This window comes from Narcine bancroftii, chromosome 2 (assembly GCF_036971445.1).
Source record: "Narcine bancroftii isolate sNarBan1 chromosome 2, sNarBan1.hap1, whole genome shotgun sequence".
Taxonomy (NCBI): domain Eukaryota; kingdom Metazoa; phylum Chordata; class Chondrichthyes; order Torpediniformes; family Narcinidae; genus Narcine; species Narcine bancroftii.
The window spans coordinates 196,529,084-196,817,441 of NC_091470.1; the positions used below are offsets into that span (position 1 = coordinate 196,529,084).

General features: G+C 46.7%; 3 protein-coding genes and 1 long non-coding RNA gene across 11 annotated transcripts in view; 2 read left to right on the plus strand and 2 right to left on the minus strand.

Moving 5' to 3' along the window:
- Nucleotides 1-5,659: 5,659 nt before the first annotated feature.
- On the minus strand, nucleotides 5,660-13,062 carry LOC138752577 (uncharacterized). Its single transcript, XR_011350744.1, has 3 exons — nucleotides 12,983-13,062; nucleotides 8,568-8,707; nucleotides 5,660-6,448 (listed from the first exon to the last, which is right to left on the minus strand). It is a non-coding gene; the product is annotated as an uncharacterized lncRNA (long non-coding RNA).
- A 1,572-nt stretch (nucleotides 13,063-14,634) lies between these two features.
- med11 (mediator complex subunit 11) lies at nucleotides 14,635-19,107 on the plus strand. The gene is made up of 3 exons (XM_069915368.1): nucleotides 14,635-14,894; nucleotides 17,901-18,031; nucleotides 18,653-19,107. The coding sequence occupies exons 1-3, from the start codon at nucleotides 14,810-14,812 to the stop codon at nucleotides 18,791-18,793; spliced, it is 357 nt and encodes a 118-aa protein (XP_069771469.1). The 5' UTR covers nucleotides 14,635-14,809; the 3' UTR covers nucleotides 18,794-19,107.
- Nucleotides 19,108-23,462: 4,355 nt separating this feature from the next.
- On the plus strand, nucleotides 23,463-191,105 carry LOC138754920 (galactose-3-O-sulfotransferase 2-like). Of its 7 annotated transcripts, XM_069919936.1 has the most exons (11): nucleotides 23,463-23,783; nucleotides 28,794-28,943; nucleotides 32,000-32,239; nucleotides 43,058-43,219; nucleotides 154,447-154,541; nucleotides 159,509-159,599; nucleotides 171,693-171,759; nucleotides 175,159-175,275; nucleotides 182,969-183,227; nucleotides 184,714-185,541; nucleotides 190,690-191,105. In XM_069919936.1, the coding sequence occupies exons 8-10, from the start codon at nucleotides 175,250-175,252 to the stop codon at nucleotides 185,539-185,541; spliced, it is 1,113 nt and encodes a 370-aa protein (XP_069776037.1). In that variant the 5' UTR covers nucleotides 23,463-23,783; nucleotides 28,794-28,943; nucleotides 32,000-32,239; nucleotides 43,058-43,219; nucleotides 154,447-154,541; nucleotides 159,509-159,599; nucleotides 171,693-171,759; nucleotides 175,159-175,249; the 3' UTR covers nucleotides 190,690-191,105. The 7 variants fall into 7 exon arrangements, with proteins under 7 accessions (XP_069776037.1, XP_069776043.1, XP_069776038.1 ...); XM_069919942.1 differs by lacking the exon at nucleotides 154,447-154,541; XM_069919937.1 differs by lacking the exon at nucleotides 28,794-28,943.
- Nucleotides 191,106-200,292: 9,187 nt separating this feature from the next.
- Nucleotides 200,293-288,358, minus strand: part of LOC138754919 (active breakpoint cluster region-related protein-like) — a 212,474-nt gene continuing 124,408 nt past the window's right edge. For both annotated transcript variants that reach the window (XM_069919933.1, XM_069919934.1), the window contains exons 8-23: nucleotides 269,187-269,327; nucleotides 267,594-267,712; nucleotides 249,570-249,744; nucleotides 248,898-249,008; nucleotides 247,024-247,099; nucleotides 231,140-231,244; nucleotides 230,210-230,284; nucleotides 229,325-229,422; nucleotides 218,797-218,925; nucleotides 217,436-217,495; nucleotides 213,349-213,458; nucleotides 212,230-212,369; nucleotides 211,043-211,177; nucleotides 207,618-207,723; nucleotides 200,881-201,007; nucleotides 200,293-200,382 (exon numbers count right to left, since the gene is read on the minus strand). In XM_069919933.1, the coding sequence (XP_069776034.1) occupies nucleotides 200,293-200,382; nucleotides 200,881-201,007; nucleotides 207,618-207,723; nucleotides 211,043-211,177; nucleotides 212,230-212,369; nucleotides 213,349-213,458; nucleotides 217,436-217,495; nucleotides 218,797-218,925; nucleotides 229,325-229,422; nucleotides 230,210-230,284; nucleotides 231,140-231,244; nucleotides 247,024-247,099; nucleotides 248,898-249,008; nucleotides 249,570-249,744; nucleotides 267,594-267,712; nucleotides 269,187-269,327 (1,797 nt within the window). The remainder of the gene's footprint in view (nucleotides 200,383-200,880; nucleotides 201,008-207,617; nucleotides 207,724-211,042; nucleotides 211,178-212,229; nucleotides 212,370-213,348; nucleotides 213,459-217,435; nucleotides 217,496-218,796; nucleotides 218,926-229,324; nucleotides 229,423-230,209; nucleotides 230,285-231,139; nucleotides 231,245-247,023; nucleotides 247,100-248,897; nucleotides 249,009-249,569; nucleotides 249,745-267,593; nucleotides 267,713-269,186; nucleotides 269,328-288,358) is intronic.

Here is a 288,358-nt window from a genome sequence, read left to right on the forward strand (position 1 = left end):
AATACTGAGCAGGTCAAGCAGTGGATGTGGAGAAGGAGCCAGAGTTAACTTTGCACGTTAGAGGCCCGTTAGTTTGTGACTTTTACCTCAGGTTTCCACCATCTGCACGAATTTTCATTCCATCCTGTGCAAAGGCCAGAATCTATTGTGCCTCCATGGACGCTTCCCGGCGCACTGGTATCTCCAATCAATTTGAGGATGTTATTGTACTCCAGCGTCTATTTTATTGTCCGCCCCTCTGGTCGACGTCCTAAACGAACCAATTACAGGCATGGAGTTGGGCGGCATGGTTAGCGCCACGCCATTACAGCGGCAGCGATCGGTACTGGGGTTAAAACCCCACGCTGTCTGTCAGGAGGTTGAAAGTGCTCCCCCATGTCTGTGTGGGCTTTCCCCGGGGGGTCCGGTTTCCTCCCATCCTTCGAAACGTACCAGGTTAAATTGGGCAGCGCGGGCTCATGGGCTGGAATGGCCCGTAACTGCACTGTGCGTTTAAATAGTTTAAACTGTCATTTAAATTTTAAATTTAAATTTAAATCTTGCGCAAAGGAGATGTGCAGGCTCAATTTTAACATTTAAGAAGAATTTGGACAGGTACATGGAAGGGAGGGATACGGACTGAGTGCAGGTCAATGGGACTAGGCAAATAAAATGGTTTGGCACAGACTAGAAGGCCAAAGGGGCCTGTTTCTGTGCTGTAATGTTCCATGGTTCTATCTCCTATCTCAATGTACCTACAGAGTGGATGGTTTCTCCTCTGGTGAGTCACAGACCTGAGACAAGGAGATGGTTCCTCAAAAGTTCAAAGGCTCCTTTTATTGTCACTTAGTAATTCATAAAAAAGTAAGATATATGATGAACTTCAGCCTTTGACGGCTACAAGGCAAACTAAGAGTGGCCGAGAGCATTGACCAGCGCATCTAACAAGGGAAGCTAAAGGGAGACCCTACTCAGTGTCTGTGGATCCACCTCCAGCGCTCCCGTAGCCTCTCCGGCTGCATTCGTCGGCCACATGAGGCTCCGACTCCATCAGGAAGTCTCCAGTGCCCCAAGTCCCTTCTTGCCCTCTCAACCCCCCACCGGCTCCGATACCTGGTTCCCATGAGCTGGCAGACAATGTGGGTCCTTCGGACGCCGAACCTCCCTCACTGGTCCGCCACTGTTGGTGGGGGGGGGGTTCCTGTACATCCGTGGCTGCAGGAACACCGTTGGCCTCCTCAAGCCTGTACTACATTGGGAGCCGGCAGTGTGTCTCCGCTCTCCAGGGTCAACACTACAACAGCAGCTCCGCTGCTCGGACATTCGCTTGCGGGGTGGTGAATCATTGGGATTCTCAGTCTCATCCATCCCTCCATCTCCTCGAATCTATCTCTGTGAGGCTCTGTCTGAAGATGGCAGCCAATAAACATAAAGAAACCCCCATCACCCTGGTCACAACCGCTGCCTTCGGGCTCGGTTCAAGGACAGTTTCTTTCCAACAGCTCTTGAACTTCCTTGCAGCGCAGAACAGCGCCTTCTGCCCTCATTGTTGTGCTGGTCCATGTAAACCTGCTCCACAACAATCCAACCATTCTCGTACACACACCCATAGCCATCTAATTTTGTTTTACATCTATGTGCCTATATTTAAAAAAAGATTTTGAGATGCAGCACAGTAACAGGCCCACATGATTGATTAACCAACTAACTACGTATGTCTAGAATGTGGGAGGTAACCAGAGCCTATTCAGGTGTCTTTCAAATGTCCTACCACCCTCCACCACCACCCCTGGCAATGAAGTTCAGGCACCCACCACACTCTGTGTAAAGAGATTTACCTCTGATGTCTCACCTAAACATTCCTCTACTTACCTCCAACTGTATTTGCTACAGTGGCGCTGGCTCTCCACCCTAGTTAAACCTCTCCTCATCCTGTATACCTCGTTGCGGCGGACCAGCAAGGAGGAGCTCGGCGGCTGAGGAACCCCTCGCCCTATACACGGGGAACTGGGTGACAGAGCCGGGATTCGAGAGAGGGTGAGAGAAGGGCCTCCTGACCAGGTCGGAGGTCCGGGGCAGCCGATGGATCAGATGGGGGCCTGGGCAGCCGCAGGAGGCGAGTCCGTAGACACTCGATGTCTGAAGGGACTCTCTTTTGCTTCTCTTTCGTGTTGTAAGGGGCAACAGTAATGGTGACTCTTTGTCACCAAGCGGAAGGCAGTTTGTGTAATATTACATCCCAAAACCTTCAACACCGTGAGTAGGAAAGGGCTTTGGCAAATACTAGAGCGCCTCGGATGCCCCCCAAAGTTCCTCAGATACAGCAATGAGCTCTCTGAACCCTTCTCCATTAACAATGGCGTGAAGCAAGGCTGCGTTCTCGCACCAACCCTCTTTTCAATCTTCTTCAGCATGATGCTGAAAAAACCATGAAAGACCTCAACAATGAAGACGCTGTTTACATCCGGTACCGCATGGATGGCAGTCTCTTCAATCTGAAGCGCCTGCAAGCTCACACCAAGACACAAGAGCAACTTGTCCGTGAACTACTCTTTGCAGACGATGCTGCTTTAGTTGCCCATTCAGAGCCAGCCCTTCAGCGCTTGATGTCCTGTTTTGCGGAAACTGCCAAAATGTTTGACCTGAAAGTCAGCCTGAAGAAAATTGAGGTCCTCCATCAGCCAGCTCCCCAACATGACTACCAGCCCCCCCACATCTCCATCGGGCACACAAAACTCAAAACGATCAACCAGTTTACCTATCTCGGCTGCACCATTTCAACGGATGCAAGGATCGACAACGAGATAGACAACAGACTCGCCAAGGCAAATAGCGCCTTTGGAAGACTACACAAAAGAGTCTGGAAAAACAACCAACTGAAAAACCTCACAAAGATTAGTGTATACAGAGCCGTTGTCATACCCACACTCCTGTTCAGCTCCGAATCATGGGTCCTCTACCGGCATCACCTCCGGCTCCTAGAACGCTTCCACCAGCGCTGTCTCCGCTACATCCTCAACATTCATTGGAGCGACTTCATCACCAACATCGAAGTACTCGAGATGGCAGAGGCATCGAATCCACGCTGCTGATCCAGTTGGATCTGCTGAAGATCCAACTGCGCTCAGTAGGTCACGTTCCAGAATGGAAGACCATCGCCTTCCCAAGATCGTGTTATATGGCGAGCTCTCCACTGGCCACTGAGACAGAGGTGCACCAAAGAAGAGGTACAAGGACTCCCTAAAGAAATTTCTTGGTGCCTGCCACATTGACCACTGCCAGTGGGCTGATATCGCCTCAAACCGTGCATCTTGGTGTCTCACAGTTTGGCGGGAAGCAACCTCCTTGGAAGAAGACCGCAGAGTCCACCTCACTGACAAAAGACAAAGGAGGAAAAACCCAACACCCAACCCCAGCCAACCAATGTTCCCTTGCAACCACTGCAACCGTGTCTGCCTGTCCCGCATCGGACTTGTCAGCCACAAACGAGCCTGCAGCTGACGTGGACTTACCCCTCCATAAATCTTCATCCAAAAAGCCAAGCCAGAGAGAAAAAAGAGAAGACATGTTCTGTGTTGTTCCATGATGATAAAGAAATCTTCAATTATCATCTGACTGCACATCTACAACCTGATGAAACAGTCTTTCTCCAGACCCCAGTGCCCAGACATGTAATAATCTCATCATCTACTACACCTCATTCAGCTTCATGTCAAACACCACATCAGGATCACAATGTTTGCAATACCTTACAAGCTCAAGTCGAAGTTTATTATCATCTGACCATACATACACTGTGAAACCTGATGAACTGGCAATTCACTGCAAATAATAATTGCTTAAATATATAAAAATATAGCTTAAATATATCCTGTAGAAATATTTAGGGCTAGTTTACTCAGTCATCGGTCTCACAGCCTGTGGCGGGTAATAAGCTCTTCCCCAGTCTGGCCATCCTGATTTAGAAGTCCCTGTACCTCCTTCCTGATGGTAGTGGGTCAAAGATCCTGTGTGCTGGATGGAAAGGGTCCTCAATCATTTTGTTAGCCCAATTTAAGCAACGTTCCCGGTGAATGCCGTCAGTCGAGGAAAAGGAAACCCTTCCGGAGATATTTTTGGCCATTTCGGTGACCCTCTGCATTGACTTCAGTAGCACAGGAATCCCTGCAGTCAACTGCAGTCTCAGCTCCAAGACGGAGCCTTCACCGAAGGAGAACAGGGGTGGCAACAACTGCAGCAAGGAGGGTCAGAGACCCCAACGGATGGAGGGTCATGACCACCCAAGCGAATGACAAGGACTGTAGAAAGGTCCCCAGAGTAGGGCTGGGGTCGTATCGGTGGTTCAAGAGCCTGATAGCAGTTGGATAAAAGCTGTTCTTGAACCTAGAGGTGCTGGTCTTCTATACCTTCGGCCTGAGGGGAGCTGTGAGAAGAGGTTTTGACCGGTGGTGTTGGGGGGGTGGTTCTGGGGGGAGCAGAAACTGAGGATTGTCAGGAAGGTACAATTAATGTCAACAAATGGTTAATGGTAGGTGCAAACTCAAAGGGCCTCTCTGGTACTTGTGTGGGAACACATAGGATCGAGCCACACACCGTTGGAACACTGGGAGTGTGTGTTAAAGTCCCTGTCTTGTATGAGTGCACAAGTAATGGATATTAGTGCCCGTGTGTAATAGAGACAACGAGAGAAGGCAGCCACTGCTACTGGAAATCGCTGTATCTGATTAGATAGTTTTTAGTATCAAGAGTTGTTTTGTGTCTCTCCCGTTACGTTAAACCCGTCTCTACAATAAAGATTATCCCTTGTATGTTAGCCTGTGTCTGGACTTGCTTCTATGAACCCATCGAACCTGACTTTGGGGACCGGCATGGTTGGCGTGGCAATCACAGCGCCAGCGACCGGGGTTCGAATCCTGGCAAGGAGTCCGTGAGTCTATATGGGGTTTCCCCCAGAGGAGGGTGGGGTGGAGGGGGGAGCTCCGGTTCCCTCCCACTGTTCAAGACGTACCGGGGGTTGTAGGACAGTGGGGTGTAATTTGGACGACACGGACACGGGGGTTGAAATGGTCTTATACTGTGCTGTACGTCTAAATTTTAAAAAAATTAAATATCACAATACAGGTACCGTTCTAGTACTTGATGAAATACTGAAGGGAGACAAGCAATCGAATTCAGATTTATCATACATGGCATCACATACAACCCTTCGTTTTCCTGCAGGCCAGCCAGAATTACCACTGATTGGTAGTGCAAAATAAACTGTACACAGCGTACGAGTATAAACAGGTAAAGAAATGTAAACAGAATGACTGTGCAAAATAGAGAGAGTTTTAAAAAGGGTTGCTTTTTGGAGAAAGTGAGAACCTAGGGGAATTCAGCAGACCAGGCAGCATTTGTGGAGAGAGATGGTCAATCAACATTTCGATTCGGGGCCCTTTGTCCAGACTGAATAGGGAAGGAGCTTGGGGGGAGGAGTCAGAGTTAAGGGGATAGGGAGGGGCCAAGGGGTGATGAGACGCTGGGCAAAGGAAGGCGGAGGAGCTGGAAAGATGGGTAAACAGGGGAAGGACTGGAGGGGGGGGAGCATGGGTGAACAAGTTGAGAGAAAAATCAGAGGGATGCAGGTAAAAAATAGGTGGTTATGGTGGAACTGGATCAGGATGGGGGTGGTGGGTTGAATCAAAGTCCATAGCATCATGTCTTAGACCACACCTTGGAGGAAGAGCTTCAGTCGGCTGAATCAAGTCAAGTTTATTGTCATCCGATTGTACAAGTACAACCTGGCGAATCAGCGTTCTCCGGTCCTTGGTGCAAAACACCCAGACACACAACCAGACATAACACAAACACAGACAAATACTACACATACAGGTCAGGTATTGTTTAGTGAATATGAGAGTCTCGAAGGGTCAGTGCGAGCAGTTCCTCAGCATTCTCACTGCCCATGGGAAGAAGCTGTTCCTCAGCCTGGTGGTGCTGGCTCTGATCCCGCTGGATCTCTTCCCCCGACTGGAGCAGCTGAAAGATGCTGCGTGTGGGGGTGGAAGGGGGTCCTCGATAATTTTTCACATCCTCTTCAGACAACGATCCCGGTAGATCACGTCAATGGGGATGGGGAGGAGGAAGGCCCCAGTGATCCTCTCTGCACTCTTCTGGTCCTGTGGACTGACCTCCAATCCATTTCTCTTCAGTAATTGTACCCCCACGGTGATGCAGTCGGCCAGGATGACTTGAATAGAGCTCCTGTGGAAGGTTTATGCAGCGGTTACTGGTAGCCTTGCCCGCTTCAGTCTTCTCAGGAAATGTAGTCACTGTTGCACCTTCCTAACAAGTGAGGAGATGTTGAGTGTCTGCAATGGGACACCAGTTAAGTGACCAGTTAAGGAACCTGGTGCTCTCCACTATCGAGTTATTGATATGTAGTGGCGGGTGGTCGTTCCCTGGTCCTCCACATCACGATTCGTCGATCCTGAGGTTAAGAGAAAGTTAGCATCGAATACAGCTGTGAAATTGGGCTCTGTGTCTGGCCACTTTGTTAAGCTTTTCAAGTACAACATTTCAGCAATGAAGAGGTTAATTCGGTCACAAGTTGGTGGTAGCTGTGACGTGTGTGAGGGAAAGTTTGGCTGTCTTAAATGTCAGCCAGCCACCTTGCCTTGGCACGTCAAAGATAACTGGAATGATGATCTGTGCGAACAAGTTTCTCTGAAAAACTATTTAGCAGCAACCTCCAAAACATTTAATGTGACACCAAAATTCCCCTGATCAAGATCTATCTTGAAATATAGAAGGAGCAGCATAGATAATGGGGCAGGGTGAGGTAGAAGGCTGGAGGGGAGGAGAGAAAGGGAGAGATGGAGAGGAAAAGAGAGAAAGGATAAGAAAGGGAGAGAGGGGAGAAAATGGCCAGAAACTGATAAAATAATTGGGAGAGGAGGAAAGAGGGTGTGAGTGAGGAAGAGAGAGAGAAAGGGTGAGAGGGGAAGAGGAAAAGAGAGGGGGCATGTGTGAGAGAGAAGAGAGAGACAGAGGGTGAAAAAGGGAAGGAGAGAAAGAGGAAAGGAGAGCAGGTGAAAGAGAAAGGGAGAGAGGAAAAGAGGAAGGGATAAAGGCTACGAGGTAGGGAGGGTTTAGTTCTTTTTTTAAGGAACATATGGGTCAGCACCACAAAGGGCCTGTGCTGTACTGTAGTGTTCTATGTTTTAAGAAAAAAAGGGTGAGAGAGAGGCGAGAAAGAGTGGAACCCACGGCGGCTGTGGACTGCTGGAGACTGCGGTCAAGTGACTCTCACGGTGGCTGCAGACTGCTGGAGGCTGACTTGACACTAGCTGAAGGGGCACCAGGTACCGGAACCAGGATGTGAGAGGGCGCCAAGGGCACTGATCGGTGTTGGAGGTTCGGGTCCAGAGGTCAGGCGGCCGACGGATCGAACAGGAGTCTGTGCGACTGCAAACTCTCTTTTGCTTCTCTTTCTCTGATTTAGGCGCCAGGGAATTGCAGAAGGTGAATCTTTGCCTGCCTTATGTTAGAGTAAAAGAAATTTTGTGTAATATTACATGGCAATGAAGGAATCTTGGATCTTGCATTAAGCAAAATGCATAATCACATTATGACACCTCTCACACAGATTGAGATAGTCTCAACCCTCTCTTTCTCTCACACACACATACCCCTAAACTTTCCGCTACCTTCACAGACATCTCATCCCGACCACACTCTCTTCACCCCCTTCCTGTCAGGAAGACAATTCAGAGATCACACACCCCTCAGATTCAAGGTCAGTTTCTTTCTTGCTGTTATCAGACTCTTGAATGAACCCCACACCTGTAAAATGATGTTGGCTTTGTTCTGTACTAACTGATCTCTCTCTGTTGTCTGCACCTCTGTTCTGTGTCTTAATTTCTGTGCTACCTATGGGATGTCAAACTGGACAGCTCACAGAACAAACATTCTCAGTGCACTTGGTAGATGTGACAATAAACTTGAATTTAACACACACTCTCATGCACTGTGTCACTCACTCACAAGCACGTGTGCACGCATGCGCACACACACACACACACACACAGGCTTTCTCGCTCACACACGTGCACATGCATACACATACTTATATACACACTCACACACACATTCTTGACACACTAAAATTCCAACAGACCGTTCATACACAGATTCTGATCTTCCAAAGTGATGTGTGTGTGTGTGGGTGTGTGTGTGTCTGTGTCTGTGTCTGTATGCATATGTTGGTGCATTTGAGAGTGTGTTTAAGAGTGTATATGTGTGAAAGAGTGAATGTGTCTATATGTGAGTTGAGTTTGTGGGTGTGTGAAAAAGAGTGAACGTGTCTGTATATGTAAATTGTGTTTGTGAGTGTAAAAAGGAGAGCACATGTCTGTATATGTGAGTTGTGTCTGTGTGCGAGTGTGAGAGTGTGTGTATGTGTGTGCATGCACTGGTGTGTGGAGATCGGTGTCCACCTTCCACACTCTGCGGTGCAGCGTGAATCCAGCCCGCAGACCGCACATCCTGCCCGAGGTGCCACGCATTTCTCTGCATGTCAAACCTTGTCAAAGAGAAGCTAAAAATACCTTGCCAGTGTTTGTTGGTTTTCTATATTGCTGTTGCCATGACGTCAGTGGGTCCTGGTGCTGAGCACAGAGGCAGCTTGTTGTCAACGAGAGGAGGATCCAACACCGTAAAGGGGAGCAGATACTGGGGCAGGCCAGCGCTTTGCATTCAGATTCAGGGTGAAAGATAGAACTTCATCTTATTAATCTAGAGCTGCACTTTTGGTGAAACGGGCAGTCTGTTCAGATACTGGGGGTAGGATATTGAAAGGTGGGGGTGGGCCTTTGTCAAACCCTGAGGCTCCTCCGTCCCTTGGCTCGGAAATTCTGATGGTCCAATACCTGATAGGTCGGGGCACCGGATTCCTGCTTGGCCTGCAATGACGGGGACCTCCCGGTGGCTGACCGCTCCCGCACCGACACACCCATGGTCTCATGCAGGGCCAGACCGAGCTCAGCTGCAATTTGGAGGAACAACACCTTGTATTTCCCTCTGGGCCAGGGGTGCTCCCCCTTCTAATTTAGGAAATAGGCCATTTCGGCCCATGAATCCATGCTGCCCAATTAGCCTACACCCCCGATACAGACTCGTGAGCCGAAATGGCTTGTTACCGTTGTGACAGAGTATTTATTTGACAGAATATGTATTTGGGAGATAAATTGGGAAAGGTTTGTTAGAGTAGGTTACATACAAACACTTTAAAACAGATCTTATTTGAAATACTGGATTTCTGATAATGCAAGACATATCAGGGCCTCAAAGCCTCAAGACCTTTGGAGGGTGCCCAAGAGACTTCACTATTGGATTGATGTTTACAAAAAGGCAACAAATAAAAGAGCTTGACGGAGCCGCTTCTGTCTGGAAGAGAAGGAGCTGTTCTAAGAGGGTCATGTGGTTTGGCAAGCAGAGAGAGTCAAAGCAGGCTTTTTCTGTGTGTGTGTGTGTGTGTGTGTGTGTGAGAGAGAGAGAGAGAAAGAGAGAGAGATCAGCTCTACACTTTTACAGTCAGCAGCAACAGTTGGGACTGGAACAGGACAAGCTGGCAAGCTTATGGAGAGCCCCATTTGGAAGATGGCCTGGTCAAAGCCCTTGTGGTTCATGCAAGAGGAGAGGACTGGCTGTCTAATGTTTCACTTGGAATAAGTGAAATAAAAAGAAACTTTGTGGTGACCTGAAAGAAAGAGGTTATCATCTGGAGAACCCTGAAGGGGGCAAGTTTCATCAGCAAGACACCAGAGTGGCTGATTAAAAAGGATTCAGTTGTGGATGTCCTGGAACAACAAATCTCTCTCTGAAAACCAACAAGAACCTTCCTGAGTGGAAACCTTTGACCTTTCAAGCACCAAAACTTGGTGAACTTTATACATGTTAAATTTTGTGCACAGTATAAGAATTGCCTGCAACCAGTGAACTTGGAGGAATGAGAAGTGAGATTGGACTGTGAACCAAAGAACTTCTCTGAACTTACATACACATTACACACACCTACGCTTAAAATTAGAAGGGGGTTAAGTTAAGTAAGTTAATAGTGATAAGTTAAAGTGTGATTCTGTTTTAATGTTTAAGATAATTAAAAGCAATATTTAAGTTACTATTTGTCATGGTGAATATTTATTGCTGCTGGGTTTTGGGGTCCTCTGGGCTCTTAACACTGTGCTGTAGGTCTAAATTAAAAGGTGGACCATCTCCTGCTCTGGGCACTCTCCAACCGGATGGCCTTAACATCAACTACTCTGGTTTCCATGAGCAACCACCCCTCCCCACTGAGTCTCTCTCTTTCCTCATCCCTCTGTCTCCTTTCCACCAGCTCCCCACCCCACTCCCCTCTCCTTTCAGAGAGCTGCCTCCTCCTCACCTTTCTTCCTCTTCTAGCCACCTGCCCCTATCTTACCTATTGGCCTGTACCTCTCTGCCTGCCCCTTTCACGGGCTCTCATCTGGTTTAGCAGTCTTAAGTTTGGCACCTTGTTGAAAGCTCTTTGAAGGTCCAAATTCACATTTCCCCTCTCTTGTGATCGCCTCAAAAACTTTGCCGTAGGTTTGTTAGGCATGGTTTTCCTTTCAGGAAACAGTGCTGACTTGGGCCTATCTTTGCATGCACTGAAAACCGTGTGGGTCGGTTAGACAATAACACCGTCTACAAATTCACCAACACTGCCACAGTAGTGGGTTGTATAAAGGAAGGGGATGAGCCAGTGTACAGGAGGGAGGTTGAAAACCTGGCTAAATGGCGTGCCAATTCAATGTCACCAAAGTCAAGGAGCTGATCATTGACTTCAGAAAAGAGAGAGCCAGTGATCACTAGGGGGATCAGAGGGGGAGAGGGCGTGCACATTTAGGTTTCTTGGGAGTCACTATCTTGGAGGATCTTTCCTGGACCCAACACACCATTGGCATCGTGAAGAAAGCATGTCAGCGTCTTGACTTCCTCAGGAGTTTGCGGGGGTTCGGTGTGAAGCCCTGGAAAATTTCTACAGAGATGAGGTGGAAAGTGCGCTGCATCATAGGTCTGGTATGGGGGACCGATATCCCCGAGTGTAAAGCCCTGCAAAAGATAGTGGACACAGCCCAGGACCTCCCGGACAAAACCATTCCACACCATCGAGAACATCTACAGGGAACGCCGCCGTCGGAGAGCAGCAGCAATCACCACCCAGCGCACACTCTGCTGCCATCAGGAAAAAGGACTCTGTGCCACAAGACTTGCACCTCCAGGTTCAGGAACAGCTGCTCCCCCTTCACCATCAGACTCCTCAACAACAAATTCAATCAGGGACTCATTTAAGGACTCCTACTTGTGCACTTTATTGATTTTCATTCTCTCTCTGTGTATTGCACAGTCAATTTGTTAACATTCGTTATCTATTTACAGTTCTTTTGTTTAATTTACATGTGTACGTTGTGTACAGTTTATTTTTGCACTACCAATAAGTGGTAATTCTGCCGCACCTACAAGAAAAAAAATCTCAGGATTGTATGTGTACTCTAATAATAAACTTGGAATCTGAATCTATGTATATGTGTGATTATCATGTGTGATTATCATATGTGATTATCATGTATTGTGTGTGCACTAAGGTCTGGAGAGACGCTGTTTTGTCTGGTTGTCGATGTGGAGTCAGATCGAATAAACTTGAATTTGAATATTTGGGGAACTAAGGGTTAAGGGGAATAGGCGGGTTGGTCAAGGGGAGTCCAAGGCCTGATTTTATTGAATGGTGGAGCAGGTTTGAAAGGCCAGATAACTGACTCCTGCTCCCCTGTTTCCGCTGTACTTACTTTCTTAAATCCTTGCAGTCGAGCACTGGCTTCACTAGGGGGGTGTGGACTGGGTGACACCATCAGAGGGGGTGACCTCAAAATGACTGTTTACAACATTTTTTATGAAAATATCCCCATCATTCGTTATAACAACAAAAACATTTTTCGTCAGCCCATCTGACGTGTCAATGTACCTCCAAGGCTAAAACCCGATGTTCATTTACTTATTGAACCTTCTACTGCACTCCGGTCAGAGCTGTCATTATGATGACAACGGTGCTTCGAATCATGTGGTTCCATCCGCACGCACCCATCAGCAAGTGCTGTTGTTTTTGTTGCTGCCGGGCTTTTGACAGTCACTGCTTTTGTGAATTGAGATCACTAACATTTTTTGGAGAATGAAATTATACTATATTGTAGTTTAAAGGTGTAATTTCTATATTTTAATGTTGAAGTTTTAAACAAAAAAATTATTTAAAAAGGTGTAATTTTAATTTTACTGGTTGTTTATCTCCCCCCTATCACCGTTACATTCAGTGATCTACGGGAATAACGGGTAACATTAGTACAAAAAAATTACTAAGGATTCTGGATGATCTGGTACGAGAGGAGGGGTGGGTGAGACCGCATTGGGTGACACCAACCCTTGTGACCCCACTGCGTTCGAGAACTTGGCATTTTTACCCTAGTAAAAAGTTCCTGGCTGCCCTTGCCCAAATTTGGACAGTATCCTTGCGTGTTGTGCTAATTTTGTTTCTTTATATTTAGAAAGGCAATTAAATGGACAAACTCCCTGAGCTGAGAAGCATGCTTGGCTCCGAGGATGTTTAGATGGGAAAGAGTCCCAAACCTCGAATCTGAACTGGCTTTCAATATTCAAGATTCTTTTATTGTTGCTTAATAATACAAAAAAAATGTAATATCTATGAAATGTGTGAATTTCTGTCCACTGTCAGAGCATTGCCTGGTGCCCCCTGACAATAGAAGCAAAAGAGAGCCCCTTCAGAGAGACTGAGTGCCCAGGGATTCGCCTCCAGCGATTTTGGCCCGTGAGCCCGTTCTGCCCTTTTAATTTGCACCCCCAGAACATTTTGAATGGTGGGAGGAAACCGGAGCACCCCCCACCCCCCGCCCCGGGGAAAACCTATGCAGAGATGGGGAAATTGTGCAAATACCTTACAGACAGCGCGGGATTTGAACCCCGGTCCCGGTTGCTGGCACTGTAACGGTGTTGCGCTGACCGGTTTTGTTTCTGTGGGATGTTAATCTGTAAATAGGCAGCTGCAGAGCAAGTTCTAATCTTAAACACATCTTCTGAGAAGTCCTGATAGGGGATCCATTCAAATACAGCTCCCTCCAGTGACGGACGAAGGCAAGGCCCAGCTGCCCCAAACAGGTCATGATTGAGCAATGTTTTCAAGTCAAAGGCAGCTCTGCAAGAAACACATCTTCATCTAATTTAAAATATTTTATTTAACATTTTTTTAAAAACTGCATGCGTACCCTGAAAATAAAAACCACCAATCAAAATGAAAGCTCAAGCCACGTAAATCAGAATGTATTGTCATGAACAAGTCACGAACTTCAGCATCACAGGGCAAACATTCATATAAACCTCCTTACAACAATAAATAAAAATAGTGCAAGAAAAAGACAAAATCTATGGTTCACTGATCATTCAGGAATCTGAGGGCAGAGGGGAAGAAGCCGTCCTTGTGCCGCTGGGTGCTTGTCTTTAACCTCCTGGACCTCCTTCCCGATGGTAGCAGAGTGAAGAGGGCATGGCCAGGGTGGTGGGAGTCTCATGTCGATGTACTTGATGAAGTGGAGATTGGTGGCTGTGATGTTGCAGGCCGCGTTAACAACCCTCTGGAGTTTATTCCTGTCCTGAGAGTTGGCGCCTCCGTACCAGGAAGTGATGTGGCCAGAATGCTCTCCACGGTCCACCTGTAGAGGTTTACGAGAGTTTTCGGCGACATACCGAATCTCCTCAGACACCTCACAAAGTCTAGCCTTCTTTGTGATCGCATCAACGTGGAGGCTCCAGGACACATCCTCAGAGATAGATGTCGACCCCCCGGGAATTTGAAGTTCTCAACCCTCTCCACTACTGAGCCCTCGATGAGGACTGGGTCTTGTTCCCCGGACTCCCTCCTGAAGTCCATAATCATCTCCTTGGTTTTGCTGACGTTGAGTGCAAGGTTGTTGCACTCAGAATTTATTGTTATGAACATGTCACGAAATTTGTTGTTTTGCCACCTTACAAAATAAGAGTGCACGAAAAGTAAGGCCGTGTCTTTCGTTCATTGATCATTCAGGAATCTGATGGCAGAGGGGAAGAAGCTGTCCTTGTGCTGCTGAATGCTTTGTCTTCAGGCTCCTGGACCTCCTTCCACTGGTTACACCCTCCCCGTCAGTGGCAGTGTTTCTAATGGTTACAGCCGTCTTGTGTTTCCATTGGTTATACTCTTGTCAATTTGTGTTTCAATTAGTTACACTCTCCCTGCCAGTAGTGTTCCTATTGGTCCAACCGTCCCTGTCAGTGCCAGTGTTTGCATTAGTCCCACCCACCAGGTCAGTTCCCATTAGTCCAACCGTCCTGTCAATTACAGTGTTCCATTGGTCCAACCCTCCCTGTCACTTGCTGTGTTGTCAATGGTTCCATGCCCTGTCAGTTACAGTGTTTTTTTCCCCCCCCCATTAATCCCACCCTTCTTATCAGTTGCAGTGATCCTATTGGCTCCATGGACTGTCAGTCGCAGTGTCTCAATTGATCCCATCCTCTTTGTCAGTTACAGTGTTGCCATTGGCTCCATGATCTGTCAGTTACATGACCCCACCCACCCCACCCCGCTTCGATCCGCCGGTGGCCGTGGGGGAGGCGCTGTTCCCGGAGCCGCTGCCGCCTCCTCTTCCCCGCTGACGGATCCAGGCCACCGCAGGTCGGGAAGCGCCGCCGCCGGAGGGGAGGCCGGAGCCTGGGGCCTGGTTCACGGTTCACAATGGGCTCGTACGGACCGGCCAACGAGAAACTCCGCAACCTGGAGGAGGTGGAGAAAGAGATCGCGCTCATCCTGCAGAGTGCAGGTGGGGGGAGGGGGATGGGTGGAGAGGGGGTGGGGAAGGGGTGGGGAAGGGGAAGAGAGGGGATGGGGAAGGGGTGGGGAAGGGTGGAGAGGGGGTGGGGAAGGGGTGGGGAAGGGAAGGAGAGGGGGTGGGGAAGGGGTGGAGAGAGGGAGAGGGAGGGAAGGGGTGGAGAGGAGGGAGGGAGGGGGAGGGGATAGGGGTGGGTGGGGGATGGCGAGAGGAGGAGGGGGAGATGGGGAAGGGGAGGAAGGGAGAGGTGAAAGGGGAAGTTGGGGTGGTGGGCAATGGGAGATATGGATGTACTGTTGGATTGGGAGGATGAAGGGGTGCGGGACGAATGAGGGGGAATAGGAAGTAAGTACAGGAGTGCCCCACCTTATCACTCACGCATTGGGTGCAAGCCTTACAGCCCATCTCTTCTGTACTGACCAGGATGGCAGACCAATGCCATTGTCCCACTGACCTGCATCTAGTCCATAGCCCTCCATACCCGCAGCCTGGTCTCTCGGCCCAAGGCTGAGCTAAATGGGCTGTTATGTCTAAATCTGAAATACCCCTTCCCCTTCCACATCTTCCTCTGATGGCTGTCCAAATACAGACCTCCCTCTGAGTGGAAAAAAATCCCATAAAATACTTCATACTAAACGTCCGCAGGCTCTGGGGGATGCCTCGCGTCTTTTCAATTCCTCTCATCATTCTGACACCAGGCCTCGTCCATTTCCAGGGTGAGGCTAACAGTGAACTTGAGTAGCAATACGTGCAATTTTCCCCCTGCCTTATCCAAAACCTAAGTGCCCAAACATGATAGTGCAGGTACGTGCAGCTTAAAGTCCGTTCGGGCAACGTCTGACCCCGTATACATCCATGGTCCATTAATTATTCAGTTACTGCGAGCAAATCTACAGCAATTTAGAAAAAGTGATCGCTAGCTACAAGGAACTTGTATACTGTGTACTCAAACTGATCCCACTCCCCCGCTCTCTTCCCACATCCCTACGTCACTCCCCACACTGATCCCACTGCCCCACTCTCTCCCCACATCCCTCCGGCAGTCCCCACACTGATCCCACTCCCCCGATCTCTCCCCACATCCCTGTATCAGTCCCCACACTGATCCCACTGCCAGTCCCCACACTGATCCCACTGCCCCGATCTCTCCCCACATCCCTGTATCAGTCCCCACACTGATCCCACTGCCCCACTCTCTCCCCACATCCCTCGGCAGTCCCCACACTGATCCCACTCCCCCGATCTCTCCCCACATCCCTGTATCAGTCCCCACACTGATCCCACTCCCCCGCTCTCCCCCCACATCCCTGTGTCGCTCCCCACACTGATCCCACTGCCCCGATCTCTCCCCACATCCCTGTATCAGTCCCCACACTGATCCCACTGCCCCGCTCTCCCCCCACATCCCTACGTCAGTCCCCACACTGATCCCACTGCCCCGCTCTCTCCCCACATCCCTACGTCAGTCCCCACACTGATCCCACTGCCCCGATCTCTCCCCACATCCCTGTATCAGTCCCCACACTGATCTCACTGCCCCACTCTCTCCCCACATCCCTCCGGCAGTCCCCACACTGATCCCACTCCCCCGATCTCTCCCCACATCCCTGTATCAGTCCCCACACTGATCCCACTGCCCCGCTCTCCCCCCACATCCCTGTGTCGCTCCCCACACTGATCCCACTGCCCCGATCTCTCCCCACATCCCTGTATCAGTCCCCACACTGATCCCACTGCCCCGCTCTCCCCCCACATCCCTGTGTCGCTCCCCACACTGATTCCACTGCCCCGATCTCTCCCCACAGCCAAGTGTTGGTCCCCACACTGATCCCTACTTACAAATTAAAAGTTTACAGGTACACTACAGTGTCCCATATAGCTTTGTTAAGTTGATAATATGGTGTTGGCACAATGTTCACATCGCATAGCTTCCAGTTTCACAGAACATATTGCGGACGATAAGCAGCGCATGACCTATATTGAGAGTTTGAGCAGGCTGGAAGGGTCTACCTCCATTTCCCTGTGCGTGGGATGGGCTGATGGAGAGGGAGGGTTTCTCCTGGTTGCTGTTGTCTCCCTTCTCTCCAGTTGTCAAGTTTATCATCATCCGACTGTACAAGTGCAACCCAACAAAACAGCGTTCTCCGGTCCCAGGCTGACATAACACACATACAGGCAAACAATACATGAAAGTAGAAACATAATGCTGGTCAAACATTTTCATTGAGAAAAGATACCTGATGCAGCACGCCTTGATGAAGGGCTCAAGCCTGAAACGTCGGTTCTGTATCTTTATCTTTGCTCTATAAAGGACATTGTTTGATCTGCTGAGTTTCTCCAGCGTTGTGTTTTTACTTCAACCGCAGTGTCTGCAGACTTTCATGCTTTACTTCAAACAAAGCACGTGCAGGACACGCTTTTTCGTACACAAATACGAGAGTATTTCATGAATACGAGAGTCTCGGAGCGTCAGTGTGAGCAGCCCCTTTGGCCGTTCAGCTTTCTCGCTGCCCGCGGAAGAAACTGTTTTTCAGCTTGGTGATGCTGGCTCTGAAAATTCCTGGATCTCTCCTCCGATAGGAGCAGCTGAAAGACGCTTTGTGCGGGGGTGGAAGGAGCAGCTGAAAGACGCTTTGTGCGGGGGTGGAAGGTGGTCCTCGATGATTTTGTGCGCCCTCTTCAGGCGACCATCCCAGTAGATCATGTTGACGGCTTGTGGGGGGGGGCAGGGGAGGAGGATGATCCCCAGTGATCCTCTTTGCCGCTCCTTGGGACCTGTGGATTGACCTCCGATCCATTTCTCTGCAGTAACCATACCCACACTGATGCAGCCAGCCAGGATGCTCTCTATAGGCCTCCTGTAGAAGGTTGAGGGACGGTGGCCAGTAACCTTGCCCACCTTAGTCTTCTCAGGAAGTGTGGTCGCTGTTGTGCTTTCTATAAAGACCCACTCCTTTCTTGACTCTCTTCCCCCACCCTCCCTCATACCACTCTCAGCCAGCGCCATCCTGGAGATGTCCAAGGAGAAGGCAACAGAACGCACTCTGGACCGACATACCTCCCAGTTCACCGCCTCTGTCCAGCGCGTGGAGATGGAGCTGTCCAGCCAGATCCGCTATCTCACGCAGGTGGGTCCTTGCTTGTCTCCTCGACTCCCCACCCCCCCTTCCCAATGGATCATGGAATTTGATGTCCACCTGCCCCCAGGATAGGGCAGGTTTTGGCCACCCCTCTGTGGGGGAGGAAGGAGGAACTAGGACCCCCACCCCTCACCCCCCCCAACTACCTCCCTCCCCCTCGCCGTGATGTTGTGGTGGATGACAAGCAGACTACACCAATAACAGCGGTGGGTTGGTGACTGGTGAACGTCCCTCACAGGCTCCCTCCGAGAGTCATGGTCAGAATGTGGAAGGGCATATAATTACATTTTTCCCCCTCTGCCCACCCATCCCTGCCCTCTCTCCCCCTCTCCTACTACTCCCACCCCCCACCCCTGCTTCCCTCCTCCTTCTCCCCTGGCCACCCTCCCCTCTGCCCCCTCTCCCCTTCTCCCACATGCCTGTCCTTCTCTCAACCTTCTCCGCCTGCCCGTCTCTCTCCTTCTCCACCTCCCCCTGACCCCTCCTCCTCCCTCCTACCCCTATCCCCTTTCCTCCCCCTCCTGTCCCCCAACCCTGCTCCTCTCCCCCTTCTCCCCTCCTGACCCCATCCCTGCCCCTATCCCCCTTTCCACCCTACCACCCCTCCAGGTAGCCACGGGACAGCCTCACGAAGGTTCCAGTTACTCGGCCAAGAAGGAGGCACAGATGGCGATGAATCGGGTGGAGTACACACACGTCAAGGTGCACGACCTGGCCAGGACCTGTGACCAGATGCTGGACCAGCCGTGAAGCGTGTTGGCGTGCCCTGCGTCTGCCGCGTGTTCCCCCATGTCTGTCATGTGCTCTCCCAGTCGCCGAGAGTTTGCAGTTTGGGTGGGGTGGGTGGGTGGGTTGCTGCCTCTGTGTTCCGCTGCACGGAGTAAATGTCTAGTCGTTCATCCCAGCTTCGTAGTCTGTCAATCACCCGCCCCCCCCCCCCCCCCTCCGATACTGCTGCCCCCATCAAGATGTCACGGCAAGTGGGATTGATGGTGGGGGGGTAGAGTGAAGGGAGAAGGGTTTAGGGGATGGGTCAGAGAAGGGTTGAGGGGGTGGGTCGGACTCGGGAGAAGGGTTCAGGGGTTAGGTCAGAGTAAGAAGAGGGGTTCAGGGTGTGGGTCGGAGTAGAGAGAAGGGTTCGGGGATGGGTCAGAGTGGGGAGAAGGGTTCAGGGGGTGGGTTGGAGTAGGGAGAAGGGTTCAGGGGGTGGGTTGGAGTAGGGAGAAGGGTTCAGGGGGTGTTTGTGTTTCAGGTGGATTCAGGGGTGGGGCTGTTTGGGAGAATGGTTCAGAATGTGGGTGGGATTAGGGAGAAGGGTGCAGGGGGTGTTTGGAGAAGGGTTTGGGGGTGGGAGGAGTAGGGAGAAGGGTTTGGGGTAGGAAGCTGTTTGGGAGAGGGATTTAGGAGATAGTGGGATTAAGCAGAAGGATTCAGGATGCAGGGCGTGTTTTCATTTTGGGAGAATGGTTTAAGGGTGGGGGTGTTTGGGAGAAGGGTGGATAGGATTGGAGAGAAGGGTTCAGAGTGGGGGATGTTTTGGAGAAGGGTTCAGGGGCTGGGTAGGATTGGAGAGAAGGGGACAGGGGGTGTTTGGAGTTGGGAGAAGGGTTCAAGAAGTCGGTGGGATTAAGGAAAAGGTTTGGAGATGCGGGCGTGTTTGGGAGTTGGGAGGGTTGTTTGAATTTTGAGTGAAGAATTTAGGGGGTGAGGGGTGTTTATGTCTTGGGAGAAGGGTTTGGGCTGGGTGGTTTTGGGAGAAGAGTTCAGAGGGTGGCGTGAGTTTGGGAGAGGGGTTCAGGTGTGGAGGGGGAGTTTCCATCTTGGGAGAAGGGTTTTGAGTCGGTGGGTTTGTGGAGAAGATTACAGCGGTGGGGGGGGGGTGTTTGCATTTAGGGAGAAGGGGGAGTAATGTTTGTGTCTCGGGAGAAGGGTTCGGGCTTGGTTTTTGGGAGAAAGTTCATGGGGTGGGGGGGAGGATGTTTGGAATTAGGGTAGGGAAGAGCAGTGAAACCCAGATGACCTGCAAATTCCTCAGATGTTCCAGACCTGGGTGGGGGAATTGGTGAAGGTGCCTCTTGCACATATAAGCCCGTGACGAAAGATCCTCCACCTCCATCACTCTCTCCCCAAAGCTCTCTCATGCCCGAAGCAGGAGCGGGCATCTGACTGACATGGAAAATGCTGATGTTAAAAATCTTCCCCCATTGCCGTCACCTATGTTTTGTAGTTTCGGGTGTTACTGTGCTGTCCTATTGTGTCTGTAGGGAACAGTGCTCCAGAATAAATGTAATGCAATGGATCGCTCATTGCCCCCAGTCTCAATTGGCCCAACCTTCCACACCAGATTGTGCCATGAGTTTTCTTCTCCTCACCTTCAATCTCTGTTCAGACTAAGCACCCAAATTAACCTGCAAACCTCCCCCACCCCGCACTGTGTTTCATGGAGGCTAGGAGGAAAATGCAACACCCGGGGAAAACCCACATAGGTCACGAGGGAGGGCGTGTAAACTCCTCGCAGGCAGCGCGGGTTTCGAACCAGGATTGCTGGTGCTGCAGTAGCACTGTGCTGACCGCGGCACTAACCGTGCTGCTGGCTCGCTGCACCCTGACCCTCTCAGCTGGACAGATCTGGGCACGAGCTGCCGGCCGTTTTGATTCCTCCCATCGTCTCTGTGGCTTTGTCCATCGCCGGCATGAGGCAAAACACAATCATGAGGAGTGACACATAGTGTTCCTCCTGACAGCCTTAAACCAAATTCCATGAGTATCGATTTCTCTGATTTTTGGGTTTCTATATATACCTTCTTTCTTTCTTTGGCTTGGCTTTGCGGACTAAGATTTATGGAGGGGTAATGTCCACGTCAGCTGCAGGCTCGTTTGTGGCTGACAAGTCCGATGCAGGACAAGCAGACACGGTAGCAGCGTTTGCAAGAGAAAATTGTGGTGGTTGGGGTTGGGTGTTCGGCTTTCCTCCTTTGTCTTTTGTCCGTGAGGTGGGCTCTGCGGTCTTCTTCAAAGGAGGTTGCTGCGCGCCGAACTGTGAGGCGCCAAGATGCACGGTTTGTGGCGATATCAGCCCACTGGCAGTGGTCAATGTGGCAGGCACCAAGAGATTTCTTTAGGCAGTCCTTGTACCTCTTCTTTGGTGCACCTCTGTCACGGTGGCCAGTGGAGAGCTCACCATATAACACGATCTTGGGAAGGTGATGGTCCTCCATTCTGGAGATGTGACCTACCCAGCGCAGTTGGATCTTCAGCAGTGTGGATTTAATGCTGTCGGACTCTGCCATCTCGAGTTCTTCGATGTTGGAGATGAAGTTGCTCCAATGAATGTTGAGGATGGAGCGGAGACAACGCAGGTGGAAGCGTTCTAGGATCCGTAGGTGATGCCGGTAGAGGACCCATGATTCGGACCTGAACAGGAGTGTGGGTATGACAACGGCTCTGTATTTGCTAATCTTTGTGAGGTTTTTCAGTTGGTTGTTTTTCCAGACTTTTGTGTAGTCTTCCAAAGACGCTATTTGCCTTGGCGAGTCTGTTGTCTATCTCGTTGTCGATCCTTGCATCCGTTGAAATGGTGCAGCCGAGATAGGTAAACTGGTTGACCGTTTTGAGTTTTGTGTGCCCGATGGAGATGTTGGGGGGGGTGGCTGGTAGTCATGGTGGGGAGCTGGCTGATGGAGGACCTCAGTTTTCTTCAGGCTGACTTCCAGGCCAAACAGTTTGGCAGTTTCCGCAAAACAGGATGTCAAGCTCTGAAGAGCTGGTTCTGAATGGGCAACTAAAGCAGCATCGTCTGCAAAGAGTAACCATGTAACCACTTACAGCACAGAACAGGCCAGTTCGGCCCTACTAGATGTAAAAGTTTCTCTCCCTTTCCCTAATCCTGCACGGTCATTTTTTTTACCCGTGCTCTCTAACCTTTCCTCCCACTCTCTCCTCCTTCGCCCAATACCCCATCACCTCATGGACCCTTCCCCAGCTCCTCTCTCCTTCTGCATCTCCCTTTTAAAGGGGTCCTGACCTGATGCATTGACTATTCCAACCCAGGGATGCTGTCAGACTTCTAGCAATTCTTGTCTGACTAATAGGGGGCACTGTTTTCACCAATCTAATTCATCAATGGAGCTGTCCCACCACGGTGGGGAGGGGGCGCTGTTGTCACTATTATGATCAATGAATGGAGCTGTCCCACCATTGAGTGAGCAATGGTGGTGGTGGGGGTATTGTCACTATTATCCTTGAATGGAGTTGTCCCGCCGCTGGGAGGTGCTGTTGTCAGTATTCGGATCCATGAACCACTGCTGAGTGACCATTAGGGGCACTGTTGTCTGCATTCGAATCCATGAACCACTGCTGAGTGACCATTAAAGGGCACTGTTGTCTGCATTCGGATCCATGAACCACTGCTGAGTGGCCATTAGGGGGCACTGTTGTCACCTTTCTGATTCTTGAATGGAGCTGTCCCACCACGAAGTGACTAATTGGGGGGAGGGGGAGCTGTTGTCACTATTCTTATCCATGAATGGAGCTGTCCTGCTGCTGGGTGACCAATAGGGGGTGCTGTTGTCACCATTCTGATTCATGAATGGAGCTGTCCCTCCGCCGTTGTCGCCATGAGGGCCTGAGCCGAGGCCCGGAACGTTGGTTACCCTTCACTCCCTACAGATGTTGCAGGACCTGCAGAGTTACTCCACCCTTGACCCCAGCATCTGCAGACCTCGACTTGAACTCTCAGTCGCAGTCCTTTAATGTTGCAGGCACTGAATTTACTGGCTGAGCGTGCGCTAAGCATCCTGAAAATATCACGAATACACTGGGAGCACTGAAAATAACTCTGAAAAGCCACAATTGCGTCAGGCGTGATAGAAATATTTTTTACTGCTTCAAAAGTGTAACTACATTGCAATGGAAGCAACATTAGATGAATCCCTGGTGTCTTATCCCCCAGAAATGCAACATTCAGTTGCAATCTTGCAGCTAATCTCAAACCTTGGAAGATGGTATTCAGCTCTGGTCATGTCAGCACAAGAAGGGTGTGGATGCCTCCTTGCCCGAGGCCATTTGCTTGGATTGGGAGAGCAGGCCACGCAGGGATAGGTTGAATGAACCTGATCTTTTCACTGTGAAGCCACGGAGGATGATGAGAGGCATTGATCGCGTAGACGGTGTCCCCCCACCCCGGGGATTTCAGTGTTTTTTTAAACAACGCTCACAGTGTCTGCAGACTTTTGTGCAGACTTTAAATTGCTCAGGAATACTTGGGGGGGAGGGGGAATGTAAGAGGTGAGTTCTTCACACAGAGAGAGCATAGAATGCCTGGTGGTGGAGGCGGGGATAATTGGATAATTTCAGAGGCTATGAGATAGGTCCATGTCGTGTTTAACGAATTTTGTAGTTTTTCCCCAGGTTAGCTCAGAAAGTTCAGACACTAGGTGTCCGTGGAGAGGTTGCCAAACTGGATTTGAAATAGGCTGTGTGGGAGAAAGCAGGGTAGTTAGTGGATGGCCACTTCGCAGAACTGGAGCCCTGTGGCCAGTGGTGGGCCTCAGGGATCAGTGTTTGTCATCAACATCAGTGATCTGGGTGATGACGTGGTGAACTGGATCAGCAGGTTTGCTGGTGGCACGAAGATAGGGGTGTCATGGACAGCGAGGAAGATTTTCAAAGCATGCAGAGGGTGCAGATGGAGTTTAATGGAGACAAATGTGAGGAGGTGGATTTTGGAAGGGCAAACCAGGTAGGGCATGCACAATAAATGATGGGACACTGAGGAGTGCGGAGGAACAGAGATATCTGGGAATAGATACTTTGTTCTCTGAAGGTGGGGTCACACGTCGGCACCCAGCTACAGGAAGGATATCAATAAGATTGAAAGAGGGCAGAGAAGATTTACTAGGATGTTGTCTTCAAGAGGATGAGTTACGGGGAAAGATTAAAGAGGTTGGAACTTAATTCCTTAGAGAGAAGAACGAGGGGAGATTGATTGAGGTTTGCAAGATTATGAGAGGCATTTTCAGAGTGGATGCGAGTCGACTTTTCCCCTTTAGATTGGGGGAGATAAATACAGGAGGTCATAGTTTTAAGGGGAAAGGTTTAGGGGGGAAGTTTTTTTACTCAGAGTGGTGGGAGTGTGGAATGAGCTTCCATCTGACATGGTGAATATGGGCTGGATCATGTTTTAAGAATAAATTGGATAGGTACATGGATGGGAGAGGCCTGGAGGGTTATGGAATGGGAGCAGGTCAGTGGGATGTAGGAGATGATGGTAGGCACCAACTGGGGAGCCGAATGGCCGGTTTTATGTGCTCTAGTGTTTGATAGTTCTTCTTGGAGCCAAGGAAAATGAAAGGCTCTTTAACCCGACATAATTTCATATAAACCCAAAATCTAATGTTTGATCGTAATGCGTGAAGCTGTCATGGAGTCTTCGTTGAACTGCCCCTGATGCTTAAAGATCTCCCAAAAACAATTTAAAAGCGAATTGTCTGAGGTTTCTTTCCCCCGCCCATCCCCACCACTTCATCCTCTCCTCCAAAGTTCTGTGTTTTGCATTTCAAGCATCACTAAAAGGCAGGTCGTAATCATGAAGGTTTCCACCACCGCTTTTGGATTGTAAGGCGGGTCAAATTGAATAGAGCCACGGTGCATTCGATCTTCATCTAAGGTTCTTGACTCCAGGTCAGTTCAGGCCGTGTTGGTCTTGATGGAACTTGTGTGGCCTTGCAAGCAATTCCAGAGCTAATCTTTGGGAGCCAGCGTGAAGTGGCATGAAGCACGTTAATCTGAAAACAAAAACAGGAGATTCCTGAAAGGCTGGGAACAGAAACGCCCATAGTGGTTTTTTTTCAAATTTACCACACGGTAGAAGTTGGTTCTGGTCATTTAAACCCATGCCGCCCAACTGCACCCAATGAACCTACAAGCTTCGAACGATTTTGGAGGGTGGGAGGAAACTGGGGTGCCTGGAGAAACACCACGCAGACACGGGGAGAACATCCTTGGATCTGGGATCTGGGGATGAGCAGTCGTGCCCTTTTTATTCAGACCTGGCAAGGGATGGGGGGGGGGGGGGGGGGGGTGTTTGTTTGATGTGAGAGGGAAGGCGACGGGGGGTGGGGGGAGAGAGAGTGATTAAAGAAAGCCTGAGGAGTCGATATTATTGGCATCCGGTTGGAGGATGCCCAGTCGGAAGATGAGCCGTTGTTCCCGAGCAGCGTGCAAGCCCACGGCAAGGGAGCGAACGTGGCTTACCGACACTTCCGTCATTATTATTGTGATGCAGATCCAGGGCACCTCAGTAAATGAATCCGTCACCTCAGCGGGTTAAATTCCGAAAGGCACAGGAGCAGAAATAGGCTGTTCAGCCCATCAAGTCTCCCCCCCTCCATGAGCTGACCCATTCTCCCCTAAACCTTTGTTGCCCAGGTTCATTAAGAACCCGTCATTCTCTGCCTCCACAACCAACAAATTCCACAGATTCACCCCCCCCCCCCCCCCACCGCCAGCTGAAGAAATTTCTCCACATCTCTGTTCTGAGCGAACGCCCTTTCATCCTGAATTTGTGCCCTCTTCCACCGTGGGAAAACAACCTTTCTATGTCTACTCTGTCCACGCCTTTCAACGGTCGAAATGTTTCAATGAGACCACCCCCCCACCATTCTCCCAAATTTCAATGAGTACAGGCCAAGAGCTGTCAAACACTCCTCATACAATAACCCTTCAATTCTGAACCTCCTATGCATCGTCAGCACATCCTTTGTTAAATGAGGATCCCATATCTGCTCACAATCCTCCACATGAGGTCTCACCAGGGTCTCATAAAAGGAGCTAGCTTCCTGCAGTCAACAAGTGTACGTTTCCTTGGACACTTTCCTTGGCAGCAGATGCAACCTCAGCTCTTCAGGCAAGACTGGCCTGTGAGTCAACCCAGGCCAGTCTTAAAACCTCTTGGATTCACAGTAGTTTTATAAGTTGGCGGCCCTGCGCCCGCTGCTGCTGGTGTCTGACCCAGGAAGAACGAGGAACGGAGACACGGGGGTCCAACCGCCATCCTCTTCCCAACAGGCTTTAAACAACCCACAGGGCCTGGGTCTAAGAAGGTGGCGCCTGCATTTGGAGGCAGCCTCGAGGGGTTGTAGGAAACGGGGAGACCATTCCCCCCCCACCCCGTTTGAGAAGTATGGGTTGGTGATCACGGTGGCAGACCAGCAAGGGACTCGAGGTGAGGAACCAGCTCAGGCTGCTGGCGACTGCGGTCGAGGAACTTCCGTCAGACTGCTTGAGAACTGGCGGGGGGGTGGGGGGGCGGTGGTGAGGAACCAGGTGTCGGAACCGGGATGTGAGAGGGCACTGAGGGCTTCCTGGCCGAAGGTTCAGATCTGAAGCTCAGGCTGGATGGGTGGGGGGGGGGGGGGGGGGGTGCTCTGGAGGCGAATCCAGACTCTGACTCTGGAGGTACTCTTGCTTCTCTCTGACAGTAAAGCTGGATGGGAAATTCCTCCTGTGACAGATTTTGTTGTGTTTGTATTGTATGTAGATATGTTTGTTAGAGTAGGTCACATGCAAATACTTTAAAACAGATCTTGTCAGAAATAAAACTTCTCACACATGAGTCTCTTTAAAACTGATGACACGACAAGCTTTATTTACAAGTCTGCAGAGTTGGACTCAACTGGTTTCTCACCAGTTAAGCCCCGATACATACAGTGCATTGATTTTTATACCCTTATTGTTTGCCCTTCCCCTTCTTATTAATACTGTTTTAATTGGTTAGTATTACAAAAGCATTCTAAGTATAACTGCATTTTTAATTATCACGTTCGTTACGTACGCTGTGAACTCTACATACACTAAATTCTGTTTCTCACCCTTCTTATCAATCCTTTGTCTCCTGCATGTCTCTCACTATGACCATGAAAAGATAGGTTTAAAAAAACATATTCAGCAGATCCTTTTGTCCTTGACTGCTAGTAAACTCCCTGTCCGTTCTGGCTTCCCTGTTTATGATTAATCATCACATTTTAACTTAAGTCTTTTTAACCTAAATTCTCTATATAACAGATCTTATTTAAAATACTGTCTAGCCCATGCTAGACAGGTTGGTGCTAGAGCCTTGGAGAGTGCCCAAGAGAATTCACTAATGGATTGTTGTTTAGTAAAAGGCAACAGGTGAAAGAACTTGTTGGAGCTACATTCTGTCTGAGGAGAACTTGCTCTTGCTAAGAGGGTCATGTGGTTTTGTAAGCAGAGAGAGTCAAACAGGTTTTCTCTCAGAGAGATCAGTTCTACAATGTTACAGACAGTAGCAGCAGCTGGGACTGGAACAGGACAAACTGGTAAGCTTGTGGAAAACCCCATTTGGAAGACTGGTTGTGAGTGCTTAGTTCAGCCTGGTCAAAGCCCTTGTGGTCCATTCAAGAGGAGAAGAATGGCTGCCTAATGTTTCACTTGGACTAAGTAAAACAGAAAAGGAACTCTGGTGGCTTGAAAGAAAGAGGTTATCATCTGGGAAAACCCTGATGGGGCATGTTTCTTTGGCAAGACACTGAAGTGGCTGGTTGCAAGGGATCAGTTGTGGGTGTCCAGTGAACAACAAATCTCTCTCTGAAAAGTGACAAGAACCTTCCTGAGTGGTAACTATTTACCTTTCAAGCACCAAAGCCTGGTGAACTTCATAAATGTTAAATTTGGTGCACAGTATAAGAATTGCCTGCAGCCAGTGAATATGGAGGAGTGAAAAATGAGATTGGACTGTGAATCAAAGAACTTTTCTGAACTTATACACATTATACACATGTGTGCTTAGAATTATAAGGGGGTTAAGTTAGGTTAAGTAAGTCAATAATGATAAGTTAAAGTTTGATTCTATTTTCATGTTTAAAGATAGTTAAAAGTAACTTTTGTTTAAGTAACCACTTGAATATCTATTGCTGCTGGGGTTTGGGGTCCTCTGGGCTTGTAACGCTCCTGATGGTCAATCTTTATCTGGATTATGGCAGACTTAAGTCTATTTCATGTAATATTACACCTGTTCTATTACATGACAATAAAAGGAATCCTGAATCTATTCTCAGACATAAAGTTGTATAAGACATTGATGAGTCCAAATTTGGAGCACTGTGCAGATTTACTCTGCTAACTACAGGAAGATTGAAAGAGAAGATTTACTCAGATGTTGCCGGGATTTCAGGAACTGAATTACAGAGAAAGGTTAAGACTTTACTCCCTGGAGCGTAGAAGAATGAGGGGAGATTTGATAGAGGGATTTAAAATTATGAGGAAAATTATAGAGCAAATTGGCTTTTTCCATTGAGGGTACAAACCAGAGGACATGGGTGAATGGGGAAAGGTTTAGGAGGATCCTCTTTACGCAGAAGGTGGTGGGGGTAGGGAACGAGCTGAGGTTGTGACTGTGTGCTCAGTTTTAACGTTTAAGAAGAATTTGGATGAGTGCACAGACGGGAGGAGTATAGAGGGCTACGGACCGGGTGCAGGTCAGTGGGACGACGCAGAGTCATAGTTCAGCACAGATTAGAAGGGCCAAAGGGCCTGTTCCTCTGCCACAATGTTCTACTTTGCTATTTACCATCCCTGGCACCATTTCTATTTCGCCCTGTGTAGCAGAACCCACCCCCCACTTTGGAACGAGGTCAGAATAGCTCAGGAAACACTTGTCCGACTCGGTAAATTCTCACCACCCGTTTAACTACCATTCTTCATGCCAAATCCATTTCCCCCTTTGGAACAGACAGAGCCATGTTCATGATGGAAAAGAACCAAATGGGAATCGACAGAATCAGACTGCGAGTGTTTCAGTTTCTCCAGAGCAATTCCGACCCATCAAAGCAGACAGATCCTTCTAGGGAATCTCCGTGATCTCCTCTGGATGGTCCAACAGGTGGGTTCAAGTGGAGATTTTTTTGACCTAACTAATTATGATCTGAAGACAATCTCCTGTGGTTCCTGGTGGTTCATTCCAATTTCTAGACGATTAGAATAATGTCTGGATCACTAGCTCGGTAACTGGTCCACGGCACCATCAGAGTAACTGGTCGGGAAATTCACTCCCCTATCACGGCTGGACCTGTGTTCAGGAATCGGTGGTCTGGGGAGTGGACGGGGTTTGGGTTAGAGAGAAGGGGGGGTTCTCACTACAGACTTTGTTCATCTCCACAAATCCTTCCCCAATAGATCAAATGTCGAATTGAAATGCGATCAGTTCTATAAACTAAATCATTTACTGTTTGTCAGGCCGTGAGCGTATGTCCATGTTAACCATGTTGAGAACACACTGGGAATCCACAGTATCAGACGCAGAGCGTTTCTGGTTCTCCAGACAGATCACTCCAATCTCTAGATGATTAGAACAATCTCTGGATCACTAGCCCAGAAAATGATCCATGTAAATGATCAATCTTCTCCCATGCTGAAACATAGTTAAGAGTTGGTGGTCTGGGGAGTGGAGGGGGTTTGGGTTAAAGAGGAGGGGTTGTCATTGCAGACTGTGGTCATCTCCGTAAATCCTTCCCCAATAAATCAAATTTTGAATTAAGATGTGATAAATTCTATGGAACAAAATCATTTACTGTTTGTCATCCCCCACCTCTGCTTCCCTCCTCCTTCTCCCCTGGCCACCCTCCCATATCTTTGGGATATGTTTGCCATATCTCCCTGTGGAACAGACAGAACAGTGTTAATGATGGCAAGAATCCACTGGGAATCCAGAGAATCAGAGAGCGAGTGTTTCAGTTTCTCCAGAGCAATTCCGACCCATCAAAGTAGACAGATCATATAACCATATAACATTTACAGCACAGAAACAGGCCATTATGGCCCTTCTAGTCTGCACCCAACTGTCCTCTAGTCCCACCTACCTGCATCCTGCCCATAACCCTCCATTCCCCTCCCATCCATATACCTATCCAATTTTTCCTTAAATGACAAAATGGACCCTGCCACCACTACTTCTCCCGGAAGCTCATTCCATGTAGCCACCACTCTCTGAGTGAAGAGGTTCCCCCTTGTGTTACTTTTAAACTTTTGCCCCTTAATTCTTAACTGATGACCTTTTGTTTCAATCTCTCCTACTCTCAATGGAAAAAAAACCTCTCCAGATCAACTCTATTTAATTATCTAATTATGAATCTTAAATACCTCTATCAAAGTCCCTCTGTTCTTCCAAACTGTTAAGTACCGTTAACCCTGTGCCATCCAGTATCCTTCCATGTTATGAATTCCAGTTCCATTGGTTCCCTGGTGGGGCCATCACTTGAAGCTCTTGTCTGTTAGTACTGTCTCTGGATTAATTGTCTGCTCACTGGGGATAAGCAATAGGAGCAGGAGTTGGCCATCTGACTTGTTGAGTCGACTCTGCCATTCAATGTGATCCCCCTTCCATTTATCCAACCTTGTCTTAAATCTATTTACTGAGGTTGCCTCCACTGCTTCAATGGGCAGCAAATTCCACAGATTCAACCCCCGCTGGGAAAAGCAGTTACTCCTCATCTCCCTCCTAAATCTACTCCCCTGAATCCTAAGGCCTTGTCCCCTAGTCCTGGTCACCACCACCCATAGGACACCTCTATGCTTTTCAGAATTTTATACGTTTCTATAAGATCCCCTCTCATGCTTCTAAATTCCAGTCCCAGATGACTCCATCTTTCTGCACACCCTAATCACCCTCCCCCCCCCCCCCCCCCCCCGTATCCCTGGAATCTACCTCCTCTGCACTACCTCCAAAGCCCAAGTTCATCCTTCTGGCCACCGTAACCGGGCAGGAAATTCACTCCACTAGCACAGTGAGATTCGTCAAAAGGAGTCGATGATCCGGGGAATGAAGGGGGTTTTGGATCTGATTAGAGGAGGTATTTGCAGTGCAGACTGTCTTCCTCTCCATAACTCCTTCCCAATGAATCAAATTATGAATTGAAATATGATCCATTCGATGAACAACAGTATTTACCGTTATTCTTGTCATTCCAGTATCCCCCTGTGGAACAGACAAAACAGCGTTAATGAGGGCAACTGATATGAGCCCAGAGGACCCCAAAACCCTGCAGCAATAGATATTCACTAAGACAAAAGTTGCTTTTAATTATCTTTAAACGTGCAAACAGAATCACACTTTAACTTAACGAACCTAACTTACCCCCCTTCTAATTTGAAGCGCACGTGTGTATAATGTGTGTGTAAGTTCAGAAAAGTTCTTTGGTTCACAGTCCAATTTCACTTTTCATTCCTCCAAGTTCACTGGTTGCAGGCAATTCTTATATTGTGCACAGAAATTAACATTTATAAAGTTCACCAGGCTTTGGGGCTTGAAAAGTAAACGGTTACCGCTCAGGAAGATTTTTGTCGGTTTTCAGAGAGAGATTTGTTGTTCTGGGACATCCACAACTGATGTACTTCCATCAACCACTCCAGTGTCTTGCTGTCGAAACGTGCCCCCTTCAGGGTTCTCCAGATGATAACCTCTTTCTTTCAGGCCACCACAGGGTTCCTTTCTGTTTCTCTTATTCCAAGTGAAACATTAGTCCTCTCCTCTTGTATGAACCAGACCATCTTCCCAAATGGGGTTTCCACAAGTTTGCCAGCTTGTCCTGTTCTAGTTCCAGCTGCTTCTGCTGGTTGTAACACTGAAGAAGTGATATCTCTCTCTCTCTTAGAGAGAAAACTTGTATGACTCTTTCTGCTTGAAAAACCACATGACCCTCTTAGAACAGCAAGCTCTACTCCAGACAGAAGGCAACTCCCACAAGATCTTTCATCTGTTGCCTTTTGTAAACAATAATCCATTAGTGAAGTCTCTTGGGCACTCTCCAAAGCTCTTGCAAAAGCTCTGAGGCCCCGACATGTCTAGCATTAGCAGAACTCCAGTATTTGAAATAAGATATATTTTTAAGTGTTTGGATATAACCTACTCTCACAAACCTTTTCCAATTTATCTCCCAAAAGCATATTGATATACTCTGTTGCACAGCAACCCATTGAAAATCCACAGTATCAGACAGCAAGGATTTCTGATTCTCCAGAGCAATCCCAACTTATTAGAGTGGACCGATCATTCCGGCGAAGCTCCGAGATCTGCCCCAACAGGTGGATTTAAGCTCTGGTGTCTGTGAGCTTTGTGGAGATCTATTAAAACCACCCAGAAGTACTGGAGGGACCCAGCCGATCACCCAGGGTCCACGGGAGGTAAGGATATATTAATGGCTTCGGGCCTCAGCCCTTCCTCAAATGATAAGCAAAGAACAGGAAGGCGTCTGAATAAAGACTGTAGACTGGCCAGGGGAGGGGAGGGGTCCAGACCAACAGCTGAAAGTTGTTAATTGCATGTGATAAGGGGAGAGGTGAGAATTGATTTTGGCTCTGCGAAAGGAGATGGAGAGAAGAGAATGAAAGAGGGAGCTGGGGGGAAAGCGATGATGGAGGATTTAGTGGACACCAGAGAAGACAATGCCATCCAGTTGGAGGGAGCCCGAATGGAAGACGAGGTGGAAGATTTGCGCGTGGTCGCAGTCTGTCAGTGCATGAGACAACAGACAGACACATTAGCAAGGGCGCGGGGTGGGGAAATTGAAATGGGCGGCTGCTGGGAGATCCAGGCTACTGCAACGGACAGAGGCTGAGATGCTTGCCACATTTGTGGCCCAAAATGTGAAATTAATAATACCATCACCACATGCTTTACCAGTTGAATATCTCCATGTCTTTATTTTCCTGCTTCCATTATTCCACCATTTCGCGCCCTTCTACCTCCAGTGCCTACCATCTGACTTCCAGTCAGATTAATACATATCATGCATATTCATTATCATGACATCCCTCCTTTCACCAGAAATAAACTTTATATCTTTATGTTTAAATGTAAACACTTTAACACTATCAATAGCATTTTTCTGCCTTCTGAACCAACAAAACAACTTCAAATTCAAAACAAAAACGACTTCAAATTCCTTCTTCACAAAATGTAACATAAACATGTTATAACCAAATGTAATATAATAGCCAAACTATTCTTTTTCTTTAAACTTTATTTAAGATTTTATAACATGAATAACATATAGGATTACATTAAAAAAATTAAGAATGGTAGGAGGAGTCACATGATGGAGTAGTGGCCGGACGGTGAACTCCAGCCCTCTCCAGAAAAGTCGGGAAAAACAAAGGAAAACACAAAGGCACAGAAATAAAAGTTAAAGAAAAGTGAGTATAAAGGTGGAAAGAAGATGGCGACAAAAAAAGAAAAATCGAAAGCAACGGTAAGAAGAGAGGAAGAGAAGACAACGGAGGAAGAAGGAGAAGGCCTTACCTGTTCGAAGAGGCCTGCGGTGGAGAGAGAAACCCGCTCCCTCAGGTCGGTAGATAGTGGACTACAAAAATGGCTCGCTGAGCCGAGTAAAAGTGCGCAACCACGCATGCGCGACTCCTCGCGCATGTGCGATGCGCATGAAAAAAAACACACCGACGGGAGGGGGGACCAGCTGGGGAGTCGATCTCCACAGCCGGCAACGACAGCTGCAGAACACCTGCAGCAAGAAGAGAACACAGAAGACAATGGAAACAAGAAAGAAGAGAAGAAAAGGGCAACAAAGAAACAACAGATGGCCAACCCAGAGGAAGAAGAAGAGGAAGAGGAAGAGTACAGTGAAATAGAAGAAGAAGGGAAAGGCAAGATAAAGGAATTACTTTCTCTTATTAAAGAATACATAGAGTCATTTAAAGAATGGCAAGCACAAGAATTTAATGATTTAAGAAGAAGAATAAACAACACAGAAGAGAAAATGAATAAAATAGATATGACCTTAACAGAAATGGGAAAGAAAATGGACAAGATGGAAGAGCGGGCAGTAGCAGCAGAAATGGAGGTAGAAGACTTAAAAAAGAAATTGGAGGAATCTAATAAAAAAGCGATAGAGACACAAGAACTGTTAGCTCAAAAAATAGATATAATGGAAAATTATAACAGAAGAAATAACATAAAGATAGTGGGCCTTAAGGAAGATGAAGAAGGCAAGAATATGAGGGAGTTTATAAAAGATTGGATCCCTAAGACCCTAGGATGTCCAGAACTACAGCAAGAAATGGAAATAGAAAGGGCACATAGAGCATTGGCCTCTAAACCACAACCACAACAAAAACCAAGATCTATTTTAGTAAAATTCCTAAGATATACTACAAGAGAAAAGGTACTGGAGAAAACAATGGAAAAAGTAAGAGAGGGCAACAAACCACTGGAGTATAAAGGGCAAAAAATCTTCATTTATCCAGATATAAGTTTTGAACTCCTAAAGAAGAGAAAGGAGTTCAATACAGCAAAGGCGATTTTATGGAAGAAAGGGTATAAATTTATACTAAAGCATCCAGCGGTATTGAAAATATTTATTCCAGGACAACAAAACAGACTATTCTCGGATCCAGAAGAAGCACGAAAATTTGCAGAACAATTACAAAAATAGACTGAGGGATGAAGACGGGTAATGAGAGTAAAAATGATCACGATTGATATGTATGTGGGTAAAGAGGTATAAGAGTGAATAGATACAATGTGCATACGTGAATGTATCTGTACTTAGAGGAAAATATAGATAGTATAGACAAGAATTAATAAGGGGGAACAGTGGTGAACCATGGGTAACAAGTGTTAAACTTCTTGGAAACAGTAGGGATTGGTGGGGAACAGTTGGGGAACTGCATAGGAACAATGGAAAATAGTGTGAACAGTGGGGAACATTGAGTCACTGTGGGGAACAGTGGGGAACACTGGGGAAGAGTTGAGGATAGTGGGGATTAGTGGGTAATTCAGGGGAGCAGTGGGGAACAGATGATGAACAGTGGAGCATCTGATGGGCAACAATGGGAAACATGGGGTAGAGTGGATAATAGTTGGGATCTGTGGGGAACAGTGGGGAAAAGTTCAGAAACAGCTGGAGAAAAGTGGGGAATAGTGAAGTGTGAGGGACCTTGGGGAACAGAGGGGAAGAATGAGTATCAGTGGGGAACAGGGGAGAGCAGTGGGGAACAGAAGGTGAACATTGGAGAATGTGGGGAACAGTGGTGTATAGTGGGCAACAGAGGGGAATATTGAGGAACTAAAGGAAGAGATGGGGAACAGTGAGGATTACTGAGGAACAGTGGGGTACAGAGACAAATATTGGGAAGCAGTGAGGAACAGATAGCAAACTGTGGAGTATGGGGGAACAGATTGGGAAATGAGGGGAACAGTGGGGAACCATGGGGAACAATACTGAACACTGGGGAAGAGTGGGGTACAGTAGGGAATAATGAGCAACAAAGGGGAACAGAAGGTAACAGTGGACAAATGTGGGTAATAGGTGGTGAACAGTTGGGGAAAAGTTGGGGATCAGTGGGGAACTGTGGGGAAAAGTCAGGAACAGGTGTGAAACAGTGGGGAACAGAAGGATAAATGGCAAACAGTGGGGAACATTAGGAAAAATGGGTAACAGTGCGGAACCGAGGAAAACACTGCAGAAAAATGGGGAATGGAGGGGAATATTGGGGAGCAGGGGGGAACAGATGGTGAACAGTGAAGAAAAGGGGTGAACAGAAGGTAATAGTGGAATAATGTGGGTAGCAGGTGGGTAACAGGTGGGGAACAGTTGGGGAATAGTTGCGGAACAACTGGGGAACAGTGGGGAGCAGTGTGAAACAGATGGCGAACAGTGCAGAACAGGGGTGAACAGTAGGTAATAGTGAACATATGTGGGTAACAGATGGAGAACAGTTGGGGAACAGCTGTGAAACAGTGGGGAACAGAAGGATAAATGGCGAACAGTGGGGAACATTGGGAAAAATGGGTAACAGTGCGGAGCAGGTGGGGAACAGTATGGAACTGTGGGAAACCCTGCAGAAAAATAGGGAATGGAGGGGAATATTGTGGAGTAGGGGGGGAACAATGAGGAAAGGAGAACAGATGAGTAACAATTGGAAACACTGCAGAACAGTGGAGAAAAGAGGGGAACAGTAGGGGGCACAGGATGGGGAACTGATGGGGAACAGTTGTGGACAGTGGAGAGCAGTGAGTAGTTCTGGGGAGCAGTGGGGAACAGATGGTGAACAGTGGAGAACTGTGAGAAACAGTGTGGAAAAGTGGGGCACAGATTGAAAACAGAGGAGCATCTGATGGGGAACAATAGGGAACCATGGAGTACCGTGGGTAACAGTTGGGATCTGTGGGGAACAGTGGTCAAAAGTGTGTGACAGGTGGGGAACAGTGAGGAACAGTTGTGGAACAGTGGTGTATAGTGGGCAACAGCGGGGAAAATTGAGGAATGTAAGGAATAGATGGGGAACAGTGGGGATCACTGACGAACAGTGGGGAACAGAGATGAATAGTGGGGAGCAGTGGGGAACAGAACAGATGGCAAACTGTGGAGAAAAGTGGGGAACAGATTGGGAAATGAGGGGAAGAGTGGGGAACCATGGGGAACAGTGGTGACAAGTGGGTAACTGGTGGGGAACAGTGTGGAATAGGTGGAGGAACAGATGGGGAACAGTGGAGAAAAGGTGAGGGACAGTGGGAAACAATTTAGAACAGACGGGGAACTGTGGGGATCAGTGGGGAACAGTGGAGAAATGTTGGGAAACTGCTCAGGAACATGTGTCGAACAGGTGGGGAACAATGGGGAACACTTCAGAACAGTGGAGAACAGAGGGGAACAGTGGATAAAATTGGGAACAATGGCAAACTGATAGGGAAGAGTGGGGAACATTGGTAAAATTGGTCACCAGTGTGGAACATTAGGAAAAATGGGCAACAGTGCGGAACAGATGGGGAACAGTGGGGAAAATTAAGGAACAGTGGGGAACAGTGTGAAACAAGGGGGAACAGCTAGAGAACAGTGGGAAACAGTGAAGAAATGTGGGGAATGGTGAAGAACCGTGGGGAACAGTGGGAAGCAGTGTGGAACAGATGGGGAACAGTGGAGAACAGGGGGAACAGTGGGTAACAGAGGAGCAATGTGGGGTTCAGTGTGGAGCATTGGGGAACAGAAAGAAAACATGAGGCACAGGTGGAACAGTGGTGAACACTGCGGAACATTGGAGAACATTGGGGATCAGTGGAGAACAGTGGCAAACAGAGGGGAACAGTTCAGGAACAGCTGGAGAACAGTGGAGAACAGTGAAGAACTGTGGGGAACAGTAGGCAACAGAGCGGAATTCAGAGCCAGCTCTTCAGCGCTTGATGTCCTGTTTTGCAGAAACTGCCAAAATGTCTGGCCTGGAAGTCAGCCTGAAGAAAACAGAGGTCCTCCATCAGCCAACTCCCCACCATGACTACCAGTCCCCCCACATCTCCATCAGGCACACAAAACTCAAAACGGTCAACCAGTTTACCTATCTCAGCTTCACCATTTCATCGGATGCAAGGATCGACAACGAGATAGACAACAGACTCGCCAAGGCAAATAGCGTCTTTGGAAGACTATACAAAAGAGTCTGGAAAAACAACCAACTGAAAAACTTCACAAAGATTAGCGTATACAGAGCCGTTGTCATAGCCACACTCCTGTTCGGCTCCGAATCATGGGTCCTTTACCGGCATCACATACGGCTCCTAGAACGCTTCCACCTGCGTTGTCTACGCTCCATCCTCAACATTCATTGGAGTGACTTCATCTCCAACATCGAAGTACTCGAGATGGCAGAGGCCGACAGCATTGAATCCACCCTGCTGAAGATCAAACTGCGCTGGGTAGGTCACTTCTCCAGAATGGAGGACCATCGCCTTCTCAAGATCGTGTTATATGGCAAGCTCTCCACTGGCCACCGAGACAGAGGTGCACCAAAGAAGAGGTACAAGGACTGCCTAAAGAAATCTCTTGGTGCCTGCCACATTTACCATCGCCAGAGGGCTGATATCGCCTCAAAGCGTGCATCTTGGCGCCTCACAGTTCGGCGGGCAGCAACCTCCTTTGAAGAAGACCACAGAGCCCACCTCACTGTCAAAAGACAAAGGAGGAAAAACCCAACACCCAACCCCAACCAACCAATTTTCCCTTGCAACCGCTGCAACCGTGTCTGTCTGTCCTGCATCGGACTTGTCAGCCACAAACCAGCCTGCAGCTGACAAGGACATTACCCCTCCATAAATCTTCAGAATAGTTGGGAACCATGGTGATCAGATGACGAACAGTGGGAAAAATGGGGAACAGAGGGGAACAGTGGAAAACGAAGGGGAACAGTGGAGAGTAGTGGCGAACAGTAGGAAACAGTTCGGGAACAGCTGGAGAACAGTGTAGCACTGTGGGGAACAGTAGGCAACAGAGCGGAACAGTGGAGAACTGTGGGGAATAGTCGGGAACAGTGGTGATCAGATGGCGAACAGTGGGGAAAATGGGGAACAGTGTGGAACAGTGAAGAACTGTGGGGGACAGTGGGGAACAGAGGGGAAGAATGAGTAACAGCGGGTAACGGGAGATCAGTGGGGAACAGAAGGCGAACATTGGAGAACGTGGGGAACAGTGGTCAAAAGTGTGTGACAGGTGAGGAACACTTGGGGAACACTGGTGTATAGTGGGCAACAGAGGGGAATATTGAGGAATGGAAGGAAGAGATGGGGAACAGTGGAGATGTCTGTGGAACAATGGGGAACAGAATTGAATAGTGGGGAGCAGTGGGGAACAGATAGTGAACTGTGGAGAATAGGGGAACTGTGGGGAACAGATTGGGAAATGAGGGGAACAGTGGGGAACCATGGGGAACAGTGGTGAAAAGTGGGGAACTGGTGGGAAACAGCTGAGGGACAGCGGGAAACAGTTTAGAACAGATGGGGAAATTAAGGAACATGTGTCGAACAGGTGGGGAACAGTGGGGAATCGTTGGGACCACTGCTCAACAGTGGGGAACAGTGGGGAGCGGTGGAGAACAATGAGGAAAGGTGAACAGATGGGAAACAGTGGTGAACACTGCAGAACGGTGGGGAACAGGGGGATAAAGTCGGGAACAGTGTGGAACTGATGGGGAAGATCGTGGAACTGTGGGAAAAAGGTGGAGAACACTGGGGACAGTTGAGAATAGTGGGGAATAGTTGGGGAACAGCTGGGGATAAGTGGGGAACTGTGGGGAAAATTTGGGAACAGGTGTGAAACAGTGGGGAACAGAAGGATAAATGGCGAACAGTGGGGAACATTGGGAAAGATGGGTAACAGTTCGGAACAGATGGGGAATTGTGTGGAACCTTGGGAAACCCTGGAGAAAAATGGGGAATTGAGGGGGATATTGGGGAGCAGGGGAGAACAGATGGCAAACAGTGGAAAACAGGGATGAACAGTAGGTAACAGTGGACAAATGTGGGGAACAGTTGTGGAACAGCTGTGGAACTGTGGGGGAACAGAGAAGAAAAGTGGGGAACTGTGGGGAACAGTTGGGAACAATGCTGAACAATTTGGAAGAGTGGAGCACAGTGGGGAACAGTGAAGAACTGTGGGGAACAATGGGGAATAGAGAAGAATAATGAGGAACAGTGGGGAACTGAGGGGAACAGTGGGGAGCAGTGTGAAACAGATGACGAACAGTGCAGAACACAGGTGAACAGTAGGTAACAGTGGACAAATGTGGGGAACAGGTGTGAAACAGTGGGGAACAAAAGGATAAATGGTGAACAGTGGGGAACATTGGAAAAAATGGGTAACAGTGTGGAACAGATGGGGAACAGTGTGGAACTGTGGGAAACCCTGCAGAAAAATGGGGAATGGAGGGGAATATTGGGGAGCAGGGAGGAACAATGAGGAAAGGAGAACAGATGAGTAACAATTGGAAACACTGCAGAACAGTGGAGAAAAGAGGGGAACAGATGGGGAACTGATGAGGAACAGTTGAGGACAGTGGGGAGCAGTGGGTAATTCTGGGGAGCAGTGGGGAACAGATGGTGAAACAGTATGGAAAGGTGGGGCACAGATTGGAAACAAGTGAGCATCTGATGGGCAACAATGGGGACCCATGGGGTACAGTGGGTAACAGTTGGGATCTGTGGGGAACAGTGGGGAAGAGATGTGGAACAGGAGGGAAAAGTGGGAGAAATGGGGAACAGTTCGGGGACAGCTGGAGAAAAGTGGGGAACAGTGATGAACTGTGGGGAACAGAAGGGAAGAATGAGTAACAGTGGGGAACAGAGGGTAACAGGGGAGATCAGTGGGGAACAAGGTGAACATTGGAGAACGTGGGGAACAGTGGTCAAAAGTGTGTGACAGGTGAGGAACAGTAGGGAACACTGGTGTATAGTGGGCAACAGAGGGGAATATTGAGGAACGGAAGGAAGAAATGGGGAACAGTGGGGATTACTGAGGAACAGTAGAGAACAATGGAGAAAGATGAATAGTGGGGAGCAGTGGGGAACAGTGGTGAAAACTGTGGAGACAGGGCAACAGTGGGGAACAGACTGGGGAAATGAGGGGAACAGTGGGGAACCATGGGGAACAGTGGTGAAAAGTGGGGAACTGGTGGGAAACAGCTGGGGAACATGTGGAGGAACAGGTGAGGGACAGTGAGAAACAGTTTTGAACAGATGGGGAACTGCTGGGGAACATATGTCAAACAGGTGGGGAACAGAGAGGAACAGATGGGGAACAGTGAGGAAAGGTGGTGAAAATGAGGAATGGTGGGAAACAGTGGGGAACAGTGGGGAGCAGTTGCAAATAGATAGGGAACTGAAGGGCAACAGTGGGGAAGAATGCGGAACAGTGGGGGAAATGGGGAACAGTGTGGAACTGATGGGTATGTGCGGAACAGTGGGGAACAGTGAGGAACTGTGCGGGAAAAGTGGAGAACACTGGGGACAGTTGAGAACAGTGGGGAACAGTGTGGAACGGGGGGGACAGCTGGAGAACAGTGGGGAGCAGGGGGAAACAGATAGTGAACAGTGGAGAATGGGGGAACAGAGGGGAAAAGTGGGGAACAGATTGGGAAATGAGGTGAACAGTGGTGACAAGTGGGTAACTGGTGGGAAACAGCTGGTGAACATGTGGAGGAACAGGTGGGGAACAGTGGGGAAAAGGTGAGGGACAGGACAGTGTGAAACAGTTTAGAACAGATGGAGAACTGTGGGGATCAGTGGGGAACAGTGGAGAAATGTTGGGGAACTGCTCGGGAACTTGTGTTGAACAGTTGGGGAACATTGGGGACCACTGCTGAACAGTGGGGAACAGAGGGGAAAAGTGGGGAGCAGGGGAGAACAATGAGGAAAGGTGAACAGATGGGGAATCGTGGGTAACACTGCAGAACAGTGGAGAACAGAGGGGAACAGTGGGTAAAATGGTGAACAGTGGGGAACAGAGGGGAAAAGTGGGGAACATTGGGAAAATTGGGCAACAATATGGAACAGATGGGGAGCAGCGGTGAAAATTAGGGAAAATGGGCAACAGTGCGGAACAATGGGGAAAATTAAGGAACAGTGGGGAACAGCTTAAAGGGTTCCAAAATCAAACCACTCATCAATACTCTTGCTCCCGGTTTACTATATAGAGCCCTAATCCAACCAATAAAAAAAGGACCAAACTTGAATTTCTCCAAAACTTTAAACAAAAAGTTCCATTCAACTCTATCAAATGCCTTTTCTGCATCTAAGGATATCGCCATCAGATGATCTGAAGATTGTCGAAATCTATTAATCAAACATCTGTTTGATCCATATGAATCAACTTAGGTAAAAATTTAGCCAATCTATTCGCTAATATTTTAGCTATTATTTTATAATCTGCATTTAACAACGAAATTGGTCTATATGAAGATATCTTCAAAGGATCTCTATCTTTTTTTGGAATTACGTGTAATTAAAGCACCAGAACAAGACTCAGGTAATTCATAATGTTCTCCAACTTGACTTAATACATCCCCAAACACTGTTTATCATCATAAAAATTTTTATAAAATTCAACCAAAAATCCATCATCACCAGGCGATTTACCTTTCGGCATTTCCAGCATAGCCATTTTAATTTCTGAATCAGTAAATGGTTCTTCTAACTCCTGCATATCTGCATCCTCTAATATCGATAAATTCAACTGTGATTAAAAAAAAGATAAATTGATCCAGTTTCTTGTTTTCCTTCAGATGTATATAACTTTTTATAAAATGAACAAAATTCATCATTAATCTCGCAAGGTTTATAAGTAATAAAGGAATTCCGTCTAACAGCATTCATAGTCCTCAAAATCTGTTCTTTCTTTAATTGCCACGCCAGAACCTTATTTGCTTTCTCTCCCCATTCATAATACCGTTGTTTAGTCCTATTAATCACACATTCAAATTGATAAGATTGCAAAGTATTATATTCCAATTTCAACCTAGATAATTCTATTTTCTGATCTTCTGTAGCATCTTTCTGAAATTCGTTTTCTAACTCATCAATCTGTTTCTCTAATTCAAAACTCTGATTTAATCGATTCTTCTTTATTTTAGAAGTATAACTAATTATTTGTCCTCTCAAATAGGCTTTCATAGCATCCCATAATACAAACTTACTTTGAACAGAATTAGAATTTTCTTTCAAAAAAATTAATTTGTTTTTTAAATATTTCCATATTTTTTAACAACATTGTATTAAACCTCCAACAATAGGCCACTTGTATTTTCTCAGAAGTTGCATATGTAAAATATAATAAAGAATGATCTGAAATCACCCTACTTTTATATTCCTCTAGTTGTATTTTCCCTTGTAAATGTGCCGATACTAAAAGAAGTCAATTCTTGAAAACGATTCATGTCTAGATGAATAAAAAGAGAATTTTTTCTCTGTCGGATTAAGACGTCTCCAAATATCTACTAAATTAAGATCTTTCATCAACGCTTGAACCTGAACTGCCATCTTGGATTTCTTAACTTTCTTCGGAGATTTATCTAATAAACCATATAACCATATAACCATTTACGGAGTGGAAACAGGCCATGTTGGCCTTTCGAGTCTGCCACGGTTCACTGATTTTGTGCACCCTCTTCAGGCATTGGTGATTTTAAGTGTAGTGTATCTTTGAGAATTTTAATATCTATCCATAGGTACTCTGCACTTTGGATGTGAAATCTCATATGAAAATATTCAAAAACATTGGCTGTGTGGGAGAAGCCAGTGAGTGGCCGTGGACAATAGCTTCTCAGACTGGAGGCCTGTGACTAGTGGTGTGCTGCAGGGATCGGTGCTGGGACCAGCATAGTTATGTGGTAAGAAATTCTGTCAGCTAAATCCAAGGCTCCATATACACTTTAAAAAGGCACCATGCTCACAGAACGTAGAATTTGGAATTAAATTGTGGTCTAAATCAAGAAATTTTTGGTGAAAATATGAATCTGCCAGCAATATTTTCATTTAACCTTGAAGGTTCCAAAACACAATTAAAATCACCACCAACTAAAATATTATCATTAGCCTGACCCAAACATAAAAGTGCATCTGAAATAAATATTTCATCATCTGTATTTGGGGCATAAATATTAAGTAAAGTCCAAAATTCACTAAAAATCTTACAATTCAATTTAAGAATACATCCTGCCTTTTCCGTTTGATGGTTTACAGTGGTAATTCTGCCGTGCCTGCAGGATGAAGGAATCTCAGGATTGTATGTGATGTCATGTGTGTACTCGGACAAGAAATCTGAATCTGAGCTCATTCTGGGCCAGCTCCTGTGGGTCCCCACAGAGAGGCTGGAGTTCATCTGTGGGTGAAGCCCGTGGCTGCACTGGAGTTGGTGCCAATGGCACTTCCACTAGCTCTTGTGTGGAGCATCACAGTGAGTCACAGAACAATGAAATCTCCAGCATGGACCAGGCGAGCAGGCCCTTTGGCCCAGAGTGTTTAGCTGACCTAATAACCCACTAAGAATTTCCCAACTGCATAATCCTCCATTTTTCTCAATTCCATGTATCTGGCATGACTGGGGTGGGGGGGTGGGTGGGTGCGGATTGCATTGGGTGACACCATCAGACCACCAAAATGACTGTCTATAAATTGTCTGAGCAGTGTTTCAGCAGAAATTTATTAATTTTTTATAAAAATATCCCTGTCGTTCATTATAGCAACAGAAGCATTTTTTTGCCAGCCCTGCTGATATGTATCAATGTCCCTACAAGGCTAAAACTAGATGCTCATTTACTTTTTGAACCTTCTACTGCACTCCGGTCAGAACTGTCATTATGACCCAATGACAACGAGGCTTCAAATCACACAGTTGCATCCACACACGCCAATCAGCAAGCACTGTTGTTTTTGTTGCTGCCGGGATTTTTACAGTCGCTGCTTTTGTCAAATTTTCTGGGTGTTTTAGCTACAATATTGTGGTCATTAGTGTTTATGAACTGAGATCGATAACATTTTGGGGAATAAAGTAGTATGATATTGTAGTTTAAAAGTGTAATTTTAATTTTGCTGGTCATTTATCTCACTACTGTCGCCATTACATTCAGTAATCTCTGGGAATTATGGGTAACATTACTACAAAAACCATTACTAAGGATTTTGTATGGGAGAAGGTCCATGGGGGGGGGGGAGGGAGTGGGAGTGAGCACCAACCCTCGTGATCCCACTCTATCCAATTAAAAAAAAATCCTTTTGCTCCCATCTCCACCACTGATGCCAACAGTACATTCATTCTCTGTGCGAAGAATTTGATTCTTACTTGCCCTCACCCCGTCCGCACCTCCTCCCAAGCACATAAAAACTATGTCCCCTTGCTCCTTCAGCCCTTTTAGTCCATGCCAAACCATTTTATTGTTGTGGCCTCATCCCACTGACCTGCACCCAGCCCGTGGCCCTCCAAACCTCCTTCCATCCATGTACCTGTCCAAATGCTTCCCCAATGTTAAAATTGAGCTCGCATTCACTACCACAGCTGGCAGCCACCAGCCCTAGGATGAAGCCTCTGGCCACCCACATGATCGATGCCTCTCATCACCTCCACCAGGACACCCCTCGTCCTCTGTCCCTCCAAGGAGAAAAGACCAAGTTCACGCGACCTATCCTCGCAAGATGCGCCCTTGTGAGTCTCCTTTGCGCTCTCTCTACAGCGTCCAGATCCACATTCTGGTGAGGTGACCAAAATGGAACACGATATTCCAAGTGGGTTGCAACATTATCTCACAGCTTTTGGACTTGAGCCCAATGGTTCATTTAAATTTTGACATACACATTTAGTTATACAGCAGAGTAACAGGCCCTTTTGGCCCACGAGCCCGTACCACCAAATTACTCACATACACTTTGAACAGTGGGAGGAAACCAGAGCCCCTTAGAGGAAACCCAACCTTGGGGTGAATGTGCAAACTCCTTATTGGCATCACCAGATTTCAAATTGTACGCTGTAACAGACAACATATACCTTTGTAACAATACTATCAACCTGTACAGCAGCATTAAGAGTCCTGTGTCCAAAATCTCGCAGTTCATCCACACTAAAGAGAGTCCTCCAACTTGCTTTTGACATATTGGCCTTCATAAATCAAAGTATCGACACAGGAGTTGAGATGTTACGGTATAAAACATTGGCGAGGCCAAATCTGGAGCATTGTGTACAGTGTTTAGTCACCCAACTACAGGAAAGATATCAATAAGATGAAAAGAGTGCAGAGAAGATTTACTAGGATGTTGCCTGGACGTCAGGGACTGAGATACAGGGAATGGTTCAACAGGTTCGGGACTTTAACCTCTGAAGATGTACTAGGATGTTGCCCAGGCATAAGGGACTGAATTGCAGGGAAAGGTTCAACAGGTTTGGGACTTTATCCCCTGAAGATATACTAGGACGTTGCCCGGATGTCAGGGACTGAGTTACAGGAAAAGGTTCTACAGGTTCAGGAATTTATCCCCTGAAGATTTACTTACATGTTGCCCAGATGTCGGGGATTGAGTTACAGAGAAAGGTACAACAGGTTTGGGAATTTATCCGCTGAAGATTAACTAGGATGTCACATGGACGTCAGTGACTGAGTTACAGGGAAAGTTCAACAGGTTTGGGAATTTATCCCCTGAAGATAAACTACGATTTCCCCTGGACATCAGGGACTGAGTTACAGGGAAAGGTTCAATAGTTTCGGGACATTATCACCTGAAGATTTAACAGAATGTTGCCCAGACATCAGGGACTGAGCTACAGGGAAAGGTTCAAGAGGTTCTGGACTTTAATCTCTGAAGATGTACTAGGATGTTGCCCAGGCATTAGGGACTCAGTTGCAGGGAAACGTTCAACAGTTTTCGGAATTTATCCCCTGAAAATAAATTCGGATTTTGCCTGGACGTCAGGGACTGAGTTACAGGGAAAGGATCATCAGGTTTGGGACTTTATCCCCTGAAAATTTACCAGGATGTTGCCCAGATGTCAGGGACTTAGTTACGGAGAAAGGTTCAATAGGTTCGGGACTTTGTTCCCTGAAGATTCATTAGAACGTTGCCTGGGCATCAGGGATTGAGTTACAGGGAAAGTTACAACAGGTTTGGGAATTTATCCGCTGAAAATTAACTAGGATGTCACACGGACGTCAGCGACTGAGTTACAGGGAAAGTTCAACAGGTTTGGGAATTTATCCCCTGAAGATAAACTACGATTTCCCCTGGACATCAGGGACTGAGTTACAGGGAAATGTTGAACAGGTTCGGGAATTTATCCCCTGAAGATTTACTAGGATGTTGCCCGGATGTCAGGGAGTGAGGTACTGGGAAAGATTCAACACTTTCAGGAATTTATCAACTGAACATTTACTAGGATGTTGCCAGGACGTCAGGGACTGAGTTACAAGGAAAGGTTCATCAGGTTGGGGACTTTATCACCTGAAGATTTACTAGGATGTTGCCCAGATGTCAGGGACTGAGTTACAGGCAAAGTTTCAAAAGATTTGGGAATTTATCCCCTGAAGATAAACTAGGATTTCGCCTGGACGTCAGGCATTGAGTTACGGGGAAAGGTTCTAAAGGTTCCGGAAATTATCCCCTTAACATTAACTAGGATGTTGCCGAGATGTCAAGGACTGAGTTACGGAGAAAGTTTCACAGGTTCTGGATATTATAACCTGAAGATTTAATAGCATCTTGCCCAGACGTCAGGAACCGAGTTACAGGAAATGTTCAAGGAAAGGTTCATAGCTACAGAGAAGGGTTCATCAGGTTCGGGACTTTAACCTCTGAAGATGTACTCGGATGTGGCCCAGGAATCAGGGACTGAGTTGCAGCGAAAGGTGCAACAGGTTTTGGAATTTATCTCCTGAAGATAAATTTGAATTTCGTCTGGGCATCAGGGACTGCGTTACAGGGAAAGGATCATCGGGGTTGGGACTTTATCCCCATAAGATTTACTAGGATGTTGCCCAGATGTCAGGGACTTAGTTACGGAGAAAGGTTCAACAGGTTCGGGACTTTATACACTGAAGATTTATTAGAACGTTGCCTGGGCATCAGGGATTGAGTTACACGGAAAGGTTCAAGAGGTTGAGGAATTTATCTCCTGAGGATTAATTAGGATTTGAACAGCCGTCAGGGACTGAGTTACAGGGAAAGGTTTAACAGGTCTGGGAATTAATGCCCTGAAGATAAATTAGGATTTCGCCTGGCATACAGGGACTGAGTTACGGGGTAAGTTTCAACTGGATTGAGACTTTATCCCTTGAAGATTTACTAGAACTTTGCCCGGATGTCATGTACTGAGTTACAAGGAAAGGTTCAACACATTCAGGAATTTATCACCTAAAGATTTACTAGGATGTTGCCAGGACGTCAGGGACTGAGTTACAGGGAAAGGTTCAACAAGTTCGGGAATTTATCCCCTAAAGGTTTACTAGAACATTGCCCGGATGTCAGGGACTGAGCTACAGGGAAAGGTTCAACAGATTCAGGAATATATCACGTGAAGATTTACTAGGATGTTGCCAGGACATCAGGGACAGAGTTACAGGGAAATGTTCAACAGGTTCTGGACTTTATAACCACTGATGATTTACTTGGATGTTGCCCAGGCGTCAGAGACTGAGTTACAGGGAAAGGTTCATCAGGTTTGGGACTTTATCACCTGAAGCTTCACTAGGATATTGCCCAGATGTCAGGTACTGAGTAATGGAGAAAGGTTGAATAGGTTTGAGATTTTATCCCCTGAAGATTTACTAGAACGTTGCTTGGGCATCAGGGATTGAGTTGCAGGGAAAGGTTCAACAGGTTCGGGAATTTATTCCCTGAAGATGAACTAGGATGTTGCCCAGACGTCAGGGACTGAGCTACAGGGAAAGGTTCAACAGGTTTGGGAATTTATGCCCTGAAGATAAATTTGGATTTCCCCTGGAATACAGGGACTGAGCTAAAGGGAAAGGTTAAACTGGTTTGTGGCTTTATCCCCTGAACATTTACTAGAATGTTGCGCAGATGTCATGGACTGAGGTACAAGGAAAGGTTCAACAGATTCAGGAAATTATAACCTGAAGATTTACTAGGATGTTGCCAGGACGTCAGGGACTGAGTAACAGGGAAAGGTTCAACAGGTTCGGGATTTTAACCTCTGAAGACATACTAGGATGTTGCCCAGGCATCAAAGATTGAGTTGCAGGGAAAGGTGCAACAGGTTTGGGACTTTATCCCTTGAAGATTTACAAGGACGTTGCCCGGATGTCAGGGACTGAGTTACAGGAAAAGGTTCAACAAGTTCGGAATTTATCCCCAAAAAATTTACTAGAATATTGCCCGGATGTCAGGGACTGAGTTACAGGGAAAGTTTAAACAGATTCTGGAATATATCACCTGAAGATTTACTAGGATGTTGTCAGGACATCAGGGACTGAGTTGCAGGGAAAGGTTCAACAGGTTCGGGAATTTAACCTTTGAAGATGTACTAGGATGTCATCCAGACTTCAGGGACTGAGTTACAGGGAAAAGTTCAAAAGGTTCTGGACTTTTTAACCCCTGATATTTAGGATGATCTTGACCAGACTTCATGGACTGAGTAAGAGGGAAAGATTCAACAGGTTCGAGGATTTATCCCCTGAACATTTCCTCGAATGTTGCCCAGATTTTGGGGACTGAGTTATTGGGAAATTTTGAACAGTTTCTGGATTTATAACCTTTGATGATTTACTAGGATATTGTCAAGACTTCAGGGACAGAGTTACAGGGAAAGGTTCAACAGGTTCTGGACTTTATAACCACTGATGATTTACTAGGATGTTGCCCAGCCGTCAGGGACTGAGCTACAGGGAAAGGTTCAACAGGTTTGGGAATTTATGCCCTGAAGATAAATTTGGATTTCCCCTGGAATACAGGGACTGAGTTACAGGGAAAGGTTAAACTGGTTTGTGGCTTTATCCCCTGAACATTTACTAGAATGTGGCGCGGATGTCATGGACTGAGGTACAAGGAAAGGTTCAACAGATTCAGGAATTTATAACCTGAAGATTTACTATGATGTTGTCAGGACATCAGGGACTGAGTTGCAGGGAAAGGTTCAACAGGTTCGGGAATTTAACCTTTGAAGATGTACCAGGATGTCATCCAGACTTCAGGGACAGAGTTACAGGGAAAGGTTCAACAGGTTCTTGACTTTATAACCACTGATGATTTACTAGGATGTTGCCCAGCCATCAGGGACTGAGTTACGGAGAAAGGTACAACAGGTTTGGGACTTTATCACCTGAAAATTTACTAGAACATTGCCCAGATGTCAGGGACTGAGTGACAAGGAAAGTTTCAAAAGATTCAGGAATATAATCTCTGAAGATGTACTAGGATGTTGCCTAGGTATCAAGGATGAGTTGCAGGGAAAGGTTCAACAGGTTCGGGACTTTATCCCCTGAACATTTACTAGGATGTTGTCCAGACTTCAGGGACAGAGTTGCAGGGCAAGGTTCAAGAGGTTTGGGACTTTATCCCTTGAAGGTTTACTAGGACGTTGCCCGAATGTCAGGGACTGAGTTACAGGAAAAGGTTCAACAAGTTCGGGAATTTATCCCCAAAAGATTTACTAGAACATTGCCCGGATGGCAGGAATTGATTTACAGGGAAAGGTTCAACAGATTCTGGAATAAATCACCTGAAGATTTACTAGGATGTTGCCAGGACATCAGGGACTGAGTTACAGGGAAAGGTTCAATAGATTCGTGATATTATCCCCTGAAGATTTAATAGGATGTTGCCCAGACATCAGGGACCGAGTTACAGGTAACGGTTCAACAGGTTCGGGAATTTAATCTCTGAAGATGTGCTCGGATGTTGCCCAGGAATCAGGGACTGAGTTGCATGGAAAACTTCAACAGGTTTGGGAACTTATCCCCTGAAGATGAACTCGAATTTCGCCTGGACGTCAGGAACTGCGTTACAGGGAAAGGATCATCAGATTTGGGACTTTATCCGCTGAAGATTTACTTGGATGTTGCCCAGATGTCAGGTACATACCTACGGAGAAGCGTTCATCAGGATCGGGACTTTAACCTCTGAAGATGTATTAGGATGTTGCCCGGTCATTAGGGACTGAGTTTCAGGGAAAGGTTCAACAGGTTTGGGGATTTATCCCCTGACGAATTACTACAACGTTGCCCGGATGCCATGGACTGAGTTACAAGGAAAGGTTCAACAGTTTCTGGATTTATAACCACTGATGATTTACTAGGATGTTGTCCAGACTTCAGGGACTGAGTTACAGGGAAAAGTTCAAAAGGTTCAGGACTTTTTAACCCCTGATATTTATGACGCTCTTGCCCAGACTTCATGGACTGAGTAAGAGGGAAAGATTCAACAGGTTCAAGAATTTATCCCCTGAACATTTCCTCGAATGTTGCCCAGATTTTGGGGCCTGAGTTATTGGGAAAATTTCAACAGTTTCTGGATTTATAACCACTGATGATTTACTAGGATGTTGTCCAGACTTCAGAGACAGAGTTACAGGGAAAGGTTCAACAGGTTCAGGACTTTTTAACCCCTGATATTTATGACGCTCTTGCCCAGACTTCATGGACTGAGTAAGAGGGAAAGATTCAACAGGTTCAAGAATTTATCCCCTGAACATTTCCTCGAATGTTGCCCAGATTTTGGGGCCTGAGTTATTGGGAAAATTTCAACAGTTTCTGGATTTATAACCACTGATGATTTACTAGGATGTTGTCCAGACTTCAGAGACAGAGTTACAGGGAAAGGTTCAACAGGTTCTGGACTTTATAACCACTGATGATTTACTAAGATGTTGCCCAGGCGTCAGGGACTGAGTTACAGGGAAAGGTTCATCAGGTTTGGGACTTTATCCCCTGAAGCTTTACTAGCATGTTGCCCAGATGTCAGGTACTGAGTTACGGAGAAAGGTACTGCAGGTTTGGGACTTTATCACCTGAAGAATTACTAGAACATTGCCCAGATGTCAGGGACTGAGTTACAAGGAAAGGTTTCAACAAGTTCGGGAATTTATCCCCTAAAGATTTACTAGAACATTGCCCGGATGTCAGGGACAGAGTTACAGGGAAAGGTTCAACAGGTTCGGGACTTTTTAACTCCTGATATTTATAAGGATCTTGCCCAGGCTACAGGGACTGAGTAAGAGGGAAATATTCAACAGGTTAGAGAATTTATCCCCTGAACATTTACTAGGATGTTGTCCAGACTTCAGGGACAGAGTTGCAGGGAAAGGTTCAAGAGGTTTTGGACTTTATCCCTTAAAGGTTTACTAGGACGTTGCCCGAATGTCAGGGACTGAGTTACAGGGAAAGGTTCAACAGATTCTGGAATGTATCACCTGAAGATTTACTAGGATGTTGCCAGGACATCAGGGACTGAGTTACAGGGAAAGGTTCAATAGATTCGTGATATTATCCCCTGAAGATTTAACAGGATGTTGAACAGACGTCAGGGACCGAGTTACAGGTAACGGTTCAACAGGTTCGGGAATTTAATCTGTGAAGATGTGCTCGGATATTGCCTTGGAATCAGGGATTGAGTTGCAGGGAAAACTTCAACAGGTTTGGGAATTTATCCCCTGAAGATGAACTCGAATATCGCCTGGACGCCAGGAACTGTGTTACAGGGAATGGATCATCAGGTTTGGGACTTTATCCGCTGAAGATTGACTTGGATGTTGCCCAGATGTCAGGGACATAGCTACAGAGAAGGGTTCATCAGATTCGGGACTTTAACCTCTGAAGATGTACTAGGATGTTGCCCGGTCATCAGGGACTGAGTTGCAGGGAAAGTTTCAACAGGTTTGGGAATTTATCACCTGAAGATGAACTCGAATTTCGCCTGGACGTCAGGGACTGTGTTACAGGGAAAGGATCATCAGGTTTGGGACTTTATCCACTGAAGATTTACTTGGATGTTGCCCAGATGTCAGGGATATAGCTACAGAGAAGGGTTCATCTGGTTCGGGACTTTAACCTCTGAAGATGTACTAGGATGTTGCCCGGTCATCAGGGACTGAGTTGCAGGGAAAGCTTCAACAGGTTTGGGAATTTATCACCTGAAGATGAACTCGAATTTCGCCTGGACGTCAGGGACTGCGTTACAGGGAAAGTATGATCAGGTTTGGGACTTTATCTCCTGAAGATTTACTTGGATTTTGCCCAGATGTCAGGGACATAGCTACGGAGAAGCGTTCATCAGGATCGGGACTTTAACCTCTGAAGATGTATTAGGATGTTGCCCGGTCATCAGGGACTGAGTTGCAGGGAAAGGTTCAACAGGTTCGGGACTTTTTAACCCCTGATATTTATGAGGATCTTGCCCAGACTTCAGGGACTGAGTAACAGGGAAAGATTCAACAGGTTCGAGAATTTATCCCCTGAAGATTTACTAGGATGTTGCCCAGATGTCAGGGACTGCATTATGGAGAGGGATTTAACAGGTTTTTTTAAAAATTTTTTATTTTTCACACCATAAATCACATTAGCCATGATATACACTTTTTCTTTTTCACACATATACAGTGACTTTTTCTCCCCCCCTCCCTCCTCCCAAGCCACCCCCCCACCCCCCCTCTCATCCATTTTAGGTATACAATCTAGGTTGCATTAAACCAGTCAGACAATGTTGTCATTCAACAAAAATACACCAGAAATTCTACTGAGTCCATTCTTTTCTTTCCTTCTCCTTCCATCAACTTAGGTAATGTTTGTCCCCGGTAGGTTTTCGCTATTGTATTTAATGTAAGGCTCCCATACTTGTTCGAATATTTCAATATTATTTCTTAAACTATATGTTATTTTTTCTAATGGAATACATTTATTCATTTCTATATACCATTGTTGTATTTTCAAATTATCTTCCAATTTCCAGGTTGACATAATACATTTTTTTGCTACGGCTAGGGCTATCTTAACAAATCTTTTTTGTGCATCCTCCAAATCAATTCCAAATTCTTTGTTTTTTATGTTACTTTGGAGAAAGATCTCTGGATTCTTTGGTATATTGTTTTCTGTTATTTTATTTAATATCTGATTGAGATCATCCCAAAATTTTTCTACTCTCTCACATGTCCAGATTGCATGAATTGTTGTTCCCATTTCTTTTTTACATCGAAAACATCTATCAGATACTGTTGGGTCCTATTTATTTAACTTTTGCGGTGTAATGTATAGTCTGTGTAACCAATTATATTGTATCATACATAGCCTCGTATTTATTGTATTTCTCATCGTTCCAGAACATAATTTCTCCCATGTTTCCTTTTTTATCTTTATATTTAAATCTTGTTCCCATTTTTGTTTAGTTTTACCATTTGTTTCCTCATTCTCCTTTTCTTGCAGTTTAATATACATATTTGTTATAAATCTTTTGATTAACATTGTATCTGTAATCACATATTCAAGGTTACTTCCCTCTGGTAAACTCAAATTGCTTCCTAATTTATCTTTCAAGTAGGATCTCAGTTGGTAATATGCCAGCGCTGTATCTCCAGTTATATTGTACTTATCTCTCATTTGTTCAAAGGATAAGAATCTACTTCCTGAAAAACAATTTTCTATTCTCTTAATCCCTTTTTTTTTCCCATTCTCTAAAGGAAAGGTTATCTATTGTAAAAGGGAGTAGCTTATTTTGCGTCAATATTAGTTTTGGTAATTGATAATTTGTTTTATTTCTTTCTACATGAATCTTCTTCCAAATATTGAGGAGATGATGTAATACTGGAGAAGTTCTATGTTGTACCAATTTTTCGTCCCATTTATATAATATGTGTTCAGGTATCTTTTCCCCTATTTTATCTAATTCTAATCTCGTCCAGTCTGGTTTTTCCCTTGTTTGATAAAAATCTGATAGGTATCTTAATTGTGCGGCTCTATAATAATTTTTGAAGTTTGGCAATTGTAAGCCTCCTTGTTTATACCATTCTGTTAATTTATCTAGTGCTATCCTCAGTTTCCCCCCTCTCCATAAAAATTTCCTTATTATTTTCTTTAACTCTTTGAAGAATTTTTCTGTCAGTTGTATTGGCAATGCCTGAAATAAGTATAATATCCTTGGAAAAATGTTCATTTTAATACAGTTTATCCTTCCTATCAGTGTTAGTGTTAGATCTTTCCAATGCTCTAAATCGTCCTGTAATTTTTTCATTAGTGGATTGTAATTGAGTTTATATAATTGGCTTAGATTTTTGTTTATTTGTACACCTAGGTATCTTATTGCCTGCATTTGCCATCTGAATGGAGATTCCTTCTTAAATTTTGAGAAATCCGCATTATTCATAGGCATTGCTTCACTTTTATTTATGTTTATCTTGTAACCCGACACTTCTCCATATTCCTTCAATTTCTTATATAATTCTTTTATTGATTGTTCTGGTTCTGTTAAGTACACTATAACATCATCCGCAAATAGACTGATTTTATATTCCCTGTCTTTTATTTTTATTCCTTTTATATTATTATCTATTCTTATCAATTCTGCTAGTGGTTCTATAGCTAGCGCAAACAATAAAGGTGATAGTGGGCATCCCTGCCGCGTTGACCTGCTTAAGTTAAATTGCTATGATACATGTCCATTTACTGTCACTTTCGCTAACGGTCCCTTATATAATGCTTTAATCCAATTAATATACTTCTCCGGTAAACTGAATTTTTGCAATACTTTGAACAAATAATTCCATTCTACTCTGTCGAAGGCCTTCTCTGCGTCTAAAGCAACTGCTACTGTAGGTGCTTTATTTCCTTCTACTGCATGAATTAAATTAATAAATTTACAAATATTGTCTGTTGTGCGTCTTTTTTTGATAAATCCAGTTTGGTCTAAGTTTACCATTTTCGGTACCTGTTCTGCTAATCTGTTTGCTAATAGTTTAGCTATTATTTATGCTATTATTTATGCGGCCTAATTTGGAGTTCTGTGTGCAGTTCTGGTCGCCTAATTATAGGAAGGATATAAACAGAGTGGAGAGAGTGCAGAGAAGGTTTACCAGAATGTTGCCTGGGTTTAAGCATCTGGAGTATGGGGAGAGATTGGACAGATTGGGTCTTTATTCTTTGGAGCGTAGAAGGTTGAGAGGGGATTTGATAGAAGTATTTAAGATTATGAAAGGGATAGACAGAATGGATGTGGATAGACTATTTCTGTTAAGAGGAGGAAGGTTTAAAACAAGAGTACATGAGTTAAGAATTAAGGGGCAGAGGTTTAGAGGTAACATGAGGGGGAACTTCTTTACTCAGAGAGTGGTAGCTGTGTGGAATGATCTTCCGGGAGAAATAGTGGCGGCGGAGTCAATTGTATTATTTAAGAAAAGGTTGGACAGGTATATGGATGAGAGGAAGATGGAGGGTTATGGGCATTGTGCAGGGAGGTGGGATTAGAAAGGGGTGTTTGGTTCGGTGCGGACTAGAAGGGCCTAATGGCCTGTTTCCGTGCTGTAATTGTTATGTTATGTTATGTTATCTTATAATCTGTGTTTAGCAAAGATATTGGTCTATATGACGCTGGTGAGAGTGGATCTTTCCCTTGTTTTAGTATTACTGTAATTATTGCTGTTTTACATGAATCTGGTAAGTTTTGTGTCTCATCAATCTGGTTGATTACATCCAGGAGGGGCGGTATTAATAAGTCTTTAAATGTTTTGTAGAATTCTATTGGAAATCCATCCTCTCCTGGTGTCTTATTATTTGGTAATTTTTTTATTATCTCTTGTATTTCTACTGTTCCAAATGGTTCTGTTAATTTATTTTGTTCCTCTATTTGTAGTTTTGGTAGTTCAATTTTAATCAGAAATTCATCTATTTTCCCTTCTTTCCCTTTGTTTTCAGTTCGGTATAATTGTTCATAGAATTCTCTAAAGTTTTCCTTAATTTCTTTTGGATTATATGTAATTTGTTTGTCTTTTTTCCTTGATGCCAATACCATTTTCTTTGCTTGCTCTGTCTTAAGCTGCCATGCTAGGATTTTGTGCGTTTTTTCACCTAGTTCATAATATTTCTGTTTTGTCATCATTATATTCTTCTCTACCTTATATGTTTGTAATGTTTCATATTTTATTTTTTATCCGCCAATTCTCTTCCTTTAGTTGTATCTTCCTTCATTACTAATTTTTTTTCTATGTTTACTATTTCCCTTTCCAACTGCTCTGTTTCCTGATTATAGTCCTTCTTCATCTTGGTTACATAACTTATTATTTGCCCTCTAATGAATGCTTTCATTGCGTCCCATAGTATAAACTTATCTTCCCCTGATTCCGTATTTACTTCAAAATACATTTTTAATTGTTTTTCAATAAATTCTCTAAAATCCTGTCTTTTAAGTAGCATGGGGTTTAATCTCCATCTATACATTCTTGGAGGGATGTCCTCTAGCTTTACTGTCAATATTAAGGGTGAATGGTCCGATAGCATTCTCGCTTTATATTCTGTTTTTCTTACTCTATCCTGCATACTAGCTGATAACAAAAATAGGTCTATTCTTGAGTATGTTTTATGTCTAGCCGAGTAGTATGAGTATTCCTTTTCTTTTGGGTTTTGTTTCCTCCATATATCCAAAAGTTTCATTTCTTGTATTGATTTAATTATAAATTTGGTTACTTTGTTCTTCCTGTTAATTTTTTTCCCCGTTTTATCCATATTTGGATCCAAATTCAGGTTGAAATCCCCTCCTATTAGTATGTTCCCTTGCGTATTAGCTACCTTCAAAAAGATATCTTGCATAAACTTTTGATCTTCTTCGTTAGGTGAATATACATTAAGTAGATTCCAAAACTCCGAATATATCTGACATTTTATCATAACATATCTCCCTGCTGGATCTATTATTTCCTCTTCTATTTTAAATGGCACATTTTTACTAATTAATATAGCCACTCCTCTTGCTTTTGAATTATACGATGCTGCTGTTACATGTCCTACCCAATCTCTCTTTAATTTCTTGTGCTCCAATTCAGTTAAGTGTGTTTCTTGGACAAATGCTATATCAATTTTTTCCTTTTTCAGTAAATTTAGTAGTTTCTTCCTTTTAATTTGGTTATGTATTCCATTAATATTTAAAGTCATATAGTTCAGCGTAGCCATTTTATATTTTGTTTATCTTCTCTTTCAGTTTTTCCATCATTACCTTTCCTCCTTTTCCATTTCTGTTTTCTTATTTTCAACTCTTTATAAGACAACATTCCTACAACATCCAACATTTTCCTTATTCTCCTATTTATATCTTCTTTATCCCCAATCTCCCCTTCCCCTCCTGAGTTGTCCTTTATCGAGAGGGATTTAACAGGTTCAGGAATTTACCACCTGAAGATTTACTAGGCTGTTGCCAGGACGTCAGGGACTGAGTGATAGGGAAAGGTTCAACACGTTCAGGACTTTAACCTCTGAAAATGTACTAGAATGTTGCCCAGGCATCGGGGACTGAGTTACAGGGAAAGGTTCAATAGGTTCGGGACATTATCCCCTGAAAATTTAATAGTATGTTGCCCGGACGTCAGGGATTGCGTTAAAGGGAAAGGTTCAACAGGTTCTGGACTTTAATCTCTGAAGATGTACTAGGATGTTGCCCAGGCATCGGGGACTGAGTTACATGGAAAGGTTCAATAGGTTCGGGACATTATCCCCTGAAAATTTAATAGTATGTTGCCCGGACGTCAGGGATTGCGTTAAAGGGAAAGGTTCAACAGGTTCTGGACTTTAATCTCTGAAGATGTACTAGGATGTTGCCCAGGCATCAGGGACTGAGTTGCAGGGAAAGGTTCAACAGGTTTTGGAGTTTATCCCCTGCAAATATACTAGGACGTTTTTTCGGATGTCATGGACTGAGTAACAGGAAATATTCTAAAGGTTCAGCAATTTATCCCCTGAACATTTACTAGGATGTTGCCCTGATTTCAGGGTCTGAGGTACAAGGAAAGGATCAATAGGTTCGGGACATTATCCCCTGGAGATTTAATAGGATGTTGCCCAGATGTCAGGGACTGAGTTACAGAGAAAGGTTCAAGACCTTATCCACTGAAGAATTACTTCAACGTTGCCAAGAGTTCAGCGACTGAGTTGCAATGAAAACTTCAACAGGTTCAGGATTTGTACCCTGAACAATTGCTAGAATGTTGTTTAGGGACTGAGTTACTTGGAAAAGTTCAACAGATTAAGGAATTTACCACCTGAAGATTTACTAGGATGATGCCAGAATGTCAGGGACTGAGTTACAGGGAAAGGTTCAACAGGTTCGGGACTTTAACCTCTGAAGATTAACTAAGATTTCACCCGAACGTCAGTGACTGAGTTACAGGGAAAGGTTCAGCAGGTTCAGGAATTTATCACCTGAAGATTTACTAGGATGTTGCCAGGACGTCAGGGATTGAGTTACAGGGAAATGTTCAACAGATTCGAGACTTTAATCTCTGAAGTTGTACTAGGATTTTGTCCAGGCATCAGGGAGTGAGTTACAGGGAAAGGTTCAACAAGTTCGGGAAGTTATCCCCTAAAGAATTACTAGAACATTGCCCAGATGTCTGGGACTGAGTTACAGGGAAAGGTTCAACATTTTCAGGAATTTATCACCTGCAGATTTACTAGGACATTGCAAGAATATCAGGGACTGAGTTGAGGGAAAGGATCATCAGGTTCGGGACATTTTAACCCCTGATATTTATGAGGATCTTGCCCAGACGTCAGGGATTGAGTAACAGGGAAAGGTTCAACAGGATTTGGAGTTTATCCCCTGAAGATTTACTTGGATGTTGCCAGGATTTTCGGGACTGAATTACAAGGAAAGGTTAATCAGGTTTGGGACTTAATCCCCTGCTGATATACTAGGACGTTGCTCGGATGTCATAGACTGAGTTACAGGGAATGGTTCAACAGGTTCAGCAATTTATCCCCTGAAGATTTACTAGGACGTTGTCCAGATTTCAGGGACTGAGTTACAGGGAAAGGTTCAATAGGTTCGGGACATTATCCCCTGAAGATTTAATATGATATTGCCCGGATGGCAGGGATTGAGTTACAGGGACAGGTTCAACAAAGGCGGGAAGATTTCCCCTAAAGATTTCCCTGAACGTTGTCCAGATGTCAGGGACTGAGTTACTGGGAAACGTTCAACAGGATCGGGACTTTAACCTCTGAAGATGTACGAGGATCTTATCCAGATTTCAGGGATAAAGTAACAAGGAAATATTCAACAGGTTCGTGAATTTATCCTGTGAAGATTTACTAGGATGTTGCCCAGATTTGGGGACTGAGTCAAAGGGAAAAGTTCCACAGGTTCAAGACTTTCATCCCCTGACGAATTACTAGAACTTTGCCTTGGCATCAGGGATTGAGTTACAGGGAAAGGTTCAATGGAATCTGGACATTGACCCCTGAAGATTTAATAGGATGTTGTCTGGACATCAGGGACTGAGTTACACGGAAATGTTCAACAGGCTCGGGACTTTAATCTCTGAAGATGTACTTGGATGTTGCCCAGGCATCAGGGACTGGGTTCCAGGGAAAGGTTCAACAGGTTTTGGAATTTAGCCCCTGAAGATTTACTTGAATGTTGCTGGGATGTCAGGGACTGGGTTACAAGGAAATGTTCATCAGGTTTGGGACTTTATCCCCTGAAGATTTACTAGGATATTGCCCAGGGTTCAGGGACTGAGTTGCAGGGTAAGGTTCAATATGTTTGGGAGATTTTCCTCTGCAGATCTACTAGGACGTTGCCCGGACGTCAGGGACTGAGTTACAGGGAAAGGTTCAACAGGTTCTGGACTTTAATCTCTGAAGATGCACTAGGATGTTGCCCAGGCATCAGGGACTGAGTTGCAGGGAAAGGTTCAACAGGTTTTGGAGATTATCCCCTGCAAATATACTAGGACGTCTCTCGGATGTCATGGACTGAGTTATAGGAAATATTCCAAAGGTTCAGCAATTTATCCCCTGAAGATTTAATAGGATGTTGCCCAGATTTCAGGGACTGAGTTCCGCAGAAAGGTTCAACAGGTTTGGGACTTTATCCCCTGACGATTTACTAGGATGTTGCCAGGACGTCAGGGACTGGGTGACAGGGAAATGTTCAACAGGTTCTGGACTTTAACCTCTGAAGATGTACGAGGATGTTGCCCAGGCATCAGGGATTGAGTTGCAGGGAAAGGTTCAACAGGTTTTGGAGTTTATCCCCTGCAAATATACTAGGACGTTTTTTCGGATGTCATGGACTGAGTAACAGGAAATATTCTAAAGTTTCAGCAATTTATCCCCTGAAGATTTACTAGGATGTTGCCCTGATTTCAGGGACTGAGGTACAAGGAAACATTCAACATGTCTGAGAATTTATCCCCTGAAGATAAACTAGGATTTTACCTGCAGCTCAGGCATTGAGTTACGGGGAAAGGTTCGAAAGGTTCGGGAAATTATCCCCTGAACATTTACTAGGATGTCGCCCGAAAGTCAGGGACTGAATTACTGGGAAAGATTTAACAGGTTCAGGAATTTATCACCTGAAGATTTACTAGGATGTTGCCAGGACGTCAGGTACTGAGTTACAGGGAAAGGTTCAGCAGGTTCGGGACTTTATCCCCTGAAGAGTGACTAGGATGTTGCACGGACGTCAGGGACTGAGTTACTGGGAATGATTCAACAGGTTCAGGAATTTATCACCTGAAGATTTACTAGGAGGTTGCCAGGACGTCAGGGACTGGGTGACAGGGAAATGTTCAACAGGTTCTGAACTTTAACCTCTGAAGATGTACGAGGATGTTGCCCAGGCATCAGGGATTGAGTTACAGGGAAAGGTTCAACAGATTCGAGACTTTAATCTCTGAAGTTGTACTAGGATGTTGCCCAGGCATCAGAGACTGAGTTACAGGGAAAGGTTCATTAGGTTTGGGACTTTATCCCCTGAAGATTTACTAGGATGTTGCCAGGACGTCAGGGACTGGGTGACAGGGAAATGTTCAACAGGTTCTGGACTTTAACCTCTGAAGATGTACGAGGATGTTGCCCAGGCATCAGGGATTGAGTTACAGGGAAAGGTTCAACACATTCAAGACTTTAATCTCTGAAGTTGTAGTAGGATGTTGCCCAGGCATCAGGGAGTGAGTTACAGGGAAAGGTTCAACAAGTTCGGGAAGTTATCCCCTAAAGAATTACTAGAACGTTGCCCAGATGTCTGGGACTGAGTTACAGGGAAAGGTTCAACAGTTTCAAGAATTTATCACCTGCAGATTTACTAGGACATTGCCAGAATATCAGGGACTGAGTTAAGGGAAATGTTCATCAGGTTCGGGACATTTTAGCCCCTGATATTTATGAGGATCTTGCCCAGATGTCATGGATTGAGTAACAGGGAAAGGTTCAACAGGATTTGGACTTTATCCCCTGAAGATTTACTTGGATGTTGCCAGGATGTCCGGGACTGAATTACAAGGAAAAGTTAATCAGGTTTGGGACTTAATCCCCTGCTGATATACTTGGGCGTTGCTCGGATGTCATGGACTGAGTTACAGGGAATGGTTCAACTGGTTCAGCAATTAATCCCCTGAAGATTTACTGGGACGTTGTCCAGATTTCAGGGACTGAGTAACAGGGAAAGGTTCAATAGGTTCGGGACATTATTCCCTGAAGATTTAATATGATATTGCCCGGATGGCAGGGATTGAGTTACAGGGACAGGTTCAACAAGTGCGGGAAGATTTCCCCTAAAGATTTCCCTGAACGTTGTCCAGATGTCAGGGACTGAGTTACAGGGAAAGGTTCAACAGGATTGGGACTTTAACCTCTGAAGATGTACGAGGATCTTATCCAGATTTCAGGGACTGAGTAACAAGGAAATATTCAACAGGTTCGTGAATTTATCCTGTGAAGATTTACTAGGATGTTGCCCAGATTTTGGGGACTGAGTCAAAGGGAAAAGTTCCACAGGTTCGAGACTTTCATCCCCTGACGAATTACTAGAACTTTGCCTTGGCATCAGGGATTGAGTTACAGGGAAAGGTTCAATAGAATCTGGACATTGACCCCTGAAGATTTAATAGGATGTTGTCCGGACATCAGGGACTGAGTTACACGGAAATGTTCAACAGGCTCGGGACTTTAATCTCTGAAGATGTACTTGGATGTTGCCCAGGCATCAGGGACAGGGTTGCAGGGAAAGGTTCAACAGGTTTTGGAATTTAGCCCCTGAAGATTTACTTGGATGTTGCCGGGATGTCAGGGACTGGGTTACAAGGAAATGTTCATCATGTTTGGGACTTTATCCCCTGAAGATTTACTAGGATATTGCCCAGGGTTCAGGGACTGAGTTGCAGGGTAAGGTTCAACATGTTTGGGAGATTTTCCCCTGCAGATATACTAGGATGTTGCCCGGACGTCAGGGACTGAGTTACAGGGAAAGGTTCAACAGGTTCTGGACTTTAATCTCTGAAGATGTACTAGGATGTTGCCCAGGCATCAGGGACTGAGTTGCAGGGAAAGGTTCAACAGGTTTTGGAGATTATCCCCTGCAAATATACTAGGACGTCTCTCGGATGTCATGGACTGAGTTATAGGAAATATTCCAAAGGTTCAGCAATTTATCCCCTGAAGATTTAATAGGATGTTGCCCAGATTTCAGGGACTGAGTTCCGCAGAAAGGTTCAACAGGTTTGGGACTTTATCCCCTGACGATTTACTAGGATGTTGCCAGGACGTCAGGGACTGGGTGACAGGGAAATGTTCAACAGGTTCTGGACTTTAACCTCTGAAGATGTACGAGGATGTTGCCCAGGCATCAGGGATTGAGTTGCAGGGAAAGGTTCAACAGGTTTTGGAGTTTATCCCCTGCAAATATACTAGGACGTTTTTTCGGATGTCATGGACTGAGTAACAGGAAATATTCTAAAGTTTCAGCAATTTATCCCCTGAAGATTTACTAGGATGTTGCCCTGATTTCAGGGACTGAGGTACAAGGAAACATTCAACATGTCTGAGAATTTATCCCCTGAAGATAAACTAGGATTTTACCTGCAGCTCAGGCATTGAGTTACGGGGAAAGGTTCGAAAGGTTCGGGAAATTATCCCCTGAACATTTACTAGGATGTCGCCCGAAAGTCAGGGACTGAATTACTGGGAAAGATTTAACAGGTTCAGGAATTTATCACCTGAAGATTTACTAGGATGTTGCCAGGACGTCAGGTACTGAGTTACAGGGAAAGGTTCAACAAGTTCTGGACTTTAATCTCTGAAAATGTACTAGAATGTTGCCCAGAGATCAGGGACTGAGTTACAGGGAAAGGATCAATAGGTTCGGGACATTATCCCCTGAAGATTTAATAGGATGTTGCCCAGATGTCAGGGACTGTGTTAAAGAGAAAGGTTCAAGACCTTATTCACTGAAGAATTACTTCAACGTTGCCAAGAGTTCAGCGACTGAGTTGCAGTGAAAAGTTCAACAGGTTCAGGATTTGTACCCTGAACAATTGCTAGAATGTTGTTTAGGGACTGAGTTACTCGGAAAAGTTCAACAGATTAAGGAATTTACCACCTGAAGATTTACTAGGATGATGCCAGAATGTCAGGGACTGAGTTACAGGGAAAGGTTCAACAGGTTCGGGACTTTAACCTCTGAAGATTAACTAAGATTTCACCCGAACGTCAGTGACTGAGTTACAGGGAAAGGTTCAGCAGGTTCGGGACTTTATCCCCTGAAGAGTGACTAGGATGTTGCACGGACGTCAGGGACTGAGTTACTGGGAATGATTCAACAGGTTCAGGAATTTATCACCTGAAGATTTACTAGGATGTTGCCAGGACGTCAGGGACTGGGTGACAGGGAAATGTTCAACAGGTTCTTAACTTTAACCTCTGAAGATGTACGAGGATGTTGCCCAGGCATCAGGGATTGAGTTACAGGGAAAGGTTCAACAGATTCGAGACTTTAATCTCTGAAGTTGTACTAGGATGTTGCCCAGGCATCAGGGAGTGAGTTACAGGGAAAGGTTCAACAAGTTCGGGAAGTTATCCCCTAAAGAATTACTAGAACGTTGCCCAGATGTCTGGGACTGAGTTACAGGGAAAGGTTCAACAGTTTCAGGAATTTATCACCTGCAGATTTACTAGGACGTTGCCAGAATATCAGGGACGGAGTTAAGGAAAAGGTTCATCAGGTTCGGGACATTTTTACCCCTGATATTTATGAGGATCTTGCCCAGACGTCAGGGATTGAGTAACAGGGAAAGGTTCAACAGGATTTGGACTTTATCCCCTGAAGATTTACTTGGATGTTGCCAGGATGTCCGGGACTGAATTACAAGGATAGGTTAATCAGGTTTGGGACTTAATCCCCTGCTGATATACTAGGACGTTGCTCGGATGTCATGGACTGAGTTACAGGGAATGGTTCAAATGGTTCAGCAATTTATCCCCTGAAGATTTACTAGGACGTTGTCCAGATATCAGGGACTGAGTTGCAGGGAAAGGTTCAACAGGTTTTGGAGATTATACCCTGCAAATATACTAGGACGTTTATTGGATGTCATGGACTGAGTTATAGGAAATATTCTAAAGGTTCAGCAATTTATCCCCTGAAGATTTACTAGGATGTTGCCCAGATTTCAGGGACTGAGTTCCGCAGAAAGGTTCAACAGGTTTGGGACTTTATCCCCTGAAGATTTACTAGCATGTTGCCAGGACGTCAGGGACTGGGTGACAGGGAAATGTTCAACAGGTTCTGGACTTTAACCTCTGAAGATGTACGAGGATGTTGCCCAGGCATCAGGGATTGAGTTACAGGGAAAGGTTCAACACATTCAAGACTTTAATCTCTGAAGTTGTAGTAGGATGTTGCCCAGGCATCAGGGAGTGAGTTACAGGGAAAGGTTCAACAAGTTCGGGAAGTTATCCCCTAAAGAATTACTAGAACGTTGCCCAGATGTCTGGGACTGAGTTACAGGGAGAGGTTCAACAGTTTCAAGAATTTATCACCTGCAGATTTACTAGGACGTTGCCAGAATATCAGGGACTGAGTTAAGGGAAATGTTCATCAGGTTCGGGACATTTTAACCCCTGATATTTATGAGGATCTTGCCCAGATGTCAGGGATTGAGTAACAGGGAAAGGTTCAACAGGATTTGGACTTTATCCCCTGAAGATTTACTTGGATGTTGCCAGGATGTCCGGGACTGAATTACAAGGAAAAGTTAATCAGGTTTGGGACTTAATCCCCTGCTGATATACTAGGACGTTGCTCGGATGTCATGGACTGAGTTACAGGGAATGTTTCAACTGGTTCAGCAATTTATCCCCTGAAGATTTACTAGGATGTTGCCCAGACGTCAGGGACTGAGTTATGGAGAAAGGTTCAACAGGTTCGAGACTTTCATCCCCTGACGATTTACTAGAATGTTGCCTTGGCATCAGGGATTAAGTTACAGGGAAAGGTTCAATGGATTCGGGTCATTATCCCCTAAAGATTTAATAGGATGTTGCACAGACGTCAGGGACTGAGTTACAGGGTAAGGCTTAACAGGTTCTAGACTTTAATCTTTGAAGATGTACTAGGATGTTGCCCAGGCATCACAGACTGAGTTGCAGGGTAAAGTTCAACAGGTTTGGGAGATTTTCCCCTGCAGATATGCTAGGACGTTGCTCGGATGTCAGGGATTGAGTTACAGCGAAAGGTTCAACAGATTCAGGAATTTATCACCTGATGATTTACTAGGATGTTGCCCAGGCATCAGGGACTGAGTTGCAGGGAAAGGTTCAACAGGTTTGGGGCTTTATCACCTGAAGATATACTAGGACGTTGCCCGGATGTCAGGGACTGAGTTACACGAAAAGATTCAACAGATTCAGGAATTTATTACCTGAAGATTTACTCGGATTTTGTCCTGATTTCAGGGACTGAGGTACAAGGAAACATTCAACATGTTTGAGAATATATCTCCTGAAGATAAACTAGGATTTTACCTGCACCTCAGGCATTGAGTTACGGGGAACGGTTCAATAGGTTCGGGAAATTATCCCCTGAGCTTTTACTAGGATGTCGCCTGAAAGTCAGGGACTGAATTACTGGGAAAGATTTAACAGGTTCAGGAATTTATCACCTGAAGATTTACTAGGATGTTGCCAGGACGTCAGGGACTGATTGACAGGGAAAGGTTGAACAGTTTCAGGAATTTATCACCTGCAGATTTACTAGGACTTTTCTCGGGAATCAGGGACTGAGTTAAGGGAAAGGTTCATCAGGGTTTGGACTTTTTAACGCCTGATATTTATGAAAATCTTGCCCAGAATTCAGGGATTGAGTAACACGGAAAAGTCCAACAGGTTTTGGACTTTATCCCCTGAAGATTTACTTGGATGTTGCCAGGAAGTCAGGGACTGAGTTACAAGGAAAGGTTCATCAGGTTTGGGACTTTATCCCATGAAGATTTACTAGGATGTTGCCCAGATGTCAGGGACTTAGTTATGGAGAAAGGTTCAACATTTTCGGGACTTTATCCCCTGAAGATTTGCTAGAACGTTGCCTGTGCATCAGGGATTAAGTTACAGGGAAAGGTTCAATGGATTCGGGTCATTATCCCCTAAAGATTTAATAGAAAGTTGCCCAGACGTCAGGGACTGAGTTACAGGGTAAGGTTCAACAGGGTTCTGGACTTTAATCTCTGAAGATGTACTAGGATGTTGCCCAGGCATCAGGGACTGAGTTGCAGGGTAAGGTTCAACAGGTTTGGGAGATTTTCCCCTGCAGATATACTAGGACGTTGCTCGAATGTCATGGACTGAGTTACAGGAAAATTTTCTAAAGGTTCAGCAATTTATCCCCTGAAGAATTACTAGGATGTTGCCCAGATTTGAGGGACTGAGTTCCGGAGAAAGGTTCAACTGGTTTGGGACTTTATCCCCTGAAGATTTAATAGGACATTGCCCGGATGTCAGGGATTGATTTACAGGGAAAGGTTCAACAGATTCAGGAATTTATCACCTGATGATTTACTAGGATGTTGCCCAGGCATCAGGGACTGAGTTGCAGGGAAAGGTTCAACAGGTTTGGGACTTTATCACCTGAAGATATTCTAGGACGTTGCCCGGATGTCAGGGACTGAGTTACACGAAAAGATTCAACAGATTCAGGAATTTATCACCTGAAGATTTACTCGAATTTTGCTCAGATTTCAGGGACTGAGGTACAAGGAAACATTAAACATGTTTGAGAATTTATCTCCTGAAGATAAACTAGGATTTTACCTGCACCTCAGGCATTGAGTTAAGGGGAAAGGTTCAATAGGTTCGGGAAATTTTCCCCTGAGGTTTTACTAGGATGTCGCCCGAAAGTCATGGACTGAATTACTGGGAAAGATTTAGCAGGTTCAGGAATTTATCACCTGAAGATTTAATAGGATGTTGCCAGGACGTCAGGGACTGATTGACAGGGAAAGGTTCAACATGTTCGGGAAGTTATCCCCTAAAGATTTACGAAAACCTTGCCCAGATGTCTGGGACTCAGTTACAGGGAAAGGTTCCACAGTTTCAGGAATTTATCACCTGCAGATTTACTAGGACGTTGCCAGAATATCAGCGACTGAGTTGCAGGGAAAGGTTCAACAGGTTTTGGAGATTATCCCCTACAAATATACTAGGCCATTTCTCGGATGTCATGGACTGAGTTATAGGAAATATTCTAAAGGTTCAGCAATTCATCCCCTGAAGATTTACTAGGATGTTGCCCAGATGTCAGTGACTGAGTTCCGCAGAAAGGTTAACAGGTTTGGGAACTTATTCCCTGAAGGTTTAATAGGACATTGCCCGGATTTCAGGGATTGCGTTACAGGGAAAGGTTCAACAGATTCAGGAATTTATCACCTGATGATTTACAAGGACATTGCCCGGAGGTCAGGGAGTGAGGTACAGGGAAAGGTTGAACAAGTTCGGGAAGTTGTCCCCTAAAGATTTCCGTGAAGGTTGTCCAGATGTCAGGGACTGAGTTACAGGGAAACGTTCATCAGGTTCTGGACTTTAACCTCTGAAGATGTACGAGGATGTTGCCCAGGCAACAGGGATTGAGTTACAGGGAAAGGTTCAACAGGTTCTGGACTTTAATCTCTGAAGATGTGCTAGGACGTTGCCCGGATCTCAGGGACTGAGTTGCAAGGAAAAGTTCAACAGATTCAGGAATTTATCCCCTGAAGATTAACTTGGAAGTTGCTAGGACACCAGGGACTGATTTAAGGGAAAGGTTCAACAGGTTCCGGACTTTAACCTCTGAAGATGTACTAAGATGTTGTCCAGATTTCAGGGACTGAGTAACAGGGAAAGATTCAACAGGTTCGAGAATTTATCCCGTGAAGATTTACTAGGATGTTGCCCAGATTTTGGGGACTGAGTCAAAGGGAAAAGTTCCGCAGTTTCTGTATTTATAACGACTGATGATTTACTAGGATGTTGTCCATGCTTCACGGACTGAGTTATAGGGAAAGGTTCATCAGGTTTGGGACTTTATCCTCTGAAAACTTACTAGGATGTTGCCCAGATCTCAGGGACTGAGTTATGGAGAAAGGTTCAACAGGTTCGAGACTTTCATCCCCTGACGATTTAGTAGAATGTTGCCTTGGCATATGGGATTGAGTTACAGGAAAAGGTTCAATAGAATCTGGACATTGTCCCCTGAAGATTTAATAGGATGTTGTCCGGACATCAGGGACTGAGTTACACGGAAATGTTCAACAGGCTCGGGACTTTAATCTCTGAAGATGTACGAGGATGTTGCCCAGGCATCAGGGACTGAGTTGCTGGGAAAGATTCAACAGGTTTTGGACTTTAGGCCCTGAAGATTTACTTGGATTTTGCCGGGAAGCCAGGGACTGAGTTATAAGGAAAGGTTCATCAGGTTTTTGGCTTTATCCCCTGAAGATTTATTAGGATATTGCCAGTACATCAGGGACTAAGTTACAGGAAATGTTTCAACAGGTTCGAGAATTTATCTCGTGAAGAGTTACTAGGATGTTGTCCAGACTTCAGGGACTGAGTTTCAGGGAAAGATTCACCAGGTTTGGGACTTTAATCTCTGAAGATGTGCTAGGATGTTGCCAGGATCTCAGGGACTGTGTTGCAAGGAAAAGTTCAACAGATTCAGGAATTTATCCCCTGAAGATTTACTAGGATGTTGCTAGGACATCAGGGACTGATTTAAGGGAAAGGTTCAACAGGTTCGGTACTTTAACCTCTGAAGATGTACTAGGATGTTGTCCAGACTTCAGGGACTGAGTTACAGGGAAAGATTCAACAGGTTCGGGACTTTTTAACCCCTGATATTTATGAGGATCTTGCCCAGACTTCAGAGACTGAGTAACAGGGAAAGATTCAACAGGTTCGAGAATTTATTCCGTGAAGATTTACTAGGATGTTGCCCATATGTCAGGGACTGAGTTATGGAGAGGGATTTAACAGGTTCAGGAATTTATCACCTGAAGATTTACTAGGATGTCAAGGACTGAGTGACAGGGAAAGGTTCAACATGTTCGGGACTTTAACCTCTGAAAATGTACTAGAATGTTGCCCAGGCATCAGGGACTGAGTTACAGGGAAAGGTTCAATAGGTTCGGGACATTATCCCCTGAAGATTTAATAGGATGTTGCCCAGACATCAGGGATTGCGTTAAAGGGAAAGGTTCAACAGGTTCGGGACTTTAATCCTTGCAGTTGTACTAGTATGTTGCCCAGGCATCAGGGTGTGAGTTATAGGGAAAGGTTCAACAAGTTCGGGAAGTTATCCCCTCAAGATTTACTGGAACGTTGCCCAGATGTCAGGGACTGAGTTACAGGGAAAGGTTCAACAGTTTCAGGAATTTATCACCTGCAGATTTACTTGGACTTTTCTAAGGTATCAGGGACTGAGTTAAGGGAAAGGTTCATCAGGGTTTGGACTTTTTAACCCCTGATATTTATGAAAATCTTGCCCAGAATTCAGGGATTAAGTAACACGGAAAGGTTCAACAGGTTTTGGACTTTATCCCCTGAAGATTTACTTGGATGTTGCCAGGATGTCAGGGACTGAGTTACAAGGAAAGGTTCATCAGGTTTGGGACTTTATCCCATGAAGATTTACTAGGATGTTGTCCAGATGTCAGGGACTGAGTTATGGAGAAAGGTTCAACAGGTTCGAGACTTTCATCCCCTGAAGATTTGCTAGAACGTTGCCTGGGCATCAGGGATTAAGTTACAGGGAAAGGTTCAATAGATTCGGGTCATTATCCCCTAAAGATTTAAGGATTTTGCCTAGACATCAGGTACTGAGTTACAGGGAACGGTTCAACAGGTTCTGGACTTTAATCTCTGAATATGTACTAGGATGTTGCCCAGGCATCAGGGACTGAGTTGCTGGGAAAGGTTCAACAGGTTTTGGAGATTATCCCCTGCAAATATACTAGGACGTTTCTCGGATGTCATGGATTGAGTTATAGGAAATATTCTAAAGGTTCAGCAATTTATCCCCTGAAGATTTACTAGGATGTTGCCAGATTTCAGGGACTGATTCCGCAGAAAGGTTAACAGGTTTGGAACTTTATCCCCTGAAGATTTAATAGGACATTGCCCGGATGTCAGGGATTGCATTACAGGGAAAGGTTCAACAGATTCAGGAATTTATCACCTGATGATTTACAAGGACATTGCCCGGAGGTCAGGGAGTGAGGTACAGGGAAAGGTTGAACAAGTTCGGGAAGTTATCCCCTAAAGATTTCCCTGAAGGTTGTCAAGATGTCAGCGACTGAGTTAGAGGGAAATGTTCAACAGGTTCTGGACTTTAACCTCTGAAGATGTACGAGGATGTTGCCCAGGCAACAGGGATTGAGTTACAGGGAAAGGTTCAACAGGTTCAGGACTTTAATCTCTGAAGATGTGCTAGGACGTTGCCCGGATCTCAGGGACTTAGTTGCAAGCAAAAGTTCAACAGATTCAGGAATTTATCCCCTGAAGATTAACTTGGAAGTTGCTAGGACACCAGGGACTGATTTAAGGGAAAGGTTCAACAGGTTCCGGACTTTAACCTCTGAAGATGTACTAGAATGTTGTCCCGATTTCAGGGTCTGAGTAACAGGGAAAGATTCAACAGGTTCGAGAATTTATCCCGTGAAGATTTACGAGGATGTTGCCCAGATTTTGGGGACTGAGTCAAAGGGAAAAGTTCCGCAGTTTCTGTATTTATAACGACTGATGATTTACTAGGATGTTGTCCATGCTTCACGGACTGAGTTATAGGGAAAGGTTCATCAGGTTTGCGAATGTATCCTCTGAATATGTGCGAGGAATTTATCCAGATTTCTGGGACTGAGTTGCAGGGAAAAGTTCAACAAGATCGGGACTTTCTAACCCCTGATATTTATGGGGATGTTGCCCAGACTTCAGGGACTGAGTAACAGGGAAAGATTCAACAGGTTCGAGAATTTATCCCGTGAAGATTTACTAGGATGTTGCCCAGATGTCAGGGACTGAGTTAAAGGGAAAGGTTCAACAGTTTCTGGATGTATAACGTCTGATGATTTACTAGAATGTTGTCCAGGCATCACGGACTGTGTTACAGGGAAAGGTTCATCAGGTTTGGGACTTTATCCCCTTAAAACTTACTAGGATGTTGCCCAGATGCCATGGACTGAGTTATGTTGAAAGGTTCAACTGGTTCAAGACTTTCAGCCCCCTGACGATTTACTAGAACGTTGCCTGGGCATCAGGGATTGAGTTACAGGGAAAGGTTCAATAGATTCTGGACATTGTCCCCTGAAGATTTAATAGGATGTTGTCCAGACATCAGTGACTGAGTTACAGTGAACGATTCAACAGATTCAGGATTTTATCAACTAAGGATTTACTAGGATGTTGCCAGGACGTCAGGGACTGAGTTGCACGGAAAGGTTCATCAGGTTTGCTACTTTAGCCCCTGAAAATTTAATAGGATGTTGCCCAGGCATCAGAGACTGAGTTACAGGGAAAGGTTCATCAGGTTTGGTAGTTTAGCCCCTGTAAATTTAATAGGATGTTGCCCAGGCATCAGAGACTGAGTTGCACAGAAACGTTCAACAGGTTTTGAACTTATCCACTGAAGATATACTAGGACATTGCCCGGATGTCAGGTACTGAGTTACAGGACAAGGTTCTACAGCTTCAGGAATTTATCCACTGATGATTTACTAGGATGTTGCCCAGATGTCAGGGACTGTGTGCCAGGGACAGTTTCAAAAGGTATGGGACTTTATCACCTGAAGATATACTAGGACGTTGCCCGAATGTCAAGACTGAGTTACAGGGAAAGGTTCAACAGATTCAGGAATTTATCACCTGAAGATTTACTAGGATGTTGCCCTGATTTCAGGGACTGAGGTACAAGGAAATGTTCAACATCTTTGCGAATTTATTCCTTGAGTATAATCTAGGAATTTGACTGGACCTCAGGCATTGAGTTACGGGGAAATGTTCAATAGGTTCGGGAAATTATTCCCTGAAGATTTACTAGGATGTTGCCCAGATGTCAGGGACTGAGTTACAGAGAAAGGTTCAAGACCTTATCCACTGAAGAATTACTTCAACGATGCCCAGAGTTCAGGGACTGAGTTGCAGGGAAAGGTTCATCAGTTCCCGGACTTTATAATCACTGATGATTTACTACGATGTTTCCCAGGCATCAGGGACTGAGATACATGGAAAGGTTCATCAGGTTTGGGATTTTATCCCCTGATAATTTAATAGGATGTTGCCCAGGCATCAGAGACTGAGTTGCACGGAAAGATCCAACAGGTTTGGGACTTTATCCACTAAAGATATACTAGGACGTTGCCCGGATGTCAGGGACTGAGTTACAGGACAAGATTCTATAGGTTCAGGAATTTATCCACTGATGATTTACTAGGATGTTGCCCAGATGTCAGGGACTGTGTGGTAGGAACACTTTCAAAAGGCATGGGACTTTATCACCTGAAGATATGCTAGGACGTTGCCTGGATGTCAAGGACGAAGTTACAGGGAAAGGTTCAATAGGTTCGGGACTTTAACCTCTGAAGCTTAACTAAGATTTCACCCGAACGTCAGTGACTGAGTTACAGGGAAAGCTTCAGCAGGATCGGGACTTTATCCCCTGAAGAGTTACTAGGATGTTACCCGGATGTCAGGGACTGAGTTACTGGGAAAGATTTAACAGGTTCAGGAATTTATCACCTGAAGATTTACTAGGATGTTGCGTGGACGTCTGGGACTGGGTGACAGGGAAATGTTCAACAGGTTCGGGACTTTAATCTCTGAAGATATGCTAGGACGTTGCCCGCATTTCATGGACTGAGTTGCAAGGAAATGTTCAACAGATTCAGGAATTTATTCCCTGAATATTTACTAGGATGTTGCTAGGACATCAGGGACTGATTTAAGGGAAAGGTTCAACAAGTTCGGGACTTTAACCTCTGAAGATGTACTAGGATGTTGTCCAGACTTCAGGGACTGAGTTTCAGGGAAAGATTCAACAGGTTCGGGACTTTTTAACCCCTGATATTTTATGAGAATCTTACCCAGACTTCAGGGACTGAGTAACAGGGAAAGATTCAACAGGTTCGAGAATTTATCCCCTGAAGATTTACTAGGATGTTGCCCAGATGTCAGGGACTGAGTTATGGAGAGGGATTTAACAGGTTCAGGAATTTATCACCTGAAGATTTACTAGGATGTTGCCAGGACGTCAGGGACTGACTGACAGAGAAAGGTTCAACATGTTCGGGAATTTAACCTCTGAAAATGTACTTGAATGTTGCCCAGGCATCAGGGAGAGAATTACTGGGAAAGGTTCAACAAGTTCGGGAAGTTATCCCCTAAAGATTTACTAGAACGTTGTCCATATGTCTGGGACTGAGTTACAGGGAATGGTTCCACAGTTTCAGGAATCTATCACCTGCAGATTTACTAGGACGTTGCCAGAATATCAGGGACTGAGATAAGGGAAAGGTTCATCAGGTTCGGGACATTTTAACCCCTGACATTTATGAGGATCTTGCCCAGACTTCAGTGATTGAGTAACAGGGAAAGGTTCAACGGGATTTGGACTTTATCCCCTGAAGATTTATTTGGATGTTCCCAGGATGTCAGGGACTGTGTTAAAAGGAAAGATTCATCAGGTTTGGGACTGTATCCCCTGAAGATTTACTAGGATGTTGCCCAGATGTCAGGGACTGAGTTATGGAGAAAGGTTCAACAGGTTCGGGACTTTAACCCCTGAATATTTGCTGGAACGTTGCCTGGGCATCAGGGATTAAGTTACAGGGAAAGTTTCAATAGATTCAGGTCAATGTCCCCTAAAGATTTAATAGGATGTTGCCCGGACGTCAGGTACTGAGTTACAGGTCAAGGTTCAACAGGTTCTGGACTTTAATCTCTGAAGATGTATTAGGATGTTGCCCAGGCATCAGGAACTGATTTGCAGGGAAAGGTTCAACAGGTTTGGAGTTTATCCCCTGCAAATATACTAGGACGTTTCTCGGATGTCATGGACTGAGTTACAGGAAATATTCTAAAGGTTCAGCAATTTATCCCCTGAAGATTTACTAGGATGTTGCCCAGATGTCAGGGACTGAGTTAAAGGGAAAGGTTCAACAGTTTCTGGATGTATAACGACTGATGATTTACTAGGATGTTGTCCAGGCATCACGGACTGTGTTACAGGGAAAGGTTCATCATGTTTGGGACTTTATCCCCTTAAAACTTACTAGGATGTTTCCCAGATGCCATGGACTGAGTTATGTTGAAAGGTTCAACTGGTTCAAGACTTTCACCCCCTGACGATTTACTAGAACGTTGCCTGGGCATCAGGGATTGAGTTACAGGGAAAGGTTCAATAGATTCTGGACATTGTCCCCTGAAGGTTTAAGAGGATGATGTCCGGACATCAGGGACTGAGTTACAGTGAACGTTTCAACAGGTTTGGGAATTTATCCGCTGAAGATAAACTCAGATTTCGCCTGGACGTCAGGGACTGAGTTTCAGGGTAAGGTTCAAGAAATTCAGAAATTTATCAACTAAGGATTTACTAGGATGTTGCCAGGACGTGAGTGATTGAGTTACAGGTAAAGTTTCAACAGGTTCGGGACTTTAACCTGTGAAGTTGTACTAGGATGTTGCCCAGGCATCAGAGACTGAGTTGCAGGGAAGGGTTCAATAGGTTTTGGACTTTAGCCCCTGAAGATTTACTTGGATGTTGCCGGGATGTCAGGGACTGAGTTAAAAGGAAAGGTTCATCAGGTTTAGGACTTTATCCCCTGAATATTTACTAGGATATTCCCAGGACATCAGGGACTGAGTTACAGGAAAAGTTTCAACATGTTCGAGAATTTATCCCATGTAGAGTTACTAGGATGTTTTCCAGACTTCAGGGACTGAGGTACAGGGAAAGGTTCACCAGGTCCTGGACTTTATCACCACTGATGATTTACTATGATGTTGCCAAGGCATCAGGGCCTGAGTTGCACGGAAACGTTCAACAGGTTTTGAAATTTATCTACTGAAGATATACTAGGACGTTGCCCGGATGTCAGGGACTGAGTTACAGGACAAGGTTCTACAGGTTCAGGAATTTATCCACTGATGATTTACTAGGATGTTGCCCAGATGTCAGGGACTGTGTGGCAGGGACAGTTTCACAAGGTATGGGACTTTATCCCCTGAAGATATGCTAGGACTTTGCCCGAATGTCAAGGACTAAGTTACAGGGAAAGGTTCAACAGATTCAGGAATTTATCACCTGAATATTTACTAGGATGTTGCCCTGATTTCAGGGACTGAGGTACAAGGAAATGTTCAACATATTTGCGAATTTATCCGCTGAAGATAAACTAGGATTTTGCCTGGATCTCAGGCATTGAGTTCCGGGGAAACGATCGATAGGTTCGGGAAATTATTCCCTGAAGATTTGCTAGGATGTTGCCCAGATGTCAGGGACTGAGTTACAGAGAAAGGTTCAAGACCTTATCCACTGAAGAATTACTTCAACGTTGCCCAGAGTTAAGGGACTGATTTGCAGTGAAAAGTTGAACAGATTCAGGATTTGCACCCTGAACAATTGCTAGAATGTTGTTTAGGGACTGAGTTACCTGGAAAAGTTCAACAGATTCAGGAATTTATCACCTGAAGATTTACTAGGGTGATGCCAGAATGTCAGGGACTGAGTGACAGGAAAAGGTTCAACAGGTTCGGGACTTTAACCTCTGAAGATTAACTAAGATTTCGCCCGAACGTCAGTGACTGAGTTACAGGGAAAGGTTCGGCAGGTTCGGGACTTTAACCTCTGAAGATGTACGACGATGTTGCCGAGTCATCAGGGATTGAGTTACAGGGAAATGTTCAACAGGTTTGGGACTTTAATCTTTGAAGATGTGCGAGGACGTTTCCCGGATCTCAGGGACTGAGTTGCAAGGAAAAGTTCCACAGATTCAGGAATTTATCCTCTGAAGATTTACTAGGAAGTTGCTTGGACACCAGGGATTGATTTAAGGGAAAGGTTCAACAGGTTCCGGACTTTAACCTCTGAAGATGTACTTGGATGTTGTCCAGATTTCCGGGACTGAGTAACAGGGAAAGATTCAACAGGTTCGAGAATTTATCCCCTGAAGATTTACTAGGATGTTGCCCAGATTTTGGGGACTGAGTCAAAGGGAAAAGTACCGCAGTTTCTGTATTTATAACAACTGATGATTTACTAGGATGTTGTCCAGGCTTCACGGACTGAGTTACAGGGAAAGGTTCATCAGGTTTGGGACTTTATCCCCTGAAAACGTACGAGGATGTTGCCCAGATGTCAGGGACTGAGTTATGGAGAAAGGTTCAACAGTTTCGAGACTTTCATCCCCTGACGATTTGCTAGAACTTTGCCTTGGCATCAGGGAATCAGTTACATGGAAAGGTTCAATAGAATCTGGACATTGACCCCTGAAGATGTACTAGGATGTTGCCCAGGCATCAGGGACTAAGTTGCAGAGAAATGTTCAACAGGTTTTGGACTTTAGCCCCTGAAGATTTACTTGGATGTTGCGGGGATGTCAGGGACTGAGTTACAAGGAAAGGTTCATCAGGTTTGGGACTTTATCCCCTCAAGATTTACTGGGATATTGCCAGTATATCAGGGACTGAGTTACAGGAAATGTTTCAACAGGTTCGAGAATTTATCCCGTGAAGAGTTACTAGGATGTTGTCCAGACTTCAGGGACTGTGTTACAGGGAAAGGTTCACCAGTTCCTGGACTTTATAACCACTGATGATTTACTACGATGGTACCCAGATGTCAGGGACTGAGTTACAGAGAAAGGTTCAAGACCTTATCCACTGAAGAATTACTTCAAAGTTGCCCAGAATTCAGGGACTGATTTGCAGTGAAAAGTTCAACAGGTTCAGGATTTGCACCCTGAACAATTGCTAGAATGTTGTTTAGGGACTGAGTTACTTGAAAAAGTTCAACAGATTCAGGAATTTATCACCTGAAGATTTACTAGGATGTTGCCAGGACGTCAGGGACTGAATCACAGGGAAATGTTCAGCAGGTTCCGGACTTTAATCTCTGAAGATGTGCTAGGACGTTGCCCGGATCTCAGGGACTGAGTTGCAAGGAAAAGTTCAACAGATTCAGGAATTTATCCCCTGAAGATTTACTAGGATGTTGCTAGGACATCAGAGACTGATTTAAGGGAAAGGTTCAACAGGTTCGGGTCTTTAACCTCTGAAGATGTACTAGGATGTTGTCCAGACTTCAGGGACTGAGTTACAGGGAAAGATTCAACAGGTTCGGGACTTTTTAACCCCTGATATTTTTGAGGATCTTGCCCAGACTTCAGGGACTGAGTAACAGGGAACTATTCAACAGGTTCGAGAATTTATCGCCTGAAGATTTACTAGGATGCTGCCCAGATGTCAGGGACTGAGTTATGGAGAGGGATATAACAGGTTCAAGAATTTATCATCTGAAGATTTATGAGGATGTTGCCAGGACGTCAGGGACTGAGTGACAGGGAAAGGTTCATCAGGTTTGGGACATTAGCCCCTGAAAATTTAATAGGATGTTGCCCAGGCATCAGAGACTGAGGTGCATGGAAACGTTCAACAGGTTTTGAACTTTATCCACTGACGATATACTAGGACGTTGCCCAGATGTCAGGGACTGAGTTACAGGACAAGGTTGTACAGGTTCAGGAATTTATCCGCTGAAGATTTACTAGGATATTCCTAGGACATAAGGGACTGATTTAAGGGTAGGTTCAACAAGTTCGGGACTTTAACCTCTGAAGATGTACGAGGATGTTGTCCAGACTTCAGGGACTGAGTTACAGGGAAAGATTCAACAGGTTCGGGACTTTTTAACCCCTGATATTTATGAGTATCTTGCCCAGACTTCAGGGACTGAGTAACAGGGAAAGATTCAACAGGTTCGAGAATTTATCCCCTGAAGATTTACTCGGATGTTGCCCAGATGTCAGGGACTGAGTTATGGAGAGGGATTTAACAGGTTCAGGAATTTATCACCTGAAGATTTATTAGGATGTTGCCAGGACGTCAGGGACTGAGCGACAGGGAAAGGTTCAACATGTTCGGGACTTTAACCTCTGAAAATGTACTAGAATGTTGCCCAGGCATCAGGGAGAGAATTACTGGGAAAGGTTCAACAAGTTCGGGAAGTTATCCCCTAAAGATTTACGAAAACCTTGCCCAGATGTCTGGGACTCAGTTACAGGGAAAGGTTCCACAGTTTCAGGAATTTATCACCTGCAGATTTACTAGGACGTTGCCAGAATATCAGCGACTGAGTTGCAGGGAAAGGTTCAACAGGTTTTGGAGTTTAACCACTGCAAATATACTAGGACGTTTCTCGGATGTCATGGACTGAGTTACAGGAAATATTCTAAAGGTTCAGGAATTTATCCCCTGAAGATTTACTAGGATGTTGCCCAGATTTCAGGGACTGAGTTCCGGAGAAAGGTTCAACAGGTTTGGGACTTTATCCCCTGAATATTTAATACGACATTGCCCGGATGTCAGGGATTGAGTTACAGGAAAAGGTTCAACAGATTCAGGAATTTATCACCTGATGATTTACAAGGACATTGCCCGGAGGTCAGGGAGTGAGTTACAGGGAAAGGTTCAACAAGTTCGGGAAGTTATCCCCTAAAGATTTCCTAGAACGTTGCCCAGATGTCAGGGACTGATTTACAGGGAGCTTCAGCAGCATCGGGAATTTAACCTCTGAATATGTGCGAGGATGTTATCCAGATTTCAGGGACTGAGTTACAGGGAAAAGTTCAACAAGTTCGGGACTTTCTAACCCCTGATATTCATGAGGATCTTGCCCAGACTTCAGGGACTGAGTAACAGGGAAAGATTCAACAGGTTCGAGAATTTATCCACTGAAGATTTACGAGGATGTTGCCAGGACATCAGGGAATGAGTGACAGGGAAAGGTTCAACATGCTCAGGACTTTAACTTCTGAAAATGTACTAGAATGTTGCCCAGGCACCAGGGACTGAGTTACAGGGAAAGGTTCATCAGGTTTGCTACTTTAGCCCCTGAAAATTTAATAGGATGTTGCCCAGGCATCAGAGACTGAGTTACAGGGAAAGGTTCATCAGGTTTGGTAGTTTAGCCCCTGAAAATTTAATAGGATGTTGCCCAGGCATCAGAGACTGAGTTGCACAGAAACGTTCAACAGGTTTTGAACTTTATCCACTGACGATCTACTAGGACGTTGCCCGGATGTCAGGGACTGAGTTACAGGACAAGGTTGTACAGGTTCAGGAATTTATCCACTGATGATTTACGAGGATGTTGCCCAGGTGTCAGGGACTGTGTGGCAGGGACAGTTTCAAAAGGTATGGGACTTTATCCCCTGAAGATATACTAGGACGTTGCCCGAATGTCAAGGACTGTGTTACAGGGAAAGGTTCAACAGATTCAGGAATTTATCACCTGAATATTTACTAGGATGTTGCCCTGATTTCAGGGACTGAGGTACAAGAAAATGTTCAACATGTTTGCGAATTTATTCCCTGAATATAAACTAGGATTTTTCCTGGACCTCAGGCATTGAGTTACGGGGAAACGTTCGATACGTTCGGGAAGTTATTCCTTGAAGATTTACTAGGATGTTGCCCAGATGTCAGGGACTGAGTTACAGAGAAAGGTTCAAGATGTTATCCACTGAAGAATTACTTCAACTTTGCCAAGAGTTCAGGGACTGAGTTGCAGTGAAAAGTTCCACGGGTTCAGGATTTGTACCCTGAACAATTGCTAGAATGTCGTTTAGGGACTGAGTTATTCGGAAAAGTTCAACAGATTAAGGAATTTATCACCTGAAGATTTACTAGGATGATGCCAGAATGTCAGGGACTGAGTTACAGGGAAAGGTTCAACAGGTTCGGTACTTTAACCTCTGATGATTAACTAAGATTTCGCCCGGACATCAGGGACTGAGTTACTGGGAATGATTCAACAGGTTCAGGAATTTATCACCTGAAGATTTACTAGGATGTTGCGAGGACGTCAGGGACTGGGTGACAGGGAAATGTTCAACAGGTTCGGGACTTTAACCTCTGAAGATGTACGACGATGTTGCCCAGGCATCAGGGATTGAGTTACGGGGAAAGGTTCAACAGGTTTGGGACTTTAATCTCTGAAGATGTGCGAGGACGTTTCCCGGATCTCAGGGACTGAGTTGCAAGGAAAAGTTCCACAGATTCAGGAATTTATCCCCTGAAGATTTACTAGGAAGTTGCTAGGACACCAGGGATTGATTTAAGGGAAAGGTTCAACAGGTTCCTGACTTTAACCTCTGAAGATGTACTTGGATGTTGTCCAGATTTCCGGGACTGAGTAACAGGGAAAGATTCAACAGGTACGAGAATTTATCCCCTGAAGATTTACTAGGATGTTGCCCAGATTTTGGGGACTGAGTCAAAGGGAAAAGTTACGCAGTTTCTCTATTTATAACAACTGATGATTTACTAGGATGTTGTCCAGGCTTCACGGACTGAGTTACAGGGAAAGGTTCATCAGGTTTGGGACTTTATCCCCTGAAAACTTACTAGGATGTTGCCCAGATGTCAGGGACTGAGTTATGGAGAAAGGTTCAACAGTTTCGAGACTTTCATCCCCTGACGATTTGCTAGAACTTTGCCTTGGCATCAGGGAATCAGTTACATGGAAAGGTTCAATAGAATCTGGACATTGACCCCTGAAGATGTACTAGGATGTTGCCCAGATCTCAGGGACTGAGTTGCAAGGAAAAGTTCAACAGATTCAGGAATTTATCCCCTGAAGATTTACTAGGATGTTGCTAGGACATCAGAGACAGATTTAATGGAAAGGTTCAACAGGTTCGGGTCTTTAACCTCTGAAGATGTACTACGATGTTGTCCAGACTTCAGGGACTGAGTTACAGGGAAAGATTCAACAGGTTCGGGACTTTTTATCCCCTGATATTTATGAGGATCTTGCCCAGTCTTCAGGGACTGAGTAACAGGGAAATATTCAACAGGTTCGAGAATTTATCGCCTGAAGATTTACTAGGATGCTGCCCAGATGTCAGGGACTGAGTTATGGAGAGGGATATAACAGGTTCAAGAATTTATCATCTGAAGATTTACGAGGATGTTGCCAGGACGTCAGGGACTGAGTGACAGGGAAAGGTTCATCAGGTTTGGGACTTTAGCCCCTGAAAATTTAATAGGATGTTGCCCAGGCATCAGAGACTGAGTTGCATGGAAACATTCAACAGGTTTTGAACTTTATCCACTGACGATATACTAGGACGTTGCCCAGATGTCAGGGACTGAGTTACAGGACAAGGTTGTACAGGTTCAGGAATTTATCCCCTGAAGATTTACTAGGATGTTGCTAGGACCTAAGGGACTGATTTAAGGGTAGGTTCAACATGTTCGGGACTTTAACCTCTGAAGATGTACTAGGATGTTGTCCAGACTTCTGGGACTGAGTTACAGGGAAAGATTCAACAGGTTCGGGACTTTTTAACCCCTGATATTTATGAGTATCTTGCCCAGACTTCAGGGACTGAGTAACAGGGAAAGATTCAACAGGTTCGAGAATTTATCCCCTGAAGATTTACTCGGATGTTGCCCAGATGTCAGGGACTGAGTTATGGAGAGGGATTTAACAGGTTCAGGAATTTATCACCTGAAGATTTACTAGGATGTTGCCAGGACGTCAGGGACTGAGCGACAGGGAAAGGTTCAACATGTTCGGGACTTTAACCTCTGAAAATGTACTTGAATGTTGCCCAGGCATCAGGGAGTGAGTTACAGGGAAAGGTTCAACAAGTTCGGGAAGTTATCCCCTCAAGATTTCCTAGAACGTTGCCCAGATGTCAGGGACTGATTTACAGGGAGGTTCAGCAGCATCGGGAATTTAACCTCTGAATATGTGCGAGGATGTTATCCAGATTTCAGGGACTGAGTTACAGGGAAAAGTTCAACAAGTTCGGGACTTTCTAACCCCTGATATTCATGAGGATCTTGCCCAGACTTCAGGGACTGAGTAACAGGGAAAGATTCAACAGGTTCGAGAATTTATCCACTGAAGATTTACGAGGATGTTGCCAGGACATCAGGGACTGAGTGACAGGGAAAGGTTCAACATGCTCAGGACTTTAACTTCTGAAAATGTACTAGAATGTTGCCCAGGCACCAGGGACTGAGTTACAGGGAAAGGTTCATCAGGTTTGCTACTTTAGCCCCTAAATATTAATAGGATGTTGCCCAGGCCTCAGAGACTGAGTTACAGGGAAAGGTTCATCAGGTTTGGTAGTTTAGCCCCTGAAAATTTAATAGGATGTTGCCCAGGCATCAGAGACTGAGTTGCACAGAAACGTTCAACAGGTTTTGAACTTTATCCACTGACGATCTACTAGGACGTTGCCCAGATGTCAGGGACTGAGTTACAGGACAAGGTTGTACAGGTTCAGGAATTTATCCCCTGAAGATTTACTAGGATGTTCCTAGGACATAAGGCACTGATTTAAGGGTAGGTTCAACAAGTTCGGGACTTTAACCTCTGAAGATGTACTAGGATGTTGTCCAGACTTCAGGGACTGAGTTACAGGGAAAGATTCAACAGGTTCGGGACTTTTTAACCCCTGATATTTATGAGTATCTTGCCCAGACTTCAAGGACTGAGTAACAGGGAAAGATTCAACAGGTTCGAGAATTTATCCCCTGAAGATTTATTCGGATGTTGCCCAGATGTCAGGGACTGAGTTATGGAGAGGGATTTAACAGGTTCAGGAATTTATCACCTGAAGATTTACGAGGATGTTGCCAGGACGTCAGGGACTGAGCGACAGGGAAAGGTTCAACATGTTCGGGACTTTAACCTCTGAAAATGTACTAGAATGTTGCCCAGGCATCAGGGAGAGAATTACTGGGAAAGGTTCAACAAGTTCGGGAAGTTATCCCCTAAAGGTTTACGAAAACCTTGCCCAGATGTCTGGGAATCAGTTACAGGGAAAGGTTCCACAGTTTCAGGAATTTATCACCTGCAGATTTACTAGGACGTTGCCAGAATATCAGCGACTGAGTTGCAGGGAAAGGTTCAACAGGTTTGGAGTTTAACCCCTGCAAATATACTAGGACGTTTCTCGGATGTCATGGACTGAGTTACAGGAAATATTCTAAAGGTTCAGCAATTTATCCCCTGAAGATTTACTAGGATGTTGCCCAGATTTTAGGGACTGAGTTCCGGAGAAAGGTTCAACAGGTTTGGGACTTTATCCCCTGAATATTTAATACGACATTGCCCGGATGTCAGGGATTGAGTTACAGGAAAAGGTTCAACAGATTCAGGAATTTATCACCTGATGATTTACAAGGACATTGCCCGGAGGTCAGGGAGTGAGTTACAGGGAAAGGTTCAACAAGTTCGGGAAATTATCCCCTAAAGATTTCCTAGAACGTTGCCCAGATGTCAGGGACTGATTTACAGGGAGGTTCAGCAGCATCGGGAATTTAACCTCTGAATATGTGCGAGGATGTTATCCAGATTTCAGGGACTGAGTTACCGGGAAAAGTTCAACAAGTTCGGGACTTTCTAACCCCTGATATTCATGAGGATCTTGCCCAGACTTCAGGGACTGAGTAACAGGGAAAGATTCAACAGGTTCGAGAATTTATCCACTGAAGATTTACGAGGATGTTGCCAGGACATCAGGGAATGAGTGACAGGGAAAGGTTCAACATGCTCAGGACTTTAACTTCTGAAAATGTACTAGAATGTTGCCCAGGCACCAGGGACTGAGTAACAGGGAAAGGTTCATCAGGTTTGCTACTTTAGCCCCTGAAAATTTAATAGGATGTTGCCCAGGCATCAGAGACTGAGTTACAGGGAAAGGTTCATCAGGTTTGGTAGTTTAGCCCCTGAAAATTTAATAGGATGTTGCCCAGGCATCAGAGACTGAGTTGCACAGAAACGTTCAACAGGTTTTGAACTTTATCCACTGACGATATACTAGGACGTTGCCCGGATGTCAGGGACTGAGTTACAGGACAAGGTTGTACAGGTTCAGGAATTTATCCACTGATGATTTACGAGGATGTTGCCCAGGTGTCAGGGACTGTGTGGCAGGGATAGTTTCAAAAGGTATGGGACTTTATCCCCTGAAGATATACTAGGACGTTGCCCGAATGTCAAGGACTGTGTTACAGGGAAAGGTTCAACAGATTCAGGAATTTATCACCTGAAGATTTACTAGGATATTCCTAGGACATAAGGGACTGATTTAAGGGTAGGTTCAACAAGTTCGGGACTTTAACCTCTGAAGATGTACTAGGATGTTGTCCAGACTTCAGGGACTGAGTTACAGGGAAAGATTCAACAGGTTCGGGACTATTTAACCCCTGATATTTATGAGTATCTTGCCCAGACTTCAGGGACTGAGTAACAGGGAAAGATTCAACAGGTTCGAGAATTTATCCCCTGAAGATTTACTCGGATGTTGCCCAGATGTCAGGGACTGAGTTATGGAGAGGGATTTAACAGGTTCAGGAATTTATCACCTGAAGATTTACTAGGATGTTGCCAGGACGTCAGGGACTGAGCGACAGGGAAAGGTTCAACATGTTCGGGACTTTAACCTCTGAAAATGTACTAGAATGTTGCCCAGGCATCAGGGAGAGAATTGCTGGGAAAGGTTCAACAAGTTCGGGAAGTTATCCCCTAAAGATTTACGAAAACCTTGCCCAGATGTCTGGGACTCAGTTACAGGGAAAGGTTCCACAGTTTCAGGAATTTATCACCTGCAGATTTACTAGGACGTTGCCAGAATATCAGCGACTGAGTTGCAGGGAAAGGTTCAACAGGTTTTGGAGTTTAACCCCCGCAAATATACTAGGACGTTTCTCGTATGTCATGGACTGAGTTACAGGAAATATTCTGAAGGTTCAGGAATTTATCCCCTGAAGATTTACTAGGATGTTGCCCAGATTTCAGGGACTGAGTTCCGGAGAAAGGTTCAACAGGTTTGGGACTTTATCCCCTGAATATTTAATACGACATTGCCCGGATGTCAGGGATTGAGTTACAGGAAAAGGTTCAACAGATTCAGGAATTTATCACCTGATGATTTACAAGGACATTGCCCGGAGGTCAGGGAGTGAGTTACAGGGAAAGGTTCAACAAGTTCGGGAAGTTATCCCCTAAAGATTTCCTAGAACGTTGCCCAGATGTCAGGGACTGATTTACAGGGAGGTTCAGCAGCATCGGGAATTTAACCTCTGAATATGTGCGAGGATGTTATCCAGATTTCAGGGACTGAGTTACAGGGAAAAGTTCAACAAGTTCGGGACTTTCTAACCCCTGATATTCATGAGGATCTTGCCCAGACTTCAGGGACTGAGTAACAGGGAAAGATTCATAAGGTTCGAGAATTTATCCACTGAAGATTTACGAGGATGTTGCCAGGACATCAGGGAATGAGTGACAGGGAAAGGTTCAACATGCTCAGGACTTTAACTTCTGAAAATGTACTAGAATGTTGCCCAGGCACCAGGGACTGAGTTACAGGGAAAGGTTCATCAGGTTTGCTACTTTAGCCCCTGAAAATTTAATAGGATGTTGCCCAGGCATCAGAGACTGAGTTACAGGGAAAGGTTCATCAGGTTTGGTAGTTTAGCCCCTGTAAATTTAATAGGATGTTGCCCAGGCATCAGAGACTGAGTTGCACAGAAACGTTCAACAGGTTTTGAACTTTATCCACTGACGATCTACTAGGACGTTGCCCGGATGTCAGGGACTGAGTTACAGGACAAGGTTGTACAGGTTCAGGAATTTATCCACTGATGATTTACTAGGATGTTCCTAGGACATAAGGGACTGATTTAAGGGTAGGTTCAACAAGTTCGGGACTTTAACCTCTGAAGATGTACTAGGATGTTGTCCAGACTTCTGGGACTGAGTTACAGGGAACGATTCAACAGGTTCTGGACTTTTTAACCCCTGATATTTATGAGCATCTTGCCCAGACTTCAGGGACTGAGTAACAGGGAAAGATTCAACAGGTTCGAGAATTTATCCCCTGAAGATTTACTCGGATGTTGCCCAGATGTCAGGGACTGAGTTATGGAGAGGGATTTAACAGGTTCAGGAATTTATCACCTGAAGATTTACTAGGATGTTGCCAGGACGTCAGGGACTGATTTAAGGGTAGGTTCAACAAGTTCGGGACTTTAACCTCTGAAGATGTACTAGGATGTTGTCCAGACTTCTGGGACTGAGTTACAGGGAAAGATTCAACAGGTTCGGGACTTTTTAACCCCTGATATTTATGAGTATCTTGCCCAGACTTCAGGGACTGAGTAACGGGGAAAGATTCAACAGGTTCGAGAATTTATCCCCTGAAGATTTACTCGGATGTTGCCCAGATGTCAGGGACTGAGTTATGGAGAGGGATTTAACAGGTTCAGGAATTTATCACCTGAAGATTTACTAGGATGTTGCCAGGACGTCAGGGACTGAGCGACAGGGAAAGGTTCAACATGTTTGGGACTTTAACCTCTGAAAATGTACTTGAATGTTGCCCAGGCATCAGGGAGAGAATTACTGGGAAAGGTTCAACAAGTTCGGGAAGTTATCCCCTAAAGATTTACGAAAACCTTGCCCAGATGTCTGGGACTCAGTTACAGGGAAAGGTTCCACAGTTTCAGGAATTTATCACCTGCAGATTTACTAGGACGTTGCCAGAATATCAGCGACTGAGTTGCAGGGAAAGGTTCAACAGGTTTTGGAGTTTAACCCCTGCAAATATACTAGGACGTTTCTCGGATGTCATGGACTGAGTTACAGGAAATATTCTGAAGGTTCAGGAATTTATCCCCTGAAGATTTACTAGGATGTTGCCCAGATTTCAGGGACTGAGTTCCGGAGAAAGGTTCAACAGGTTTGGGACTTTATCCCCTGAATATTTAATACGACATTGCCCGGATGTCAGGGATTGAGTTACAGGAAAAGGTTCAACAGATTCAGGAATTTATCACCTGATGATTTACAAGGACATTGCCCGGAGGTCAGGGAGTGAGTTACAGGGAAAGGTTCAACAAGTTCGGGAAGTTATCCCCTAAAGATTTCCTAGAACGTTGCCCAGATGTCAGGGACTGATTTACAGGGAGGTTCAGCAGCATCGGGAATTTAACCTCTGAATATGTGCGAGGATGTTATCCAGATTTCAGGGACTGAGTTACAGGGAAAAGTTCAACAAGTTCGGGACTTTCTAACCCCTGATATTCATGAGGATCTTGCCCAGACTTCAGGGACTGAGTAACAGGGAAAGATTCATAAGGTTCGAGAATTTATCCACTGAAGATTTACGAGGATGTTGCCAGGACATCAGGGAATGAGTGACAGGGAAAGGTTCAACATGCTCAGGACTTTAACTTCTGAAAATGTACTAGAATGTTGCCCAGGCACCAGGGACTGAGTTACAGGGAAAGGTTCATCAGGTTTGCTACTTTAGCCCCTGAAAATTTAATAGGATGTTGCCCAGGCATCAGAGACTGAGTTACAGGGAAAGGTTCATCAGGTTTGGTAGTTTAGCCCCTGTAAATTTAATAGGATGTTGCCCAGGCATCAGAGACTGAGTTGCACAGAAACGTTCAACAGGTTTTGAACTTTATCCACTGACGATCTACTAGGACGTTGCCCGGATGTCAGGGACTGAGTTACAGGACAAGGTTGTACAGGTTCAGGAATTTATCCACTGATGATTTACTAGGATGTTCCTAGGACATAAGGGACTGATTTAAGGGTAGGTTCAACAAGTTCGGGACTTTAACCTCTGAAGATGTACTAGGATGTTGTCCAGACTTCTGGGACTGAGTTACAGGGAACGATTCAACAGGTTCTGGACTTTTTAACCCCTGATATTTATGAGCATCTTGCCCAGACTTCAGGGACTGAGTAACAGGGAAAGATTCAACAGGTTCGAGAATTTATCCCCTGAAGATTTACTCGGATGTTGCCCAGATGTCAGGGACTGAGTTATGGAGAGGGATTTAACAGGTTCAGGAATTTATCACCTGAAGATTTACTAGGATGTTGCCAGGACGTCAGGGACTGATTTAAGGGTAGGTTCAACAAGTTCGGGACTTTAACCTCTGAAGATGTACTAGGATGTTGTCCAGACTTCTGGGACTGAGTTACAGGGAAAGATTCAACAGGTTCGGGACTTTTTAACCCCTGATATTTATGAGTATCTTGCCCAGACTTCAGGGACTGAGTAACGGGGAAAGATTCAACAGGTTCGAGAATTTATCCCCTGAAGATTTACTCGGATGTTGCCCAGATGTCAGGGACTGAGTTATGGAGAGGGATTTAACAGGTTCAGGAATTTATCACCTGAAGATTTACTAGGATGTTGCCAGGACGTCAGGGACTGAGCGACAGGGAAAGGTTCAACATGTTTGGGACTTTAACCTCTGAAAATGTACTTGAATGTTGCCCAGGCATCAGGGAGAGAATTACTGGGAAAGGTTCAACAAGTTCGGGAAGTTATCCCCTAAAGATTTACGAAAACCTTGCCCAGATGTCTGGGACTCAGTTACAGGGAAAGGTTCCACAGTTTCAGGAATTTATCACCTGCAGATTTACTAGGACGTTGCCAGAATATCAGCGACTGAGTTGCAGGGAAAGGTTCAACAGGTTTTGGAGTTTAACCCCTGCAAATATACTAGGACGTTTCTCGGATGTCATGGACTGAGTTACAGGAAATATTCTAAAGGTTCAGCAATTTATCCCCTGAAGATTTACAAGGATGTTGCCCAGATTTCAGGGACTGAGTTCCGGAGAAATGTTCAACAGGTTTGGGACTTTATCCCCTGAATATTTAATACGACATTGCCCGGATGTCAGGGATTGAGTTACAGGAAAAGGTTCAACAGATTCAGGAATTTATCACCTGATGATTTACAAGGACATTGCCCGGAGGTCAGGGAGTGAGTTACAGGGAAAGGTTCAACAAGTTCGGGAAGTTATCCCCTAAAGATTTCCTAGAACGTTGCCCAGATGTCAGGGACTGATTTACAGGGAGGTTCAGCAGCATCGGGAATTTAACCTCTGAATATGTGCGAGGATGTTATCCAGATTTCAGGGACTGAGTTACAAGGAAAAGTTCAACAAGTTCGGGACTTTCTAACCCCTGATATTCATGAGGATCTTGCCCAGACTTCAGGGACTGAGTAACAGGGAAAGATTCAACAGGTTCGAGAATTTATCCACTGAAGATTTACGAGGATGTTGCCAGGACATCAGGGAATGAGTGACAGGGAAAGGTTCAACATGCTCAGGACTTTAACTTCTGAAAATGTACTAGAATGTTGCCCAGGCACCAGGGACTGAGTTACAGGGAAAGGTTCATCAGGTTTGCTACTTTAGCCCCTGAAAATTTAATAGGATGTTGCCCAGGCATCAGAGACTGAGTTACAGGGAAAGGTTCATCAGGTTTGGTAGTTTAGCCCCTGAAAATTTAATAGGATGTTGCCCAGGCATCAGAGACTGAGTTGCACAGAAACGTTCAACAGGTTTTGAACTTTATCCACTGACGATCTACTAGGACGTTGCCCGGATGTCAGGGACTGAGTTACAGGACAAGGTTGTACAGGTTCAGGAATTTATCCACTGATGATTTACGAGGATGTTGCCCAGGTGTCAGGGACTGTGTGGCAGGGACAGTTTCAAAAGGTATGGGACTTTATCCCCTGAAGATATACTAGGACGTTGCCCGAATGTCAAGGACTGTGTTACAGGGAAAGGTTCAACAGATTCAGGAATTTATCACCTGAATATTTACTAGGATGTTGCCCTGATTTCAGGGACTGAGGTACAAGAAAATGTTCAACATGTTTGCGAATTTATTCCCTGAATATAAACTAGGATTTTTCCTGGACCTCAGGCATTGAGTTACGGGGAAACGTTCGATACGTTCGGGAAGTTATTCCTTGAAGATTTACTAGGATGTTGCCCAGATGTCAGGGACTGAGTTACAGAGAAAGGTTCAAGATGTTATCCACTGAAGAATTACTTCAACTTTGCCAAGAGTTCAGGGACTGAGTTGCAGTGAAAAGTTCCACGGGTTCAGGATTTGTACCCTGAACAATTGCTAGAATGTCGTTTAGGGACTGAGTTATTCGGAAAAGTTCAACAGATTAAGGAATTTATCACCTGAAGATTTACTAGGATGATGCCAGAATGTCAGGGACTGAGTTACAGGGAAAGGTTCAACAGGTTCGGTACTTTAACCTCTGATGATTAACTAAGATTTCGCCCGGACATCAGGGACTGAGTTACTGGGAATGATTCAACAGGTTCAGGAATTTATCACCTGAAGATTTACTAGGATGTTGCGAGGACGTCAGGGACTGGGTGACAGGGAAATGTTCAACAGGTTCGGGACTTTAACCTCTGAAGATGTACGACGATGTTGCCCAGGCATCAGGGATTGAGTTACGGGGAAAGGTTCAACAGGTTTGGGACTTTAATCTCTGAAGATGTGCGAGGACGTTTCCCGGATCTCAGGGACTGAGTTGCAAGGAAAAGTTCCACAGATTCAGGAATTTATCCCCTGAAGATTTACTAGGAAGTTGCTAGGACACCAGGGATTGATTTAAGGGAAAGGTTCAACAGGTTCCTGACTTTAACCTCTGAAGATGTACTTGGATGTTGTCCAGATTTCCGGGACTGAGTAACAGGGAAAGATTCAACAGGTACGAGAATTTATCCCCTGAAGATTTACTAGGATGTTGCCCAGATTTTGGGGACTGAGTCAAAGGGAAAAGTTACGCAGTTTCTCTATTTATAACAACTGATGATTTACTAGGATGTTGTCCAGGCTTCACGGACTGAGTTACAGGGAAAGGTTCATCAGGTTTGGGACTTTATCCCCTGAAAACTTACTAGGATGTTGCCCAGATGTCAGGGACTGAGTTATGGAGAAAGGTTCAACAGTTTCGAGACTTTCATCCCCTGACGATTTGCTAGAACTTTGCCTTGGCATCAGGGAATCAGTTACATGGAAAGGTTCAATAGAATCTGGACATTGACCCCTGAAGATGTACTAGGATGTTGCCCAGATCTCAGGGACTGAGTTGCAAGGAAAAGTTCAACAGATTCAGGAATTTATCCCCTGAAGATTTACTAGGATGTTGCTAGGACATCAGAGACAGATTTAAGGGAAAGGTTCAACAGGTTCGGGTCTTTAACCTCTGAAGATGTACTACGATGTTGTCCAGACTTCAGGGACTGAGTTACAGGGAAAGATTCAACAGGTTCGGGACTTTTTATCCCCTGATATTTATGAGGATCTTGCCCAGTCTTCAGGGACTGAGTTATGGAGAGGGATATAACAGGTTCAAGAATTTATCATCTGAAGATTTACGAGGATGTTGCCAGGACGTCAGGGACTGAGTGACAGGGAAAGGTTCATCAGGTTTGGGACTTTAGCCCCTGAAAATTTAATAGGATGTTGCCCAGGCATCAGAGACTGAGTTGCATGGAAACATTCAACAGGTTTTGAACTTTATCCACTGACGATATACTAGGACGTTGCCCAGATGTCAGTGACTGAGTTACAGGACAAGGTTGTACAGGTTCAGGAATTTATCCCCTGAAGATTTACTAGGATGTTGCTAGGACATAAGGGACTGATTTAAGGGTAGGTTCAACATGTTCGGGACTTTAACCTCTGAAGATGTACTAGGATGTTGTCCAGACTTCTGGGACTGAGTTACAGGGAAAGATTCAACAGGTTCGGGACTTTTTAACCCCTGATATTTATGAGTATCTTGCCTAGACTTCAGGGACTGAGTAACAGGGAAAGATTCAACAGGTTCGAGAATTTATCCCCTGAAGATTTACTCGGATGTTGCCCAGATGTCAGGGACTGAGTTATGGAGAGGGATTTAACAGGTTCAGGAATTTATCACCTGAAGATTTACTAGGATGTTGCCAGGACGTCAGGGACTGAGCGACAGGGAAAGGTTCAACATGTTCGGGACTTTAACCTCTGAAAATGTACTTGAATGTTGCCCAGGCATCAGGGAGAGAATTACTGGGAAAGGTTCAACAAGTTCGGGAAGTTATCCCCTAAAGATTTACGAAAACCTTGCCCAGATGTCTGGGAATCAGTTACAGGGAAAGGTTCCACAGTTTCAGGAATTTATCACCTGCAGATTTACTAGGACGTTGCCAGAATATCAGCGACTGAGTTGCAGGGAAAGGTTCAACAGGTTTTGGAGTTTAACCCCTGCAAATATACTAGGACGTTTCTCGGATGTCATGGACTGAGTTACAGGAAATATTCTAAAGGTTCAGCAATTTATCCCCTGAAGATTTACAAGGATGTTGCCCAGATTTCAGGGACTGAGTTCCGGAGAAATGTTCAACAGGTTTGGGACTTTATCCCCTGAATATTTAATACGACATTGCCCGGATGTCAGGGATTGAGTTACAGGAAAAGGTTCAACAGATTCAGGAATTTATCACCTGATGATTTACAAGGACATTGCCCGGAGGTCAGGGAGTGAGTTACAGTTAAAGGTTCAACAAGTTCGGGAAGTTATCCCCTAAAGATTTCCTAGAACGTTGCCCAGATGTCAGGGACTGATTTACAGGGAGGTTCAGCAGCATCGGGAATTTAACCTCTGAATATGTGCGAGGATGTTATCCAGATTTCAGGGACTGAGTTACAGGGAAAAGTTCAACAAGTTCGGGACTTTCTAACCCCTGATATTCATGAGGATCTTGCCCAGACTTCAGGGACTGAGTAACAGGGAAAGATTCAACAGGTTCGAGAATTTATCCACTGAAGATTTACGAGGATGTTGCCAGGACATCAGGGACTGAGTGACAGGGAAAGGTTCAACATGCTCAGGACTTTAACTTCTGAAAATGTACTAGAATGTTGCCCAGGCACCAGGGACTGAGTTACAGGGAAAGGTTCATCAGGTTTGCTACTTTAGCCCCTAAATATTAATAGGATGTTGCCCAGGCCTCAGAGACTGAGTTACAGGGAAAGGTTCATCAGGTTTGGTAGTTTAGCCCCTGAAAATTTAATAGGATGTTGCCCAGGCATCAGAGACTGAGTTGCACAGAAACGTTCAACAGGTTTTGAACTTTATCCACTGACGATCTACTAGGACGTTGCCCAGATGTCAGGGACTGAGTTACAGGACAAGGTTGTACAGGTTCAGGAATTTATCCCCTGAAGATTTACTAGGATGTTCCTAGGACATAAGGGACTGATTTAAGGGTAGGTTCAACAAGTTTGGGACTTTAACCTCTGAAGATGTACTAGGATGTTGTCCAGACTTCAGGGACTGAGTTACAGGGAAAGATTCAACAGGTTCGGGACTTTTTAACCCCTGATATTTATGAGTATCTTGCCCAGACTTCAAGGACTGAGTAACAGGGAAAGATTCAACAGGTTCGAGAATTTATCCCCTGAAGATTTACTCGGATGTTGCCCAGATGTCAGGGACTGAGTTATGGAGAGGGATTTAACAGGTTCAGGAATTTATCACCTGAAGATTTACTAGGATGTTGCCAGGACGTCAGGGACTGAGCGACAGGGAAAGGTTCAACATGTTCGGGACTTTAACCTCTGAAAATGTACTAGAATGTTGCCCAGGCATCAGGGAGAGAATTACTGGGAAAGGTTCAACAAGTTCGGGAAGTTATCCCCTAAAGATTTACGAAAACCTTGCCCAGATGTCTGGGACTCAGTTACAGGGAAAGGTTCCACAGTTTCAGGAATTTATCACCTGCAGATTTACTAGGACGTTGCCAGAATATCAGCGACTGAGTTGCAGGGAAAGGTTCAACAGGTTTTGGAGTTTAACCCCCGCAAATATACTAGGACGTTTCTCGTATGTCATGGACTGAGTTACAGGAAATATTCTAAAGGTTCAGGAATTTATCCCCTGAAGATTTACTAGGATGTTGCCCAGATTTCAGGGACTGAGTTCCGGAGAAAGGTTCAACAGGTTTGGGACTTTATCCCCTGAATATTTAATACGACATTGCCCGGATGTCAGGGATTGAGTTACAGGAAAAGGTTCAACAGATTCAGGAATTTATCACCTGATGATTTACAAGGACATTGCCCGGAGGTCAGGGAGTGAGTTACAGGGAAAGGTTCAACAAGTTCGGGAAGTTATCCCCTAAAGATTTCCTAGAACGTTGCCCAGATGTCAGGGACTGATTTACAGGGAGGTTCAGCAGCATCGGGAATTTAACCTCTGAATATGTGCGAGGATGTTATCCAGATTTCAGGGACTGAGTTACAGGGAAAAGTTCCACAGATTCAGGAATTTATCCCCTGAAGATTTACTAGGAAGTTGCTAGGACACCAGGGATTGATTTAAGGGAAAGGTTCAACAGGTTCCTGACTTTAACCTCTGAAGATGTACTTGGATGTTGTCCAGATTTCCGGGACTGAGTAACAGGGAAAGATTCAACAGGTACGAGAATTTATCCCCTGAAGATTTACTAGGATGTTGCCCAGATTTTGGGGACTGAGTCAAAGGGAAAAGTTACGCAGTTTCTCTATTTATAACAACTGATGATTTACTAGGATGTTGTCCAGGCTTCACGGACTGAGTTACAGGGAAAGGTTCATCAGGTTTGGGACTTTATCCCCTGAAAACTTACTAGGATGTTGCCCAGATGACAGTGACTGAGTTATGGAGAAAGGTTCAACAGTTTCGAGACTTTCATCCCCTGACGATTTGCTAGAACTTTGCCTTGGCATCAGGGAATCAGTTACATGGAAAGGTTCAATAGAATCTGGACATTGACCCCTGAAGATGTACTAGGATGTTGCCCAGATCTCAGGGACTGAGTTGCAAGGAAAAGTTCAACAGATTCAGGAATTTATCACCTGAAGATTTACTAGGATGTTGCTAGGACATCAGAGACAGATTTAAGGGAAAGGTTCAACAGGTTCGGGTCTTTAACCTCTGAAGATGTACTACGATGTTGTCCAGACTTCAGGGACTGAGTTACAGGGAAAGATTCAACAGGTTCGGGACTTTTTATCCCCTGATATTTATGAGGATCTTGCCCAGTCTTCAGGGACTGAGTAACAGGGAAATATTCAACAGGTTCGAGAATTTATCGCCTGAAGATTTACTAGGATGCTGCCCAGATGTCAGGGACTGAGTTATGGAGAGGGATATAACAGGTTCAAGAATTTATCATCTGAAGATTTACGAGGATGTTGCCAGGACGTCAGGGACTGAGTGACAGGGAAAGGTTCATCAGGTTTGGGACTTTAGCCCCTGAAAATTTAATAGGATGTTGCCCAGGCATCAGAGACTGAGTTGCATGGAAACATTCAACAGGTTTTGAACTTTATCCACTGACGATATACTAGGACGTTGCCCAGATGTCAGGGACTGAGTTACAGGACAAGGTTGTACAGGTTCAGGAATTTATCCCCTGAAGATTTACTAGGATGTTGCTAGGACATAAGGGACTGATTTAAGGGTAGGTTCAACATGTTCGGGACTTTAACCTCTGAAAATGTACTAGGATGTTGTCCAGACTTCTGGGACTGAGTTACAGGGAAAGATTCAACAGGTTCGGGACTTTTTAACCCCTGATATTTATGAGTATCTTGCCCAGACTTCAGGGACTGAGTAACAGGGAAAGATTCAACAGGTTCGAGAATTTATCCCCTGAAGATTTACTCGGATGTTGCCCAGATGTCAGGGACTGAGTTATGGAGAGGGATTTAACAGGTTCAGGAATTTATCACCTGAAGATTTACTAGGATGTTGCCAGGACGTCAGGGACTGAGCGACAGGGAAAGGTTCAACATGTTCGGGACTTTAACCTCTGAAAATGTACTTGAATGTTGCCCAGGCATCAGGGAGAGAATTACTGGGAAAGGTTCAACAAGTTCGGGAAGTTATCCCCTAAAGATTTATGAAAACCTTGCCCAGATGTCTGGGACTCAGTTACAGGGAAAGGTTCCACAGTTTCAGGAATTTATCACCTGCAGATTTACTAGGACGTTGCCAGAATATCAGCGACTGAGTTGCAGGGAAAGGTTCAACAGGTTTTGGAGTTTAACCCCTGCAAATATACTAGGACGTTTCTCGGATGTCATGGACTGAGTTACAGGAAATATTCTAAAGGTTCAGCAATTTATCCCCTGAAGATTTACAAGGATGTTGCCCAGATTTCAGGGACTGAGTTCCGGAGAAATGTTCAACAGGTTTGGGACTTTATCCCCTGAATATTTAATACGACATTGCCCGGATGTCAGGGATTGAGTTACAGGAAAAGGTTCAACAGATTCAGGAATTTATCACCTGATGATTTACAAGGACATTGCCCGGAGGTCAGGGAGTGAGTTACAGGGAAAGGTTCAACAAGTTCGGGAAGTTATCCCCTAAAGATTTCCTAGAACGTTGCCCAGATGTCAGGGACTGATTTACAGGGAGATTCAGCAGCATCGGGAATTTAACCTCTGAATATGTGCGAGGATGTTATCCAGATTTCAGGGACTGAGTTACAGGGAAAAGTTCAACAAGTTCGGGACTTTCTAACCCCTGATATTCATGAGGATCTTGCCCAGACTTCAGGGACTGAGTAACACGGAAAGATTCAACAGGTTCGAGAATTTATCCACTGAAGATTTACGAGGATGTTGCCAGGACATCAGGGACTGAGTGACAGGGAAAGGTTCAACATGCTCAGGACTTTAACTTCTGAAAATGTACTAGAATGTTGCCCAGGCACCAGGGACTGAGTTACAGGGAAAGGTTCATCAGGTTTGCTACTTTAGCCCCTAAATATTAATAGGATGTTGCCCTGGCCTCAGAGACTGAGTTACAGGGAAAGGTTCATCAGGTTTGGTAGTTTAGCCCCTGAAAATTTAATAGGATGTTGCCCAGGCATCAGAGACTGAGTTGCACAGAAACGTTCAACAGGTTTTGAACTTTATCCACTGACGATCTACTAGGACGTTGCCCAGATGTCAGGGACTGAGTTACAGGACAAGGTTGTACAGGTTCAGGAATTTATCCCCTGCATATTTACTAGGATGTTCCTAGGACATAAGGGACTGATTTAAGGGTAGGTTCAACAAGTTCGGGACTTTAACCTCTGAAGATGTACTAGGATGTTGTCCAGACTTCAGGGACTGAGTTACAGGGAAAGATTCAACAGGTTCGGGACTTTTTAACCCCTGATATTTATGAGTATCTTGCCCAGACTTCAGGGACTGAGTAACAGGGAAAGATTCAACAGGTTCGAGAATTTATCCCCTGAAGATTTACTCGGATGTTGCCCAGATGTCAGGGACTGAGTTATGGAGAGGGATTTAACAGGTTCAGGAATTTATCACCTGAAGATTTACTAGGATGTTGCCAGGACGTCAGGGACTGAGCGACAGGGAAAGGTTCAACATGTTCGGGACTTTAACCTCTGAAAATGTACTAGAATGTTGCCCAGGCATCAGGGAGAGAATTACTGGGAAAGGTTCAACAAGTTCGGGAAGTTATCCCCTAAAGATTTACGAAAACCTTGCCCAGATGTCTGGGACTCAGTTACAGGGAAAGGTTCCACAGTTTCAGGAATTTATCACCTGCAGATTTACTAGGACGTTGCCAGAATATCAGCGACTGAGTTGCAGGGAAAGGTTCAACAGGTTTTGGAGTTTAACCCCTGCAAATATACTAGGACGTTTCTCGGATGTCATGGACTGAGTTACAGGAAATATTCTAAAGGTTCAGCAATTTATCCCCTGAAGATTTACAAGGATGTTGCCCAGATTTCAGGGACTGAGTTCCGGAGAAATGTTCAACAGGTTTGGGACTTTATCCCCTGAATATTTAATACGACATTGCCCGGATGTCAGGGATTGAGTTACAGGAAAAGGTTCAACAGATTCAGGAATTTATCACCTGATGATTTACAAGGACATTGCCCGGAGGTCAGGGAGTGAGTTACAGGGAAAGGTTCAACAAGTTCGGGAAGTTATCCCCTAAAGATTTCCTAGAACGTTGCCCAGATGTCAGGGACTGATTTACAGGGAGGTTCAGCAGCATCGGGAATTTAACCTCTGAATATGTGCGAGGATGTTATCCAGATTTCAGGGACTGAGTTACCGGGAAAAGTTCAACAAGTTCGGGACTTTCTAACCCCTGATATTCATGAGGATCTTGCCCAGACTTCAGGGACTGAGTAACAGGGAAAGATTCAACAGGTTCGAGAATTTATCCACTGAAGATTTACGAGGATGTTGCCAGGACATCAGGGACTGAGTGACAGGGAAAGGTTCAACATGCTCAGGACTTTAACTTCTGAAAATGTACTAGAATGTTGCCCAGGCACCAGGGACTGAGTTACAGGGAAAGGTTCATCAGGTTTGCTACTTTAGCCCCTAAATATTAATAGGATGTTGCCCAGGCCTCAGAGACTGAGTTACAGGGAAAGGTTCATCAGGTTTGGTAGTTTAGCCCCTGAAAATTTAATAGGATGTTGCCCAGGCATCAGAGACTGAGTTGCACAGAAACGTTCAACAGGTTTTGAACTTTATCCACTGACGATCTACTAGGACGTTGCCCAGATGTCAGGGACTGAGTTACAGGACAAGGTTGTACAGGTTCAGGAATTTATCCCCTGCAGATTTACTAGGATGTTCCTAGGACATAAGGGACTGATTTAAGGGTAGGTTCAACAAGTTCGGGACTTTAACCTCTGAAGATGTACTAGGATGTTGTCCAGACTTCAGGGACTGAGTTACAGGGAAAGATTCAACAGGTTCGGGACTTTTTAACCCCTGATATTTATGAGTATCTTGCCCAGACTTCAGGGACTGAGTAACAGGGAAAGATTCAACAGGTTCGAGAATTTATCCCCTGAAGATTTACTCGGATGTTGCCCAGATGTCAGGGACTGAGTTATGGAGAGGGATTTAACAGGTTCAGGAATTTATCACCTGAAGATTTACTAGGATGTTGCCAGGACGTCAGGGACTGAGCGACAGGGAAAGGTTCAACATGTTCGGGACTTTAACCTCTGAAAATGTACTAGAATGTTGCCCAGACATCAGGGAGAGAATTACTGGGAAAGGTTCAACAAGTTCGGGAAGTTATCCCCTAAAGATTTACGAAAACCTTGCCCAGATGTCTGGGACTCAGTTACAGGGAAAGGTTCCACAGTTTCAGGAATTTATCACCTGCAGATTTACTAGGACGTTGCCAGAATATCAGCGACTGAGTTGCAGGGAAAGGTTCAACAGGTTTTGGAGTTTAACCCCTGCAAATATACTAGGACGTTTCTCGGATGTCATGGACTGAGTTACAGGAAATATTCTAAAGGTTCAGCAATTTATCCCCTGAAGATTTACAAGGATGTTGCCCAGATTTCAGGGACTGAGTTCCGGAGAAATGTTCAACAGGTTTGGGACTTTATCCCCTGAATATTTAATACGACATTGCCCGGATGTCAGGGATTGAGTTACAGGAAAAGGTTCAACAGATTCAGGAATTTATCACCTGATGATTTACAAGGACATTGCCCGGAGGTCAGGGAGTGAGTTACAGGGAAAGGTTCAACAAGTTCGGGAAGTTATCCCCTAAAGATTTCCTAGAACGTTGCCCAGATGTCAGGGACTGATTTACAGGGAGGTTCAGCAGCATCAGGAATTTAACCTCTGAATATGTGCGAGGATGTTATCCAGATTTCAGGGACTGAGTTACAGGGAAAAGTTCAACAAGTTCGGGACTTTCTAACCCCTGATATTCATGAGGATCTTGCCCAGACTTCAGGGACTGAGTAACAGGGAAAGATTCAACAGGTTCGAGAATTTATCCACTGAAGATTTACGAGGATGTTGCCAGGACATCAGGGACTGAGTGACAGGGAAAGGTTCAACATGCTCAGGACTTTAACTTCTGAAAATGTACTAGAATGTTGCCTAGGCACCAGGGACTGAGTTACAGGGAAAGGTTCATCAGGTTTGCTACTTTAGCCCCTAAATATTAATAGGATGTTGCCCAGGCCTCAGAGACTGAGTTACAGGGAAAGGTTCATCAGGTTTGGTAGTTTAGCCCCTGAAAATTTAATAGGATGTTGCCCAGGCATCAGAGACTGAGTTGCACAGAAACGTTCAACAGGTTTTGAACTTTATCCACTGACGATCTACTAGGACGTTGCCCAGATGTCAGGGACTGAGTTACAGGACAAGGTTGTACAGGTTCAGGAATTTATCCCCTGAAGATTTACTAGGATGTTCCTAGGACATAAGGGACTGATTTAAGGGTAGGTTCAACAAGTTTGGGACTTTAACCTCTGAAGATGTACTAGGATGTTGTCCAGACTTCAGGGACTGAGTTACAGGGAAAGATTCAACAGGTTCGGGACTTTTATCCCCTGATATTTATGAGTATCTTGCCCAGACTTCAAGGACTGAGTAACAGGGAAAGATTCAACAGGTTTGAGAATTTATCCCCTGAAGATTTACTCGGATGTTGCCCAGATGTCAGGGACTGAGTTATGGAGAGGGATTTAACAGGTTCAGGAATTTATCACCTGAAGATTTACTAGGATGTTGCCAGGACATCAGGGACTGAGCGACAGGGAAAGGTTCAACATGTTCGGGACTTTAACCTCTGAAAATGTACTAGAATGTTGCCCAGGCATCAGGGAGAGAATTACTGGGAAAGGTTCAACAAGTTCGGGAAGTTATCCCCTAAAGATTTACGAAAACCTTGCCCAGATGTCTGGGAATCAGTTACAGGGAAAGGTTCCACAGTTTCAGGAATTTATCACCTGCAGATTTACTAGGACTTTGCCAGAATATCAGCGACTGAGTTGCAGGGAAAGGTTCAACAGGTTTGGAGTTTAACCCCTGCAAATATACTAGGACGTTTCTCGGATGTCATGGACTGAGTTACAGGAAATATTCTAAAGGTTCAGCAATTTATCCCCTGAAGATTTACTAGGATGTTGCCCAGATTTCAGGGACTGAGTTCCGGAGAAAGGTTCAACAGGTTTGGGACTTTATCCCCTGAATATTTAATACGACATTGCCCGGATGTCAGGGATTGAGTTACAGGAAAAGGTTCAACAGATTCAGGAATTTATCACCTAATGATTTACAAGGACATTGCCCGGAGGTCAGGGAGTGAGTTACAGGGAAAGGTTCAACAAGTTCGGGAAATTATCCCCTAAAGATTTCCTAGAACGTTGCCCAGATGTCAGGGACTGATTTACAGGGAGGTTCAGCAGCATCGGGAATTTAACCTCTGAATATGTGCGAGGATGTTATCCAGATTTCAGGGACTGAGTTACCGGGAAAAGTTCAACAAGTTCGGGACTTTCTAACCCCTGATATTCATGAGGATCTTGCCCAGACTTCAGGGACTGAGTAACAGGGAAAGATTCAACAGGTTCGAGAATTTATCCACTGAAGATTTACGAGGATGTTGCCAGGACATCAGGGACTGAGTGACAGGGAAAGGTTCAACATGCTCAGGACTTTAACTTCTGAAAATGTACTAGAATGTTGCCCAGGCACCAGGGACTGAGTTACAGGGAAAGGTTCATCAGGTTTGCTACTTTAGCCCCTAAATATTAATAGGATGTTGCCCAGGCCTCAGAGACTGAGTTACAGGGAAAGGTTCATCAGGTTTGGTAGTTTAGCCCCTGAAAATTTAATAGGATGTTGCCCAGGCATCAGAGACTGAGTTGCACAGAAACGTTCAACAGGTTTTGAACTTTATCCACTGACGATCTACTAGGACGTTGCCCAGATGTCAGGGACTGAGTTACAGGACAAGGTTGTACAGGTTCAGGAATTTATCCCCTGCAGATTTACTAGGATGTTCCTAGGACATAAGGGACTGATTTAAGGGTAGGTTCAACAAGTTCGGGACTTTAACCTCTGAAGATGTACTAGGATGTTGTCCAGACTTCAGGGACTGAGTTACAGGGAAAGATTCAACAGGTTCGGGACTTTTTAACCCCTGATATTTATGAGTATCTTGCCCAGACTTCAGGGACTGAGTAACAGGGAAAGATTCAACAGGTTCGAGAATTTATCCCCTGAAGATTTACTCGGATGTTGCCCAGATGTCAGGGACTGAGTTATGGAGAGGGATTTAACAGGTTCAGGAATTTATCACCTGAAGATTTACTAGGATGTTGCCAGGACGTCAGGGACTGAGCGACAGGGAAAGGTTCAACATGTTCGGGACTTTAACCTCTGAAAATGTACTAGAATGTTGCCCAGGCATCAGGGAGAGAATTACTGGGAAAGGTTCAACAAGTTCGGGAAGTTATCCCCTAAAGATTTACGAAAACCTTGCCCAGATGTCTGGGACTCAGTTACAGGGAAAGGTTCCACAGTTTCAGGAATTTATCACCTGCAGATTTACTAGGACGTTGCCAGAATATCAGCGACTGAGTTGCAGGGAAAGGTTCAACAGGTTTTGGAGTTTAACCCCTGCAAATATACTAGGACGTTTCTCGGATGTCATGGACTGAGTTACAGGAAATATTCTAAAGGTTCAGGAATTTATCCCCTGAAGATTTACTAGGATGTTGCCCAGATTTCGGGGACTGAGTTCCGGAGAAAGGTTCAACAGGTTTGGGACTTTATCCCCTGAATATTTAATACGACATTGCCCGGATGTCAGGGATTGAGTTACAGGAAAAGGTTCAACAGATTCAGGAATTTATCACCTGATGATTTACAAGGACATTGCCCGGAGGTCAGGGAGTGAGTTACAGGGAAAGGTTCAACAAGTTCGGGAAGTTATCCCCTAAAGATTTCCTAGAACGTTGCCCAGATGTCAGGGACTGATTTACAGGGAGGTTCAGCAGCATCGGGAATTTAACCTCTGAATATGTGCGAGGATGTTATCCAGATTTCAGGGACTGAGTTACAGGGAAAAGTTCAACAAGTTCGGGACTTTCTTACCCCTGATATTCATGAGGATCTTGCCCAGACTTCAGGGACTGAGTAACAGGGAAAGATTCATAAGGTTCGAGAATTTATCCACTGAAGATTTACGAGGATGTTGCCAGGACATCAGGGAATGAGTGACAGGGAAAGGTTCAACATGCTCAGGACTTTAACTTCTGAAAATGTACTAGAATGTTGCCCAGGCACCAGGGACTGAGTTACAGGGAAAGGTTCATCAGGTTTGCTACTTTAGCCCCTGAAAATTTAATAGGATGTTGCCCAGGCATCAGAGACTGAGTTACAGGGAAAGGTTCATCAGGTTTGGTAGTTTAGCCCCTGTAAATTTAATAGGATGTTGCCCAGGCATCAGAGACTGAGTTGCACAGAAACGTTCAACAGGTTTTGAACTTTATCCACTGACGATCTACTAGGACGTTGCCCGGATGTCAGGGACTGAGTTACAGGACAAGGTTGTACAGGTTCAGGAATTTATCCACTGATGATTTACTAGGATGTTCCTAGGACATAAGGGACTGATTTAAGGGTAGGTTCAACAAGTTCGGGACTTTAACCTCTGAAGATGTACTAGGATGTTGTCCAGACTTCTGGGACTGAGTTACAGGGAAAGATTCAACAGGTTCGGGACTTTTTAACCCCTGATATTTATGAGTATCTTGCCCAGACTTCAGGGACTGAGTAACAGGGAAAGATTCAACAGGTTCGAGAATTTATCCCCTGAAGATTTACTCGGATGTTGCCCAGATGTCAGGGACTGAGTTATGGAGAGGGATTTAACAGGTTCAGGAATTTATCACCTGAAGATTTACTAGGATGTTGCCAGGACGTCAGGGACTGAGCGACAGGGAAAGGTTCAACATGTTCGGGACTTTAACCTCTGAAGATGTACTTGAATGTTGCCCAGGCATCAGGGAGAGAATTACTGGGAAAGGTTCAACAAGTTCGGGAAGTTATCCCCTAAAGATTTACGAAAACCTTGCCCAGATGTCTGGGACTCAGTTACAGGGAAAGGTTCCACAGTTTCAGGAATTTATCACCTGCAGATTTACTAGGACGTTGCCAGAATATCAGCGACTGAGTTGCAGGGAAAGGTTCAACAGGTTTTGGAGTTTAACCCCTGCAAATATACTAGGACGTTTCTCGGATGTCATGGACTGAGTTACAGGAAATATTCTAAAGGTTCAGCAATTTATCCCCTGAAGATTTACAAGGATGTTGCCCAGATTTCAGGGACTGAGTTCCGGAGAAATGTTCAACAGGTTTTGGACTTTATCCCCTGAATATTTAATACGACATTGCCCGGATGTCAGGGATTGAGTTACAGGAAAAGGTTCAACAGATTCAGGAATTTATCACCTGATGATTTACAAGGACATTGCCCGGAGGTCAGGGAGTGAGTTACAGGGAAAGGTTCAACAAGTTCGGGAAGTTATCCCCTGAAGATTTCCTAGAACGTTGCCCAGATGTCAGGGACTGATTTACAGGGAGGTTCAGCAGCATCGGGAATTTAACCTCTGAATATGTGCGAGGATGTTATCCAGATTTCAGGGACTGAGTTACAGGGAAAAGTTCAACAAGTTCGGGACTTTCTAACCCCTGATATTCATGAGGATCTTGCCCAGACTTCAGGGACTGAGTAACAGGGAAAGATTCAACAGGTTCGAGAATTTATCCACTGAAGATTTACGAGGATGTTTGCAGGACATCAGGGAATGAGTGACAGGGAAAGGTTCAACATGCTCAGGACTTTAACTTCTGAAAATGTACTAGAATGTTGCCCAGGCACCAGGGACTGAGTTACAGGGAAAGGTTCATCAGGTTTGCTACTTTAGCCCCTGAAAATTTAATAGGATGTTGCCCAGGCATCAGAGACTGAGTTACAGGGAAAAGTTCATCAGGTTTGGTAGTTTAGCCCCTGAAAATTTAATAGGATGTTGCCCAGGCATCAGAGACTGAGTTGCACAGAAACGTTCAACAGGTTTTGAACTTTATCCACTGACGATCTACTAGGACGTTGCCCGGATGTCAGGGACTGAGTTACAGGACAAGGTTGTACAGGTTCAGGAATTTATCCACTGATGATTTACGAGGATGTTGCCCAGGTGTCAGGGACTGTGTGGCAGGGACAGTTTCAAAAGGTATGGGACTTTATCCACTGAAGATATACTAGGACGTTGCCCGAATGTCAAGGACTGTGTTACAGGGAAAGGTTCAACAGATTCAGGAATTTATCACCTGAATATTTACTAGGATGTTGCCCTGATTTCAGGGACTGAGGTACAAGAAAATGTTCAACATGTTTGCGAATTTATTCCCTGAATATAAACTAGGATTTTTCCTGGACCTCAGGCATTGAGTTACGGGGAAACGTTCGATACGTTCGGGAAGTTATTCCTTGAAGATTTACTAGGATGTTGCCCAGATGTCAGGGACTGAGTTACAGAGAAAGGTTCAAGATGTTATCCACTGAAGAATTACTTCAACTTTGCCAAGAGTTCAGGGACTGAGTTGCAGTGAAAAGTTCCACGGGTTCAGGATTTGTACCCTGAACAATTGCTAGAATGTCGTTTAGGGACTGAGTTATTCGGAAAAGTTCAACAGATTAAGGAATTTATCACCTGAAGATTTACTAGGATGATGCCAGAATGTCAGGGACTGAGTTACAGGGAAAGGTTCAACAGGTTCGGTACTTTAACCTCTGATAATTAACTAAGATTTCGCCCGGACATCAGGGACTGAGTTACTGGGAATGATTCAACAGGTTCAGGAATTTATCACCTGAAGATTTACTAGGATGTTGCGAGGACGTCAGGGACTGGGTGACAGGGAAATGTTCAACAGGTTCGGGACTTTAACCTCTGAAGATGTACGACGATGTTGCCCAGGCATCAGGGATTGAGTTACGGGGAAATGTTCAACAGGTTTGGGACTTTAATCTCTGAAGATGTGCGAGGACGTTTCCCGGATCTCAGGGACTGAGTTGCAAGGAAAAGTTCCACAGATTCAGGAATTTATCCCCTGAAGATTTACTAGGAAGTTGCTAGGACACGAGGGATTGATTTAAGGGAAAGGTTCAACAGGTTCCTGACTTTAACCTCTGAAGATGTACTTGGATGTTGTCCAGATTTCCGGGACTGAGTAACAGGGAAAGATTCAACAGGTACGAGAATTTATCCCCTGAAGATTTACTAGGATGTTGCCCAGATTTTGGGGACTGAGTCAAAGGGAAAAGTTACGCAGTTTCTCTATTTATCACAACTGATGATTTACTAGGATGTTGTCCAGGCTTCACGGACTGAGTTACAGGGAAAGGTTCATCAGGTTTGGGACTTTATCCCCTGAAAACTTACTAGGATGTTGCCCAGATGTCAGGGACTGAGTTATGGAGAAAGGTTCAACAGTTTCGAGACTTTCATCCCCTGACGATTTGCTAGAACTTTGCCTTGGCATCAGGGAATCAGTTACATGGAAAGGTTCAATAGAATCTGGACAATGACCCCTGAAGATGTACTAGGATGTTGCCCAGATCTCAGGGACTGAGTTGCAAGGAAAAGTTCAACATATTCAGGAATTTATCCCCTGAAGATTTACTAGGATGTTGCTAGGACATCAGAGACAGATTTAAGGGAAAGGTTCAACAGGTTCGGGTCTTTAACCTCTGAAGATGTACTACGATGTTGTCCAGACTTCAGGGACTGAGTTACAGGGAAAGATTCAACAGGTTCGGGACTTTTTATCCCCTGATATTTATGAGGATCTTGCCCAGTCTTCAGGGACTGAGTAACAGGGAGATATTCAACAGGTTCGAGAATTTATCGCCTGAAGATTTACTAGGATGCTGCCCAGATGTCAGGGACTGAGTTATGGAGAGGGATATAACAGGTTCAAGAATTTATCATCTGAAGATTTACGAGGATGTTGCCAGGACGTCAGGGACTGAGTGACAGGGAAAGGTTCATCAGGTTTGGGACTTTAGCCCCTGAAAATTTAATAGGATGTTGCCCAGGCATCAGAGACTGAGTTGCATGGAAACATTCAACAGGTTTTGAACTTTATCCACTGACGATATACTAGGACGTTGCCCAGATGTCAGGGACTGAGTTACAGGACAAGGTTGTACAGGTTCAGGAATTTATCCCCTGAAGATTTACTAGGATGTTGCTAGGACATAAGGGACTGATTTAAGGGTAGGTTCAACATGTTCGGGACTTTAACCTCTGAAGATGTATTAGGATGTTGTCCAGACTTCTGGGACTGAGTTACAGGGAAAGATTCAACAGGTTCGGGACTTTTTAACCCCTGATATTTATGAGTATCTTGCCCAGACTTCAGGGACTGAGTAACAGGGAAAGATTCAACAGGTTCGAGAATTTATCCCCTGAAGATTTACTCGGATGTTGCCCAGATGTCAGGGACTGAGTTATGGAGAGGGATTTAACAGGTTCAGGAATTTATCACCTGAAGATTTACTAGGATGTTGCCAGGACGTCAGGGACTGAGCGACAGGGAAAGGTTCAACATGTTCGGGACTTTAACCTCTGAAAATGTACTTGAATGTTGCCCAGGCATCAGGGAGAGAATTACTGGGAAAGGTTCAACAAGTTCGGGAAGTTATCCCCTAAAGATTTACGAAAACCTTGCCCAGATATCTGGGACTCAGTTACAGGGAAAGGTTCCACAGTTTCAGGAATTTATCACCTGCAGATTTACTAGGACGTTGCCAGAATATCAGCGACTGAGTTGCAGGGAAAGGTTCAACAGGTTTTGGAGTTTAACCCCTGCAAATATACTAGGACGTTTCTCGGATGTCATGGACTGAGTTACAGGAAATATTCTAAAGGTTCAGCAATTTATCCCCTGAAGATTTACAAGGATGTTGCCCAGATTTCAGGGACTGAGTTCCGGAGAAATGTTCAACAGGTTTGGGACTTTATCCCCTGAATATTTAATACGACATTGCCCGGATGTCAGGGATTGAGTTACAGGAAAAGGTTCAACAGATTCAGGAATTTATCACCTGATGATTTACAAGGACATTGCCCGGAGGTCAGGGAGTGAGTTACAGGGAAAGGTTCAACAAGTTCGGGAAATTATCCCCTAAAGATTTCCTAGAACGTTGCCCAGATGTCAGGGACTGATTTACAGGGAGGTTCAGCAGCATCGGGAATTTAACCTCTGAATATGTGCGAGGATGTTATCCAGTTTTCAGGGACTGAGTTACAGGGAAAAGTTCAACAAGTTCGGGACTTTCTAACCCCTGATATTCATGAGGATCTTGCCCAGACTTCAGGGACTGAGTAACAGGGAAAGATTCAACAGGTTCGAGAATTTATCCACTGAAGATTTACGAGGATGTTGCCAGGACATCAGGGACTGAGTGACAGGGAAAGGTTCAACATGCTCAGGACTTTAACTTCTGAAAATGTACTAGAATGTTGCCCAGGCACCAGGGACTGAGTTACAGGGAAAGGTTCATCAGGTTTGCTACTTTAGCCTCTAAATATTAATAGGATGTTGCCCAGGCCTCAGAGACTGAGTTACAGGGAAAGGTTCATCAGGTTTGGTAGTTTAGCCCCTGAAAATTTAATAGGATGTTGCCCAGGCATCAGAGACTGAGTTGCACAGAAACGTTCAACAGGTTTTGAACTTTATCCACTGACGATCTACTAGGACGTTGCCCAGATGTCAGGGACTGAGTTACAGGACAAGGTTGTACAGGTTCAGGAATTTATCCCCTGAAGATTTACTAGGATGTTCCTAGGACATAAGGGACTGATTTAAGGGTAGGTTCAACAAGTTCGGGACTTTAACCTCTGAAGATGTACTAGGATGTTGTCCAGACTTCAGGGACTGAGTTACAGGGAAAGATTCAACAGGTTCGGGACTTTTTAACCCCTGATATTTATGAGTATCTTGCCCAGACTTCAAGGACTGAGTAACAGGGAAAGATTCAACAGGTTCGAGAATTTATCCCCTGAAGATTTACTCGGATGTTGCCCAGATGTCAGGGACTGAGTTATGGAGAGGGATTTAACAGGTTCAGGAATTTATCACCTGAAGATTTACTAGGATGTTGCCAGGACGTCAGGGACTGAGCGACAGGGAAAGGTTCAACATGTTCGGGACTTTAACCTCTGAAAATGTACTAGAATGTTGCCCAGGCATCAGGGAGAGAATTACTGGGAAAGGTTCAACAAGTTCGGGAAGTTATCCCCTAAAGATTTACGAAAACCTTGCCCAGATGTCTGGGAATCAGTTACAGGGAAAGGTTCCACAGTTTCAGGAATTTATCACCTGCAGATTTACTAGGACGTTGCCAGAATATCAGCGACTGAGTTGCAGGGAAAGGTTCAACAGGTTTGGAGTTTAACCCCTGCAAATATACTAGGACGTTTCTCGGATGTCATGGACTGAGTTACAGGAAATATTCTAAAGGTTCAGCAATTTATCCCCTGAAGATTTACTAGGATGTTGCCCAGATTTCAGGGACTGAGTTCCGGAGAAAGGTTCAACAGGTTTGGGACTTTATCCCCTGAATATTTAATACGACATTGCCCGGATGTCAGGGATTGAGTTACAGGAAAAGGTTCAACAGATTCAGGAATTTATCACCTGATGATTTACAAGGACATTGCCCGGAGGTCAGGGAGTGGGTTACAGGGAAAGGTTCAACAAGTTCGGGAAATTATCCCCTAAAGATTTCCTAGAACGTTGCCCAGATGTCAGGGACTGATTTACAGGGAGGTTCAGCAGCATCGGGAATTTAACCTCTGAATATGTGCGAGGATGTTATCCAGATTTCAGGGACTGAGTTACCGGGAAAAGTTCAACAAGTTCGGGACTTTCTAACCCCTGATATTCATGAGGATCTTGCCCAGACTTCGAGGACTGAGTAACAGGGAAAGATTCAACAGGTTCGAGAATTTATCCACTGAAGATTTACGAGGATGTTGCCAGGACATCAGGGACTGAGTGACAGTGAAAGGTTCAACATGCTCAGGACTTTAACTTCTGAAAATGTACTAGAATGTTGCCCAGGCACCAGGGACTGAGTTACAGGGAAAGGTTCATCAGGTTTGCTACTTTAGCCCCTGAAAATTTAATAGGATGTTGCCCAGGCATCAGAGACTGAGTTACAGGGAAAGGTTCATCAGGTTTGGTAGTTTAGCCCCTGAAAATTTAATAGGATGTTGCCCAGGCATCAGAGACTGAGTTGCACAGAAACGTTCAACAGGTTTTGAACTTTATCCACTGACGATATACTAGGACGTTGCCCGGATGTCAGGGACTGAGTTACAGGACAAGGTTGTACAGGTTCAGGAATTTATCCACTGATGATTTACGAGGATGTTGCCCAGGTGTCAGGGACTGTGTGGCAGGGACAGTTTCAAAAGGTATGGGACTTTATCCACTGAAGATATACTAGGACGTTGCCCGAATGTCAAGGACTGTGTTACAGGGAAAGGTTCAACAGATTCAGGAATTTATCACCTGAATATTTACTAGGATGTTGCCCTGATTTCAGGGACTGAGGTACAAGAAAATGTTCAACATGTTTGCGAATTTATTCCCTGAATATAAACTAGGATTTTTCCTGGACCTCAGGCATTGAGTTACGGGAAACGTTCGATACGTTCGGGAAGTTATTCCTTGAAGATTTACTAGGATGTTGCCCAGATGTCAGGGACTGAGTTACAGAGAAAGGTTCAAGATGTTATCCACTGAAGAATTACTTCAACTTTGCCAAGAGTTCAGGGACTGAGTTGCAGTGAAAAGTTCCACGGGTTCAGGATTTGTACCCTGAACAATTGCTAGAATGTCGTTTAGGGACTGAGTTATTCGGAAAAGTTCAACAGATTAAGGAATTTATCACCTGAAGATTTACTAGGATGATGCCAGAATGTCAGGGACTGAGTTACAGGGAAAGGTTCAACAGGTTCGGTACTTTAACCTCTGATAATTAACTAAGATTTCGCCCGGACATCAGGGACTGAGTTACTGGGAATGATTCAACAGGTTCAGGAATTTATCACCTGAAGATTTACTAGGATGTTGCGAGGACGTCAGGGACTGGGTGACAGGGAAATGTTCAACAGGTTCGGGACTTTAACCTCTGAAGATGTACGACGATGTTGCCCAGGCATCAGGGATTGAGTTACGGGGAAATGTTCAACAGGTTTGGGACTTTAATCTCTGAAGATGTGCGAGGACGTTTCCCGGATCTCAGGGACTGAGTTGCAAGGAAAAGTTCCACAGATTCAGGAATTTATCCCCTGAAGATTTACTAGGAAGTTGCTAGGACACGAGGGATTGATTTAAGGGAAAGGTTCAACAGGTTCCTGACTTTAACCTCTGAAGATGTACTTGGATGTTGTCCAGATTTCCGGGACTGAGTAACAGGGAAAGATTCAACAGGTACGAGAATTTATCCCCTGAAGATTTACTAGGATGTTGCCCAGATTTTGGGGACTGAGTCAAAGGGAAAAGTTACGCAGTTTCTCTATTTATCACAACTGATGATTTACTAGGATGTTGTCCAGGCTTCACGGACTGAGTTACAGGGAAAGGTTCATCAGGTTTGGGACTTTATCCCCTGAAAACTTACTAGGATGTTGCCCAGATGTCAGGGACTGAGTTATGGAGAAAGGTTCAACAGTTTCGAGACTTTCATCCCCTGACGATTTGCTAGAACTTTGCCTTGGCATCAGGGAATCAGTTACATGGAAAGGTTCAATAGAATCTGGACAATGACCCCTGAAGATGTACTAGGATGTTGCCCAGATCTCAGGGACTGAGTTGCAAGGAAAAGTTCAACATATTCAGGAATTTATCCCCTGAAGATTTACTAGGATGTTGCTAGGACATCAGAGACAGATTTAAGGGAAAGGTTCAACAGGTTCGGGTCTTTAACCTCTGAAGATGTACTACGATGTTGTCCAGACTTCAGGGACTGAGTTACAGGGAAAGATTCAACAGGTTCGGGACTTTTTATCCCCTGATATTTATGAGGATCTTGCCCAGTCTTCAGGGACTGAGTAACAGGGAGATATTCAACAGGTTCGAGAATTTATCGCCTGAAGATTTACTAGGATGCTGCCCAGATGTCAGGGACTGAGTTATGGAGAGGGATATAACAGGTTCAAGAATTTATCATCTGAAGATTTACGAGGATGTTGCCAGGACGTCAGGGACTGAGTGACAGGGAAAGGTTCATCAGGTTTGGGACTTTAGCCCCTGAAAATTTAATAGGATGTTGCCCAGGCATCAGAGACTGAGTTGCATGGAAACATTCAACAGGTTTTGAACTTTATCCACTGACGATATACTAGGACGTTGCCCAGATGTCAGGGACTGAGTTACAGGACAAGGTTGTACAGGTTCAGGAATTTATCCCCTGAAGATTTACTAGGATGTTGCTAGGACATAAGGGACTGATTTAAGGGTAGGTTCAACATGTTCGGGACTTTAACCTCTGAAGATGTATTAGGATGTTGTCCAGACTTCTGGGACTGAGTTACAGGGAAAGATTCAACAGGTTCGGGACTTTTTAACCCCTGATATTTATGAGTATCTTGCCCAGACTTCAGGGACTGAGTAACAGGGAAAGATTCAACAGGTTCGAGAATTTATCCCCTGAAGATTTACTCGGATGTTGCCCAGATGTCAGGGACTGAGTTATGGAGAGGGATTTAACAGGTTCAGGAATTTATCACCTGAAGATTTACTAGGATGTTGCCAGGACGTCAGGGACTGAGCGACAGGGAAAGGTTCAACATGTTCGGGACTTTAACCTCTGAAAATGTACTTGAATGTTGCCCAGGCATCAGGGAGAGAATTACTGGGAAAGGTTCAACAAGTTCGGGAAGTTATCCCCTAAAGATTTACGAAAACCTTGCCCAGATATCTGGGACTCAGTTACAGGGAAAGGTTCCACAGTTTCAGGAATTTATCACCTGCAGATTTACTAGGACGTTGCCAGAATATCAGCGACTGAGTTGCAGGGAAAGGTTCAACAGGTTTTGGAGTTTAACCCCTGCAAATATACTAGGACGTTTCTCGGATGTCATGGACTGAGTTACAGGAAATATTCTAAAGGTTCAGCAATTTATCCCCTGAAGATTTACAAGGATGTTGCCCAGATTTCAGGGACTGAGTTCCGGAGAAATGTTCAACAGGTTTGGGACTTTATCCCCTGAATATTTAATACGACATTGCCCGGATGTCAGGGATTGAGTTACAGGAAAAGGTTCAACAGATTCAGGAATTTATCACCTGATGATTTACAAGGACATTGCCCGGAGGTCAGGGAGTGAGTTACAGGGAAAGGTTCAACAAGTTCGGGAAATTATCCCCTAAAGATTTCCTAGAACGTTGCCCAGATGTCAGGGACTGATTTACAGGGAGGTTCAGCAGCATCGGGAATTTAACCTCTGAATATGTGCGAGGATGTTATCCAGTTTTCAGGGACTGAGTTACAGGGAAAAGTTCAACAAGTTCGGGACTTTCTAACCCCCGATATTCATGAGGATCTTGCCCAGACTTCAGGGACTGAGTAACAGGGAAAGATTCAACAGGTTCGAGAATTTATCCACTGAAGATTTACGAGGATGTTGCCAGGACATCAGGGACTGAGTGACAGGGAAAGGTTCAACATGCTCAGGACTTTAACTTCTGAAAATGTACTAGAATGTTGCCCAGGCACCAGGGACTGAGTTACAGGGAAAGGTTCATCAGGTTTGCTACTTTAGCCTCTAAATATTAATAGGATGTTGCCCAGGCCTCAGAGACTGAGTTACAGGGAAAGGTTCATCAGGTTTGGTAGTTTAGCCCCTGAAAATTTAATAGGATGTTGCCCAGGCATCAGAGACTGAGTTGCACAGAAACGTTCAACAGGTTTTGAACTTTATCCACTGACGATCTACTAGGACGTTGCCCAGATGTCAGGGACTGAGTTACAGGACAAGGTTGTACAGGTTCAGGAATTTATCCCCTGAAGATTTACTAGGATGTTCCTAGGACATAAGGGACTGATTTAAGGGTAGGTTCAACAAGTTCGGGACTTTAACCTCTGAAGATGTACTAGGATGTTGTCCAGACTTCAGGGACTGAGTTACAGGGAAAGATTCAACAGGTTCGGGACTTTTTAACCCCTGATATTTATGAGTATCTTGCCCAGACTTCAAGGACTGAGTAACAGGGAAAGATTCAACAGGTTCGAGAATTTATCCCCTGAAGATTTACTCGGATGTTGCCCAGATGTCAGGGACTGAGTTATGGAGAGGGATTTAACAGGTTCAGGAATTTATCACCTGAAGATTTACTAGGATGTTGCCAGGACGTCAGGGACTGAGCGACAGGGAAAGGTTCAACATGTTCGGGACTTTAACCTCTGAAAATGTACTAGAATGTTGCCCAGGCATCAGGGAGAGAATTACTGGGAAAGGTTCAACAAGTTCGGGAAGTTATCCCCTAAAGATTTACGAAAACCTTGCCCAGATGTCTGGGAATCAGTTACAGGGAAAGGTTCCACAGTTTCAGGAATTTATCACCTGCAGATTTACTAGGACGTTGCCAGAATATCAGCGACTGAGTTGCAGGGAAAGGTTCAACAGGTTTGGAGTTTAACCCCTGCAAATATACTAGGACGTTTCTCGGATGTCATGGACTGAGTTACAGGAAATATTCTAAAGGTTCAGCAATTTATCCCCTGAAGATTTACTAGGATGTTGCCCAGATTTCAGGGACTGAGTTCCGGAGAAAGGTTCAACAGGTTTGGGACTTTATCCCCTGAATATTTAATACGACATTGCCCGGATGTCAGGGATTGAGTTACAGGAAAAGGTTCAACAGATTCAGGAATTTATCACCTGATGATTTACAAGGACATTGCCCGGAGGTCAGGGAGTGAGTTACAGGGAAAGGTTCAACAAGTTCGGGAAATTATCCCCTAAAGATTTCCTAGAACGTTGCCCAGATGTCAGGGACTGATTTACAGGGAGGTTCAGCAGCATCGGGAATTTAACCTCTGAATATGTGCGAGGATGTTATCCAGTTTTCAGGGACTGAGTTACAGGGAAAAGTTCAACAAGTTCGGGACTTTCTAACCCCTGATATTCATGAGGATCTTGCCCAGACTTCAGGGACTGAGTAACAGGGAAAGATTCAACAGGTTCGAGAATTTATCCACTGAAGATTTACGAGGATGTTGCCAGGACATCAGGGACTGAGTGACAGGGAAAGGTTCAACATGCTCAGGACTTTAACTTCTGAAAATGTACTAGAATGTTGCCCAGGCACCAGGGACTGAGTTACAGGGAAAGGTTCATCAGGTTTGCTACTTTAGCCTCTAAATATTAATAGGATGTTGCCCAGGCCTCAGAGACTGAGTTACAGGGAAAGGTTCATCAGGTTTGGTAGTTTAGCCCCTGAAAATTTAATAGGATGTTGCCCAGGCATCAGAGACTGAGTTGCACAGAAACGTTCAACAGGTTTTGAACTTTATCCACTGACGATCTACTAGGACGTTGCCCAGATGTCAGGGACTGAGTTACAGGACAAGGTTGTACAGGTTCAGGAATTTATCCCCTGAAGATTTACTAGGATGTTCCTAGGACATAAGGGACTGATTTAAGGGTAGGTTCAACAAGTTCGGGACTTTAACCTCTGAAGATGTACTAGGATGTTGTCCAGACTTCAGGGACTGAGTTACAGGGAAAGATTCAACAGGTTCGGGACTTTTTAACCCCTGATATTTATGAGTATCTTGCCCAGACTTCAAGGACTGAGTAACAGGGAAAGATTCAACAGGTTCGAGAATTTATCCCCTGAAGATTTACTCGGATGTTGCCCAGATGTCAGGGACTGAGTTATGGAGAGGGATTCAACAGGTTCAGGAATTTATCACCTGAAGATTTACTAGGATGTTGCCAGGACGTCAGGGACTGAGCGACAGGGAAAGGTTCAACATGTTCGGGACTTTAACCTCTGAAAATGTACTAGAATGTTGCCCAGGCATCAGGGAGAGAATTACTGGGAAAGGTTCAACAAGTTCGGGAAATTATCCCCTAAAGATTTCCTAGAACGTTGCCCAGATGTCAGGGACTGATTTACAGGGAGGTTCAGCAGCATCGGGAATTTAACCTCTGAATATGTGCGAGGATGTTATCCAGATTTCAGGGACTGAGTTACCGGGAAAAGTTCAACAAGTTCGGGACTTTCTAACCCCTGATATTCATGAGGATCTTGCCCAGACTTCAGGGACTGAGTAACAGGGAAAGATTCAACAGGTTCGAGAATTTATCCACTGAAGATTTACGAGGATGTTGCCAGGACATCAGGGACTGAGTGACAGGGAAAGGTTCAACATGCTCAGGACTTTAACTTCTGAAAATGTACTAGAATGTTGCCCAGGCACCAGGGACTGAGTTACAGGGAAAGGTTCATCAGGTTTGCTACTTTAGCCCCTAAATATTAATAGGATGTTGCCCAGGCCTCAGAGACTGAGTTACAGGGAAAGGTTCATCAGGTTTGGTAGTTTAGCCCCTGAAAATTTAATAGGATGTTGCCCAGGCATCAGAGACTGAGTTGCACAGAAACGTTCAACAGGTTTTGAACTTTATCCACTGACGATCTACTAGGACGTTGCCCAGATGTCAGGGACTGAGTTACAGGACAAGGTTGTACAGGTTCAGGAATTTATCCCCTGCAGATTTACTAGGATGTTCCTAGGACATAAGGGACTGATTTAAGGGTAGGTTCAACAAGTTCGGGACTTTAACCTCTGAAGATGTACTAGGATGTTGTCCAGACTTCAGGGACTGAGTTACAGGGAAAGATTCAACAGGTTCGGGACTTTTTAACCCCTGATATTTATGAGTATCTTGCCCAGACTTCAGGGACTGAGTAACAGGGAAAGATTCAACAGGTTCGAGAATTTATCCCCTGAAGATTTACTCGGATGTTGCCCAGATGTCAGGGACTGAGTTATGGAGAGGGATTTAACAGGTTCAGGAATTTATCACCTGAAGATTTACTAGGATGTTGCCAGGACGTCAGGGACTGAGCGACAGGGAAAGGTTCAACATGTTCGGGACTTTAACCTCTGAAAATGTACTAGAATGTTGCCCAGGCATCAGGGAGAGAATTACTGGGAAAGGTTCAACAAGTTCGGGAAGTTATCCCCTAAAGATTTACGAAAACCTTGCCCAGATGTCTGGGACTCAGTTACAGGGAAAGGTTCCACAGTTTCAGGAATTTATCACCTGCAGATTTACTAGGACGTTGCCAGAATATCAGCGACTGAGTTGCAGGGAAAGGTTCAACAGGTTTTGGAGTTTAACCCCTGCAAATATACGAGGACGTTTCTCGGATGTCATGGACTGAGTTACAGGAAATATTCTAAAGGTTCAGGAATTTATCCCCTGAAGATTTACTAGGATGTTGCCCAGATTTCGGGGACTGAGTTCCGGAGAAAGGTTCAACAGGTTTGGGACTTTATCCCCTGAATATTTAATACGACATTGCCCGGATGTCAGGGATTGAGTTACAGGAAAAGGTTCAACAGATTCAGGAATTTATCACCTGATGATTTACAAGGACATTGCCCGGAGGTCAGGGAGTGAGTTACAGGGAAAGGTTCAACAAGTTCGGGAAGTTATCCCCTAAAGATTTCCTAGAACGTTGCCCAGATGTCAGGGACTGATTTACAGGGAGGTTCAGCAGCATCGGGAATTTAACCTCTGAATATGTGCGAGGATGTTATCCAGATTTCAGGGACTGAGTTACAGGGAAAAGTTCAACAAGTTCGGGACTTTCTAACCCCTGATATTCATGAGGATCTTGCCCAGACTTCAGGGACTGAGTAACAGGGAAAGATTCATAAGGTTCGAGAATTTATCCACTGAAGATTTACGAGGATGTTGCCAGGACATCAGGGAATGAGTGACAGGGAAAGGTTCAACATGCTCAGGACTTTAACTTCTGAAAATGTACTAGAATGTTGCCCAGGCACCAGGGACTGAGTTACAGGGAAAGGTTCATCAGGTTTGCTACTTTAGCCCCTGAAAATTTAATAGGATGTTGCCCAGGCATCAGAGACTGAGTTACAGGGAAAGGTTCATCAGGTTTGGTAGTTTAGCCCCTGTAAATTTAATAGGATGTTGCCCAGGCATCAGAGACTGAGTTGCACAGAAACGTTCAACAGGTTTTGAACTTTATCCACTGACGATCTACTAGGACGTTGCCCGGATGTCAGGGACTGAGTTACAGGACAAGGTTGTACAGGTTCAGGAATTTATCCACTGATGATTTACTAGGATGTTCCTAGGACATAAGGGACTGATTTAAGGGTAGGTTCAACAAGTTCGGGACTTTAACCTCTGAAGATGTACTAGGATGTTGTCCAGACTTCTGGGACTGAGTTACAGGGAAAGATTCAACAGGTTCGGGACTTTTTAACCCCTGATATTTATGAGTATCTTGCCCAGACTTCAGGGACTGAGTAACAGGGAAAGATTCAACAGGTTCGAGAATTTATCCCCTGAAGATTTACTCGGATGTTGCCCAGATGTCAGGGACTGAGTTATGGAGAGGGATTTAACAGGTTCAGGAATTTATCACCTGAAGATTTACTAGGATGTTGCCAGGACGTCAGGGACTGAGCGACAGGGAAAGGTTCAACATGTTCGGGACTTTAACCTCTGAAGATGTACTTGAATGTTGCCCAGGCATCAGGGAGAGAATTACTGGGAAAGGTTCAACAAGTTCGGGAAGTTATCCCCTAAAGATTTACGAAAACCTTGCCCAGATGTCTGGGACTCAGTTACAGGGAAAGGTTCCACAGTTTCAGGAATTTATCACCTGCAGATTTACTAGGACGTTGCCAGAATATCAGCGACTGAGTTGCAGGGAAAGGTTCAACAGGTTTTGGAGTTTAACCCCTGCAAATATACTAGGACGTTTCTCGGATGTCATGGACTGAGTTACAGGAAATATTCTAAAGGTTCAGCAATTTATCCCCTGAAGATTTACAAGGATGTTGCCCAGATTTCAGGGACTGAGTTCCGGAGAAATGTTCAACAGGTTTGGGACTTTATCCCCTGAATATTTAATACGACATTGCCCGGATGTCAGGGATTGAGTTACAGGAAAAGGTTCAACAGATTCAGGAATTTATCACCTGATGATTTACAAGGACATTGCCCGGAGGTCAGGGAGTGAGTTACAGGGAAAGGTTCAACAAGTTCGGGAAGTTATCCCCTGAAGATTTCCTAGAACGTTGCCCAGATGTCAGGGACTGATTTACAGGGAGGTTCAGCAGCATCGGGAATTTAACCTCTGAATATGTGCGAGGATGTTATCCAGATTTCAGGGACTGAGTTACAGGGAAAAGTTCAACAAGTTCGGGACTTTCTAACCCCTGATATTCATGAGGATCTTGCCCAGACTTCAGGGACTGAGTAACAGGGAAAGATTCAACAGGTTCGAGAATTTATCCACTGAAGATTTACGAGGATGTTGCCAGGACATCAGGGAATGAGTGACAGGGAAAGGTTCAACATGCTCAGGACTTTAACTTCTGAAAATGTACTAGAATGTTGCCCAGGCACCAGGGACTGAGTTACAGGGAAAGGTTCATCAGGTTTGCTACTTTAGCCCCTGAAAATTTAATAGGATGTTGCCCAGGCATCAGAGACTGAGTTACAGGGAAAAGTTCATCAGGTTTGGTAGTTTAGCCCCTGAAAATTTAATAGGATGTTGCCCAGGCATCAGAGACTGAGTTGCACAGAAACGTTCAACAGGTTTTGAACTTTATCCACTGACGATCTACTAGGACGTTGCCCGGATGTCAGGGACTGAGTTACAGGACAAGGTTGTACAGGTTCAGGAATTTATCCACTGATGATTTACGAGGATGTTGCCCAGGTGTCAGGGACTGTGTGGCAGGGACAGTTTCAAAAGGTATGGGACTTTATCCACTGAAGATATACTAGGACGTTGCCCGAATGTCAAGGACTGTGTTACAGGGAAAGGTTCAACAGATTCAGGAATTTATCACCTGAATATTTACTAGGATGTTGCCCTGATTTCAGGGACTGAGGTACAAGAAAATGTTCAACATGTTTGCGAATTTATTCCCTGAATATAAACTAGGATTTTTCCTGGACCTCAGGCATTGAGTTACGGGGAAACGTTCGATACGTTCGGGAAGTTATTCCTTGAAGATTTACTAGGATGTTGCCCAGATGTCAGGGACTGAGTTACAGAGAAAGGTTCAAGATGTTATCCACTGAAGAATTACTTCAACTTTGCCAAGAGTTCAGGGACTGAGTTGCAGTGAAAAGTTCCACGGGTTCAGGATTTGTACCCTGAACAATTGCTAGAATGTCGTTTAGGGACTGAGTTATTCGGAAAAGTTCAACAGATTAAGGAATTTATCACCTGAAGATTTACTAGGATGATGCCAGAATGTCAGGGACTGAGTTACAGGGAAAGGTTCAACAGGTTCGGTACTTTAACCTCTGATAATTAACTAAGATTTCGCCCGGACATCAGGGACTGAGTTACTGGGAATGATTCAACAGGTTCAGGAATTTATCACCTGAAGATTTACTAGGATGTTGCGAGGACGTCAGGGACTGGGTGACAGGGAAATGTTCAACAGGTTCGGGACTTTAACCTCTGAAGATGTACGACGATGTTGCCCAGGCATCAGGGATTGAGTTACGGGGAAATGTTCAACAGGTTTGGGACTTTAATCTCTGAAGATGTGCGAGGACGTTTCCCGGATCTCAGGGACTGAGTTGCAAGGAAAAGTTCCACAGATTCAGGAATTTATCCCCTGAAGATTTACTAGGAAGTTGCTAGGACACGAGGGATTGATTTAAGGGAAAGGTTCAACAGGTTCCTGACTTTAACCTCTGAAGATGTACTTGGATGTTGTCCAGATTTCCGGGACTGAGTAACAGGGAAAGATTCAACAGGTACGAGAATTTATCCCCTGAAGATTTACTAGGATGTTGCCCAGATTTTGGGGACTGAGTCAAAGGGAAAAGTTACGCAGTTTCTCTATTTATCACAACTGATGATTTACTAGGATGTTGTCCAGGCTTCACGGACTGAGTTACAGGGAAAGGTTCATCAGGTTTGGGACTTTATCCCCTGAAAACTTACTAGGATGTTGCCCAGATGTCAGGGACTGAGTTATGGAGAAAGGTTCAACAGTTTCGAGACTTTCATCCCCTGACGATTTGCTAGAACTTTGCCTTGGCATCAGGGAATCAGTTACATGGAAAGGTTCAATAGAATCTGGACAATGACCCCTGAAGATGTACTAGGATGTTGCCCAGATCTCAGGGACTGAGTTGCAAGGAAAAGTTCAACATATTCAGGAATTTATCCCCTGAAGATTTACTAGGATGTTGCTAGGACATCAGAGACAGATTTAAGGGAAAGGTTCAACAGGTTCGGGTCTTTAACCTCTGAAGATGTACTACGATGTTGTCCAGACTTCAGGGACTGAGTTACAGGGAAAGATTCAACAGGTTCGGGACTTTTTATCCCCTGATATTTATGAGGATCTTGCCCAGTCTTCAGGGACTGAGTAACAGGGAGATATTCAACAGGTTCGAGAATTTATCGCCTGAAGATTTACTAGGATGCTGCCCAGATGTCAGGGACTGAGTTATGGAGAGGGATATAACAGGTTCAAGAATTTATCATCTGAAGATTTACGAGGATGTTGCCAGGACGTCAGGGACTGAGTGACAGGGAAAGGTTCATCAGGTTTGGGACTTTAGCCCCTGAAAATTTAATAGGATGTTGCCCAGGCATCAGAGACTGAGTTGCATGGAAACATTCAACAGGTTTTGAACTTTATCCACTGACGATATACTAGGACGTTGCCCAGATGTCAGGGACTGAGTTACAGGACAAGGTTGTACAGGTTCAGGAATTTATCCCCTGAAGATTTACTAGGATGTTGCTAGGACATAAGGGACTGATTTAAGGGTAGGTTCAACATGTTCGGGACTTTAACCTCTGAAGATGTATTAGGATGTTGTCCAGACTTCTGGGACTGAGTTACAGGGAAAGATTCAACAGGTTCGGGACTTTTTAACCCCTGATATTTATGAGTATCTTGCCCAGACTTCAGGGACTGAGTAACAGGGAAAGATTCAACAGGTTCGAGAATTTATCCCCTGAAGATTTACTCGGATGTTGCCCAGATGTCAGGGACTGAGTTATGGAGAGGGATTTAACAGGTTCAGGAATTTATCACCTGAAGATTTACTAGGATGTTGCCAGGACGTCAGGGACTGAGCGACAGGGAAAGGTTCAACATGTTCGGGACTTTAACCTCTGAAAATGTACTTGAATGTTGCCCAGGCATCAGGGAGAGAATTACTGGGAAAGGTTCAACAAGTTCGGGAAGTTATCCCCTAAAGATTTACGAAAACCTTGCCCAGATATCTGGGACTCAGTTACAGGGAAAGGTTCCACAGTTTCAGGAATTTATCACCTGCAGATTTACTAGGACGTTGCCAGAATATCAGCGACTGAGTTGCAGGGAAAGGTTCAACAGGTTTTGGAGTTTAACCCCTGCAAATATACTAGGACGTTTCTCGGATGTCATGGACTGAGTTACAGGAAATATTCTAAAGGTTCAGCAATTTATCCCCTGAAGATTTACAAGGATGTTGCCCAGATTTCAGGGACTGAGTTCCGGAGAAATGTTCAACAGGTTTGGGACTTTATCCCCTGAATATTTAATACGACATTGCCCGGATGTCAGGGATTGAGTTACAGGAAAAGGTTCAACAGATTCAGGAATTTATCACCTGATGATTTACAAGGACATTGCCCGGAGGTCAGGGAGTGAGTTACAGGGAAAGGTTCAACAAGTTCGGGAAATTATCCCCTAAAGATTTCCTAGAACGTTGCCCAGATGTCAGGGACTGATTTACAGGGAGGTTCAGCAGCATCGGGAATTTAACCTCTGAATATGTGCGAGGATGTTATCCAGTTTTCAGGGACTGAGTTACAGGGAAAAGTTCAACAAGTTCGGGACTTTCTAACCCCTGATATTCATGAGGATCTTGCCCAGACTTCAGGGACTGAGTAACAGGGAAAGATTCAACAGGTTCGAGAATTTATCCACTGAAGATTTACGAGGATGTTGCCAGGACATCAGGGACTGAGTGACAGGGAAAGGTTCAACATGCTCAGGACTTTAACTTCTGAAAATGTACTAGAATGTTGCCCAGGCACCAGGGACTGAGTTACAGGGAAAGGTTCATCAGGTTTGCTACTTTAGCCTCTAAATATTAATAGGATGTTGCCCAGGCCTCAGAGACTGAGTTACAGGGAAAGGTTCATCAGGTTTGGTAGTTTAGCCCCTGAAAATTTAATAGGATGTTGCCCAGGCATCAGAGACTGAGTTGCACAGAAACGTTCAACAGGTTTTGAACTTTATCCACTGACGATCTACTAGGACGTTGCCCAGATGTCAGGGACTGAGTTACAGGACAAGGTTGTACAGGTTCAGGAATTTATCCCCTGAAGATTTACTAGGATGTTCCTAGGACATAAGGGACTGATTTAAGGGTAGGTTCAACAAGTTCGGGACTTTAACCTCTGAAGATGTACTAGGATGTTGTCCAGACTTCAGGGACTGAGTTACAGGGAAAGATTCAACAGGTTCGGGACTTTTTAACCCCTGATATTTATGAGTATCTTGCCCAGACTTCAAGGACTGAGTAACAGGGAAAGATTCAACAGGTTCGAGAATTTATCCCCTGAAGATTTACTCGGATGTTGCCCAGATGTCAGGGACTGAGTTATGGAGAGGGATTTAACAGGTTCAGGAATTTATCACCTGAAGATTTACTAGGATGTTGCCAGGACGTCAGGGACTGAGCGACAGGGAAAGGTTCAACATGTTCGGGACTTTAACCTCTGAAAATGTACTAGAATGTTGCCCAGGCATCAGGGAGAGAATTACTGGGAAAGGTTCAACAAGTTCGGGAAGTTATCCCCTAAAGATTTACGAAAACCTTGCCCAGATGTCTGGGAATCAGTTACAGGGAAAGGTTCCACAGTTTCAGGAATTTATCACCTGCAGATTTACTAGGACGTTGCCAGAATATCAGCGACTGAGTTGCAGGGAAAGGTTCAACAGGTTTGGAGTTTAACCCCTGCAAATATACTAGGACGTTTCTCGGATGTCATGGACTGAGTTACAGGAAATATTCTAAAGGTTCAGCAATTTATCCCCTGAAGATTTACTAGGATGTTGCCCAGATTTCAGGGACTGAGTTCCGGAGAAAGGTTCAACAGGTTTGGGACTTTATCCCCTGAATATTTAATACGACATTGCCCGGATGTCAGGGATTGAGTTACAGGAAAAGGTTCAACAGATTCAGGAATTTATCACCTGATGATTTACAAGGACATTGCCCGGAGGTCAGGGAGTGGGTTACAGGGAAAGGTTCAACAAGTTCGGGAAATTATCCCCTAAAGATTTCCTAGAACGTTGCCCAGATGTCAGGGACTGATTTACAGGGAGGTTCAGCAGCATCGGGAATTTAACCTCTGAATATGTGCGAGGATGTTATCCAGATTTCAGGGACTGAGTTACCGGGAAAAGTTCAACAAGTTCGGGACTTTCTAACCCCTGATATTCATGAGGATCTTGCCCAGACTTCGAGGACTGAGTAACAGGGAAAGATTCAACAGGTTCGAGAATTTATCCACTGAAGATTTACGAGGATGTTGCCAGGACATCAGGGACTGAGTGACAGTGAAAGGTTCAACATGCTCAGGACTTTAACTTCTGAAAATGTACTAGAATGTTGCCCAGGCACCAGGGACTGAGTTACAGGGAAAGGTTCATCAGGTTTGCTACTTTAGCCCCTGAAAATTTAATAGGATGTTGCCCAGGCATCAGAGACTGAGTTACAGGGAAAGGTTCATCAGGTTTGGTAGTTTAGCCCCTGAAAATTTAATAGGATGTTGCCCAGGCATCAGAGACTGAGTTGCACAGAAACGTTCAACAGGTTTTGAACTTTATCCACTGACGATATACTAGGACGTTGCCCGGATGTCAGGGACTGAGTTACAGGACAAGGTTGTACAGGTTCAGGAATTTATCCACTGATGATTTACGAGGATGTTGCCCAGGTGTCAGGGACTGTGTGGCAGGGACAGTTTCAAAAGGTATGGGACTTTATCCACTGAAGATATACTAGGACGTTGCCCGAATGTCAAGGACTGTGTTACAGGGAAAGGTTCAACAGATTCAGGAATTTATCACCTGAATATTTACTAGGATGTTGCCCTGATTTCAGGGACTGAGGTACAAGAAAATGTTCAACATGTTTGCGAATTTATTCCCTGAATATAAACTAGGATTTTTCCTGGACCTCAGGCATTGAGTTACGGGAAACGTTCGATACGTTCGGGAAGTTATTCCTTGAAGATTTACTAGGATGTTGCCCAGATGTCAGGGACTGAGTTACAGAGAAAGGTTCAAGATGTTATCCACTGAAGAATTACTTCAACTTTGCCAAGAGTTCAGGGACTGAGTTGCAGTGAAAAGTTCCACGGGTTCAGGATTTGTACCCTGAACAATTGCTAGAATGTCGTTTAGGGACTGAGTTATTCGGAAAAGTTCAACAGATTAAGGAATTTATCACCTGAAGATTTACTAGGATGATGCCAGAATGTCAGGGACTGAGTTACAGGGAAAGGTTCAACAGGTTCGGTACTTTAACCTCTGATAATTAACTAAGATTTCGCCCGGACATCAGGGACTGAGTTACTGGGAATGATTCAACAGGTTCAGGAATTTATCACCTGAAGATTTACTAGGATGTTGCGAGGACGTCAGGGACTGGGTGACAGGGAAATGTTCAACAGGTTCGGGACTTTAACCTCTGAAGATGTACGACGATGTTGCCCAGGCATCAGGGATTGAGTTACGGGGAAATGTTCAACAGGTTTGGGACTTTAATCTCTGAAGATGTGCGAGGACGTTTCCCGGATCTCAGGGACTGAGTTGCAAGGAAAAGTTCCACAGATTCAGGAATTTATCCCCTGAAGATTTACTAGGAAGTTGCTAGGACACGAGGGATTGATTTAAGGGAAAGGTTCAACAGGTTCCTGACTTTAACCTCTGAAGATGTACTTGGATGTTGTCCAGATTTCCGGGACTGAGTAACAGGGAAAGATTCAACAGGTACGAGAATTTATCCCCTGAAGATTTACTAGGATGTTGCCCAGATTTTGGGGACTGAGTCAAAGGGAAAAGTTACGCAGTTTCTCTATTTATCACAACTGATGATTTACTAGGATGTTGTCCAGGCTTCACGGACTGAGTTACAGGGAAAGGTTCATCAGGTTTGGGACTTTATCCCCTGAAAACTTACTAGGATGTTGCCCAGATGTCAGGGACTGAGTTATGGAGAAAGGTTCAACAGTTTCGAGACTTTCATCCCCTGACGATTTGCTAGAACTTTGCCTTGGCATCAGGGAATCAGTTACATGGAAAGGTTCAATAGAATCTGGACAATGACCCCTGAAGATGTACTAGGATGTTGCCCAGATCTCAGGGACTGAGTTGCAAGGAAAAGTTCAACATATTCAGGAATTTATCCCCTGAAGATTTACTAGGATGTTGCTAGGACATCAGAGACAGATTTAAGGGAAAGGTTCAACAGGTTCGGGTCTTTAACCTCTGAAGATGTACTACGATGTTGTCCAGACTTCAGGGACTGAGTTACAGGGAAAGATTCAACAGGTTCGGGACTTTTTATCCCCTGATATTTATGAGGATCTTGCCCAGTCTTCAGGGACTGAGTAACAGGGAGATATTCAACAGGTTCGAGAATTTATCGCCTGAAGATTTACTAGGATGCTGCCCAGATGTCAGGGACTGAGTTATGGAGAGGGATATAACAGGTTCAAGAATTTATCATCTGAAGATTTACGAGGATGTTGCCAGGACGTCAGGGACTGAGTGACAGGGAAAGGTTCATCAGGTTTGGGACTTTAGCCCCTGAAAATTTAATAGGATGTTGCCCAGGCATCAGAGACTGAGTTGCATGGAAACATTCAACAGGTTTTGAACTTTATCCACTGACGATATACTAGGACGTTGCCCAGATGTCAGGGACTGAGTTACAGGACAAGGTTGTACAGGTTCAGGAATTTATCCCCTGAAGATTTACTAGGATGTTGCTAGGACATAAGGGACTGATTTAAGGGTAGGTTCAACATGTTCGGGACTTTAACCTCTGAAGATGTATTAGGATGTTGTCCAGACTTCTGGGACTGAGTTACAGGGAAAGATTCAACAGGTTCGGGACTTTTTAACCCCTGATATTTATGAGTATCTTGCCCAGACTTCAGGGACTGAGTAACAGGGAAAGATTCAACAGGTTCGAGAATTTATCCCCTGAAGATTTACTCGGATGTTGCCCAGATGTCAGGGACTGAGTTATGGAGAGGGATTTAACAGGTTCAGGAATTTATCACCTGAAGATTTACTAGGATGTTGCCAGGACGTCAGGGACTGAGCGACAGGGAAAGGTTCAACATGTTCGGGACTTTAACCTCTGAAAATGTACTTGAATGTTGCCCAGGCATCAGGGAGAGAATTACTGGGAAAGGTTCAACAAGTTCGGGAAGTTATCCCCTAAAGATTTACGAAAACCTTGCCCAGATATCTGGGACTCAGTTACAGGGAAAGGTTCCACAGTTTCAGGAATTTATCACCTGCAGATTTACTAGGACGTTGCCAGAATATCAGCGACTGAGTTGCAGGGAAAGGTTCAACAGGTTTTGGAGTTTAACCCCTGCAAATATACTAGGACGTTTCTCGGATGTCATGGACTGAGTTACAGGAAATATTCTAAAGGTTCAGCAATTTATCCCCTGAAGATTTACAAGGATGTTGCCCAGATTTCAGGGAGTGAGTTCCGGAGAAATGTTCAACAGGTTTGGGACTTTATCCCCTGAATATTTAATACGACATTGCCCGGATGTCAGGGATTGAGTTACAGGAAAAGGTTCAACAGATTCAGGAATTTATCACCTGATGATTTACAAGGACATTGCCCGGAGGTCAGGGAGTGAGTTACAGGGAAAGGTTCAACAAGTTCGGGAAATTATCCCCTAAAGATTTCCTAGAACGTTGCCCAGATGTCAGGGACTGATTTACAGGGAGGTTCAGCAGCATCGGGAATTTAACCTCTGAATATGTGCGAGGATGTTATCCAGTTTTCAGGGACTGAGTTACAGGGAAAAGTTCAACAAGTTCGGGACTTTCTAACCCCCGATATTCATGAGGATCTTGCCCAGACTTCAGGGACTGAGTAACAGGGAAAGATTCAACAGGTTCGAGAATTTATCCACTGAAGATTTACGAGGATGTTGCCAGGACATCAGGGACTGAGTGACAGGGAAAGGTTCAACATGCTCAGGACTTTAACTTCTGAAAATGTACTAGAATGTTGCCCAGGCACCAGGGACTGAGTTACAGGGAAAGGTTCATCAGGTTTGCTACTTTAGCCTCTAAATATTAATAGGATGTTGCCCAGGCCTCAGAGACTGAGTTACAGGGAAAGGTTCATCAGGTTTGGTAGTTTAGCCCCTGAAAATTTAATAGGATGTTGCCCAGGCATCAGAGACTGAGTTGCACAGAAACGTTCAACAGGTTTTGAACTTTATCCACTGACGATCTACTAGGACGTTGCCCAGATGTCAGGGACTGAGTTACAGGACAAGGTTGTACAGGTTCAGGAATTTATCCCCTGAAGATTTACTAGGATGTTCCTAGGACATAAGGGACTGATTTAAGGGTAGGTTCAACAAGTTCGGGACTTTAACCTCTGAAGATGTACTAGGATGTTGTCCAGACTTCAGGGACTGAGTTACAGGGAAAGATTCAACAGGTTCGGGACTTTTTAACCCCTGATATTTATGAGTATCTTGCCCAGACTTCAAGGACTGAGTAACAGGGAAAGATTCAACAGGTTCGAGAATTTATCCCCTGAAGATTTACTCGGATGTTGCCCAGATGTCAGGGACTGAGTTATGGAGAGGGATTTAACAGGTTCAGGAATTTATCACCTGAAGATTTACTAGGATGTTGCCAGGACGTCAGGGACTGAGCGACAGGGAAAGGTTCAACATGTTCGGGACTTTAACCTCTGAAAATGTACTAGAATGTTGCCCAGGCATCAGGGAGAGAATTACTGGGAAAGGTTCAACAAGTTCGGGAAGTTATCCCCTAAAGATTTACGAAAACCTTGCCCAGATGTCTGGGAATCAGTTACAGGGAAAGGTTCCACAGTTTCAGGAATTTATCACCTGCAGATTTACTAGGACGTTGCCAGAATATCAGCGACTGAGTTGCAGGGAAAGGTTCAACAGGTTTGGAGTTTAACCCCTGCAAATATACTAGGACGTTTCTCGGATGTCATGGACTGAGTTACAGGAAATATTCTAAAGGTTCAGCAATTTATCCCCTGAAGATTTACTAGGATGTTGCCCAGATTTCAGGGACTGAGTTCCGGAGAAAGGTTCAACAGGTTTGGGACTTTATCCCCTGAATATTTAATACGACATTGCCCGGATGTCAGGGATTGAGTTACAGGAAAAGGTTCAACAGATTCAGGAATTTATCACCTGATGATTTACAAGGACATTGCCCGGAGGTCAGGGAGTGAGTTACAGGGTAAGGTTCAACAAGTTCGGGAAATTATCCCCTAAAGATTTCCTAGAACGTTGCCCAGATGTCAGGGACTGATTTACAGGGAGGTTCAGCAGCATCGGGAATTTAACCTCTGAATATGTGCGAGGATGTTATCCAGATTTCAGGGACTGAGTTACCGGGAAAAGTTCAACAAGTTCGGGACTTTCTAACCCCTGATATTCATGAGGATCTTGCCCAGACTTCGAGGACTGAGTAACAGGGAAAGATTCAACAGGTTCGAGAATTTATCCACTGAAGATTTACGAGGATGTTGCCAGGACATCAGGGACTGAGTGACAGTGAAAGGTTCAACATGCTCAGGACTTTAACTTCTGAAAATGTACTAGAATGTTGCCCAGGCACCAGGGACTGAGTTACAGGGAAAGGTTCATCAGGTTTGCTACTTTAGCCCCTGAAAATTTAATAGGATGTTGCCCAGGCATCAGAGACTGAGTTACAGGGAAAGGTTCATCAGGTTTGGTAGTTTAGCCCCTGAAAATTTAATAGGATGTTGCCCAGGCATCAGAGACTGAGTTGCACAGAAACGTTCAACAGGTTTTGAACTTTATCCACTGACGATATACTAGGACGTTGCCCGGATGTCAGGGACTGAGTTACAGGACAAGGTTGTACAGGTTCAGGAATTTATCCACTGATGATTTACGAGGATGTTGCCCAGGTGTCAGGGACTGTGTGGCAGGGACAGTTTCAAAAGGTATGGGACTTTATCCCCTGAAGATATACTAGGACGTTGCCCGAATGTCAAGGACTGTGTTACAGGGAAAGGTTCAACAGATTCAGGAATTTATCACCTGAAGATTTACTAGGATATTCCTAGGACATAAGGGACTGATTTAAGGGTAGGTTCAACAAGTTCGGGACTTTAACCTCTGAAGATGTACTAGGATGTTGTCCAGACTTCAGGGACTGAGTTACAGGGAAAGATTCAACAGGTTCGGGACTTTTTAACCCCTGATATTTATGAGTATCTTGCCCAGACTTCAGGGACTGAGTAACAGGGAAAGATTCAACAGGTTCGAGAATTTATCCCCTGAAGATTTACTCGGATGTTGCCCAGATGTCAGGGACTGAGTTATGGAGAGGGATTTAACAGGTTCAGGAATTTATCACCTGAAGATTTACTAGGATGTTGCCAGGACGTCAGGGACTGAGCGACAGGGAAAGGTTCAACATGTTCGGGACTTTAACCTCTGAAAATGTACTAGAATGTTGCCCACGCATCAGGGAGAGAATTACTGGGAAAGGTTCAACAAGTTCGGGAAGTTATCCCCTAAAGATTTACGAAAACCTTGCACAGATGTCTGGGACTCAGTTACAGGGAAAGGTTCCACAGTTTTAGGAATTTATCACCTGCAGATTTACTAGGACGTTGCCAGAATATCAGCGACTGAGTTGCAGGGAAAGGTTCAACAGGTTTTGGAGTTTAACCCCCGCAAATATACTAGGACGTTTCTCGTATGTCATGGACTGAGTTACAGGAAATATTCTAAAGGTTCAGGAATTTATACCCTGAAGATTTACTAGGATGTTGCCCAGATTTCAGGGACTGAGTTCCGGAGAAATGTTCAACAGGTTTGGGAGTTTATCCCCTGAATATTTAATACGACATTGCCCGGATGTCAGGGATTGAGTTACAGGAAAAGGTTCAACAGATTCAGGAATTTATCACCTGATGATTTACAAGGACATTGCCCGGAGGTCAGGGAGTGAGTTACAGGGAAAGGTTCAACAAGTTCGGGAAGTTATCCCCTAAAGATTTCCTAGAACGTTGCCCAGATGTCAGGGACTGATTTACAGGGAGGTTCAGCAGCATCGGGAATTTAACCTCTGAATAAGTGCGAGGATGTTATCCAGATATCAGGGACTGAGTTACAGGGAAAAGTTCAACAAGTTCGGGACTTTCTAACCCCTGACATTCATGAGGATCTTGCCCAGACTTCAGGGACTGAGTAACAGGGAAAGATTCATAAGGTTCGAGAATTTATCCTCTGAAGATTTACAAGGATGTTGCCAGGACATCAGGGAATGAGTGACAGGGAAAGGTTCAACATGCTCAGGACTTTAACTTCTGAAAATGTACTAGAATGTTGCCCAGGCACCAGGGACTGAGTTACAGGGAAAGGTTCATCAGGTTTGCTACTTTAGACCCTGAAAATTTAATAGGATGTTGCCCAGGCATCAGAGACTGAGTTACAGGGAAAGGTTCATCAGGTTTGGTAGTTTAGCCCTTGAAAATTTAATAGGATGTTGCCCAGGCATCAGAGACTGAGTTGCACAGAAACGTTCAACAGGTTTTGAACTTTATCCACTGACGATCTACTAGGACGTTGCCCGGACGTCAGGGACTGAGTTACAGGACAAGGTTGTACAGGTTCAGGAATTTATCCACTGATGATTTACGAGGATGTTGCCCAGGTGTCAGGGACTGTGTGGCAGGGACAGTTTCAAAAGGTATGGGACTTTATCCCCTGAAGATATACTAGGACGTTGCCCGAATGTCAAGGACTGTGTTACAGGGAAAGGTTCAACAGATTCAGGAATTTATCACCTGAATATTTACTAGGATGTTGCCCTGATTTCAGGGACTGAGGTACAAGAAAATGTTCAACATGTTTGCGAATTTATTCCCTGAATATAAACTAGGATTTTTCCTGGACCTCAGGCATTGAGTTACGGGGAAACGTTCGATACGTTCGGGAAGTTATTCCTTGAAGATTTACTAGGATGTTGCCCAGATGTCAGGGACTGAGTTACAGAGAAAGGTTCAAGATGTTATCCACTGAAGAATTACTTCAACTTTGCCAAGAGTTCAGGGACTGAGTTGCAGTGAAAAGTTCCACGGGTTCAGGATTTGTACCCTGAAGAATTGCTAGAATGTCGTTTAGGGACTGAGTTATTCGGAAAAGTTCAACAGATTAAGGAATTTATCACCTGAAGATTTACTAGGATGATGCCAGAATGTCAGGGACTGAGTTACAGGGAAAGGTTCAACAGGTTCGGTACTTTAACCTCTGATGATTAACTAAGATTTCGCCCGGACATCAGGGACTGAGTTACTGGGAATGATTCAACAGGTTCAGGATTTTATCACCTGAAGATTTACTAGGATGTTGCGAGGACGTCAGGGACTGGGTGACAGGGAAATGTTCAACAGGTTCGGGACTTTAACCTCTGAAGATGTACGACGATGTTGCCCAGGCATCAGGGATTGAGTTACGGGGAAAGGTTCAACAGGTTTGGGACTTTAATCTCTGAAGATGTGCGAGGACGTTTCCCGGATCTCAGGGACTGAGTTGCAAGGAAAAGTTCCACAGATTCAGGAATTTATCCCCTGAAGATTTACTAGGAAGTTGCTAGGACACCAGGGATTGATTTAAGGGAAAGGTTCAACAGGTTCCTGACTTTAACCTCTGAAGATGTACTTGGATGTTGTCCAGATTTCCGGGACTGAGTAACAGGGAAAGATTCAACAGGTACGAGAATTTATCCCCTGAAGATTTACTAGGATGTTGCCCAGATTTTGGGGACTGAGTCAAAGGGAAAAGTTACGCAGTTTCTCTATTTATAACAACTGATGATTTACTAGGATGTTGTCCAGGCTTCACGGACTGAGTTACAGGGAAAGGTTCATCAGGTTTGGGACTTTATCCCCTGAAAACTTACTAGGATGTTGCCCAGATGTCAGGGACTGAGTTATGGAGAAAGGTTCAACAGTTTCGAGACTTTCATCCCCTGACGATTTGCTAGAACTTTGCCTTGGCATCAGGGAATCAGTTACATGGAAAGGTTCAATAGAATCTGGACATTGACCCCTGAAGATGTACTAGTATGTTGCCCAGATCTCAGGGACTGAGTTGCAAGGAAAAGTTCAACAGATTCAGGAATTTATCCCCTGAAGATTTACTAGGATGTTGCTAGGACATCAGAGACAGATTTAAGGGAAAGGTTCAACAGGTTCGGGTCTTTAACCTCTGAAGATGTACTACGATGTTGTCCAGACTTCAGGGACTGAGTTACAGGGAAAGATTCAACAGGTTCGGGACTTTTTATCCCCTGATATTTATGAGGATCTTGCCCAGTCTTCAGGGACTGAGTAACAGGGAAATATTCAACAGGTTCGAGAATTTATCGCCTGAAGATTTACTAGGATGCTGCCCAGATGTCAGGGACTGAGTTATGTAGAGGGATATAACAGGTTCAAGAATTTATCATCTGAAGATTTACGAGGATGTTGCCAGGACGTCAGGGACTGAGTGACAGGGAAAGGTTCATCAGGTTTGGGACTTTAGCCCCTGAAAATTTAATAGGATGTTGCCCAGGCATCAGAGACTGAGTTGCATGGAAACATTCAACAGGTTTTGAACTTTATCCACTGACGATATACTAGGACGTTGCCCAGATGTCAGGGACTGAGTTACAGGACAAGGTTGTACAGGTTCAGGAATTTATCCCCTGAAGATTTACTAGGATGTTGCTAGGACATAAGGGACTGATTTAAGGGTAGGTTCAACATGTTCGGGACTTTAACCTCTGAAGATGTACTAGGATGTTGTCCAGACTTCTGGGACTGAGTTACAGGGAAAGATTCAACAGGTTCGGGACTTTTTAACCCCTGATATTTATGAGTATCTTGCCCAGACTTCAGGGACTGAGTAACAGGGAAAGATTCAACAGGTTCGAGAATTTATCCCCTGAAGATTTACTCGGATGTTGCCCAGATGTCAGGGACTGAGTTATGGAGAGGGATTTAACAGGTTCAGGAATTTATCACCTGAAGATTTACTAGGATGTTGCCAGGACGTCAGGGACTGAGCGACAGGGAAAGGTTCAACATGTTCGGGACTTTAACCTCTGAAAATGTACTTGAATGTTGCCCAGGCATCAGGGAGAGAATTACTGGGAAAGGTTCAACAAGTTCGGGAAGTTATCCCCTAAAGATTTACGAAAACCTTGCCCAGATGGCTGGGACTCAGTTACAGGGAAAGGTTCCACAGTTTCAGGAATTTATCACCTGCAGATTTACTAGGACGTTGCCAGAATATCAGCGACTGAGTTGCAGGGAAAGGTTCAACAGGTTTTGGAGTTTAACCCCTGCAAATATACTAGGACGTTTCTCGGATGTCATGGACTGAGTTACAGGAAATATTCTAAAGGTTCAGCAATTTATCCCCTGAAGATTTACAAGGATGTTGCCCAGATTTCAGGGACTGAGTTCCGGAGAAATGTTCAACAGGTTTGGGACTTTATCCCCTGAATATTTAATACGACATTGCCCGGATGTCAGGGATTGAGTTACAGGAAAAGGTTCAACAGATTCAGGAATTTATCACCTGATGATTTACAAGGACATTGCCCGGAGGTCAGGGAGTGAGTTACAGGGAAAGGTTCAACAAGTTCGGGAAGTTATCCCCTAAAGATTTCCTAGAACGTTGCCCAGATGTCAGGGACTGATTTACCGGGAGGTTCAGCAGCATCGGGAATTTAACCTCTGAATATGTGCGAGGATGTTATGCAGATTTCAAGGACTGAGTTACAGGGAAAAGTTCAACAAGTTCGGGACTTTCTAACCCCTGATATTCATGAGGATCTTGCCCAGACTTCAGGGACTGAGTAACAGGGAAAGATTCAACAGGTTCGAGAATTTATCCACTGAAGATTTACGAGGATGTTGCCAGGACATCAGGGTCTGAGTGACAGGGAAAGGTTCAACATGCTCAGGACTTTAACTTCTGAAAATGTACTAGAATGTTGCCCAGGCACCAGGGACTGAGTTACAGGGAAAGGTTCATCAGGTTTGCTACTTTAGCCCCTAAATATTAATAGGATGTTGCCCAGGCCTCAGAGACTGAGTTACAGGGAAAGGTTCATCAGGTTTGGTAGTTTAGCCCCTGAAAATTTAATAGGATGTTGCCCAGGCATCAGAGACTGAGTTGCACAGAAACGTTCAACAGGTTTTGAACTTTATCCACTGACGATCTACTAGGACGTTGCCCAGATGTCAGGGACTGAGTTACAGGACAAGGTTGTACAGGTTCAGGAATTTATCCCCTGAAGATTTACTAGGATGTTCCTAGGACATAAGGGACTGATTTAAGGGTAGGTTCAACAATTTCGGGACTTTAACCTCTGAAGATGTACTAGGATGTTGTCCAGACTTCAGGGACTGAGTTACAGGGAAAGATTCAACAGGTTCGGGACTTTTTAACCCCTGATATTTATGAGTATCTTGCCCAGACTTCAGGGACTGAGTAACAGGGAAAGATTCAACAGGTTCGAGAATTTATCCCCTGAAGATTTACTCGGATGTTGCCCAGATGTCAGGGACTGAGTTATGGAGAGGGATTTAACAGGTTCAGGAATTTATCACCTGAAGATTTACTAGGATGTTGCCAGGACGTCAGGGACTGAGCGACAGGGAAATGTTCAACATGTTCGGGACTTTAACCTCTGAAAATGTACTTGAATGTTGCCCAGGCATCAGGGAGAGAATTACTGGGAAAGGTTCAACAAGTTCGGGAAGTTATCCCCTAAAGATTTACGAAAACCTTGCCCAGATGTCTGGGACTCAGTTACAGGGAAAGGTTCCACAGTTTCAGGAATTTATCACCTGCAGATTTACTAGGACGTTGCCAGAATATCAGCGACTGAGTTGCAGGGAAAGGTTCAACAGGTTTTGGAGTTTAACCCCTGCAAATATACTAGGACGTTTCTCGGATGTCATGGACTGAGTTACAGGAAATATTCTAAAGGTTCAGCAATTTATCCCCTGAAGATTTACAAGGATGTTGCCCAGATTTCAGGGACTGAGTTCCGGAGAAATGTTCAACAGGTTTGGGACTTTATCCCCTGAATATTTAATACGACATTGCCCGGATGTCAGGGATTGAGTTACAGGAAAAGGTTCAACAGATTCAGGAATTTATCACCTGATGATTTACAAGGACATTGCCCGGAGGTCAGGGAGTGAGTTACAGGGAAAGGTTCAACAAGTTCGGGAAATTATCCCCTAAAGATTTCCTAGAACGTTGCCCAGATGTCAGGGACTGATTTACAGGGAGGTTCAGCAGCATCGGGAATTTAACCTCTGAATATGTGCGAGGATGTTATCCAGTTTTCAGGGACTGAGTTACAGGGAAAAGTTCAACAAGTTCGGGACTTTCTAACCCCTGATATTCATGAGGATCTTGCCCAGACTTCAGGGACTGAGTAACAGGGAAAGATTCAACAGGTTCGAGAATTTATCCACTGAAGATTTACGAGGATGTTGCCAGGACATCAGGGACTGAGTGACAGGGAAAGGTTCAACATGCTCAGGACTTTAACTTCTGAAAATGTACTAGAATGTTGCCCAGGCACCAGGGACTGAGTTACAGGGAAAGGTTCATCAGGTTTGCTACTTTAGCCTCTAAATATTAATAGGATGTTGCCCAGGCCTCAGAGACTGAGTTACAGGGAAAGGTTCATCAGGTTTGGTAGTTTAGCCCCTGAAAATTTAATAGGATGTTGCCCAGGCATCAGAGACTGAGTTGCACAGAAACGTTCAACAGGTTTTGAACTTTATCCACTGACGATCTACTAGGACGTTGCCCAGATGTCAGGGACTGAGTTACAGGACAAGGTTGTACAGGTTCAGGAATTTATCCCCTGAAGATTTACTAGGATGTTCCTAGGACATAAGGGACTGATTTAAGGGTAGGTTCAACAAGTTCGGGACTTTAACCTCTGAAGATGTACTAGGATGTTGTCCAGACTTCAGGGACTGAGTTACAGGGAAAGATTCAACAGGTTCGGGACTTTTTAACCCCTGATATTTATGAGTATCTTGCCCAGACTTCAAGAACTGAGTAACAGGGAAAGATTCAACAGGTTCGAGAATTTATCCCCTGAAGATTTACTCGGATGTTGCCCAGATGTCAGGGACTGAGCGACAGGGAAAGGTTCAACATGTTCGGGACTTTAACCTCTGAAAATGTACTAGAATGTTGCCCAGGCATCAGGGAGAGAATTACTGGGAAAGGTTCAACAAGTTCGGGAAGTTATCACCTGAAGATTTACTAGGATGTTGCGAGGACGTCAGGGACTGGGTGACAGGGAAATGTTCAACAGTTTCGGGACTTTAACCTCTGAAGATGTACGACGATGTTGCCCAGGCATCAGGGATTGAGTTACGGGGAAAGGTTCAACAGGTTTGGGACTTTAATCTCTGAAGATGTGCGAGGACGTTTCCCGGATCTCAGGGACTGAGTTGCAAGGAAAAGTTCCACAGATTCAGGAATTTATCCCCTGAAGATTTACTAGGAAGTTGCTAGGACACCAGGGATTGATTTAAGGGAAAGGTTCAACAGGTTCCGGACTTTAACCTCTGAAGATGTACTTGGATGTTGTCCAGATTTCCGGGACTGAGTAACAGGGAAAGATTCAACAGGTACGAGAATTTATCCCCTGAAGATTTACTAGGATGTTGCCCAGATTTTGGGGACTGAGTCAAAGGGAAAAGTTCCGCAGTTTCTCTATTTATAACAACTGATGATTTACTAGGATGTTGTCCAGGCTTAACAGACTGAGTTACAGGGAAAGGTTCATCAGGTTTGGGACTTTATCCCCTGAAAACTTACTAGGATGTTGCCCAGATGTCAGGGACTGAGTTATGGAGAAAGGTTCAACAGTTTCGAGACTTTCATCCCCTGACGATTTGCTAGAACTTTGCCTTGGCATCAGGGAATCAGTGACATGGAAAGGTTCAATAGAATCTGGACATTGACCCCTGAAGATGTACTAGGATGTTGCCCGGATCTCAGGGACTGAGTTGCAAGGAAAAGTTCAACAGATTCAGGATTTTATCCCCTGAAGATTTACTAGGATGTTGCTAGGACATCAGAGACAGATTTAAGGGAAAGGTTCAACAGGTTCGGGTCTTTAACCTCTGAAGATGTACTAGGATGTTGTCCAGACTTCAGGGACTGAGTTACAGGGAAAGCTTCAACAGGTTCGGGACTTTTTATCCCCTGATATTTATGAGGATCTTGCCCAGACTTCAGGGACTGAGTAACAGGGAAATATTCAACAGGTTCGAGAATTTATCGCTTGAAGATTTACTAGGATGCTGCCCAGATGTCAGGGACTGAGTTATGGAGAGGGATATAGCAGGTTCAAGAATTTATCATCTGAAGATTTACGAGGATGTTGCCAGGACATCAGGGACTGAGTGACAGGGAAAGGTTCATCAGGTTTGGGACTTTAGCCCCTGAAAATTTAATAGGATGTTGCCCAGGCATCAGAGACTGAGTTGCATGGAAACATTCAACAGGTTTTGAACTTTATCCACTGACGATATACTAGGACGTTGCCCAGATGTCAGGGACTGAGTTACAGGACAAGGTTGTACAGGTTCAGGAATTTATCCCCTGAAGATTTACTAGGATGTTCCTAGGACATAAGGGACTGATTTAAGTGTAGGTTCAACAAGTTCGGGACTTTAACCTCTGAAGATGTACTAGGATGTTGTCCAGACTTCAGGGACTGAGTTACAGGGAAAGATTCAACAGGTTCGGGACTTTTTAACCCCTGATATTTATGAGTATCTTGCCCAGACTTCAGGGACTGAGTAACAGGTAAAGATTCAACAGGTTCGAGAATTTATCCCCTGAAGATTTACTCGGATCTTGCCCAGATGTCAGGGACTGAGTTATGGAGAGGGATTTAACAGGTTCAGGAATTTATCACCTGAAGATTTACTAGGATGTTGCCAGGACGTCAGGGACTGAGCGACAGGGAAAGGTTCAACATGTTCGGGACTTTAACCTCTGAAAATGTACTAGAATGTTGCCCAGGCATCAGGGAGAGAATTACTGGGAAAGGTTCAACAAGTTCGGGAAGTTATCCCCTAAAGATTTACGAAAACCTTGCCCAGATGTCTGGGACTCAGTTACAGGGAAAGGTTCCACAGTTTCAGGAATTTATCACCTGCAGATTTACTAGGACGTTGCCAGAATATCAGCGACTGAGTTGCAGGGAAAGGTTCAACAGGTTTTGGAGTTTAACCCCTGCAAATATACTAGGACGTTTCTCGGATGTCATGGACTGAGTTACAGGAAATATTCTAAAGGTTCAGCAATATATCCCCTGAAGATTTACTAGGATGTTGCCCAGATTTCAGGGACTGAGTTCCGGAGAAAGGTTCAACAGGTTTGGGACTTTATCCCCTGAATATTTAATACGACATTGCCCGGATGTCAGGGATTGAGTTATTCGGAAAAGTTCAACAGATTAAGGAATTTATCACCTGAAGATTTACTAGGATGATGCCAGAATGTCAGGGACTGAGTTACAGGGAAAGGTTCAACAGGTTCGGTACTTTAACCTCTGATGATTAACTAAGATTCGCCCGGACATCAGGGACTGAGTTACTGGGAATGATTCAACAGGTTCAGGAATTTATCCCCTGAAGATTTACTAGGATGTTGCGAGGACGTCAGGGACTGGGTGACAGGGAAATGTTCAACAGGTTCGGGACTTTAACCTCTGTAGATTTACTAGGATGTTGCCAGGACGTCAGGGACTGGGTGACAGGGCAATTTTCAACAGTTTCGGGACTTTAACCTCTGAAGATGTACGACGATGTTGCCCAGGTATCAGGGATTAAGTTACAGGGAAAGGTTCAACTGGTTTGGGACTTTAATCTCTGAAGATGTGCAAGGACGTTTCCCGGATCTCAGGGACTGAGTTGCAAGGAAAAGTTCCACAGATTCAGGAATTTATCCCCTGAAGATTTACTAGGAAGTTGCTAGGACACCAGGGACTGATTTAAGGGAAAAGTTCAACAGGTTCCGGACTTTAACCTCTGAAGATGTACTAGGATGTTGCCCACATGTCAGGGACTGAGTACAGAGAAAGGTTCAAGACTTTATCCACTGAAGAATTACATCAACTTTGCCAAGAGTTCAGGGACTGAGTTGCAGTGAAAAATTCAACAGGTTCAGGATTTGTACCCTGAACAATTGCTAGAATGTTGTTTAGGGACTGACTTACTTGGAAAAGTTCAACAGATTAAGGAATTTATCACCTGAAGATTTACTAGGATGATGCCAGTATGTCAGGGACTGAGTTACAGGGAAAGGTTCAACAGGTTCGGTACTTTAACCTCTGAAGATTAACTAAGATTTCGCCCGAACGTCAGTGACTGAGTTACAGGGAAAGGTTCAGTAGGTTCGGGACATTTTCCACTGAAGAGTTACTAGGATGTTGCCCAGACATCAGGGACTGAGTTACTGGGAATGATTCAACAGGTTCAGGAATTTATCACCTGAAGATTTACCAGGATGTTGCGAGGACGTCAGGGACTGGGTGACAGGGAAATGTTCAACAGGTTCGGGACTTTAACCTCTGAAGATCTACGACCATGTTGCCCAGGTATCAGGGATTGAGTTACAGGGAAAGGTTCAACAGGTTTGGGACTTTAATCTCTGAAGATGTGCGAGGACGTTTCCCGGATCTCAGGGACTGAGTTGCAAGGAAATGTTCCACAGATTCAGGAATTTATCCCCTGAAGATTTACTAGGAAGTTGCTAGGACACCAGGGACTGATTTAAGGGAAAGGTTCAACAGGTTCCGGACTTTAACCTCTGAAGATGTACTAGGATGTTGTCCAGATTTCAGGGACTGAGTAACAGGGAAAGATTCAACAGGTTCGAGAATTTATCCCGTGAAGATTTACTAGGATGTTGCCCAGATTTTGGGGACTGAGTCAAAGGGAAAAGTTCCGCAATTTCTGTATTTATAACAACTGATGATTTACTAGGATGTTGTCCAGGCTTCACGGACTGAGTTTCAGGGAAAGGTTCATCACGTTTGGGACTTTATCCCCTGAAAACTTACTAGGATGTTGCCCAGATGTCAGGGACTGAGTTACAGAGAAAGGTTCAAGACGTTATCCACTGAGGAATTACTTCAACTTTGCCAAGAGTTCAGGGACTGAGTTGCAGAGAAAAGTTCAACAGTTTCAGGATTTGTACCCTGAACAATTGCTAGAATGTCGTTTAGGGACTGAGTTACTCGGAAAAGTTCAACAGATTAAGGAATTTATCACCTGAAGATTTACTAGGATGATGCCAGAATGTCAGGGACTGAGTTACAGGGAAAGGTTCAACAGGTTCGGTACTTTAACCTCTGATGATTAACTAAGATTTCGCCCGAACGTCAGTGACTGATTTACAGGGAAAGATTCAGCAGGTTCGGGACTTTATCCCCTGAAGGGTTACTAGGATGTTGCCTGGACGTCAGGGACTGGGTAACAGGGAAATGTTCAACAGGTTCGGGACTTTAATCTCTGAAGATGTGCAAGGACGTTGCCCGGATCTCAGGGACTGAGTTGCAAGGAAAAGTTCAACAGATTCAGGAATTTATCCCCTGAAGATTTACTAGGATGTTGCTAGGACATCAGTGACTGATTTAAGGGAAAGGTTCAATTGGTTCGGGACTTTAACCTCTGAAGATGTACTCGGATGTTGTCCAGACTTCAGGGAATGAGTTACAGGGAAAGATTCAACAGGTTCGGGACTTTTTAACCCCTGATATTTATGAGGATCTTTCCCAGACTTCAGGACTGAGTAACAGGGAAAGATTCAACAGGTTTTGGACTTTATCCCCTGAAGATTTACTAGGATGTTGCCCAGATGTCAGGGACTGAGTTATGGAGAGGGATATAACAGGTTCAGGAATTTATCACCTGAAGATTTACGAGGATGTTGCCAGGACGTCAAGGACTGAGTGACAGGGAAAGGTTCAACATGCTCTGGAATTTAAGTTCTGAAAATGTACTAGAATGTTGCCCAGGCACCAGGGACTGAGTTACAGGGAAAGGTTCATCAGGTTTGGTACTTTAGCCCCTGAAAATTTAATAGGATGTTGCCCAGGCATCAGAGACTGAGTTGCACAGAAACGTTCAACAGGTTTTGAACTTTATCCACTGACGATATACTAGGACGTTGCCCGGATGTCAGGGACTGAGTTACAGGACAAGGTTCTACAGGTTCAGGAATTTATCCACTGATGATTACTAGGATGTTGCCCAGATGTCTGGGACTGTGTGGCAGGGACAGTTTCAAAAGGCATGGGACTTTATTCCCTGAAGATATGCTAGGACGTTGCCCGGTTGTCAAGGACTAAATTACAGGGAAAGGTTCAACAGATTCAAGAATTTATCACCTGAAGATTTACTAGGATGTTGCCCTGATTTCAGGGACTGAGGTACAAGGAAATGTTCAACATGTTTGCGAATTTATCCCCTGAAGATAAATTAGGATTTTGCCTGGACCTCAGGCATTGAGTTACGGGGAAACGTTCGATTGGTTCAGAAATTATTCCCTGAAGATTTGCTAGGATGTTGCCCAGATGTCAGGGACTGAGTTTCAGAGAAAGGTTCAAGACCTTTTCCACTGAAGAAATACTTCAACGTTGCCCAGAGTTATGGGACTGATTTGCAGTGAAACGTTCAACAGGTTCAGGATTTGCACCCTGAATAATTGCTAGAATGTTGTTTAGGGACTGAGTTACTCGAAAAAGTTCAACAGATTCACGAATTTATCACCTGAAGATTAACTAAGATTTCGCCCGACCGTCAGTGACTGAGTTACAGGGAAAGGTTCAGCAGGTTCGGACTTTATCCCCTGATTAGTTACTAGGAGGTTGTCCCGGATATCAGGGACTGCGTTACTGGGAAAGATTCAACAGGTTCAGGAATTTATCACCTGAAGATTTACTAGGATGTTGCATGGACTTCAGGGACTGGGTAACAGGGAAATGTTCAACAGGTTCGGGACTTTAACCTCTGAAGATGTGCAAGGACGTTGCCCGGATCTCAGGGACTGTGTTGCAAGGAAAAGTTCCACAGATTCAGGAATTTATCACCTGAAGATTTACTAGGATTTTGCTAGGACATCAGAGACTGATTTAAGGGAAAGGTTCAACAGGTTCGGGACTTTAACCTCTGAAGATGTACTAGGATGTTGTCCAGACTTCAGAGACTGAGTAACAGGGAAAGATTCAACAGGTTCGAGAATTTATCGCCTGAAGATTTACTAGGATGTTGCCCAGATGTAAGGGACTGAGTTATGGAGAGGGATTTAACAGGTTCAGGAATTTATCACCTGAAGATTTACGAGGATGTTGCCAGGACGTCAGTTACTGAGTGACAGGGAAAGGTTCTACATGCTCGGGACGTTAACTTCTGAAAATGTACTAGAATGTTGCCCAGGCATCAGGGACTGAGTTACAGGGAAAGGTTCAATAGGTTCAGGACATTATCCCCTGAAGATTTAATAGGATGTTGCCAGGACGTCAGGGATTGCGTTAAAGGGAATGGTTCAACAGGTTCGGGACTTTAATCTCTGAAGTTGTACTAGGATGTTGCCCAGGCATCAGGGTGTGAGTTACAGGGAAAGGTTCAACAAATTCGGGAAGTTATCCTCTCAAGATTTACTAGAACGTTGCCCAGATGTCAGGGACTGAGTTACAGGGAAAGGTTCAACACTTTCAGGAATTTATCACCTGCAGATTTACTAGGACGTTGCCACGATATCAGGGACTGAGTTAAGGTAAAGGTTCATCAGGTTCGGGACTTTTTAATCCCTGATATTTATGAGGATCTTGCCCAGACTTCAGGGATTGAGTAACAGGGAAAGTTTCAACAGGTTTTGGACTTTATCCCCTGAAGATTTACTAGGATGTTGCCCAGATGTCAGGGACTGAGTTATAGAGAAAGGTTCAACATTTTCGGGACTTTATCCCATGAAGATTTTCTAGAACGTTGCCTGTGAATCAAGGATTAAGTTACAGGGAAAGGTTCAACAGGCTTGGGACATTATCCCCTGTAGATATACTAGGATGTTGCCCGGATGTCAGGGACTGAGTTACAGGACAAGGTTCTACAGGTTCAGGAATTTATCCACTGATGATTACTAGGATGTAGCCCAGATGTCAGGGACTGAGTTACAGAGAAAAGTTCAAGACCTTATCCACTGAAGAATTACTTCAACGATGCCCAGAGCTATGGGACTGATTTGCAGTGAAACATTCAACAGGTTCAGGATTTGCACCCTGAACAATTGCTAGAATGTTGTTTAGGGACTGATTACTCGAAAAAGTTCAACAGATTCAGGAATTCATCACCTGAAGATTTACTAGGATGATGCCAGAATGTTAGGGACTGAGTTACAGGGAAAGATTCAACAGGTTCAGGACTTTAACCTCTGAAGATTAACTAAGATTTTGCCCGACCGTCAGTGACTGAGTTACAGGGAAAGGTTCAACAGGTTTTGGACTTTATCCCCTGAAGATTTACTAGGATGTTGCCCAGATGTCAGGGACTGAGTTATGGAGAAAGGTTCAACTTTTTCGGGACTTTATTCCCTGAAGATATGCTAGGACGTTGCCCGGATGTCAAGGACTAAGTTACATATAACATAAAACATAACATAACAATTACAGCACGGAAACAGGCCATTAGGCCCTTCTAGTCCGCACCGATCCAAACACCCCTTTCTAATCCCACCTCCCTGCACAATGCCCATAACCCTCCATCTTCCTCTCATCCATATACCTGTCCAACCTTTTCTTAAATAATACAATTGACTCCGCCGCCACTATTTCTCCCGGAAGATTATTCCACACAGCTACCACTCTCTGAGTAAAGAAGTTCCCCCTCATGTTACCTCTAAACCTCTGCCCCTTAATTCTTAACTCATGTCCTCTTGTTTTAATCTTTCCTCCTCTTAACGGAAATAGTCTATCCACATCCACTCTGTCTATCCCTTTCATAATCTTAAATACTTCTATCAAATCCCCTCTCAACCTTCTACGCTCCAAAGAATAAAGACCCAATCTGTCCAATCTCTCCCCATACTCCAGATGCTTAAACCCAGGCAACATTCTGGTAAACCTTCTCTGCACTCTCTCCACTCTGTTTATATCCTTCCTATAATTAGGCGACCAGAACTGCACACAGAACTCCAAATTAGGCCGCACCAACGTCTTATACAATCTCAACATCACCTCCCAACTCCTATATTCCATGCAATGATTGATAAAGGCCAGCATACTAAAAGCCTTCTTCACCACCCTATTCACGTGAGTTTCTACCTTCAGGGAACGATGTACCGTCACTCCTAAATCTTTCTGCTCTTCTGTATTCCTCAATGCTCTCCCATTTACCACATATGTCCTATTCTGATTCTTCTTACCAAAGTGAAGCACCTCACACTTATCAGCATTAAATTCCATCTGCCATTTTTCAGCCCACTTTTCTAAGCAGCCCAAATCCCTCTGCAATCCTAGAAAACCTTCTTTATTATCCACTATTCCACCTATCTTGGTATCGTCTGCATATTTACTAATCGAAATTCACCACCTCATCATCTAGATCATTAATGTATATAACGAACAACAATGGGCCCAATACAGATCCTTGAGGCACACCACTGGTCACCGGCCTCCAACCTGACAGACAATTATCCACTACCACTCTCTGGCCTCTCCCTTTCAGCCAATGTTCAATCCATTTGACTATCTCAAAATTTATACCTAAAGACTGCACCTTCCTAACTAACCTTCCATGTGGTACCTTATCGAAGGCCTTACTGAAGTCCATATAGACAACATCCACTGCGCTACCCTCATCCACATTCCTAGTCACCTCTTCAAAAAATTCAATCAGATTGGTCAAACATGACCTTCCTCCCACAAATCCATGTTGAGTGCTCCTGATCAGACCCTGTCTATCCAGATGTTTATAAGTACTATCTCTAAGAATTTTCTCCATTAATTTACCTACCACAGACGTCAAACTTACAGGCCGATAGTTGCCAGGCTTCCTCCTTGAACCCTTTTTAAATAACGGAACCACATGCGCAATGCGCCAATCCTCCGGCACTATCCCCATATCTAATGACATTCGAAAAATTACCGCCAGAGCCTCTGCTATTTCCTCCTTCACTTCTCTCAATGTCCTGGGGAAGTTCCCGTCTGGTCCCGGAGACTTATCCACCTTTATATTCTTCAAAAGACTTAAAACTACACCTTTTGTAATCTCTATATTCCCCATATTTACCCAATTTGCTTTTTTTATCCCACATCTCCCAGGGAAAGGTTCAACAGATTCAGGAATTTATCACCTGAAGATTTACTAGGATGTTGCCCTGATTTCAGGGACTGAGTTACAAGGAAATGTTCAACATGTTTGCGAATTTATCCCCTGAAGATAAACTAGGATTTTGCCTGGACCTCAGGTATTGAGTTACGGGGAAACGTTCGATAGGTTCGGAAATTATTCCCTGAAGATTTGCTAGGATGTTGCCCAGATGTCAGGGACTGAGTTACAGAGAAAGGTTCAAGACCTTATCCACTGAAGAATTACTTCAACCTTGCCCAGAGTTATGGGACAGATTTGCAGTGAAAAGTTCAACAGGTTCAGGATTTGCACCGTGAACAATTGCTAGAATGTTGTTTAGGGACTGAGTTACTCGAAAAAGTTCAACAGATTCAGGAATTTATCACCTGAAGATGTACTAGGATGTTGTCCAGACTTCAGGGACTGAGTTACAGGGAAAGATTCAACAGGTTCGGGACTTTTAAACCCCTGATATTTATGAGGATCTTGCCCAGACTTCAGGGACTGAGTAACAGGGAAATATTCAACAGGTTCGAGAATTTATCGCCTGAAGATTTACTAGGATGCTGCCCAGATGTCAGGGACTGAGTTATGGAGAGGGATATAACAGGTTCAAGAATTTATCACCTGAAGATTTACGAGGATGTTGCCAGGACGTCAGGGACTGAGTGGCAGGGAAAGGTTCATCAGGTTTGGGACTTTAGCCCCTGAAAATTTAATAGGATGTTGCCCAGGCATCAGAGACTGAGTTGCATGGAAACGTTCAACAGGTTTTGAATTTTATCCACTGACGATATACTAGGACGTTGCCCAGATGTCAGGGACTGAGTTACAGGACAAGGTTGTACAGGTTCAGGAATTTATCCACTGATGATTTACGAGGATGTTGCCCAGATGTCAGGGACTGTGAGGCAGGGACAGTTTCAAAAGGTATGGGACCTTATCCCCTGAAGATATACTAGGACGTTGCCCGAATGTCAAAGACTGAGTTACAGGGAAAGTTTCAACAGATTCAGGAATTTATCACCTGAAGATTTACTAGGATGTTGCCCTGATTTCAGGGACTGAGGTACAAGAAAATGTTCAACATGTTTGCGAATTTATTCCCTGAATATAAACTAGGATTTTGCCTGGATCTCAGGCATTGAATTACGGGGAAACGTTCGATAGGTTCGGGAAGTTATTCCCTGAAGATTTACTAGGATGTTGCCCATATGTCAGGGACTGAGTTACAGAGAAAGGTTCAAGACGTTATCCACTGAAGAATTACTTCAACTTTGCCAAGAGTTCAGGGACTGAGTTGCAGTGAAAAGTTCAATAGGTTCAGGATTTGTACCCTGAACAATTGCTAGAATGTCGTTTAGGGACTGAGTTACTCGGAAAAGTTCAACAGATTAAGGAATTTCTCACCTGAAGATTTACTAGGATGATGCCAGAATGTCAGGGACTGAGTTACAGGGAAAGGTTCAACAGGTTCGGTACTTTAACCTCTGATGATTAACTAAGATTTCGCCCGAACGTCAGTGACTCATTTACAGGGAAAGGTTCAGCAGGTTCGGGACTTTATCCCCTGAAGGGTTACTAGGATGTTGCCCGGACGTCAGGGACTGGGTAACAGGGAAATGTTCAACAGGTTCGGGACTTTAATCTCTGAAGATGTGCAAGGACGTTGCCCGGATCTCAGGGACTGAGTTGCAAGGAAAAGTTCAACAGATTCAGGAATTTATCCCCTGAAGATTTACTAGGATTTTGCTAGGACATCAGAGACTGATTTAAGGGAAAGTTTCAACAGGTTCGGGACTTTAACCTCTGAAGATGTACTAGGATGTTGTCCAGACTTCAGAGACTGAGTAACAGGGAAAGATTCAACAGGTTCGAGAATTTATCCCCTGAAGATTTACTAGGATGTTGCCCAGATGTCAGGGACTGAGTTATGGAGAGGGATATAACAGGTTCAGGAATTTATCACCTGATCATTTACGAGGATGTTGCCACGACGTCAGGGACTGAGTGACAGGGAAAGGTTCAACATGCTCCGGATTTTAACTTCTGAAAATGTACTAGAATGGTGCCCAGGCACCAGGGACTGAGTTACAGGGAAAAGTTGATCAGGTTTGGTACTTTAGCCCCTTAAAATTTAATAGGATGTTGCCCAGGCATCAGAGACTGAGTTGCAAAGAAACGTTCAACAGGTTTTGAACTTTATCCACTGACGATATACTAGGACGTTGCCCGGATGTCAGGGACTGAGTTACAGGACAAGGTTCTACAGGTTCAGGAATTTATCCACTGTTGATTTACTAGGATGTTGCCCAGATGTCAGGGACTGTGTGGCAGGGACAGTTTCAAAAGGCATGGGACTTTATTCCCTGAAGATATGCTAGGATGTTGCCCGGATGTCAAGGACTTAGTTACAGGGAAAGGTTTAACAGATTCAGGAATTTATCACCTGAAGATTTACTCGGATGTTTCCCTGATTTCAGGGACTGAGTTACAAGGAAATGTTCAACATGTTTGCGAATTTATGCCCTGAAGATAAACTAGGATTTTGCCTGGACCTCAGGTATTGAGTTATGGGGAAACGTTCGATAGGTTCGAAAATTATTCCCTGAAGATTTGCTAGGATGTTGCCCAGATGTCAGGGACTGAGTTACAGAGAAAGGTTCAAGACCTTATCCACTGAAGAATTACTTCAACATTGCCCAGAGTTATGGGACAGATTTGCAGTGAAAAGTTCAACAGGTTCAGGATTTGCACCCTGAACAATTGCTAGAATGTTGTTTAGGGACTGAGTTACTCGAAATAGTTCAACAGATTCAGGAATTTATCACCTGAAGATTTACTAGAATGATGCCAGAATGTCAGGGACTGAGTCACAGTGAAAGGTTCAACAGGTTCAGGACTTTATCCCCTGAAGAGTTACTAGGATGTTGCCCGGACGTCAGGGACTGAGTTACTGGGAAAGATTCAACAGGTTCAGGAATTTATCACCTAAGGATTTACTAGGATGTTGCATGGACGTCAGGGACTGGGTAACAGGGAAATGTTCAACAGGTTCGGGACTTTAATCTCTAAAGATGTGCAAGGACGTTGCCCGGATCTCAGGGACTGAGTTACAGGACAAGGTTCTACAGGCTCAGGAATTTATCCACTGATGATTTACTAGGATGTTGCCCAGATGTCAGGGACTGTGTGGCAGGGACAGTTTCAAAAGGTATGGGACTTTATCCCCTGAAGATATACTAGGACGTTGCCCGAATGTCAAGGACTAAGTTACAGGGAAAGGTTCAACAGATTCAGGAATTTATCACCTGAAGATTTACGAGGATGTTGCCAGGACGTCAGGGACTGAGTGGCAGGGAAAGGTTCATCAGGTTTGGGACTTTAGCCCCTGAAAATTTAATAGGATGTTGCCCAGGCATCAGAGACTGAGTTGCATGGAAACGTTCAACAGGTTTTGAACTTTATCCACTGACGATATACTAGGACGTTGCCCAGATGTCAGGGACTGAGTTACAGGACAAGGTTCTACAGGTTCAGGAATTTATCCACTGATGATTTACGAGGATGTTGCCCAGATGTCAGGGACTGTGTGGCAGGGACAGTTTCAAAAGGTATGGGACTTTATCCCCTGAAGATATACTAGGACGTTGCCCGAATGTCAAGGACTAAGTTACAGGGAAAGGTTCAACAGATTCAGGAATTTATCACCTGAAGATTTACGAGGATGTTGCCAGGACGTCAGGGACTGAGTGGCAGGGAAAGGTTCATCAGGTTTGGGACTTTAGCCCCTGAAAATTTAATAGGATGTTGCCCAGGCATCAGAGACTGAGTTGCATGGAAACGTTCAACAGGTTTTGAACTTTATCCACTGACGATATACTAGGACGTTGCCCAGATGTCAGGGACTGAGTTACAGGACAAGGTTCTACAGGTTCAGGAATTTATCCACTGATGATTTACGAGGATGTTGCCCAGATGTCAGGGACTGTGTGGCAGGGACAGTTTCAAAAGGTATGGGACTTTATCCCCTGAAGATATACTAGGACGTTGCCCGAATGTCAAGGACTAAGTTACAGGGAAAGGTTCAACAGATTCAGGAATTTATCACCTGAAGATTTAGTAGGATGTTGCCCTGATTTCAGGGACTGACGTAGAAGAAAATGTTCAACATGTTTGCGAATTTATTCCCTGAATATAAACTAGGATTTTGCCTGGACCTCAGGCATTGAGTTACGGGGAAACGTTCGATAGATTCGGGAAGTTATTCCCTGAAGATTTACTAGGATGTTGCCCAGATGTCAGGGACTGAGTACAGAGAAAGGTTCAAGACTTTATGCACTGAAGAATTACTTCAACTTTGCCAAGAGTTCAGGGACTGAGTTGCAGTGAAAAGTTCAACAGGTTCAGGATTTGTACTCTTAACAATTGCTAGAATGTTGTTTAGGGACTAACTTACTCGGAAAAGTTCAACAGATTAAGGAATTTCTCACCTGAAGATTTACTAGGATGATGCCAGAATGTCAGGGACTGAGTTACAGGGAAAGGTTCAACAGGTTCGGTACTTTAACCTCTGAAGATTAACTAAGATTTCGCCGAACGTCAGTGACTGAGTTACAGGGAAAGGTTCAGCAGGTTCGGGACTTTATCCCCTGAAGAGTGACTAGGATGTTGCCCGGACGTCAGGGACTGAGTTACTGGGAATGATTCAACAGGTTTAGGAATTTATCACCTGAAGATTTACTAGGATGTTGCAAGGACGTCAGGGACTGGGTGACAGGGAAATGTTCAACAGGTTCTGAACTTTAACCTCTGAAGATGTACGAGGATGTTGCCCAGGTAACAGGGATTGAGTTACAGGGAAAGGTTCAACAGGTTTGGGACTTTATCCCCTTAAGATTTACTTGAATGTTGCCAGTATGTCACGGACTGAGTTACAAGGAAAGGTTCATCAGGTTTGGAGCTTTATCCCCTGAAGATTTGCTAGAACGTTACCTGGGCATCAGGGATTAAGTTGCAGGGATAGGTTCAATAGATTCGGGTCATTATCCCCTAAAGATTTAATAGGATGTTGCCCGGACATCGGGTACTGAGTTACAGGGAAAAGATCAACAGGTTCTGGTCTTTAATCTCTGAAGATGTACTAGGATGTTGCCCAGGCATCAGCGACTGAGTTGCAGGGAAAGGTTCAACAGGTTTTGGAGTTTATCCCCTGCAAATATACTAGGACGTTTCTCGGATGTCATGGACTGAGTTACTGGAAATATTCTAAAGGTTCAGCAATTTATCCCCTGAAGATTTACTAGGATTTTGCCCAGATTTCAGGGACTGAGTTCCGGAGAAAGGTTCAACAGGTTTGGGACTTTATCCCCTGAAGATTTAATAGGACATTGCCCGGTTGTCAGGGATTGAGTTGCAGGGAAAGGTTCAACAAGCTTGGGAAATTATCCCCTAAAGATTTCCTAGAACGTTGCCAAGATGTCAGGGACTGAGTTACAGGTAATGGTTCAACAGGATCGGGACTATAACCTATGAATATGTGCGAGGATGTTATCCAGATTTCAGGGACTGAGTAACAGGGAAAGATTCAACAGGTTCAAGAATTTCTCCTGTGATGATTTACTAGGATGTTGCCCAGATATTGGGGACTGAGTTAAAGAGAAAGTTTCAACAGTTTCTGGATTTATAACGACTGATGATTTACTAGGATGTTGTCCAGGCTTCACGGACTGAGTTACAGGGAAAGGTTCATCAGGTTTTGGACTTTATCCCCTGAAAACCTACTAGGATGATTCTGGACATTGTCCCCTGAAGGTTTAATAGGATGATGTCCGGACATCAAGGACTGAGTTACAGTGAAAGTTTCAACAGGTTTGGGAATTTATCCGCTGAAGATAAACTCGGATTTCGCCTGGATGCCAGGGACTGAGTTTCAGGGTAAGGTTCAACAGATTCAGGAATTTATCACCTCAGGATTTACTAGGATGTTGCCAGGACGTGAGGGACTGATTTACAGGTAAAGGTTCAACAGGTTCGGGACTTTAACCTCTGAAGTTGTACTAGGATGTTGCCCAAGCATCAGGGAGTGAGTTCCAGGGAAAGATTCAACTGGTTCGAGAATTTATCCCCTGAAGATTTACTAAGATGTTGCCCAGATGTCAGGGACTGAGTTATAGGGAAAGGTTCAATAGGTTCGGGACTGTATCCCCTGAAGAGTTACTAGGATGTTTCCAGGACGTCAGGGACTGAGTTATATGGAAAGGTTCAATAGCTTCGGGACATTATCCCCTGAAGATTTAATAGGAGGTTGCCCGGACGTCAGGAATTCAGTTACAGGCAAAGGTTCAACAGTTTCAGCAATTTATCACCTGAAGATTTATTGGAATGTTGCCAGGATATCAGGGACTGAATGATAGGGAAAGGTTCATCAAGTTTGGGACTTTATCCCCTGAAAATTTACTAGGATGTTGCCCAGATATCAGGGGACTGAGTTAAAGGGAAAAGTTCAACATTTTCTGGATTTATAACCACTGATGATTTACTTGGATGTTGCCCAGATTTCAGGGACTGAGTTCTGGAGAAAGGTTCAACAGGTTTGGGATTTTATCACCTGAAGATTTTATAAGATGATGCTAGGATGTCATGCACTGTATTACAGGGAAAAGTCGAACAGGTTTGGGAATTTATCCGCTGAAGATTAAATTGGATGTCGCCTGGTCATCAAGCACTGAGTTACAGAGAAAGTTTCAACAGGTTTGTAAATTTATGCCCTGAAGATAAACTAGGATTTCGCCTGGAGATCGGGGAATGAGTTACAGAGAAAGGTTCAGTTGAATCTGGACATTATCCCCTGAAGATTTCATAGGGTGTTTCCCACCCTACAGGGACTGAGTTACAGAGAAAGGTTCAACAGGTTTGGGACTTTATCCCCTGAAGATTTATTAGGACGTTGCCCGGATGTTAGGGACTGATTTACAGGGAAGGTTTCAATAGTTTTGGGAATTTATCCCCTGAAAATAAACTCGTATTTCACCTGGACGTTAAGTATTGAGTTACGGGGAAAGGTTCTTCAGGTTCGGGTAATTATTCCCTGAAAATTAACTAGGATGACGCCCCAACGTCAGGGACTGAGTTACAGGGAAAGGTTAAACAGGTTTGGAATTTATCCGCTGAAGATAAACTCGGATTTCGCCTGAACGTCAGGAACTGAGTTACAGGGAAATGTCCAACAGGTTCGGGACTTTATCCCCTGAAGAGTTACTAGGACGTTGCCCGGACATCAGGGACTAAGTTACGGGGAAATATTCAACAGGTTCACGAATTTATCACCTGAAGATTTACTAGGATGTTGCCAGGGCGTCAGGGACTGAGTGACAGGGAAACGTTCAACAGGTTCGGGACTTTATCCCCTGAAGCTTTACTAGGATCTTGCCCAGATGTCAGGGACTGAGTAATGGAGAAGGCTTCAGCAGGTTTGAGACTTTATCCCCTGAAGATTTAATAGGACTTTGCCCGGATATCAGGGACTGAGTTACAACGAAAGGTTCAACAAATTCAGGAATTTATCACCTGAACATTTACTAGGATGTTGCCAGGATGTCAGGGACTGAGTTACAGGGAGATGTTCAACAGATTCAGGAGTTTATCACCTGAAGATTTACTAAGATGATGCCAGGATGTCAGGGACTGTGTTACAGGGAAAAGTTCAACAGGTTCAGGACTTTAACCTCTGAAGATTAAGTAGGATGTCGCCTGGACGACAGGGACTGAGTTACAGGGAAATCTACAACAGGTTTGCGAATTTATCTGCTGAAGATTAACTAGGATGTCGCCCGGTCATCAGGACTGAGTTACAGGGAAAGGTTCAACAGGTTTGTGAATTTATGCCCAGAAGATAAACTAGGATTTCACCTGGACATCAGGGACTGAGTTGCAGGGAAAGGTTCAATTGATTCTGGACATTATCCTCTGAAGATTTGATAGGATGTTGCCCAGCCTTCAGGCACTGAGTTACAGGGAAAGATTCAACAGGTTCGGGATTTTAATCTCTGAAGATGTACTCAGATGTTGCCCAGGCATCAGGGACTGAGTTGCAGGGAAAGGTTCAACAGGTTTGGGACTTTTTCCGCAGAAGATATACTAGGATGTTGCCCGGATGTCAGGGACTGGGTTATAAGGAAAGGTTCAACAGTTTCATGAATTTATCATCACCTGAAGATTTACTAGGATGTTGCCAGGATGTCAGGGACTGAGTTACAAGGAAAGGTTCATCAGGTTTGGGACTTTATCCCCTGAAGATTTACTAGTATGTTGCCCAGATGTCAGGGACTGAGTTACAAGGAAAGGTTCATCAGGTTTGGGACTTTATTCCCTGAAGATTTACTAGGATATTGCCCAGATTTCAGGGACTGAGTTATTGAGAAAGGTTCAACAGGTTTGGAACTTTATCCCCTGAAGATTTATTAGGATGTTGCCCGGATGTTAGGGACTACGTTACAGGGAAAGTTTCAACAGTTTTGGGAATTTATCTCCTGAAAATAAACTCAGATTTCGCCTGGACGTCAGGTATTGAGTTACGGGGAAAGGTTCTTCAGGTTCGGGAAATTATTCTTTGAAGATTAACTAGGATGTCGCCCCAACGTCAGGGACTGAAGTACAGGGAGAGGTTCAACATGTTTGGAATTTATCCGCTGAAGATAAACTCGGATTTCGCTTGGACGTCAGGAACTGAGTTACAGGGAAATGTCCAACAGGTTCGGGACTTTATCCCCTGAAGAGTTACTAGGATGTTGCCCAGATGTCAGGGACTGAGTAATGGAGAAGGGTTCAACGTGTTTGGGACTTTATCCCCTGAATATTTATTAGGACTTTGCCCGGATATCAGGGACTGAGTTACAACGAAAGTTTCAACAAATTCAGGAATTTATCACCTGAACATTTACTAGGATGTTGCCAGGACGTCAGGGACTGAGTTGCAGGGAAAGCTTCAACGGTTTCGGGACTTTAAACTCTGAAAGTGTGCTAGGATGTTGCCCAGGCATCAGGGACTGAGTTGCAGGGAAAGGTTCAACAGGTTTTGCACTTTATCCCCTGAAGATGTACTTGGACGTTGCCTGGATGTCAGGGACTGAGTTACAAGGAAAGGTTCATCAGGTTTGGGACTTTATCCCCTGAAGATTTATTAGAACGTTGCCTGGGCATCAAGGATTGAGTTGCAGGGAAAGGTTCATCAGGTTTAGGAATTTATCCCCTGAAGATAAACTCAGATTTTGCCTGGGAGTCAGTAACTGAGTTACAGGGAAAGGTTCAATAGGTTCGGGACTTTGTCGCCTGAAGAGTTACTGGGATGTTGCCCAGACGTCAGGGACTGAGTTACAGGGAAAGATTCAACAGGTTCAGGAATTTATCACCTGAAGATCTGCTAGGATGTTGCCAGGATGCCAGGGACTGAGTGACAGGGAAATGTTCAACAGGTTCGGGACTTTAACCTCTGAAGATGTACTAGGATGTTGCCCAGGCATCAGGGACTGATTTGCAGGAAAAAGGTTCAACAAGTTCAGGACTTTAATCCCCTGAAGATTTACTAGGATGTTTCCCAGACTTCAGGAATAGGTTCAAATGTTTTGGACTTTATTTCCTGGAGTGTAGAAGAATGAGTGGAGATTTGATAGAGGTAATTAAAATTATGAATGGTATAAATGTAGGTCGGCTTTTTCCACTGTGGTCAGGTGAGAAACAAACAAGAGGACGTGTTAAGGTTGAAAGGGGAAAAGTTCAAGGGCAACCTCTTCACTCAGAGCATGGAATGAGCTGAAGTGGTGAACACGGGCTTGACTTTGAGAAGAATTTGGACAGGTCCACAGATGGGAGGGGCACGTGGGCTGGAGGCAGTCCAGTGGGAGGAGGCAAAAGGAAGATGAGAGGGTCCCAAGGGGCCTGTTTCTGTGCTGTAATGTTCTCTGGTTCAAGTCGACCCTCAGATTTGACCGAGTGAACTCTCTCCAGAACACATCTCCACGCAACACCAAATACAATAAATTCTAGGAAGTATTTGTCTTGATAGTAGGGAGAATTAGCCTCTGTGAAGAAAAGGTAGAAAACAGCATTAACAATGCTGAAAATGTGCTGGATGGTCATTACATCAGATGGAGAACTGTAAATGTGCTGCCTAAATAACCCGGTACGGTCTCCTGGGCCGGAATGGCCTGTTACCATGCTGTAGGCCCAAATTATAAGTTAAAAGGTTGGCCACCCCTGATTCTAGTGGGTAAATTTCTCTGAGTGCAGACAAAATCTAGAGGAGATGTTTAAGTGATTTGGGGTGTCACCCTGCAGAGTTGCAGTGAAGGCAATACTGCCGCTCGGGTGGACCTGAGAGGAATAGAGACATGGCGATGCTCCACCAGATTCTGCTGCCCACTCCTACTACTGACGGCTCCATACAGGCTTTAAACGGCCCATGCCCTGACCCCATTCCTGAATCCTGACACTCTCCCCGCAACCTGAACCCTGACCCCCTCCCTGTACCCTGAACCCTGACTCAATTCCTGAATCCTGACGATGAACCTTCCCCGTACCCTGAACCCGAAACCGCCCCTGAAACCTGACACTTTTCCTGAACTCTGACGCAGCCCCTGAACTCTGAACCCTCCCTGTACCCTGAGCCTGAAGCCACCCCTGAACCCTGACCCCATTGCAAGACCCTGAAACCGCCCCTGAACCCTGACACTGCCCTTGAACTCTAAACCTTCCCCGTACCCTGAACCTGAAGCCACCCCTGAACCCTGACACTCTCCCCATACCCTGAAGGCTGACCCCATTCCTGAACCTGAAGCCTCCCCTAAACCCTGATACTGCCCTTGAACTCTGAATCTTCCCCACACCCTTAACCCTGACACTCCCATTGAACTCAGAACCTTCCCCAAACCCTGAACCTGAAGTTTCCCCTGAACACTGACACTGTTCCTGAACTCTGACACCACCCCCCCCCCCACCGAATCCTGACACTGAACCTGAACTCTGTCACTCTCCCCATACCCCGAATTCTGACCCCCGTTCCTGAACCCCGGGCCTTGAGCTCCAACAAACACTCTGTCGCTCCTGGACACCAGACGCCTTGGAGAAGGAGGGCGTGGGTAAGGTGGCAGGGGTGGGGGTTTTCTCCTATCTACCCGGGACACTCCTTGTCCCCGAGCAGGTGACCCAAGTCCACACGACAAAGAATTGGAGTGTTTCCCCTTGCATTCCATGAGAAATGTCTCCGGGCCGCCGAACGGAAAGGTCACAAAGTGGTTCACCCATGAGGAGGAGAAGGCAAGGGGAACAGCAGAACGAAGGCACCCCAACCCGACATGGCTGCGTGACTTCCCAGCCTCTTCTGACCAGGTTTGCCCTTGGCAGTGCTGTTCATTTATACTCCATCCACCTCCCAGTCACTGCCACCAACCACCACTGGCCCCATTCCCAGGCCCGCAAATCATCCTGATGTGCCAGCCAAGGGTGACCGAGCACTTGGAGACCCAGTGAGTTGGGGGTGGGTTGCTAAGAGGAATCTCTCCAGTTGATGGGCCTCTGTGCCTTTCTAAGATGGCCACTCATGGGTGTTGATTCTCCAAATTCCCCAGGGTGGGGGTGGGAGGGAATGGGACAGCACATGTAAGTAAAAGGCTTGTTTTCTTTTTGCCTCACCTAACGTCAATATTTTTATGCTTTTTATGTAGTCAGAAGGAGAGAAGAAATGAAAACTTGACTGAATCCGAATCAGGTTGTTGTACAGAACAAGATCCAATCTCATGATTGGAGGTGGAGAGGGTGAGCAAATTTAGGTTACTGGGAGTCACTATCTCGGAGGATCTTTCCTGGACCCAACACACCAAAGGCATTGTGAAGAAAGCATGTCAGAGCCTCTACTTCCTCAGGAGTTTGCGGGGGTTTGGTATGACACCAAATTTCTACAGCGGTGCAGTGGAAAGTGAGCTGACTGGCTGCATCACAGTCTGGTATGGGACCACAAATAACCACCTCCCCCCCGGGTGTAAAGCCCTGCAAAAGGTAGTGGACACAGGCCAGGACATCGCGGGCAACCCCCCCCCCCCCGCCGTCGAGAACATCTATGGGGAACGCTGCCGTCGGAAAGCAGCGATCATCAAGGATCCACCCTACCCAGCACGCGCTCCATTCTCTGCTGCCATCAGGAAGAGGTCGAGGGGCCACTAGACCTGTACCACCAGGTTCAGGAACAGCTGCTCCCTTCCACCATCAGACTCCTCAATGACAAACTCAATCAGGGACCATTTAAGGACTCTTACATCACTCTTACATCACTGCTACACTGGCTGTGTGTGTGTGATGACACCACAGTTGTCAGCAGAATCACAAACGGCAATGAGGAAGTGTCCAGGAGGGAGACAGATCAGCTTGTTGAGTGGTACTACCCTGCATTCAACATCAGGAGGGAGTCAGGGTAACATTACCCAGTCCTCTTCGAGGGCTCAGTAGTGGAGAGGGTCAAGAATCTCAAATTCCTGGGAGCCAACATCTCCGAGGATCTGTCCTGGAGCCTCCCCATTGATACAATCACGAAGAAGGCTCGCCAGCGGATATACTTTGTGAGGTGTTTGGGGTACGCCACCAAACCCTCTTGGAAATTTCTGCAGATATACCGTGGAGAGAATTCCGGCTGGTTGCATCACTGGTACAGAGGTACCAATGCACAGGACGGGAAAATAAATCTCCAAAGGGTTATTAACTCGGCCTGTGACATCACGAGCACCAGTCTCCACTCCATCGAGGATGTCTACAAGAGGAGGTGTCTTAAGAAATCAGCCTCCAACCTCAAGGACCCCCCGAGGCCACGCCCTCTTCACTCTGCTACCATCGGGAAGGATGCACGGGAGCCTGAAGACGAGCACTAGGACGGCTTCTTACCCTCTGCCTTCATATTCCTGAATGATCAACGAACCACAGACATGGCCTCACCTTGATTTATTGTTGTAAGGTGGTTTATATGTGAAGCTGCCGCAAAGCAACAAATTTTGTGACTTGTTCCTGACAATAAATTCCGACGCTGTCATCCATGTGATAATTTGATCATGTAAGTGGTGTGTAACTGAAGTGTAAATGTGATTTCTTGTAATCACTGAATAAACCACAGATCACTGTGCAGGCAATTAAATGTTGTCCAGCCGGATCAGGCAGGGAGGCCTTTTTGTAAACAACAATCCATTAGTGAAGACACTTGGGCACTCTCCAAAGCTTTTGCAAAGCTCTGAGGCCCCAACATGTCTAGCATGGGGGAGAGCTCCAGTATTTTAAATAAGATCTGTTTTAAAGTGTTTGTATGGGACCTACACTAACAAACCCTGCCCCAATTTATCCCCCAAAAGCACATCTATATTCTATCACACATATGGAGATTCATATACATATACGGTGCACGCACGCACACGCACGCACGCACGCACGCACGCACGCACGCACGCACGCACGCACGCACACATTGCACTTAAATATTTATCAGCACTGCAGAGCAGTAGACAGTCCACGTACATGAACTATCTGTCCAGAGGGAATAAGCCTCTAGGTGTTTATCTGTGCTCTGAAGGCACAGAGGCAGACAAAATTATAAATGCAAGCAGGCTTTTTCTCAATGAGGTTGCATTAGGCAAGATCTAGAAGACATGGGTTAAGGGTGAAAGCTGAAATGTTTAAAGGGGAACTTCTTCACACAGAGATTGGTTGGGTGTGTGTAATGAGCTGAAATGGTGAATGGGGTTCAGGTTTTGCCGTTTAAGAAAGATTTCAATGGTTCCTGGATGGGAGGTGTGTGGAGGGCTATGGTCAAGGTGTAGGTCAATGGGTCAAGGCAGGAACATTGTACAGCAAAGATGAGATGGGCCAAAGGACCTGATACTCTGTGCGGTGGTGTCTTGTGGTTCCCATCCGACTGGCAGCCCTGATACTTGGTGAAAAGTGCCTATTGCAATTGCCCGATGGTGAACGATAGCACCAGTGTGAGGACCCACTCCCTTCCACCCGACCATGGAGGATGTGGCCAACTCAGTCAGCCATGGACTTGTTTATTGCATTGACCAAGGGTGGCGGCCGAGTGATCCAGACCAGATTTTGCCAGCAAGCACACAGAGGACATTTCCATCATCTGCCTGATAAAAAGGAGAGTTTGTGTCCATGGCAACATCTCAACTCATGGAGTAGTCACATTCAGCAAGGCAGCATTAAGAGAGAGGCGTGGACAAGGGAAAGGTTGCAAAGGATTTAGGTTTCTCAGAGGTCTCAGGGGGATATATGTACACTGAATGATGTCTCTCAGTCACTCTTGTTCAGGGGGATATCATTACACCGATCGGTGTCTCTCCGTCCCTCACTCTCAGGAGGATATCTGCACACAGACCAGTGACTGTTTGTCGCTCTCTCTCAGGGGGATATCTGTACACTGACCGGTGTCTCTCTGTTCTTCTCTCTCAGGGAGATATCTGTACACTGACCAGTGTCTCTCCATCCCTCTCTCTCAGGGTGATATCTGTTCAGTGACCAGTGTCTTTCCATTCCTTTCTCTCAGGGGGATATCTGTACACTGACCAGTGTCTCTCCATCCCTCTCTCTCAGGGAGATATCTGTACACTGACCAGTGTCTCTCCATCCCCCTCTCTCTCAGGGAGATATCTGTACACTGACCAGTGTCTCTCCATCCCTCTCTCTCAGGGAGATATCTGTACACTGACCAGTGTCTCTCCATCCCTCTCTCTCAGGGAGATATCTGTACACTGACCAGTGTCGCTCCGTCCCTCACTCTTAGGGTGATATCTGCATACTGATGTGTTTCTCCATCCCTCTCTGTCAGGGGGATATCCGTACACTGACCAGTATTTATCCATCCCTCTCTCTCAGGGAGACATCTGTACACTGACCAGTGTCTCGCCGTCCCTCTTTCTCAGTGGTATATCTATACACTGATCACTGTCCATCTGTCACACTCCCTCAGGGGCATATATCTGCACTCACCAGTGTATCTCCATCCCACTCCATCAGGAGACGATATCTGTACACTGACTAATGTCTCTCTTCGCTCTCTCTCTGCGATATATATGTACACTGACATGTGTTTCTCCGTCCCTCTCTCTCAGGGAGATATCTGTACACTATGCAGTGTCTCTCCATCTCGCTTTCTCAGGGAGATATCTGTACACTGACAAGTCTCACTCAATCACTCTTCCACAGGTGGAGATCAATATACTGACGAGTGTCTCTCCGTCTCTCTCTCTCAGGCAGACACCTGTATACTGACTGGTGTTTCTCTGTCCCCCTTTCTCATGGGGATATCTATACACTGACCATTGTCTCTCCGCCCACTCACTCAGGGATATATCTGTACACTGATCTGTGTTTCTCCATCCCTGTCACTCAGGGAGATATCTGGACACTGTCCGGTGTCTCTGCATCCCTCTCTCTCAGGGGGATATCTGTACAATGACCAGTGTCACTCCATTACTCTCTCTCACGAGGATATCTATATACTGACCTGTGTCTATTTGTCCCTCTCTCCCATGGGTATATCTGAACACTGACCAGTGTCTCTCTCTGTTACTCTTCCTCAGGTGGATATCTGTACATTTACCAGTGTCCCTCCATCCTTCTCGTTCACGAGAGGATATCTGTACTGACCAGTGTCTATCCATCCCACTCTCTCAGGGGGATATCTATACATTATCCGGAGTCTCTCCGTCCCTCACTCTCAAGGTGATATCTGTACACTGACCGGGGTCTCTCCGTATCTCTCTCTCTGTGGGATATCCGTACACTGAGAAGGGTCTCTCTGTCCCTCTCCCTCAGGGGGATATCTATACATTATCCGGTGTATCTCCATCCCTCACTCTCAGGGGGATATCCATACATTAACCCGTTTCTCTCCATCTAACTATCTCAGGGAGATATCTGTATATTGACCAGTCTCACTCCATCACTATCCCTCATGTGCATATCTATACACTGACAGGTGTCTCTCCATCCCACTCTCTCAGGGGGATATTTGTACACTGTCTGGTGTCTCTGCATCCCTCTCTCCCACGGGGATATCTGTTCACTGACCTGTGTCGCTGCATCCCTCTCTCTCAGGCAGATACCTTTATACTGACTGGTGTCTTTCCATCCCACTCTCTCAGGGGGATACCTGTACACTGACCAGTGTTTCTCCGTACCTCTATCTCAGGGGGATATCTGTAAACTGATTGGTGTCACTCTGTTTCTCAGTATCAGGGTGACATCTTCACACTGACCACTGTCCCTCCGTTCCACACTCCATGGGAATATTTTTACACTGAGCAGTTTCTCTCTGCCCCAATCTCTTAGGGGTAGTCTATGCCCTGACAAGTGTCTCTCTGTCCCTCTCTCTCAGGGGGATACCTGTACACTGGCCAGTGTCTCTCTGTCCCTCTCTCTCTCAGGGGAATATCTATACACTGACTATGGCCTATCCATCTCTCTCTCTCATGGGGATATTGGTACACTGTCCAGTATATTTCCATCCCTCTCTCTCAGAGTGATATGTCCACACAGTCCGGTGTCTCTCCATCTAACTCTCTCAGGGAGATATCTGTTTACTGACCAGTCAAATTCCATCACTCTCCCTCAGGTGGATATCTATATACTAACTGGTGTCTCTCCGTCTATCTCTCTCAGGGAGATATCTGCAGACTGTCCGGTGTCTCTGCATCCCTCCCTCTCAGGGGGATATCTGTACAATGACCAGTGTCACTCCGTTACTCCCTCTCAGGAGGATATCTGTGTACTGACATGTGTCTCTCCGTCCCTCTCTCCCACGGATATATCTGTACACTGACCAGTGTCTCTCTATCACTATTCCTCAGGGGGATATCTATACACTCACCAGTGTCCTTTCATCCCTCTATCTCACGAGAGGATATCTGTACACTGAACTGTGTCTCTCCGTCCCACTCTCTCAGGAGGATATCGGTACACTCTCAAGTGTCTGCCCATCCCTCACTCTCAGGTGTATATCTGTACACTGTCCCGTGTCTCTCCATTCATCTCACTCGGGTGGATATCTATACACTGATCGGGATCTCTCTTTTAGTCTCTCACAGGGATATATCATTACATCGATCGGCATCTCTCCGTCCCTAAATCAGGGGTATATCTGTACAATGACTGATGTCTCTCCCTCCCTCTCTCTCAGATGGATATCTGTACACTGACAGTTTCTCTCCATCCCCCTCTCTGTGTGATATCTGTACACTGACCAGTGTCTCTTCATCCCTCTCTCTCAGGGGTATATCCGTACACTGACCAGTATGTCTCCAACCCTCTCTCAAAGGGGGATATTTGTACACCAACCGGTATTTCTCCGTTCCTCTCTCAGGGGGATATCTATTCACTGACTGATGTCTCTCTGTCCCTCACTCTCATGGAGATATCTGTACACTGACCAATATCTCTCCATCCCTCTCTCTCAGGGGGATATCTGAACACTGACCGTGGTCTCCCCATCCCTCTCTCTCATTGGGATATCGGTAAACTGTCCAGAGTCTCTCCGTCCCTCTCTCTCAGGGGGATATCTGTACACTGACCGGTGTCTCTCAGTCACTCTCTCTCAGGGGGATATCTGTAAACTGACAGGTGTCCTTCCATCACACTCTCTCAGGGGGGATATCTGTACACTGATCAGTGCCTCTCCGTCCCACTCTCCATAGGTATATCTTTACACGGAAAGGTTACTCTTTGTTCCTCTCTATTATGGTTATATCTATACCCTGACAAGTGTTTCTCTGTCTCTTTCTCTCAGGGGGATATCTGTACACTGACCTGTGTTTCTCCGTCCCTCACTCTCAGGGGGATATCTGAACACACACCGGTGTTACTCTTTTCTTCTCTCAGGGGATATCTGTACATAGACCAGTGTCTCTCTGTACCTCTCTCGCGGGGAGATATCTGCACACTGACTGATGTCTCTCCATCCCTCTATCACAGAGGGGATATCTGTACACTGACCGGTTTCTCTCCATCCCTTTCCCTCATGGGGATATCTGTACACTGAGCAGTATCTCACACTCCCTCTCTCTCAAGGGGATATCTGTACACTGACCGGGGTCTCTCCATCTCTCTCTCTCATGGAGTAATCTTTACACTGACCAGAATCTCACACTCCATCTCTCTCAAGTGGATGACTGTACACTGACCGGGGTCTCTCCGTCCCTCACTCTCTGTGGAATAGCGGTACACTGAGCAGTGTCTCTCCGTCCCTCTCCCTCTGGGGGATATCTGTACACTGACCCGTTTCTCTCCATCTCACTCTCTCAGGGAGATATCTGTACACTGACCAGACTCACTCCATCACTCTTCCTCAGGTGGATATCTACATAGTGTCACTCTGTCCCCCTTTCTCATGGGGATATCTGTACACTGACCAGTGTCTCTCCGTCCCTCTCTCTCAGTGGTATATCTGTAAACAGATCGCTGTCCATCTGTCACATTCCTTCAGGGGCATATCTCTGCACTCACCAGTGCATCTCCATCCCTCTCTCTCAGGAGACGATAGCTGTACACTGACTAATGTCTCTCTTCGCTCTCTCTCAGGGATATAACTGTACACTGACATGTGTTTCTCCGTCCTCTCTCAGAGAGATATCTGTACACTATCCAGTGCCTCTCCATCTTGCTTTCTCAGGGAGATATCTGTACACTGACCAGTCTCACTCCATCACACTTCCACAGGTGGAGATCAATATACTGACCGGTGTCTCACCGTCCCTCTCTCTCAGGGGGATATTGGTACACTGTCCAGTATATTTCCATCCCTTTCTCTCAGAGAGATATGTGCACACTGTCCGGTGTCTCTCCATCTAACTCTCTCAGGGATATATCTGTATACTGACCAGTCACATTCCATCAGTCTCCCTCAGGTGGATATCTATATACTGACTGGTGTCTCTCCGTCCCTCTCTCTCAGGGAGATATATCTACACTTACCGGTGTCTCTCCGTCACTCTCTCCCACGGGGATATCTGTACACTGACCTGTGTCTCTGCATCCCGCTCTCTCAGGCAGATACCTTTATACTGACTGGTGTCTTTCCATCCCACTCTTTCAGGGGGGATACCTGTACACTGACCAGTATCTCTCCGTACCTCTATCTCAGGGGGATATCTGTAAACTGATTGGTGTCACTCTGTATCTCAGTATCAGGGTGACATCTGCACACTGACCGCTGTCCCTCCGTCCCACACTCCATGGGAATATTTTTGCACTGAACAGTTTCTCTCTGCCCCAATCTCTTAGGGTTAAGTCTATACCCTGACAAGTGTCTCTCTGTCCCTCTCTCTCAGGGGGATACCTGTACACTGGCCAGTGTCTCTCTGTCCCTCTCTCGCTCAGGGGAATATCTATACACTGACTATGGCTTCTCCATCTCACTCTCTCAGGGGGATATTGGTACACTGTCCAGTATATTTCCATCCCTTTCTCTCAGAGAGATATGTGCACACTGTCCGGTGTATCTCCATCTAACTCTCTCTGTATACTGACCAGTCTCATTCCATCACTCTCCCTCAGGTGGATATCTATATACTAACTGGTGTCTCTCCGGCCCTCTCTCTCAGGGAGATAAAAGTACACTTACCGGTGTCTCTCCGTCCCTCTCTCTCAGGGATATATCTGTACACTGACCTGTGTTTCTCCATCCCTGTCTCTCAGGTGGATATCTGCAGACTGTCCGGTGTCTCTGAATCCCTCTCTCTCAGGGAGATATCTGTATATTATCCAGTTTCTCTCCGTCCCTCACTAACAGGGGGATATCAATATACTGATCCATGTCTCCCCATCACTCTCTCTCCGTGTGATATCCGTACACTGACCAGTATTTGTCCGTCCCTCTCTCTAAGGAAGACATCTGTACACTGACCAGTGTCTCTCCGTCCCTCTCTCTCAGTGGTATATCTGTACACAGATCGCTGTCCATCTGTCACACTCCCTCAGGGGCATATCTCTACACTCACCAGTGCATCTCCATCCCTCTCTCTGTCAGGAGACGATATCTTTACATTATCCAGTGTCTCTCCGTCCCACAGTCTCAGGGGAATATCTATATACTGACCCATGTCTCCCCATCCCACTCTCTCAGGGAGATATCTGTACAATGAACAGTGTTACTCCGTTACTCTCTCTCATGAGGATATCTAAATACTGACCAGTGTCCCTCCGTCCCACTCTCCATGAGAATATTTTTACACTGAACAGTTTCTCTCTGACCCTCTCTCTTATGGGTATGTCTATACCCTTACAAGTGCCTCTCTGTCCCTCTCTCTCAGGGGGATACATGTACACTGGCCAGTGTCTCTCTGTCCCTCCCTCTCTCTCAGGGGAATATCTATACATTGACTATTACCTCTCCGTCCCCCTCTCTCAGAGGGGATATCTGAACACTGACCAATGTCCCTCCATCTATCTCTCTCAGCGGGATATCGGTACACTGTCCAGTAGGTCTCCATCCCTCTCGCTCAGGAGAATATATGTACACTGACCGTAGTCTATCTGTGCCTCTCTCTCTGGGGGGATATCTGTACACTGACCAGCGTCACTCCGTCCCTCACTCTCAGGGTGATATCTGTACACTGACCTGTGTTTCTCTGTCCCTCTCTCTCCGGGGGATATCTGTACACAGACCTGTGTTTCTCTGTCCCTCTCTCTCAGGGGGATATCCGTACAATGACCTGTATTTCTCCGTCCCTCTCCCTCTGGGAGACATCTGTACACTGACCAGTATCTCATCGTCCCTCTCTCTCAGTGGTATATCTGAACACTGTTCGCTGTCCATCTGTCACACTCTCAGGGCATATCTCTACACTCACCAGTGTATCTCCATCCCTCTCTCTCAGAAGACGATATGTGTACACTGACTAATGAATCTCTGTCGCTCTCTCTCAGGGATATATCTGCACACTGACCTTTGTTTCTCCGTCCCTCTCTCTCAGGGAGATATCTGTGCACTGTCCAGTGTCTCTCCATCTTACTCTTTCAGGGAGATATCTGTATACTGACCAGTCTCACTCCATCACTCTCCCTCAGGTGGATATCTATGTACTGACCTTTGTCTCTCCGTCCCTCTCGCTCAGGGGGATACCTGTACACTGACCAGTGTCTCTCTGTCTCTCTCTCTCTCTCTCTCCCTCTCTGGCAGATACCTGTATACTGATTGGTGTTTCTCCGTCCCCCTTTCTCATGAGGATATCTGTACACTGATCAGTGTCACTCCGTCCCTCACTCTCAGGGATATATCTGTACACTGACCTGTGTTTTTCCATCCCTCTCGCTCAGGGAGATATCTGCACACAGTCCAGTGTCTCTGCATCCCTCTCTCTCAGGGGGATATCTGTACAACGACCAGTATTACTCTGTTACTCTCTCTCAGGAGCATATCTATATACTGACCTGTGTCTCTCCGTCCCTCTCTCCCATGCGTATATCTGTACACTGACGAGTGTCTCCCTGTCACTCTACCTCAGTGGGATATCTCTACCCTCACCAGTGCCCCTCCATCCCTCTCTCTCAGTGTGATATGTGTATACTGACCTCTCTTTCTCCATCCCTCTCTCTCAGGGGGATATCTGTACACTGACCAATGTAACTCCATCCCTCTTTCTCAGGGGGATATTTGTACACTGACTAGTGTCTCTGTCGCTCTCACTCTCAGGGGGATATGTGTACACTGACCTCTCTTTCTCCATTCCTCTCTCTCAGGGGGAAATCTGTACACTCACCAGTGTCTCTCCATCCCTCTCAGGGGGATATCTGTGCACTGACCCTTTTCTCTCCGTCCCTCTCTCTCAGGGGGATATCTGTGCACTAACCGGTGTCTCTCCGTCCCTCTCTCTCAGGGGATATCTGTTCGTTCGTTTTCTCTTTGGCCATACAGCTTTGTTCTGGTCCTGGGTTTAGATCTTCCCTTTTTTTAACAGAATAATATCAAAATTGATAAAGTGATGCCATGGTGAAGGATCTTTTTGACTTTACACACATCCTCTGTAATTTTGGGTGCAGTGTGGAACGGAGATCACTCAGCGTGGTTTGGAATTATAGTTTGTTATTAATCATAACCAGTTAGACTGGTGTCACCATCGGGGTGTGGCGGTCGACAACATTTTGGGGCAGTGTTTCAGCAGACAATTTAATAAGAAACATATCCCTGTCGTTAGTTATGACAACTAAACCATCACTCGCCAGCCCAGCGGACACGTACAGACAGACTACAAGCTCGTTTACTTTTTGAACCGGTCAGAGCTGCCCCCCCCACCCCCCCCCCCCCGGCCCATCCTGGGCATATAAGGAACACACTCCTATTCCTTTTCTGCTCGGTCCATGGGGGCGGCCGAATTCTGCTGCTATTTTGAACTGTTGACATTAATTTGGACGAGCAGTTCCAGAACCCCTGCCCCCCACCAGATGCTCCAACAAACACCCCCCCCCACGAATTTTGAAGGTGGATCTGGAGCTTGGGGGGGGGGGGGTGAGGTTGGATTTCACGCAGGTCACGCACACTTGGAATCAGCGCCGTGTTCCCACTCTTGCGGCTGGCGGTCTAATTGCCCTCGGCGGACTGCTTCGCGCTCTCCGTGCCGCCCGTTCTTGTCTATCTTTCTCCGATCGGTGCCGCCTCGTCATTTAATAAACTCCCCCCCCCCTCCCCCCCACATTCAGGTCTCCCCTCTGATGCTTCCGCCTGCGACCAAGCACCCCCCGCCCATCATCGTCCAGGCGCGGGAAACTTCTGTTCCCCCCTTCCCCAGAATTGCGCACAGTGGCCAAAACCAAAGGGGTTGGATGTCACTCAAGGGGGGTGGTGGTGGGAGGGGGGAGATGAGGGTGGGCTCCACGCCTTCACCCTCACACCCCTACGTTGGGATTCACCCTCTGAAAGCCCGCAGCTCTGCCCGAAGTGTCTCAGGGCCGCTCCTTCCTCTCCCGAACCTGCATGTGAAATCAATCTGGTCCTCTGCCAAGGGGTTGGCGATGCGTTAAGGGAGCGGGATTCACTCCGCCTTCGCCGCCGGATCCTCATTCACTGCGCGTTCAGACCCAGCGCCGGGCAGAACTGGGCTAGGGCGCGATTGCTGGGCGGGGAAAGGCTGGGAGCCCGACCCCTTTCTCTCTCTCTCTCTCTCTCCCCTGACGCTCCCAGGTGATTCTCCGGATTCCAGCGTCTTCTCTCTCCCTCTTATCTGCAGGAGAAAATGACTGGGTGAGTTCATTTTTTCCCCAAAAAAATAAAAAATGGACACATCATGAATGTTGTCCAGAGTGGCTGGCATTGGCGGAGAATCTCACCTCCGCCCTCAACACCAGCCCAGAACGCCCAGCAGCGCCTCTGCTCCCTGCGAAAGTTCATCTCCCACCTCCAACCTCACTTGGGTCTCCAGAGGACGGAGCCACTGGGTCACCGCCGCCTGGTTTGAAAGGTGTACCACCTCAAGTCCTTGCAGTGGGGTCAGCAGTGAAAATTATTGGAATGTCCCTTCCTACCGTCTATAAATCGTCACCTTTAGTTACCGTAAAGACGAAGTCGCGTTTCTCCAGGACCATGGAGCAGATTTACATAAATATACATTAGAATAGATAATAAAAAGTATACAGTAACAGTACCTTATCTGTTCTGAGGGGGGGGGGGTGGTTCAGGAGCCTGATGGCTTAGGGAGGGGGGGATATCTGTTGCCCAATCTGGACGCAAGAAGGGGGTACGGTTTACATGAGGTGGGGGGGATGTGGTGTCCTTCGCTGCGTTTAATGCCTTTCGCCTGCATCGAGCATTGAGGATGCTCCTTCACGTGGTGGAAGGTGGTCTCCGATGGTCTTTTCCACTGACTTCACTCTCCTCTGCAGGGTCTTGTGGGCCGAGCTTCCAAACCAGGCCGTGATGCAGTCGCACAAGATGCGAGGCAGGCAGAAGGCAAGTAACCATGTGGAGGGTTCCACATGCCCCCTTGTAAACTGTGATTCCATCTGGTCCGCAGTACTGTAACATCTGGGGCCGTACGTCCAGATCGTGCAACAGTTTTTATCCCCAACCCATCGGGATCCTCAATTCCTAGAACATACGTGTACTAGTACATCACGGATTTTTTTTGCTATTGGATTTTTTAAAGGGTATTACAATGTAGTGTGTGTTGTGTGAGAGCCGCTCTTAGCTCGAGTGTCACAGCGGAGTGTTTATTCAAACTTTGCGCCCTCGCCGATCAGGTCGGCAGCCAGAAGAGACGCACACTTGCCCCGCCATCGTTCGTCACGGAAAAGTTGCGCTCCACGGTTCACGAGAAATGCGATCCCAATCTTTACGGTGCTATTAGTCTTTAAGGTATAAACCAAAAAGGTGACTTGATTCAGGTGCCTTGTCGTTCGACGTGGGCGATCATGTCTCTCCATCCCCGTCATGAGCTCTGACCCTTTGATTTGTAGTTGTGGTCCACCCTGTTCTCCTTTGACGAAGCCTGTCTTTGAGCTGAGTCCGTAGTCAGTGTTGAGTTCATGATTATGCAAGGGGGAAAATTCTGAAATAGTTTCCTGTTGCATTCTTCAGTTGCAGGGTCCATACTGGACGGGCAATGCTGGAACTTGATCAGCAGATTCATCTGCCCAGCGTTTTTAGTTGTACGACTGCGACAGATCATGTTGTGTTTGTATTGTATATAGATATGTTTTGGGGAGATAAATTGGGGCAGGTTTTTTTAGTGTAGGTCGCATTCAAACTCTTCAAAACAGATCTCATTTAAAATACTGGGGCTCTGCTCAAGCCAGACAGGGCAGCTCCTGGGGGCCTTTACAAAACTTTGGAGAGTGCCCAAGAGACTTCACTAATGGATTGTTGTTTTGAAAAGCAACTGATGAAAGAGATCGGAGGTGTAGTTCCGAGTGCAGGCTGTCTGGACTGTAGCTTGCTGTTCTAAGAGGGTCATTTTTTTTTAGCAAGCAGAGAGGAAATAAACAGGCTTTTTCTCTCAGTGAGAGAGCGAGAGAATTCAGTTCTACAGTGTTACAGTCAGCATCAGCAGCTGGGACTGGAACAGGACAAACTGGCAAACTTGTGGAAAAACCCATTTGGAAAACGGGTTGTGAGTGCTTAGTTCAGCCTGGTCAAAGCCCTTATGGTCCATACAAGAGGAGAGGACTGGCTGCCTTATGTTTCACTCTAAATAAGAGAAACAAAAAGGAATTCTGTGGTGACCTGAAAGAAAGAGGTTATCATCTGCAGAACCCTGACAGGGCAAGTTTCTTCAGCAAGACACTGATGTGGCTGATCAGAAGGGATCAGTTTGTGTTCAGGAACAACAAGTCTCTCTCTGAAAACTGACAAGAACCTTTTGAGAACCAAAGCCTGGTGAATGTTATTAATGTTAAATTCTGTGCACAGTATAAGAATTGCCTGCAACCAGTGAACTTGGGAGGTGTGATAAGTGAGATTGGATTGTGAACCAAATAACTTGGCTGAACTTACACACACATTGCATACATGTCCACTTTGAATTAGAAGGTGGTTAAGTGGTTAGTTAAAGCCCCTTTCAGGTGCATTCTCTGCCAAGAATGCACCTGCAGAAGTGGATTCAGATCTGTGGAATGGTTGTTCAGGTGGCCATTGCTGTGCTTTCAGCGCTGCCACCTGAAAGGGACAGCTGCACAGGAGGTGCTTCAGAGTGCACTCTGGCTCCTGACCCTTTGGACTGTCGGTGCTGGGGCAGCTGGCGCGAGTTGTCAGCGCTGGAGTAGTCAAAGCTGGGGCAATCGGCGCGGGCTGTCCCCACACTGATCCCACTGCCCCGTGCTCTCCCCAGAGCCCTGTGTCAATCCCCACACTGATCCCACTACCCTGTTCAACCCCCACAGCCCCGTGTCAATCCCCACACTGATCCCACTGTGCTGCTCTCTCCCCACAGCCCTGTGTTGGTCCCCACACATACCACTGCTCTGCCCATGCCTGCCACAGCCTGCGCCTGCCTCCCCAGTGCTGACAGTCCACACCAGCTGCCCCAGCACTGACAGCCCATGTCGGCTGCCCCTGCCCTGACGTCCCGGGGGGCAGAGGCAGCGGGGAGAGGGGCTGTCAGGCACTCACCAGCTGATTTTCATTCCCTTAGCCGCTGCTTTCAGGCGGCTGCATTCAGGTGCCAGGGTGGACCTCAGTACTCCAGCGATTATCCCTTCCGGAGGAGGGTTTCAAAGTTCACCTCGCAGGTGCATATGGGCATAATATGTGACTTTACATCGGGGGATTTGGCCACCTGAAAGTGCCTTAAGTCAATAGAGATAAGTTAAAGTTTGATTCTGTTTTCATGTTTAAAGATAATTAAAAGCAACTTTGGTTTAAGTAACCATTTGTCTTGGTGAATATCTATTGCTGCTGGGTTTTGGGGTCCTCTGGGCTCGCAACACAACCGTAAATTCCGATTTGTAGAATCCGCTTGTAAAAACCATTCACCATCTGCAATCCACGGCCTCACGTGACCCTGATTGGGTGGCTGAACAGGTCCTACACCTTGCCCAAGGGCGAACTGTAGGCCATCAGACAGAAGGAGCGCCTTACACCTCCTTTTGCTGACCAATTGCACAGCATGGACACCGGTTAAATTTGTACATACAGCGCAGTAACAGGCCCTTTCAGCCCACAAGCCCACGCTGCTTGATTTACACCCAATTAACCTGCACCCCCCCCCCCCACCGGTGCATTTCGAATGATGGGAGTAAACCAGACCCCCCTCCACGGAAAACCCACGCAGACACAGGGAGAACGTACAATACTCCTTCAAACCCAGGACACTGGTGCTGCAACACTGTGGCGCTAACCGTCCCCATGTCTCAGAAATACAGGTTGATTTGCGAGCAGCGCAGTCAATATCTCATACGTTATACAACGAGGAAGATTCAGTGAAAGAGTCATGTGCAGAGTTTCAGAGAGAGAGTGAGGGGGGAGAGAGGGGTGGGGGGAGAGGGGGAGGGGAGAGGGAGGGAGAGAGAGATCGAGGGAAAGATGGTTGTCCTCTCTCTCTCTCTCTCGCGCTCTCTCTCTCTCTCTCTGTCTGTCTGTCTGTCGCTCCGTCTGTACGCGGAGGGTGACTGTGTCAGATCCCCCCAGCTCCTGCGTGCGTTCTGGTCTCCTCCAAACCCAGAATGACGTGCAGAGTGGATAGTCAGGGGTAGGGTCAGCGGTGACAGGAGGGTGGGTTTAATGAGTGGAGGTGGCTGGTTTAAGGCCAGCATGGAGTGGATGGGCTTAAGGGACTTTTTCCTTGCTGGAAGCGGTCTGAGCCCAATGGGAGAAGGGGTTAATAATGACCGTCAACTTGTCTCTTTAATTCAGCTCAAGGGAATTATACAAATTCTCCAGAATCCCAGCCACGTACCTCGCAGTAGTCTTTGTGGTGGTCACCAGCCTCAGTTTCAGCTCTAGGATGGTCTACCTCTCCACGAGAATCTGGTAGGTTCAACCACCGCTACTGGTTAATTCTATCCCTTATACAAATGCAAACGATGCTTCCTCTCCTCCCTCCTCATGTGATGAAGGTATGAGTATCCCATTGTTGCTTCATGTTCACCCCAATCCCAAAATGAGCTGACCACAGACAATCCCACTCCAAACGTGGATTCCAACCCACTGTCTTGGGTAAACTTATACCTCTCATTTTGTTCATTTTAGATTGGTCACAGTGTTTTAGCTACCGAAAGAAAATAGACACACACACCGAGAGCAGTTCAGTTTATACAAATGTTTATTACTAATTCAAAAGCTGATTTCACACTACAATATGCAAGCCCTTCCCAACTATACTTATCAACGCTTGGACTGGTCCCAACTGCCGAAGCGAGGCAACAACTGCACACTTGTAGTAGGTTGTCAGGGCGCTGGTAGCAGCTTCTCCACCTCCCCCGACCGGGACATTGCTCGGACTCTGGCTGTTCTTCCTTCTTGACAAGGGGTGTTCCCACCCCTCGGAGAGTCTAAACTTCAGCAGCAGGACCACAGACTTTTATACCCCAAAAACAATTAATCATGCACCCACTCCCTCTAACATTTGTCAGTCAAAATCAAAGCTGAGCATACTATTCTACAATTTAGAAGATTAATTATTATGGAGCAGGATGCTATGATATCCTGGTTTATCTCGTAGATACAAGGACTCATTAAAACTTCTTGAGCAAGACAGGTTGTGACCAATACGTCAATTTCAGAGTGTCGTATTTGACAACTGCTTTCCCTGGGCCTCACGGTGGAATTCCATTTCAAAGTGTATCTTCAGATAAGTCCCCATGGCTGAGTTTAATTACATCTGCTAGTTCTGAAAGTAAGGTGACCTGCGTGTGGACCCAGTGTCGTCAGTTCCACATAAGCAAAAAGCATCTGAGTACATGGTTTTAATCCTCCATTACATTCCACCCCTTGGTCACAATCTGTCATTTGCGAGGCCTAACCAGTATTTGAGTACAGAGGGAGCGAAAAAAGAGAAATCAAAACAACAATTACAAAGATAAGCAATGACGCGAGCAACCAACGGAGGATATTGTGGCCCACTCCCCCAAATGTAGCAGTTAGCCATGAGAAAGGATTCCAACCAAGGCTCAAATTATCCTTGTTGGCCACAATACCCAGATACTGGAGCTCACGAACAGATTTTGAAACATGCTGAACAATAACATATTTATATAAGCTGCACTTGAGGCTGGTGACCGAGGACTTCCTTGGTGTAATGCATCGGACCGTGTTTCCCACTGGGAACTCCCTTGGAACGTCCTCGACATTACAAATCCAATTGCTGGCATCAAAGCAGCTGTTAAGCCAGATCACCAGGAGTGTAAAATGGAGAACCTGGAACAAAGAAGCCTGACACATGTCACTCACGATACCATAAGCGTTCAGTGTTTAAACAGACTAAATCATCCTGTCCCTCAATAGCTACCCACCGAGTGTTACCCTGGGCAGGTGTCACTATTTCCCCTTTTACAGGAGGGCCACTACCTGGTGGTGCCACCCATACTTTTTGTCCAACATTCTCTAGTTCGGGGATGGGGGGCATTGACTGTTATTCCTCTGGAATAGGCTGTAATTCAGGAGCGTGAAGAAGTCGGTGGAAAGGTGTACCTCCTTTTAAAGGGCGATGATTCAAATTGTCGACTGCCTGCTGCAGCACATGGCACCATCCCTTCTGGGTCCCCAGTGATGTTAACAAATGAATTTGTTCCTTCAGTAAGCCGTTCATTTGTTCAACTAACCCGGCAGCCTGCGGGTAATAAGGAATATGGTGGACCCATAAAATACCGTTGTCATTTGCCCAATCACAGATTGCTTTCCCGGAGAAGTGCGAGCCATTATCAGAGTGAATCTCCTCTGGAACATCATAACGATAAATCAAATGGTTTTGTCCTTGGATAGTGCTAGCTTGGTCAGCCGTCTTGGTGGGAAAAGTAAAAACCAGGCCCGAAAAGGTGTCAACCATTACTAGGACGTAATATTTACCCATGCAGTCTAGCATGGGGCCTATGTAATCAATTTGCCAGACCGCAGCTGAGTGAGCACCCCGTTTTATTCGGCCATGCGGACCAGGTGGAACGGTATGGAACTTCACAAGCTGACATTCTGGGCATGTACATATGACCATGCGGACATCATCCTTATGGATGGATAAAGCATGTGTACGGGACCACATAGCTGATCCCTTCTCCCCCAAATGACCACTCTGTTCATGTGCCCATCGAGCCAGGGGGACGGTATCAGCACAGCTGATAGTGGCAAGCTGATCTGCTACTGCATTATGTTGAGCCATGTTAGTCGCCATATTGGTATGGGCATCAACGTGATAAACGGTTATCTCACGATGGTGGGAAGCATCCCACAACAGCTGCCACAACTCTTTGCCCCATACTGGGCGGTCATGTATCATCCAGTTGTTCTTTTGCAAATCAGGCATCCATACCACAAGTCCATTAGCCAAAGCCCAGGAATCAGTAAACAGGCGAAGAGGGTGATCATGGGGATCTAGTGGTAAAGTGACTGCCTTCAACTCAGCATACTGACTGGAGCCACCATCCCCCTCCTCCGATAACTGAGTTCCTGACCTAGGATGGTAAGCCACCTGTTCGTGTATGCGGCCCACCCCTTCAGGCCCTCTGGTCGCACGACTCTGAATATACCACTTCCATTTAACAATAGAAGACTGCTGAGCCCGCCGGATCTTTAGATTAGCATCATTAGCCAGGACCCAATTCATTATAGGAAGTGCAGGTCGCAATTGAACATCTGCATCACCTGTCATTCTTTCAGTCTCTAGCAGGGCCCAGTAACAGGCTAGTAACTGTTGTTCAAAAACAGAATAACGAGTGGCAGCCTCAGGCATGGTACGTGACCAGAATCCTAGTGGGACTCGGCGACCCTCTTGTTTCTGCCAGAGGCTCCAGGAGGCCACATCATCAATATAATGGTGAATTGAGAGGGAAGGCGATACTGGAAGGTGGGTGAAGGTATACTGGCGCCCCTTCCAGGTAAAGGCGAACTGATCCTGTGAGTCCTCAGCTATAAGAATACTGAAGAAGGCCTTAGCGAGATCAATGACAGCATACCATGTTCCTGAGTTCCCAGTAGCAATGTTTTCAATAAGAGTGACAATGTCCGGAACTGCTGAAGCAAGTGGTGGGGCATGTTTGTTCAAAAAACGATAATCAACTGTCATTCTCCAGGAGCCGTCCAGCTTCTGGACCGGCCAAACAGGGCTATTGAAGGGCGACGTTGCAGGCCTCACTACCCCTTCTTCTTTCAAAGCATCAATGGTGGCGGTAATCTCCTCCTGCCCTCCAGGGAGGCGATATTGCGGAATGCATACAGGTTTTGAGGGGGGTGGCACCACCACGGGATCCCACTTGGCCTGACCCACCACTAATCTTTTTGTAATAGTCCGAATTCCGAATGCAAACCCCCCTTGGCTAGTATTAAGGGCTGTACCGGCCAACATATTAATACCCAGAATACACTCGTCAGTGGCAGCTACCAACGCATGTAACCATATGGGGGAAGGGCCATCACCCACCGTGGCACGGACTTTTATTTCCTTTGCCAGGGTGATTGCCCCTCCCATTCCTTCTATTCGAAATGTGGGTCCGTTCCAGAGGTCGGGGTTACCAGGAATCACCGAGTGCTCTGCACCGGTGTCAACCAAAGCCAAGTATTGGCGATCATTACCCCCACCCCAGTGAATTGTTAATGGTATGTAGGGCCGCGGATCCCCGTGTGTGCGCCGTGTCTCGATGGAATAGACACGGGAATCCTGCCCACACCTTCAGGCTTCAGAAGGGTTCGGGGGTTTCCAGGACCACATGCTATTGTTATCCTTAAGAGCCTGTTTAACCCATTGTTGTACCTCATCACGGGTAACTGGGGCAGGAGAAGCTGACTCGATAGAAGCAGCAGTGGGAGCAGAAGGCACAGCTGGGCCGGGAGGACCCAGCATCTGGGGATAATGTTCCCCTGCCTTCCTCTTATAAAGGGCATACAAGACTGCAGTAGGTTTCCCATCAATATCACTTTTAGGTACGCCTAACTTTAACAAAGTTAGAAAAAGCTCTTTTCTGGTCAGTCCATTATTAACAGCAGCCCCTCTCCTTTCATCCTGTCTGTCTGCTTTAACCTGGGTTGTACGTGAGTGGATTTTACCTCCAAACTCCAGTTCTTGGAGTCCAGATAGGGCGTGCACCGCCTCAGATACGAGGTGCCCAATTAGCGGACTAGTTACAGACAGGACCAGTCCCCGTATAGTAGGTTGGGCTGAACGAACCAATCGGGTATGCATTCCAGCTGTGAATAATTCTTCATCAGGGCTCCCCCCATGCATCCACAGCCTCAGGCGCCCCGCATACAAAGCAGAGGCCACGGCCTGTTGGCGAATCACTGCTATACCCTCCTCTGGTGTGCCCCAATGGTTCTGCAAATGCAGATCCCAATCTACTGGTGACGGATACACCCGTAACAGGGCTTCTCCTAGAGTAGCAAGTAAATAGTCTACATCTCTCCTTCTGCCACGTAATTCAGCAGTGACTCGAATATCAGTAGTTAATGATCCTAACCCCAACAATTCCTCAGGGGTCAGATATATGCTACCTCCCCCTTGCTCCCAAACCCGCAGAAGCCAGGCCGCCAAAGTTTCTCCTGTCTTTTGCCTAAAACGATCTCCAATGGCGGCCAGCTCTTTTATAGTAAAGTCACGTATTGTTGTTGACTGCTCCCGACCCCTGTTACCACTCTGGCACATGGGAGGCTGCTGAGACCATCCCGTTGAGGGGGGAGCCCACCTAGCATAAGCAGGGGTTTGGGAGCCTTCCCCTGGGTCCGCTTGGGAGATCGGAGCACCGGTCCCTTCAGTTTCTACACTTACATCATCCCCCCTCTCGCCTTCATCTGCTTGGACAGTCCGCTGCCTTACGGGGCGGGCTTGAACAGCGGAGGGAGAGGGGAGTATGCCAGGCACATGCCGGGGGGTATCTGCATTATTACCATTATCATCATACCAGATATTCCCGTCCCAATCATCAATTACATCAGGATCATTGCCATTCCTTATCATGGCACGAATACGGTGTGGATCAGGTTCTACCCCTTGCTTTTCCTTATTCGCACAGAGCTGTTGCCGGAGTTTAATATTACGGCAAATTGTTTGAACATGCTTATCCTCCCATTCTTTGGCTCGATCCTGACTGGTGCTAACAATTTCGCTCATCATCGAGCAGCGCTGTCGCAGAGTCTCTACTTCCTCCTCTAGTTGTTTTCTCTTATGTTCAGACTTTACCTGCTGCTGAACTAATTCAACTTCACGCTGAACGGAGTGGCGTAAGGCTGTGGCCAGCAGCCAAAAACCGTCTGTCAGCGTCCCCCGTTTTTTTGGAAATTTACTTTCTCGGAGGAGAGTGGCAACCCGCTCTCCCAGAGGCACACTTAAGGGTTCTAACCTTTCATCCCAACTGATGGGTGGTCCCAACAAAGACAGGGTATTAGCCAGCATGCCAAACCCATCATCTTTGGAAGTCCATCCCGGAATCAAAAACTGCTCAGGGCTCACCTCTTTCTTTCGGCGAAACATCTTGAGACCAACCCTGCTCGCAGCGCCAATTGTCTTGGGTAAACTTATACCTCTCATTTTGTTCATTTTAGATTGGTCACAGTGTTTTAGCTACCGAAAGAAAATAGACACACACACCGAGAGCAGTTCAGTTTATACAAATGTTTATTACTAATTCAAAAGCTGATTTCACACTACAATATGCAAGCCCTTCCCAACTATACTTATCAACGCTTGGACTGGTCCCAACTGCCGAAGCGAGGCAACAACTGCACACTTGTAGTAGGTTGTCAGGGCGCTGGTAGCAGCTTCTCCACCTCCCCCGACCGGGACGTTGCTCGGATTCTGGCTGTTCTTCCTTCTTGACAAGGGGTGTTCCCACCCCTCGGAGAGTCTAAACTTCAGCAGCAGGACCACAGACTTTTATACCCCAAAAACAATTAATCATGCACCCACTCCCTCTAACATTTGTCAGTCAAAATCAAAGCTGAGCATACTATTCTACAATTTAGAAGATTAATTATTATGGAGCAGGATGCTATGATATCCTGGTTTATCTCGTAGATACAAGGACTCATTAAAACTTCTTGAGCAAGACAGGTTGTGACCAATACGTCAATTTCAGAGTGTCGTATTTGACAACTGCTTTCCCTGGGCCTCACGGTGGAATTCCATTTCAAAGTGTATCTTCAGATAAGTCCCCATGGCTGAGTTTAATTACATCTGCTAGTTCTGAAAGTAAGGTGACCTGCGTGTGGACCCAGTGTCGTCAGTTCCACATAAGCAAAAAGCATCTGAGTACATGGTTTTAATCCTCCATTACACCCACCCTTCAGCTAACCCCAACTTGACCTGACCATAGCCAATCCCAACTCAACCTGACCACAGTCAATCTCAACCCAACATAACCACAGCCAATCTCAACCCAACCTGATCACAGCCAATCACAACCAGTCATTCCCCATTTGGCCATGGTTGGGTTGGGATTGGCCAGGGGTCAGTTGGGGTTGGCCGTGGTTGGGTTGGGATTGGTTGAGATTGGCCAGGTTTGGGTTGGGTTGGGTTGAGATTGGCTGGGGTTGGATTGGGATTGGCCAGGGTTGGGTTGGGATTAGCCAAGGTTGGTTTGGGATTGGCCAGGGTTGGTTGGAATTGACCAGAGTTGGGTTGGGTTGGGTTGAGATTGGCTTAGGTTGGATTGGGATTGGCCAGGGTTGGTTGGAATTGGCCGGGGTTGGGTTGAGTTGGGATTGGCCAGGGTTGGATTGGGATTGGCCATGGTTGGATTGGAATTGGCCGTGGTTGGGTTGGGATTGGTCGTGGTTGGGTTTTGGTTGGCCATGGTTGGGGTGGGATTGTGGGATTGGCCGGGGTTGAGCTGGGATTGGCCATGGTTGGGGTGGGATTGGCTGGGATTGGCCAGGGTTGGCTGGAACTGGGTGGGGTTGGGATAGGCCAGGGTTGGGTTGGGATTGGCCATAGTTGGTTTGGGATTGTCTGTGGTTTGGTCTGGTTAGGATTGGTTGCAGTTGGCCATGGTTGGTTTGGGTCGACCACAGTTGGATTCTATTCTAATTTTACATCCAAGTCTATCCCCCATGAGCTCAATCACAGAAATGAACAGAACATAATTCAACCCCTCTGCTCCGCACTGATATCTCTGCCCACACTCTAGAGAGAATATGTGCATCCTTCTTCTCGACCTCCCCCAGACCCACCCATGACCTCTTTGGTCTTCACCTTGTGCTCCTCCCCCTACCCCTTCCTCCCTCCCATCCTATCCCCCATTCACCTTTGCTGATCGCTTGGCAAACATTGGTTACCCTTCACTTCCCCTGGATGCTGCCTGTCTTGCTGAGTTTCCCCAGCGTGTGTGAGTATTCGAACTGTCATAAAATATTGATCTATGTTTTTATGTTTGTGAATTGTGGTCATTTAAGTATTTCTATTGAAGTTGGCGTGTCTCCCGCACCTGTAGCAAGTAGGAATTTCCCTGCCTCTGTGCTTTGTAACCATGGCTATGACAATAAATTCTCATCTCCGCTCTGATCTGAGACCTGCCTTTGAACACAGGTTTGGGATCACTCCAGAGCCGACCTGCCAGCCCAGGACCCACGTGGTCTTCCTGAAGACCCACAAGACGGCCAGTAGCACCGTGCTGAACATCCTGTACCGGTTTGGGGACAGCAGGAACCTAACCTTCGCCCTTCCATTCTTAGACCACTTGGGATACCCTAGTCTCTTCCAAGCCCGATTTGTCAAGGGTTTCAATCAGAATCGCAGCAAGGAGTACAACATCATCTGCAATCACATGAGGTTCAACCTGCCCGAGGTAAGGCCACCCCCACTCCCTGACATTATCAATACCAAAAGTGGGAGCAGAATTGGGCCATTCTGCTCATCGGGCCAGCTGCGTCATTCCAAAATGGGTGATGCATTCTTCCTCTCCACCCATTCTCCTGCCCTCTCTCCCATAAAGGTTGGCAACCTGACAGATGAGACACACCCTCTTTCAACCTTCAAACCTGAAGAGGTGGAAGGATGGGTCAGTAAGTCTTCAGATAATACAAAGGTTGGAGGAGTTCTGGATGGAGCTGAAGGTTGCAGAGGGAAACAAAAGGATATAGACAAGGTGCAGGGTTGGACGGAATCATGGTAGATGGAGTTCAATCTGGATAAGTGTGAGATGATGGATTTTGGAAGGACAAACCAGAAGACTGAGTACAAGGTTAATGGTTGGTGACAAGATTGTGAATGAACAGAGAGACCTTGGGATCCAAATCCATACATCCTTCAAAGATGCCGCACAGGTTGATAGGATAGTTAAGAAGGCCTATGGGATGCTGGGCTTCATTAATTGGGGGAGTGAGGTCATGTTGAGAGGTCATGTTGCAACTCTACAAATCTCTGGTGAGACCACACTTGGAGTATTGTGTTCAGTTCTGGTCACCACATTACAGGAAGGATGTGAAAGCCGTGGAGAGGGTGCAGAGGAGATTCACCAGGAAGGTGCCTGAATTGGGAAACATGTCTTATGAGGCAAAGTTAGCAGAGCTGGGACTTTTCTCTCTGGTGTGTAAAAGGATGAGAGGAGATTTGATAAGAGGTTCTGAGAGGCCTATATAGGTTGGACGGCCAACACCTTTTTCCCAGGGCGGGAATAACAAAGACCAGAGGTCATCCATACAAAGTGAAAAGGAGGAAAGTTTAGAGCTGCGGTTCTCAACCTTTTTCTTCCCATTCACACCCCACTTGAAGTAATCCCTAGGCCATCGGGGCTCTGTAATTAGTAAGGGGTTGCTTAAGGTGGGATGTGGGGGGAAGGGAAGGTTGAGAATCACTGCTCTCGACCCAATATTTTGCTTGAGAAAAATTGTCATTGGCCCATTTCCCTTGGAGCTCTGAAATGGTGCACATAACAAGTCAATGAGGGACGGTTAAAACAGTGCTTTTCAAACTTTTTCTTTCTACCCACATCCCAAGTTAAGCAACCCCTTACCAATCAACAGAGCACCAATAGCCTCGGGATGACTTCAGGTGGGATGTGAGTGGGAAGAAAAATGTTGAGAACCACTGGTTTAAGAGGTGATATCAAGGATAAGTTTCTTTTACACAGAGAGTTGTGGGGGCCTGGAATACCTTGTTAGGGGTGGTGGTGGAGGCTTTAAGAGACCCTTAGACAGGCACGTGGGTGGAAGATAAATAGAAGGTTATGGGGTAGGGAGGGTTTCTTTGTTTTTGTTTTGATAGGAATATCTAAGGTGGCAGAACAACAAAGGCTGAAGGGCCTGTACTGTTCTATGTTCTCTATCCTGCAGGTGGAGAAGGTGATGCCTAACGATTCCTTCTACTTCACCATCCTCAGGAACCCCAACCACCTCTTCGAGTCTGGCTTCTTCTATTTCCAGAACAGTGCCCTTGCCTTCCGACGGGCCCCCAGCCTGGAGGAGTTCGCCCAGAACCCGCACAAGTACTACAGACCGAACGAAAGGTACAGCCACCTGGCCCACAACGTGATGTGGTTCGACCTGGGCGGGAACCACAACAGCGCTAACGAGCTGGAGCAGGTGAACCGCACCCTGCGGGAGCTGGACGCCACCTTTGGCCTGGTGCTGCTGTCTGAATACTTCGACCAGTCGCTGGTCCTGCTCAGAGAAGCTCTGTGCTGGTCACTGGAGGACATGGCCTACTTCAAGCTCAATGCCCGGGGAAAATCAGACGTCCCCCCTCTCTCCCCATATGCCACCTTCAAGCTCCGCCAGTGGAACTCCCTGGACTGGCTCCTCTACAGCCACTTCAACGCTTCCTTCTGGCTCCGGGTCGCTGCCTATGGGAAGGCAAGGATGGATCATGACGTCTCCAGGCTGAGAGAGATGCGTCGGCGCCTGGGCTCCACTTGCCTCCTCGGGGACGGTCCCGCAGCCGACAATAAGGTTATACCTCCGGAGATCAGACCTCCCAGTTTTGGGAAGGCGAAGATCCTGGGTTACGCCCTCAAGCCCAACCTGATGGGTCCCACCAAGGAAATGTGCACCAGGATGATCCTGCCCGAGAATCATTACCTGCACCGCCTGATGGTTAAACAAGGACTTATCAAAATGCGCCACAGGATGGCAGAGCCTGTGGTCAAAGAACAACACGATTAGGTATACTACCTCCCCTCCCTCAAGGGACATTGTGCTCAGGACTCCGTTCCAGACGATTCAGTCCGAGGCTGATGAAGATTAGCTCCCTCCCACCCCTCCCCTCTAATGAGGTACAAAGTGCCTCTGAGTTCAGGTCCTTGATGTGGATGATTCCGTCTGAAGCTGATGATGATGAGCTCCCTCCTTCCCATCTCCTTCCTCCTAGTCCCTCACTCAACCCGTCTTTCCACCTCTCGGTCACCTCAACTCCACTTTTGCCCTTCCTCCACACTTACCCCCCCCCCCGCCATCTTGTCTCAACTTCCTACTCTAGTCTCAGTAAAGTGTCCCAGACCGAAATGTTGGCCATCAATTTCTCCCCGTCGGGGTAGCCTGCCCCGCTGAGTCCCACCATGGGCGCACGCTTGGAAAGGCTCGCCTTCGGCAAGGGGTTTGGGAGAAGAGGAGCAGAAGGGCTCTGTTCCAGATCCGCAGTGGTTGAGGGGTCCTGCAAGTGTCCCCCAGCTCAACCTGCTCTGATCTCCCACTGTCTGGCTGAACACCACATCCCATTTAAAATGCCTCATTCCAACTCTGTCTCCCTCCTGTCTCTCTCTCCCTTGACCTCATGCTCTCTGTCTTTCTCTCTCTTGCTCTGTCTATCTGTCTACCTGTCTATCTTCCATCTATACATTTATGTGTCTCTCTCTATCTATCCATCTATCTCTCCATCTATCCTTCTATCTTTCTATCAATCTATCTCTATATCTCTCTCTGTCTCTATCTATCTATCAATCTAACTTTCTATCAATCTATCTCTATCTCTATATCTCTCTCTCTGTCTCTATCTATCTATCAATCTAACTTTCTATCAATCTATCTCTGTCTCTATCTCTCTCTCTCTCTCTCTCTATCTATCTATCCCTCCCCCACTTTACCATTCCTCTTTCTCCATTTTGTTTGGTCTAATACACCAGTTGAAATATAGTGGTCAGTTCTGGTCACGTTGTAGGAGCCGTATGGGTGCTGCAAGGAGAGTGCAGAGGAGATTGACTGCGATGCCGTGTGGATCAGAGAGCAGGCCTCATGAGGAGAGGTTGAGTGAACTTGATCTTTTCTCCCTGGGATCGACGGAGGATGAGGGCTGGTACTGACAGACATGCACAAAATGGCGAGAGCACTTGATCGTGCGGACAGCCGGAGGCTTTTTCCCCAGGGGCTGCGATGGCCAACACGAGGGGTAGTTTTAAGGAGCTCGGGAGTAAATACGGGGGGGGGGGGGGGGGGGAGGCATGTGTAAGAGGTAAGTTCTTACTTCAGAGAGTGGTGGGTGCAGGGAATGCGTCGCCAGCAATGGTGGGGAGGCAGAGGCTATTGGAGAGGCCCAGGGAGCTGAGAAAAATGGAGGTGGAATCTTAGGCCACTTTCAGGTGTATTCTCTGCCAGGAATGCACCTGAAGAAGTGGATTCAGACCTGTGGAATGGTCGTTCAGGTGGCAGCACTGAAAGCGCAGAGTTGGCCACCTGAAAGGGACAGCTGCACGGGAGGTGCCTCGGATGTCAGGGTTGACATCCCGTGCCGGCTGCCCCTGTCCTGACGTCCCGCAAAAGGGGGCAGGGGCAGTTGGGAGAGGGGGCTGTCAGGCACTTGCCAACTGATTGTCATTCCCTTAGCAGCAGCTTTCAGTGCTCCAGCAATTATCCCTCCCAGAGGGGCATTGGAAAGTGTTCCTCGGAGGTGCCTCCTGCTCTTTCAGGTGGCCTCCTGATAGCTGCATAGGGGTAGAATATGCTGCTTTATATCCGGTGTTCTGGCCACCTGGAAGGCAGTTGGAGGAGGTTATTAATCCAACCAACACTGTGGCCTTCGGGCCTGCTCTGAGCACTAGGTTTCTATGTTGTATGTAACAAGTCAAATACTGCATGGAAAGTGGCACCATCTTTAATCAAAGAAGGGATGGGGTGGGGTCATCAGGTGTTGGAGGCCCCCTGTCTTTAGACCAGGAGACGGCTGGGTCCCAAGGGTGCAGGATGGTGGGGCCCAGAGGAGAAACTGTTCATCAAAAAAAAAATCCAGGTTTGAGAATCCGATTATCCAGTAGGGTTCTCGCCCGAGGTTCTCTCCCCCCCCCCCCCCACCCCCACGCCCCTCCCACCCCCAACTCCCCCAACTTTCCTCACCCAGTGCCTTCAGTGGGACAGAGATGTGACTCGGCTTCGAGAGGCCCCGTGGAAAGGCAGAAAGGAGCAAATGTCGATAGGTTCTCAAGAAGGCAGCCAATGTCAAAAAAGGCCCCCAGCCCCCACCCCTCCACCCCCATTATCCTGGGCACAACCTCTTCTCACCCCTTCCTTCGAAATGAAGGTACTGAATCACTAAGAGCAAGACTTCCAGCTTCAAGAGAAGTGTCTTCCCAACATCCATCAGGCTCTGGGACCTCCTTTGTTGCACTAAACAGGGGCTGCTCTAAGGGCCACAAAAGGACTGTCTGCACTATTCCCTTTATTGCACAGTTAGGATCATCTATCTAATATATTCTCTCATTTAATTTAATTTAGTCTACCATTCAGTCTTTATTTTGTAAGAATCTGCAGCTGGAAAGTATTTTTTTCCTTCTGTACTTTGTGATTGCCAATAAAATCGCTCTTGGGAAGTTCATTAGGCGACTTTTGTGAAGTTTGCTGAATCAAACCTTCTCTCGCCATGAACCCTTTCAGAGGTTGTTACGTCGGACATGGTGGGGTCAGGGCTCCAACACTGCGGTGGTCACCCAGAGGACCCCAAAACCCAGCAGCAGTAGATATTCACCAAGACAAATGGTTACTTCAACAAAGGTTGCTTTTAATTATCTTCAAACATGAAAACAGAATCACACTTTAACTTAACTAAACTAACTTAACCCCCTTCTAATTCTAAGCACACGTGTATGTAATGTGTGTGTGTAAGTTCAGAAAAGTTCTTTGGTTCACAGTCCAATCTCACTTCTCACTCCTCCAAGTTCACTGGTTGCAGGCCATTCTTAACCTGTGCACAGAATTTAACATGCATAAAGTTCACCAGGCTTTGGGGCTTGAAAGGTAAATGGTTACCTCTCAGGAAGGTTCTTGTCAGTTTTCAGAGAGAGATTTGTGTTCCAGGACATCCACAACTGATTTACTTCCATCAGCCACTCCAGTGTCTTGCTGATGAATCTTGCCCCCTCAGGGTTCTCCAGATGATAAACTCTTTCTTTCAGGTCACCACAGACTTCCTTTTCTGTTTCACTTATTCCAAGTGAAACATTAGACAGCCAGTCCTCTCCTCTTGCATGAACCACAAAGGCTTTGACCAGGCTGAACTAAGCACTCAAAACCCGTCTTCCAAATGGGGTTTTCCACAAGCTTGCCAGCTTGTCCTGTTCCATTTCCAGCTGCTGCTACTGACTATAACACTGTAGAATTGATCTCTCTCTCTCTCTCTCTCTCTCTCTCTCTCTCTCTCTCAGAGAGAAAGTCTATTTAACTCTCTCTGCTTGCAAAACCACATGACTCTTCTAGAACATTAAGTTCCCCTCCCAACAGAATGCAGTTCCAACAAGTTCATCTGTTGCCTTTTTGGAAGCAACAATCCATTAGTGAAGTCTCCTGGGTACTCTCCAAAGCTTTTGAAAGGCTTTGAGGCCTGATATGTCTAGCATCAGCAGAGCTTCAGTATTTTAAATAGATCTGTTTTAAAGTGTTTGTATGTGACCTACTCTAACAAACCTTTCCCAATTTATCTCCCAAAAACATTTCTATATACTGTCACAATGAAATCTCTCTGTAGGCCCCATTGCCTCAGAAACATCTTGGCCTGCCAGAGGTACTGGGTGAGGGAAGTGGCGGGGGTGGGAGGGGGAAGCACCTCGGGTGAGGGCCTTCCTTGCGGACACAGCATCTGCGGATGGGGGCAAGGGTTGGGCTCCAGCCTCATCCTGGAGGGCAGCGCGGGTTGGGAGCGTGTGGGAAGGATGTGGGATGGAGAACCCCCCCCCACTCACTGCCTACCGAGCCGCTGTGCTTTGCCGGCAAGTTAACATGGAACATGGTGTAGCCATATAACCATATAACAATTACAGTATGGAAACTGGCCATCTCAGCCTCTCTAGTCCATACTGATTTGTGATCTCCTCTAGTCCCACCTACCCACTCCCTGTCCATCACCCTCCAACCCCCTCACATCCATGCACTCATCCAACCTCCTCTTAAATGACAAAGTTGACCCTGGTGCAGCCATCTCTTCTGGAAGGTCATTCCATTCAGCCACCCCTCTCTGAGTGAAGAAGCTTCTTCTAAACTTTTTCCCCCTAGTTCTTAATTTATGACCCCTCGTTCCAATCTCACCTCCCCTCAAGGGGAAGAGCCTATCACATCTACTCTATCTACCCCCCTCATAATTTTAAATACCTCCATCAGATCCCCCCTCAACCTTCTATGCTCCAATGAATAAAGACCCAGTCTACTCAATCTTTCTCCGTATTCTAGATACTGAAATCCAGGGCACATTTTAGTAAATCTCTGCACCCTCTCTACCTTATTGATATCCTTCCTATAATTTGGAGACCAGAACTGCACACAATATTCCAAACTTGGCCTCACCAATGGCTTGAACAGTCTCACCTCCCAGCTTCTATATTCTATGCTTTGATTTATAAAGGCCAGCATACCAAAAGCCTTCTTCACCATCTTATCTACATGAGAAACCACTTTCAAAGAACGATGAACCATTACTCCAAGATCCCTCTGTTCCTCTGCATTCCTCGATGCCCTCCCCTTCACTGCATATGTCCTGCTTTGATTATTCTTCCAAAAATGAAGCAGTTCACAGTTATCAACATTAAACTCCATCTGCCACCTTTCAGCCCACTCTGAGTGGGCCAAATCCTTCTGCAGTCCCCGAAAACCATCTTCACTACCCAGAATCCCAAACCTGCTGCCCCATCCAAACTAAAACCCGGCCTCCTGCACATGAGGAGGGGGAAGGCTACCGGTCCCCACGTTGACAATCTTTTACAGGGGCACAATTGAGAGCATCCTATCCAGCCATATCACCACATGGGACAGGAGCTGCAAAGCCTCGGACCAGAAGTCAATACAGAGGGTCATCAAAATGGCCGAGATGATCACTGGGGTCTCCCTTTTCTTCTGCAGACATTCGACGGGAGCATTGCTTAAATCGATGCGATCAACCGAGATCGTTGTCCAAAGAGGGAGCAGCAAAATCATCGAGGACCCCTTTCCAGCCCCCGCACACAGCATCTTTCAGCTGCTCCCGACGGGGGAAGAGATACAGGAGGATCAGAGCCAGCACCACCAGGCTGAGGATCAGCTTCTTCCCACGGGCAGCATGAATGCTGAACGACCACAGGAACGGCTCACACTGACCGTTCGAGACTCATATTCACGAAACAGAATTTATTTATTTATTTGTCGAGGTGAAATACTTGTCTTGAATGTGTATTGTGTGTCTGTGTGTGTCAGAGTGTTTTGCACCAAGGTCTGGAGAGCGCTGTGTAGTTGGCATGTACTTGTATAATCAGATGACAATAAACTTGACTTGACTTGAAGAGGATAGGAGGAAGACATTTCTCCACTAGCAGGTTGGAACACGCCCTCTCTGAGGGGTTGTTGAAAACTGAGTCAATTACCATTTAAAAACCAGTTAGACATGGATTTGAAGCAGTGTATGAATATGACAAACCCAGTGAAGGTAAACAGGATAAATAGAGATGTGCACTCTTGTGGCTGGCATGCTCATGATGGACCGAAGGGACACTTTCTGGACCTGTGCCAGTCTTTGACTCACAACTTTGAGGGAAGGAGGCAGTCAAGGTGCCTGTGACTGACCCACCCACTCACTCCTCTGTTCAAAATTATTTCCACCTCCCGCCCCCCTCCCCCATCTCCTTCCTCCTCTGCTCTCTTCCTGGCGAGATTGCAGGGAGCAGGGCAGAAGGCAGAGACAATTCTACCACTTGCCCCAATGGCTGCCTGCTGCAGCTTGCTCAGGGGCAGAGCTATTCATCACTATCTGCTGGGAAGCTCTGGTCTAAGATGGCACAAGCAGGAGCATCTGGGAGCCTGGGTCAGTCGGTTCGAACTCATTGTTACGGGTGCAGTGATAATGGCGAGCAGTCCAGCGGACATCTCATCCGCAGTCCATCAAGAGTCACATTGAGAGATTGGTTGGGACAGAGCATCGACCACATTATTTTACTGGTGTGAGGTTCATTCAGGAGCCTGATGACGGCAGGAGAGGTACTGGTGGGGGTTTGATCTCACCCTTCTCGAGTCTACTTCCTGGCTAGTGAAGAGAGTGTGGACCAAGGGAAATGTAGGGCGGTGTGTGTGTGTGTGTGGTGTGTGAGTGGGCTCTGTCGGTGTGTGTGTGTGTGGGGGGGGATGTGTGAAAACAGGAGAGGAGGATGTGTAAGAGATGATCTGAGCCAGGTTCATAACCCTCCTGGGTAGGACATTTCCCATCACAAGCATTGACGTTCTCTGACAGGATGATTTCAATCGTTCACCCCCATGGATATAGTTCAGGTTTGCAGCTGACGTGAACAATATCGTGACCTTTGACCCTGAGAATCTTCTGTGATCATATTTCACTTCATCTCATATTGTTGCTTAGATCATCTCCATCAAGAAACACTTGCTGAACAAGAACATCTATCTGCACCTAAAACAAACCACTGTAAATAGCAGGAGTGGCCAATTTAGCTTAAAATAGGTGCCAGCTACGATAAACTTCTGTCTGAGAGACACGACATGAAAAAAAATTATATGCACATTTGGTTACATAGGTTTTATATAAATATTAATGAATACATGTACGTAATAATATTTATTCATGTATGAAGTGTTTAAACTGCAATCATATAACCATATAACCATATAACCACTTACAGCACAGAACAGGCCAGTTCGGCCCTACTAGTCCATGCCGTAGCAAATCCCCACCTAGTCCCACTGACCAGCACACGGTCCATACCCCTCTAGTCCCCTCCTATCCATGTAACGATCCAGTCTTTCCTTAAATGTAACCAATGATCCCGCCTCGACCACGTCTGCTGGAAGCTCATTCCACATCCCCACCACCCTTTGCGTAAAGAAATTTCCCCTCATGTTCCCCTTATAATTTTCCCCCTTCAATCTTAAACCATGTCCTCTCGTTTGAATCTCCCCCTTTCTTAATTGAAAAAGCCTATCCACATTTACTCTGTCTGTCCCTTTTAAAATCTTAAACACCTCTATCAAGTCCCCTCTCAATCTTCTACGCTCCAGAGAAAAAAGCCCCAGTCTGCACAACCTTTCCCTGTAACTCAGACCCTGAAATCGTGTCAACATTCTCGTGAACCTTCTCTGCACTCTCTCTATTTTGTTTATATCTTTCCTATAATTTGTTGACCAAAACTGAACACAGTACTCCAAATTTGGCCTCACCAATGCCTTGTACAATTTCATCATAACCTCCCTACTCTTGAATTCAATACTCCGATTTATGAAGGCCAACATTCCAAATGCCTTCTTCACCACACCATCTACCTGAGTATCAGCCTTGAGGGTACTATTTACCATAACTCTTAAATCCCTTTGTTGCTCTGCACTCCTCAATTGTCTACCATTCAATGTATATGACCTATTTAAATTTGCCTTTCCAAAATGTAGCACCTCACATTTATCTGTATTAAATTCCATCACCCATTTCTCAGCCCACACCTCCAGCCTTCCTAAATCACCTTTTAATCTACGGTAATCTACCTCACTGTCCACAACACCACCAATCTTTGTGTCATCCGCAAACTTGCTTATCCAATTCTCCAACCCTACATCCAGATCGTTAATATATATAACAAATAATAGTGGACCCAGGACCGAACTCTGAGGAATTCCACTAGTCACCGGCCTCCAATTGGACAAACAATTTTCCACCACTACTCTCTGACACCTCCCATCCAACCACTGCTGAATCCATTTCACTACCTCCTTATTTATACCTAATGCCTCCACCATTTTTCCTAACCTCCTGTGGGGAACTTTGTCAAAAGCTTTACTAAAGTCCAAATAGACAACATCCACAGCTTTCCCTTCATCAACCTTTTTTGTAACCCCCTCGAAGAACTCAATCAGGTTTGTCAAGCATGATCTACCCCTGACAAAACCATGCTGATTACTCCCTATCCCTGTACCTCCAAAAATTTGTAAATAGCATCCCTCAGAACACTTTCCATCAACTTGCCCACCATAGACGTCAGACTTACAGGCCTATAATTCCCAGGTTTGCATTTGGACCCTTTCTGAAACAGAGGAACCACATGCGTGTGAATCCTTTGGCACCACCCCCGTGGCCAGTGACATCCTAAATATCTCTGTTAATGGCCCCACTAACTGTCCACTAGCCTCCCTGAGTGTCCTAGGGAATATTTTGTCCGGTCTAGGAGATTTATCCACCTTTATCTTTTTTAACACAGCCATCACTACCTCCTCGGTTATCCTTATATGCTTCATGACCTCCCCACTATTTTTCTTTACTTCAACTGGTTCAACATTTTTTTCCCTAGTGAATACCGAGGCAAATAAATCATTCAAAATTTCCCCCATTTCCTCAGACTTCTCACTCAGCCTACCCTCGCTATCTACAAGGGGTCCAATTTTATCTCTCACTAATCTTTTACTTTTAATGTATTTATAGAAACCTTTTGGATTTATTTTTACTCTTTCAGCCAAAGCCTCTTCATGCCTTTTTTTAGCCTTCCTAATTTCTTTCTTAAGATTCCTTCTACACTCCTTCTAGTCCTCATTCAACTGCTCTTTATACCTCTTGTACACCTCCCTTTTACTCCTAACCAAATTTCCAATATTCCTCGAAAACCAAGCCTCCCTATGACTTCCAGCCTTTCCTTTGATCCACACTGGGACATAACTATTCTGTACCCTCAAAATTTCTTTTTTGAATATCCTCCATTTTTCATTAACATCCTTACCTGAAAATATCCTGTCCCACTCAATACTCTCCAAATCCCTTCTTATTCCTTCGAAATTTGCTCTTTTCCAATCCAGAACCTCAACTTTAGGCCTCTCCTTGCTCTTCCCTAAAACTACCCTAAAACTAACAGAATTATGATCACTAGACCCAATTGGTTCTCCAACATTAATGTCCGCTACCTGACCTAGCTCGTTCCCTAACAGGAGATCCAGTATTACACCATCCCGAGTCGGTTCTTCTACTAACTGATTTAGAAAACAATCCTGAACACATTTAACGAACTCCAGCCCATCCAGCCCTCTAACTGTATGGGTATCCCAATCAATGTGTGGGAAGTTAAAATCTCCCAATTTCCCATGATCACTACCTTATGATTTTCACACATATAATCCAAAAACATTAAATTTATTCAAAGTGAAAACATTATTAAAAATTATTATACAAAGGAAAAATGAACCCCGCCCCCCCCCAAAATCCCAGAGATATTAGCATTACCACCTGCCATTTTACGTGCCGTGGTCAAGCCACAAAAACACATGTAGTCGTCAGAAACCCACAACACGGCCCCCAGTCCCTGGGGGTGGAGGGAAACTTTCAATTAAAACAAGAACACCTCCCCACGCAAAGTCTCTTCTTCGAAAAAAGGAGAGAGAAAGGGAGAACACACCCCCTTGTGCATCAGAAATTCATTTCAGCAAGGCCTTCTTTGCTCAGATGTTCGAACCTTGGACAAATCTTTAATATATTCTTTGGCCTAGAATGTAATTAGGGAAAAAGACATTTCTGTTGATCTGGCAGGAATGTTTTCAACAGATTGACTCAAATCTGGATAGAAAAACATCTTATCCCCTTTATAATTCAAAGGTCCACAATTTCTGGCTCTTTTCATAGGCATCTCCATCTGATCAAAAAGGAAAGAGGTCTCTGTTTTGGACCCGGTTACAGTCTAACAGCCTCATGGAATCTCTCAATCAAGATCTTCAAAATTATTCTGTCCAAGTCTTGAAAAAAATTGAATGACATCTTGACCTTCTGATATTCCTGCCAATTTTAAGATTGATCCTTCTACTGTAGTTTTCCAAAATATGAACTTGCTCAAACAATTTTTCATTCATAGAAACCAAAGGAGTACGTGAATTAACATGTGACCATTCTGCGATTCGTTGAACTTCTTCCTGAAATTTTTTCTTCCAATCCTTAGTGAAACATTATTTGTCAATTTAGTCATATCAATTCTAACTTGCTTTAGTTCAACAGTTAAAAATGTACAGTGCATCTGAAGGTTTATCAATTTTGGATAAAAAAAGTTAGGTTAATAAAAAAATTAAATATTAATCAATGTTAACCTACAGAACAGAGAAAATTATTTAAAAGAGGGAAAAAACTTTTTAAACTGCTAATCTGCATTAGTTTCAATGACCAAAAGTACACCTACTGTATATAGGAGTTGAATTTTGAGGACCAAATTTTCAGGTAAGGGGGTTGACTATTACACGCATTCTGCTTTTGACTGCGGTAAGTACCTGCATCGCTCGGGGCGTCAAGAGCTTGGATGGGAGGGCAGGCGGCCGGGACTGGGCGAGACGTCCAGGCTCAGAGTTTCAGGGACTCGGGTGAGTGGGCGGCCTGGGGCCGAGGCGAGAGACGCCGGTCAGGGCGGCGGGTGCTCCGGTGGGCGGGCTGCCTGGGGCCGAGGCAAGAGACAGCGGTTGGGGTGCTGGGTGCTCCAGTGGGCGGGCGGTCGGGGTGTTGGGTGCTGTGGTGGGCAGGCGGCCTGGGGCTGAGGCAAGAGACGATGGTTGGGGTGTTGGGTGGTCTGGTGGGTGGGCAGCCGGGGCCAAATATTGCCGGGGGGGATGATTTTACACAGTATCGACTAGTACATACCAAATATTTTCAATGGCCACCCACGCCCACTAACACTACCACTGTGAGCGCTGGCACGTACAATTCCTGTCTCAGCCAATCTATCTCTCCGAGCCGCACATTACACGTCAAAGAGCCACATGTAGCTCGCAAGCCGCACTTTGGCCACACAGCATCACGTTGTTGGTGAATCCCATGCAGCGTTTATTATTGATACGACTGGCTTCACAACTTCTCCAACCCATGCTGGGGGATTTGCATCTCATTTTGTTTTTGTGAGTTGGCCCTCCTGTGTTCCAGAATGTTCCGGCCAGGGTTACAGTATCGCCATTGTTTAGTCAGAGAGAGGCAGAGTGGATTCAGGAAGTTCCCAAACTGGATGAGGGGGAAGCTGATGTGGGGGGTGGGAGTGTGGAGGGAGGGGGGTGGCTTGATGAAGATCTGGCATTTGAGGAGGGATCTGGGGAGAGTGCTGATCAGTGTGGGGGCTGTGGGGAAAGATCGGGGTAGTGGGACCAGTGTGGGGACTGATACAGGGAGGTGGGGAGAGAGTGGGGCAGTGGGATCAGTGTGGGAACTGATACAGGAATGTGGGGAGAGAGCGGGGCAGTGGGATCAATGTGGGGACTGACACGGGGATGTGAGGAGAGAGCGGGGCCTTGGGATCAGTGTTGGGATGGAGACAGTGATGTGGGAAGAGATTGGGGCAGTGGGATCAGTGCGGGGATTGATACGGGGATGTGGGGAGAGAGCAGTGCCGTGGGATCAGTGTGGGGTCTGGTACAGGGAACTGGGGAGAGCGTGGGGCGAAGGGATCAGTGTGAAGACTGGTACAGGGAACTGGGGAGAGAGCAGGGCCATGGGATCAGTGTGGGGTCTGGTTCAGGGATGTGAGGAGAGAGTAGGGGCATGGGATCAGGTGTTAACCTATAGAGGAAGTTTACTCTGTATTTAACATGTACCAGAAGTGTGCGATGGCGCAGTGGAACGGGGGTATATTATAGGCCTCCAAATGGGGAAAGGGAACTAAAAGAGCAAATGTGCAATGAAATAGGTGAGATGTGCAGTAGAAATAGGGTGATGTTGGTTGGGGATTTCAATTTTCCAAACATAGATTGGGAAATGCAGTCAGTAAAGAGGGCAGGATGGCTTAGTATTTATGCAATGTGTTCAGAATTGCTTCTTGCAGCAATATGTTGAGACGCCCATTGGAGGGGGAGCAGTGTTAGATCTGTTGTTTGGGAATGAAATGGCACAGGTGACGGAGGTGAGCGTTGGGGAGAACTTCAGATTCAGTGATCGTGGGTCCATTAACTTTAGCTTAATAATGGAAAGGGATGGGTCGGGTCCGAGGTTAAGGCCAGATTTGGAGAAAAGAGAATGTATTTGCAGAGAGTTGAGTGGGCTGATCTTTTTGCCTGAAAGGATGTAGAGGAAATTTGGAGGGCATTTAGGGATGAGATTTTGAGAGTACAGGATCTTTATGTTCCAGTCAGGCCAAAAGGTTCAAAGGAGCCGTGGTTTTCTGGTAAAATTAAGAAGGTGGTTTTGGACAAAAGGGAGGCCTATGATAAATATTTAAAAAAGCAAAGGATTGCGGAGATGTATGATTGTTACTTAGATTGCAGCAAGAACCTTAAGAGGGAAATTAGAAAGGCAAAGGGAAGGTATGAGGTGTCCATAGCTAATAAGGCGAAGGTGAATCCTAAGGATTTTTACAGATAAAAGGAGGGTTAAGGATGATGGGACTGGTGAACTATGAAAGGATCCATATGAGATGGGAGAGATATTGAACAATTTTTTCTCGTCTGTATTCACGAGGGAAAGGGACATTGGGCTAAATGAGATAAGTGAGGGAAAGGGCTTAGTTAAGAAGAGGATAGGGATTAGTAAGGTGAGGGTTTTGGAGCTTCTAGGGTCAATTAAGGTGGATAAGTTTCCTGGTCCTGATGGGATTTTCCCAGGACTATAAGAGAGAAGAGGGAGCAAATAATGGGGGCACTGACAGTGATTTTGCAACGATCACTGGAGGAAGGGGTGGTACCGCGGGATTGGAGGGTTGCGAATGTTGTTCTGTTGTTTTAGAAAGGCATAAGGTGTAGGCCAAGTAATTATTGGCCAGTAAGTTTGACTTCGGTGGTGGGGAAGGTTATGGAGGGTATTTTTCGAGATTATATATACGCATATCTGGACAGGCAGGGATTGATTAGGGGCACCCAGCATGGGTTTGTAAAGGGAAAGTCATGTTTGACAAACCTTGTTGAGTTTTTTGAGGAGGTGACAAAAAAAGTGAATGAGGGTAGGGCGGTTGATGTGATCTATTTGGATTTTAGTAAAGTTTTTGATAAGGTTCTGCATGGAAGGTTAAGGAAGGTTCAGTCACTAGGGATGAGTAGAGAGATAGTGAGATGGGTTCAGAGGTGGCTGGAAGATAGACAGCAGAGAATCATGGTGGACAACTGTCTGTCAGGTTGGAAGCCTGTGACAAGCGGAGTGCCTCAGGGATCGGTGCTGGGTCCCTTGTTGTTTATCATTTATATTAATGATTTAGAGTTAACTGGGTAAGCAAATATGCAGATTATATGAAAATAGGGGGAGTGGTGGATAGTGAGGAGGGTTTTCCTAGATTATAGAAGGATTTGGTTTGTTTGAAAGAGTGAGCTGAAAGATGGCAGATGGAATTCAATGTAGAGAAGTGCGAGGTGCTGCATTTCAGTAAAAATAACCAGAATAGGATATATGCAGTTAAGGGGAGGGCATTGAAGTATGCAGAGGAACAGAGGGACCTGGGGGCTATGGTACAGAGTTCATTGAAGGTGGATTTCCATGTAGACAGGGTGGTTAAGAAAGCTTATGGTTATGCTGGCCTTCATAAATAATAGTATAGATTATAGGAGGTGGGAAGTGATGCTGCGGCTGTTTAAGGCATTGGTGAGGCCAGGTTCGGAGTACTGTGCTCAGTTTTGGTCTCCAAATTATAGAAAGAATATAGATAAGGTGGAGAGGGTGCATAGAAGATTTACAAGGATTTTGCCTGGCTTACAGCATCTGGATTACAGAGAAAGATTAAAGAGACTAGGACTTTATTCATTGGAACGTAGACGACTGAGAGGGGATTTGATAAAGGTATTTAAAATTATGAAAAGAATAGATAGTCTAGACATAAACAAACTCTTTCCCCTGAGGGCAGGGGAGGTTGGAAAAAGAGGGCATGAGTTAAGGGTAAGGGGGAAAAACTTTAGGAGAAATATAAGAAGATGCTTTTTCACTCAGAGTGGTGGCAGAATGGAATGATCTTTCAGAGGAGATAGTTGTGGTAGGGTCCCTTCTGTCATTCTGTCAGGGATGTGAGGGGGTTGGAGGGTTATGGACGGAGAGCAGGAGTGGGGAGCTTGTGGAGTTGTTCAAGTGAACCGGAGCGGACTTGAAGGGCCGACATGGCCTGTTACCTCGGTGTAAATGGTTATATGGTTATATGGGACATGTCTCTGTACCTAACCTTCTACCAGGGACTGAGGGATGGGACAGTGCAGGAGTTGAACCTGTGCCTAATCTGTGATGCCCACATTCTGGAGAGTGTATGAGGACATTGACAGAGCCCAAGACCTGCTGAGGGGAATATCTGAGTAATTGGGGCTGATCACTTCCTGACACCAGCAAAACCAATGCAATGGTGTGAGATGTGAGGGTACTAGCTGGGAAGGAGTGAGGGGGGGGAGGGAGGGAAGGAGGGAGGGAGAGAGGGAAGGAAGGAGAGGGGAGGGAAGGAGGGAGGAGCAATGGTAGAAGTTCTCTACCCTCACACACTCCTCGGACCAATGGTCGAGAGGGTTCAGGGATTGAGACCAGGATGTTTCGTTGCAGATGCTGGTGGACACTTTCTGGGGCAACACGACACCTCAGGTCTCCAGGGAAACAGAATCCTGACGATCTCGCTGATCCAGAGAGGGCAGAGTCTCTTTGGACAGAAAGTGAAAGATCACTTGAACCTAAAGAGGGCAAACAAGGCAGTCAGACCCATGGCGATCTCCCTCCACACTGACCCCTCACACACTCCCGGGGTCAGACCCAGAGAGGTCTCCCTCTCCCTCAATCTGTCACAGACACCTGGAGTCAGACCCAGAGTGAAATTCCCTCCACACTGTCCCCTCACTCACTCCCGGGGTCAGACCCAGAGTGGTCTCCCTCTCTCTCAATCTGTCACACACACCCGGGATCAGGCCCAGAGCGATCTCCCTCTCCCTCTCCCTCATCCCATCACAGACACCCGGGGTCAGATACAGAGTGAAGCTCCCTCCAGATCGTCCCATCACCCACTCCCGGGGTCAGACACAGAGTGAAGCTCCCTCCACACCGTCCCATCACACACTCCCGGGGTCAGACACAGAGTTAAGCTCCCTCCACACTGTCCCATCACACCCTCCTGGGGTCAGACACTGGGTGAAGCTCTGTCCACTCCCTGGTTTGGACATGGTCCCAGGACATACCTGAACCACCACCATGTGAGAGATGTCTGTGGACTCTCCCTCTGGATTCGAGCGAAGAAGGGTGGGTCCGAAGACCGTGGCCAGGTTGTGTAGGCTCATTTTATTCAATTCCTCATGCTGGGTGACCCTTGAGGAGGATGGGAACAGAGGGTTATGGTCTCTCAAGGATGGCCCTGTCCCTCACCTCCCCCCTCTCTGAACTCCACTACTGAGCGCTGCCATTCTCTCCCTGACCTCTGTATCCCCACCTCCACACCCCCACTACTGCATCCCCCAGTACCTACTTCCCCACACTCCCCCTGACCTCTTCCTCCCCCCACCACCCACCAACATCTGCTGCCTTGGGCACAGAATTCCACAGATTCACCACCCTCTGGGAAAACCAGTTCCTCCTCATCTCCGTCCTAAATCTTCTTCCCTCAGTCCTTGTTCCACTTTCTCCTACCCATACAAATAACCTCCCTGTTTCTATCTAATTCAATAATGTTTCTGTGAGATCCAGATTCGGCAGGAGGGACGTGTGTGGATGGATCCGTTGGGTCGAGCATTGGCCAGTGGAGCTGAAGGCTCTGTTTTCCACGCTGTCCGACACTGTGAACCCGTGACTCTGCCCCTCCCTTATCCTTCTAACTCCAGTGAGCATCATCCTAAACTAAGCTTCTGCGAGGAGATTGGGACCACACCTGGTGACCCTCCTCTGCATGGTCTCCAAAGCCAGCCCACCCTTCCTCACAAGCAGAGACCAGAACCGCATGCGGTAGGTCAAGAGCAGCCTTTACCAGTGCACTGTGTGGTTGCAGCTGAACCTCCCTGCTCTTCAATTCAGTGCCTATGACCATAAGACATAGAGGCAGAAATAGGCCACTCAGCCCACTGAGTCTGCCCCGCCATTCAATCATGAGCTGACCCATTTCCCCCACTCCCCAGTCTTCTCCACATAACCTTCAATGCCCCTGGCTCATCAAGAATCTCCCAATCTCAGCCTTAAATACACCCAATGACCCTGCCTCCATAACCGCCCATGGGGACAAACTCCACAAATTCACCGCCCCCCCCCCCACCTTGGCTGAAGAAATTTCTCCATTCCAAGGGGACACCCTTCAATCCAGAAGTTGTGCCCTCTTGTCCTGGGCGCTCCCACCGTGGGGAACTACCTACTCTTCCCACGTCTTTCAAAACTCCAAATGTTTCAATGAGTTATTGTCATATAAATAATACATTTAAAATGTAGCATACATGATATAGATTAATTACTGCCTGCAAACAGGGAGTCACCATTAGTATCGCCTGGCGCATCTTACAGTACGAGAGAAAGAGTGTTCGTGGATCTCCCTTCATGAACCTCCAACGTCAGCACATTCTTTCTTAAACGAGGAGCACAAAACTGCTCCCAATCCTCCACGTGAGGTCTTCCCAGGGCCTTGTAAAGCCTCAACATCACATCCATGCTCTTCCATTCTATTCTATTTGAAACGAACGCCAATGTCGCACTCGCTTTCTTCACCACCGACTCAACCTGCACGATGACCTTCAGGCCGTCCCGCACGGGGACTCCCAGCTCCCTTTACCTTGGGGTATCTTCAATCTTCTCCCCATTTAGAGAATAACCTGCTCGTTTATTTCTTCCACCGAAGTGCACGCTCCGGCGCCGAGCGTCTTCCCCACTTCTCTGCCCATCCTCCCAATCTGGCCAAATCCTGCCGCAGCCTCCCTGTTCCCTCAGCGCCACCTGCCCCTCCACCGACCTTTGCGACAGCTGCAAACCTGGCCACAAAAGCTGACCAGATTCCAGATTTATTGTCAGAGATACCACCCCAAGATCCCTTTTTCCTGCCGGCGTGGCTGAACGACCACTGATTGGCAGTGCAAAACAAAAATAAATTGTACACGGCGTAAACATGGAAACAAATAAAGAACGGTAAACCAAGTTTAATGCAGATAACTGCTTTATTTTGGGAAGAATAACCAAAATAGGACATATGCAGTGAAGGGGAGGGCATTGAGGAACAGAGGGATCTTGGAAGGTGGATTCCCATGTAGATAGGGTGGGAAAGAAGGCTTTTGGTACGCTGGCCTTTATAAATCAAAGCATAGAATATAGGAGCTGGGAGGTGATGTTGGGACTGTTCAAGGCATTGGTGAGGCCAAGTTTGGAATATTGTGTGCGGATCTGGTCCCCAAATTAGAGGAAGGATATCAATAAGGTAGAGAGGATGCAGAGAAGATTTACTAAAATGTTGCCTGGATTGCAGTATCTAGAATACAAAGAAAGATTGAGTGGACTGGGACTTTATTCATTGAAGCATAGAAGGTTGAGGGGGGATTTGATGGAGGTTTATAAAATTATGAGGGTGATAAACAGAGTAGATGTGAATAGGCTCTTCCCCTTGAGGGGAGGTGAGATTGGAATGAGGGGTCATGAGTTAAGGGTCAGGCGGCAAAAGTTTAGAGGGGTGGCTGCGTGGAACGACCTTCCGGAAGAGGTGGTCGCAGCAGGGTCAATTTTATCATTTAAGAGGATGGTGGATGAGTACATGGATGTGAGAGGGTTGGAGGGTTATGGACAGGGAGCAAATAGGTGAGACTAGTGGAGTTTCACATAAATCAGTGCAGACTGGAAGGGCCGATTTGGCCTGTTTCTGCACGGAAATTGTTCTATGGTTATAATGAATGCCAACAAACTGACTGTGCAAGGCAGAGAGCAAAGAAAATCTATAAAACCCTTAAACCCATAAAGCCCTTAAACGAGGCCCTGATTGAATTCACTGCTGGGGTGTCTAACAGTGGAGGGGGAGCCACTGTTCCTGGACCTGCTGGAGCTGGTCTTGTGGCCCCGACACCTCTTTCCGGATGGCAGCAACGAGAACAGAAGAGGTCCTTGGCGCGGCGTTCCCGACGGCATTCAATTCATTATCTGAATCATTGATATAAAGCCCTAACACCAACCTTGTCAAAGACCTCCAAATGCACAGTATTTCCCTTGCCCAACCTGCTCGTCAACTTCTTCAAAGAATTCCAATAGGTTTGTCAAGCATGAATTTCCCTTCTGGAAACCATGACCTAAAGTACAGTACCATGTTGCTTGTCGTTCTTGACAATCGACATCCTCCCAGCCATTAATATCAACCTAACTGGTCTATAATTTTCTTCCTACTGCCTCCCTCCCTTCTTGGGGTGGGGTGACATCTGAGATTTTCCAGTCCTTCTGGGATCTATTGGTCCCTGAGAAATGTCCCCACAATCTCTACCGAACCCCAGGGGTGCAGACCACCTGGTCCGGGAGACTTATCCACTCTTGCATCAGATTTCTGAGTGCCTTCTCCCCTTGAAGTAGTAACTGGACTCACTTTCCTTCCCTTCAACACCTGCCACGCTGCTGATGCCTTCCCCGACTAAGCACTCTGCCTTCTGCAGTGTCATTTTTCTCTCGGCCCTATGTCAAACCCTCACCTCTCTCACTCTTTATGCACCTGAAGAAGCTTTTCTCGTCTCCTCTTTTAACATTATTCTCCATCCTCCGTTTGAACTTATGAGATGCTTTAGTTGCAATCTCAAAGGTTTTCTAAATTTTCCCCAGCTTGCCAACAATTTTCTTGATTCCTTGTCTGCCCTCTCTTTTGCTTTCATGTCGGCCATGGCTGCAGCATTTCTCTCCCCACCCCCACCCCAGCTCGAATATTTCCTCCTTTTTATTTTGGCCTGTATTTCTCCAGTGCCCATTTCTTGCAAAAACTCCACCCTTCTCTGCTCTGCCCCCTTCACTACTTGGTGCGCCCTCTCTCAATCGACTCTGGCCAGTTCCCCTCTCCTCTGAACTACTGATACGTCTGACTTTACTTTCTCCTTGTCAAATCTCAACTCAAGCACGATCACGTCACCTGAATGGCTCTCTCATCATCTCTGGTGTGTCAGGCAGCACCCAATCCAGTGCAGCCCGATCCTCTCATGGGCTCACTGGCTGCTCTGAAGAGTCATCATGTAAGAATGCTACAAATTCCCAACCTGGTTTTCCCCAATCCCCCTTGACAACCACAACACGCCTTTTGTAATTTGTTGTCCACATCCCGGCTGTTGATTGAAGGTCTGTATTTAACTGCCAACTGTGTCCTTTTACTCAACCCTTTTCAACCCACGATGATTCCAGACCCTCCTCGTAATTACTTAAAGGTTATTCCTTACCAAAAGAGCCCCCCCCCCCCAGCAATGGAAGCCAATGTTGTCTTGATTGCCCATTGCGCCTCATGCCGGTTGCCAGCGACTTGAGGTGGAAGGTCTCACACGGGGATGCTGGAGGCCGGGTTCATGGGAAGTAGATACTGCAGCCAGGATTCAAGGGCGAGAGGGGCTCTCGAATGGGCCCCGGGGCACTGAAGGCTTCCTGATCGCGTTTGGACCTGGAGCCCAGGCAGCTGATGGATCGAGCGGGTGTATGTGCGGGAGCGGGAGGTGAATCCACAGACACTCAGTGTCTCTGAAGGGACTCTCTTCTCTTTCTCCTGTTGTTAGGGGCCTTATGGCAACTCCTTGTTTGCCTTACAGTCAGAAAAATTTGTATCTATTTTGTATATTTATGTGACTATAAAAGGAAGCGAACCTCCAAACCACCCTTTTGTCTCTCTGTGCAGTCTGCTGCGAACTTACACCATTTCAATTAAGGTTTATAGGCCGCAGGCATGGAACGGCACAATCAGCGAAATCCGCCATTCCATGGGCAGTCTAAAAAAAGAAAATCACAGGAATCGAGTCAATTCCTGCCCCGCAATTTATCTTGCAGGACCCCTTCCTCCCCACCACCCCCCCCCCACATCTTTTCAGGGGAAGCCTGCAGTCTAAATCGCACCTCAGAATTCACCTCATGAATCTGGCATCCAGCTAATGTTACAGGCTGTGTAAAAGCACTTGCATAGGACTAATGCGCACAGGAACTTAAGGCGTGCGGTGAAAATGACCATAAGGTGAGTAATTACGTTAATTTATGTTACTTTTTTCCATCTAACTGCCAGATATCAGAGACTTGGACCTCAATTAATTTTTATTCGTCCAACACAGATGATGATAAATTCCTAAAAGATCAGTCTTTTAAATTAGCTATCGATCCTGGTGGGAAGAGACTTTAATTTTTATCCCGATCCGGTTCTGGACAGATCAGGATGGAAATATACCAGGGCAAAGGCAGCTAAAGTGACCTTGGGGGTGAATGGAGGAGCTGAACTTAATGGCTATCCAGAGAAGAGGATTATTCTCTCCAACTCGAGGATGGATTTTTTTTTGGTTTCAGCCCTTTTACAGGATAGGATCATGGAAACTGAATATAAGGTGAGACTCTTATTCGACCACTCACCTCTTGTAGTGACTATTGACGTGCCAGATAAGGAGACAACCTACAGATCGTGCCTTAATACATTGCTGTTAAAAAGGTCCGGATTTATGTAACTTTATTCGAACTCAATCTTACACCATTTTAATATTAATCGGCTCTAGTTCCCCCCCCCTGCCCCAATGTGGATAACTTTACATTTACCAACATTAAACACCATCTGCCAGACCCTCGCCCACTCACTTAACCAGCCTCTCTCTCTCCCTCTGCACTGTTTTGTGTCGTCAGCAAACTTCGGTGTACTACACTCAGTCCCCTTCATCTGCCAGTGAGGCTCATAAACCACTCCACTGATCACCGACCACCATCCCGAGGAACACCCATTTATTAAAACCCTTGCCTGCTCCCGATTAATCGATCCTCTGTCAACGGTTTTGCTCGAGAAGGGTTTCTTTCCAACAGCAAACCTCCCCTTGTTACGCAATTCAGGGACAGCTCCCACACCACCAAAGGACTGTCCATATTATTGCAATGTTCATTCTTATCTTCCCCTGACATAACTGTGAATATCTATCTGTCCATCTATTGATCCATCTATCAATCTCTATCTCTTTATATCTCCCTATCTCTCTCGCCCTCTCTCTCAGTCCAAAAGGCCTTTTCACACCGAAAAGTTGCATTATTGAGCATACAAGACCCGACTCTGGAAGCTGGCTTGCTTGTTCACACAGAACAGGAGAAAAGCCAGGTCGGTGAGTCCTTTTACGCAGCAAGTCGGCTTCCCGAAGCAGAAGAGGTGGGATGTGTCACACAGCAGTGTGGCCGCACGGCTCGCCCTTTCAGATTGGTCCCGTGTCAATGTGCTCCACCTCTGAGATTACCTACCTTGGCAGATCGAAGCCAGGTAAGTTCAGACCCACCAAACCGCCTTCGATGCATTCACACAGTGCTCAAAAGGGGGATAATACCCAGCTATCAAACACTTATGTCTCTATCTATTTCAATCTGTGTCTCTCTCCCTTTATTTCTATCTCTCCCTCTAACCATCTCTCACGATCTCTCTTTGTCCATCTGTCTCCATCTATCTCAATCTATCAGTCTATCTCTTTCTCTGTGTATCTCCCCATCTATCCCTCCACCTTTTTAAAAATGTAATTTAAGGTATACTCTTGGAGATTTATTTCCAACAAACACTTTGGGTTTAAGCAAGTAAGAATTTTGGTTCATACGTACATTGTGAAATTAACCCGTGTAAAAGGCATAGTATCAGTGAACACGATCCCCACTCTATACATTCCAACCTTAGTAGAACTTTTTGGAACAATATCTAGAGATCTCAGTATACCCCATCTACCTGCCACCCCCCCCCCCACTCTGTCTGCTGCACAATTAAACAAGACCTGTTGCAGTTTCTTATCACCTCTTCAAGTGGTTGAACAGGTAGAGGAGGGTGTTGAGGTTGGGCTGGGGGACCTGGCAGAGCAGTGAAGTCATTTGTGTATCCTTGGATGCTCTGTCTTCCAGACCTGGAATTGGGGTGGGATGAAGGCAAGGTTGGTGAATGCGTCCGTATCTCCACCATCCCTCCCACTCCCCAAACATTCAGCTCACTTCCCCCCTCCCCTCGATGGGTTTGCACTGTGACCTCTCTCAACAAGTTCCCCCGCCTCATGATCCAGCATCTCCCCACCCACACGTGCACATGACATTCAGATCCTCATTCCTGCTCTTCCTCCCAACCCTCCCTCTCCCCACAATAATGGTTAGTCTGGCAGTTCATGCAATCCTGTTACAGCGCCAGTGACTGGGGTTCGAATCTGTCTGTAAGAAGTTTGCATGTTCTCCCCAGGTCTGTGTGGGTTTCCTCTGTGTGGTCCGGTTTCCTCCCACCCTTCAAAATGTACCAAGGGTAATTAGTCAATTGGATGTAATTGGGCGCCACGAGCTCGTGGGCCAGAATGGCCTGTTACCGCACTGTATGTCTAAAAAAAAAATGCCCTTCTCCAATAATAACCCCACCTCCTTCCACACTAACCCCCTTTCTCCCCACACTAAACCCCTCCTCCTGTGGGAGGGGCAGCAAGGATAGAGCACTGGACTGAGGGTAGGGAGTCCCACACTGTAGGAGGGGGTGAGGGAGCCCCGCACTGTGGGAGGGACAGTGAAGAGGGAGCTTTGCACTGGGGAGGGGCGATGAGGAGGGAGCTCCTCACTGTAAGGTCACAGTCCGCACCGCCGGGAAGACGGAGCAAGATAAATGATTTAAATGGCTGAAACGGGATTTGAATGGAAAGGAGGTTTTGTGTGTGAGGTGAGGGAGTGCGGGCGCAGACTCCTTGTTCAGAAGTCCTTGAGAGTAAAGCTGCTGTCTCCAACTACAGCAGTTTGCCCGGGTAGATTTATTCCACCAAGGCGACGATCTTTTGCCTAATTTGTTTGTTAAAAGTTTAACATCGGTGACTCCACCACAGGTTCATCGCCGATCAGCTCGGTGGGTCAGTTGTTGATGACGTCTCGAAGGCCTGTCTACGAGGAGTTTGGGAGACTTCGGTGGACGGCCAGGGAGCCAGTTTGCGATTTCTGTTTATCATTCTGCGATCTCACTGTCCGGATAAAGGACTCATGTCTCGGACTCTCGTTTTGATGTGGGGAATACAGGATGGCACGCTCTGAGTTTGTGCGACTTCAGTCAACACAAGACTTGTCCTCTCTTGTTCCGGATGATTATTTTATACAGCGGTGTAATTTGTTTGCTTTTCATCAATATCCCAGACCTGCCTTCAGAAAGACTAGGGCCCAGCAGGAGTCGCGCTGGCCCAGCAACTTCAACGACCACTGAGGTCAGGAATTCTTTCTCATCCACTGGAAGACGAGAATGTGGTCATGATACCATGTCCCCATCTATCGTGGTTGAAAAATGCATAAAGGCAATGGTGGGGAGCGTTGGAACACCGGCCACACACAAACAAGATAAAAGAACAGAAGCAGGCCATTTGGCCTATCGAGTCTGCTCCACAAATCCACCCTGAGCTAAACTGCTCTTGCATCTAGTTCCAAATTCCAGCCTCTTCCCCATATCCCTTTGTACCCTGACTCATTAGGTACCTATCAATCTCCCCTTTGAACTCCCCCAATAATCCGGCCTCCACAGGTGAACTTGGCAATGAATCCCACAAATCCACAACCCTCTGGCTAAAGAAATTTCTCCTTATCTCTGTTTTAAATGGGTACCTTCTCATTCGAAGCCAGTGCCCTCTTGTCCTGGATTCACCCACCGGTCATTACAGCGAGAGTGAAAATGGAGGGGAAATCCGTGATTTGCCTACGAGACGGGGGGAAGGTCTGGAAACAAACTGAGTCTGTTCACGGGCTTGCCAGCCGCTTCAGCGGCTTGGTTGCGACTGTGCGTTCATCAAGATATGGAGTGTAGACCCTCTGCTCGCGGTCTTGAAAAGGTTACTCCTCAAGTTCCTGATCTTTGGGCCCCCGGTTACGGGGGGTGGGGGGGCGGTCAGTCAAGGGTTGTCCTAGTCGGTCTTGGACTGGGCTTGGCCAAAGCTGGCCATCTATGGGTTCAGGTTGTCGAAGGGTTCAGCTCGGGCTGACTGACTGCCCCTCTCCTGAGGACACCTGTGTAGCCGTGTATCCCTGGAGAAGGAGCCCTCAGTGATCACGGGCAGTTTGGAGGGTCTCCGGGGACAGTCGGCTCCCCAAGGGTTTGACAGTATCAACAGAGACAATCATGCTTCATTTTCAACTTACCTATATTCTCGCATAATCATCGATACCATGTAACAGTCGACCCTCCCTTCTTTGCCCCGCAAAATCACACGTTTTCGTATGACCCGTGTAAAAGTCGACCCTTCCCACTTTTTGTTTTGGCCCCAAGAACCCACCTATCAGAGCTCCCACTGATCCTCAACTCAGGCACCTGGCTATCTGAGCTCCTGACTCACCGACCATGGATCCTCACCCCAGCCCACCACCCCTCCAACCTCCCAATGCCCTGACCTGGACCCTACCTCCAGCTGCCCAGCCATCTGAGCTCCCGACTCACTGACCGTAGGTCTTCGCCCCAGCCCACCACCACTTTGACCTCCTGATGCCCTGACCTGGACCCTAGCTCCAGCCACCCGCCCATCCGTGCTCCTGCCACCTTAAACGACGCAGGTTGAAAGTATGACCCGTGTAAAGGTCAACAACTCCCCACCCCCCCACCAAATTTGACCTGTAAAATTGATCCAAAAAAATTTGGGTATGCGGGCTGCTGGAGACTGCCATCGGGGGGGGGGGGGGCGGTGTGTGTGTGGGGGAACATGCCCCAAGCTGTGGATGGAGACTGGCTGAAGGGGGACCAGGTCTCGGAACCGAGGTGGGAGGAGGTGCCAAGTGCGCTGAAGGGTTCCTGATCGCGTCGGAGTTTCGGATCTGGAGGTTTGGAATGGACTCCGTGTGGCTGCTGGAGGTGAATCCACGGACACCCAATGACCTTGCTTCTCTCTCTCTAACTGTAAGAGATGATTCAGGCAATTTCTGCCTTTGGCGAATCCGTCCGCCTTATGAACAAAAAAAATTCCGTGTGTGAGGTGAGGAAGTAAATTACAATAAATTGAATCTTGATTGTTTTGCATGCATTTAGATGAATGCAGCACCTGTAATGTTAATTACAGTAATCCGAATATCGGGTGATATTGATTTACTGTCAATATCAGGCAACAAATAAAGGGCAGTGAGGGAGCTCCACACTGTGGGAGAGGTCACTTTGATCCAACCCACCCCTCAAGCCCCCTCCCGAGTTGTAACCATGAACTCAAAGCCCCTCATTCCAAATGATCTTGGGCCTACCCACTGTTCTGTAGAACAAGGGCACCAACTCAGTGGTGAGCAGAGGTTCCGGAAGACTCCGCAGGTAGAGCTTCAGGGTGCCGGCGACCACGTGAATGTCGCAATCCTTCAGCAGAGCCAGGGTCTCCGTGCCATCTGTGCCAGAGAGCAGGACAGGGGATGGGGTCAGGTCGGGGAATAGGGAACAGCTCTTCGCCATCACTGGGGTGACTTTGGGGGGGGGCGGGTGTGGAGATTCGATGCCTTCTCTGGAGGCAGCTCAATTACTATTGATGCGGTGGGAGGGGTGATGAGGGAGCTCCTCACGGTGGGAGGAGTGGTGAGGGAGCGCCGTGCTGCGGGAGGGTTGGTGAAGAGAGAGCACTGTGCTGTGGGAGGGGCAGTGAGGAGGGAGCTCCTCTGATGGAGGGCCATTGAGGAGGGAGCTCTGCTGTGGGAGGGGCAGAGAGGGGGCTCCAGGCTGTGGGAGGGTGGTGAGGAGGGAGATCCTCTGTTGAGGGATGGTGAGGAGGGAGCTCCTCTGACAGGGGCATTGAGGAGGGAGCTCGTCAGTCAGAGGGGTGTTGAGGAGGGAGCTCATCTGTCAGAGTTGGTGAGGAGGGAGCTCCTCTGTCAGGGTACGGTGAGGAGGGAGCTCTGTCAGGGGGCATTGAGGAAGGAGCTCCTCTGATGGAGGGACATTGAGGAGGGAGCTTCTCTGTATGAGGGCAGTGAGGAGGAACACAGTGGACTTCCCTGCACAGAAGTGAACATGTTTGGACGCTGTTGAGGTATTGAGATCATGGGGGCCAGGTGTTAGGAGGGTGGATGTGTCCGGGTAGGGACTGGATGGCCGGTGGGGAGGTTGGGGGTAGGGGGGATTACAGGAATTGATGGGACAGGGAAGGTTGAAGTGGAGCCTTGAGCAGATGGGGATGGAATGTCTGGGGCTGGAGGGAGGGCTATTAGGATTGGGGTGAAGTGGGACTCATGGATGGGAATATCTGGGGCTGGAGTGGGGAGGGATGACTCGGGCTGAAGGGAGGAGATGTCTGGAGGGGAGGGTATGCCTGGGGGTGGGAACTTCTGGGGCTGGGGTGAGGGGAATGTCTGGGCCTGTGGGGGAGGGAGCGTCTGGGTCTATGGGTGGGGAATTCTAGGCCCGTAAGGGAAATGTCCGGGAGAATGTTGAGCTCTGTCACACTCACCGCTATCAAAAGCCGCCCTCAGGGCCTGGATTTCCGTCGCAATCCCTGACACGCGGTAGATCCCGAGCTCTGTCATACCTCGACGCTCCACCTCCTCCACGCAGCGCAATACAACCTGTGGGATCCTGCTGTGCTCCCGGCTGCAAGGCAGAGACAAAGAAGGGGACAGATTGCTAGGAATGTGCGAGGGGGTGGGGGTGGATGGGAGACCGGTCGGGTCCATGGATTTCATACAATGGCAATAGATGGGGAAGAGCTTGGTCTTGGTTTGTTTGGTCTGTTGGGATTGGTTTGACACTTTGGGAATCAAGACATACAGCACGGTGACAGAGGCCATTTTGACCCATGAGCTCGATCCGCCCAGTTCCAATCATTGACCTACACCACTGGTCAGTTTTTTGAATGGTGGGAGGAAACTAGAGCCCCCCCGGGGGAAAGCCCACACAGGCATGGGGAGAACGTACAAACTCTTTATGGACGATGGCAGGATTCGAACCCCAGTCCTGATCACTGGCACTGTAAAGGCGTCGCCCTTGAAACAATTAGGACGGGTTAGATCCAATAAATGGCAGAGACAGAGCAGAGGTGGAAAGGTTGTTTCCTCCACGGTGGGAGAGTCCCAGGACAAGAGGACGCAACTTCAGGACATAAGGGCACCCTCGTAGAACGGAGACATGGAGGAATTTCTTCAGCCAGAGGGTGGATTTTGTTGCCACAGGGAGATGAGGAGGCCGGGTTATTGGGTGTAATTAAGTCAGAGATTGATTAGCCAGGGCAATGAAGTTTATGAGGAGAAGGCGGGGCATTGGGGCTGAGTGGGGGGAATGGATCAGCTCACAAATAAATGGCGGGACAGACTCGATGGGCTGAATGGCCTATTTCTGCTTCTATGTCTTAAGTTGGTGGGAGTGTGGAATAAGCTGAAGTGGTGAATGCTGGCTTGATTTTGACAGGTACGTGGGGTGGGGGGAGGGCGCGGAAGGCTACGGAGCCGAGCACAGACCAGTGGGAGTAGCACAGAGGCAAGGGGCCAAGGGACCTGTTCTGCCGCGGAGATGCTCCATGGTGCAAGCTGCGTGGAGCTGACGATCGCGCATGGCTGGCCGGACCTGTACTCACAATGTGACGATGCTGATGGGGATTCCGAAGGTCCCCTGCGATGCTCCAGTCAGCTGGTCCAGCTCGCTAAGGCTTTGGGGCTGGAACTTCAAGAGGCAGCGCAGTTCTTGCTGGGAGAGAGAGAGAGACAGGAAGGGCAGTCAGGGCCTGGATGATATGGTGCTCACCTCTCTCCACTTCCACCTTGTCTGCTTCGGATACCCTTCCATCCCTCCCTCCCTCCGTCTAACTCTCCCCCACAACCTCCTTCAGCAAACCCCCCCCCCCCACTGCTGCCCCTCCATCTCTCCCGCACGTTCCTCCCTTCTATTCCCTGATGCCAATATCCCTCATTCCCGCTCTCTCTCCCACTCCATCTCTTAACGGCACCACAGCCACTCATGTGGACCTGGGGAGAGCCGAGAGCAGAGACACAGCACTGTCCTGCGGGGTCCAACTGTCCGTGGTTTTATTTAATGCCATGCCACCACGGGCTATTGGCCCAAAGTGGTGGCACCTGTGATCGGCCGCAGCCACGAGGGGTCGCAGACTCTGGGGAAGCAGAAGCACCAGAAAATGGGGAGACCGCCACCCCCCCCTGCCTGAGAAGAAGCAGAGGAGATGACCCATGGGGATGGTGACCACGGCGGCGGCTGAAAGACCCTCACCTGCAGTGGGGCTGCTGGTGTCTGCGGTCGAGGGACTCACACCGGGCTGCAGACCGCTGGAGACTGGCTGAAGTGGGTACCAGGTGACGGAACCGAGATGTGAGGGGGTTGCCGAGGATTCCTGACTGTGTCAGAGGTTGGAATCTGGAGCTCGGGTCGCTGATCATTTGATCTGGACTGCTGCGGGAGCACTGGAGGCGAATCCACGGACACTTAGTGATTCGGGGTGGGGGGAGATTCTCTTTTGCTTCTCTGTCTCTGACTGTAAGAGGGGCTTCAGGCAATTTCTGCCAATCAGCAGGCAAAAGCAATTTTGTGTAATACGACACCTGCCAATAAATTGAATCTTGAATCTCCATTGTCTCCATCCCTGCCTCCCCACACACTCTCTGTCCATCCCCGTCTCCTCCATCTATCCCCATCTCCCCACCCCCACTCTCTCTCTCTTCTCTCCCTCTCTCTCTCTCTCTCTCTCTCTCTCTCTCTCTCTCTCTCTATATCTTTGGCTTGGCTTCGCGGATGAAGATTTATAGAGGGGGTAAATGTTCACGTCAGCTGCAGGCTCGTTTGTGGCTGACAAGTCCGATGCGGGACAGGCAGACACGGTTGCAGCAATTGCAGGGGAAAATTGGTTGGTTGGGGTTGGGGATTGGGTTTTTCCTCCTTTGTCTTTTGTCAGTGAGGTGGGCAGTTGTGAAGGCCAGGTCATTGGGTGTATTTAAGGCAGAGATTGATCAGTTCTTGATTAGCCAAGGCATCAAAGGTTATGGGGAGAGGGCTGGGCTGGGTGGGGAGATGGATCAGTTCATGATTGAATGGAGGGGCAGATTCGATGGGATGAATGGCCTATTTTCTGTCTTATGATCGTCTGGCTTATGGAATGTCTCTATTTGTTCCAGCCTCCATCACCACCCCTGGCAATGCATTCCAGGCGCCCATCACTCTCTGCGTAAAACACTTACCTCTGTTGTCTCCCCTAAACTTCCCTCCACTGTCCTCTGGTGTTTGCTATTGATACCCCAGGGAAAAAAAAGGGCTGGCCCCTTATGATCTTATACACCTCCATGTCACCGCTCATCCTTCTTCACTCCAAGGTGAAATGCTCTGGTTCTGTTAACCTTGCTGGATATTCTCCAATCCAGGCAATTTCCTGGTAAATTAACTCTGCCCCCTCTCCAAACCATCTACATCATTCCTGCAGAGAGCTGAACAGAGCCAAGTGCAATCCTCTAAGGGTGGTCTTGGCGTAGAATTCAGGAGGAAGGTGGTGTGTTGTTCCCCGCCTTGATCGGGGACAGGGGCGCCCACACGGGAGTGGTGGCCAGAAGCAGGAGTTCTGGCCTGGATTCCCTCCCCCACCCCTGATGGAGATCCCTCAGTCTGGGTGAGACATGAAAGTCCATAGGCACTGAGCAAAAGCACACCATGATGGTGAAGGAACTCGGCCAGTCTTTTCAGCGTCCTGAGGAGACAAAAGATATATTGCCGACGTTTCGGGCCTGAACTCTTCTTCAAGGAATAAGCACAATGAGCCCGAAGGTGGAAATCCCAGAATCCAAACGTTGGGAGAAGACTCTAGACCAGTGGTTTTCAAACTTTTTCTTTCCACTCACATCCCACCTTAAGTAATCCCTATGCCATAGGTGCTCTGTGATTAGTGAGGGGTTGCTTAAGGTGGGATGTAAGTGGAAGGAAACCTCAAGGTCGTCCACGCAAGCCCCGTAAAGACGCTGTGAAGGAAATCCTCCACTGCTGCGGCACCCTGCCAAGAGGACTAAAAACTGCGGCTGCCGGCAGGTCCCATTGGCGAGCCCTGAAGCCCATGCCAGTTTCAAAGGCTGGCACTGCCAAAAAGCGTGAGTGGTGATGCAGAGCAGCAGTCACGGTTATTACAACAACGGGCTTCCAGAGCCCCCATTGCTTCCAGTCTGGGACTGCAAGGTCACCTGCGTGAACTTTTTCTTCGAACTGAAGGACGACCAATTGGGAAGAGAAGACCCAATTGTTAGTGAAATTTCTTTTGCTGGAGAAAAATTGTCATTGGCCCATTTCCTTTGGAACCCTGAAATGGTGTACAGAATAAGTCACTGAGGGATAATTAAAACAAGTGGTTTTCAACCTTTTTCTTTCCACCTTAAGCAACCACTTGCTAATCACAGAGCGCCGATAGCTGAGGGCGGGATGTGAGTGGAAAGAAAAATGTTTGAAAACTGCTGAGCAACAAAAGGCGTTGATTCGATACGATAAGGGGACGAGGTAAAAATTGATCATGTTTGGCCAAAAGGAGATGGAGAGACAGAGATAGGGAAAGGTGATGGGGGAAGAAGTGGGGGTGGGGGGGGGGGGGTAGTTTAACGAAGCTGATATTAATGCCATCTGGGGGTTGGAGGATGCCCAAACATGATAAATTCTTACCTTGCCCCTTATCACATCCAATTAACACCTTGAGTTGGTCTGGATTCCTTCCTATTTGAATTCTGAATCAGAATCAGGATTTATTGTAATGAACAAGTCATGAAATTCGATGTTTTGCAACAGCGTCATATTATAACCATCTTACTGTAAAAATAATACTGTACAAAAAGTCAGGCAGTGTCTGTGGTTCATTGATCATTCAGAAATCAGATGGCAGCGGGGAAGAAGCTGTCCTCGTTTTCAGGCTCCTGTACCTTTTCCCCATTGGTAGTAGAATGAAGAGGGCAAGCCCTGGGTGGGGGGGGGAGTGGTTTTTGAGGACAGAGCCTGCTGTTTTAAGACACCACCTCATGTGAATGTCTCGACGGGGTAGAGTCCAGTGCCCGTGATGTCGCAGGCCGAGCTCACGACCCTCTGGAGTTTATTCTTGCACTGAGAGTTGGGGCCGCCGTCCCAGGCAGCAAGGAAACCAGCCAGAATGCTCCCCGCAGTCCACCCGTAGATGTGGTCGAGAGTCTTCAATGAATTCTGAGACTTTCTGACCCATTCGGTTTATTCCTTGAAGAAGGCCTCTGGCCCAAAACGTCGGCGATGTATCTCAGTCTCCGATGGATGGTGAAAAGACCGGCTGAGGTCCTTTAGCATTTTGGTATGTTTTTAGCTCCCAATTTGGGTTCCATCTCATTGATGTCAACCAAACCAAGTACAAATGCAACATTTCCCTCCCAGCAGTGGATTAGTGAACCAGGTGAATTTTTACCACCTTTGGATCATTGTTTTTTTTAATCATTAATTACTTCTATCGAGTGATTTATTTTAAAATCCAGATAATTAACTCAACTTAAATTTAATAGCTGCCCTGCTGGATTTGAACTCTTATAGCCCATTCCAGGCCTCCAGATTGCTACTTTGTCGGTTAACTATTCTGAGAGCTACCTTTATATCCCTGCTCACTGTTTGCAGCTTCTGGAAGGTTCAAGAGGACAATTTCTCGGATGGGTGCAATGCAGACGAATGTCCCTTACCTCTTTCAGCCCGACTGAAACATTCCTCCACTCCTTGCACTGGAAATTCTTGGGGTCGAGCTATAAATAGAGCATAAACACCACAATGAAATGGGCCCCTTGTACCAATCTGGCCCCGGGGTTGTTAACAGAATAGGGTTACAGGCTGGGGTCCGATCCAGGGGTCAGGGGGTTTATATACAACGTCTCCCAGGAGTGAGTTACTGGCTGGGATCCGATCCAGGGGTCGGGGGGTTTACACACAACGTCCCCCAGGAGTGGGTTACAGGCTGGGATCTGATTCAGGGGTTTGGAGGGGTTTATTTACAGTGTCCCCCAGGAGTGGGTTACAGGCTGGGATCTGACTCAGGGGTTTGGGGGGGTTTATTTACAGTGTCCCCCAGGAGTGGGTTACAGGCTGGGATCTGATTCAGGGGTTTGGGGGGGTTTATTTACAGTATCCCCCAGGAGTGGGTTACAGGCTGGGATCTGATCCAGGCGTTCAGGGAGGTTTTATATACAACGTCCCCAGGACTGGAATACAGTTTGGGATCAAATCCAGGGGTTCACGGGGTTTATATACAGTGTTCCCCAGGAGTGGGTTACAGGCGAGGACCCGATCCAGGGGTTCAGAGGTTTGTGAACAACAGGAATGGGTTACAGGCTGGGATTGAGGCAGGTATTTTATACACACTATACAAACGCATATATGTGTACATACACACACATACACACACACACATATCTAAGGAAGTGGGGTAAAGGAGGATGGGGAGTGTTGGGGAGGAGATGGAGGAGAGATCTGAGTAGGGAGATGAGGAGAGAAGTGAGATCTGGGGTGAGATCTGGGACCCGGCAGGGAGGAGAATAGAGGGTGTTGGGGGGAAGGAGATGGGGAGGAGCAATCTGGGAAGTTGGGGGAGAGGAGAATGGGGTATGGAGAGAGGGAGGGAGATGGGATGATGAGGAAAGAGGTAGATTTGGGGAAGTGGGAGATCTGGTGCACTGGAGGAGAGAATAGAGGTTGTGATGGGGAGTGGAATGGGAATGGAGATGGGGAGGGGCAGATCTGGGGTCACGGGAAGAGGATGGGGGAATGGGGATTGCGATGGGAAAGAGGCAAGATCTGGGGCAGTGGGGAGGAGGAGAATGGCGTTTGTGTTGGGGGATGGGGAGATCTGGTGGGTTGAGAGATCTGGGATGCTGGGGGGTAGAGGAAGGAGAAAAGGGATGGGAATTGGGATGGGAGGTCTGGAGAAGTGAGAGATCTGGGCCGCAGGAGAGGAGAGGATGTGTTAGGGGGAGGGGAAGTCTAGGGAAATCAGGAGGGGGGGGGAATGCAGAGGAGAGCAGAAAGTGTTGGGGAAGAGGACGGTTCTCACCCATATCTGCTTCTTGGCGAGGAGCCGATCGGTGCCGTAATCCTGGCCTTTCTCCGCAGTGCTCCGGAAATCGTGCTGCTCCCACAGGAGAAACCTCAGGAACTGAGCTCCATCCAGGCTGATGTCGATCTGGTCCCATCCAGAGATCCAGGGACAGAGGAATTAATGCCGCCTTCCCATCATAGTGAGGACACAGCTCCCCCCTCAGCAGATCTGGAGCACCAAACTCCCCCCCAATCTCTTTCACCTTCATCCACTTCCACCCTCCCATCCCCACCACCTCTTTTCAACTCCTCATCCTGCCCATATCACCCTTGACACATTAGCCCCTAACCTCTCACCCCCTCGCTTTGACCCCCCCTTATCTTGATTCTATCCCCTTCCAACCCCCTCAACCCTTGGCCCTCTGACCCTTTTACCCTCCCCCTATTGCCCTTAGACTCCTCACCCCTTTTCCCTCTGACCACCCTCACCCCTCCTCCCTCTTTCCCCTCTCACTGTCACTCAGACCCCTCTTCCCTTCACCCCACTGACCCACCATCACTCCCCCAACCTCTCATCCCATGGCCCCGTGTCCCTCCAACCCCTCGCCCCCTTGGTTCCCTGACCCCCTCATCCCCCCTCCCTCTGAACCCCCTGTCACTTTCAGATCCCCACCCTCTGCTCCGATGCTCACCATCCCACTGCGACCCATTGCCCTCCTTCCTCTCACCATCCTTCCCTGACCTCTCACCATTCCGCCCACACCCGAAGAAAATACAAATGGAAGGTGGGAAAATAGATATCTCAATGCTGATGTGTTGGGATTTCCAAACATTCTAAAAGTGTCCCTCTGAGTCAGGGTATCAAACATGGACTTATCAAGGGTAATCTAATGAGCCTGGGGTAATTTCAACCCACAGATAGATTGGGCCAATCAAGATTCACAATAGCACACAGGCACATAAGTGTCAGAATTACAGAGGGTTGTGAGGAGGGAATGAATGGATCGGCACCAAATCGAGGGCTGAAGGAAATGGGTCAGTACTTTTGCAGGTGATACAAAGGTTGGAGTTGTCATGGATAGTGTTGAAAGTTGTCGTGGGTGACCACTGGAGGCAGAGTTGGGCGGGAAAGTGGCCGAAGGCATTCAATCTGGGTGAGGTGATGCGTTTTTAGAAGGTCAAACCTGAAGGCAGAGTTTATGGCCAGACTGAGTGTGGAAGAGCCAAGGGACCTCGGATTCCAAATCTGTACATCTCTCAAGGTTGCTGTGCATGGTTAAGAAGGCCGATGGCAGGCTGGAAAATGTGTTCCGTTCTGTCCATCTCATTGTGGGAAGGATGTTGAATCTACGGAGAGGGGGCAGAGGAGATTCCCCAGGATGTTGTCTAGATTGGGAAATGAGGCAGGGTTAGCAGAGCTGGGACTTTTTGGATTGCAGAAGGATGAGAGGTGACTTAATACAGGTCCAAGAGGCATAGAAAAGGTGGACAGTCTCTGCCATTTTCCCGGGGTGGGAGTAGCCAACACCAGGGGCCAACTCTACAGAGTGAAGGGAGGAACGTTTAGGGGAGACATCAGGGGTAAGATTTTTGCACAGAGAGTTGCTGCTCTATAAATAATTGGTGAGACCACACTTCAAATATTGCCTTCAGTTCTGGTCACCTCATTACAGGAAGGATGTGGAAGCCATGGAGAGGGGCCAGAGGAGATTCACCAGGATGTGGCCTAGATTGGAGAACGTGTCTTATGAGGAGAGTTGGGGCTTTCTCTTTGGAGGGTAGAGGATGAGAGGAGACTTGATAGAGATCAACAAGATTCTGAGAGGCAAAGATAAGGTGGGAGAACAGTGCCTGTTTCCAAGGGCGGGAGTGGCAAAACACAGAGGACGTCCGTACAAAGTGATGGGAGGAACGTTTAGGGGAGACATCAGGGGATACTTTTTTTCCCACACAGAGAGTTGTGGGGGCCTGGATTGCCTTGCAAGAGGTGGTGATGGAGGCTGTAAAATTGAGGGTGTTTAAGAAATTCTTCAACAGGCCCGTGGACCATGGTTTTTGGGATGGGGTTAGATATATATATAGGTAGGTTCAACATTTTGCGCTGAAGTGCCGGAATGTTCTATGTGCTACATTCAATAGGAAGACAAATTCATAGTGAAAATGAGCAGTGTCTCAGAATATTCTAAAGGGAAGAGGGCAATTTTAGTTCCAGGATTGCACAATTAACAATCCGGTAACTAGTTCTAAAAATTGAGTTCAGTCTGAAACCAGATTCTCCACTTGTTGCCCGGATTTCGGGAACTGGGTTACAGGGAAAGGTTCGGACTTTATTCCCTGGGGCGTAGAAAAATGAGGGGAGCTTTGATCGAGATATTTAAAATTATGAGGGGGGGTGGGCAGTGTGCAGGCAACTAGGCTTTTTTCCCACTGAGGTTGGGTGAGCCAGATCTAGAGGATGTGGATTGAGAGTGAAAGGAGAAATGTTTAAAGGGAATTAGGAGGAACTTCTTCACACAGAGAATGAAACCAGTGGAAGTCACGTGATGGAGTAGTGGCCGGACGGTGAACTCCAGCCCTCTCCAGAAAAGTTGAAAAAAATAAAGGAAAGCACAAAGGCACAAAAATAAAAATTAAAGTAAAGTGAATATAAAGGTGGAAAGAAGATGGCGACGAAAAAAGAAAAGTCGAAACCAACGGTAAGAAGAGAGGAAGAGAAGACAACGGAAGAAGAAGGAGAAGGCCTTACCTGTTCAAAGAGGCCCGCGGTGGAGAGAGAAGCCCGCTCCCTCAGGTCGGTAGAAAGTGGACTACAAAAATGGCTCGCTGAGCCGAGTAAAAGTGCGTGATGCGCATGCAAAAAAACACACCGACGGGAGGGGCGACCAGCTGGGGAGTCGATCTCCACAGCCGGCAATGAAAGCTACAGAACAGCAGCAGCAAGAGGAGAACATAGAAGACAACGAAAACAAGAAAGAAGAGAAGAAAAAGAAAACAAAGAAACAACAGATGGCCAACCCAGAGGAAGAAGAAGAGGAAGAGGAAGAGTATAGTGAAATGGAAGAAGAAGGGAAAGGCAAGACAATGGATATATTTTCTCTTATTAAAGAATACATGGATTAATTTAAAGAATGGCAAGCACAGGAATTTAGTGATTTAAGAAGAATAAACAGTACAGAAGAGAAAGTGAATAAAATAGATATGACCATATCAGAAATAGGAAAAAGAATGGACAAGGTGGAAGAACGAGAAGCAGCAGTAGAAATGGAGGTAGAGGACTTAAAAAAGAAATTAGAAGAATCTAATAAAAAAGTTAAAGAGACACAAGAGCTGTTAGCTCAGAAAATAGATATAATGGAAAATTATAACAGAAGAAATAATATAAAGATAGTGGGCCTTAAGGAAGATGAAGAAGGCAAGAATATGAGAGAGTTTATAAAAGATTGGATCCCCAGGATCTTAGGATGTCCAGAACTACAGCAAGAAATGGAAATAGAAAGGGCACATAGAGCATTAGCCTTTAAACCACAACCACAACAAAAGCCAAGATCCATTTTAGTAAAATTGCTAAGATATACTACAAGAGAAAAGGTACTGGAGAAAACAATGGAGAAAGTAAGAGAGGACAACAAGCCACTGGAGTACAAAGGGCAAAAAATTTTTATTTATCCAGATATAAGTTTTGAACTCCTGAAGAAGAGAAAGGAGTTCAATACAGCAAAGGCGATTTTATCGAAGAAAGGGTATAAATTTATACTAAAGCATCCAGCGGTATTGAAAATATTTATTCCTGGACAGCAAAACAGACTATTCTCGGATCCAGAGGAAGCACGAAAATTTGCAGAACAATTACAAAATAGACTGAGAGATGAAGACGTGTAACAAGAGTACAAAAGACTGCGAACTAAAAAGACGTGTGTATAGGACTATATACATATATAATACATATATTACATAAGTGTATGTGCATTTAAAAGAAAATATATAGTGTATAGAGAAGAATTAATGAGAGAAAAAAAGGGGAAGAGAGGAGTAAAGAGGGAATTTAGAGAGTGACCTTTGTTGTATATAAAAATTGAAATCTTTTCTGGGGGGGCTGGGTAGGGAGAAATTACGGTCACTGCAAAATCAGTTGACGCTTGTGAGTGAATTTGCAAATCCAAATGGAGAGGGGAGATGTGGTTGCCTGACAAGGGATAATGGGCAACTCAGGAAGGGGAGGGGACAATGGGGTTAAAGAAATATTAGATAGGAGAATAAGGGGAATGTTTGATGTGTTAAAAATGTTGCCTTATAAACTGTTCAAAGAAAGAAAGCAGAAATGAATGAGAAGGAAAGGTGATGATGAGGAAACGGAAGGGAAAGATAAACAAAGTATAAAATGGCTACATTAAACTATATGACTTTAAATATTAATGGAATACATAACCAAATCAAAAGGAAGAAACTGCTAAATTTACTGAAAAAAGAAAAAATTGATATTGCATTTGTGTAAGAAACACACTTAACTGAAGTGGAGCACAAGAAATTAAAGAGAGATTGGATAGGACATGTAAAGGCAGCGTCATATAACTCAAAAGCTAGAGGAGTGGCTATATTAATCAGTAAAAATGTACCAATTAAAATAGAAGAGGAAATAATAGATCAGGCAGGAAGATATGTAATGATAAAATGTCAGATATATTCGGAGTTTTGGAATTTACTTAATATATATTCGCCTAATGAAGAAGATCAAAAATTTATGCAGGATATTTTTCTGAAGATAGCAGATACGCAAGGGAATATACTAATAGGAAGGGATTTCAATCTCAATTTGGATTCAAACATAGATAAAACTGGGAAAAAAATTAACAGAAAGAATAAAGTAACCAAATTTATAATTAAATCGATGCAAGAAATGCAACTTTTGGATATATGGAGGAAACAACACCCAAAGGAAAAGGAATATTCATATTATTCGGATAGACATAAAACATATTCAAGAATAGATTTATTCCTGTTATCAGCTTGTATCCAAGATAGAGTTAGGAAAACAGAATATAAAGCTAGAATATTATCGGATCATTCACCCTTGATATTGACAATAGAGTTAGAGGATATCCCTCCAAAAATGTATAGATGGAGATTAAACCCCATGCTACTTAAAAGACAGGATTTTAGAGAATTCATAGAAAGACAAATTAAAATGTATTTTGAAATAAATATGGAATCAGTGAAGGATAAGTTTATATTATGGGACGCAATGAAAGCGTTCATCAGAGGGCAAATAATAAGTTATGTAACTAAGATGAAGAAGGATTACAATCAGGAAACAGAACAGCTGGAAAAGGAAATAGTAGATATAGAGAAAGAATTAGCAAGGAAGGAAGACACTACTAAAAGAAGGGAATTGGCAGATAAAAAAATAAAATATGAAACATTTCAAACATATAAGGTGGAGAAAAATATAATGAAGACAAAGCAGAAATATTACGAACTAGGAGAAAAAACGCACAAAATTCTAGCGTGGCAGCTTAAGACAGGACAAACTAAAAGAATGGTATTGGCATCAAGGAAAAAAGACAAACAGATCACATATAAATCAACAGAAATTAATGAAAATTTCAGAGAATTCTACGAACAATTATACCAAACGGAAAACGAAGGGAAAGAAGGCAAAATAGATGAATTCTTAACTAAAATTGAACTACCAAAATTACAAACAGAGGAACAAAATAAATTAATAGAAGCATTTGAAATAGTATAAATACAAGAGACAATAAAAAATCTGCCGAATAATAAAACACCAGGAGAGGATGGTCTCCCAATAGAATTCTATAAAACATTTAAAGATTTATTAATTCCTCCCCTCCTGGAAGTAATCAACCAGATTGATAAAACACAAAGCTTACCAGATTCGTGCAAAACAGCAATAATTACAGTAATACCAAAGGCAGGGAAAGATCCACTTGCACCAGCATCATATCGACCAATATGTCTACTTAACACAGATTACAAGATAATAGCTAAATTATTAGCAAACAGATTAGCTGATTATGTACCAAAAATAGTAAGTCTAGACCAAACTGGATTCATTAAAAAAAAGACGAACAACAGATAATATTTGTAAGTTTATTAACTTAATTCATGCAGTAGAAGGAAATAAAACTCCAACAGTAGCGGTTGTTTTAGACGCAGAGAAGGCCTTCGACAGAGTAGAATGGAATTATTTATTCAAGGTACTACAAAAATTTAGTTTACCAGAGAAATATATTAATTGGATTAAAGCATTATATAAGGGGCCATTGGCAAGAGTGACAGTAAATGGATATGTATCAAAACATTTTAACTTAAGCAGATCAACAAGGCAGGGATGCCCACTATCGCCCTTATTGTTCGCATTAGCCATAGAACCACTTGCAGAACTGATAAGAACAGAAAATAAAATAAAAGGGATAAAAATAAAAGGCAAGGAATACAAAATCAGTTTATTTGCAGATGATGTTATAATATACCTAACGGAACCAGAAACATCAATAAAAGAATTACATAAGAAATTGAAGGAGTATGGAGAAGTGTCGGGATACAAGATTAATGCAAATAAAAGTGAAGCAATGCCAGTGAATAATGCGGATTTCTCAAAATTCAAGAAAGAATCACCGTTTAGATGGCAAATGCAAACAATACGATACCTAGGTATACAAATAAATAAAAACCTCAGCCATCTAAATAAACTTAATTATTATCCACTAATGAAAAAAATACAGGAAGATTTAGAGCATTGGAAAGACTTACCATTAACATTAATAGAAAGGATAAACTGTATTAAAATGAACATTTTTCCAAGGATACAATACCTATTTCAGGCACTGCCAATACACTTGACAGAAAAATTCTTTAAGGAGTTAAAGAAAATAATAAGGAAATTTTTATGGAAAGGGGGGAAACTGAGGATAGCACTAGATAAATTAACAGAATGGTATAGACAAGGAGGCTTACAACTGCCAAATTTTAAAAATTATTATAGAGCCGCACAAGTAAGATATCTATCAGATTTTTACCAAACAAAAGAAAAGCCAGATTGGACTAGATTAGAGCTAGACAAAATAGGGGAGAAGATACCTGAACATATATTATATAAATGGGATGAAAAATTGGTAAAAAATAGGAATTCTCCAGTATTGCACCATTTGCTTAATATTTGGAAGAAGATTCATGTAGAAAGAAATAAAACAAACTACTAATTATCAAAACTAATACTGACACAAAATCAGCTAATCCCTTTTACGGTAGATAACCTGTCTTTTAGAGACTGGGAGAAAAAAGGGATTAAAAGAATAGAAAATTGTTTTTCGGGGAATAAATTATTATCCTTTGAACAAATGAAGGATAAATATAATATAACTCAAGATACAGTGCTGGCATATTACCAATTGAAATCCTATTTAAAGGATAAATTGGGAAGTAGTCTGAAGTTACCAGAAGGAAGCAATTTTGAATATCTGATTACAGACACAATGATAATTAAAAAATTTATAACAAACATGTATATCAAATTACAAGAAAAGGAGAATTGGGAAATAAATGATAAAACTAAACAAAAGTGGGAACAAGATCTAAACATAAAGATAAAAAAGGAAACATGGGAGAGGTTATGTTTAGGAACTATGAGAAATACAATAAATACAAGATTACGTATGATACAATATAATTGGATACATAGGTTATATATCACTCCTCAAAAGTTAAATAAATGGGATCCAACAGTATCTGACAGATGTTTTCGTTGTAAAAAAGAAATAGGAACAACAATTCATGCAATCTGGACGTGAAAAGGTGAAAAAATTTTGGGAAGATCTAAACCAGATATTAAATAAAATTACAGAAAGCAATATACCAAAAAACCCAGAGATCTTCCTCCTAAGTAACATAAAAAATAAAGAATTTGGACTTGATTTGGAGGGTGTACAAAAAAGATTTGTTAAGATAGCCCTAGCTATAGCAAAAAAATGTATTATGTCAAACTGGAAATTAGAAGATAATTTGAAAATACAGCAATGGTATATAGAAATGAATAAATGTATTCCATTAGAAAAAATAACATATAGTTTAAGAAATAATATAACATTATTTGAACAAATATGGGAGCCGTACATGGAAAGAATTGACTCAGTGGAAGTTTTTGTTTGTTAATGTTGAGTGACAACATTGTTTGATGGGTTTGATGTATCTTGGACTCAGAGTTTTGAATGAATGGAGGGGGAAGTGGGGGGGGAGGGGAGGAGGGTCGGGGGGGAGAAAATGACACTGTATATATTTGGGAGAAAATGACACTGTATATATTTGAAAGGAGAAATGTGTATATCTTGAATAATGTGATCTATAGTGTGAAAAATAAAAAAATTTTAAAAAAATCAAATAAATTTCCAATACATAACTGTAAAAAAAAAGAGAATGAAACCAGCTGCCAGCTGAAGTGGTGAATGCAGGCATCGATTTTTTTACAAATTCAAAGACAAAAAACAGCAACAGGCAGATGGAATTTAATGCAGACAAGGGTGAGGTGGTTGCGCTTTGGAAGGACAGTGACAGAGTACATGGAGGTGTTTGGGAGATAAATTGGGAAAGGTTTGTTGGAGCAGGTCACACACAAACACTTTAAAACAGAATTTATGCAGGAGCTTTTGCAAGAGGCTCAGACTCATAATGGACTGTCATTTGCAAAAGGCAACAAATGTAACAACAGGCAGGGCAGCTTTGTCTGAAAAACAGAACTTGCTGTTTGGAGAGTTATGTGATCTTTGCAGACAGAGAGGAGAGAAAGAAGCAGGCTTTGCTCTCAGAGAGGAGGGAGCGAGAAAGAGAGAGAGAGAAAGGAGAGACAGCCTGTCTCTGAGGGACAAGCTGGCAAGCTTTGGAAGACGGCCTGGTCAAAGGAGAGGACTGGCTGTCTGGTGTTTCCCTTGGAATAGGTGAAACAGAAAGGACTTCAGTGGTGACCTGAAAGAAAGAGGTTATCATCTGGAGAACACTGAAAGGGGGCAAATTTTGTCAGCAAGACACTGATTAAAAAGGAATCAGTTGTGGATGTCCTGGAACAACAACAACTCTCTCTCTGAAAACCAACAAGAACCCTTCTGAGTGGTAACCATCTACCTGTTAAGCACCAAAGCCTGGTCAACTTTGTTAATGCTAATTTCTGTGCACAGTACAAGAATGGCCTGCAACCAGTGAAATTGGACTGTGAACCAAAGAACTTTGCTGAACTTACACACATATTACACACACCCATGCTTAGAATTAGAAGTCAATAGAGATAAGTTAGAGTTTGATTCTATTTTCATGTACAAAGATAATTAAAAGCAATTTTAGTTTAAGTACCCTTGGTCGCGGTGCATGTCTATTGCTGCTGGGTTTTGGAGTCCTCTGGACTCATAACAGGACAAACCAAGATAAGGTGTAAACAGTAAATGGTCGGGCACTGAGGAGTGCGGTAGAACAGAGGGATTTGGGAATACAGAGAAATAATTCCCTGAAAGTGGCATCACAGATGGACAGGGTTGTAAAGAGAGCTTTTGGCACATTGGCCTTCATAAATCAAAGTATTAAGTACAGGAGTTGGGATGTTATGGTAAAGTTGTCTAATACATTGGTGAGGCCAAATTTGGAGTATTGTGGGCACCGAACTACAGGAAAGATATCTATAAGATAGAAAGAAGGCAGAGAAGATTTATTAGGATGTTGCCCGGACTTCAGGAACTGGGTTACTGGGAAAGATTAAACAGGTTAGGACTTTATTCCCTGGAGCATAGAAGAATGAGGGGCGATTTGATGGAGGTATTTAAAATTATGAGGGGAACAGACAGAGTAAATATAGGTCGGCTTTTTCCACTGAGGGTAGGTGAGATGCAAACCAGAGGACAGGGTTTAAGGGTGAAAGTGGGAAAGTTTAGGGGGAACTTCTTCACACAGAGAGCGGTGAGGATGGGGAACAAGTTGAGGTGTTGAACGTGGGCTCAGTTTCAACACTTAAGAAGAATTTGGACAGGTCCGCAGATGGGAGAGGGATGGAGGGATAAGGACTGGGTGCAGTGAAGCAGGGCGAGGCAAACTAGAATGGCCGAAGGGGCCTGTTTCTGTGCTGCAAAGTTCCCTGGTCCTTTCAGCCCATGAGCCCATGGTTCCCTATTAACCTACAAACCCTGCACAATGTTTAGTTTGGAGGACAGGCAGAAACTTGAGCACCTGGAGGATATCTCTGCAAGTCATGGGGTGGGGGCTGTGAGGGAGAGAGACAGTGACAGATTCGAAACCCGGGTGTCTGGCGCAGTATTAGCCCAAACTTAAGAGACATTTTGATGGGTAGATGGATGGGAGGAGCATGGTCCATGTGCAGTCCAATGGGATCAAGCAGAATAACAGTTGGGGACAGACTAGATGGGCTGAAGGGCCAGTTTCTGGGACGTGGTGTTCGACGGTTCTGTGGTTCCATCTGAACCTTAAGACGTGGGCACAAACTGCTGGATGTGACTGTGAGTTTGGACAAGGGAAGGGGGGGAGATACTCACTTCATCACACACAGGGTTCTTGGAGAGCAGCAAAATGGACGTCTGAGCTTTCTTCTCAAAATAGCCATGGCAATCGGACTCCAAACAGCAGTAAACATCTGGGGGAGGGCAAGAGGCAGGGGATCTTGCAGGGGGTTCGGTACCCAGACGCACACTGTCCCCTCCCTCATCTGGGATCAGACACCCCTCCCCCCCTGGGATCTCAGACTCGTACCCCCTCTGGGATCAGGCACCCCTACTCCCTCTGGGATCTCAGACACACCGTCCCCTCCCTCATCTGGGATCTGACACCCCTCTCCACCTCTGGGATCAGATGCCTCTACCCCCTCTGGGATAAAATGTCCCTCCCCCCACCCCAGGATCAGATGCCCATCCCCCTCTGGGATCAGTGACCCCACCCCCACTCCGGGATCAGATGCCCACCCACCCCCCCCCCTCTGGGATGTGACTCCACCCCCCCCCCCTGGGATTTCAGACACACTGACCTTGTCTGGGATCAGACATCCCTCCCCACCTCTAGGATCAGATGCCCCTCCCCCCACCCTGGGATCAGACACTCCCTTCTCTCCCCCTTCGAGGACTGAAGTGGGGGGTGGGGGGGGTGGGATTCAGACATGCTGTTCCCTTGCTGCCGTCTGGGAGTGCAGGATGGGAGGTGCCAGTTATTGCCACAGGCAGAGTGAAGGTGATCACCAAGGCGGTCTCCCAGTCTGCACCCAGTCTCTCTGATGAAGAGAAGGCCGCAACGGGAGCACCGGAAGCAGTAGATTACTCCCACTGTTGTTCCACTTGGAAGGAGCATTTGGGGCCCTGTATGGCGGTGTAGGCGTAAGTCACTGACCGAGAGGGGACTGTGGGGCAGATTCCCAGAAGTCCCATACTCACTGCATGCCTCCTTGAATCCAGACACTGAGTGAATCTTGATGGTCAACAATCCTCGGAGTGTGTTCCCGTCCCACTCTGAAATCAGCAAACAGGTCTCAGGAGGCGAATTGCTCTTTCCCTGCAGGCACTAAAATCTGCAGAAGGTCTAGCTTCGTGCCATGGGAGGGGCGGTAGAGGGAGCTCCGCGCCGCGGGAGGGGTGGTGAGGAAGGGACTCTCACTGTGGGGAAAGGAGGAGTTAGTGTTCTCCCTGCTTCTGGTGCCCTGCGCTGATCCGCTGCTCCCCCGTGGTAACCCCCCTCCAACCCCCTCCCCCCCCCGCCCACCGTGGTCTGCTGCCCAGCAATTAGATCAGATTCAATTCTCCTTAGGTATTACTACTCTGATGTCAAATATAACAGGAAAGAAATAAGACTGAAACATGGAAACTCTCCACAGGACAGGCAGCTTGACACGGTAGAAGTTAATTCTCAGCCATTCAAACCCGTGCCGCCTAATTACACTCAATTAGGAGGCAGGGAGTAAACTGGAGGACTAAAAGAAAACCCACACAGACACGAGGAGAATGTACAGCCAACGCTGAATTCAAACCCATGCTGCCAGCTCCGTAACAGGTTTGCGCTAATTGTGCCGGCCGTCTGTGGAAGAGATAATGATGCCCAGAATGGCCCTGTCATTGTCAGCCTGAAATATGATCTGTTTCTCTCTCCGTAGAACCCGCCTGACTTGCTGACTGTTTCCAGCATCTCATGATTTTATCTAGGATTTACAGCGGTTGTCCTGATTTTCATTCCCTAACGAGAAAGAAATGCTTCTCTGCGATCTGATTTGGAGCTCCTCAGTCAATGGGTTCGGCGGGTCCTCCCGGCTCAATCCTCCCCAGTCAGTTCAGGTTGCACAGAGGGTCCGCCTTCGGCAGTTGTTGGCTTACCATCGGAGTTGCAGTGGAGAGGCTGGTGGCGAGCAGTACGCTGGTTGTAGCAGAGCTGGAACAGGGCCTGCACCTCGCAGGGAGTCCGGGAGAAAGGGTGTAGTCCTGGGAGAGGCAAAGTGGGTGGGAGCGTCAAAGGGCTGCCTGAGAGGGAAGGTGGGGGGGAGGTGGGTGTGATGCAAACATTGCACTTGGATATGTTTAAACGCACACGCACATGCGTGCGCGCACACACTAACATACATAAACACACAAACACACACATATGTAAACATACGAGACATACTCACACAAACACACACACACACAACTCTCACACACATGTAAACACACACAAACATAAACAAATATGCACATAAACACATGCACCTACAGACAGACACATGCACACACGTAAACATGTGCACACATACATAAACACAAACAATGACACACACAAACACACACAAAGCCACATGCACACACATGCAATCACAAAACATGCATGCACACAGACACATAAATACATGAATATGAACACATATATACTGCAATAGCACACTGACATACACAATAAAGCACACATGGGCAGATAAGATAACTCAAACACCAACCCAGCGACACACACACACACACAAACACACACACACACAACTCTCACACACGTAAACACACACAAACATAAACAAATATACACATAAACACATGCACCTACAGACAGACACATGCACACACGTAAACATGTGCACACATACATAAACACAAACAATGACACACACAAACACACACACAAAGCCACATGCACACACATGCAATCACAAAACATGAATGCACACAGACACATAAATACATGAATATGAACACATATATACTGCAATAGCACACTGACATACACAATAAAGCACACATGGGCAGATAAGATAACTCAAACACCAACCCAGCGACACACACACACACACACACACACACACACACATTCACTCCTTGGAACCCACATTATGCATCATGACAGGATATTGATAATCTACAATTATCAAGATATCTCATTTCTAGTTTCAGTTCAGTAATCTTTTCTGAACCAGTCTTTATCTTATTTCTTATCACATCAAGAGAGACCAAGACTTTATTCCTGGTGTGGTCTGACCCAGGGATACAGAGATCAAGAACTATGTACGGTAATCCTGGTGTGGTCTGACCCAGGGATACAGGGATAGGGTACTGTTTATGGAGATGCTGGTGTGGTATGACCCAGGGATACAGAGACCGGAAACTGTGTAAGGTGATCCTGGTGTAGTCTGACCCAGTCATACAGAGACCGTGTTTTGTGTAAAGTGATCCTGGAGTGGTCTGACCCAGGGATACAGAGACCGGGAAATGTGCATGGAGATCCTGCTGTGTTCTGCCTCAGGGATACAAAGACCGTGATCTGTGTACAGTGATCCTGATGTGGTCTGACCCGGGGATGAAGAGACCGGGAACTGTGTACGGTGATCTTGGTGTGGTATGATCCAGGGATACAGAGACTGGGAATTGTGTACGGTGATCCTGGTGTGGTTTGACTCAGGAAAACAGAGACTGGGAAATGTGTACGGTGATCCTGGTGTGGTCTGACTCAGGGGTACAGAGACACGGACTGTTTATGGTGATCCTGGAGTGGTCTGACCCAGGATACAGAGACCGGGAAATGTGTACGGTGATCCTAGTGTGGTTTGACCCAGGGATACAGAGAGAGACAACTGTGTACGGTGATCCTGGTGTGTTCTGACCCAGGGATACAGAGATGGGCACTGTGTATGGTAGGTGATCCTGATGTGGTCTGATCCAGGGATACAGAGAACTGGAACTGTGTACTGTGATCCTGGTGTGGTCTGACCCAGGGATATAGTGACCGGGAACTGTGTACGGTGATCCTGGTGTGGTCTGACCCATGGATACATAGAGCAGGAACTAAGTACGGTGATCCTGGTCTGGTCTGACACAAAGATACAGAGACCAGGAACTGTGTATGATGATCAAGGTGTGGTCTGACCCAGGAATACAGAGACAGGGTACTGTTTATGGAGATGCAGGTTTTGTATGACCCAGGGATAGAGAGACCAGGAAATGTGTACGGAGATCCTGCTGTGGTCTGACCCAGGGATAGAGAGACTGGGAACTGTGTACGGTGATTCTGGTGCGGTCTGACCCAGGGATACAGAGATTGGGAACTGTCTACGGTGATCCTAGTGCGATCTGACTCAGGGATACAGAGACACGGAACTGTGTACGGTAATCCTGGTGTGGTTTGGCCAAGGGATACAGAGACCGGGAACTCTGCAGAGTGATCCTGGTATGGTCTGACTCAGGGATACTGAGACTGGGAACTGTATACGGTGATCCTGGAGTGGTCTGACCCTGGGATTCAGAGACCCGGAACTGTGTATAGTGATGCTGGTGTGGTCTGACCCAGGGATACAGGGAGCAGGAACTATGTACGGAGATCCTGCTGTGGTCTGACTCAGGGATACAGAGAACAGGAACTGAGTGCGGTGATCCTGATGTGGTCTGACCCAGGGATTCTGAAACCGTGAACATTGTACGGCTATTCTGGTTTGGTCTGACCCAGGAATTCTGAGGCCGGGAACTGTGTACGGTGATCCTGGTGTGGTATGTCCCAGGATACAGAGACCGGGAACTGGGTACGATGACCCTGGTGTGATCTGACCCAGGGATACAGAGACCGTGAAATCTGCAGAGTGATCCAGGTATGGTCTGACTCAGGGATACGGAGACCGGGAACTGTATACGGTGATCCTGCAGTGGTCTGACCCTGGGATACAGAGACCCGGAACTGTGTATAGTGATCCTGGTGTGGTCTGACCCAGCGATACAGAGAGCTGGAACTATGTACGGTGATCCTGGTCTGACTCAGGGAAACAGAGAACAGGAATTGTGTACGGTGATCTTGGTGTGGTCTGACCCAGGGCTACAGAAACCGGGTGCTGTGTACGGTGATCCAGGTGAGGTCTCCTTCAGTGAAACAGAGACCGTGATCTGCGTACGGTGATCCTATTGCGGTCTGACACAGGGATACAGAAACCGGGAACTGTGTTCGGTGATCCTGTTGTGGTCTGACCCAGGGATACAGAGACCGTGAACTGTCTACGGTGATCCTGGTGTGGTCTGACCCAATGATACAGAGACAGGGATCTGTGCATGGTAATCCTGGTGTGGTCTGACGCAGGGATACAGAGTTCGGGACCTGTGTACGGTGATACTGGTGTGGTCTGACAAAGGGATACAGAGACCAGGTACTGTGTACGGTGATCCTGCTGTGGTCTTCATCAGGGTTACAGAGACCGTGATCTGTGTACAGTAATACTGGTATGGTCTGACCCAGGGATACAGAGACCAGGACATGTGTACAGTGATGCTGGTGTGGTCTGATCCATGCATGCAGAGACCGGAAACTGTCTACGGTGAGACTACTGTTGTCTGACACAAGGATACAGAAACCGGGAACTGTGTTCGGTGATCCTGGTGTGGACAGACCCAGGGATACAGAGACCATAAACTGTGTAGGATGATCCTGGTGTAGTCTGACTCAGTGATACAGACACCGTGATCTGTGTACGGTGATCCTGGTGTGGTCTGACCCAGGGATTCAGAGTCCGGCAACTGTGTAGATGATCCTGGTGTGGTATGACCCAGGATACAGAGAACGGGAACTGGGTACGATGACCCTGGTGTGATCTGAACCAGGGATACAGAGACCGGGAACTCTGCAGAGTTATCTAGGTATGGTCTGACACAGGGATACCGAGACCGGGAACTGTATACGGTGATCCTGGAGTGGTCTGACCCTGGGATACAGAGACCCGGAACTGTGTATAATGATCCTGGTGTGATCTCCATCAGGGTTACAGAGACAGTGATCTGTGTAAGGTAATCCTGGTATGATCTGACCCAGGGATACAGAGACCAGGACATGTGTACGGTGATGCTGGTGTGGTCTGACCCATGGATGCAGAGGCCGGTAACTCTCTACAGTGAGCCTGGTATGGTTTGACACAGGGACACAGAAACCGGGAACTGAGTTCGGTGATCCTGCTGTGGACTGACCCAGGGATACAGAGACCGTAAACTGTGTAGGGTGATCCTGGTGTAGTCTGGATCAGGGATACACAGACCGGGAACTGTGTATGGTGATCCTGGTGTGGTCTGACCCAGGGATACAGAGACCCGGAACTGTGTACGGTGATCCTGGTGTGCTCTGACTCATGGATACAGAGACCAGGTACTGTGTATGGTGATCCTGCTGTGGTCTGACACAGGGATACAGAGACCGGGCACTATGTACGGTGATCCCGGTGTGGTCTGACTTAGGGATACAGAGACCGGGAACTGTACGGTGATCCTGGTGTGATCTGACCCAGGAATTCGGAAACCGTGAACTGTGTACGGTGATTCTGTGGTGTTTTGACCCAGGGATACAGAGACCAGGTACTGTGCATGGTGATCTTGCTGTGGTCTGACGCAGAGATACAGAGAGCAGGAACTGTGTACGATGATCCTCCTGTGGTCTGACCAAGTGATACAGAGGCTAGGAACATTGTACGGTATACCTGATATGTCAGACCCAGGGATACAGAGACCGGGCACTGTGTACGGTGATCCCGGTGTGGTCTGATCCAGGGATACAGAAACCCGGAACTGTGTACGGTGATCCTGGTGTGGTCTGACCCAGGGTTACAGAGACCGTGATAGGCACTGTCTATGGTAGGTGATCCTGTTGTGGTCTGACGCAGGGTTACAGAGCCCGGGAACTGTGTACGGTGATCCTGTTGTTGTCTGACACAGTGATACAGAGACTGTGATCTGTGTACGGTGATACTGGTGTGGTCTGATCCAGGGATGCAGAGACTGGGAATTGTGTACGTTGATCCTGGTGTGGTCTAACTCAGGGATACAGAGACCGGGAACTGTGTACGGTGATCCTGGTGTTGTCTGACCCAGGGATATAGACCCGGAGCTGTGTACGGTGATCCTGGTGTGGTCTGACTCAGCTATACACAGACCAGGAACTGTGTACTTTGATCCTGGTGTGGTCTGATGCAGGGTTACAGAGACCAGGAACTGTGTAGGGTGATCCTGTTGTGGTCTGACTCAGTGATACAGAGACTGTGATCTGTGTACGGTGATACTGGTGTTTTCTGATCCAGGGATACAGAGATCGATACCGTCCTGGGAGCCCCTTCTATCCCAGAAATTTTCAAATTGATTTTTACAGGCTTGGTCCCAGTTGGCAATTACACTACTTTGTTCCGCTCCCGTGTCCACCATAAACACCACCTCTTCTCCCTGGGGACCAATTTTCAGTTTTACTATGGGTTCCCTCTTATACTTGGTCCCCAACACCCGGAACCCCTGACCCCCCTAATCTTCTTCCATGAGTTCGAGGGTCCGCACTTCCCTCCTATATCGGGGGCATTCCCTCTTGAAGTGTCCTTCCTCGTTACAGTAATAGCACTTAGCGGGTCTCCTGGGTCTCTTGGATTTCTTGGGGTGCTTAGAGGTGAGTTTTGGGTACTGTGTATTGTAGGTGATCCTGATGTGGTCTGATCCAGGGATACAGAGAACTGGAACTGTGTACGGTGATCCTAGTGTGGTCTGACCCAGGGATACGGTGACCGGGAACTGTGTACAGTGATCCTGATGTGGTCTGACCCAGTGATACAGAGACTGTGATCTGTATACGGTGATTCTGGTGTCGTCTGACCCAAGGATGCAGAGACTGGGAATTGTGTATCGTGGGTGTGGCCTGACCAAGGGATACGGAGACAGCCAACTGCAGCTGGTGATCCAGATGAGGACGGACCCAGTGATACAGAGATGGGTACTGTGTATGGCAGGTGATCCTGGTGTGGTCTGATCCAGGGATCCAGAGAACTGGAACTGTGTACAGTGATCCTGGTGTGGTCTGACCTAGGGATACAGAGACCGTGGTCTGTTTACGGTGATCCTGGTGTGGTCTGACTCAGGGTTACAGAGACCGGGAACTGTGTACGGTGATCCTGTTGTGGTCTGACTAAGGTATACAGAGACTGTGATCTGTGTACAGTGATACTGGTGTTGTCTGATCCAGGGATACAGAGACCCAGAACTGTGTACGGTGATCCTGGTGTGGTCTGACCCATGGATACAGAGACCCGGAACTGTGTACGGCGATCCTGGTATTGTCTGAGTCAGGGTTACAGAGAGCGGAACTGTGTACGGTGATCCTGGCGTGGTCTGACCCAGGGATACAGGGAGCCGGTACTGTGTATGGTGATCCTGGTGTGGTCTGACCCTGTGATACAGAGATAGGGACTGTGTATGGTAGGTGATCCTGTTGTGGTCTGACTCAGGGATACAGAGACTGTGATCTGTGTACGGTGATACTGGTGTTGTCTGATCCAGTGATACTGAGACCAGGAACTGTGTACGGTGATCCTCGTGTGGTCTGACCCAGGGATACAGAGACCAGGAACTGTGTACGGTGATCCTGGTGCAGTCTGTCCCAGGGATACATAGATCGTGATCTGTGTACTGTGATCTTGAAGTAGTCTGACCCAGGGTTACAGAGACTGGTAACAGTGTATCGTGGGTGATCCTGGCGTGGTCTGACCAAGGGATACGGAGACTGCAAACTGCGTCCGGTGATCCGGGTGTGGTCTGACCCAGTGATACAGAGACCGGGAACTGTACGGTAATCCTGATGTGATCTGACCCTGGATTCCAGAGACCGTGAACTGTGTACGGTGATCCCGGTGTGGTCTGATCCAGGGATACAGAGACCCAGAACTGTGTACGGTGATCCTTGGTGTTGTCAGACCCAGGGATACAGAGACCGGGAACTGTGTACGATGATCCTGCTGTGGTTTGACCAAGGGATACAGAGTCTGGGAACTTTGTACGGTATAACTGATGTGGTCAGACCCAGGGATACAGAGACTGGGCACTATGTACGGTGATCCCGGTGTGGTCTGACTTTGGGATACAGAGACCGGGAACTGTGTACGGTGATCTTAATGTAGTCTAACCCAGAGTTACCGAGACTGGTAACTGTGTATCGTGGGTGATCCTGGTGTGGTCTGTCGAAGGGATACAGTGACTGGGAACTGTGTATGGTGTATGTTCCTGGTGTGGTCTGACCAAGGGATACGGAGAATAGCAACTGCGTCCGCTGATCCCGGTGTGGTCTGACCCAGTGATACAGAGATAGGTACTGTGTATGGTAGGTGATCCTGATGTGGTCTGACTCAGGGATACAGAGACCATGGTCTGTTTACGGTGATCCTGGTGTCGTCTGACCCAGTGATACAGAGATGGGGACTGTATATGGTAGGTGATCCTGGTGTGGTCTGACTCAGGGTTACAGAGACCCAGAAATGTGTACGGTGATCCTGGTGTGGTCTGACTCAGGGATACAGAGACCGAGAACTGTGTACAATGATCCTCGTGTGGTCTGATCCAGGAATACAGAAACTGGGAACTATGTACGGTGATCCTGGTGTGGTCTGACCCAGGATACAGAGAGAGAGAACTGTGTACGGTGATCCTGGTGTGTTCTGACCCAGGGATACAGAGATGGGCACTGTGTATGGTAGGTGATCCTGATGTGGTCTGATCCAGGGATACAGAGAACTGGAACTGTGTACTGTGATCCTGGTGTGGTCTGACCCTGGGATACAGAGACCGGGAACTGTGTACGGTGATCCTGGTGTGGTCTGGCCCAGGGATCCAGACACCGTGAACTGTGTACGGTGATTCTGGTGTGGTCTGACCCAGGAATACATAGACCAAGTACTGTGTACGGAGATCCTGCTGTGGTCAGACCCAGGGATACAGAGTCCGGGAACTGTGTACGGTGATCCTCGCGTGGTCTGATCAGGGATACAGAGACTGGGAACTGTGTACAGTGATCCTGGTGTGGTCTGACCCAGGGATACAGAGACCCGGAACTGTGTACGGTGATCCTGGTGTGCTCTGACTCATGGATACAGAGACTAGGTACTGTGTATGGTGATCCTGGTGTGGTCTGACCCTGTGATACAGAGATAGGGACTGTGTATGGTAGGTGATCCTGTTGTGGTCTGACTCAGGGATACAGAGACTGTGATCTGTGTACGGTGATACTGGTGTTGTCTGATCCAGTGATACTGAGACCAGGAACTGTGTACGGTGATCCTCGTGTGGTCTGACCCAGGGATACAGAGACCAGGAACTGTGTACGGTGATCCTGGTGCAGTCTGTCCCAGGGATACATAGATCGTGATCTGTGTACTGTGATCTTGAAGTAGTCTGACCCAGGGTTACAGAGACTGGTAACAGTGTATCGTGGGTGATCCTGGCGTGGTCTGACCAAGGGATACGGAGACTGCAAACTGCGTCCGGTGATCCGGGTGTGGTCTGACCCAGTGATACAGAGACCGGGAACTGTACGGTAATCCTGATGTGATCTGACCCTGGATTCCAGAGACCGTGAACTGTGTACGGTGATCCCGGTGTGGTCTGATCCAGGGATACAGAGACCCAGAACTGTGTACGGTGATCCTTGGTGTTGTCAGACCCAGGGATACAGAGACCGGGAACTGTGTACGATGATCCTGCTGTGGTTTGACCAAGGGATACAGAGTCTGGGAACTTTGTACGGTATAACTGATGTGGTCAGACCCAGGGATACAGAGACTGGGCACTATGTACGGTGATCCCGGTGTGGTCTGACTTTGGGATACAGAGACCGGGAACTGTGTACGGTGATCTTAATGTAGTCTAACCCAGAGTTACCGAGACTGGTAACTGTGTATCGTGGGTGATCCTGGTGTGGTCTGTCGAAGGGATACAGTGACTGGGAACTGTGTATGGTGTATGTTCCTGGTGTGGTCTGACCAAGGGATACGGAGAATAGCAACTGCGTCCGCTGATCCCGGTGTGGTCTGACCCAGTGATACAGAGATAGGTACTGTGTATGGTAGGTGATCCTGATGTGGTCTGACTCAGGGATACAGAGACCATGGTCTGTTTACGGTGATCCTGGTGTCGTCTGACCCAGTGATACAGAGATGGGGACTGTATATGGTAGGTGATCCTGGTGTGGTCTGACTCAGGGTTACAGAGACCCAGAAATGTGTACGGTGATCCTGGTGTGGTCTGACTCAGGGATACAGAGACCGAGAACTGTGTACAATGATCCTCGTGTGGTCTGATCCAGGAATACAGAAACTGGGAACTATGTACGGTGATCCTGGTGTGGTCTGACCCAGGATACAGAGAGAGAGAACTGTGTACGGTGATCCTGGTGTGTTCTGACCCAGGGATACAGAGATGGGCACTGTGTATGGTAGGTGATCCTGATGTGGTCTGATCCAGGGATACAGAGAACTGGAACTGTGTACTGTGATCCTGGTGTGGTCTGACCCAGGGATATAGTGACCGGGAACTGTGTACGGTGATCCTGGTGTGGTCTGACCCAGTGATACAGAAACTGGTAACTGTCTATGGTGATCCTGGTGTGACCTGACCCAGTGATACAGAGACCATGATGTGTGTACAGTGAAAACTCCCATGATCTCTACCTATTGATTTTCACACATATACGTTATCTCCCTACAAATTTGTTCCTCTAATTTTCTTGGCCCATTTGGTGGTCTGTAATACACCCCTATTAGCAACCTCTTGCCTCCTCCACACCTCAATTCCACCCAAACAGCCTCACTGGTCGAACCCTCCATACCATCCTGCCACATCACGGCAGTAATGTCCTCCTTAACAAGCAGAGCAACTCCTCCTCCTTTTTTAACCCCTGATCTATCATATCTAAAACAAATGTATCCTGGAATATTAAGTTGCCAGTCCTGCCCCTCCTGTACCTGCCACAATATCGTGACCCCAAGTATCTATCCATGCTCTCAGCTCATCTACCTTGTTCACTATGCTTCTTGCATTAAAATATATTCATCTCAGAGAATCACCCTCACATATATTCTCTTTTTTACCTTCTACCCTAATCTCCATACTACCTTTGTTATCTTTTTTATTCCTAGCTAGGTGGCCATACTCCCTGGACACTGCTCTCACACTTTGTTCCCCACCCCCCTGACAAACTAGAGATCTGTGTACGGTGATTCTGGTGTCGTCTGACCCAGGGATGCAGAGACTGGGTACTGTGTACGGTGATCCTGGTGTAGTCTGACTCAGGGATACCCAGACCGGGAACTGTGTACGGTGATCCTGGTGTGGTCTGACCCTGGGATACAGAGACCGGAAACTGTGTACAGAGATCCTGGTGTGGTCTGGCCCAGGGATCCAGACACCGTGAACTGTGTACGGTGATTCTGGTGTGGTCTGACCCAGGAATACATAGACCAAGTACTGTGTACGGAGATCATGCTGTGGTCAGACCCAGGGATACAGAGTCCGGGAACTGTGTACGGTGATCCTCGCGTGGTCTGATCCAGGGATACAGAGACTGGGAACTGTGTACAGTGATCCTGGTGTGGTCTGACCCAGGGATACAGAGACCCGGAACTGTGTACGGTGATCCTGGTGTGCTCTGACTCATGGATACAGAGACTAGGTACTGTGTATGGTGATCCTGCTGTCGTCTGACCCAGGGATACAGAGACCGGGCACTATGTACGGTGATCCCGGTGTGGTTTGACTTAGGGATACAGAGACCGGGAACTGTGTACGGTGATCCTGGTGCAGTCTGTCCCAGGGATACATAGATCGTGATCTGTGTACTGTGATCTTGATGTAGTCTGACCCAGGGTTACAGAGACTGGTAACTGTGTAATGTGGGTGATCCTGGTGTGGTCTGACCAAAGGATACGGAGACTGCGAACTGCGTCCGGTGATCCAGGTGAGGTCTGACCCAGTGATACAGAGATGGGTATTGTGTATGGTAGGTGATCCTGGTGTGGTCTGATCCAGGGATACAGTGAACGGGATCTGTGTATGGTGATCCTGGTGTGGTCTGACCCAGTGATACAGAGACCGTGATCTGTGTACGGTGATCCTGGAGTGGTCTGACTCAGGGATACGGTGACCGGGAACTGTGTACAGTGATCCTGGTGTGGTCTGACCCAGTGATACAGAGACTGTGATCTGTATACGGTGATTCTGGTGTCGTCTGACCCAAGGATGCAGAGACTGGGAACTGTGTATCGTGGGTGTGGCCTGACCAAGGGATACGGAAACTGCCAACTGCAGCTGGTGATCCAGATGAGGACGGACCCAGTGATACAGAGATGGGTACTGTGTATGGCAGGTGATACTGGTGTGGTCTGATCCAGGGATCCAGAGAACTGGAACTGTGTACAGTGATCCTGGTGTGGTCTGACCGAGGGATACAGAGACCGTGGTCTGTGTATGGTGATCCTGGTGTGGTCTGAGTCAGGGATACAGAGACTGGGAACTGTGTCCGGTGATCCTGGTGTGGTCTGTCCCAGTGATACAGAGACTGGTAACTGTCTACGGTGATCCTGGTGGGGTCTGACCCAGTGATACAGAGACCGTGATCTGTGTACGGTGATCCTGGTGTGGTCTGACCCAGGGATACAGAGACCCGGAACTGTGTACGGTGATCCTGGTGTGGTCTGAGTCAGGGATACAGAGACCGGGAACTGTATCCGGTGATCCTGGTGTGGTCTGACCCAAGGATACGGAGACCGGGAACTGTACGGTGATCCTGGTGTGATCTGACCCAGGAATTCGGAAACCGTGAACTGTGTACGGTGATTCTGTTGTGGTTTGACCCAGGGATACAGAGACCAGGTACTGTGCATGGTGATCCTCGTGTGGTCTGACCCAGGGATACAGAGACCAGGAACTGTGTACGGTGATCCTGGTGCAGTCTGTCCCAGGGATACATAGATCGTGATCTGTGTACTGTGATCTTGAAGTAGTCTGACCCAGGGTTACAGAGACTGGTAACAGTGTATCGTGGGTGATCCTGGCGTGGTCTGACCAAGGGATACGGAGACTGCAAACTGCGTCCGGTGATCCGGGTGTGGTCTGACCCAGTGATACAGAGACCGGGAACTGTACGGTAATCCTGATGTGATCTGACCCTGGATTCCAGAGACCGTGAACTGTGTACGGTGATCCCGGTGTGGTCTGATCCAGGGATACAGAGACCCAGAACTGTGTACGGTGATCCTTGGTGTGGTCAGACCCAGGGATACAGAGACCGGGAACTGTGTACGATGATCCTGCTGTGGTTTGACCAAGGGATACAGAGTCTGGGAACTTTGTACGGTATAACTGATGTGGTCAGACCCAGGGATACAGAGACTGGGCACTATGTACGGTGATCCCGGTGTGGTCTGACTTTGGGATACAGAGACCGGGAACTGTGTACGGTGATCTTAATGTAGTCTAACCCAGAGTTACCGAGACTGGTAACTGTGTATCGTGGGTGATCCTGGTGTGGTCTGTCGAAGGGATACAGTGACTGGGAACTGTGTATGGTGTATGTTCCTGGTGTGGTCTGACCAAGGGATACGGAGAATAGCAACTGCGTCCGCTGATCCCGGTGTGGTCTGACCCAGTGATACAGAGATAGGTACTGTGTATGGTAGGTGATCCTGATGTGGTCTGACTCAGGGATACAGAGACCATGGTCTGTTTACGGTGATCCTGGTGTCGTCTGACCCAGTGATACAGAGATGGGGACTGTATATGGTAGGTGATCCTGGTGTGGTCTGACTCAGGGTTACAGAGACCCAGAAATGTGTACGGTGATCCTGGTGTGGTCTGACTCAGGGATACAGAGACCGAGAACTGTGTACAATGATCCTCGTGTGGTCTGATCCAGGAATACAGAAACTGGGAACTATGTACGGTGATCCTGGTGTGGTCTGACCCAGGATACAGAGAGAGAGAACTGTGTACGGTGATCCTGGTGTGTTCTGACCCAGGGATACAGAGATGGGCACTGTGTATGGTAGGTGATCCTGATGTGGTCTGATCCAGGGATACAGAGAACTGGAACTGTGTACTGTGATCCTGGTGTGGTCTGACCCTGGGATACAGAGACCGGGAACTGTGTACGGTGATCCTGGTGTGGTCTGGCCCAGGGATCCAGACACCGTGAACTGTGTACGGTGATTCTGGTGTGGTCTGACCCAGGAATACATAGACCAAGTACTGTGTACGGAGATCCTGCTGTGGTCAGACCCAGGGATACAGAGTCCGGGAACTGTGTACGGTGATCCTCGCGTGGTCTGATCCAGGGATACAGAGACTGGGAACTGTGTACAGTGATCCTGGTGTGGTCTGACCCAGGGATACAGAGACCCGGAACTGTGTACGGTGATCCTGGTGTGCTCTGACTCATGGATACAGAGACTAGGTACTGTGTATGGTGATCCTGCTGTGGTCTGACCCAGGGATACAGAGACCGGGCACTATGTACGGTGATCCCGGTGTGGTTTGACTTAGGGATACAGAGACCGGGAACTGTGTACGGTGATCCTGGTGCAGTCTGTCCCAGGGATACATAGATCGTGATCTGTGTACTGTGATCTTGATGTAGTCTGACCCAGGGTTACAGAGACTGGTAACTGTGTAATGTGGGTGATCCTGGTGTGGTCTGACCAAAGGATACGGAGACTGCGAACTGCGTCCGGTGATCCAGGTGAGGTCTGACCCAGTGATACAGAGATGGGTATTGTGTATGGTAGGTGATCCTGGTGTGGTCTGATCCAGGGATACAGTGAACGGGATCTGTGTATGGTGATCCTGGTGTGGTCTGACCCAGTGATACAGAGACCGTGATCTGTGTACGGTGATCCTGGAGTGGTCTGACTCAGGGATACGGTGACCGGGAACTGTGTACAGTGATCCTGATGTGGTCTGACCCAGTGATACAGAGACTGTGATCTGTATACGGTGATTCTGGTGTCGTCTGACCCAAGGATGCAGAGACTGGGAACTGTGTATCGTGGGTGTGGCCTGACCAAGGGATACGGAGACTGCCAACTGCAGCTGGTGATCCAGATGAGGACGGACCCAGTGATACAGAGATGGGTACTGTGTATGGCAGGTGATACTGGTGTGGTCTGATCCAGGGATCCAGAGAACTGGAACTGTGTACAGTGATCCTGGTGTGGTCTGACCGAGGGATACAGAGACCGTGGTCTGTGTATGGTGATCCTGGTGTGGTCTGAGTCAGGGATACAGAGACTGGGAACTGTGTCCGGTGATCCTGGTGTGGTCTGTCCCAGTGATACAGAGACTGGTAACTGTCTACGGTGATCCTGGTGGGGTCTGACCCAGTGATACAGAGACCGTGATCTGTGTACGGTGATCCTGGTGTGGTCTGACCCAGGGATGCAGGGACCGGGAACTGTGTACGGTGATCCTGGTGTGGTCTGACCCAGGGATACAGAGACCCGGAACTGTGTACGGTGATCCTGGTGTGGTCTGAGTCAGGGATACAGAGACCGGGAACTGTATCCGGTGATCCTGGTGTGGTCTGACCCAAGGATACGGAGACCGGGAACTGTACGGTGATCCTGGTGTGATCTGACCCAGGAATTCGGAAACCGTGAACTGTGTACGGTGATTCTGTTGTGGTTTGACCCAGGGATACAGAGACCAGGTACTGTGCATGGTGATCCTGCTAGGTCTGACGCAGAGATACAGAGAGCAGGAACTGTGCACGATGATCCTCCTGTGGTCTGACCAAGTGATACAGAGGCTGGGAACATTGTACGGTATACCTGATATGTCAGACCCAGGGATACAGAGACCGGGCACTGTGTACGGTGATCCCGGTGTGGTCTGATCCAGGGATACAAAGACCCAGAACTGTGTACGGTGATCCTTGGTGTGGTCTGACCCAGGGATACAGAGTCTGGGAACTTTGTACGGTATAACTGATGTGGTCAGACCCAGGGATACAGAGACCAGGTACTCTGTATGGTGATCCTGGTGTGGTCTGACCCAGGGATACAGAGACCAGGAACTGTACGGTGATCCTGGTGTGATCTGACCCAGGAATACAGAGACCGTGAACTGTGTACGGTGATTCTGTTGTGGTCTGACGCAGGGATACAGAGACCAGGTACTGTGCATGGTGATCCTGCTGTGGTCTGATCAAGTGATACAGAGGCTGGGAACATTGTACGGTATACCTGATGTGTCAGACCCAGGGATACAGAGACCGGGCACTGTGTACGGTGATCCCGGTGTGGTCTGATCCAGGGATACAGAGACCCGGAACTGTGTACGGTGATCCTTGGTGTGGTCTGACCCAGGGATACAGAGACCAGGTACTCTGTATGGTGATCCTGGTGTGGTCTGACCCAGGGATACAGAGAACGGGCACTGTGTACGGTGATCCCGGTGTGGTCTGAAAGAGATACAGAGACCGGGAACTGTGTGCGGTGATCATGTTGCGGTCTGTCCCAGGGATACATAGATCGTGATCTGTGTACTGTGATCTTGATGTTGTCTGACCCAGGGTTACAGAGACTGGTAACTGTGTATCGTGGGTGATCTGGTGTGGTCTGTTGAAGGGATACAGAGATTGGGAACTGCGTACGGTGATCCTGGTGTGGTCTGGCGCAGGGATACAGAGACTGGGAACTGTGTGTGCTCATCCTGGTTTGGTCTGACTCATGGATACAGACACCGGGAACTGTGTACAGTGATCCTGCTGCGTTCTCACCCAGAGATACAGAGATAGGAACTGTGTATGGTGATCCTGGTGTGGTCTGACCTAGGGATATGAAGACCGCGAAGTGTTGACATAATTCCTGCAAGTATGATGTCTGTGTTTGGGAGATGAACGGGCTTGGGGAGGTGTGAACAAGAGAGTGGGAAGAAGAACTGAGGGGTGGGGGAAGGTGGCTGTATCAAGCTGGAGACTCACTCACCATTCCTCTTCAGCTGCTCAATGGTGTCCTTCCAATCATGGAGCTCGTAGTCGGAGGACAGGAGGAAAATGTAAGTCTGCAGAGAGGACAGACACAAGCAAATCGTTGTCAACACACCAGCATCCTAACATGAGGCCAGAGACAGGGTTTGAGGCAGAGCGTAGAAGGTAAGGGGCTCAATGGGTCAAAAGGCACTTTTGATTCCAAGGGGAATGGATGGTGCTGTTGGAGCTGCTTTAATGGTGGTCCTGCTGCTGGTGTGGACCCGGGAGAGCAGGGAGCAGAGACGAAGCTTTCCCCCGTAGGGTCCAATCGTCCCTGTCGCAACGTCGATGGCACTTCAACAAGCTTTAAACAGCCTGTTAAAGGAGCTAAGGGTGTCTTCATTTAAAATCCTGTAACCACGGGAGGTCTGAGCCTGAGGGCGGCAGGCACAGGGTGGGGAGGGAGCAACAGAGCACAGCAGGGCACCAGGATGCTGACCAGGGGCGGCGGAGCAGCAAGGCGCTCAACGGCCAAGGGGCCCAGACATGGGCTGCTCGTGGGGCCGGAGCCGGGACTCGGTGGGGGCAAGAAGGAATCCCGGGGCGCTGGAGGCTGCCTGATCAGGTTGGAGGTCCAGAGCTCGAGCCTGGGCTGCTGATGGATCTGCATGGCTGCAGAGGCCACTGAAGCTCTGGAGGCCTATTCACTAATCACAACTGTTTGTCTGCCTGACGGTAGATGGAAGGAATGTTGAGTAATATTACATGATAAAATGCAGTGACAAAAGGCTGTCTATTTTCTCCTTATGAAAAGGAGGAATACTGTTAAAAGATTTAGGGATGGAGAGATGGCCTGCTGAATTGTGTTCTTGTATTTCACTTGAGTAAATAACATAATTTACGTAATAAATATCATGTTTTTATCAAAAATATGGAGCCCCCAGTTCCCTTATTATTAACATTGAGATTTTATTTTTTTTTACATTCCCCCAACTCTTTTTTCCTTTGATATATTTTGTGGGTGGGGACGAAGGGAAGGAGGGATGGGTTTTTTTATTCCACACATTTAAATGTTTTTCTCTTGTTGCTTCATGGAATGTGGATTTAAAATTCTTAAATAAAATATTCAACATTTTTTAAAAAGCAGTCATTCCGCCATCTCTCTTGGATAAGAAGGACAGGTTCCAAAAACGTCCATGCAAGAGAGAGAAAATCGCTCATATGAAGAAACATTGTTCTGAGAAAAAAAAACACTCGACCAAAAGCGATGGGCGAGTTTTAAAGGGGCCTTGCGACTTCTGGTTTAGAGTAACAATTTACAGAATTTGGGTGCCCCCACACGGACTCTGTAATTGCTTTTGAACAGCAGTAAAAACTTGGAGTTTTGACACAAAAACTTTCTGAGGAGCTTTAAAATCATCTCTTCAGAATCCATGGTTACATTTGCACATAATAGGGGCTAAGTTAGAGTTAAGTAAGAAGTTTTATCTGCTGATTTCGTTCATAACAGTGTCTTTTTTGAACTGAAGGACTGGATCCTGCTGGTGTAGGTTGACACCAAGTTTAGTGAATGTCAAGACCTCTATCATCTTGCACATAAGATCAATTTCAAGATGCACCAAACCCTTTTTCCTTGCTGCAGTCACACAGGCTTTGCCTACTGTCGACACTGGAGGATCTGCTGGGTTCCTCCAGCATTTCTGTCACCTTTCGCTGGCCCCCCTTCCCCTCTGGGACCAGAGGGGGTCAGACTCACCTTCACTTAAGTTCCACCCCCCCCTCCCCAATCCCACCACCACCTTCCAACCCTCCACCCTCCTGAGGGTCAGGGCCCGTGGGCACCACCCGTCCGCCAGTCCTGCTGTGCCCGCTGGCCTTGGGCACTCCTACCTTGCCGCTCCTGCTCTGCAAGCCCAGGGGAATCGCTGGCGAATTTACCAGGATCCATGTCTCCGTCTCCACAAGCTTCTTCCTCAAACGCTCGGTTCCCTTGTTGTGGTTCTGCGAGAGGAACGTGGCCCATTATATGTCTCCCATTGGTTCCCCACCCCCACCACCGCAGTCTTCTCCCATTTCCCAATCCCTCTGTCCTCCCACCTATCACCCTCATTGTTCCTTCTCCTCAATCCTTCCTCTCCCTTCTTCTTCCTCACTCTCATCCCTTCTCCCTCTCTCTGATCTTTCTCTCCCTATCCTTTTCGATCTGATCTCCCCCTCCTTTTTCTCTCTCTGATCCCCCTCTTCCTCCCATCCCCTCCTTCCTTTCTCCAATCCCACCATCTCTCCATCTACCTCCTCTCTCTGATCCCCCTCTCTCCAATCCCCCTCTCCTTCTCCCAAACCCTCCTCCCTTTCTCTGAGTCCCATCCCTCCCTCCTTCTCTCCAATCCCTCTCTTCCTCCCCATCCCTTCTCCCTCTCTCCGATCCCCCACTCCCTCCCCATTCATTCTCTCTCTGATCCCTCAGCCCCATTCCGTCCTTCCCTTCTCCTCCCACTCTCGCTCATTTGCCACATCCCTGACCCCCCCCCCCCCCGCCTCGCTTGCCCTCTGCTGCCCCACCTGCTCCAGCTGCATTTCGATCTTCGTCTGGATCAGCTTTGCTCGAGCGACCTCTATGTCTTTCTGGGCCACAGCCTGGAGTGTGCTGGGGGCCATGAGCTGGATCTCGCTGGGGGTCTGAAGAGTGGCATCCTCCAGCGGGAGGTACCAGTCGCATTTGAAGGTGGCCTGACGTCTGGAGGTTGAAGATCAAGGTCATGGTCATTGAGGGAACGGCAGTTACATGGGTATGGGCATCCACTGAGGTTCAGTAAGGTATAAACCATGGGTTAAGGGTGAAAGGGGAAAGGTTTAGTGGGAATATTCAGGGGAACTTCTTAGTATCTTAGAACTACAGCACAGAAACCAACCCTTCTAGTCGGTGCCAAACCATTTTTCTGCCTAGTATCACTGACCTGGCCCTCCCATCATTGGACCTGTCCAAATTCTCCTTAAACATTAAAATTGAGGAGGAGGAGTCACGTGATGGAGTAGTGGCCGGTCATTGAACTCCAGCCCTCTCCGGAAAAGTTAAAAAAAAATACACAAAACACAAGGGTACAAGAATAAAAATTAAAACAAAGTAAAAGTAAAGGTGGGAAGAAAATGGCAGCGAAGAGAGAAAATTCAAAAGCAACGGGAAGAAGAGAAGAAGAAAGAACGTCGGAAGAAGAAGGTGAAGGACTTACCTGTCCGAGGAGGCCTGCCGCGGAGAGAGAAGCCCGCTCCCTAAGGCCAGTGGAAGTCCCGAGCTCGGGACTACAAAAATGGCTCGCGGAGCCGAGTAAAAGTGCGCAGTCGCGCATGCACGATGCGCATAAAGAAGAACACACTGACGGGAGGGGGGAACAGCTGAGGAGTCGATCTCCACAGCTGAGGATGACAGCTGCAACACAGCAACAGGAAGAGAACACAGAAAACAACGAGAACAAGAAAGAAGAGAGCAAAAAGAAAAGAAGGAAACAACAGATGGCCAACCCAGAGGAAGAAGAAGAAGAAGAACATAGAGAAATGGAAGAAGAAGGGAAAGGCAAGACAATGGATATTTTTTTTTAAAGAATATATGGAATCAGTAAAAGAATGGCAATTACAAGAATTTAATGAAATAAAAAGAAGAATTAAAAGTGCAGAAGAAAAAATTAATAAAATAGTCATGTCAGATATAGGAAAAAGAGTGGACAATGTGGAAGAACGAGAAATAATCGTAGAAATGGAAGTAGAGGACTTAAAAGAGAAATTAGAAGAATCTAATAAAAAAGTTAAAGAGGCACAAGAGCTGTTAGCTCAGAAGATAGATACAATGGAAAACTATAATAGAAGAAATAATATAAAGATAGTCGGCCTTAAGGAAGATGAAGAAGGCAAGAATATGAGAGAATTTATAAAAGATTGGATCCCCAGGGTCCTAGGAAGACCAGAATTACATGAAGAAATGGAAATAGAAAGGGCACATAGAACATTAGCCCCGAAACCACAGCCGCAGCAAAAACCAAGATCCATTTTAGTAAAATTCTTAAGATATACAACAGAGAAAATATATTGGAGAAAGCAATGAAGAAAATAAGAGAAGACAAAAAGCCACTGGAATATAAAGGTCAAAAAAATTTTTTCTATCCAGACGTAAGTTTTGAACTCCTGAAGAAGAGAAAGGAGTTTAATACAGCAAAAACGATCCTATGGAAAAAAGGATATAAATTTATGTTAAAGTACCCAGCGGTACTTAAAATAGTTATTCCAGGGCAGCAAAACAGACTATTCTTGGATCCGGAGGAAGCACGAAAATTTGCAGAACAACTACAAAACAGGCAGAGAGATGAAGACATGTAACGTGAGTAAAAATGACCACGAACTATATGTATGTGTATATATGGGTATATATATCTATATATATAGATATATATATAGATATATATATAGATATATATATAGATATATATATATATCTATATATATATAGATATATATAGATATATAGATGTGTGTACATGAGTGTATCCATATTTAGAGGAAAATATATAGAGTATAGATAAGAATTAATAAGGGAATGAAAGGGAACAGAGGAAGTAAGGAGGGAATTAAAAGAGTGACCTTTGTTAAATATGAAAATTGAAATCTTTTCCGGGGGTGCTGGGTGGGGAGGAGATACGGTCACTGCAAAATCAGTTGATGCTTGCGAGTGAATTCGCAAATCCAAATGGAGAGGAGAGATGTGGTTGCCCAACAAGGGATAAAGGGCAACTCAGGAGGGAGAGGGGAGAATGGGGTTAAAGAAATTTTAGATAGGAGAATAAGGGAAATGTTTGATGTTTTAGAAATGTTGTCTTATAAAGTGTTCAAAACAAGAAAGCAGAAATGGATAAGAAGGAAAGGTGATGATGAGGAAACGGAAAGGGAAGATAAACAAAGTATGAAATGGCTACGTTGAACTATATGACTTTAAATATTAACGGAATACATAACCAAATCAAAAGGAAGAAACTGCTAAATTTACTGAAAACAGAAAAAATTGATATAGCATTCGTGCAAGAAACACATTTAACTGAAATGGAGCATAAGAAATTAAAGAGAGATTGGGTAGGACATGTAACAGCAGCGTCATATAATTCAAAAGCTAGAGGAGTAGCTCTATTAATCAGTAAAAATGTACCAATTAAAATAGAAAAGGAAATAATACATCCAGCAGGGAGATATGTAATGATAAAATGTCAGATATATTCGGAGTTTTGGAATTTACTCAATGTATATTCACCTAACGAAGAAGATCAAAAGTTTATGCAAGATATCTATTTGAAGATAGCAGATACGCAAGGGAACATATTAATAGGAGGGGATTTCAACCTTAATTTGGATTCAAATATGGATAAAACTGGGAAAAAAATTAACAGAAAGAACAAAGTAACCAAATTTATAATTAAATCAATGCAAGAAATGCAACTTTTGGATATATGGAGGAAACAACACCCAAAGGAAAAGGAATATTCATATTATTCGGGTAGGCATAAAACATACTCAAGAATAGACCTATTGGGGGAGGAGTCACGTGATGGAGTAGTGGCCGGACGGTGAACTCCAGCCCTCTCCAGAAAAGTCGGGAAAAACAAGAGAAAATACAAAGGCACAGAAATACGTTAAAGAAAAGTGAGTATAAAGGTGGAAAGAAGATGGAGACAAAAGGAGAAAAATCAAAATCAACGGAAAGAAGAGAGGAAGAGAAGACAACGGAGGAAAAAGGTGAAGGCCTTACCTGTCCGAAGAGGCCCGCTGTGGAGAGAAGACCCCACTACCTCAGGTCGGTAGAAAGAGAACTACAACAATGGCTCACAGAGCCGAGTAAAAGTGCGCAACCGCGCATACAAAAAAACACACCGACGGGAGGGGGGACCAGCTGGGGAGTCGATCTCCACAGCCGGCAACGACAGCTGCAGAACACCTGCAGCAAAAAGAGACCACAGAAGACAATAGAAACAAGAAAGAAGAGGAGGAAAGGGCAGTAAAGAAACAACAGATGGTCAACCTAGAGGAAGAAGAAGAAGAAGAGGAAGAGTACAGGGAAATAGAAGAAGAAAAGATAGGCAAGGTAAAGGAGGTACTTGCTCTTGTTAGAGGATACATGGAGTCATTTAAAGAATGGCAAACACAGGAATTCAATGATTTAAGAAGAAGAATAAACAACACAGAAAAGAAAATAAATAAAATGGATATGACCTTACCAGAAATGGGGAAAAAAATGGACAAGATGGAAGAACGGGCAATAGCAGCAGAAATGGAGGTAGAAGACTTAAAAAAGAAATTGGAGGAATCTAATAAAAAAACTAAAGAGACACAAGAATTACTAGCCCAAAAAATAGATATAATGGAAAATTATAACAGAAGAAATAACATAAAGATAGTGGGCCTTAAGGAAGATGTAGAAGACAAGAATATGAGGGAGTTTATAAAAGAATGGATCCCTAAGGCCCTAGGATGTCCAAAACTACAGCAAGAAATGGAAATAGAAAGGGCACATAGAGCATTGGCCCCTAAACCACAACCACAACAAAAACCAAGATCTATTGTAGTAAAATTCCTAAGATATACTACAAGAGAAAAGGTACTGGAGAAGACAATGGAAAAAGTAAGAGAGGGCAACAAACCACTGGAGTATAAAGGGCAAAAAATCTTCATTTATCCAGATATAAGCTTTGAACTCCTAAAGAAGAGAAAAGAGTTCAATGCAGCAAAAGCGATTTTATGGAAGAAAGGATATAAATTTACACTGAAGCATCCTGCGGTATTGAAAATATTTATTCCAGGACAACAAAACAGACTATTCTCGGATCCAGAAGAAGCACGAAAATTTGCAGAACAATTACAAAAATAGACTGAGGGATGAAGACGGGTAATGAGAGCAAAAATTATCACGATTGATATGTATGTGGGTAAAGACAAAAATAGACTGAGGGATGAAGACGGGTAAGGAGGGTAAAAATGACCACGATTGATATGTATGCGGGTAAAGAGGTATAAGAGTGAATAGAGACAATGGGCATATGTGAAAGTATCTGTAATTAGAGGAAAACATAGAAAGTATAGACAAGAATTAATAAGGGAAGGTAATGGAATAGAGAGAATAAGGAGGGAACTAAAAGAGTGACCTTTGTGACATATAAAAAACGAAATCTTTTCTGGGGGGGGCTGGGTGGGGGGAAAAGAGCGGTCACTGCAAAATCAGTTGACGCTTGCGAGTGGATTCGCAAATCCAAATGGAGAGGGGAGATGTGGTTGTCCGACAAGGGATAAAGGGCAACTCAGGAGGGGAAGGGGAGATTGGGGATAAAGAAGATAGAAATAGGAGAATAAGGAAAATGTTGGATGTTGTAGGAATGTTGTCTGGTAAAGAGTTGAAAATAAGAAAACAGAAATGGAAAAGGAGGAAAGGTAATGATGGAAAAACGGAAAGAGAAGATAAACAAAATATAAAATGGCTACGCTGAACTATATGACTCTAAATATTAATGGAATACATAACCAAATTAAAAGGAAGAAACTACTAAATTTACTGAAAAAGGAAAAAATAGATATAGCATTTGTCCAAGAAACACATTTAACTGAATTGGAGCACAAGAAATTAAAGAGAGATTGGGTAGGACATGTAACAGCAGCATCGTATAATTCAAAAGCAAGAGGAGTGGCTATATTAATTAGCAAAAATGTGCCATTTAAAATAGAAGAGGAAATAATAGATCCAGCAGGGAGATATGTTATGATAAAATGTCAGATATATTCAGAGCTTTGGAATCTACTTAATATATATTCACCTAACGAAGAAGATCAAAAGTTTATGCAAGATATCTTTTTGAAGGTAGCTAATACGCAAGGGAACATACTAATAGGAGGGGATTTCAATCTGAATTTGGATCCAAATATGGATAAAACGGGGAAAAAAATTAACAGGAAGAACAAAGTAACCAAATTTATAATTAAATCAATGCAAGAAATGAAACTTGTGGACATATGGAGGAAACAAAACCCAAAAGAAAAGGAATACTCATACTACTCGACTAGACATAAAACATACTCAAGGATAGACCTATTCCTGTTATCAGCCCACATACAAGGGAGAGTTAGGAAAACGGAATATAAAGCTAGACTATTATCGGACCACTCACCCCTGTTATTGGCAATAGAGCTAGAAGACATCCCTCCAAGAATGTATAGATGGAGATTAAACCCCATGCTACTTAAAAGACAGGATTTTAGAGAATTTATTGAAAAACAATTAAAAATGTACTTTGAAGTAAATACGGAATCAGTGGAAGATAAGTTTATACTATGGGACGCAATGAAAGCATTCATTAGAGGGCAAATAATAAGTTATGCAACCAAGATGAAGAAGGACTATAATCAGGAAACAGAGCAGTTGGAAAGGGAAATAATAAACATAGAAAAAAAATTAGCAATAAAGGAAGATACAACCAAAAGAAGAGAATTGGCGGATAAAAAAATAAAATATGAAACATTACAAACATATAAGGTGGAGAAGAATATAATGAAGACAAAACAGAAATATTATGAACTAGGGGAAAAAACACACAAAATCCTAGCATGGCAGCTTAAGACAGAGCAAACTAAGAAAATGGTATTGGCAACAAGGAAAAAAGACAAACAAATTACATATAATCCAAAAGAAATTAAGGAAAACTTCAGAGAATTCTATGAACAATTATACCGAACCGAAAACGAAGGGAAAGAAGGGAAAATAGATGAATTTTTGACTAAAATTGAACTACCAAAACTACAAATAGAAGAACAAAATAAATTAACAGAACCATTTGGAACAGTAGAAATACAAGAGATAATAAAAAATTTACCAAATAATAAGACACCAGGAGAGGATGGACTCCCAATAGAATTCTACAAAACATTTAAAGACCTAATAATACCGCCCCTCCTGGATGTAATCAACCAGATTGATGAGACACAAAACTTACCAGATTCATGTAAAACAGCAATAATTACAGTGATACTAAAACAAGGGAAAGATCCACTCTCACCAGCGTCATATAGACCAATATCTCTGCTAAACACAGATTATAAGATAATAGCTAAACTATTAGCGAACAGATTAGCAGAACAGGTACCGAAAATGGTAAATTTAGACCAAACTGGATTTATCAAAAAAAGACGCACAACAGACAATATTTGTAAATTTATTAACTTAATTCATGCAGTAGAAGGAAATAAAGCACCGGCAGTAGCAGTTGCTTTAGACGCAGAGAAGGCCTTCGACAGAGTAGAATGGAATTACTTGTTCAAAGTATTGCAAAAATTCAGTTTACCGGAGAAGTATATTAATTGGATTAAAGCATTATATAAGGGACCGTTAGCGAAAGTGACAGTAAATGGACATTATCAAAGCAATTTAACTTAAGCAGGTCAACGCGGCAGGGATGCCCACTATCACCATTATTGTTTGCGCTAGCTATAGAACCACTAGCAGAATCGATAAGAAGAGATAATAATATAAAAGGAATAAAAATAAAAGACAGGGAATATAAAATCAGTCTGTTTGCAGATGATGTGATAGTGTACTTAACAGAACCAGAACTATCAATAAAAGAACTATATAAGAAATTGAAGGAATATGGAGAAGTGTCGGGATACAAGATAAACGTAAATAAAAGTGAAGCAATGCCTATGAATAACGCGGATTTCTCAAAATTTAAGGAGGAATCCCCATTCAGATGGCAAACGCAGGCAATAAGATACCTAGGTGTGCAAATAAACAAAAATCTAGGCCAATTATATAAACTCAATTACAATCCACTAATGAAAAAATTACAGGACGATTTAGAGCATTGGAAAGAGCTACCACTAACACTGATAGGAAGGATAAACTGTATTAAAATGAACATTTTTCCAAGGATACTATACTTATTTCAGGCATTGCCAATACAACTGACAGAAAAATTCTTCAAAGAGTTAAAGAAAATAATAAGGAGATTTTTATGGAGAGGGGGGAAACCGAGGATAGCACTAGACAAATTAACAGAATGGTATAAACAAGGAGGCTTACAATTGCCAAACTTCAAAAATTATTATAGAGCCGCACAATTAAGGTACCTATCAGATTTTTATCAAACAAGGGAAAAACCAGACTGGACGAGACTAGAATTAGATAAAATAGGGGAAAAGATACCTGAACACATATTATATAAATGGGACGAAAAATTGGTACAACATAGAACTTCTCCAGTATTACACCATCTCCTCAATATATGGAAGAAGATTCATGTAGAAAGAAATAAAATAAATTACCAAATACCAAAACTAATATTGACGCAAAATAAGCTACTCCCTTTTACAATAGACAACCTTGCCTTTAGAAAATGGGAAAAAAAAGGGATTAAAAGAATAGAAAATTGTTTTTCAGGAAGTAGATTCTTATCCTTTGAACAAATGAGAGATAAGTACAATATAACGGGAGATACAGCGCTGGCATATTACCAACTGAGATCCTACTTGAAAGATAAATTAGGAAGCAACTTGAGTTTACCAGAGGGAAGTAACCTTGAATATGTGATTACAGATACAATGTTAATCAAAAGATTTATAAAAAATATGTATATTAAACTGCAAGAAAAGGAAAATGAGGAAACAAATGGTAAAACTAAACAAAAATGGGAACAAGATTTAAATATAAAGATAAAAAAGGAAACATGGGAGAAGTTATGCTCTGGAACGATGAGAAATACAATAAATACGAGGCTGCGTATGATACAATATAATTGGTTACACAGACTATACATTACACCGCAAAAGTTAAATAAATGGGACCCAACAGTATCTGATAGATGTTTTCGATGTAAAAAAGAAAGGGGAACAACAATTCATGCAATCTGGACATGTGAGAGAGTAGAAAAATTTTGGGATGATCTCAATCAGATATTAAATAAAATAACAGAAAACAATATACCAAAGAATCCAGAGATCTTTCTCCTAAGTAACATAAAAAATAAAGAATTTGGAATTGACTTGGAGGATGCACAAAAAAGATTTGTTAAGATAGCCCTAGCTGTAGCAAAAAAATGTATTATGTCAACCTGGAAATTGGAAGATAATTTGAAAATACAACAATGGTATATAGAAATGAATAAATGTATTCCATTAGAAAAAATAACATATAGTTTAAGAAATAATATTGAAATATTCGAACAAGTATGGGAGCCTTACATTAAATACAATAGCGAAAACCTACCGGGAACAAACATTACCTAAGTTGATGGAAGGAGAAGAGAAGAAAAGAATGGACTCAGTAGAATTACTGGTGTATTTTTGTTGAATGACAACATTGTCTAACTGAATTAATGCAACCTAGATTGTATAACTAAAATGGATGAGAGGGGGGGGGATGGGGGGGTGGCTTGGGAGGAGGGAGGGGGGAGGGAGAAAAAGTCACTGTAAATGTGTGGAAAAGAAAAAGTGTATATCATGGCTATTGTGATTTATGGTGTGAAAAATAAAAAATTTAAAAAAATAAAAAAAAAGAATAGACCTATTCCTGTTATCAGCTCATATGCAAGACAGAATAAGAAAAACAGAATATAAAGCTAGAATATTATCGGACCATTCACCCCTGATATTGACAATAGAGTTAGAGGACATCCCTCCAAGAATGTATAGATGGAGATTAAACTCCATGCTACTTAAAAGGCAGGATTTTAGAGAATTCATTGAAAGACAAATTAAAATGTACTTTGAAATAAATACAGAATCAGTGAAAGATAAGTTTATACTATGGGATGCAATGAAAGCGTTCTTCAGAGGGCAAATAATAAGTTATGTAACCAAAATGAAGAAGGACTACAATCAGGAAACAGAGCAGTTGGAAAGGGAAATAGTAAATATAGAAAAAGAATTAGCAATGAAGGAAGACACAACTAAAAGAAGAGAATTGGCAGATAAAAAAATAAAATATGAAACACTACAAACATATAAGGTGGAGAAGAACATAATGAAGACAAAACAGAAATATTATGAACTAGGAGAAAAAACGCACAAAATTCTAGCATGGCAGCTTAAGACAGAACAAACTAAGAGAATGGTATTGGCATCAAGGAAAAAAGACAAACAAATCACATATAATCCAATGGAGATTAATGAAAACTTCAGAGAATTCTATGAACAATTATACCAAACGGAAAACGAAGGGAAAGAAGACAAAATAGATGAATTTTTAACTAAAATTGAACTACCAAAATTACAAATAGAGGAACAAAATAAGTTAACAGAACCATTTGAAAAAGTAGAAATACAAGAGATAATAAAAAAACTACCAAATAATAAAACACCAGGAGAGGATGGATTCCCAATATAATTCTATAAAACATTTAAAGATTTATTAATTCCTCCCCTCCTGGAAGTAATCAACCAGATTGACAAAACACAAAGCTTACCAGATTCATGCAAAACAGCAATAATTACAGTAATACCAAAGACAGGGAAGGATCCACTCGCACCAGCGTCATATAGACCAATATCTTTACTTAACACAGATTATAAGATAATAGCTAAACTATTAGCAAACAGATTAGCCAACTATGTACCTAAAATAGTAAATCTAGACCAAACTGGATTTATTAAAAAAAGACGAACAACAGACAATATTTGTAAATTTATTAACTTAATTCATGCAGTTGAAGGGAATAAAGCGCCAACAGTAGCAGATGCTTTAGACGCAGAGAAGGCCTTTGACAGAGTAGAATGGAATTATTTATTCACAGTATTACAAAAATTCAGTTTACCAGAGAAGTATATTAATTGGATTAAAGCATTATATAAGGGGCCATTGGTGAAAGTGACAGTAAATGGATATATATCAAAGCAATTTAACTTAAGCAGATCAACAAGGCAGGGATGCCCACTATTACCCTTATTGTTCGCGTTAGCTATAGAACCACTAGCAGAATTGATAAGAAAAGAAAATAAAAGGGATAAAAATAAAAGATAAGGAATATAAAATCAGTTTATTTGCAGATGACGTTATAGTATAAAAGAATTACATAAGAAATTGAAGGAATATGGAGAAGTGTCGGGTTACAAGATTAACGCAAATGAAAGTGAAGCAATGCCAATGAATAAGGCGGATTTCTCAAAATTTAAGAAAGAATCACCATTCAGATGGCAAATGCAAGCAATAAGATATTTAGGTATACAAATAAATAAAAACCTCGGCCATCTATATAAACTCAATTATTATCCACTAATGAAAAAATTACAGGACGACTTAGAGCATTGGAAAGACTTATAACATAACATAACATAACAATTACAGCACGGAAACAGGCCATTAGGCCCTTCTAGTCCGCACCAAACCAAACACCCCTTTCTAGTCCCACCTCCCTGCACAATGCCCATAACCCTCCATCTTCTTCTCATCCATATACCTGTCCAACCTTTTCTTAAATAATACAATTGACTCCGCCGCCACTATTTCTCCCGGAAGCTCATTCCACACAGCTACCACTCTCTGAGTAAAGAAGTTCCCCCTCATGTTACCTCTAAACCTCTGCCCCTTAATTCTTAACTCATGTCCTCTTGTTTTAATCTTTCCTCCTCTTAACGGAAATAGTCTATCCACATCCACTCTGTCTATCCCTTTCATAATCTTAAATACTTCTATCAAATCCCCTCTCAACCTTCTACGCTCCAAAGAATAAAGACCTAATCTGTTCAATCTCTCCCTATACTCTAGATGCTTAATCCCAGGTAACATTCTGGTAAACCTTCTCTGCACTCTCTCCACTCTGTTTATATCCTTCCTATAATTAGGCAACCAGAACTGCACACAGAACTCCAAATTAGGCCGCACCAACGTCTTATACAATCTCAACATCACCTCCCAACTCCTATATTCCATGCAATGATTGATAAAGGCCAGCATACTAAAAGCCTTCTTCACCACCCTATTCACTTGAGTTTCTACCTTCAGGGAACGATGTACCGTTACTCCTAAATCTTTCTGCTCTTCTGTATTTATCAATGCTCTCCCATTTACCACGTATGTCCTATTCTGATTCTTCTTACCAAAATGAAGCACCTCACATTTATCAGCATTAAATTCCATCTGCCATTTTTCAGCCCACTTTTCTAAGCAGCCCAAATCCCTCTGCAATCCTTGAAAACCTTCTTCATTATCCACTATTCCACCTATCTTAGTATCGTCTGCATATTTACTAATCCAATTCACCACCCCATCATCTAGATCATTAATGTATATAACGAACAACAATGGGCCCAATACAGATCCTTGAGGCACACCACTGGTCACCGGCCTCCAACCTGACAGACAATTATCCACTACCACTCTCTGGCCTCTCCCTTTCAGCCAATGTTCAATCTATTTGACTATCTTAAAATTTATACCTAAAGACTGCACCTTCCTAACTAACCTTCCATGTGGTACCTTATCGAAGGCCTTACTGAAGTCCATATAGACAACATCCACAGCGCTACCCTCATCCACATTCCTAGTCACCTCTTCAAAAATTTCAATCAGATTGGTCAAACATGACCTTCCTCCCACAAATCCATGTTGAGTGCTCCTGATCAGACCCTGTCTATCCAGATGTTTATAAGTACTATCTCTAAGAATTTTCTCCATTAATTTACCTACCACAGACGATAGTTACAGGCCGATAGTTGCCAGGCTTCCTCCTTGAACCCTTTTTAAATAACGGAACCACATGCGCAATGCGCCAATCCTCCGGCACTATCCCCATATCTAATGACATTTGGAAAATTATCGCCAGAGCCTCTGCTATTTCCTCCTTCACTTCTCTCAATGTCCTGGGGAAGATCCCATCTGGTCCCGGAGACTTATCCACCTTTATATTCTTCAAAAGCCTTAAAACTACACGTTTTGTAATCTCTATATTCCCCATATTTACCCAATTTTCTTTTTTTAATCTCACATCTCCCAATATCCTTCTCCTTAGTGAATACCGAAGAAAAGAAACTGTTCAATATCTCCCCCATTTCTCTAGGCTCCACACACAGTTTTCCGCTCTGATTTTCCAAGGGACCAATTTTGTCTCTAGCTTTCCTCTTACCATTAACATATTTGTAGAACTCTTTTGGATTAGTTTTCACCCTGCTTGCCATAGTTTCCTCGTACCTTCTTTTAGCTTTCCTAATTCCTCTCTTAAGATTCCTCTTACATTCAATGTATCTTTCAAACATCTCCTGAACTCCATGCTTCTTTTTTCTAATGTACGCCTCCCTTTTTCTTCGAACCAAGTTTCCAATATTCCTTGAAAACCACGGCTCTCTCAAACCTTTTGCCCCTCCTTTTAACCTAACAGGAACATAAAGCTTTTGCACTCTCAAAATCTGATCTTTAAAAGACTTCCATCTCTCTACTACATCCTGCCCATAAAACAAATTGTCCCAATGCACACCCTGCAAGTCCTTTCGCATCTCCTCAAATCTAGCTTTTCCCCAATCAAAAACCTCAACCCTTGGCCCTGACTTCTCTCTTTCCATAATGACATTGAAGCTGATGGCATTATGATCACTGGACCCGAAGTGCTCGCCAACACTAACCTCCGTCACTTGACCCATCCCATTTGCCAACAGTAGATCTAACACTGCTCCTTCTCTGGTCGGCACCTCTACATATGTTGTAAAAAACTATCTTGCACACATTTCACAAACTCTAACCCATCCAGTCCTTTCACAGAATGTGTTTCCCAATCTATATGTGGAAAATTAAAATCTCCCATAATTACAACCCTGTGCTTATCACAAATATCTACTATCTCCCTACAGATTTGCTCCTCTAGGTCTCGGTCCCCTCCGGGTGGTCTATAATACACCCCTACAAGTGTAACCTCTCTTTTCCTACGCCTCAGTTCCACCCAAATAGCCTCCATGGATGTGCCCTCTAATCTATCCTTCCTAGGCACCGCTGTAATATTTTCCCTGACAAGCAATGCAACCCCACCTCCTCTTGCCCCTCCAATTCTATCACACCTAAAACAACGAAACCCAGGGATATTCAGTTGCCAATCACATCCCTCCTGCAACCATGTCATACTAATCGCTACCACATCATACTTCCAAGTATCAATCCACACCTTCAGCTCATCCACCTTTTTTACAATACTCCTGGCATTAAAATATATGAATTTCAGAGATTTCCCAGTTTTTAATCCCTGTTTTCCCTCATCTTTAATAACAACATTATTTACTTTTCCTGCCAATTGCCCTTCATCTTCTTCCAGAGCATTTCCCTTCTCTATCACCTGCCCATCCATATTCAAATACTTACTACAAACTTTCTTTGTTTGCATTCTAACCTTCTCCTTACTGCTCTGTACTATTTTGTTCCCACTAACACTAATAGGAAGGATAAACTGTATTAAAATGAACATTTTACCAAGGATACAATACCTATTTCAGGCATTGCCAATACACTTGACAGAGAAATTCTTCAAGGAGTTAAAGAAAATAATAAGGAATTATTTATGGAAAGGGGGGAAACCGAGGATAGCACTAGATAAATTAACAGAATGGTATAAACATGGAGGCTTACAACTCCCAAACTTTAAAAATGATTATAGAGCCGCACAATTAAGATACCTATCAGATTTTTATCAAACAAGGGAAAAGCCAGATTGGACTAGATTAGAACTAGATAAAATAGGAGAGAAGATACCTGAACATTTATTATATAAATGGGATGAAAAATTGGTACAACATAGGAATTCTCCAGTATTACATCATCTGCTCAATATTTGGAAGAAGATTCATGTAGAAAGGAATAAAACAAATTACCAATTACCAAAACTAATACTGACGCAAAATCAGTTAATCCCTTTTACAATAGATAACCTTTCCTTTAGAGAATGGGAGAAAAAAGGGATCAAAAAAATAGAAAATTGTTTTTCAGGAAATAAATTACTATCCTTTGAACAAATGAAGGATAAATATAATATAACTCAAGATCTTTTTCTTTGGCTTGGCTTCGCGGACGAAGATTTATGGAGGGGGTAAAAAGTCCACGTCAGCTGCAGGCTCGTTTGTGGCTGACCAGTCCGATGCGGGACAGGCAGACACGATTGCAGCGGTTGCAAGGGAAAATTGGTTGGTTGGGGTTGGGTGTTGGGTTTTTCCTCCTTTGCCTTTTGTCAGTGAGGTGGGCTCTGCGGTCTTCTTCAAAGGAGGCTGCTGCCCGCCAAACTGTGAGGCGCCAAGATGCACGGTTTGAGGCGTTATCAGCCCACTGGCGGTGGTCAATGTGGCAGGCACCAAGAGATTTCTTTAGGCAGTCCTTGTACCTTTTCTTTGGTGCACCTCTGTCACGGTGGCCAGTGGAGAGCTCGCCATATAATACGATCTTGGGAAGGCGATGGTCCTCCATTCTGGAGACGTGACCCATCCAGCGCAGCTGGATCTTCAGCAGCGTGGACTCGATGCTGTCGACCTCTGCCATCTCGAGTACCTCGACGTTAGGGGTGTGAGCGCTCCAATGGATGTTGAGGATGGAGCGGAGACAACGCTGGTGGAAGCGTTCTAGGAGCCGTAGGTGGTGCCGGTAGAGGACCCATGATTCGGAGCCGAACAGGAGTGTGGGTATGACAACGGCTCTGTATACGCTTATCTTTGTGAGGTTTTTCAGTTGGTTGTTTTTCCAGACTCTTTTGTGTAGTCTTCCAAAGGCGCTATTTGCCTTGGCGAGTCTGTTGTCTATCTCATTGTCGATCCTTGCATCTGATGAAATGGTGCAGCCGAGATAGGTAAACTGGTTGACCGTTTTGAGTTTTGTGTGCCCGATGGAGATGTGGGGGGGCTGGTAGTCATGGTGGGGAGCTGGCTGATGGAGGACCTCAGTTTTCTTCAGGCTGACTTCCAGGCCAAACATTTTGGCAGTTTCCGCAAAGCAGGACGTCAAGCGCTGAAGAGCTGGCTCTGAATGGGCAACTAAAGCGGCATCATCTGCAAAGAGTAGTTCACGGACAAGTTTCTCTTGTGTCTTGGTGTGAGCTTGCAGGCGCCTCAGATTGAAGAGACTGCCATCCGTGCGGTACCGGATGTAAACAAGATACAGTGTTAGCATACTACCAACTGAAATCCTACTTGAAGGACAAATTGGGAAGCAGTCTGAGGTTACCAGAGGAAGTAACTTTGAATATGTGATTACAGACACAATGATAATCAAAATATCTATAACAAATATGAATATTAAACTGCAAGAAAAGGAGAATGAGGAAACAAATGATGAAACTAAACAAAAATGGGAACAAGATTTAAACATAAAGATAAAGAAGGAAACATGGGAGAAGTTATGCTCTGGAACTATGAGAAATACAATAAACACGAGGTTACAATATAACTGGATACACAGGCTATACCTTACACCTCAAAAGTTAAATAAATGGGACCTAACAGTATCTGACAGATGTTTTCGTTGTAAAAAAGAAATGGGATCAACAATTCATGCAATCTGGACATGTGAAAAAGTGAAAAAATTTTGGGAAGATCTAAACCAGATATTAAATAAAATTACAGAAAGCAATACACCAAAAAACCCAGAGATCTTCCTCCTAAGTAACATAAAAAACAAATAATTTGGACTTGATTTGGATGGTACACAAAAAAGATTTGTTATGATAGCTCTAGCCGTAGCAAAAAAATGTATTGTGTCAGCCTGGAAATTGGAGGATAACTTGGGAGTACAACAATGGTATATAGAAATGAATAAATGTATTCCATTAGAAAAAATAACATATAATTTAAGAAATAATATTGAAATATTTGAACAAATATGGGAGCCATACATGAAACACAATAGAGAAAACCTACTGGGGACGTCTACCACCTAAAATAACGGAAGGAGAAGGAAATGAAAAGAATTGACTCAGTGGAATTTCTTGTTTATTTTTATTGAGTGACAACATTGTTTGACTGGTTTAACGTATCTTAGATTCTGTACTTTAAATGAATGGGAGGGGAGGTAGGGAGGGTGGGATGGGAAGGGGGGAGAAAACGACACTGTTTATATTTGAAAAGGAAAATGTATGTATCTTGGTCAATGTGGTTTATGGTGTGAAAAATAAAAAATTTAAAAAAAAACATTAAAATTGAGTATGCATTCACCACCTCAGCTCATTCCACACTCTCTGTTCAATGTTTCCCTCCCTTGCCCCTGCTCAGGACATTGTAGGTTCGAGCCTAGCTTGTTGCAGGGGGCAGTGGGCTCCACGATGGGTAAGGGTAGGTTGGTAGTACCAAAGCCTCGTCCAATCCAAAGCAGCTTAAGAAAACCCCTCCATGCACTCCATCTGTGCCACCCATCTCAGGAAAGCTGCCAACGTATTAGAGGACCCTACACAGCACAGACACACTCTCTTCTCCCCCACCCACCTGCCCCACCCTCTGAAGCTTGATTCCTTCACTACCATTCCAAACAAGATGCTCACTTTCAGGCCCAGTTTTAATGGAACTTTTCACTTTTTCTTCAATGCTTTCCACCACCCGGAGGTCGGGCTGACCTGACTGGATAGAACACAAAGCTCAGCACATGGAACAAGAAATGGCTCCTGTGCCTCCACCTGAGAAGGCTAATCTAGGTGCTGGTAATGCCGGTCCTCCACTGTCACCAAGATCACCACAACCTCTATCCCCACCAGCGCTCCGGGAGCTCCTTCACCAGGACAATATCAGCGTTTCAACGAGGCAGCTCATCCATCCACTCCCCCCCCCCTCCACCACACCACCACCACCACCTTCACCCCACTTCCTTGACGGGCAGTTAAGGATGGGCAAAAAACTGCTGGGGGAAAAAAATGGTGGCACTGCCGCTGGTGAGAGCAGGGAGCAGAGTCATAGTACTGCTCCGCAGGGTCCAACGCCCCGGTATTGATGCTGACGGCTTCAAACTACATGTTAAAGGAGCCAGTCATTTTAATCCTGGAACCATGGAGGTCTGTGCCCAAGCTGGTGATGCCTGTGCTGGACAGTGGACCTCGAGGGGTTGCAAATGCTGGGGGTGCAACACAAGGCACCAGAAATAGGGAGGACACACCCTGTTGAGAAGGAGAAGCCTGGCAGAGTTCACCATGCAACAGTGGACCAGCGAGGGGCTCGGCGGCTGAAGGACTGTGGTGATATGCATATACTGTGCTACGTTGGAGTAGCTGGCTGGCTGACTGATGACTCACTCCCTGGTGACTCCTCCCCTTGTGACCCAGCCATAAAGTTCGACCTCCCTTCCCCTGTCCTCCATTCAAGCACATGGAATCGGGCCAGCTTCTATCTAATGTGTATTAAAGCCTATTGTTCACCTCTCTCAGTCTTTGGTGTTATTGACAGAGCGTATCAATAGGATTCACACAGGCTTCGGGTCGTTGGAGACTGGTTCAAAGGAGCCATGGATCGGAATAGGAATTCGAGAGGAGCGCTGAGGGCAAGAAGGGACCCCGAAGGCTTCCTGTTGACGCAGCGCGGCCTGTGGAGTTTCTACAGTGCGTTTGTATGTCGCCAGTCATTGCGCGGTTTGGTTACCCAGGCAGTCTCCTCAGCTTGGCACAGAAGAGAAGGTCCGTGCAGAGGAAGACGTGTCGCAGCTTCCGCGAGCCTTCGGAAACTTCTACCATAAATCCATCCTTCACTAAGTGGGGGTCCTGGAAAGGCATGGGAAGGCAAGGGAAGACCAGGGAAGAGAGAGGGGGGAAGAGAGGGAAGAGAGGAGGAGAGACAGGAAGAAGGGGAGAGAGGGGGAAGAGTGGGAGAAAGGGGGAGAGGGGGAAGAGAGAGGAGAGATGGGGAGAGGGAGAGAGGAGGAGAGATGGGAAGGGAGGAGAAAGGGGGAGAGGGGAGGAGACGGGAAGAGGGCGAGAGAGGAAGAGGGCGAGAGAGGAAGAGGGGGAGGGGAGAGATGGGAAGAGGGGGAGAGAGGGGGGAGAGAGGGGGAGAGGTGAGAGAGGGGAGGAGGAGAGATGGGGAGATGGAGAGAGGGGAGAGACGGTAAGAGACAGGGAGAGACGGGGAGAGAGGAGGAGAGATGGGAAGAATGGGGAGAGGAGGAGAGATGGGAAGAGGGGGAGAGAGGGGGAGGGGGAGAGAGGGGAGAGATGGTAAGAAACAGGGAGAGAAGAGACAGGGGGAGAGGGGAGAGAGGAGGAGAGACAGGAAAAAAAAGAAGAGGGGAGAGTGGAGCGAGGAGGGAAGGGGAAGAGGAGAAAGAGGGAGCGAGGGGGGAGAGAGAGGGAGGGTGAGGGGGGAGAGGGGAAGACAAGGGTGGACAAAGGAAAACAGGGAGGCGAGAAAGCAAATGAAGTTGAACTCTACCATTCCATCAACCACACTCATACTTGGTGAGAAACGGATTGCACAATTGGAGACCCAGATGGGGGAGGGTGGGATGGGGTTAAACACAATGTCCATCCATTACCTGGGACTGGGAGACAGACACACCGTCTCAAAGAACCATAGAAAAACACAGCCTTTCGGCCCTTCTAGTCTGTGCTGAACTGTTATTCTCTCTCACCATTGACCTGCACCCAGTCCATATCCCTCCATACCCCTCCCATCCATGCACCTGTTCAAGTTCTTCTTAAAAAATAAAGTTGAGTCCGCATTCACCACTTCAGCTTGTTCCACTCTCTCTGTGTGAAGAAGTGCCCCTAAACTTTTCCTCTTTCATCCTTAACCCATGTCCTCTGGTTTGTATCTCACCCACCCTCAGTGAAAAAGCCCACCTACATTGACTCTGTCCGTCCCCTTCATAATTTTAAATACCTCCATCAAATCTCCGCTACGCTCCAGGGAATAAAGTCTGAACCTTCCCCCGTAACTCAGTTCCTGAAGTCCAGGCAACATCCTAGTAAATCTTTCTATCTTACTGATATCTTTCCTGGAGTCGTGCAACCAAAACTGCACACCTTTAGTCCCCTCCCCCCAACCCCACTCTGAGACCGATGGGTCATTAACAATGTCCCCTCCCCCCGGGACAGTGTGCATCAGACACTCCATCTCTTACCCTCCCTTGGGTCAGAAACACCCCCCGGTGGGGCCAGAGGATCAGACACTTTCCCCCCCTCCCACTTCCCCAGGAAGATTGCCACAGAGGGGTAGGTCCAGAAAGAGGGAGGTTACCTTGTCTGTAAAGGGATTCTGGTCCCCACTTCTCTGGTCAAGACTCTGTTTGGTTGCCGAAAGGAAGTTGTTAGAGTCCCTGAGAACTTTCTGAAGTGCGATATAATCATTGTGGTCACTGGGTGTGTTCACTAGCAACTCCTGACAAGACAAGAGTGCCCATTAGAAAGGGAAATTATGCAATTTGCTCTGCTCATCACTTTCAGGTAAACATCAATGGAGATGCAGGTTCAGAAGAGGCACCGTCTGATTTGTACTGTATGGTGACGGGACGGGGCAGAGGGAGCTTCACACTGGGTCTGACACCAAGTGTGTGTGATGGGAGGGTACGGAGGGAGCTTCACTCTGGAACTGACACCAAGTGTGTGTGATGGGAGGGTACGGAGGGAGCTTCACTCTGGGACTGACACCAAGTGTGTGTGATGGAATGGTGCGGAGGGAGCTTCACTTTGGCTCTGATCCCGGGTGTGGGTGATGGGAAGGTGTGGAGGGAGCTTCACTCTGGGTTTGACCCTGGGAGTGTGTGATAAGACGGTGTGGAGGGAGGTTCACTCTGTGCCTGACCGCGGGAGTGTGTGGGCGGGACGGTGTGGAGGGACCTTCACTCTGTGTCTGACCCCGGGAGTGTGTGATGGGACGGTGCGGAGTGAGCTTCACTCTGGGGCTGACACCGTGAGTGTGTGATGGGACGGTGTGGTGGGAGCTTCACTCTGTGTCTGACCCCGGGAGTGTGTGATAGGACGGTGTGGAGGGAGCTTAACTCTGGTTTTGACCCTGGGAGTGTGGGACGGGACTGTGCGGAGGCAGCTTGACTCAGGGTCTGACCCCAGGAGTGTGCGATGGGACGGTCAGAGAGAGCTTCACACAGCTTCTGACACTGGGATTGTGTGGTGACGGGACGGTGGGGAGGGAGCTTCACTCTGGGTCTGACCCCGGGAGTGTGTGACGGTACGGTGTGGAGGGATCTTCACTCTGGGTGTGGGCCCGGGAGTGTGTGATGGGACGGTGTGGAGGGAGCTTCACTCTGTGTCTGACCCCGGGAGTGTGTGGACGGCATGGTGGGGAGGGAGCTTCACTCTAGGTCTGACCCCGGGAGTGTGTGTTGGGACGGTGCAGAGTGAGCTTCACTCTGGGGCTGACACCGTGAGTGTGTGATGGGACGGTGTGGAGGGAGCTTCACTCTGGTTTTGACCATGGGATTGTGAGTTGGGCCGGTGCAGAGGGACCTTCACTCCGGGTCTCACCCCGGGTGTATGTGATGGGACGGTGTGCAGGGAGCTTCACTCTGGGTCTGACCCCGGGAGTGCGTGACGGGATGGTGTGGACGGATGTTTACTCTGGGTCTGACACCGGGAGTGTGTGATGGAAAGGTATGGAGGGAGCTTCACTCTGGGTCTGACCCCGGGGTGTGGTGACGGGACGGTACGGATGGAGCTTAACTCTGGATCTGACAACTGGAGTGTGGTGACGGGACAGTGGGGCGGGAGCTGCACTCTGGGTCTGACACCGGGAGTGTGTAATGGTACGGTGGGTAGGGAGCTTCACTCTGGGTCTGACCCAGGGGTGTGGTGACGGAACGGTGTGGAGGGAGCTTCAGTCTGGGTCTTACACAGGGACCGTGAAATGGGACGGTACGGAGGGAGCTTCACTCTGGGTCTCACCCCGGGAGTGTGTGATGGGACGGTGTGGAGGGTGCTTCACTCTGGGTCTAACCCCGGAGTGTGGTCACGGGACGGTGCGAAGGGAGCGTCACTCTGGGTCCGACCCCAGGTGTGTGGTGATGGGACGTTGCGGATGAATCTTCACACTGGGTCTGACCCCGGAATTGTGTGATGGGACAGTGCGGAGGGAGCTTCACTCTGGGTCTCACTCGAGGAGTGTGTGACGGGACGGTCGGAGAGAGCTTCACTCTGGGGCTGACACCGTGAGTGTATGATGGGACGGTGTGGAGGGAGCTTCACTCTTGTTCTGACACCGGGAGTGTGTGAAGGGACAGTGTGGAGGGAGCTTCTCTCTGGGTCTGACCCTGGGAGGGTGTGATGGGACGGTGCGGTGGGAACTTGACTCAGGGTCAGACCCCAGGAGTGAGTGGTGACGAAACGGTGGGAGGGAGCTTCTCTCTAGGTCTGATCCCTGGAGTGTGGTGATGGGACGATGGGGAAGGAGATTCACTCTGGGTCTATCTCAGAATGTGTCTGAAGGGACGGTGTGGAGGGAGCTTCTCCCTGGGTCTGACCCTGGGAGTGTGGGACGGGACGGTGCGGAGGGAGCTTGACTCAGGGTCTGACAACAGGAGTGTGTGATGGGACAGTCAGAGGGAGCTTCACTCAGCTTCTGACACTGGGATTGTGTGGTGACGTGATGGTGGGGAGGCAGCTTCACTTTAGGTTGACCCCGGGAGTGTGTGACGGTAAGGTGTGGAGGGATCTTCACTCTGGGTGTGGCACCGGGAGTGTGTGATGGGACGGTGTTGAGGGAGCTTCACTCTGTGTCTGACCACGGGAGTGTGTGGACGGGACAATGTGGAGGATCCTTCACTCTGTGTCTGACCCCGGGAGTGTGTAGACGGGACGGTGGGGAGGTAGCTTCACTCTGGGGCTGACACCGTGAGTGTATGATGGGACGGTGTGGTGGGAGCTTCACTCTGTGTCTGACCTCGGGATTGTGTGATGGGACGGTGTCGAGGGAGCTTCTCTCTGGTTTTGACCACGGGATTGTGAGTTGGGCCAGTGCAGAGGGACCTTCACTCCGGGTCTCACCCCGGGTGTATGTGATGGGACGGTGTGGAGGGAGCTTCACTCTGGGTCTGATCCCGGGATTGTGTGACGGTACGGTGTGGAGGGATCTTCACTCTGGGTGTGGCCCCGGGAGTGTGTGATGGGACGGTGTGGAGGGAGCTTCACTCTGTGTCTGACACCGGGAGTGTGTGATAAGACGGTGTGGAGGGAGCTTCACTCTGTGCCTGACCCTGGCAGTGTGTGATGGGACGTTGCTGAGGGACCTTCACTCTGTGTCTGACCCTGGGAGTGTGTGGACGGCACGGTGGGGAGGGAGCTTCACTCTAGGTCTGACCCCGGGAGTGTGTGTTGGGACGGTGCGGAGTGAGCTTCACTCTGGGGCTGACACCGTGAGTGTGTGATGGGACGGTGTGGTGGGAGCTTCACTCTGTGTCTGACCCCGGGGGTGTGTGATAGGATGGTGTGGAGGGAGCTTCACTCTGGTTTTGACCATGGGATTGTGAGTTGGGCCGGTGCAGAGGGACCTTCACTCCGGGTCTCACCCCGGGTGTATGTGATGGGACGGTGTGCAGGGAGCTTCACTCTGGGTCTGACCCCGGGAGTGCGTGACGGGATGGTGTGGACGGAGCTTCACTCTGGGTCTGACCCCGGGGTGTGGTGACGGGACGGTACGGATGGAGCTTAACTCTGGATCTGACAACTGGAGTGTGGTGACGGGACAGTGGTGCGGAAGCTGCACTCTGGGTCTGACTCCGGGAGTGTGTAATGGGACGGTGGGTAGGGAGCTTCACTCTGGGTCTGACCCAGGGGTGTGGTGACGGAACGGTGTGGAGGGAGCTTTAGTCTGGGTCTGACACAGGGACCGTGAAATGGGACGGTACGGAGGGAGCTTCACTCTGGGTCTCACCCAGGGAGCGTGTGATGGGACGGTGTGGAGGGAGCTTCACTCTGTGTATGACACCGGGAGTTTGGTCACGGGACGGTGCGAAGGGAGCGTCACTCTGGGTCCGACCCCAGGTGTGTGGTGACAGGACGTTGCGGATGAATCTTCACACTAGGTCTGACCCCGGAATTGTGTGATGGGACAGTGCAGAGGGAGTTTCACTCTGGATCTCACCCGAGGAGTGTGTGACGGGACGGTCGGAGAGAGCTTCACTCAGCTTCTGACACTAGGAGTGTGTGGGGACGGGACGGTGTGGAGGGTGCTTTACTCTGGGTCTGACCCCGGGAGTGTGTGATGGGACGGTGCGGAGTGAGCTTAACTCTGGGTCTGACCCTGGGATTGTGTGATGGGACGGTGCGGAGGGTGCTTCACTCTGGGTCTGACCCGGGAGTGTGTGATGGGACCGTGTGGAGGGAGCTTAACTCTGAGTCTGACACCGGTTGTGTGGTGACGGGACGGTGGGGAGGGAACTTCACTCTGGGTCTGACCCCGGGTGTGTGTGACGAGACAGTGCGGAGGGAGCTTCACTCTGGGTCTGACCCAAGGTGTGTGTGATGGGACAGTGTGTAGGGAGCTTGAATCTGGGTCTTAGCCCGGGATTGTGTAATGTGACGGTGCGGAGGGAGCTTGACTCAGGGTCTGACCCCAGGAGTGTGTGATGGGACGGTCAGAGGGAGCTTCACTCAGCTTCTGACACTAGGATTATGTGGTGACGTGGTGGTGGGGAGGCAGCTTCACTTTGGGTTGACCCCGGAAGTGTGTGACGGTAAGGTGTGGAGGGATCTTCACTCTGGGTGTGGCACCGGGAGTGTGTGATGGGACGGTGTTGAGGGAGCTTCACTCTGTGTCTGACCATGGGAGTGTGTGGACGGGGCATTGTGGAGGATCCTTCACTCTGTGTCTGACCCCGGGTGTGTGTAGACGGGACGGTGGGGAGGTAGCTTCACTCTGGGGCTGACACCGTGAGTGTGGGACGGGACGGTGCGGAGGGAGCTTGACTCAGGGTCTGACCCCAGGAGTGTGAGATGGGACGGTCAGAGGGAGCTTCACTCAGCTTCTGACACTGGGATTGTGTGGTGACGTGATGGTGGGGAGGCAGCTTCACTTTGGGTTGACCCCGAGAGTGTGTGACGGTAAGGTGTGGAGGGATCTTCACTCTGGGTGTGACACCGGGAGTGTGTGATGGGACGGTGTTGAGGGAGCTTCACTCTGTGTCTGACCACGGGAGTGTGTGGACGGGACAATGAGGAGGATCCTTCACTCTGTGTCTGACCCCGGGAGCGTGTAGACGGGACGGTGGGGAGGTAGCTTCACTCTGGGGCTGACACCGTGAGTGTATGATGGGACGGTGTGGTGGGAGCTTCACTCTGTGTCTGACCTCGGGATTGTGTGATGGGACGGTGTCGAGGGAGCTTCTCTCTGGTTTTGACCACGGGATTGTGAGTTGGGCCAGTGCAGAGGGACCTTCACTCCGGGTCTCACCCCGGGTGTATGTGATGGGACGGTGTGCAGGGAGCTTCACTCTGGGTCTGACCCCGGGAGTGCGTGACGGGATGGTGTGGAGGGATCTTCACTCTGGGTGTGGCCCCGGGAGTGTGTGATGGGACGGTGTGGAGGGAGCTTCACTCTGTGTCTGACCCCGGGAGTGTGTGGACGGCTTGGTGGGGAGGGAGCTTCACTCTAGGTCTGACCCCGGGAGTGTGTGTTGGGACGGTGCAGAGTGAGCTTCACTCTGGTGCTGACACCGTGAGTGTGTGATGGGACGGTGTGGTGGGAGCTTCACTCTGTGTCTGACCCCGGGAGTGTGTGATAGGACGGTGTGGAGGGAGCTTCACTCTGGTTTTGACCATGGGATTGTGAGTTGGGCCGGTGCAGAGGGACCTTCACTCTGGGTCTCACCCCGGGAGTGTGTGATGGGACGGTGTGGAGGGTGCTTCACTCTGGGTCTAACCCCGGAGTGTGGTCACGGGACGGTGCGAAGGGAGCGTCACTCTGGGTCCGACCCCAGGTGTGTGGTGATGGGAGGTTGCGGATGAATCTTCACACTGGGTCTGACCCCGGAATTGTGTGATGGGACAGTGCGGAGGGAGCTTCACTCTGGGTCTCACCCGAGGAGTGTGTGACGGGACGGTCGGAGAGAGCTTCACTCAGCTTCTGACACTAGGAGTGTGTGGGGACGGGACGGTGTGAAGGGTGCTTTACTCTGGGTCTGACCCCGGGAGTGTGTGATGGGACGGTGCGGAGGGTGCTTCACTCTGGGTCTGACACCGGGAGTGTGTGATGGGACCGTGTGGAGGGAGCTTCACTCTTGTTCTGACACCGGACATGTGTGAAGGGACAGTGTGGAGGGAGCTTCTCTCTGGGTCTGAACCTGGGAGTGTGTAATGGGACGGTGCGGTGGGAGCTTGACTCAGGGTCTGACCCCAGGAGTGAGTGGTGACGAAACGGTGGGAGGGAGCTTCTCTCTAGGTCTGATCCCTGGAGTGTGGTGATGGGACGATGGGGAAGGAGATTCACTCTGGGTGTGGCACCGGGAGTGTGTGATGGGACAGTGTTGAGGGAGCTTCACTCTGTGTCTGACCACGGGAGTGTGTGGACGGGACAATGTGGAGGATCCTTCACTCTGTGTCTGACCCCGGGAGTGTGTAGACGGGACGGTGGGGAGGTAGCTTCACTCTGGGGCTGACATCGTGAGTGTATGATGGGACGGTGTGGTGGGAGCTTCACTCTGTGTCTGACCTCGGGATTGTGTGATGGGACGGTGTCGAGGGAGCTTCTCTCTGGTTTTGACCACGGGATTGTGAGTTGGGCCAGTGCAGAGGGACCTTCACTCCGGGTCTCACCCCGGGTGTATGTGATGGGACGGTGTGGAGGGATCTTCACTCTGGGTGTGGCCCCGGGAGTGTGTGATGGGACGGTGTGGAGGGAGCTTCTCCCTGGGTCTGACCCTGGGAGTGTGGGACGGGACGGTGCGGAGGGAGCTTGACTCAGGGTCTGACCCCAGGAGTATGTGATGGGACGGTCAGAGGGAGCTTCACTCAGCTTCTGACACTGGGATTGTGTGGTGACGTGATGGTGGGGAGGCAGCTTCACTTTGGGTTGACCCCGGGAGTGTGTGACGGTAAGGTGTGGAGGGATCTTCACTCTGGGTGTGACACCGGGAGTGTGTGATGGGACGGTGTTGAGGGAGCTTCACTCTGTGTCTGACCACGGGAGTGTGTGGACGGGACAATGTGGAGGTTCCTTCACTCTGTGTCTGACCCCGGGAGTGTGTAGACGGGACGGTGGGGAGGTAGCTTCACTCTGGGGCTGACACCGTGAGTGTATAATGGGACGGTGTGGTGGGAGCTTCACTCTGTGTCTGACCTCGGGATTGTGTGATGGGACGGTGTCGAGGGATCTTCACTCTGGGTGTGGCCCCGGGAGTGTGTGATGGGACGGTGTGGAGGGAGCTTCACTCTGTGTCTGACACCGGGAGTGTGTGATAAGACGGTGTGGAGGGAGCTTCACTCTGTGCCTGACCCTGGCAGTGTGTGATGGGACGTTGCGGAGGGACCTTCACTCTGTGTCTGACCCCGGGAGTGTGTGGACGGCACGGTGGGGAGGGAGCTTCACTCTAGGTCTGACCACGGGAGTGTGTGTTGGGACGGTGCGGAGTGAGCTTCACTCTGGGGCTGACACAGTGAGTGTGTGATGGGACGGTGTGGTGGGAGCTTCACTCTGTGTCTGACACCGGGAGTGTGTGATAGGACGGTGTGGAGGGAGCTTCACTCTGGTTTTGACCATGGGATTGTGAGTTGGGCCGGTGCAGAAGGACCTTCACTCCGGGTCTCACCCCGGGTGTATGTGATGGGACGGTGTGCAGGGAGCTTCACTCTGGGTCTGACCCCGGGAGTGCGTGACGGGATGGTGTGGACGGAGGTTCACTCTGGGTCTGACACCGGGAGTGTGTGATGGAACGGTATGGAGGGAGCTTCACTCTGGGTCTGACCCCGGGGTGTGGTGACGGGACGGTACGGATGGAGCTTAACTCTGGATCTGACCCAGGGGTGTGGTGACGGGACAGTGGTGCGGAAGCTGCACTCTGGGTCTGACTCCGGGAGTGTGTAATGGGACGGTGGGTAGGGAGCTTCACTCTGGGTCTGACCCAGGGGTGTGGTGACGGAACGGTGTGGAGGGAGCTTCAGTCTGGGTCTGACACAGGGACCGTGAAATGGGACGGTACGGAGGGAGCTTCACTCTGGGTCTCACCCAGGGAGTGTGCGATGGGACGGTGTGGAGGGAGCTTCACTCTGTGTATTACACCGGGAGTTTGGTCACGGGACGGTGCGAAGGGAGCGTCACTCTGGGTCCGACCCCAGGTGTGTGGTGACAGGACGTTGCGGATGAATCTTCACACTAGGTCTGACCCCGGAATTGTGTGATGGGACAGTGCGGAGGGAGCTTCACTCTGGATCTCACCCGAGGAGTGTGTGACGGGACGGTCGGAGAGAGCTTCACTCAGCTTCTGACACTAGGAGTGTGTGGTGACGTAATGGTGGGGAGGCAGCTTCACTTTGGGTTGACCCCGGAAGTGTGTGACGGTAAGGTGTGGAGGGATCTTCACTCTGGGTGTGGCCCCGGGTGTGTGTAATGGGACGGTGTGGAGGGAGCTTCACTCTGTGTCTGACACCGGGAATGTGTGATAAGACGGTGTGGAGGGAGCTTCACTCTGTGCCTGACCCTGGCAGTGTGTGATGGGACGTTGCGGAGGGACCTTCACTCTGTCTCTGACCCCGGGTGTGTGTAGACGGGACGGTGGGGAGGTAGCTTCACTCTGGGGCTGACACCGTGAGTGTATGATGGGACGGTGTGGTGGGAGATTCACTCTGTGTCTGACCTCGGGAGTGTGTGATGGGACGGTGTCGAGGGAGCTTCACTCTGGATTTGACCACAGGATTGTGAGTTGGGCCTGTGCAGAGGGACCTTCACTCCGGGTCTCACCCCGGGTGTATGTGATGGGACGGTGTGGTGGGAGCTTCACTCTGGGTCTGAACCCGGGAGTGTGTGATGGTACGGTGTGGAGGGATCTTCACTCTGGGTGTGGCCCCGGGTGTGTGTAATGGGACGGTGTGGAGGGAGCTTCACTCTGTGTCTGACACCGGGAATGTGTGATAAGACGGTGTGGAGGGAGCTTCACTCTGTGCCTGACCCTGGCAGTGTGTGATGGGACGTTGCGGAGGGACCTTCACTCTGTGTCTGACCCCGGGAGTGTGTGGACGGCACGGTGGGGAGGGAGCTTCACTCTAGGTCTGACCCCTGGAGTGTGTGATGGGACGGTGCGGAGTGAGCTTCACTCTGGGGCTGACACCGTGAGTGTGTGATGGGACGGTGTGGTGGGAGCTTCACTCTGTGTCTGACCCCGGGAGTGTGTGATAGGACGGTGTGGAGGGAGCTTCACTCTGGATTTGACCATGGGATTGTGAGTTGGGCCGGTGCAGAGGGACCTTCACCCCGGGTCTCACCCCGGGTGTATGTGATTGGGACGGTGTGCAGGGAGCTTCACTCTGGTTCTGACCCCGGGAGTGCGTGACGGGATGGTGTGGAAGAGGTTTACTCTGGGTCAGACACCTGGAGTGTGTGATGGAACAGTATGGAGGGAGCTTCACTCTGGGTCTGACCCCGGGGTGTGGTGACGGGACGGTACGGATGGAGCTTAACTCTGGATCTGACAACTGGAGTGTGGTGACGGGACAGTGGTGCGGAAGCTGCACTCTGGATCTGACTCCGGGAGTGTGTAATGGGACGGTGGGTAGGGAGCTTCACTCTGGGTCTGACCCAGGGGTGTGGTGACGGAACGGTGTGGAGGGAGCTTCAGTCTGGGTCTGACACAGGGACCGTGAAATGGGACGGTACGGAGGGAGCTTCACTCTGGGTCTCACCCAGGGAGTGTGTGATGGGACGGTGTGGAGGGAGCTTCACTCTGTGTATGACACCGGGAGTTTGGTCACGGGACGGTGCGAAGGGAGCGTCACTCTGGGTCCGACCCCAGGTGTGTGGTGACAGGACGTTGCGGATGAATCTTCACACTAGGTCTGACCCCGGAATTGTGTGATGGGACAGTGCGGATGGAGCTTCACTCTGGATCTCACCCGAGGAGTGTGTGACGGGACGGTCGGAGAGAGCTTCACTCAGCTTCTGACACTAGGAGTGTGTGGGGACGGGACAGTGTGGAGGGTGCTTTACTCTGGGTCTGACCCCGGGAGTGTGTGATGGGACGGTGCGGAGTGAGCTTAACTCTGGGTCTGACCCTGGGATTGTGTGATGGGACGGTGCGGAGGGTGCTTCACTCTGGGTCTGACCCCGGGAGTGTGTGATGGGACCGTGTGGAGGGAGCTTAACTCTGAGTCTGACACCGGGTGTGTGGTGACAGGACGGTGGGGAGGGAGCTTCACTTTGGGTCTGACCCCAGGTGTGTGTGATGGGACAGTGTGGAGGGAGCTTGAATCTGGGTCTTAGCCCGGGATTGTGTAATGTGAAGGTGCGGAGGGAGCTTGACTCAGGGTCTGACCCCAGGAGTGTGTGATGGGACGGTCAGAGGGAGCTTCACTCAGCTTCTGACACTGGGATTGTGTGGTGACGTGATGATGGGGAGGCAGCTTCACTTTGGGTTGACCCCGGGAGTGTGTGACGGTAAGGTGTGGAGGGATCTTCACTCTGGGTGTGGCACCGGGAGTGTGTGATGGGACGGTGTTGAGGGAGCTTCACTCTGTGTCTGACCATGGGAGTGTGTGGACGGGACAATGTGGAGGATCCTTCACTCTGTGTCTGACCCCGGGAGTGTGTAGACGGGACGGTGGGGAGGTAGCTTCACTCTGGGGCTGACACCGTGAGTGTATGATGGGACGGTGTGGTGGGAGCTTCACTCTGTGTCTGACCTCGGGAGTGTGTGATGGGACGGTGTTGAGGGAGCTTCACTCTGTGTCTGACCACGGGAGTGTGTGGACGGGACAATGTGGAGGTTCCTTCACTCTGTGTCTGACCCCGGGAGTGTGTAGACGGGACGGTGGGGAGGTAGCTTCACTCTGGGGCTGACATCGTGAGTGTATGATGGGACGGTGTGGTGGGAGCTTCACTCTGTGTCTGACCTCGGGATTGTGTGATGGGACGGTGTCGAGGGAGCTTCTCTCTGGTTTTGACCACGGGATTGTGAGTTGGGCCAGTGCAGAGGGACCTTCACTCCGGGTCTCACCCCGGGTGTATGTGATGGGACGGTGTGGAGGGATCTTCACTCTGGGTGTGGCCCCGGGAGTGTGTGATGGGACGGTGTGGAGGGAACTTCTCCCTGGGTCTGACCCTGGGAGTGTGGGACGGGACGGTGCGGAGGGAGCTTGACTCAGGGTCTGACCCCAGGAGTATGTGATGGGACGGTCAGAGGGAGCTTCACTCAGCTTCTGACACTGGGATTGTGTGGTGACGTGATGGTGGGGAGGCAGCTTCACTTTGGGTTGACCCCGGGAGTGTGTGACGGTAAGGTGTGGAGGGATCTTCACTCTGGGTGTGACACCGGGAGTGTGTGATGGGACGGTGTTGAGGGAGCTTCACTCTGTGTCTGACCACGGGAGTGTGTGGACGGGACAATGTGGAGGTTCCTTCACTCTGTGTCTGACCCCGGGAGTGTGTAGACGGGACGGTGGGGAGGTAGCTTCACTCTGGGGCTGACACCGTGAGTGTATAATGGGACGGTGTGGTGGGAGCTTCACTCTGTGTCTGACCTCGGGATTGTGTGATGGGACGGTGTCGAGGGATCTTCACTCTGGGTGTGGCCCCAGGAGTGTGTGATGGGACGGTGTGGAGGGAGCTTCACTCTGTGTCTGACACCGGGAGTGTGTGATAAGACGGTGTGGAGGGAGCTTCACTCTGTGCCTGACCCTGGCAGTGTGTGATGGGACGTTGCGGAGGGACCTTCACTCTGTGTCTGACCCCGGGAGTGTGTGGACGGCACGGTGGGGAGGGAGCTTCACTCTAGGTCTGACCACGGGAGCGTGTGTTGGGACGGTGCGGAGTGAGCTTCACTCTGGGGCTGACACAGTGAGTGTGTGATGGGACGGTGTGGTGGGAGCTTCACTCTGTGTCTGACCCCGGGAGTGTGTGATAGGACGGTGTGGAGGGAGCTTCACTCTGGTTTTGACCATGGGATTGTGAGTTGGGCCGGTGCAGAGGGACCTTCACTCCGGGTCTCACCCCGGGTGTATGTGATGGGACGGTGTGCAGGGAGCTTCACTCTGGGTCTGACCCCGGGAGTGCGTGACGGGATGGTGTGGACGGAGGTTCACTCTGGGTCTGACACCGGGAGTGTGTGATGGAACGGTATGGAGGGAGCTTCACTCTGCGATGGTGTGGTGACGGGACGGTACGGATGGAGCTTAACTCTGGATCTGACAACTGGAGTGTGGTGACGGGACAGTGGTGCGGAAGCTGCACTCTGGGTCTGACTCCGGGAGTGTGTAATGGGACAGTGGGTAGGGAGCTTCACTCTGGGTCTGACCCAGGGGTGTGGTGACGGAACGGTGTGGAGGGAGCTTTAGTCTGGGTCTGACACAGGGACCGTGAAATGGGACGGTACGGAGGGAGCTTCACTCTGGGTCTCACCCAGGGAGTGTGCGATGGGACGGTGTGGAGGGAGCTTCACTCTGTGTATTACACCGGGAGTTTGGTCACGGGACGGTGCGAAGGGAGCGTCACTCTGGGTCCGACCCCAGGTGTGTGGTGACAGGACGTTGCGGATGAATCTTCACACTAGGTCTGACCCCGGAATTGTGTGATGGGACAGTGCGGAGGGAGCTTCACTCTGGATCTCACCCGAGGAGTGTGTGACGGGACGGTCGGAGAGAGCTTCACTCAGCTTCTGACACTAGGAGTGTGTGGTGACGTAATGGTGGGGAGGCAGCTTCACTTTGGGTTGACCCCGGAAGTGTGTGACGGTAAGGTGTGGAGGGATCTTCACTCTGGGTGTGGCACCGGGAGTGTGTGATGGGACGGTGTTGAGGGAGCTTCACTCTGTGTCTGACCATGGGAGTGTGTGGACGGGACAATGTGGAGGATCCTTCACTCTGTCTCTGACCCCGGGTGTGTGTAGACGGGACGGTGGGGAGGTAGCTTCACTCTGTGTCTGACACCGGGAATGTGTGATAAGACGGTGTGGAGGGAGCTTCACTCTGTGCCTGACCCTGGCAGTGTGTGATGGGACGTTGCGGAGGGACCTTCACTCTGTGTCTGACCCCGGGAGTGTGTGGACGGCACGGTGGGGAGGGAGCTTCACTCTAGGTCTGACCCCTGGAGTGTGTGATGGGACGGTGCGGAGTGAGCTTCACTCTGGGGCTGACACCGTGAGTGTGTGATGGGACGGTGTGGTGGGAGCTTCACTCTGTGTCTGACCCCGGGAGTGTGTGATAGGACGGTGTGGAGGGAGCTTCACTCTGGATTTGACCATGGGATTGTGAGTTGGGCCGGTGCAGAGGGACCTTCACCCCGGGTCTCACCCCGGGTGTATGTGATTGGGACGGTGTGCAGGGAGCTTCACTCTGGTTCTGACCCCGGGAGTGCGTGACGGGATGGTGTGGAAGAGGTTTACTCTGGGTCAGACACCTGGAGTGTGTGATGGAACAGTATGGAGGGAGCTTCACTCTGGGTCTGACCCCGGGGTGTGGTGACGGGACGGTACGGATGGAGCTTAACTCTGGATCTGACAACTGGAGTGTGGTGACGGGACAGTGGTGCGGAAGCTGCACTCTGGATCTGACTCCGGGAGTGTGTAATGGGACGGTGGGTAGGGAGCTTCACTCTGGGTCTGACCCAGGGGTGTGGTGACGGAACGGTGTGGAGGGAGCTTCAGTCTGGGTCTGACACAGGGACCGTGAAATGGGACGGTACGGAGGGAGCTTCACTCTGGGTCTCACCCAGGGAGTGTGTGATGGGACGGTGTGGAGGGAGCTTCACTCTGTGTATGACACCGGGAGTTTGGTCACGGGACGGTGCGAAGGGAGCGTCACTCTGGGTCCGACCCCAGGTGTGTGGTGACAGGACGTTGCGGATGAATCTTCACACTAGGTCTGACCCCGGAATTGTGTGATGGGACAGTGCGGATGGAGCTTCACTCTGGATCTCACCCGAGGAGTGTGTGACGGGACGGTCGGAGAGAGCTTCACTCAGCTTCTGACACTAGGAGTGTGTGGGGACGGGACAGTGTGGAGGGTGCTTTACTCTGGGTCTGACCCCGGGAGTGTGTGATGGGACGGTGCGGAGTGAGCTTAACTCTGGGTCTGACCCTGGGATTGTGTGATGGGACGGTGCGGAGGGTGCTTCACTCTGGGTCTGACCCCGGGAGTGTGTGATGGGACCGTGTGGAGGGAGCTTAACTCTGAGTCTGACACCGGGTGTGTGGTGACAGGACGGTGGGGAGGGAGCTTCACTTTGGGTCTGACCCCAGGTGTGTGTGATGGGACAGTGTGGAGGGAGCTTGAATCTGGGTCTTAGCCCGGGATTGTGTAATGTGAAGGTGCGGAGGGAGCTTGACTCAGGGTCTGACCCCAGGAGTGTGTGATGGGACGGTCAGAGGGAGCTTCACTCAGCTTCTGACACTGGGATTGTGTGGTGACGTGATGATGGGGAGGCAGCTTCACTTTGGGTTGACCCCGGGAGTGTGTGACGGTAAGCTGTGGAGGGATCTTCACTCTGGGTGTGGCACCGGGAGTGTGTGATGGGACGGTGTCGAGGGAGCTTCACTCTGGATTTGACCACAGGATTGTGAGTTGGGCCTGTGCAGAGGGACCTTCACTCCGGGTCTCACCCCGGGTGTATGTGATGGGACGGTGTGGTGGGAGCTTCACTCTGTGTCTGACCCCGGGAGTGTGTGATAGGACGGTGTGGAGGGAGCTTCACTCTGGTTTTGACCATGGGATTGTGAGTTGGGCCGGTGCAGAGGGACCTTCACTCTGGGTCTCACCCCGGGAGTGTGTGATGGGACGGTGTGGAGGGTGCTTCACTCTGGGTCTAACCCCGGAGTGTGGTCACGGGACGGTGCGAAGGGAGCGTCACTCTGGGTCCGACCCCAGGTGTGTGGTGATGGGAGGTTGCGGATGAATCTTCACACTGGGTCTGACCCCGGAATTGTGTGATGGGACAGTGCGGAGGGAGCTTCACTCTGGGTCTCACCCGAGGAGTGTGTGACGGGACGGTCGGAGAGAGCTTCACTCAGCTTCTGACACTAGGAGTGTGTGGGGACGGGACGGTGTGAAGGGTGCTTTACTCTGGGTCTGACCCCGGGAGTGTGTGATGGGACGGTGCGGAGGGTGCTTCACTCTGGGTCTGACACCGGGAGTGTGTGATGGGACCGTGTGGAGGGAGCTTCACTCTTGTTCTGACACCGGACATGTGTGAAGGGACAGTGTGGAGGGAGCTTCTCTCTGGGTCTGAACCTGGGAGTGTGTAATGGGACGGTGCGGTGGGAGCTTGACTCAGGGTCTGACCCCAGGAGTGAGTGGTGACGAAACGGTGGGAGGGAGCTTCTCTCTAGGTCTGATCCCTGGAGTGTGGTGATGGGACGATGGGGAAGGAGATTCACTCTGGGTGTGGCACCGGGAGTGTGTGATGGGACAGTGTTGAGGGAGCTTCACTCTGTGTCTGACCACGGGAGTGTGTGGACGGGACAATGTGGAGGATCCTTCACTCTGTGTCTGACCCCGGGAGTGTGTAGACGGGACGGTGGGGAGGTAGCTTCACTCTGGGGCTGACATCGTGAGTGTATGATGGGACGGTGTGGTGGGAGCTTCACTCTGTGTCTGACCTCGGGATTGTGTGATGGGACGGTGTCGAGGGAGCTTCTCTCTGGTTTTGACCACGGGATTGTGAGTTGGGCCAGTGCAGAGGGACCTTCACTCCGGGTCTCACCCCGGGTGTATGTGATGGGACGGTGTGGAGGGATCTTCACTCTGGGTGTGGCCCCGGGAGTGTGTGATGGGACGGTGTGGAGGGAGCTTCTCCCTGGGTCTGACCCTGGGAGTGTGGGACGGGACGGTGCGGAGGGAGCTTGACTCAGGGTCTGACCCCAGGAGTATGTGATGGGACGGTCAGAGGGAGCTTCACTCAGCTTCTGACACTGGGATTGTGTGGTGACGTGATGGTGGGGAGGCAGCTTCACTTTGGGTTGACCCCGGGAGTGTGTGACGGTAAGGTGTGGAGGGATCTTCACTCTGGGTGTGACACCGGGAGTGTGTGATGGGACGGTGTTGAGGGAGCTTCACTCTGTGTCTGACCACGGGAGTGTGTGGACGGGACAATGTGGAGGTTCCTTCACTCTGTGTCTGACCCCGGGAGTGTGTAGACGGGACGGTGGGGAGGTAGCTTCACTCTGGGGCTGACACCGTGAGTGTATAATGGGACGGTGTGGTGGGAGCTTCACTCTGTGTCTGACCTCGGGATTGTGTGATGGGACGGTGTCGAGGGATCTTCACTCTGGGTGTGGCCCCGGGAGTGTGTGATGGGACGGTGTGGAGGGAGCTTCACTCTGTGTCTGACACCGGGAGTGTGTGATAAGACGGTGTGGAGGGAGCTTCACTCTGTGCCTGACCCTGGCAGTGTGTGATGGGACGTTGCGGAGGGACCTTCACTCTGTGTCTGACCCCGGGAGTGTGTGGACGGCACGGTGGGGAGGGAGCTTCACTCTAGGTCTGACCACGGGAGTGTGTGTTGGGACGGTGCGGAGTGAGCTTCACTCTGGGGCTGACACAGTGAGTGTGTGATGGGACGGTGTGGTGGGAGCTTCACTCTGTGTCTGACACCGGGAGTGTGTGATAGGACGGTGTGGAGGGAGCTTCACTCTGGTTTTGACCATGGGATTGTGAGTTGGGCCGGTGCAGAAGGACCTTCACTCCGGGTCTCACCCCGGGTGTATGTGATGGGACGGTGTGCAGGGAGCTTCACTCTGGGTCTGACCCCGGGAGTGCGTGACGGGATGGTGTGGACGGAGGTTCACTCTGGGTCTGACACCGGGAGTGTGTGATGGAACGGTGTCGAGGGATCTTCACTCTGGGTCTGACCCCGGGGTGTGGTGACGGGACGGTACGGATGGAGCTTAACTCTGGATCTGACAACTGGAGTGTGGTGACGGGACAGTGGTGCGGAAGCTGCACTCTGGGTCTGACTCCGGGAGTGTGTAATGGGACAGTGGGTAGGGAGCTTCACTCTGGGTCTGACCCAGGGGTGTGGTGACGGAACGGTGTGGAGGGAGCTTTAGTCTGGGTCTGACACAGGGACCGTGAAATGGGACGGTACGGAGGGAGCTTCACTCTGGGTCTCACCCAGGGAGTGTGCGATGGGACGGTGTGGAGGGAGCTTCACTCTGTGTATTACACCGGGAGTTTGGTCACGGGACGGTGCGAAGGGAGCGTCACTCTGGGTCCGACCCCAGGTGTGTGGTGACAGGACGTTGCGGATGAATCTTCACACTAGGTCTGACCCCGGAATTGTGTGATGGGACAGTGCGGAGGGAGCTTCACTCTGGATCTCACCCGAGGAGTGTGTGACGGGACGGTCGGAGAGAGCTTCACTCAGCTTCTGACACTAGGAGTGTGTGGTGACGTAATGGTGGGGAGGCAGCTTCACTTTGGGTTGACCCCGGAAGTGTGTGACGGTAAGGTGTGGAGGGATCTTCACTCTGGGTGTGGCACCGGGAGTGTGTGATGGGACGGTGTTGAGGGAGCTTCACTCTGTGTCTGACCATGGGAGTGTGTGGACGGGACAATGTGGAGGATCCTTCACTCTGTCTCTGACCCCGGGTGTGTGTAGACGGGACGGTGGGGAGGTAGCTTCACTCTGTGTCTGACACCGGGAATGTGTGATAAGACGGTGTGGAGGGAGCTTCACTCTGTGCCTGACCCTGGCAGTGTGTGATGGGACGTTGCGGAGGGACCTTCACTCTGTGTCTGACCCCGGGAGTGTGTGGACGGCACGGTGGGGAGGGAGCTTCACTCTAGGTCTGACCCCTGGAGTGTGTGATGGGACGGTGCGGAGTGAGCTTCACTCTGGGGCTGACACCGTGAGTGTGTGATGGGACGGTGTGGTGGGAGCTTCACTCTGTGTCTGACCCCGGGAGTGTGTGATAGGACGGTGTGGAGGGAGCTTCACTCTGGATTTGACCATGGGATTGTGAGTTGGGCCGGTGCAGAGGGACCTTCACCCCGGGTCTCACCCCGGGTGTATGTGATTGGGACGGTGTGCAGGGAGCTTCACTCTGGTTCTGACCCCGGGAGTGCGTGACGGGATGGTGTGGAAGAGGTTTACTCTGGGTCAGACACCTGGAGTGTGTGATGGAACAGTATGGAGGGAGCTTCACTCTGGGTCTGACCCCGGGGTGTGGTGACGGGACGGTACGGATGGAGCTTAACTCTGGATCTGACAACTGGAGTGTGGTGACGGGACAGTGGTGCGGAAGCTGCACTCTGGATCTGACTCCGGGAGTGTGTAATGGGACGGTGGGTAGGGAGCTTCACTCTGGGTCTGACCCAGGGGTGTGGTGACGGAACGGTGTGGAGGGAGCTTCAGTCTGGGTCTGACACAGGGACCGTGAAATGGGACGGTACGGAGGGAGCTTCACTCTGGGTCTCACCCAGGGAGTGTGTGATGGGACGGTGTGGAGGGAGCTTCACTCTGTGTATGACACCGGGAGTTTGGTCACGGGACGGTGCGAAGGGAGCGTCACTCTGGGTCCGACCCCAGGTGTGTGGTGACAGGACGTTGCGGATGAATCTTCACACTAGGTCTGACCCCGGAATTGTGTGATGGGACAGTGCGGATGGAGCTTCACTCTGGATCTCACCCGAGGAGTGTGTGACGGGACGGTCGGAGAGAGCTTCACTCAGCTTCTGACACTAGGAGTGTGTGGGGACGGGACAGTGTGGAGGGTGCTTTACTCTGGGTCTGACCCCGGGAGTGTGTGATGGGACGGTGCGGAGTGAGCTTAACTCTGGGTCTGACCCTGGGATTGTGTGATGGGACGGTGCGGAGGGTGCTTCACTCTGGGTCTGACCCCGGGAGTGTGTGATGGGACCGTGTGGAGGGAGCTTAACTCTGAGTCTGACACCGGGTGTGTGGTGACAGGACGGTGGGGAGGGAGCTTCACTTTGGGTCTGACCCCAGGTGTGTGTGATGGGACAGTGTGGAGGGAGCTTGAATCTGGGTCTTAGCCCGGGATTGTGTAATGTGAAGGTGCGGAGGGAGCTTGACTCAGGGTCTGACCCCAGGAGTGTGTGATGGGACGGTCAGAGGGAGCTTCACTCAGCTTCTGACACTGGGATTGTGTGGTGACGTGATGATGGGGAGGCAGCTTCACTTTGGGTTGACCCCGGGAGTGTGTGACGGTAAGCTGTGGAGGGATCTTCACTCTGGGTGTGGCACCGGGAGTGTGTGATGGGACGGTGTTGAGGGAGCTTCACTCTGTGTCTGACCATGGGAGT

Excerpts from the sequence above, each read along its gene's own strand:
- LOC138754920 (XM_069919935.1), top strand. Across the intron at positions 175,276-182,968 it reads TACCTCTCCACGAGAATCTG|GTTTGGGATCACTCCAGAGC; the intron begins GTAGGTTCAACC and ends CTTTGAACACAG. Across the intron at positions 183,228-184,713 it reads TGAGGTTCAACCTGCCCGAG|GTGGAGAAGGTGATGCCTAA; the intron begins GTAAGGCCACCC and ends TCTATCCTGCAG.
- med11 (XM_069915368.1), top strand. The coding sequence starts at position 14,810 with ATGGGCTCGTACGGACCGGCCAACGAGAAACTCCGCAACCTGGAGGAG. Across the intron at positions 14,895-17,900 it reads GCTCATCCTGCAGAGTGCAG|CCAGCGCCATCCTGGAGATG; the intron begins GTGGGGGGAGGG and ends TACCACTCTCAG. Across the intron at positions 18,032-18,652 it reads AGATCCGCTATCTCACGCAG|GTAGCCACGGGACAGCCTCA; the intron begins GTGGGTCCTTGC and ends CCACCCCTCCAG.